Here is a 242,122-nt window from a genome sequence, read left to right on the forward strand (position 1 = left end):
GCACATACAAACGAATCAATCATTAATAAGAGCGTGTTCTTTTTAGGTTGTACCAAAGCGTATACAAAGAGCTCCCATCTGAAAGCACACCAAAGGACTCATACAGGTAATTTGGCATATATTATAAGACTTTTACTGTGATACTGGGTACCCTTTGAAACGATCTGTCGTTCGATTCTTTGTCAATGGACCGCATCGGAAGATTACTGGATAGGAAATACGGTTTGACAAAGCGGAAAGCAAATATCTCTACAGTATATTGACAATTGACGGAGATGCACGAACACTCTAGTATTGAGAAAATAAACAATTGTGACAATGCTAGAGGGGTCTCGTGCTGGAATCGCATTCCAAACAAGATGTGTACCTAGAGGCTACAAGATATTTTTTCGCTTGCAGGTGAAAAACCGTATAGCTGTACCTGGCCTGGATGCGACTGGCGTTTCGCGAGATCTGACGAGTTAACACGTCACATGAGGAAGCACACAGGAGCAAAGCCATTCAAGTGTATGGTGTGCGGCCGTTGCTTCTCTCGCTCTGACCACCTTGCGCTCCACATGAAGCGTCATCAGGCGTAATCGAGATGGCCGTAACGAAGTCGAAGCGAAAAGCAGTGGCGGGCTGGCGGCGGTCGAGTTATCTGGTGATGCTCATGAAGTCAAATTGACTGAAGTAACCGAAAAGCCATCATGAAATATCCGGCTATGCACTACATATGATGCCATATACCATCGAACGAACAAAAGACTTTTGCTGCTCAGCAACAGAACAAATTTCCCCATCGAACGTATTTTTGTCACGCAACATCATTGGCTATACCATTAATGATTATTTGCTATCAGTACTTATTCACTATTTGACATGTACAAACCGAGTACTATCTTGTACCGGTAGAACTGAATATAATCGCTGTACACAGTTAGATGCAGAGTAACAAAACCTAGTTAACTAGCATCCGAAGCTAATATGTGGATTATGTAGAAGATAACGGATTTACGAAAAATGATCACTGTCGAAATATCCAACAATTCGTACAATCATGTACATTTACTTTCAAATTCTTTCTTTTATTCCTCGAACGACAAGAGATTTCTATTCGTATTATTGCGACATAGTTTCAAATCTCGCCCATATAATATATTCCCAACTAATCAACACTTACATGATTTCAACTTCCTTCTGATCTAGCGTGTGAGAAGTCAATAACTAATTAGGAAAGCAATCAAGTCATCAATTTCATTAGTCTGTTAACAGCTTGCTTCATAGCTGGTTATGAACTCCACGCAAGAATATTCCCGAAGGCAAAACATCCTTTATACTAGTCGCCAATTTATTTTTTGTTTCCATAGTAACTCTAGCGCCGTTACAGCAGCAGCTTTTATTTTATTATAAGATATTGTAAATAATATTTACTTTAATATTGGCGACTGTTTCTGCCGCCTGTTTCTCAGAACAAGCCACGTTTTGAGTATCTATTTTCTTGTTGTGTGTTCTTCAACGCTAACCAAGCCAAAAGTTCCATAAATGCAGTTATGGGTGTCTTTCTTTATTATTTATAATTGAAAGAGCGGCCTTTATAGTTTGTAGACTTTATAGTAATCGATTTGTGACGTCTCTCCGCGAGGATTGATGTCCTCACTTTGTGTTTAAATCGACCAAACTCGCGCATGAGTTTATTCTTTGCAATTTTCATATATTTCTTTTTTATTATCACTTTTCAGAGTGGTCGAGTACAAAACACGAAACACCCGACGATAGTTTTTCGTCGAGCATAGTCAAATAAAAATATTTTACCGAAATGTGTTGCGTGATAGAGTCGACTGTGTGCAGTTTACATAAGCTGCGGTTAGTTATATTGATGGCAGAACTGAATATGAGACCAGCAACAATGTCGTGAATCTTGAATAAGATTTGGGAATATGTCCTTTTCCGTCACAAATACGGACCATGGCAAACAATAACTGAAAAGTCAAGGCAGCATCACGTAGTGAAAATGTTTGACCACTCATTCGTGTGAGTTTGATAGTCCGTTCTTGACGATTTCTGAGCTTTGCATGAGTTAGTTCAGTGGATCTTCTTGACCGGTGTTCCGGGGAACCCCAGAGGTTGCCTGCGCCAGTCTTACCTCAGGCTTACCTCAAACATATGATTCACGACACGCCTGTCTTGACCAACATTGACTGTTAGGAATTGGGTTCGATCAGCATGTAGTCGAATTGTGACAGTTGTGGTGTTAGGTCATATGCATTGGCCGAACCGGGGGTTTGGATTTCGAAATCGAAACCAAGTCATTTTGAAACGCCGATGCTATGTCGAATATATATAAGCTCATTTGTAGGGCTGGGCAAAATCGAGTACCTGAATGATTCGATTCTGAATCACTGAATATGCTTCGAGTCGAGTCGAGTAATCGAGTAGCACTCATTATGACGTCATAACATAATGTAATATGTCAAAGTTCAAATATGTACCTTTTATGCGACCACAAAGAATGTAATGCCTTCTATCCATCACATTAAAGATACTTTGGCATTTTTCGACCATACCGATTTCATTGCACTTGGTAACAATGTTGTGGGATTATCATGACTTCGAAAATGTGCTATTTCCAGCAGCGTTCGTAGCTTTTACTGTATATTTAGTATGTTACGATACGGCCAATCGAAGTTTCAAGGCTGCAACAGTGAAAATTAGTATCGAAACTATAAGTTTGGTTGATAAATTAACTTTCAGTTGCGAGGAGTGTATAATTTCAGTACTCGAAAAATCATCTTTTACTACTCGACTCGAATCATTAAAATTATTACTCGATTCAGATTCGAGTACTCGAATCATTGTGCCCAGCCCTACTCATTTGTATGGGCAATTGGTATCACGCTGTTCCGTCTCGACCGGATCATACGATGGCACGTTCCAGGGTGAAGCTTCGCACGTCAACCAGGTATCTGAAAGCAGAAGTTACACTGGTTTGCAATAAAAATTCATTGTACTGTTTTTGTGCGAAAATAATATTTCAATGGCATTGTTCCTTTAACACTCTGCTGATGCACAGTTCATTTTGCGCGCCAATAATTTATAATTCTATCAGTAATGTGTTAGATGTGTATCCTTGTGGCTCAGTAAAATCTAGGGTTCCCAGAAGGCTTGAATATTGACGTAAGGTCTACACAGGTTAGTAAAGGGTGAGGATCACTGAGATAGCTGTTAGATAGAGGTTGCATATTCTTCCAATTATCAATCAGCTATGTCACTTTTTCATACCTGGAAACAACATGAATATATTCATTATGTTTTATTAACACCAAGGCTATTTATTTAAATCGGGAACTGTCACCATCGGTTTGCTCAGCCGAGATGCATGGACTTGGACATCATGAAATAATTTAAGCTGCAGATATACTATTGCGTTGAATCCTGGAACATCCACAACCCTAAATTGACAGCAACAATAAACAACACCGAAAAGAAATATGGATGAGTATAGTGTGCTAAAATACAACAATCTATCTTCGGGGCATTGTCGACACAAAGGATTCGTGATCTAGTTTGTCCAACTAGTCCGGTTAACGTGCTCACCTTGCGCAACAACCCTCACGTTCACGGAGAATCGTGCAATCCATTTGCTACCACGCCATCAGCGGATGTGTGCGTTCCGCACGCTGTTCTGAAAGGCGGCGGAATAGGCGATGTGCGTCATAATGGTATTATTAGAAGCAATCGGGTATAAAAAGAATGTTGCGGTGATTGATAAGATCAGATATCACGGCAGACAAAAATATTGCGTCGGGTTTCCTTTTAGATAGCACCGTTTTGTTCGGGGTCGCGTTGAATATAATTATCATTCCCGTGAACGCATTCGTGTCATGGTTATAGTGATATCAATGATGGATGGACTATACGCTACATTAAATTAGAACTCGTAAAATATGTAAAAAATGGATTATTGCAATAATTTTTTACGATGAGCAATAGTCATTTTGTCAACCGACTGACACAATATGAATGGTATGAAAGTACAAGGTATATGATATACATATGTATACCAACATGCATATCTATACGGGGGGAGAGACCAAGTTCAATGGTTTATGTGCTAGGATAGTGTATGCCTAGCTATAGCATCTAATATTATACTTGTTATTACGATTTCAAATATCACATATTGCCAACTCTGACTCTAACCTCATCCCTGAAACAAACATGCTCAAAAATTTCCTTATTGTTTGTATTGCAAAACATCTTAACAAACTGTGTGTGCAAGACACGTTTCGGAGAGCGGAAAATATGTACAGTGTACACGGTCACGCCAAAGGATCAGTATCATGATATCCACGACAGTCCGTGGACATATGAGCAATATTGAGCATGCGACATAATAGCATGAGACACTTCCGCACGCGACAATTGAGCATACGACATTTGAGCATGTGGGTAAAATTGGGGGTTAGGGCCAGGTATGGTTAGATTGAGGATTAGATTTGGGTTAGGTTTGGGGCTAGGATATATAGGGGTTGATTTCAGGGTTATGGTGGAGGTTAGGGTAATTTTGGAGGTTGTGAAACCATATGCCAAAGCGACGCATGCTGTTCTGTCCTTTTACAATGTGTCGTATGCCTGTCCCATGACATCATAACTATACTACAATTGTTCCAGGAGATAGGTACTTCAATACTGTTTGTTTGTTTTATTCACGCATGCAACAGTGGCGATTTTCACCTATTACAATAGTGACAAGTTATAATATTTTGCATTTATGCCACCCTTCTCCGTGCACATTATTCTCTAAAACTGTTTCACTATACACGGGTCTCCGTATTCGTTATTGAATTTTTCTGCGGAAGTCACCTCAGTATTTCGATGGCAAGATCACATTCGCGATTCTAATTAATTATCCTTACCTGGTCCAGGTGTCAAATATCACCTCATGCTGGCCGAATATCAAAATTTGAAACTTCGTAAAGGAAGCGTCACGGTTGATCGCCCATCCTCTTAGTTCTCATTATCTATTTATGATGATTTTGAGCTTACTTGCGATGACAGAAATAGAAGCCCATTCTCATCTGACTATATAATACCACGTTACTTTACTGATGCACACATTCCATGGTTGTATTCTTAAATGATGGATTAACACATTATCGCATTTTAGGATGAAGAATCCACAGAGCGTGTAACACTCAATATAGTCGAATTCATATACCGTTGTATATTCGTCGCCTGTATATGCAATCGCTTGCGAATCTTCTAGCATTTCTCCGTGGTATTTATAAAATATTGTAATTGCCAAAAATTTATGGAAGTATATTACTATAAGCCACGGCACAGGAAACCGTCGTATCACGCTCAAAATAAATTTGAGGTTTATCTCCGATCAGCTTGGAACGTTATCAAGAAGAAAAGCCCAGGCATACGGAGTCGCATATAACCTAAATGGACGCCAGTATAGCAGAATTGCATCATTCTATAAACAGATTGGTGCACACTGACATTTTAATCTAAACGGCAGTGTAATATCACATTTTGGCGTTCAATTCATTCTTGTTTTATTCGGCACATATATGAGTAAAGCGGCGTATTCCTTTTCGTTTAGAATTGGAGTTTATCCTACTTTGACAAAGTTTCATCTATTATCGATGTTATTTTATCTTTATTTTATATCAGTTATAGTCATGGATGTTGACATGTCCTATTGTGACATTAACTTTCTGCAAGCATGCTTCGTCTACAAGTATATATAGGAATATACAGAATGCGATATAGAGCGGCGCATATTCCAACATAAGGATCCCCATGGAGTTTTCCTATAGTTCATGATGTTATCTGGTTACAAAATAAGCTCCTTGTTGCACCGGACCTCAATATATAAGAGAGCAAGAGTTCGGGATATTCTTTGATGTATATATGCACATGAATTGAATTAATGATGAGCGTATATTTGTGATGGCACTGCCATATGGAAAAACTTTATTTTATATGTTTATGCGTTGCTGACAATATTGATTACCATATCGGCAATTCCAATCTACACTGCTGCAGTAATAGAAATATGCGCAATTCCCCACGCAGATATAAAATGCCGATAATTGTGACATCATATCGGGACGCTGACGTATATGTTTCCTGTTGAAAATATTTTTGCGGTCCGTCTTTTATCGACTAAAACAACTTTACAAAGACCCTTTTTCTTATTTCGAAATCTTGACAATTGTATGCAGATTTGTTTGTCATTTGTAACTTATCTGTACAGTGAACAGCGCAGTGATCTGGATACAATAATCCAAACGCTGCATGGCTACTGGATGGAGTATTTGTTTTACTTTCACGGAGAATCTGTCGATCATACCGGTTAGTCCAATTGAAAAGGGAAAAAAATGGTTACGGCCGTATACGAAGGTTAGATACCGTATACTGTGTACTAAGTCAGCAAACGAAGAGCATGCGTCGAATTTGCTGACGAATTTCACCCTGACACTCGGACATTTGAATAATTTCATTGGAACTAAATCACCCAGAGCAATAATCTATTCTCCGTGACTGTTTGTTTTTTTAGTTGAAAATTATTCGCGAAGTTTGTTGGGAGTTTGGGATTGTTTGTGACCAAACAATCACTAGCACAAATGTATCAACACGTCCTTGACGATTATAACCTTTCAAGTCGTTTGAATAATAGGCAGACAGCTCACCAAAACAAGAAAGTTATCGTGAAATCTCATGTTTCTATTGTATTCTAAAATCTGATAGTCCTACAAGCAATAAATGGATTGGATCTCCAGACAATGTAAAGGTGTAGCATCGATTTATTAGATGCAGGAAATGTATGCGATTATCGCACATATCGTCTACTAAGCAAAATTCCTTCGCAGTTATCAGAATGAAGGATGATTCTGGAACTGCGGATTACATTGTTGACGGTGACCAGCTTGCATAGAGTCGGCTATACGTAATGCAATATGAGCTTATGTTATACCTTCAATGTGAAACAATGATTAGCTGGCTTATTATCGTATGCCTGGAATTGCAAACAGGAACACATAGACCATATATAATTTGATGAAACAAAAAACCTTTCGCTTGCTCATCCACAACTTAATCTATTTCTTTACAATTAAAATCGTTGCGTTCACAAACTTAGATACTAATAGCCGGTACATTTCATTTATGATCTTTGCTCAATGAATATTAAAATAAGAACTGACAAAATAAAATTTGTGGTTATTTCAAATAGTAACCCATTTGATTGCAAAGTTTCTGGTGATCAGCACAAGCGATAAATATTGTGTAAAGCAGATAGTCAAATATTTCATATACTATTCAATTGTATATTGAAGATCTGTACCTCCAAAAAGCTTTTTTAATATTTCATAATGCATATATATGGAATATACGTGTCAATATTTTGCCGCACTACAACATAGAGTTTGTCTGTTCAATATTGAAAACTACTATGATCGTATAAATATTGTGATAAGTAAGCTATATAACTAAGGCCCATCAGACACGACATGTTCACTCATCACTCGCAAAAATTCTAGTATACTTCAAGCATTGTCGAGTATTGATTCAATCATTCGAGTATGAGCAGCCGATAATATCGTCCATCAAACACACCTCTTTGGGACTAAAGATTATTAGTGTAGGAGAGTGTGTTGAGGAATCTCGAATCCTGTTCTCACTGCATGAGACATATAGACCAGTTACACTAGTCCAGGGGTCGCAAACTCAAAACGGCTCGCGGGCCACTTTTCAAATTTCGTCGAGGTTGCGGGCCGCACGAATTCAATATCGATGTAAAATGGCCATACAGTTCAACAACCACGTTTATAGAGCTTTACGTCAGTGCAACTCTGTGCTCTCCAACGTGGACGACTGGCATAGTCACCACAAAAGAAATGGTATTTTATTGAAGAAATGCAAATACAACAAATAATATCATGATCATCAATTTCATTCAATTTTGAACTATGAGCTGCGTAGTGCGTACGATAGAGTAAAATACTTTTCAGCGACTACAGAATCGCTATTGCATGGGGTTAGCTGGTATTAGCAGGAAATATATCTCCTCGCAAAGCTTGATCATGTTGGAAAGCCGCAAGTCGTTTTCTATCAGCGTCTCGCTCTAGCTAAGTAGTGTCGGGGCCATTGCACGTCAACAAATACGCCCATTCATATCAGCTACTCCTTCCTCCATGGAATGCTATTACCATCGCCGAAGCCGTATCAGTGAGTGAGGAATAGTAATGTTGGACACAGGGGAATAGCCTATTTTTAACAACGACAACAATATTTTCAAACTGAGCATTCAATTCAGAATTTCAAAATGCTTTACCAACCGTTCTTCCTAAATCTCAAATCAGGTCGCGGGCCGCAAAATATGTCTTCGGGGGCTGCATGCGGGCCACGTGTTGGTGACCCCTGCACTAGTCTGTAAAAATGCTTGTGCAATGTGCATACTAGATGCCCTTCATGTTGCTACTGACACACTCCTTACATTGCGGTGCTCTACAACATATTTCTCAATTGTTAAATGGGAAGTATTTGTACTAAGGCTCGGCACGGTTTTCCTTTTACTCTGGGATAAGAATGGCTTCAAATTTAAATAGTTAGCGTTTTCCCTACATGCGAATAGAATGCCCGTCTTTTAATGGAGTGAGTCGAGTTTGCGACCAATGGGCTCAAAGCATCATGCATCTATGTACAATTCTTGGGGAAAATATATGATATCGTAGCTGCGTAGTCTTGCGGAGCTGCAATGATATTGCATGTTGAGTTTTTTCATATCACCACTTGTCAGTTTTAAACTCGCAAGATATTGGAGAAAGTGTGGATTCTTTGATCTTTTCATGTCGGCGACTGCGTTCATCAGACTTTTCCATTAACTATATACCTTTGTGAATGGATATTCATTTCTACAAAGTCAAGCCGCTCATAAATACAATCATGCTGAATGCGATAATGGGACTTACGCCTAATAAACTACACTCCAAACAAGGAGTTTTTATCCTAAAAACGATCTAGAAAAACGCGATTCCAAACCATCGTACCTTACCGGGGCCTATATTGACAATATGAGAAAGTCAGTGCGGTTATCCCGCTTGGCGGGGGTAAAAGGCTAGTGTCGATAGCACGCAAAAGCATGCATTGGAAACGGACACAAACATCGTGGTTTTAGCTCAAAGGAATTCAGCTAACGGGTTCACGACTCTGGTAATCGTTGTTATAGACAAGGTGACGAAAAGTATCAAAATCATTACACCGGTGATGAACAGAGGGGCGTCGTTTGATCTTTGTAAAAACAGCGCTAAATAATTGCGTTCTATTAGAAATAAAACTTGGTCATCAATCTTCCGGTCGAGATGCGGCCGTACGCTCAACGTGACAAACGACGCATTGTCACCACTTTGCTTACACATTCGCGTCGTTTACATAGGCCTGATGTTTAGGTTAGATAAAATAAACGGAGATAAGGAAGCCCGCTGACTTGTTTACTGTCGCGAGAGCCGGTCTGCGCGCTAAACACTTTCTTCGGCTATCCCGCAAATAAGGCCTTATCTGGCGAAGCTCAATTAATTTGATGAACATCAGAAATCGCCGGATTAAAACGAGAGAGACGGCCCCGAGGTATGACGTAAGTACCGGATTATCAATAGAATGTCATGAGATGATGGAAAAAATGGGAAACTTTTTCGGCTGCGCTACTGATTTGTTGATACGATAACCACGTCGTCTCATTAGTATGTGCCGAGGTGACTTGACCTTATTAAAAAGGGGACATCCAAAGGCAAAAATGCTTATTTATTCGACGAAACTAGTGGCATAAAGTATAGGTTTAACGATTGCAGAGTACTATAGCATCACGTACACATGTAGAACATCTTGTGAATAAAGACTGTGAAAAAACTACCTGAAAGTAATCCATGACAGATTCTTCATTATACAACGATTGCATTGGATGAGATATCACACGTTTACAATTCCACCCACAGCGCTGTGATAGTGAAGCGTGGCACAGCATCGCTATTGCTATAAACCTTTATCCCCGAATATTCAATAATCCAAATCCTGTACAATGTACAATTGTATATGCGCAAGGTGGGTGTCTAATTGAAAGACTGCTGCAAGATGTTTCCACTCTATCCTATGTCTTATCATTTTGTCGCAAGTTTGCAGTATTTTGAAATGATGGAAATTTTATTAATAATGGGCTGAAACTGAAATCGAAGAGCATCTCGAGAATATTGGGCATACCCGATGATGAATATTAGAATCCTCACAATGTTCAATGCAAACAGAATGGAAATTATTTCATCTCAAACACTTCTTTATGCTCAGCTCGGATTTTTCAAAGCTTCACAATTGTACGATTGTGCGCGCGCGTGCAAACACGGCTTCGGATCTCCGGTCTTATGGAATTACCGTTACAATAAATGATACATTATTCGTGCAAAGAGAATGATGTTTCGCAATCCCGGCAATTCTGAGAGAAATGCAAGTTAGGTCGCGCTGATCCAACTGGTATAGAACTGGCGAGTGCAAAAAGGATTAAATAATTATCAATAATACAATTTATAGCGACCAAATAGATTTCATGGGAATCCATATCCGTAGAAGAATGAGCGTCTGGGTCGTCCTAAACCACAATCCTCCGAAAATATAAACAAGCAGTTCCATCCAGTTTATTTAAAGCTGGTTTTTGCAGTTGTGATTGCACTGACATAAAATAAATATTAAATTCCGGCGGTAAATATGTCTCTAGTATTTACCGCCAGCCTTGCTGTCACTTATCGTCATTGAGTTTGGGAATGTAAATAAATTTGCGGCGATTTGTTGATAATTTCTTATCTACATGCGGAGGATCTCAGCTAATCCTCTGCAAAATCCATTAGACCAAGACTTTATACGAGTTTTTAATGAATAGTTTATCGAGATGTGTTAGTTGGGAGTTCTCGCCACATCTGCACAAATAAGATGATCATATCGCCACAGTATTCTTACGAAGGCAACTATCAAGTTCAGCCCAGAGATTAATGGCAGGTACCGTCTTGCCGATCTCGAGAATTTTCTCTTTATCCAGCTTAGAACATTACCATAGGGCTGACCGCCCTAAAAATCCACATCAATATTGCAAGTCATTTTGGCATCACTAGTTACCATCAATCACCGTCATGACTACCGTGGCGCATTAATGAGTAGGCTATATACTCCGCGAAGGTATAGGCCGCACCGGCTAGGCGTATTCGTGAAGCGAACCATTGATCATTTAGAACTGATGAAGGCCTACGATTCATCATATGATAGACTAATACGTTGTTTCATAGTCAAACGACCTCAGTCGCAATTGCCCAGACCACGCGTTGGTTATTCTTACGCTTCCAATTGAGGTGTTGGTGTCTGTCTTTTTATTTTATTGATGCATGTTGGCGCTAGGATACGATAGCAAAATCCTAGGTTTACGGTTCGAAAAGCAGGTGGCTGTGCTTATTTCGATACCCATCATACCCGTGTCTATCGTTGCAATTCGATACCTCAGTACTTCACACAATAGATTAAATCTTGATGAAGACCTATAGTTAGATATTGTTTGTTAGTTCTATCACGCTTCACTGAAAAAGTCTAGCTCTAATCCGGTATAAAGTTAGGTAAATTCCACGTTCATTTCAATTACGAACATCTCGATGGCTTTTTCCTGCTGTTCAAGAGATAGTCAGGTCACTGACATTCGCTTTCGGGAAACTACCCAGTTGATTCCTATGGATTCATTTGGTCCGGTACGAACTGCAGAATATATATTTAAAGATCGAACACTGCTCGGGTATTCGGCTGACGTGGATCCCAGATTGAAAGACCGTACTTCAGCATATACTCCTATCTGTTCATTACATCGCATCATGTCTTGTGTATTTCATTTTACATTGTGTGTGTTGAGCGGATAAAAATAACAATAGAACCACCAATTATACGGGGTATGCCATGCTCATAATCTGGATGTCCTCAATTGTTGCTGTAAGTCGCCGGCGACCATCTATATTTCATTTTCTTGCGACACTCCGGAGTAGTCGAATCGGCACCCAAGTTGATAACCACTTGCATATACAAATTAAAAAAGATTCCGGAGTTGCTTCTGTATTGATCGGAACGTTCCTCAAATTGAGGGTCGTATATGTCTTTAACGCGTCTATAGTGTAGGCTATACGTATAATATCAGCTGTCAACTCCTTGTCAACGACTGTTTATATTGGCGTCGTGCACAAGACTGTTTGCGCCAGACTACGAAAGTCCATAGTAACCTACAAGTTCTGTGTGCTTTGACGTCATTCCAATCCATTAAATTCATCAATAAAGAGTAATTGAATTCTGATGATAGTGTGAAGACGAAATCCAAATCTATACTATAGCTTGTTGGCGATATATCTCTAGAAACTTTAAATCAAAAGCCAGATCCTTATGTGATATAACTCTAAAGCAGTGGTTTTCAATCGCTCCGCGCGATTTCCCTCCAGTTCATAGTTTTTCCTCTGTGTAGTCCGAATTTCATATTGGAGAATTCTCTAATAAACTAAGGTTGCATTTAAAACAAACGGTGCTTTAAAACAATTTGTTTAAAAAATGTTTTAAATAGTGTTTTAAACAACGGCCTTTAAAAAAACGTTTTTTTAAGTTGTTAAATCATGCCATAATTGTGTGAATACTTTCCGAAAAAGATGTTGTATGAGCCTATGGACAATGAACATGAACATTTACCGTCCGATCTAGCTGACGCATACGATATGGGATGGTTGGAACCCTCAAAATATTCGGTTCAACAGCAATAGTACAGATATTACGTCAAAGGAGCTATATTTAGTAGGGATGGTGCGAACCCCTTAATGGTTCAGGTTCGTGTGAACGCGAACCTTTTTGACAGGTTCTGTGTGAACGCGAACGTGAACCTTATGACGTCACGTGACGTCACATTCCAACCCTACATGTCAGTGCAAAGTGATATATTAATGTACACATACATAGCCTATCTACAGATTATTCAGGTACCATTATGCCACAATGCTGAAGTATATGCTGACTTTTAAACGTCACAAAATGTATCAACTGGAGCAATCAAATGCTAATATAATCCCATAAAATCAATATCTTTCGTCGCTTTGTCATCAATATTGACGAAGAATTGCAAGGGAATGTAAGCTTACGGTTTAACGGTCGAGCCGAGACCGGACAATGTATTCGGCCTCTGAGTGTTGCTACATTGATATTGAGCGTCCGACTGTTGAGCAGATGGATCACGAAAGCCCGTTTGATTTTCTACATTAGACAACGACCTACTTTTTAAAATCAATTTCAATGATTGGTTGAATAAGGATCATTCGCTGACTACTTACATGTAATGTATTTTGTTCTTGATGTTACGTGATTGCGGGTCAAGCTCACAGCAGAGAGTCTTTAAATATATTCACAGCCACAAATCTGAAAATTTCGAGCAAACCTTTGTAACACAGCAAGTAAAATTTTTAGGATTGGCAGAAGTAAATTACGGCTTGCCGAATAATATTACGAAGAATATATCATGCAAGAAGTCACCCATCCGCATGCATGTGATGCGGGATGTATATATGCTCTGTTTTAGTCATAGCTGACATTCTATTCTGTATATGGATAAAACCTATAATAATGACATGGAAAAGAATATATTCACTGCATTTTACATGATTGGCGTTTGTCTTCTATAGCTGCTACCGTGGGACATGAAAATATCATCAGAGAAACAAAGACAAAATCGTTGCACTATTTGATATAGCCGCACAATTTCGGAGAACCGCCCTCTTTCGCTTAACATTATGGGTTAACGTGCTCAATGAGTAATGCCTCTCGGCCATGCAGCACCGATACTGATGTATACTAGGACACATTAAACACATATACCCCCCAAATGAGGTATATCTATGTAATATTACAATAGGTCGCTGGAGATAATGTCCGTCACTAATGTTCGAGTATATGAGTCCTACAATCAATAGAGTTCCTAAATACACGTTCCGCAGCACAATCGGTGCTGGAACCCTCTCTCTGCAGACACCCTAAATATGGATCGAGGATACGGCTAACCAGAGCATTTCTTGTATTCGATACAAAATAATTTCGCTGAGAGTATAATTGCTGGCATATATAGTCTGACCAGGTGGATCGTTAATTCACCAAGCTGATCATGCCACCTCAAGGCCGATTATATATAGTTAGAAATTGAAATTTTAATTTTAATACAACCTATCTCTTCGTTAAATATACTATAGTCGGATTAGAATGGGAACTGCCAAAATGAGGAATTGCGATTTACGTTCACTGTCAACTCTGTAGCCTCGTGAGGAATTGAAAATGCATATTTATTCAAATTTATGTCGAATCCATTATAATATTTGAAGAATACCAATCAAATATCGTAGCAAACGGATGGATGACTAGAAATAGGTGACATAATCAAGGTGGTGTAAATTCGGATTTAATTAAAGACGTCAGTCTTTCTCGACATGCAAACAGTCGAAAGTTACCCGCATAACAAGTTTCGCTTTCGTCGGTATAACACGATAGTATTCTTCATGATTGTTTATCTAGACGGCAGCTTTAATCAAACGACGTAAGCTTCTTAGGAACGTACGTATTTCAGGGATTTCGTCGCATCGTTATGCCGTGTGTGACGTTTCAAGGAATCTGGTATCTATATCGCCACCTCGCGACTAATCATAGGAGACTCCAGAACGACACGAAGGTGGGTTCAGTGTAAGAGACATTTCATTTTCAAATTGCGCGCGCACATCACACGATATGGCGAGGTGAGTTTTTTAATGGTTATCTCGAGAAAGATGCCGGTACGACAGAACATTCGGAATTTTTCGTCATCAACACTGATATTTAATGCTTATATGCGATGAAAATTTAAAATTTCGAAAGTAAAAATATCCGTGTAAAACCAATAGGCGTATGTGAGATCAATTCAATTAACAATTCAGAATAAAAAGTGTAAATGAACTTGATTTGGACAGAGACCGAAAAGAATCCTAGAATTTCTCGCCGGCATTGGAATGTGTCATAAGCTCAATGTGGCATCTGAACTGTTAACAACCTCGTCAATAACGCTCAACGCCATATTCCCAATGACTTCATAATCAAACATTTCATCACATCTATAGAATATCGACTACTCGAATAGATTAGACATTGATTTGTATTATAGGATATGCATTTTATTGTATACATCAGGTAAACCTGGGCACATGCTGTCTCAGCAAACCGCATTATATTTTACCACAATCTGCGACTTAATCGGACGTCTAAGCTATCTCCGGCACTGATCTTATTTGTAGAAATATATCAACCGTGTAAGACAATGGAAAGAAAGAAAAGACCCGTGTGGTATTTTTTTGTAAATTAGCTGACGCGTTCTATTGTAATGTCATTAGTATGTTTGCAATCTCTGTGGTCATCGCGAGATGCATTTCTTAGAGTGTGCATTGTGCAACAAACCCATGCAGAAGAGTTTTATCAACAAACACAGCAACGATTCCGAATACGACAATGTACAAACATCTATATCCATTACCTATATCCTTGAAGGCGGTTACCGGGTAAAGGTTGCTGAACTTTAATATTTACTCATACGACTACTACTCCCTTCCGTCGGAATAACTCTTCTTTTTTTAAATTTTACCAACAACATAATTTGCCCTACTAACAATGAAAATAGAGCAAAACTTAATGCTACGCATAAATCGGCATCATAATAATTCCAGGAAATAATACACCAATAAGATATGATATATCACCATTCCACGCCCATTTATAAACAAAGTATGGGTTTTGATGCATATCGTCTATTTAAATCACCGCTAAATTATGATACCAGACTGCAATAAATGTAAATAGATTAAAAACAAACAATATATAGCATAGCGCTAACGCGCAGCTTTCCCTAAAGCTATATTGTTAATTATATGGTTAAGTTCTTTACGTATAATTGTTGCTTATGGTGGGAAAGGGTTTAATAATTGACAATTTATGTGTTGAACTATAATTTCACTGTGTACTCTTGACATTTGGCTTGGGTAGCCTACATTGATCGCACTCTGAGAATATTGGCTGCTTATCTTGTACAGCAATTTCTTCAAACAGATTTTGTTACCGGTACCAATCCTATGAGTGTTTTAAAGCAGTGCTTCCAAACCCTATTCAGTTCGCAAGCCACTTTACCGCAATGTTTCACTGTGCGTCCCATTTTGAGATATAACCAAACACATAAGAACGTAATTCAACGTACAATGGGTCGTGTGAGTGACGTGTTAAATTAAACGCCCACAAGAGAAATAGGCCTTTTGCAGGACTTCGATCACGTGACTAGGTCGCATAGCAACCACAAATTGGTTAGCAAGCTACTTTCTCGCGCACCTGCTTCAGTGCTAAATATCGCATATTGTACTGTTGATTTCTGGTTGTAAACGTTTCGGAAATTTGTTGTAGAACTCATCAGAGATTTACCTATGCTAGATGTCAATCATGTACAAAGCATTTAGAATGATATCGTCAGAATTACGCAGAAATCCATCGGTAACGTAGTCGTATTACGGTACTCAACTCTGATCATATGTACTTAAATTTATGCATTTGAAGTAAAGCGATAGGTTTATATTCTGGTAAGAGTATTTGTTAGTTCAAGCAGAATTATTTGTCTGTTGTGGAGCCTGATTTTGGATGGAAGATATCACTGAAGCAGCCGGGACCCGCAAGGATCAGGATATACTGTCTGCTGGTTTGGGTGCTGGCGTGCTGCTATAAAACCGCTGAACACATCGGAAGTATCTTTTGGGAGAACCTGCCATCAAGACTAAGCAAAGCAGTGCACTTTATTGTTGCCTTACACAATGCCGATCTTATTAGCACTACTTCACAACTGCGATTGAAGTAGATTTGGCAAATCACACGCGATTTTGATAAATAGTTGATGTCACATATGTGCGCTATTTAGCGAACTAAGGGAAGTAACTATCAAATAACTCTTAGAGCAGCTCAAACGCAGTGACAAGATCGGTCATCCTATACCCAGAGGTGGTCAACTGGTCATTGTTAGGAACCGAGTACAAGTAATGCCTCAATTTATACTCCAGTACAAGTAGCACTAATTACTTCCAGGACATGTCCAAAGTACTTCAAGTGGAAGTAGAAATGAATTTATGAAAAGTAGTCAAGAAATTCGTTACATGAAGTAGATTTGGTTGAGGGTCCCTTAGTTTTAGAAATTAATGCCACGTGACAACTGTAAACATTTCATGTTGCATCTTCTTGATCAACGCAAAAGGGTGATGACACCACAAATATGTGCAATTTTCAAAAATTAATTTAGTTACCGTGGTACTAGGGCTATTTTGCCCAGTTGTTATGACAACCTCACGCTTGAAGGGGATGCAATCATGCGCCAAAGCTACTTTCTAGTTGACAAAATCCCCAACCTGACAAAAAGTACCACCTAAAAAGTGTCAAGTAGAAGTGGAAGTAGCCTAAACTCATAATGACGCTTGTACTCAGGTAAAATAGTACTTCGTTGCTGACCCCCTCTGTGTATTGGTTCAACCAACTCAGAAACATCCTCTAAAGACGACGAACATTGTTTCTTTTGCATTGAATCCGTAATATTCTGAACTTATGATATTCTTTGATTCATTGAATTTACAAATAAACTTGGAAAGAAGTGCAATTTATTAATTTTTTTGCATTCGATACCCAGAGCATAAGAAATAGTTGAAGAAAAATGCATGTTAACCTTATCAAGTTCAATAACTGCCGAGACTCTTATGCCTATGTATTTTCGTCTACCTCCATAGCCACTTGTCTAGACAGATTCATAGCATCTACGGAAGAGCACTTGTCTTGCTGTACACAAATGAAATATCATTTTCGAAGCAGACATCAACATCGGGAAAGAAGTTCACGACAGTTAGTCAGTGGCCAGATCATCTGCTGACATTTTCTGTTGGCATGAAACCACGCTGCCTTCTACTGCATAACCAATTTTTGTGTGGTGATAATAATTGGCTCCAGGCTGAATTCTTGACGAGGGCACCATCAATTTCTTAGTTGCCTATGTTCGGCTCTCTTGGGATAATCCATCAGATCATTAATTCGTATACATGTGGTATAGCCATGTCTTGAAACTCAAGATATTTGCACTGTGCCAAAGAGTGAAGTAATCCAATCCAGGCAATCAATCAAGTAATCCAGGCCTCGGGACAGTTTGTTGCACATTCAATTGGAGCTGATGATCATTTTTCTTCGGGTAGTGGCACTTGGCAGCATGACAGAATGATCAATAATTTGTAATATAGGTGTAGAGGTCTAAATATTTTGAATTGTTTAACTGAGAAGCCATGCAATAGCATAGGATGTTTAATATATATATAGTATGTAGCACATGCCATGAATTCCTAACACATCAACGTACTGGCACTGGCAGTCATTGTCTCTAGGCTTAAAAATACCAGTATCCTATATATATTGCAATCGATATCAATCATCAAAATGCTGCAATGATTACCAACTACCACTACAATACAACTATAGTATAGTATACTTACTATCCACACCTAACTTAATGCTGCAATAAATATCACGCAGTCAATGTCCTGCAATGTCGAATTTTGTGTCATAAAATCATAGTTGACTGCCAAATAGCGGCTACAATGTCGATCATTTTGACACAAGGAGTTTACATAGTTCATGAATCGAAGACATCAAACATATTTGAATCCTTGCGCATTTCCATGACACTTGCGTTTTATATAAAACGTTTACAGCCCGAAAACGATATTATGCTGTATCCGAAATACGGCTACGTTAACGACGGATTTCTGCGTAATTCTGACGATATCATTCTATATGCTTTGTACAGGATTGGCATATAGCATAGGTGAATCTCTGATGACTTCTACAACAAATTTCCGAAACGTTTACAACCAGAAATCAACAGTACAATATGCGATATTTAGCACTGAAGCAGGTGCGCGAGAAAGTAGCTTGCTAACCAATTTGTGGTTGCTATGCGACCTAGTCACGTGATCGAAGTCTTGCAAAAGGCCTATTGCGCGACAATTTGAGAATACGAGTGTATCAAGCTGGCAAGAATTCTCGTGATTGCGGATTACAAACGGGAAAGCGGGTGTTTAAGTAGTAATTCGTCGTTAACGTCGAACATAAAAGGGTCCCGAGCAATGTTCGCTTTAAACTGCGCACGTGCGCAAATGCGCAGTGCTGACACGGTCTCTGCGCACAGAAAATCTAAGATGCGCACAAATAATCCGAAGTGATGACCTTTATTTTTATTCGTTACGCACTGCAGTCCAAGGGTCTGCGCATTGAGTTGGTGAGTGTGCGCAGACTCATCAAAAATTGGAAGGAACCTTGGTCGCGAGTATTGTTTGCCGATTACAATCGGGCTGGATTGCATTTTCCGATCAACGTTCGCTATTTCCAGGCATACACAAAACACACTGTCTAATTTCGCTCACCTATATCAAAATGACTGTCACTAAAATCTGGTACACTAATTACTGTAAACACGGGAACGTGGTTTTGATTTAGAGGAGGAGAAAGGGTGTGAGCCCATTTAATCGTAAGGATAGTAGATGTTCGGCATTTTTGAAAAAAAAAACATTTAGAAATTCTTCGTGATCCACCAAAAATAGAATCGCGGTTGGAAAACAGGTTGCGAGACAAGTCAATCTCATTTATATAGTTCTGACTTGAGTCAGGTCGAGTCATTTTCATTTCACTACAGGGTCAAATCCGAGTTCAAGTCAGTGAGTAGAGGGTCGAGTCCGAGTCATAATGTTGTGACTCAAGCCCGAGTCAAAGTCATTGCCTTCACTGTTCACTTTTGAGTTCAATCCGGTTCAACTCACTTTTTAACTCAGCTCGAGTGATATAGAAGGGCTCACATTAATAATATCGTAATTTTCCTCAGTCCTGACCGTTTATTGCCCTATTATCCTAGTATCAGGACTGATAGACAAAATATCAATAACGTGGTGACTACTATTGTTCGAAGTTATAATGAAATGTCCGTCTTGGCCGTCCTAATCTCGAGTCATATGACTTGTTTCGAGTCATGCACAATGACCCGAGTACAAGTCGAGCCTCGACTCGAGTCGAGTCATTATACGCATAAATCGTGACTCGAGTCATTGCAACCCGGTTTGGAAGCACTGTTTTACAGAACAACCGCATAGTACAGTGTGCACCGGTAAATCGGTGTCCACGGAAGTGTCCACGTAGGACGCCCAAATGTTCTGTATTTTGAGATTTTGTCCTCTTGTTTGAGAATTTCGGTTAAATAGAGGGCAAAATCCGACTGAGATACAGTAAATCAGCACTGAAGTGACGCTGCAGCGGCTATTTCGGGAGCTGGGCCGGAAATTTGACTTTTTTTTAGTCAACCAACTGAAAATGTGAAAGGAAAACTGTATTTTCTTCAGTCAACCGACCTCGGAGTGGGACAAATTTACCATTTTTTCCAGGATTTTCATCCGGTATCGCAACCCTGAACACCATTGAGTCCCCCCTTATATCAGTTGACTCGATTAACCTTAAGAGTTAACGCTGGATTCGGATTCGGGTACCAGAATATTTGTTCCAATCCCCGGACATAATCTACATCAGAGGGGTAATTTTCAGCGTTTTGTAATGGTACTCAATAACCACTTATCAACAAGTGAGAAAATTCACACGTCTACTATATTTAAGAAGTTTTGCATAGTGATTAATAAATGGCTTTATATACGTATATCAATATGACGAAACTAAATACCGTTTCCTCAGCTCTGCGTGAATGTGGTGAGAAATGTTACGTTGCAATGGGAGTTGAACTCAACAAACGTTTAAAGACATTGCCTTGCGTTCACCATACACGGATTACATCCATTATGTATCAGGCGGTATGAGGGCAAAGATACACAATGATCACACGCATAGATCTTTTGCAATTGCGGAGGACGAATTTGTACTAGTACAGGGTGCTTTAGTTTGGTCACGCAGCGATTACGCAGTCACCTTGTCGGCGTGAACCGGGCCCGATAACTTTTATCTCGCTATTCGTGAGAACAGACGAAGACGAGACACTCCAATAAACTTATTGCCGATTGACGTTAAGTGATGTCAGGTGTTCCTCCGACGTGGTTTGATCCCAATCCCCTCCATGCACAAACGAATGGACCCTTTTTGCTATTTCAACGCGAACATAAGTATTTTAGTAGAGGTGAGTTCATCATACACGTTTAAAAATCTTCACACCAGATACTGAGACAAGAGATGAATGGCACTAGTCAGAACATCCCCCTGAAGTCAATTTACAATCACCAAAATATGAAGACTTCCGAGAAACCCATGCGTACTGATTACGACACCTATTCTTGCAAAGTGCATGGGAAGGTTATTCAATGTCAGTCCGAATTAAATTTCAAACGAGTGTGTTGGTGGAGTTGGTTAATCCATTTCCATCAGCACGAGAGACTGCCGTTTGATCGAATGTCGACTGTAGCACATTTCGAAGGGTAGGAGGCATATTTGGGCTCCTCCACCACTTTATCGTTGTTCGCACAACGTCTTGACATAATAAAATCTGGAGAAAGACCCGATAAATTGCGGATAGAATGAATTGTGAAAAACCTTCAATGATTACGTTAGTATATCCTATCGATGTTCATGAATGACTAACATTTGGACATTTTACACCAAAAGTCCCGCAAGTTGCATATTTATTGTTAAAAATTAAAGCGCGGAAATAGAGGTGATGTCACATGTGACGGACAGACGGGCCACACCTCACCCACGATAGCGCAATTTATCATAACAGCTCAGAATATTTGTTTTGTTTATTTTTGATGTGTTCATGGTGTGTGTCGACTACTATGGTAATTCGCACCAGGTCAATTTTTATCATTTTTATTCCGTAGCTGCCGACTTGTAGCATGGCCCACATCTAGGCTTATATAAGACACTGCGCTTACACGGATGATATGGCGAGGAGGAGTCTGGATAAACCCACAACACTTAGGTCCCTAGTATGGAGTCGACCAAGTTCGGACTCGAACCCACAACCCATTGGTGTTGCAGTCGTAGATTATACCATACTGCGTTATCTCGCCACACCAGCACAGAATAATTAATAGCGGGCGTGTATGTATAATAGCTGGTATCGAATGCTGTTATCACACTGATTCCGCATATTTAGGTCAGAGCACAATCTCCTCAAAATCGCGACGGAATGGGAAATTCGCCAACTATGAATTAGCTTGCTTCTGGGTCAATATATTTGTAGGATAAATGTTTTCCTGGTATGACGAGCCGGTCGGCCATCATCATATTCAGTCTATACCAAGTATCCAACGCGACGCGTATCATTATCACAATTACCACCCCTTGCGAGCACAAATATGTACACATGTAGAATGCCAGATATAATTCCTTCCTTCTTTACTCTGGAATTACACATCTTATACTGACGGGGAATCGGCAAATTTGATATCGGAGAAAGCGAACAGGTGTCTCTCTTTATATATTACAAAATACCATTCTCAGAGGCCCCAGATGATGCTTTGTTGGCTGATAGGTCTTCACTGTCACGGTCAAATGCTTAACCCGATTAAGGGCTTATACCGACTAATCCGGTCGACCGTCTAAATCCGCATTTACCCCACTTGTTTTTCCAGCAATATTTGTTTTGTATTGTATTCAGACTGATATAAAATATCCGTTCGTGTTTAAATATTAGGGCACTGTTTTAGCACGTGAATGTTGCGATTGCCACCGGTCATTTTAAATAGGTAATAGTGAGATCTCATGAGGTACTTCGAATACCATGCCATGTTGGACGAACGCTAACGCCAGTATATCGAAACACTTGATGTTCGATGATTTTTACTACAATAAATCATCTACACAAGTTAGTGCGGAGCGGATCTACCAATTCTCTGGCCCAGCTCCGGTCCGACTCCTAGGCCTGATTCTAGAAATGACAGTGATCCGGTTCGAAACACTCACATGATAATCATCTACTCACAGGACGGTATGTACTGAATATTGATTGAAACAATGCCAACAGGAAATTAAAAACTCAAAGATCAAAGCCAACCCTTATCTGAAGCAATTATGCCAATTCGGACTTAGCATGCGGTTATTTCCATGAACGTTTCACCTTAACTATTGATTCTATGGTAGAAGAGGGCAAGTCTGTCCTATTATTAGTAAAGAGTACTGATCTGGCTCCGATCCGACTCCGGCCGTATAAGATTAAGTACTGATCCGGCCCCGGTCCATGACCCGCTCTAACACAAGTACTCGCAAAAGTGATGAAATCATTGTTCTAATACTCGCAGAGGAAAAACTAGACGGCCGTTCGTATACCCTCCCCAAATGTATTCAGTTCAATTCGGGATAATTTTTTAGCATGTTCCAAAGAGATGGCTTGAATACAAGATAGTCAATGTCTCTACACAAAACTTTTAATAATTGAGTAGCATCTCTCTCGACCTCCGTCACGTGATCCAAGTACGCGTTGTCTTATAAAAAGCCGGGAATTGGGCCGTGCTATACAAGTCGGTAAATACGGAATAAAGAACATCGGCCTGGTGTAAAATGACCAATGTAGTCCAAACACCATGACTATCAAACACACAAAAAAAAACAGACAATATCTCTTGACGACGCTCCCCGGCCAATCCCATCGTCGGCGCGAATACGAAGACTGATAGGGGAGAGATAACGAAGTGAATCACTACCTATCGCCAACAAATTGAAGCACTATAAGCAAGTTACGATTGTGCATTGGAGTCGGAGTCAGATTCTCCATTGTTGTTGTCTCATGTTAGATTCGGGGAATTCGGGTATAGAAGCCGCAGGGTGGCAAAATCGCAATCGCTGCACTCTTACCATAGGCAAGATGTCTGTTACAGACAGAGGTGGTTAAAGCAACCAAGAAATAAACTCAATTACAAGTAGAACTAATGATGTACTCCACCTAAGTACGAGTAGAAGCGGTGATTTTCGAAGCAGCTGAAAACTTCTCTATGTTGAAGAAATTGTCGGCTTTGAATTTCCCTCGTTAAGTACCAGTTATGAAAAGCAATCATAAATGCGCTACCGTGGGTACAGAACCTGGAAACTGACATATGCGGATGAGACAGAGAGCTGGAATCGTGATGCTGCATCCCAGGAGGTAGAATTTTTAACAACAATCCAGTCGAGGTTTCCGACAAAGTAGTGGTACTTCGACACTCGCCACCTCTGGTTACCGGATGAATGCACTGCACATTGCACGACAATGTACATTACATAAGTAGATATGAATGAGCATGGGCATGCAACATGCGTGCGGTCACGCATTAATACATTCTCTGATTTACTGCGCCAATCGACATTATCACGGAAAATGAATGAAGATTCGTCCATCGATACATTGTTGATGTTGTACATCATGTCGACTTTAATACTCGTATAACAATTCTTTCCGACTACAAAGTGATATGCATGTGCGCTGTGCACAATACTGTAAAGTTGCCGAGTATAGCTCAAGTAATGGCTGGATGCGCAGGAATGTGCATTCTCTGTAGTCTCATTGTATTCTTTTGGAGAGGAACCCGGCAGCCCAAGAGAAAATTATTTCCCCTCAACCTTGAAAACGAACATGCTACAATTGACGACAACGATGACCTAGAGAATTCCTGTGACTACAAAGAAAGATCCTGTACAAGATGGCATGCAAACGTAAAAATGAAACAGAGTTACCAAGAAACCCACGTCACATATATGCAGTTCAGCCGATAGCATCTTAATTAATATATATGCTTTTGCCTCTCAGACCCAAATAGCATTGTTTTGTAGAGACTGCTTTGCCTTGTACAATGTATATTCACTAATCGCAGGATCAGGGTTCGAAAGTATAGTAAGACGAGCTGTATATTTACAGATATACTTTGGTACCATAACCATTGACCAGCTATGCATGAGTGAATCAAATGTGAGGTTATTTTAGACCTCACGAACGTCAAACATATTTATATATAGTGTTAAATCGGCGCAATACTGCTCAGATTCAGGTAGGTTATGAATTAGTACTTTAATTGTATTAGAAATATTTTCGATGTGAATCGTCTGAATATATGGACTGCGGAAGGTTCAAAATACGTTGCCGTGGTTAGTGTTACGTGATGACTCATGCTACAGCTGAGGTCCGCAACCTTTAGTATGCTACGTGCCAAAATGTCAAAATCTTACTAACTCGCGCGCCAACCAATTTTATTTTATATTCTGAAGTGTTTCTATTTTAACTGGCGGTTGCTGCAGTCCGTCCAGCGACCACAGCTTGAACATTCCTAGACTAAAGTATCCCATAGAATTCATGCTATTCTCACATAGTTTTGCATACGATGGACTATCTCCTGCACCGTATGCATATTTTTATTTATATATGTATATATATGCTTCGGTTCGGCTCACCCATATTAAAATAATAATAACATCCATTGACCAAGAATCGCGCAAAGCGCGAAGAAAGTTTTCAAGATAAAGAAATATGCGCAAAGATAATATATGTAAATTTACGAAATAATTTTGGACCTCCTTGGAGCTTCTTCCTCCCCAGTTTAGCGGTTTAGGATGCGGCAGTTAACGTCCTGCGCAGAACATATAGTATGTTATATATATAAGTATATAATTTTGTTGTTCGGTACTGAAGTCATCTCTAATTTCAATGATACAGAATCCCGCGAGCTTTGAAATTTCCTGCAAAACGAGTTACAGACATATAGGAATAGGCTCAGGTTGTTTGTAGTGTACGCCAAATCATTTGGTGTGTCTTAGAAAATCATTGCACGTGACACTTTTGACATGCGTGCCAGGGATTGCCTACTCCTGTGCTACAGCATAAAAAGTCTCCCAATCAGGAAATCAAAGCGGTAACTATACACTATGGACTTTCAAAATGATTGAAAGCTAACCTTGCAGGCGTGGTAATACGGTTCGTGGAATATATATCAGCGAAATACGTGTACACTGTCCAGTACATCACTTTTGAGCAATTCATCTCTATATAAGTTTACGATCGATGGCGTGTTCGGTCGCGGTACAAGTGATGAAATAATGATGAATAAAAATCATAACCCCCGAAAATGTTACGTATTGGGCGAATAATGCATTATGCATAAAAGTGCCACAAGCGTCGTGTCGAAGCGACAAAAAATACTTTCAGATATTGACTACAACTTGCAAAATATATGTTCCTGTATTTTACCTGGTTCCTAGTTTATTTCTATTTCGTGGTCGCTGGTTTCAGTATGGAAGTATATTATTTGCGAATTTATCACCAATTTATCACCATCGTTGAAACGAGACTCGTTGCAACGTTTTTTTTTTTCAGGCAACTCAACAATTCATTCAATATGGCAGTGAACTTTGTAAAAAAAATTACAATAGCTCCAATGCATACAATCAATTACAAACGCATAGCGCTACGCAGATCTACGCTTGCACGCACCCTGCAGATTGTAGACGCCGAGCTTTCATTTTGTGTGGATATGCGAAGACTTGTGACGCCACGATCACTCCGGATCGGTCATTTCAAAGTAGCACAAGAACGCATTTACTGTGTGCCATTCCCTCGGACTTATCGACGTTAAGTCGCTAATGCGATTCTATGCCCGCGTCGCGTTAATATCGAGGCAGACAGTCGTGAAATGATGCGATTATTCCTCTTTAACGACAGTAAGAGCAATATGACTGCAAATCGCGAATTTAGGGGTTTGACTATCAAAAATCCGACTGTTTGAAATACCAGTCCATTAGGCGACAATTAAGTTTACTGAGATATAATAGGTTTCAGTTCAAACGATTCGAACAAAATCAGAATTTGTGCTACTGAGTGTATGATATTGCGTCACTATTCGAAAAATCATGCTACATCTGATGTATCAATTAACTACACATTTACAAATAACAATTCGTTAGAACGTATTATCCAACAGACAATTGAATAGTATATTCATATTGAAATGAACCCGAATGTTGTCGGCTGACACTTGTCAGGGGTGATGGTCAGCAACTAGTAGAGAATTGGAAACAGAGAAAACAATGTTATACGAAACAGCTCATTACAAATACTTTTCGAGAAAACGTGCGTCTTATTCGCAATTCGTCTCGTACGCCAACACGCCTTGTTGGAGTTGCTGTCATCGCGACAATCGGCATTTCCCTTTTGGCAGTCGCAAAACATTATTCGGGTAATCCCATTCTGTACAATTCAATCGAATTCGCGGGCACATATTAAACGTACTGTCAATTTCGCGCTTCACTTTGTGCGCCATTTTACCACAATATTTATCTATGGAATACACAATGTAACAAAAAAAAAATTGTTCCCAGGTTCTAATCAATTTTTCCTTATTGCTTAGGACCAGTACGTATAGAAAATCAACTTTATTTCAAATAAACTTTGTTTTTTGGTTTAGAGAATGGAATTATAAAATCGCAACATTTTTGAGAAAATATGGCTAAAGAGCATCCAAGATGGATGTTAGTCACTTTCAAATGTTAAGATACTCTGTCATATTTGCGATTTTATTTGCAAAGTTGATTTTTGATTGTTGATTGGTTTGAAGTAGGATCAATATAACTGGGAAGGAATTAGGGACTTTGAATTGGTAGCGTTTTTGATGGGTATGCAAGGGGGGTTCACCAAGTATCCTTGGTCCCTTTGCCTTTGGGATAGCCGGGCAACCGCAGACAGGGAAAATAACTATGACGAAGTCGTTTCCAATTTGGTAAATTCGTATGGAAACAAGGGGTACAGAATGTCAATGAAAGTACATATGCTTGCTGCTCACTTGGACGAGTTTAAAGACAAAATGGGAGCTTATTCAGAAGACCAAGGGGGAGCGATTCAATCAATACATAAAATATTTTGAAAGAAGATACCAAGGGCAATATAATGAAAGCATGATGGAATTTCTATCTGGGCCTTGATGTGGGAAAATGTTGTAGAGTACAAAAGAAAATCCCGCAAAACATTCTATTTTCAACTGATTTTATACTTGGAAAGTGTCTACCCGAAATATTAATTTAGTTTTGCATTTAACATTTAACAATGGTATTGATTCGGATACAGTTAATACTTATATCTGCGAATTTCCAAGCATCAAATGTCTGTGATTTGTGATTTTATTTTAATCACAAACATTCAAATTCGATGCCTATTATTATGCAAACTCAGAATTAACCCTTTGACAGACAGAAAAATAGCCAAAAGTTGGCTGTAATTTGCTTTGGCTCACGACTAACCCGTCAGAATATTTAGTAAATACATTGCTAGAATGTAACTACTTAGTCGATGCCAAGCCATTAAAAATAGACTTACAGCGATCAAAGACAGTTTGGTAATTATCCATTTCCTATAGGGTAAATCAGTACAACCATGCACACTATATGGCACATACTAGCAAATTCAAGAAATTACTCTCCTAACCACAAAATCAATGTTTGGAATAAACTATATTGATTTTTGGAAGTATTTAAGTGAGAGAGACCAGGAAATATCAATCGTGTTACACGGTGTTTTTAACCAACTTATGGGTTAGTAACCTATTTTATCACAATAAAGCAAAATCGCTTTCGCATATGAATGGGTTGAGCCTCTCGGATTTGAGAATTTTTCAAGCTAAAGCGATTGCGATTATAATAACGCCAAACTCTCAACGGCAACATTTCTTCTTATTTCTTATTCAGCTATAGCCTAGATATACTTCAGTGGATTATAGAAACTACCAACATGAAGATTGCGTTGTTTTGTCTTCTGTTGTGCGTACTTCTTGACCAGTATTCGCTGCGCGATGTTGGTGGATATTCCGTAGCGGATATCCGACAAAGTGAGTCGAACAGGTTGACTGTGTCACTGTGGTAATTCTGTGGTTAAATTGTCAGATACTTTTTGATCTTTCCCGTTCCCAGCCGCAATGATTCTCAGGTATGTTTTATTTACTTTTGTGTTTAGGACGGAATCGTGTGATGGCAATCAAACTTATTCGAAATAAGTGCAACAACAAATACTGTTGGCAGACAAAATCGCGCTCAGAATGCAGGAAATTCGATAAACGACGTGAGCGAAAATGTGAGTATATATATCCATCAATTTATATCGGTGGTTAACGAAGTGAACGGCCGCTCTACTCTGATGGCATTAGCGGTCTATAGGGGCGCCTAGTGTAAAAGGGGGCGTTATGCACTGTCGAAATCAGTTAGGAAAATCCGTAAATTAATAGCTCCATTTGTGCACTAAGAACCGAGATATGAATATATGGTCACATTCACATCGTTCGCGGTCGTTCAAAATGCATTCAATCGGAAATCGTCACCAACGTTTTCAGTAGATAGCCATGTTCATTGTTATGAAGCAATGCGTTTTCAACCAACCAACCAATCAATCAGCGAGGTCTATTGAGTCCATGTCTTGGAACTTGTATTGTAGAATGAGAGGGAAATTTCAAGTGGTTAATGCACAATCGCGTAGTTTGATGGCCTTATGGAAGTTGGAAGGAAAATTTACTTTTCATTTATTCCTTGATTGCATCTACCGTGAAAGTTGTGAGTGACAAAAGGTATGTGGTGCTACTTTTGAATTGGATCGACATAAAAAGTCATCAACGCCAACACAGTATGTGCGTGCAACAAATAATTGTCGGGGTTAAGGGGTTTTCGTGCCTGGTTCGTTGCCCAGGAGCAAGGAGGAGTGGTGTGAAAAAGTTTGGGGACGCTGATATTGATGAATCCTGTTCAAACTGCAAAGGTATTCAAACCCGACGTTGCTTGCCTCACACATAAGTCGGCAATAAGCATAATTTAGTGACACTGTGTGGCGTATACACCTATACGTAGTTACTATCTGTCACATAAATATTGGAATAGGTCTCGCATAAGTGCAAAATCATGCAGCTACATCGACTCGGTATGTCTGTAGCGTGACTTGAAAAAAAACTCTCCCACTACCGGTATGTATAGCGCCTGGTACAACACCCTACCAAGATTTCTTCGCGCATTCCGTCTGTTGGAGCAGGTGCTCGTTAAGAGTCACGCGTGGCTAATTGAGGATTGTGTGAAAACCCGTACCCAGTCGTATAGTTATCAATAAAATATTCATATCCTGGGGTGAAAACAGATGATTTCGCGATTAAGTGCGACGAGGCGACATCGGATACATTCATCGGATTTTGTCTTATTTTCGTCAGACCGGTATATGGCGAAGTAACAAATTTTACAGCTCTGCAGGAACTAGGTTATAAAACGGGGCCTTTCGAGTATCTCATACCCTAATAATTCAACAAAATTACAAATGCTACTGCAACTTTTTACTGCAACTTTTGTTAAAATTAAATGCAATTTTCTCGTGATTTTAGTCCATCAAAAACTTGCCCTAGTAATCGCTATACAGGTCACCTAAAAGGACTTTACGATCACTAATTATTGCTTTCCAATGGTAATCAGACCGTTGTTAACCATGGGTTCCCCAAATTCCGAGGTTAGTTGGTTCAGCGAACCATTCAGGGGTACGCGCTGGTAAAAAGATGAAGAACCGCTGTACTTAAGTCCAGCTCAGTGTTTCTCAAGCTGAGGGGGGCACGAAACATCTGAAGGGGGCGCGAAGCTGCGTTCAACTGAAAAATATTTCGCGATCCACGCGATTTACATCCGCAAATCTTACATAGCTTTTGCTATGTACATAGTCCGAATTTCATATTTGAGAATTCTCTCAACAGTCATAGCCTTCCATGTAGGGTTGCCATACGTCCTCTTTTAAGAGGATTTGTCCTCTTTTTTGACTTTTTTGAAAGTGCTCTCGGAGGACGCCCTTTTGTCCTATTTTTTGAGATTTTGTCCTCTCTTTTGAAAATTTAGGTCAGATTTATAGCAAATTGCGAGTGATATTCCGTAAATTAGCACAGAACTGACACTCCGGCGGGTATTTCGGAGCGAAAAACGGTGAATTTAACTCTGAGCGGAAAGTTGACCTTTATTTTTTTTAGTCAATCGATCACAAAGTGGGAAAAATTCTCCGGTTTTTGAGAATTCTTCTCCGGTTTTGCAAGTCTCAAATTTCTGAAAAAGTGTCCTCTTTTTAGATTTCCAAAATATGGTAAGCCTACTTCCATGCCATTAAACCAGAGGTCTCAAACGCGCGGCTCGCGATGGCATTTTGGAATTTCAAGTATTCAACAATATATTCAAGTGCCATATATCATTTTTAGAGATAGGAACTTGAGGTTCATGCTAAAACTACTATAAAAATCACTGAAATCTCAACAAACGTCACTATATCACATCACTTTTGAAAGCTATCATGAGGTAGAAGATCAGCTATTACGTCACATTTCTAGTTCATGATGATACAACTTGACCCGTTGATGATTCGTGACTGATAATTGTGATTTGGTTTGGTGCGAGATGCATTGTGGAATTAGGCCTATATGCTGTGGAATATTTCCTTTGCCAATTTATACAATATGAAAATAGTCTTCGCGCTACGCGCGAATTTATGTGAGTGAGCTTTCCAATTTTAATAGAGGTACCATCAGAAATTGTGTTGAAAATGGGCAGGGGCTACGAGAAATCTTATTGGAAGCACAAGGGGTACGATCGATAAGGTTAAGAAGCAATGCTATTACTATGGCTCAATAATGATTATATTTAAGTTGTTATTAATGTTTCAATAATAATCGAAGGCAATCTTCAGTAGATTTCAAAATATTCTACATAAAATTATGACACGTCAAAAGTCCATTTATATTTATATTTATAACTCGACAGTTTCACGATGTCGTGATGCATCCTCTCCCATGATTTCTAAAACTCATTAATTAAAAAAATTATGCCCGGCACAGAAACAATTTATTCAAATATTTGAAAATGTGATTTTTTTCCGTGTCAAGCGTGAATAGTACAATAGTAAATTACATTTTCACGATGTTTGTGGAATGCCTTTCTGCAAGGTCCCGTCAAATAAGGCCTAGTTGGAAATTATACATTAAATATCCCCATTGATGCTGCGGCCCGCGGCGTCATCCAAATCTAGGAAATTGACCCGGGAGCACATTTGAGTTTGAGACCTCTGCATCAAACTATACCCTTTGTGATTGCTAGAATTCTGGTTGCATATTGAGATATCACGACAAGATGGCGCGAAATGTATCTAAAACAAGTTTAAGGGCCGCACTCTAGCTAGACAAAATGTCGTCAGTAGTAAACCGTGGAGATAAATAACCTATCTCGATAAACGGGAGTCTGGGAGCAACAAGCAAAGTAGTCTCAATGTTGTTGTTGTTGTTGTTTTTATTAACGCATGTAATTGGCGCTTGCAACTCGTGGTTATTTGCGCCCACACAGTAAATTTCATAATCGCATAATGGCATGTCTTCATGAACTTCAGTCTTTTTTTCGGCTCATTTGCTGCCTCCTTTCACGAGTTCGGCTCTCTCTTCGTCTGGGCTTTTCAATGCGCTGTATTACAACGGGATCGGCGATGAGGAGCCCAGATAGACCTCCGACACATAGAAACATGGCAGAGCCGAGAGTAGTCTCAATGTGATGCAAGCGCTAAACCTTCAAGTAACAGACAGTCAGCTTCCTACCTCTGCTATGATGATATTTTCCAGTCCGCTGTTTTGGGTTATGTGGTTCGACGTAAAAAGTTCCATTTTACGGCGTGCGCAAACAAAGTTTGCTCAATGCTCACCTGTGCGTATATTCGCAAACACCAATAAGGCACAATTTTCACGAGTGAAAGCTTTAGGCATATCGCAAAGATGTGAACGTGTATAGAGGCCTGTGAATCGCATGTTAGGGTGAATTGACAAGGAGAGATCCCGCGTGACGACCCGCGCGACGATTTTCCGTTTCACCGCAATAAACCCAAAATTACTGACGGATTTCTGTGTAAATATTTGATCTAACAATAAAAGCGGACAGCAATAAAATATGCAGGTGAGATAAAACGAATGCCGGATACATGCTACTTAGGCCCTACCAGCGAAATAAATTAGTCATTTACCCCATGTCAAATGAGCGTTCTATGCTATTCTATGCTGGGAAATAATGAGTCATGTGTCTATCAGAGTACCTAGAACAATTAATTCACAGCGCGTATAGCGATCCGACAGGGCGTGAAGTCGCAGTCATAGTATAGGGTGTCGAAGTCAGAAATTTGAACATTTTTTGGACGTACGAGTTTGAAATTTTGAATTGTGGTAGTCGGAGTCCCTTCTCGCTAGTTTAGATTTGGGGAGCATTGAGGAAGAATCAGTTTCACATTTTCAAAATTGTATGAGTCATAGCTGCAATTTGGTCAATTTGTGAAACGAATATAGCCTGTAGGGTGTTAAAGGTGGTGTCTGCGTCACTATATAACAGAACAACTTCAATCGTGAAACGGGTCGATAATATGGAATTGTATGAATTCGCAATTTGGCGTCGGAGTTCGACATTTTTAGACCAGCGAGAGTCAGGAGTGGAGTCACGCGAAACATCAATGCGATAACCAGCACTAGTTTGACTAGCATTTATTTCATAATTAATAACCTGAAAGCAGTCGATATTGACCAGCGTTATCCTCACTGTTCTACCCCATACATGATGCGACACTTTTGTGGTGCTGAGGGGGAGTTCTTATACCGGCATTAATTTTGCGATGCTGCGTTCAAGCTATCAATTGTCCTGGCCCCTGCATATAATCACTTGCATATGGGAAGCAAAATGCGTTTAGAATTTGGTCGCCATTTTGTCTTCATTCCGGATTTTTCATCGTTGGTAAGGCCCCCCGTATGATTCCATGTTTGCAGTACCTTTAGCGTTTCATGAGGCCATGGGCTCATGCGTATTTGAGGTGCAAATAGCCATGAAGAACTCAAATACGCATGAAGCCCGCATGTTTTCAGGATTAGATTTTCTTCGAACAATTCGCTTTCCGCGTAATCAGAAATTTCAACTCCCTTTGTTAGTTGTTTTGTTCATACGTTGCACTATTAAAGACGAACGAAAAGAATTTAACTTCATGCGAAGCATGGACCAAAACGCAACAGAGTCGCCCCATCTCGATCTATAAATTTTGGTATTTACAAGGTAGAAGTGCACCGTGGTGAATGCACGCAGGGATTACAATTTATCTTATATGTCAATCGCGAAGATTCAAAGAATACAAACAAGTATTACATGAATTTTTGTGACAGATGTGGTCATATGTGTTAATAAATTAGATCAAAGCCATTAGATCAAATTTGATTACTGTTATAGAGCAGGGGCGGGCAACTTCTTCAGTCGGCGGGCCAGATATAGGAAAATGAAGTGCTTGGCGGGCCGGATTACTAAATCGATACAATAATCGTGTATTTATCCACCTATACAATTTTACCTATACATATACAACAGTGGTTCTCAAACTTTTTTGGACACGCCCCGCCCCTTTATGATAGGGTTGTGTTGTGGGGTTCGGTACCGTCCAGAAGGTAACGAGCCAGTGCTCTAAATATTGTTCGCTGATGACAACAAATGAAAAACATGGAATAGTGCTGTCGCAGTATACCGCGATACGTGCAAATCAAATCACGATGTCGTCAGAAGGTGTTGACTCGTACAGCGTTTTATATTGGAGCTTCGGTATAACGCAGTTTAATTCAACTTATAATTTATTAATTTTTAATAATAATTTCATCATTTGAAAAACAGCATGGATACGATGAAAAGTGAGGAACGGCCGTTCGATCAAACACCCACCATGAGCTACAGATATAATAATAAAAGTAGACATCATACATGCAAATAAAAGATGTGCAGAAGTGCACACTGAACGTAACTTTACAGATGATGCCATGAAAAAAGAAGTGAGTGGTGCAGTTGGTTAAACGCCAGCGCTACGACACCAATGACAGCAGTTCGAATCCCGGTTCGAAGGTTTTGTGTGTCGGAGGTGTATCTGGGCTCCTCGTCGCTAATCTCGCTGTGATTGCAGTGTATGAGAAAGCACAGAGTGAAGGTGAGCCGAGCCAAGAGTCGCCAACAAAGTCGTCCGTAATTTACCGCAAAAGACACTGATGTTAATGAAATTGACGCGCTGGGCGCAAATGACCTTATAGTCCGCAAAGCATTTTCAAGGGGTCCGCGAAACCTCCAAATTTGCGATAGAATGTGGGCACTGGACATTCCACTCGTTAAACTTCCAAATTTCGTTCTTGCTATTCACGTACCACAAGTGCCACAGAAATTGCTTGTACAACGCTTACATATTATTTAGTTTGTCGGATCTGCATCAATTCCTTTTGCCAAAGTCGATACCGAGACGCGAAATCACCATTTGGATGGGGAATGCAGCGCTATACCAATTGACGTCAAGCTGAATGGTGGGAGCGACTACAGATCATTCCAATGAACTCAAACTTCCACAACGAATCGGAGTATTGTTTGTATGCAAGTTAATTTGCCGTTTTTGCACCATTCTGCTTTCAAGTTCAGTTTATACTTCAACTCTTCAACTATATAGATATGTCATCATTTTCGCCTAATGTTCTGAATGAGTTAGTATTGAATACTTTTGCGCCATTTTATCCGCCCTGTAAGCATGCGAATATGATGATAACAGAATGTGTTGGGAATTTGTAAATCTGGTGAATGATTTCAATTGGTCAATCACATATATATTGTGATAGTATAGAATTTACGTAAGCATTTTGTATTCGATGACAACAGCAGGGGCGACTCATCGATGTATATAGTTTTGAAAATTAACGATAACAGGAAAATGTCGACCAATACCTGATACCCGATACCTCGTATACATCTTTCAAACAACGCCTTTCGTCGAAGTTTTCTGGTGAATATAGGCTAGAAGTCAAATTCACCAAATTTTCGACTATATGCTTTCCATTGAGTTACTATAACAATCTATAGTGCGGAGTATTCACTAAAGCTTTGTATAATAACGTTATCCATGTCGAAAGATCTAGCTAATCTTACGGATAATATCGCCACCGGCATCCACCATACTATTATACGCCAATTGACGGAGAATTTCATTAGTTATACCGATGTGTATTGTTCGACACAAATGTAAACGTGCGCAGCATGCGCCCGTATATGGATATATCTTGCATCATGTGAGGTGAGGTAATTTTGTCCTTTTCCTATATCCGTGTCATTGAGGATGTGATACAACGGCGTGTTAATATAGACTGAATATAGGTTTGCCATACATTCCAAAGTTAAATTTATATACAGATACACCTGAATGCAATGATTATCTCTATATGGATACAGTTTATTTCCTTGGTTTTCTCTCAGTATTACACTATTCAAATAAAAAACTTTCAGCAGTTTAGTAATAATTTGCGTGTGCCATTTGTGCATTTCATGGATATATGAGTTATGAAGTGCTTCTAAATAATGTGTCGAACAGGCAGAATTGGGCATATATAGTCGGTCCTCAACTAGAATAAAACATTCTTGGTTCGGGGTCCACGCGGTGTATTACATGCTGTATGGCAATGGTTATTAACCTTGTTATAGCGTGACCACAATATCATAGTTTTTTAACTTCCTTCGACTCACGACTCACTCATCGAATAAAATTAATTGAATAATATATTCATATTGAAATGAACCCGAATATTTTCGGCTGACACTCGTCAGGGTTAGTCGTCAGCAACTAGAGAATCTGAAAGACCATTCCACATCAACAATCGTATCACAAAATATGATTGTTGATACATAATGTTCTTTCCAATTCTCTACTATAGTTGCTGACGATTGATATGATTTGGAACAGTGACTTTCAACCTTTTTTTAGACACGCCCCCCCCCTTTAGGATGGTCAAAAATTTCCCGCGCCCCTTATCGTCATATCACAAAGTCCAACCGGAAAGCTAGCAAACCCCAACAGATTGTTTGATGGCATGAAAGGTTATAACTGTTGATGAGAGAATTAAAAAATATGAAATTCGGTCTATATACAGAGAAACACGCGTGAATTGTGTAAATGGCGCAGAGCGTGGAAAACATTTTCAGCTGGCCGCTTCTTCGCGCCCCCTTCAGATGCTTTCACGCCTCCCCAAGGGGGGGGGGGGAGGGCAGGTTGAGAACCACCGATTTGGAAGATTTCAAGAGCGTGAGACGCAACACGCTCCAGTTCAGTTTTGACGCTGCTCTTGCGAGGATGGTACATCGCGCATAATATCACGACAAATCATCAAAGCAAGCCGCCGAGACCTTACAACTGGTGGATGATCTGCGAACCGCAGCATCAATAATACAGGCGCCAACTTGAGGAGCCTCTAATCAGGTTAATGTAACCAACCAGGACAGCTCTACGAAACGAAGCATCGATTTTGGAAGCTAAAGTCTGTGACCCGTGGCAATTTTTTCATGCTACAACCTCTAATAATGTTGCGAGATCGCGTCCTAATTATAGTTAAACCCAGCTACTACACCAAGGGTCGGCAACCAACGGCCCATCCGGCCCGCGACATAATAATTAGTTATCACAAGAATACGGCCGGCCGCTTCATAATGAGTTTTAATCTGCAGTGCAGCGCTGCATGAAAAAAATGCGGCATTGCTACGATATAATAGTAGCCTACATCGTATTAGTCTATTGTTACGCCATAAAACAAAGGTGGTTGAAGTAGGAGATGAGATAGACTAGACTGGATCAGTGCTTATCAATCGGGTGTATCTCGCAACCGAAGGTGTTTCATGCTTTTTTAAAGGGCTAATCACTCTAACGGGGTGTGACAATAAAGGTGTTCTTCCTTTGCTTCAAAAACGCTTGGAGCATCTCAGACGCAATGACGGAATCTCAAACTATTCAATTATAGATAACTAGCCTCCGTATGTTAGTTAGCCTGTCTATGGTTTGATTTTCCAGAAGGCATTGTGTGCCAAGACAAAAAACCTGAATAGTGTTTTGGCCACAATGGGGAAAACTGTTAATATGATTTTTGTCTCATCAACTGAATCAGTACGCCAGATATTACTAGAAGCAGAGAATCAATATGGCGATGTCATGTAGGCCTATATCTGTCATGTTCGCTCATTGAGTCGAGCAACGATGCTTACACGAGTGTATGAACTGAGAAATGAAATAGTAACTTTCCTCGAAAATACAAATATCGCCTACTCGTACTCTTGTAATCGAAAATGTGCATCTCATCTTGCTTTCCTGGTACATTTAACGTCACATCTGAACAAATTGAACTTGCAACTTCAGGGGGAAAACAACTACATACATGAGATGTTGAGGCGCATTCAAAACAAATCTGTGACTCTGGAAATGTCAACAGTACAAAGAAAATTATGCTCACTTTCCTATACTGGAGGAGAGAAAACCTAGTACCAACATTACATTTGTAACTGTGATATGAAATTTAACTACTGAATATTCACCCGCTTTTCCGACATTCCTTCTCTACAAAATGAATTCTGACTATTCAGTACTCTGTTCAATGTGGACGCCAGTACCATTGCCTGACAATTTCAAATGGGCCTTTCTGAAATGCGATGCAGTTGAATTGAATGACAAATTTCATACAAAGAGCATATCGCTGCATGACTTTGACAAAGAGTACGTTCTTGAAATTGGTCTTTATCCCAGCTTGACCAGCAATGCAAAAGAAATTGCATCGATTTTTGGAAGCACGGACGCATGTGAACAATAGTTTTGAACAATGAAATTCACGAAGAGCAAGCTAAGATCACGTATTTCGGACGTCCATTTTGAATGGGGTCTGATTCTTGTTTCATCTGACTTGTTACCAGAAGTTGAAAACCTTTCACAAAGCAAGCTGCGTCAATTGTCACAATTATTCTGTGTCGTTGAAGTGTAAATACATGTGTCTTCGGATTGGTATGATTGAGATTGCAGCAATGTAGGATGATATACCGAAGTGAGCGTAAAATATAGTACTAAGAAAAAATCCGTCCCGCCAAAAGGTTGTACACCCGAAGTTTGGCCCGCGACTAGCAAAAGGTTGCCGACCCCAGTACTACACGCTGATTCGTTTCGCGCGCGCCAAGCACTCTAACTGGTAACGATAATAAATCATTAGCAGAGTACTTACAAAGCCACTGCATAATGTCAGATGCGGGACAATGGTTACTACAATTAAGAATATTTCAGTTAAACTTGTTCATTATGAGCGGGATCGAAGCGTGGATGAATTCATGCGTAAAATTATCTGTACTGAAATGAGCCGAATTTTTTAAGTGGGCAGTGCAAAATTCAGACTATATGGATTTCCCTCTTCAATGATCACCACTATAATTCAGCATTTTTCGTTTTAACTATAACAAGTGAACAAATACAATCTTCAATTTACCGATTGATATTTCGTTCGTAATGAGGAAATCCCATAATAAATGACTATTGTTTGTCATGTGGCATATGTATACAGTTGACGCGGCTTGAAAGAATGCACTCACGGCTAATCTTATTGATTATTTGGATTATGTTTTGTGTTCTTTGTCTCCAGCAAACGAAATTGAATATGCGAATGCATTGAATTACCTTATTTCGACAAAATCAGTCAACTCAATGAATTTTATTGCTTCATATACAAAAATAGATGCATTCCTGTAAAATAGATTGAGGAATAGATGGAGCATCCCATATGAGATTGCTCAACATCTAATGTATAGGAATGATTTAAATTATTAGTCTTTCCACAGCAAAACGAAATATAAGGCCAAATCAAAATGAAGGAACTGTTTCCAGGATGAATATAAAAGTTATTGTCAGAAAAACTAGCCGCTGCTGCTATAGGATAATAAAGATGGAAACAATGAAGTGATAGAGATGAAGATACCCTACCAAAAGATGTGTTTTAGGGCGGAGAACGCGTTGCAATGAGTGTGTTTGTATTTGTTTACGGTTACTGCACCATGTATGTATATACGCCAATTAATGGCATTGTTCCCGAAATATTCACAGAAGATTGACTAAATTTAGTGTTACAGTTACATTCTCAATGAATTTAACAAGACCGACACTGTTGTGTGATAATTCAAAATCACCCTTAGACTCGATGTTAGTCCCAGATTAATTATGGAGATACACTGTAGATAAGCATTTTTACCAAGAAGTATATGAACTTATTATAGCCAATACGATCAACTTGTGACTTAAAATCCTTCTCTATGACGATACAATTGCCGGCCGCCATACAGCCGATTGCTAATATATTTTCTCCAGCGGCTGCATATCTCGGACCACGTGCGATAAATCCCGTCAACTCTAATATTTGATGGATTATGACTTGATGGTATCAGATCAGGGGCTGTATGCAACAGGTGTACCTGTACTTCCCACTCGAAGTTGCTCGCCAATACGGGAGTCAGCAGCAAAATTCTCCTGACAACGGGTGCTTTAGAAACGAGTTTTAAGGTCTATATAAAATCCGGTAGACAAAACATAAGGTTTCACGCCACTTCTAGTTCTAGTTCTACATCACAATGCTCATGCTCGATGAACATAACTATTTTGAACCCGTATTTTATCACATTTGTGCCTTTAAGTTCGTATGACCCATGCAGAATCTCTGATATTCTCATTTGACCGCTGTTCATTTTCACGTCCGCACCGAGTTCAAAATGCAGAAATGAACGTTTAAATACCGAGTTTACAAAAGTGGTATCATCTTCTCATAATCTACCAGGAAGTAATAGACTGTAATTGGCGATATACTTGATGTACACAATCTAATAGGTTTATCCTAAATATAGCACAAAATGATAATATAAGCGCAAGGTACGATGTCGCAATTATGTTGACATTCGGTTAATTGAGTCATTGCGTCAAGGCTAAGAACACTGCTTACCCGCACCGATATTGCCGCAAACTAAGATGCCAAAGAATGTTGATATTTAACAACATAAGAGCAACCAAGTCCGTCATTTTCGGAATTAAATAACCGGTTTCATGGTGGCATAACAGTTGTGAACCATGATCACCACTTTCATAATATTTTGAGCTATGAGCTGCGTACCTGACATCGGGGTTAGCTATACATGGTGATTGCAGGAAACCAACTCTTCGTAAAGCTTGGTATTGTGGGGAAGCCCCAAGTCGTTTTCTAAGCGTCTTGGTCTTGGCCCTGTCTGGGCCATTACAAGTGAAGGCAATATGCCCATTCACATCCGCTAATTCTTCCTCCGTGGAATGCTATTATTATCCCGAAGCCGTATCAGCTAGTGACGAATAGTGATGTTGGGCACAGGAGAATAGCTTATTTTGAACAACAACGACAATATTTTTAAACTGAAATCAATTTCAGAATTTTAAAATGCTTTAAAAGCATTTTTGGACATCTCAAATCAGTTCGCGTGCCGCGTGTTCATATATCCTGGGTTAGAGGGTGCAATAACAGCGAAGGCAACTAAGGAAGCCGAGTCATTATTGAGTCCCGATGCTATACTGTGAATTTGTGTGTGACCAATGATTAGGGCAATGTGCACTATGCAAAGTTAGTAGATCATACATACATAACATGGCGAAGCCACGAGCCAAACAGATGCTTTCTAGTAGCTGCAAGGCAAGACAAAATTCGGTGCTTGACTATTTTTGGTAAATGAACCTAGTATAGTCCAAACAGCAGGAATCCCCAAAACAACACGCGAATAAGAAATGCGAATTTGGAATAGAGTGCGTCTCGCGAAAGAAGAATTTTCTTTAATCTGGGCTGGTATACACATGTGAGCGATTCCAATAGATTTGCATAAGCCACAATCTTTACTCCAAAACCAGTAGAGCAGTGGTTATGAAACTGGGGGTCGCAGCCCCTTTGGGGAGCGTGAAAGCATCTGCATGGGCGCGAAGCTGCGGCCAACTGAAAAATGTTTGCGCGCTCGGCGCGATTTACCTCTATTTCATAGTTATTGCTCTGTGTATAGTCCGAATTTCATATATTTGAGAATTCTCTCATGAACATTGAACAGTCATATCCTGGCTTCAAATTATCCGTTGGGATTGCTAGCATTCTGGTTTCATTTTGTGATATGACGATAAGGGGGTGTGTCTGAAAAAGTTTGAGAACCTCTGCTTTAGAGATTTCAAGACAAACCTAATGTCAGAAAAATAATATTATGACAACAGAACGACTTGTGTAGTATAGAAGTAGGTACATTATTCTTTATCAAGCCACATAGCCGTGACATGATTCCGGCGCGTGCCACTTATGGGATGAATACCAAAGCCTTTGACTTCGAAACGACCAAAGCATCAACGGAAGATCACGCTAAGCGCAAAGAAAATCCCGCAATCAATTTAGAAGATTTACCTACATTAAATGGTAGGTCAGGTGCGGTCGCCACCCAAATTGATAGGCCAAACATGGGTCGCGACCCGTACTTCAAGACAGGGTTATAATGACTCGAGTCATGACTCAACTCGAGTTCGACTGTAGTAACGATTTTTTGGTGACTCGAGTCATTTTTTCAAAGGCGTATAATGCGTATTATCTCGACTTGTACTCGAGTCATTGTGCATGACTTGAACCATGTCATATGACTCGAGACTAGGAAGGCCAAGACAGACATTTCATTATAACTTCGGAGAAATAAAGTCGCCACATTTTTGTATTTCGTCTATCAGTCCTCATACTTGGAAAATTGGGTCAGCAACTGTTAGGACTGAGGAAAATTACCATATTATGAATGCAATCCATTCTACATCACTCGAGTAGAGTTGCAACAAGTGGGTTGAACCGGATGGAACTCAGAAATGAACAGTAAACATAATGTCTTTGACTCGGACTGGAGTCACAACACTATGACTCGGACTCGACTCTCTACTCAGTGACTTGGACTCGGACTTTACTCGATGGTGAAATGAAAATGACTCGACTAAGATACTAAGCTACTAAGCCTAAGCGACACTCGTCATCGATATCTCCAGTCAATCTGGTATGAAGCATACACACGACTATTTTATCCTTTCCACAAAACCTAACAAAGCATCTCTAAACAGCAATCTTTGTATCAATGTGCCTATCAGCTGAGCTGACTGAATGGCTTACAGGCAATTAAAATGAGTAGTAAGATATTTTTTGTCTCGAAGGACAATTCTGCTGATGTAAGCCCTGAATTTTTGGCAGAAGAGGAAGCGAAATTGCTATATATGATCTGCCCTCGCTTAGAATATCACAAATTAGGTCGTCAATCATGTTGCCGAGGTTTCGTGGATCCCCTGAAGATTATTCACGGAACCCTGGTTGAGAATCACTGTACTGAAGTCATATTGTATAGTAGTGCCAACGACGACATGTTAATGGTGATAGACATTGACTTAAAGATACATTTATGACATCTATAAGGTCGGCGAGAGCGCTTACTGCAGAATGCGGCGCTCGCAAACTTTGTCATCCCCCAGTTATGTGTATCAGGCAAGTTCACTAATATGTAGCCTAATTCAAAACTATAGTGTACTTTACGTGAAGCCGTCCCCGGGAGCCATATTGCAAGTTTTCATGTAACAAGACAGATTGAGGTCATATGGTTAACGACACTGGAACACCAATTCACGTTAATGATGCTAAAACATTCCCAGTAAGGTATCAGAAAAAGATCGTGTATCAGATATATAATTAAGTGAGAGTGTTTTGAGAAATGCTTCACTAAATTCGCGGTATATGACTATACGAGAGCTTCGTATACGCTCAGTATGACAATCATCCAACCGCCATATCTCATGAATGCGAGAATCGAATGAGTATCAGAAGTCCTCCAATATTGGGCACAATGTGAAAGATTCACAAAAAAAAACCGCTAACAAACATGATCTTAATGCTACATCGTTGATGCGGTGTTTTCCTTGAAACTTCATCGTAAATCCAATGCAGCCTCTACACGGCATACTTCATGTGCACAATATCGAAACGTTGGTTTTTCCAGGATCAGAGCGATTACACGAAAGCATCAATAGACACTTCAGCTAATAGCACCCCGACACCATTTAATACCAAGATTAGACTTAGCGAGAACTTGAGTCAAACAACATCCATACCGGCAAAACACATCATCGGTATTGTTGAGAGCTGAAGCGTCTGACGTCATTAATTAATGCTTTCTGTTTAACAGCGATTTAGTTTCGACTGCATGGTGAAAGGGCATATTAGTGCTATTAGATCTGCCCATTGAGATTACTAAACTACCGCGCGTGGCGGCCTATAACCGCAAGTAATTGCGTGGCGACTTTTGGCACAGAGGTCGTCGCTTAGCGAAAACGATACTATGAGCCGACACGGAGGGCAATTAAACCGTCGGCATTCGGTGAAATGCAGTATTTTCCCACGGATCTGCTGCGGGTCTGAATAAAGCTTTTGCACTCCCAACCAGTGGTCGCGTGGAGTTCAAGACACGCACTCCACTCATCCATATGATTTGTGATGATACGCCCGTCTTGGTTGTCAATACTTGCAGCCGTTGCAGGCGATTAGGCCCGATCTGGAGTCAAATTGTGAATCTTGTAGTGGTACGACGTGTGCAGTGGCATGCGTAGGAGGTTGGGGTTCGTAATTTTTAAAAAACGTTCTCCTGAAATACCAATTCTATCTCTCATATTTATAAGCGTATTTGTAATTAAGCAATTGGTATCACGATGCTGAGTTTCGACCGGACAATACGATGACGCTTTCAAAGGTAAAGACTCGTATTTCTGAATTGGTATCTGAAAGGAAACAAGCAGAAGTTACACTGATTCGAATAAACGTATATTATTGAATAGTATATTCACATTGAAATGAACTCAAATATTTTCGGCTGACACTCTTCACGGGTAATCGTCAGCAACTAGTAGAGAATTGGAAAGAAAATTGTATATCAACAATCGTATCACAAAATATGACGTCACCAGCATGAAATTGGGAATAAGAGAGCGTTCAATGTGCTATTTTTAGATGGTACACGGACTCCTGTTGTTGACACAGCCGTGGCTGGTGTATTTTGATAAAAGTCGACTCCACGGCTCATAAATAACAGTGCGAACGGCCCCTTCCGTCGACGCGAAATCTGCTCCAGGGTTGGTTCGATTTGTATGAAATAAGGTCAGATTTGTTTGAAATAAGGTCAGTCTCATGTTTGAAATAAGGTCAGTCGCTATATTCACTATGTATGAGGTCAGTTGCAGTACCAGGTACGATTTCCCAGTGGTACTGGTAACCCAGTCCGAACACATCCCAGATATGATGTCCGAAAACGCACAAGACACCATGTCTGAAAGAAAACACAGGCCAAACACATCTCAGACACCATGTCCTAATGGCAGCACGTTCCGAACACACCCCAGACATGATGTCCAAATACGTCCCAGACACGATGTCCGATTGGCAGCGCAGGCCGAACACACCCCAGACATGATGCCCGAGTATCAACACAGGTCGAACACGCTCAAGACACCATGTCCAAATGTCAGCACAGGCCGAACACGCCCCAGGCACGATGTCCGAGTGTCAACACTGGTGTCTGGGGCGTGTTCGGCCATCATGTCTGGGATGTGCTCGGACTGGGATACCAATGGATAATCGTGCCTAGGATATGTTGGTAGTGTAACTGACCTTATATTGAGTATAGCGACTGACCTTATTTCAAACATGAGACTGCTGACCTTATTTCAAACATAAATATCCTTATTCCCAATATGAGACTGACCATATTTCATAAATGACTATCCTTATTTCGAACACGAGACTGACCTTATTTCAAACATGACCAACCTTATTTACATCGTGTCTGAGGGGTGTTGGGACTGTGTTGTCACTCGGACATCGTGATTGGGGCGGGTTCGGACATCATGTCTGGGGTGTGTTCGGCATGTGCTGCCATTTGGACATGGTGTCTGGGGCGTGTTCGGCCTGTGTTAACACCCGGACATCGTGTCTAGGGCGTGTTCGGACATCATATCTGGGGTGTGTTCGCCCTGTATTGCCATTTGGACATGGTGTCTGGGGCATGTTCGGCCTGTGTTGTCACTCAAACATCGTGTCTGGGGCGTGTTCGGACATCATGTCTGGGGTGTGTTCGCCCGGTATTGCTCTTTGGACATGGTGTCTGGGGCATGTTCGGCCTGCGTTGTCACTTGGACATCGTGTCTGGGGCGTGTTCGGACATCATGTCTGGGGTGTGTTCGCCCTGTATTGCCATTTGGACATGGTGTCTGGGGCGTGTTCGAACTGTGTTGACACTCAAGCATCTTTTCTAGGGCGTGTTACCACTGTGATATCTTGCCTTGGATATGTCGATACTGCAACTGACTTTATATTGAATATAGCGACTGACCTTATTCCAAACATGAGAATGACCTTATTTCTGGCATAACTATCCTCATTTCAAACACGAGACTGACCTTATTTCAAACAAATCGAACCAACCCTCCTCGAAATCTGTCGTCTCGATGATTTGTCGCACAAGCGGGATTATCCAACATACGCTCTGCCGATCGCAGAATTTATGGCCTTAGATGTCTGCGCATCAAGCTTGAGCGGATGAGTCAGTGGTGTGCTTTTCGCCGAGCGTGAAGGGCGTGTTCTATCTATAGCAGTGGTTCTCAACCTTTTTGTCTTCATTCCCCACTTCATATTTATTCCGAGCCTTCATTCCCCACCAAGACCGTAACAGCATTTCGTCAGCCCCCCCCCCAAAAAAAAAAATCGTTGGTCTTGCTCCTCCACATGGTGATATACCAAACAAATCCCCCAGAACCCCCTCAGCCCCCTGAGCCTGTACGTTTTTCACCGTTACTTATCAGCTACATCGGGTCTACTGTTTAGTGCGTCGTCTTATTTCGACTAAACGCGCGAAGAGCGAAAAATTTATATAATTAGTGTTTGAATCGGTCAATATGATCGGGAATTGCATATATTTTGCTATCAATTTTTTATCCCCTCTCTGCTCACGTAATCAGATTTACCGGTAGAGCTGATTGAGGTGCGTTGGAAAAGGTAAGACCCCTAAATAAGTATTAAACATTTTCGGGCGGACCCGTTGGTATATTGACTTCGTTACAATATGCTATTTCGTGACCTCCTACATATGCTATGTCAAAAGATATGGAAATCATCAAAACTAAAAGGCACACACGATGTCAAATTGGTATTGCTTTACTGGCAAATAATTTTTCACTGCGGGATGTCATTTGTCCTGTGGTATTCAGATCGCCAGGACAGGAACATTCGGCGCCAGCCATTTAGCCACCTATGGACAATTAAACATATATGTATATTGTATATATATCGAAGTTTTCGCTCAGCACAAGGGCATTCCTTCTCGTCCAAGCTCTTCTCGCTGCTGATCGTTCTGGCGCACTTCTCAGAGTCGCGTGTTACATGGCCTAACTTCATATGTCTTGGTGCGTAGACGCGCAGTAATCGCCGAGGCCGACGTATCCATTTCTATAAAAGCTACGTATTTTCGCGGGGGAAGGGTACCCAATAATCAAGATATTCGGCAATATTAAATCGCGCCTCCAGCACGAAAATTTTTTGAAAAAGTGGCATAAATTTCAAAAAAATACTCTATAATTTATGGTAATTCGGAAATTAGTTTGGGCCCCTTCGAGCTCGGTCTCCCCCCAATTGGAGGGTTTGGGGTGCGGCAGTTACGGTCCTGTTCCCCACTACCCAACACCTTTTTCATCACAGAGCAGCTATCTGCTGGTTTGACTACACAAGACACCAAACCACACCAGTACGCAAGACAATCCCTTATAACTGCAACATAAAACGTATTGTGAACCGATACCAGTAACGGTTAAAATTTCGCGAAAGCGTTATTTCATGTCAAACTAGTCGTGCTGGATGCGTTTGTGACACCATGATTAGCCATCCAGAGTTTAAAATGAGGTTTTGTGAACAACACGCAATATAATTTTCGATATACATACATTCCAGAGCAGTTAACTGGTAACGGTAATTGCGCATGTGTCTCCACGAATATGTAGACTGTCCTATATATAATTTTGAACAAATGCGTCTATTCGCCACCAAAAACCATTGAATTCCCCACCAGTGGGGAGTTCCCCGCCGTTTGCGAACCACTGGTTGGAATTTACCAAATTTGGTGAGCATCGTTTCTATAGACAGCCTAACACTTTCATAGGGTGAACAGAAAATTTACAAATTTTTTATTATTTATTTTTATATAATAAATAGAAACTTTCTTCTCGTGTAGCAAAGCGGTTGCTGGCTGGAATTGAACCAAATGTTGTATGTAGGCTTAAATTAGGTAACCTAACAATTTGATCAAGTAGCCAGTACGATTTGAGAAAAAAAGTCATTTTTGAAGAGCCCTAACGTCCATATCGGCGGTACAACAAGGGTTTGTTATAATCATATTTGGAAGGATTTATATTCTGATAACACACCGTTGATGTATAGTTCATTTTGTTCACCATTATATAATCTATTGCAGTGGTTCGAAGACATTTTAGTCCGCGACCCAAATCTAAGATTTAGTGGCATCTCGCGACCGAAGCCTCACACATAAAAAAAAAAGCATTTTCAATATTAGTTGTATGCTACGTGTTAACGGGCAATTCTGACATAAAGAACGCCCGAACAACAACTGTACGCAACGCAGCTCTACGATACAAGTCTGACACACACGATTTCAAATCGGGATGCATTATTTTCCTCCGGGGGTCGCATTTGTAGTACTGTCTATACTCAGTTTGTAAGGACGGAACTATTCGGTGCGGACCATTTCGACCACCAGACATATCAATATCGTAGGTTTCGACCAACGAGCAGCGTTCAATTTCGGTCAAGCTTTTTATGCCGCCGATTTTTTTGGCACCTCACTTTGCTTAGGCGTAGGTTGGCCAAAACTTAATGTCTTCTTATGTCTCTGCGCGACAGAGGTTTGCCTCAAAATGTGCAGTCTCGTTTTTCCGAACCCGCTCGTTGTACACCCCTACACTAAAACATATCAACGGCATCTGATGGTCTTTTCCAGAGAAATCAATTGCGGACATATGTTACTATGAATTCCAACCAGCCTGTGTAATACAGAGGTCGGTGCATTTTCATAATCAAGCGTTGTTGGCTCATTTTCATGTTCGCTTATTGGCTATTATCATAGTACCCAACACAGTGACCTCCGATATGTCCATGTACAAAATAACAACAGTAAATCGTGAGAAGCGCGAAGAAATATTGATGTCTCAAGAAATTCAACAAATAGTAGGCTTACGTACAAGTACATATTAAAAAGTCGCTCTGGTGCAGTCGCGGCCCGAAATTATACCCTTCGCGACCCATGTTTGTGTCACCAGCTATACTTTAAGAACCCCTTATCTATAGTAATGTATAGCATATACGATGTGTAGTTGGATGTGTATTGAGCTGGATTTTTGTTTTTGTGACTCAGCCAATATGTGGGGTTTCGCGAAAACTTGCAGATTAGCCTAAGTGTTCCTCAGATCGATAAAGGTTAAGAAACACTGCTCTAAACGGTTCAACCAAAATAGTGCGATTACCGATTACTGAATGTAGCCTTATTGTTAGATTGATAATAGTAGAACTGCTTCATTTGTCAGGTGGAAACCAATCAAACTGCAAATTTACGCCAAATTTTATTTGGGGTGTGTGTCACTGTGTGTGCCAGACAAATTAAAAATAATGTGAAAAAGATGTTATTGAACCTCCTTTCATAAATTATTAAATATATATATACCAATAAAGTAATGAACTGGGCATGCTCTATATATGAATTGTAGGCGGAATCGGGAACATGATGAATATAGAATGAAGTTGAAATTTGAGGAGTATATCATTGTTGTTAAGCGAAATGGCATTTCGGGCAGAAAAGTTCAAATTCAAATTCAAGTTCAAATTACACAAAAAACGATCTGAGGATCACCGTACAATCAATAGGGTGTAGTGCCGCGATAGATATTGTAATTGGATATTTGTAAACAACCAAGGTGCATAATCACACCAATGTGTAAAGTGAACTGTGCTGAATGAATGATAATACAGGATTTCGTTGTTGTTGATAAGGCTTAACAGATAGTCTTATCTGTCTACATTTAAGGGCGATGACGTCAGTACTTCGTAGTCATTTTGAAATAGCTTTTCCTATTTCCAGGGTGATAAATCCCACCGCAACGACGCGCAGCATGAACTAAAAACATCGCAAAACCGCAATCCTATTATAATTGAAACTCACGTAGTCACATGTACCGTATCAAGCAATGTGATCTCATCAGCTTGTAAGCTGATATTCCTGTAACTCGGTACAAAATGACTGAGTGAATTGCAACAAATGAACTTTGCATTATGCAGAAATGTCAACTTGACGTAGACTTGTACATTTCTGACCGCAGGGCGGTATATGGTTGCCGAGGAAGATATAAAGGCGCGCTTATAACAACAGGGATATCTAAAACTACGGAGTTTTAGATATCCCTGTTATAACAACAACGTAATTCAAATACATTGGGAAATAGCGACAAAATCCAAATTGCTAAGCTTACCACTATATTTACCGCGGGATTTGTCACCAATCTCGATATACTATCTGCAAATAGGGTCTTTATGACGCGCCATATGCGACTGTCACTTGGCAGATCTAAACATTCTCTATATTCGACAAAGTTTCCGGGTATAATGAAACGGAATTGCCGAGATTATGCGAGTTTTTAATAGAATTTAATAAAATATAGCCAACGAGATTTTCGCAGAAACTCCCTATAATTTACAAATGTATCCGTGATTTAGATATGATGGTTAAGTTAATCAAACGTTTGACATGAAACGGTGTACTTAATAGACAGTCACTGCGGTTTATATTATTATTATACCAATAACTTGGTGACCTGCAATTTCACTTTGGCACATTACCAGCAGCTTGTGCAAAACAGAATGCTGGCAAGCTCGTCATGGGAAATTGAGTTAAGTAGCAGGTTTCAAAATTATACCTAATATATTTACCGGCGGATGAAATATTGCGGCGATTTTGTACGAACAGCCTTCTCAGTACAAGGCCCGCGCTAAGCAACGCGTATCCACAACAAAGTCTATCGATTATGATGTAACATTCACTTATGACCTTTTGATGGCGAATGGATCGTTTTTAAAACGTTTGCATCCACCACGATCGACAATACTAAGGTCAGATCGAGTTGAACTAGTAATTACAACATCGATAACTGAATATACGTGCAATCATCTACGTCTGACATCCATTCGCAGATTGTTTGTTTATTTACTCGCCAAAAAAGATCGACATCATGACCAAGTAAGGTATGGCAAAACGCTGCGACTTAATGTACATGCGATAATGAAGAAAAACAAAAACACCGTTATCAAAATCAAATCATGTGGTGCCTGAGAAATTCTAACACGGTGGTTCAGTCCCAATAAGCAGCCAAATGATAATTGAGGCCTACCACACAAGGACACTCGAGCAGTTGAGGTTTCGAGAAATCTCAATATTGGGCGAGATCTCAATATACCTTACTCTATGTTATTATAACACGGATTCATTTCACGTAGTAGTATTCCTGACGCGTGTTTTTCTGTGCTTAAAACGAACTTCTTTATGAACTGCAAGACATGATTTTATCCATCTGCAAGACATAATTTTATCCATCTGCAGGTGACCCTTCACAATTATTGCGCCGAGTGGATTAAAATTGTTTATCAATGCTAGTGGTCGCTGCCGCTGTCATTTTGCTCCGAAAATTTCGCAAACCACGGAAAAATCTTGATTCCGACATGTCGGAATTCGGTAATTGTCACTGCCGCAATACCGGACTGGTGACTGAGCATCGCGAACAACCAAATACTGCGCTATTGTACGCTCCCTAGCGAACAGCGAAGGCCCAGTTCAGTATATTGCTTCATACCATGAGTGCTGTGTATCTATTTACTTTTGTTCCAATAACTATTTGTATTAAGTATCAAGATTGACCGGCCTTACCTCATCGCCAATGTAATCAAACAGGTTATAAATACAGTAAAATTAAATGGCGAACCAAACAACGCACATTCGTTCGCAGATCCATCCTTTTGTGAACGGTCCGATATATAAAGGAAAGGAAAGGACGTAATTTATTTTTGTCCTTGATGTTTTTGCGGCATATACACCGACTCATGATATACATGCACTTGCACACGATCTATGCACATGCACATGCATACCATGTGTGCATGAAGTGCATATGCCGCTGGACAAGGAAGGTACAGATATATAGCCTTGTACGGCTTTCGAAGTCTTGCACCCCCACTCCATGCTATCCCAATAATGCATGAGTGCCAAGTGGGGAAGTCTATGGATACTAGTGTTACCAATCAGGTCTTTGGTCTGACCCGGCCGGGGATGGAATCACGACCTACCGATCAAGAAGCCGGACGCTTCGCCGATACGCTATCTTGTAGGCTTTATATATATTTGTACATTAATCCACATATAAATGTCATGAATTTGCAGTTATAAGGAGCGACTTGTGGGTTGATATAACACTGTCAAATGGCACGCTAGCTATTTTAATTCAATGAAAGATAACGGATCACACTACCACGGATCACTGATTCCAGTCCAAACACTTTTGTGCCAGTGGGTTTGTATATAGCGTAATTTATTGGAATTTTACTGCCGAAAGCATTGGCCTGGTGGATGTATAGTATTCCGGACGTTACGGAAAATATATCTCGATCCGGATTTATATTTGCTTCTAGGCACTAGGTAACACTTAAACGGATAAGTTTGCTCTCTATACATTGAACTTTGCGATCGCAGCTAAATTCGTGATTTCCTGAACCATTTCGATGCCTCGGCAAATTTAGGAGTTCCGAGAATGTCGGTTGTCAAATAAATCCGAACATTAACCAACTTTAAACAGCGGGATGGTCACCCCTTGTCACAATAGCCAATCTAATGTGTTACTAGCAACCGGAACAAGGTAAACATTGTTTTACACGATAGACGCGTGTAAGACCCACCGCGGTCGAAATGTAAAGAAGATTCCATATTTCGGAATGAATCGAGACTTCGAGGCATATACCATCTGACAGTCGGGTGGTGAGAAAATGTTACCAAATGTTTAAATTTCTCGTGTTCGTGGCCCAAGCGTGTAGAGTAAAGCGAAGTACAGAGTAAAGGGAAAGGTTTCGGCGCTTTTGATTGTCGTATCGGAATTTCGTATAATGAACATTGAGCATTGTCGCATCAACCGAAGCGAGCCGTCGTTGGAAAATGCCCGATTCTAACGTGATTTCTTCGACCCACCAGACATCGGCTAACAAACATTGATCGGTTACCATAGTTTTGAACTTGAGACACAGAATTTGAAGTTCGGGTCAGGTCTAGGCTTGGATTTTGATTTACGAGTCTTACGAAGCCGCTTTCGGATTTGAAAAATGGATTCGAAGTGCCGCTGAATCTTCATGCAACAGCAACATTAGTGTGCATTTGTGACTGGATTTGCGCGCGAAATGAAATTTGGATTAGGGTGGAACAGGATTATGAATTGAAAATATTACTTCCGCTCATCTGCCGTACCAACTTGAAGCCATACGCGTATTTGCGTGCGTTGCGTGCGAGGATGAAACACTTGCTTCAAAATTAAACTATATATTTGGAAGATTGCTACGGTGACAGTGTAATCATTCTGCACATACTGTTCAACTGCCCTCGATACACACATGATAGATTGTCCTATATTCCATTAAATGAATTTTTCACAACCAAAAGTACCTCGTGTAATAGTTGGTATATGCATACAGTTACCGTATATTTCGAATTTTAGACGTCAATCAATATTAGCTATTTATCTCCATAAGAAATCTTTTCTATTGCCACTCACCAAGGCAGACGGAGATTCAGACAAGCATACAAGGCTTTAAAGAGAAGAGGAAAAAAGAATAACACAAGGTAACAATCCCGATATTTGCGATCGTAAAAGGATAATTTTAAACATGCATCACGTATTCAAAATCGCAGGCGTCAACAGTTGGAATTTTGTTAGAGATAGCCGGGTGTCACACAATAAGAGATATGTCCTGCATTATTTAATGAGGACATCGCGACCGCCAACACAAGCTTATCATCGGCACGAGCGTCGCGATAATGGCAATGGCATTAGTAATAGCATTCCGATTGCGCTTTGCGTTGTGTTAAATCATAACCAACATAAACTATAAATTCCAACAAAATTTGTTGAAAAACAACTCAATATATTCTTCCGGGAACGCTGCTAAGTCTATTGTATCAATACACCTCATCAATCAGATACGGCAATAACAATGATTAATAGCGTAAACAATCTCATCGTGGTAATACTTTTATCCAATTAAATATCTTTATGTTTATACATGACAGTGCCGTCGCGTGTTCTTTTCCATTGTTTAGTAAACATGAACGATAGAATCCACCTGCATCGGTTTTATGGATTTCTACAGAAGAACAGACGGGCCCCACACATCACCTCACTCAACCGTACCTAAGTACCGTATTTGCGACTGGGGTTTTAGGCTGGATTCGCATGAATTTGACAGAGATATTTGTCGTTACCGCAATTGCCATGCTTCAGCCTACTACCAGACGCTGTTTCAAACCATGATTTAATATCAAATAGCCAGTCGACTCATTTTAGGCCTATCGTATCTTTATGAGCTGGCGGATTTAAAACTTGTTTACTTGTACAGAAAACAATGTCAAATTGGAATTGCGGATTATAATCATTTGAATTTATGTTCCACAATAACCTATCTTTTCGCCGATACTATGGGGTTATTCAGAATAGACCGACTTTCAAAAAGCCGTGATTTTCAGTTCGTTTCCCATTTCTTGTATGTTAAAAACGTATTCTAGCAATTTTTTTATGGTACTCATCCCTTGTATCTGTGTGCATCTAGAGGTGGTGGAATATCTGGTGAAAATGGGGATCTGCTATAATTTCAGTGCCGCGATGCAATAAATACCGGGGTTTGTGCAACTGGTATGGTTTTGGCGTGATAGAAAAAATCGCTACAGCTATTATTCTGAGTTCGGGACATCATTTTCATATTGCACACTGCTTTAGCAATCCTCAAAACTACCTAACACTGATCATCTTTTTTTCACGATTCACCATGTAAAAGAATTTAACTGTGGAAGTACCACCCACTGGCACAGCGACATTATCAACATCGAAGTATTTAATTAACGTAACAACACAACAGGGAAATGTATAATGAAACGAAACAATATAACAAAAGAAATGGATTAATTTGACAAAAATCCAACACTAATCAGGTGGATGAATAGGTTGCTTATTCGAAATTTGGAATCTTTGCTGGTGATTTTCCACGGCTTGTAAGAAACAGACTTGTTGTTTTCTGTCACCTGGTATGCGCGCAGCGTAGCGGGAACTTAAGGTTATCATATGCTCTGCTGCATTGTCAACTATTTGACGATTTTTCACGAATTCCCGACACTCATTAAATGTGAATGGGCGAGGTACATAAGATATAATTACCCCTTAGCGACAGCTTGCGGAATACGAGGGGATATTTATTCATCGATCACGCAACGACCTCTTGCGGAGGACAGATTTGGGTTGGAGAGGATTTATCTCGTACAAGCTCTATAATAGCGGTACCCAAACTTGTCCAAAGCCCTGTGAGCACCAAAGAATGCTATTGGTAGAAGTAAAAAAATACCAATGAAAATAAGAAACGAAAACTATCAAATACGTTGATCGTTTAATGCAGTGCTTCCCAGTCAGTTTTCCAGCTATTTCAGGTTGGTCAGTTTTCTATTCAATTAGTCATAGTGATGACCAGCAAATTTTTCCCGCCATTCCACCCCTTCCGCATCTTTGTGAGACCGGCTTCTAATCTGTAGCTGTAACTAACTGCAAAGCTCGGAACAGCCCAATGACGGACGTTCCTTATGATACATTGCTTGCGAGCTAGTCAACAACCAGGTCTAGACTTGATCTGATGATATCCAACATACAAGCTCAACTTTAGCATTAATAGTAAATTGCATGTGTATGCAATACATTGCCTCTTTTCGCATTAATTTGTTTTTTATTCTTTTGGGTATATCTCGTTGTGAGTCGCACAAAAAAGTTATTCGCGAACTGAAAAGGGCCGGGAAGAACTGGTTTAATGGAATGAGTGCACTTGTTGTGCTGCAAACTAGGTCATCAATGTTTGATTTGGCTTTGCATACCGCATGATGTACAGCATCCTCTCGGTTTCGGGATTCGGTTTTGCATATTGAGTAAATTCTCATTGAGGGCTTTCTCGAACTGCTGTACGGACCCCAGTGTGGGGACCGCGGCTCTAGAGCATACATACGAATCTTCAGTATTTGGTCTGTTGACAAAGTACAATTTCATCTCAACCACACATGAGTGTGAGATTATATGACAGGTGATATTTTCACTGAGAATATTATTTCTGGAACTACTCAAAAATAAATCACCATTATTGAGATATTAAAATTAATCTTTTCAATACGCGACACTTATTTTCAATGAACTGGTAGATTTCATCTGTGCAGCGTTATCAAGTTATAATGTACCACTTCAAAGCACCTTTAAACGAAATGTAACCTGCTAAAGTATTTCTCACAAATATCCTACATGGTTAACAACGGAACAAAACCAACTGAGTCAACCATATACGTCCTCCTTTTCTAATAAATCAAAAATGTCTCCGAGGACACTCGAATGTCCTGCTTTTTGGCAATTCGTTCTCCTCTATATGACTTTGAAATCCAGGCGATTGCACAGACACAACTAAAAAACGTCATAAATGACGTGAAACGTGAATTTCGACGGCAGTGAAAGCAAAGGATGACTAAAAAAAGGTCAACCACAACCTAAATTAAGTTAAAGCGGTTCTTTCTTTCGGGAGTCGAGTAGGAAAAATGTCCTTTCATCGTCATAATAACTTTATGAGTCATGAGTGCCTGTAATACCTAGTTTATTGGCTATTTTCACATCACACCTGGACACCATTCGCTTTTGTGACCATACCAATCATTGCGGTACAATGCCAATCATATAATTTATTATGAATAGCATATATCATACACGATATTACTTCTGATAACAATTTCTACAAACGGTTATTGTTTCTTAATATTAATTGAATCAAGGACGCCATAAAATGAGACTTTAATCTTATTTGGTGAGATTTAAATGATTGTTGGGTATCAGTACCAAATTTTAAATATCGACCAAAGAATAGCGCTCCGCCAAATTATCGAGCGATCCACTTACTCAAGTATGCAACAGCTGGGGCAAAACAGTATTGGATTACGCACAATAGACATGAAGTGCTACTCGTGTAGTGTTCCCGACGCTCGTTTCACGTTTTAATAATAGCAATTATTGAGACCTAGTAAGAGCGTTAACAAAGCATTCGAGTAGCTACAGTGAAAGGATACGATAAATTAAAGCGTACATTTAGCGAACGACAAAAGGCTGGATTGGCAGTATGTGTTTTCAGGGATAACAATGAAACCGTTGCCAGTCGTAGTGGCCGATACGGTCGCGCTTACTCCCCAGTAAAATCAGATTTTGCTAGTCGAAATTTACGTAATTTTGTTGGCGAATATATGCCGATATGCTGATTAATGCATGTGCGGAATATCAGGCGATATTTAACAGACAAACGTAGACCACTGATGGTTTGAAGAATCGATAATATAAAGGCTATTCGGATTAGAAACGTTAATAGCTTTCATTGAGCATATACGATTCTGAGCGCAGTTGCGGGGAAAAACTATCATCCTTACGTTAGATCTGCAATTTGTTAGTGAAGTAGATGTGAAAGTGAATATTAGAGCGGTATTGGTGGGTGAATGTGAATGTTATAAATGGGGAGCACTGATAGATAAATTTGGTTGAGCATTACTTGAGGTTTGACCTAAATGACATATGCCCGGGTCATCCTATTCACTCATTAATCTGCCACTCTATGAAGCAGCTTGAGATCACCATTTTGCATTCACCATCGGAACAACATTTCAATTTATATATCAATCTACCTTTCCGTCAATTTATGTTTCATCAGACGGCTAAGCTAACGGTAACCCCGCATACGGTATGATTTCTATGATATTTTATTAGCGTAGCTCAAATAATACAACTCAGAGACGGTCTAACAATAGCCGACATTCGCGTAGCCTAGATACTTGAATCATGTTGGACTAATGTAAACACTTCACTTGGAATGGGGATTCTAGGTAGTATTTCAGTGATATGCTTTGTAACAGCGCAGTCCTTGATTGGCACATACGAATATAAGGGACAGGGAGTGGTAAGCTCCGTTGTTTCAGGCAAAGATATGGACTCATGTCAACTATTAGCATTGAGCAGTGATCAGTGATTTCTGTCAATAGCTCTACTATACCGTATCATTTATCATGAACTGATATTGTCTCGATGACATACCAAACATATCAAGATCCGTGACGTGTAGAGGATTGTGTGCTCAAGATATTTTATGGTACAGTCGTTAATGCTGACGTACTGCCATCCTGACGAAAGCACAGCCAACATAAATATATGAGGTAATAGATCTCAAAGCAGAAATCCTTGAGGCGTACAGTTAGATCAGTGAGTAGGATGGTATATCTACTATGCGGTTACGTTGGGGGAATAATGTCGATGTAAGCACTGGCTGAGGTGTTCGGAAATCAATAATTACATCAGAGATATTAGTAATATAAATTTCGAATTCACTTCGCAAGCTAGAATACTTATTTGATACTACAATGCCGGGGGCGCCGCGAAATGCCTGGGGCGTTTGGGGTGCTCCAGAACCGATCAAGCCATGGGAACACGGAGCCCCGAAGGTAGGTCCACAATTTCCGAGTTATACTGTAACCTTCGATTGGTCACAATTATCCATATTTACATATTATGCGACAATTATCTATACGTATATGATTGTCACGGGGTTTCACGATGTTAATCCCATTTCAAGATGGAGTGAGTTATTTTCATCCTCCGATTTACTCCCTCCTAATTCAACTTATATATATTGATAAACGCAGCTCTTATGCGACTTGTCACGGAATTTCAGCTTTCCCTGCATTGCGAATTTTAATATTTCTTACACCCTGTTACGTCATAATTTCATTTCAAAAACATGTTTCAGTTGCATTCGGACATTGGTGGAGCAGTGAAACCCGAGTTCGCTGAAACTTTGCAGTGGTTCTACGGGCGGGCGATCAATCCGAAAGATAAAGAGCACTGCGCCAGACTCCTGGCACAGATACGTCTGCAGCAGGAAGATTCCGAAAAGACCAAGTTGACTGTGCAAGGCCGCACGTTGAAAACATCGCAGGCTCACGAACAGCGACCTTTTTCGGCCAAGCCTCAAAGCAGGCAGCGTTCGTCGCTGAGAATTCAGGAGAACAGACCCAGGTCCGCGATACCGACTCCGGCTAGATCGGCAGAAGAGAAGATAAAATCCAGCTATCGAGCGCAGAAAGAATCAGTTGAAAGACTGTCTCGGCCGAGAGCAACGAAGCAAGTTACTATCCAGGAAAAATTTCGTCCGAAATCGGCAATGGCAGCTATTGGTAAGTCAAACATGATGCTACCTGTAAAATCATTGGAAGATACACAAATTTGCATGTCATAATGATCGAGAGAATGCCTCGCTATACCTTGTATACCAGGGGTGTCAAAAACACGGCCCGCACGGCAATTCTGAGTTGATTGAAAAATGCTTATATTATTCCGCACATTTGTAACATATTTTATGATATTTTTGTAGGAAATACTTGCATTAGATAATTCCTCAAGACAGCGAATTTGTCGAGCATGTCCACAAGCCACCCGACTGTGGTGTTGCGGTTTCACTCAATACTTAGTTATCTCTAGGAACAATTCGGTGACATTGACACCCAATTTCGAGAAGGCAAAAATGTGCACACGGATTCCAGAGTTTTATGGAATAATGAAACAAGAGTAGTTAGTTATTCACAGAAACGTCTTAAACTCCAGTGCGGAAGTGTTTTATGCGATTACATGGGGAATATATATATAGTAGTTACACAAAACTATTATTTAAATATCTGTGGTCGCATTGCTGTGTCACTTCCGACTTGAGAGGTTCCTGCGCTCCAGAGAAACCCGAATCGAGATTTAATCATAATCATAATACACCATATTACGACGTCCGCGTTTACGGGTCAATCTCATGTATTCCTCACAATGCATATATGCACGATTCGGACTATAAAGCTATAATATCACAGAAATATGCCGAATCATATCGTCGTTAGCACCACTGTTTTATCGGGTCATAACTAGGGTAAGTTTTTGCAACTTTCACTATTTTTTCTTGTAATTTTTGTACCTTTTTCGGTTTTTCACGAAACTTTTTGCAAGTTTTTTCGAAAATTATGTTTTCACTAGGTCAATTTCTTTAGGCTATTGATTTTGTTGAAGTCGTCAACATTGTGTTTGCTACAGTTCCTTGGATATGGATGGATTGGAGCATCTCATACCCTGATAATTTCAAGGAACTTGTCCATAAATGCAACCTTTTAGTGCAGCTTTGCGAAAAATAATGCAACTTTTGTGAAAAATAAATGCAAATTTCCACGGATATGACTGCAACAAAACCTTAACCTAAACATAACTATACTCAACCGGCCAATCGTATTCTGGCCAATTTCGTTCTTCGCGAATAAAGGTGACGCTACTTGCTAAAATAAAAACCCTGTGATCCGTGATACAACGTAATATACTATCATGTGCTCGATAGTAATGTATTCATGTGAAAAGCAAGGGCATGAAGAAATATTTTGGAATCAGTTGACTGGTCTGGTCCGCGAACGATTTGAAAGATTTGAATCCGGCCCAAGACGCAATTGGAGTTTGACGCCCTAGCTGTATACGGTCTTATACTATGCCTTGTAATTCATTCCAAACAAATCGTCAATTGAAGAGCTGAGAAGCCAGATTGAATTATGGTAATAATGTGTACCGAAGTCGTAAAATATACACCAACAGATATCGATAAATCAAATACGCTTGTTCGAGGCGAATTTATGAGTTCAGACATAAGTCGGTAAACATTCATTCTGGTCCATCATGAGAAATTGCCACCCGATAAATTAGTGTAACAAAGCATTTTAGCCCGCATCTCCAATCGAACGTAAATGATACTTCAATTGTGTCAAAGCAGATTGAAACAATGCAAAACACTCTTAATTACTTCAACCACGTATATCTCTTCCTATGACAGGTACTACTAGAAGGAAAGGCGGCTTCGACCCGTACTCGACAACACACGAGAGAGAGTATCAGGGGTATCCCAGTGGACTGTACGCCGAGGCGAACCGGCCGATGTCCACAAACGGATTTACATTCCCTTACGAGTTGCCCGAGCCGATCGGAAACACCACGGCGGAGGGTGAATTTGGCTGGAAGGAAGCGAGAAAGGCGGAACCCATACGATCAGGAACCTCTTCAGGAAATCGCCGGAACAACCCCCACCCGCACGAGGTAAGGGTCGGATCGAAACACTTTGTAATGCGCGATTCTAAGCCTGGAATGTTCCTTCTCTTCTCCATCACAGTATGTCACGAATATCGTGACAAGATCAACGTGAAAGAACAAACTGAAATCTCGAAAATGCGAGAGATTGACCAAAAAGGGGTCCAAATAACTTATCGCATCCTCGAACTGATGGGCATTGATGCAATCAATACAAATTTAGCCAAGAAAAACATCTCAAAATCTTTGAAAGACCACTATTAGCGCCCGGAAATGCGCGGGCGTGATTACATACCGTGCCGTCGGTCGGGTCTGTCAATATCAAAGACATCGATGCATTGACTTCATTCATACTGACTTACTTCCTGTGAGTCATCCTCCAAATAACAAGACATATCGCTGTTCACACTATAGGTGTGTGGCTGACCTATGAACCCTGCCGGATAAATTATCACTATACCCAAGCTTGAACAATCGTGAGCGTATGAGTAGACAATGACATACAATGCTTGTTTGGACAATTATCACGATATAGTATATTTGTGAAACTTGTGGTCAAGGCTTACGCTGCAAACTACACAATTACGGTACACATAAATCGTCTCCACCATCTTAGATGCTATACGGATGGTAGCAATAAATCGTCAATAATACACCCTATTTGTGTATATCACGTGGTAAGGGCACAATGATTTTAGATAAAACAGTCGGTGAAAACGGAGATTCGCAACACCTAAATTTCCGAAAAGCTTATGGAATAAAGAATCACGATAGATAAAGCACGCATTTGATTTATTCTTTATTATCAGCGTACCGTCAGTTGTATTCGAAACAGCAGGCCGAGTCATGATCTACACACAATGTGGCATTTGTGCGTATTCGCGAATACGACTTGCGAAAAGATATTTTAATTCATTTCAACTTCAAAACATTGAAAAATCTACCAACTAACTCATGATGACTACTTCTATTACATTTTCGATCTCTATATTAAACTAAGTCAACAGTAGTTGAATGGGAACGCGAAACAATTATGATAAGAATCCACTTCAAATCGAGAACCATGTAGATCCCCTTCTATAGTGCCGAACCACGGCCTCTGTTATATATAACCTCACATGAAATAGTCATAGTCAAAACATAAACCGTATGTATAAACCACATATGCATCACTTAAGTCACACTTTTAAATAGAGATAGGTATTGTTCCCGATGATTAAAACGCTAAAACGACATTTTTTGCAGTCCTTCATGATTTGGAAGCTCCCAAAAGAAACGACGGCTGGAATGATCACAAAATCATCACCTCATTTGCAATATAGAAGCTTGACGAAGGATGTGTTAGGAGAAATAATATCAGAGCAACTCAAGAGCACTTACCAGAACGATTACATCGGCATCCCGCAAGGTGAGGTTATAATCCAATCCAGTATTTTAGTGAATAATATATATCCTCCCTTCGCGCGGATAGCGTCGATCTAATTGGTCGAATGTATCATGAATGTAGAAAGAATCACCTTTGTCCTAATCTCGATTGTGGGCGAAACTCCACTACGCGCGTCCCGTCTGTGTTCGGTGTGTAGTATATGAATGAATTTCCGAAGGAAAGAATTAGTTTTATACTTGTATTAGCATATTGCTCATGCTACTGTCGCATAAACATTTTAATATAATGCTCGGCTTGCCCATGTATTGTTCGCGATCGAAAATTCGCAATACAAAACAATGAACTAACATGGCTGCCACACCTCGTTCGTGACAAAGCCCAAAACTATTAATTCGCTTTGGTGGTGTCGAACGGATTTTTCGTCGGTAAGATGTTACTTGGTTACGGAAGTCATATTAACAGGTGTAGGAGTGAACTGACGGTGGCCTGCGGTAATGACAGTGAACAGATGATGTCATCAGATAAGTGTTCGTGATGGGTATGCAGGACTCGTAGAAATATCAGTGTGGAGATGGCAGGACAAAATCGATCTAATAATGATTCCGTTGACGTTCCGACGGCGTTAGAAAAAAGAGTTGACCTTTATATAGCCAGAAGCGAACTCATGCCAGATACACTTGATGACAAAGAAAAGTCGCATTTTGCCACCGAGAACTAACATATGTAGGGTTTATGGTGAAAGGGTTATCGGTAGTCCCTGTATAGAGAATTCGCTTCGATGAATAAAAATATCCTTCCTTGCGCTACATGTAAATCTATTTCCACATTGTAGGATTCGATACGGCAATGCCAGAAGGCTCGCAGAAGAGGTTCTTCAATCATTTGCACATCATCGTAATTCAATGGGACCTAGAAATCCCGTCATGTTTTAATTAAAGGGGCTCAACGCTCTAGATACGACGCTGTTTGACATTAAATACAACAAATTGGAAATATTATTGGCAACAACCACTTTCGTCAGAAAGTCACCATGTTCAAACTGCAGGTTTACACGAGCGTTACTTCCCACGCTAACTTATATCTCTGTGGTGTCGAGATCACGCATGATTGCTTCATGACCGTTGCTACAATCCTGGCACGCTTTCGCTTTATCGACGCGATCAAGCGGGAAGTGTGACTTTCTGAAAAAATTAGCTGCTGCGTAAAATGTTTTCACAATTAATCTTTAATTTGAGACCACATTATATTTAGAGCGCAGTGTCCCTTTAATTTGCACGAACGCCTGTTTAGATCACCATTGAACGATCGTGCTGCTAGTGACAGGCGCAGATGTAGGGTTGCATTTAAAACAAAAATCTATTTAAAACAAACATATTTAAAACTTTAAAACAAACGTGTTTAAAACAAGGCCCCTGTCTAGAACATATATTTTTTAATCCATGACGTCAGGAAATTCAATTGTGACGTCATAGTGTATTGACATTGACAATTGAAAATATAGAGTAAAGAGTAAATATAGCTCCTTTGATGAAATATATGCGTATTATGGCTGTTGAACCGACTATTTTGAGGTTTCCAACCATCCCACATCATATACGTCGGCTGTATCGGGTGGTAATCGTCCGTAGGCTCATACAACATGTTTATGGAAAGTATTTACACAATTATGCCATAATTATACAACTTTAAAAAACACAATTTCGTTTTTTTAAAGGCCTTTGTTTAAAACATTGTTTAAAACATGTTTTGCACAAAGTGTTTTAAACAACCATTTGTTTTAAATGCAATCCTAGGCGCAGATATATCAATCGGGACATTAATATAACCACAAGACGAACCCGATGTAGCTCTAAATACCACACGCCCCAACCGAGGTTTCATGCCTCGCCTCTACGTAACTGGCAATGGCTACAAATATTTTTCATAAATACAGTATTACCAAATATCATCGGTATCTGCATTCATTCACAAGGACGGTAATATAGTAATAATGTATATTATGATGCTCAGATTAGCATGAATTTGGATTCGACAACTGATTCCTATATTTTCGGTGTATCGCGATCTCAACGCGTTTTGAACCGATGAAAAATTGTTACAAAAAACGAATGAATGAAAAGGTTTGGCATGAATATGATTTACTGTAATGGCCGAACTGGCTTCAGATTTCGATTTATTTGGATTTCTTGTAATTTCTGGACTTGGATTTGATGCCGAACTGCGGAAATGTTTCGAGAGTGCAGTTTAAAAAAAAATGAAGTACGCCCACCTCCACTCTCATGGAAATATAATAATTAGAGCTATACTTCTCCAGCCTGAGGATAAATGAATTCGTGTTACGGCGCCACGGGTTCCGTTATAGTGGGCACATGTGACCTTACAATAGTCGAATTGTTTGAATTCTTTGTGTGTATGATGGGGAAGAGTGCTGGACCTTACGAATTCTTGGCCACCCGAGTGTTAATTTAAGACGAAACACGAACAGTTGTAAGAGAGCATGCCTTGAATAAACAGAAAGAAAATAATCATATTTTAAGTAGGGGCCTTGGTTTTAAACATATGTGGTATAAATCCACGTGTATATTATTCACAACCCTAACCCTACAGTGTTTTGCAAAAAGGCATACGAAGTTATAGGCAGGCGAAATTCGACACCGGTTTACAGTAGAAAATTTAACAGACAACAAAAGACACTCCATGGTTCAATACCGACCGCACGCTGTCAATGAAGTAGCGATATTGGAACGTAAATTCGGCGGCAAGTGTAGCTCTCATCTATAGAAACGGTTCCTGCAGAGGTATAGTAGGTACACATATGCATACAACCGAAATAAACACGGCACAGGCATACGACCACCATGAGCGAAACGTTCAGTGGGGCAGATTGCTTATAGGCAAGCTATGATAAATTGATACCAGGAGATGCGAATTCTTTATACCATCCGACCGTTCGTGTTCGTGCACGCCATAGGCCTATGTCAGAACACAAACGTATGTCGTATATATGTCTCAAGTTATCAAAATGGATGTAGACAGATCTTGAAACACGGAGGCATGTGGCGTGTTTGACCCGAAAGGGCGGAGCAAGTTTTGTCTGCCATTTATAATTGGAGAATGGAGATGTCCCATGACACTTACTATTTGAAAGATACGGCCCATCCGAATGCTGTAAGTTCAATCCAGTGATTGTACATTAGTACAATGTATAAAACCTAAACTCGTCGTAAAACATAACCTATAATAGGGCATATACAACCATTCGATATGGATTTATGTACAAATGGTGCTCTTTTGCAGGGTTCCAAATCAAGACTGCAATCGACGCCCCGCCCGATTGGAAAACTGGAATGCGTCGGACGATGAATACGACGGAAAGGTGCAGTTACAAGAAGCCGGAGCAAGCAAAAGAGTTGACCGGGAACGTGACAAGATACGGATCTAATAATAAAAAGAGCATTCCGGCTTTAGGTGGAGGTAAGATTCAACCAGTCAACCAACAATGGAATTCATTTTATGAATGGAGTCGATGCCGAATTCTATATCATCAAAATAATGTTCACTCAAGCTATCAGCGATGAGTGGATTTGAAATTTCCATGTCCTAATCCAAATCCTAATCCATAGCTTTTTCTTATTCAAGTCCATGTCCAATCCTAATCCGATTCCAACTGGAAATTCAGAAAAAATACTAATTTATGCAATGGAGGGATTCGAAAATTTGCTTCCACAACCAACGATTCACTTGATTCAAGATAACTTAGTAACCATAAGTACATTAATAACTGATCTGTTGCCCTACCTCGCCCAGACATTGCTTCATTGATCATTTGCTACCATTGTTTAATTTTTTTTTATATTTTACTTTCCTAACTAAACATTTTTTCACAGCCAGACTGTTCTGAGTCAAGTGTACCTGTTTGATGCTGGTGTGATCAGACTAGATGACTTTCACGGTCTTATCGATCATTCCTATCTAATACCGAATACTGTGCACGCATCTTTTCTGTACCACCATCACTGCCGTTTGTTATGTATTTTGGTTCGACGAAAATAAAGACTCTCTCTCTCTCTCTCTCTTTGTCGCAATTCGCCACACGACATTTCAATCTCCCAGAAAATAGGTAAATCCAATCCAAATCCTAATCCGTTCTGAAAAAAATGTCTAATCCAAATCCAATCCAAATCCCACAAAATTTCACAAATCCTGTTTTTTCAAAACCTAATCCTAATCCATGCTCATCTCTGCAAGCTATCCAATCGAATAATATGCTTCCCCATTGTCCATTTACACCAGTGGTTCTTACCTTTTTTTCTCATCGCCCCCTTTCGAATATTTTCATGGTTCGGACCCCATATTTTAAATACTGTACTAAAGACGATGGGGTAGAGGTCCTAGTCTGGTCGATTTTTTTCGGGTTTGGACTTGACTATTGGAAATATTTCGCGCTTGAATCGCGCGTGATGACCACTCGATTAATTAACCATCTAATAATTGTATGCACTATTTTCGGGATCAAATCAAGGTTCTTAAAACAGATATTGGGTACGGGCTCATACCTATCGGGTTTGAGCCCAATATACACACCCCCATTCAGTAACTTAGTATTTTATAGCTCTCGAAATCAATGACATTTAGTTAATGATTCTGGTCAGAAATCTTCAAATCATGTGTATTGTACAAATGGCTCTCACTCTTAAAAGTCGTATAGAACCATGATTCCAGATTTCGAGACGCAGTGTGCTGCAATATATGATATACTTGGTTTGAAACATGTCGTCAGGAAAACCTCTATGTAGTGTTATCGAACTGCCGTGTTAATGAAGATTTTGCTATCTTAAAGTACGCGCATGAAGCGTAAAAAATGCGTTTTAGATGAAACATAGTAACCACTGCATTAGCGGAAATAATAAATACGTCGTCTGCATATTTCGTGCAAGGCGCGACTAAAATTTTGGGTAAATGATGAATTTTGTTTGGAATGAATGAATGAATTTTGCGACGAGATCTCAAGCATAAATAGAACTATAGAACCTTGCATCCCTATGACATCCGTCCTGATAAGCTATTTTTGTTTGGCGCCCCATAACATCCCAGCGCCCCCCATATCGCCCCCTGAGTGTTTTCACCCCCTTAGAAATCTAAAACGCCCCCCAGGGGGCGCTGGCAATATGGTTAAGAAACACTGATTTACCCCAATATCCATATCATTAACGTCGCTAGCGACAGTATGCAATGCATGTTATACTTGCTTACCATCACTTCATTCACATGTATTTGTATGCACGGCCATGTCCATTGTCCATGTCTCTAAATAGCCGAAGTAATGCTCACTCGTTGGTTCTTGAAAGTCGCAAAACCCCCACACAGCACTCAGACCCAATACAGCACTTTGCTGGGCTATATGATACCCATTGCCTAATTATAAATGAGATTATAAGTGTTGGAGATAGAATTGTCGGTTCATTATTACCGGTTTCGATTTCGAACCCCGGGTGTACGACACTACACACGACGTACCCCCCACAACCAGGGCTTTGGAGCCGGAGCCGGAGCCCGGAGCCGGAGCCGGAGCCCGGAGCCGGAGCCCCGGAGCCGTGCATTTTCACCGGAACTGGAGCCGGAGCCGGAGCTCTACATAAAATTCAGCCGGAGCCGGAGCTAGAGCCCGTTATTTTAGGAGTAGCTCCGGCTCCGGCGAATTTCATAAGATGCTATTATATATGCAACAACCACATCTGCTGATTTATCATAATTGAACAGCAGGCCTGAATTTTAATGCCCTGCACAGAAATGGCATAGAGTAAAGTACGTTCTAGTCATCTAGTGCAACTATGATGTTATCGACAATTGACAAGTATTCATTATGACGCCAAAAGCCGGCATGGCGGCACCTATGTCTTCGTTGCTACATCGGATGTTACTGACGGCTGACAGACTCTAGATTACTAGGGATAACTAATCTATGGGTAGATTATAGTAATCTATATAGACCAGGAATGGCCAATCTTTTCGGCTAAAGGGGCGCATGCAATTGACGAACGAGTGCGCGGTCCACTAGCCACGCCAAGCGGGTAACATTTTCAAAGTTTATAAATAAACTATAGGTCAATAATAATATTACTTGAGTATATTGCGGGTCTACTGTATACTGCCCGCTAGGCTCAGTTTGCAAGGACACGACTATTCGGCGTCTGGCCACATCGCTATCGAAGGTCTCCGATAATATGCGACAATCATTTTGTGCCTATATTTCACCGTCGACGATCTTTATGCAAGCGCAGACGCGAAAAGACTTTCACCCGTAATTGCGAATACAGTTAGACTCAATCGGGTAAATTATAGGCGTTTTTTCATTTTCAGTAGGGGGTAGGCTACCAAGCAAGAAATCGTGTGACAATTAAACACGCGAAGCGTGAAGAATTTCACTACTATTTTAGTTTATTGTAATGTACGACGATTTACTGAAAACGTGACTGGACCCTGGATCTGCCAATGCGTCGAAACTGATATTTTAGTCATCAATATCCCAAGTGTCGCAGCCAGACTTGTAATTTTTGGTTGGCATTGCAAGCTCACAATCTGAGCAATTCATTTTCGATAATATAATAGTAAATTACCTCGCGGGCCACGCAAAACTCTCTCGCGGGCCACATTTGGTCCGCGGGTTGGCCGCCCCTGATATAGACATGCCCATTCGATAATTGCAGAGCCGGAGCCAGAGCTGGAGCCGGAGCAGTGGTAATAATGTGGCTCCGGAGCTGGAGCCGGAGCTAATGTATGATAGAAGAAAGCTCCGGAGCCGGAGCTGGAGCAGTTTAAATTTACGGCTGCTCCAAAGCCCTGCCCCCAGCTAAGCTTGTCGGGCCAATAATTACCAACAACCTACATCACGGCCAAGGCGGGTATATCATCACAAATCATATGTATCAGTAGAGTATGTCTCTTGACCTTCAGCGGAACTCCTGAAACTGGCTCCTTGAAAAATTGTCAAAAAGGAGGACATTTCTTCCAAATGAAGGACAAATCCTAAAGGAAACCGTATGGTAACCCAACCGGTTAAGAACCACTGCACTACAAACTAACGCCCTGGACTCAGATCAAACTATATCCCCCCGCACAAAGCTACATCTCGAACGCTCGACGACAGATTGCTTGCCCGTCAGCCAGAGATGCCACTGAGATATTTTGGAAAAACCCAGATTTGGACGTTAAAAAAACCCAGAAAAACCCAGATCCTCTATTTCACTCGAATTTCTATGATATAGCCGTAAAACAGTGGCTGAGAGTCATCAATCACAGTTATAGGGAGTTAGGGACATAGAAGTTTTAGTCCTTGATATTGAAATCCCAACGGTTCATCTCCATACTATAATATGCATGTTTCTCAGTTAAATGAGCAAATCCATCGAAATATGATGTTTTCCTCTCGACACATTGCTACACCAGGCATTCGGTATGGGGGGTCAATACGTAGTGTATTATATATTCGTAATGTTAGTAACAATGCTAATCCCTATCTATCGTGAGGATGATTGTAGGGTAGTTTTAGTGAATGTGAGCTGACCAGATAGATTGAAAATAGCTTTCGATTCATTAAACCTGGGACAAACACTTTTATCTGGGATGTTTAGTCGAAAAAGAAACTGCCAAAGCATGAAATTATGAGTACATTTGCGCTTAACAAACCCTTCTCACTCTGAATAACTTGCCCGGTTGCCCAAAATGTCTCTCTTTGAGTGTCCCTGTTGAAAGTGAATATACTCTGATGTCAACATGGTAAATTAGTTGGATCAAAAATTGGTCTTTCCATGTGCCTGTACCATACATGTGCATAAATTGCATACTTTACAGCATGCAGTTACATATACTATTTACTAGGGATGGTGTGAACGTGAGGTTCACGTTCGCGTTCTGTGTGTGAACCTCAGAAATTTAGAGGTTCGCGTTCACAAAAGAACCTTGGTAGGTTCTGCACTGTGAACCTTTATCATAGATTACAATATTTCGCGTCATTATATAACATATTCGGTAGAAATTATTTGCATTTCAACTCCGCACCACTCTATGCATGGCGCTAGCAGCATACAAAAATCCACACCAACCGGTCATCCACCTGGCAATCTCAAAATTTTTGCTTGCTTTGTTACAAAAGTTTGCTCGAAATATCCAGCTTTCCGTTTGTGAATATTTAGTGACTCTCTGCTGTTAGTTTGACCCGCAATCACACAACATCAATAGCGAAATACACTACATGTATAGGTAGTCAGCGAATGATGCTTATTCAATCAATCAATGAAATTGATGTCGTTGTCTGATGTAAAAAATCTAGCAAGAGCATGGGGTCCAACTCGATTTCATATGTCTATTGTATCATAAAAACCAAATCCGGGCGATTGGAGTGTTGGCTACTGCTGTGTAACTTGTTAATAGGGTAAAATCACTGAGCTATATAAATACCCATTTTACACTCAGCTCAATATCAACCTAGCAATACTCAGACACCTAATACATATATGTCCGGTCTGTCCTAGACCGTTAAGGTGTAACTTATATTCCCTTGCAAGTCCTCGTCGAAATTGTTGGCGAAGCGACGGAAGATATTGATTTTATGAGATTATTATATCATTTGATTGCCCCAGCAGTTGACGCATTTGGCGATGTTTAAAACGTCAATATGTACTTCAGCATTGTGGCACTATATGTGGCCATTCATACAAGCTATCACCTCACTGAAATGTAGAGTTGGAATTAGTAACGTGACGTCACGTGACGTCATGAGGTTCACGTTCGCGTTCACACAGAACCTCTCAAAAAGGTTCGCGTTCACACGAACCTGAACCTTTCAGAGGTTCACACCATCCCTACTATTTACTGACACACAACGAATTTGTTGCAGCGCTACCGGTAGCATTCAAGTCCTAAATCATAATTGCCCTGTGAACATGACTTTCTGCGACCTAGTAGTCAGTATTCAATGAAGCTCTATCGCATCACGCCAAGACCTCTCATTTTAATAGTAAATGGGTCTCTTTGGACTCTGCCGTTTCAATCACAGTGGAATCCGTCGACATTAGGAGATCTTACCAATCTAATAATCCATTTTGCGCCGTAAAAATTGACCTGACAAACATGATGTTGAAAAAGAAAACAGATTTCAAGCACAAAAACCCAGAAACCCAGGTGATGCTAAAAAAACAGATCTGGGTGGAAAAACCCAGGAGTGGCATCTCTGCCGTCAGCCGGTACTCATGGGGATAACCGGAATCGGTGTGCATTGTTGCGTCATATACGTGTATTACCTCGTATATCCGACTTTCCAACGCAACGAAATTGGTTGATTCTTACCTCACACAGTTTGAAGTTTAATATGTCCGCCTAAACGCAGTCTAATTTCCAAGCATTGAGCTGTCATCGCAACAGTGATTGGCCTGTTCCATTATTGTGATAATCAAATGTCGGAGAGAGCAGTAGCGGACTCCTCTATTTTAAATATACATTGCAGTGCCAACGGTAACAGCAAGTCACGTGAGAAATCAAGAAGTAATCAAAGGCAAAACAACATACAATGTACAGTTCAGAAATAGATACGAACAACCGGATTTGGAACAGCTCTTGAAGAATCAACCGAACACGAAAGCTTACGAACGGTTCATGAAATACGCGAGATCTGGTGAGCAGCCTTTCATTTACAATCTGTACAGCAGGGATGAGCGCATGTTGAATTTCTGCGCAGCATAGAAACGGAGTCGGGTCACTATACCGGACAGGCGGTAGGCTGCATGAAGTGAATTCCGGATTCTGATTTGAAACTGGAATCCGAGACTGTTTATTTGAATTAGTGAGACATCGTATAGCGAGCTCTGATGACCTCGTAGTTTCATCATAGTGTCCTATATGGTGTCGACACAAGCAAATCTCACGGTTCAATGAAATTGTATCACGTCACAATTTCCATTTGGCTACAGGCAATTTGACGGTTATTTTTGACCGGCTTGCCGAGCAATAAATTTGATGAATCGGGTATCAATCGAAAGCTAACTCTGCACTGATTACGAAAATATAAATTTTATTCCACTCATGGCCCTGGAACCCCCACAATCAGCCCCAAATTATTCATTGTTGAGTAAATTGGCAGTGTGACGCAACAATGCTGTCTGGCGAAACGAGAGAGAAACTCAAGAGCAAGGATGCGGCCGAGCGGCGAGAGTGGGATCAGCTGACGTCGCGGCAATAGCTATGTGCATTTGTGCAATTATAGATAACTAACCTAGCTATACTTAGATGGAAGGATCTCTATAAGTTGAAGGATATTGCAGGAAAATTCGTAGGTCCCAAATACATTCTGTAGACCCAGTTCTACCTTTACAAATCAAGGAAAAGCTGGTAATGTGTGCTCGCTTTTAGCGAAGCGCCTATAGAAAGTATCAACAGCGCCACGCATCTCTGGAGCCCTACGCAACAAGCGGGCTAAGGTAATCGATATCATAATAATCTGACATATCCAATGTAGACTACTTAGACGTAGCCTACATATCTCTATCAGCTGAAGGATATTGCGCGAAAATTGGTAGGGACCAGATACATTCTGTGGACCCAGTTCTACCTTTACAAATCAAGGAAAGGCTGGTAATGTGTGCTCGCTTTTAGCGAAGCGCCTATAGAAAGTATCAACAGCGCCACGCATCTCTGGAGCCCTACGCAACAAGCGGGCTAAGGTAATCGATATCATAATAATCTGACATATCCAATGTAGACTACTTAGACGTAGCCTACATATCTCTATCAGCTGAAGGATATTGCGCGAAAATTGGTAGGGACCAGATACATTCTGTGGACCCAGTTCTACCTTTACAAATCAAGGAAAGGCTGGTAATGTGTGCTCGCTTTTAGCGAAGCGCCTATAGAAAGTATCAACAGCGCCACGCATCTCTGGAGCCCTACGCAACAAGCGGGCTAAGGTAATCGATATCATAATAATCTGACATATCCAATGTAGACTACTTAGACGTAGCCTACATATCTCTATCAGCTGAAGGATATTGCGCGAAAATTGGTAGGGACCAAATACATTCTGTGGACCCAGTTCTACCTTTACAAATCAAGGAAAGGCTGGTAATGTGTGCTCGCTTTTAGCGAAGCGCCTATAGAAAGTATCAACAGTGCCACGCATCTCTGGATCCCTACGCAACAAGCGGGCTAAGGTAATCGATATCATAATAATATGACATATCCAATGTAGACTACTTAGACGTAGCCTACATATCTCTATCAGCTGAAGGATATTGCGCGAAAATTGGTAGGGACCAAATACATTCTGTGGACCCAGTTCTACCCTTAAAAGTCAAGGAAGGGCTGATAAGGCGTGCTCGCTTGTACCGAAGCAAATAGAAAAAGTATCTACAGCGCAGCGTTTCTCTGCGACGCGATTGCACAATGCACATAGCTATTGCCGCGACGTCAGCTGATCCCACTCTCGCTGCTCGGCCGCATCCTTGCTCTTGAGTTTCTCTCTCGTTTCGCCAGACAGCATTGTTGCGTCACACCGCCAATCTACTCAACAATGAATAATTTGGGGCTGATTGTGGGGGTTCCAGGGCCATGAGTGGAATAAAATTTATATTTTCGTAATCAGTGCAGAGTCAGCTTTCGATTGATACCCGATTCATCAAATTTATTGCTCGGCAAGTCGGTCAAAGATAACCGTCAAATTGCCTGTAGCCAAATGGAAATTGTGACGTGATACAATTTCATTGAACCGTGAGATTTGCTTGTGTCGACACCATATAGGACACTATGGTAAAAGTGCTGCATGGCGATTTGGTCCTTGTAAAACGTATTTTGGTCCGTTTAAGCATGTTTATTTTAATTAGATTTTTGTTTTAAATGCAACCTTAATTATAAAGGTTTGAATAGGTTTGTTTTGTACGTCAGTCTCTGGTATGTAGCATGGACTTGTACTCGATGCAGTAACATATATTTCATGCACAGAATTAAAAGACAAATATGAAGAAACTCGGAAGGCTCCAGCCTGGGTTACAAAGTGGGAAGGTCCGCATCACCACGAGCATCAATGAAGAGCGTATAAAAAGGCGTCATTGCAGAAACTTATACATTATGCATATGCAATAAGTTACCAATGCGAATAGATTTTCAACGGCGATTCAAAGCTCTATAAATCCTGTCTGTTTACGCCAGAGGTCTCAAACTCAAATGTGCTCGCGGGCCATTTCCTAGTTTTTGATGACGCCGCGGGCCGCAGTATCAATAATCGGGATATTCAATGTATAGGTTCCAACTAGGCCTTATTTGATGGGTCCTTGCAGACAGGCATTCCACAAACATCGTGTAAATGTGATTTACTATTGCATTATTCACTCTTGTCACGAAATAAAATCACATTTTCAAATATTTGAATAATTTTTTGTGGCGGGCATAATTTTTTTAAGTTATGGACATAATACGAGAGGATGCATCATGACATCGTAAAACTGTCGGGCTATAATAGTGCAGCTAGTAGACCTTTGACGTGCCACAATTTTATGTAGTATATTATAATATATACTGAAGATTGATCTGACATCAGCGCATTTGAGCGGTGTAGCCTAACCCTGGTTTTGGTAAAGTCGTGATAAATATAGGCTATTTTTATTGCCATTGCCGAAGTCAAATTAAATCAGCGTTAGATTTTGCCTTCGACTATTATTGGAACATATCAATAACAACTTGAATATAATAATTATTGAGCCACAGTAATAGCATTGCTTCTTAGCCTTTTTAGCCATCGTACCCCTTGTGCTTCCAGTGAGATTTCTCGTAGCGCCTGTCCATTTTCAACAAAATTTCTGATGGTACCTATATTAAAATCAGAAAGCCCATTCACACCAGACTATTTTCCAGTTGAATAAATTGGCCAAGAAAATATTCCACAGCATATAGGCCCAATTCCACGATGCACATCGCACACCCTGATGTGGTGCTTCGTACCCCGATGGGGTCTACGGACCCTGGTTAAGAACCTCTGGAATAGAAATGTCTAATCGGCGAATAATTCATTTATGTTGCAGCTGTAGAGCGCAGTGCTACCCTACTCGCCTACGATAATAATATGGACAAAGAGAACAAACAACACCCAGCATGTAACCAACTATGCGTCACAGGGGTCATAGAATGCCAATGGTTCCCATACTGACCTGATTATATAGTTATATACCATGAACAGCGCAAGCTACGACCTTTTGATATATTACTATTCTCCATGACAGTTTCATAGATTGTTGCGCCCGTAGGATTAATAAGCCTCCGTTTCGATTCACAAGTCCTTGTCTGATTTTAACGTTTGATCCGACTCAACTCGGGTGTAGCTGCACATAATACACCTACAAACTATACCCAAGCGATCGTGACTCACAAATGTATTACGCTTATTCCTGACGCGTTACCGTTCGAATATTAACATTCTGATACATTCGTACCACTCTGACTTGCACGCTCAAAAGGTGCCAGTCAGAGAGCATGTTCATATTATTGTTGTTGTGATTACAGATTGAGTGTAACTGTACTTGTCTGGCGTTCTCAGTATCGAAATGAGAGTTACGTAGTTAGTTAACTACTCAGTAGGAAACGAGTTCCTACATTGGTGACCCCGAACTACCTGGAAGACTCCAGAAGACCGCAAGTATTGTGCACAGCCAGGATTATACGGACGCTTTCCAACATGGATACCGCCGCTATGCAAGGATTGACCGACGCACTGAAGAAACTCGTCATCCCTTCGTCAGCTAATGCGGTAAGCGTTAAACTTCCGTCACTCTGGACTGACAACCCTACTTTGTGGTTCGCTAGAGCTGAAGCTCAGTTCGAGGCTGCAAGCATCACTCGAGATGATACGAAATTTAACCATGTGGTTTCGGTGTTGGATAACGCCACTGCTAGCGAAATTTCCTCTCTGCTTACTGAACCGCCAGCAACAGAAAAGTACCCTGCTATCAAAAGCGCGCTAATCAAAGTATATGGCAAGCCACAAGAAGTTAAGGACTCTGAACTTCTTAACATAGCCGGCTTAGGAGACAGAAAGCCGTCTGGTTTGTTGAGACACATGCGTGCGCTAGGTGGCAGTCAAGAGACATTACTGCGAGCGTTCTGGTTGGCCCAGCTACCTGCTGCAGTGCGAACAGCGCTGGCCACATCCGCAGAAACAGATGTTGAAAAACTGGCCGAAGTTGCGGATAGAGTGTTTTTCGCAACTCAGACAGTCAACGTGAGCGCCCTACGCCATGACGCGCAGGATATCGCCCCACAGGCAGAAGTAGACAGCGCAACCGGAGTTTTCATTTGTCACTACCACAAAACTTTCGGTATGAAGGCTACGAACTGCAAACAAGGGTGCACATTTGCCCAGTTGGTGTCTAAGCAGAAAAGTGAATCTTCGGCACCGCACACGGTGCGCTACGCCCGTCGCAGAAAGACCCGACAGGGAAACGACGACGCCGATCGCGGTTAGAGGCTGACGCGGTTGGTGGAATTCGTAGCTGCCTCTTGATCATCAACGATGCCAAATCCGGCCGCGGGTTCCTGGTAGACACAGGAGCCCAGGTTAGCATCCTTCCCGCTCTACGCTCTGATCGCCTCTCTCGCAATACCGGTCCCCTTCTGGTAGCAGCAAATGGCTCAGAGATCAAGACTTATGGATACAGAACGGAAATACTGCACATCGGTACCAAAACGTACGAGTGCCGGTTTGTCCTCGCGGACGTTTCTCGTCCCATTCTCGGAGCAGATTTCCTTTTGCGGCATAGCCTCCTAGTTGACATAGGTGGGCGACGGCTCCTTGAAGCTTCTACATGCCGTACAGCTGTCGTAGGCCACCTGTCATGGTCTCGTCACATGCAACTCCATGTAGTCGAAAAGCATCCACATACGGTATACTCGAAGCTTCTCGATGAATTCAGCGAGATTACCAAACCGTCTTTTGAACTACAACAGCCGAAACACGGTGTGGAACACCACATCGTAACGACCGGCCAACCCGTCTTTTCGCGCCCACGCAGATTGCGCCCTGACCGTCTCAAAGCCGCGAAAGATGAGTTTGACAACATGGAAAGACTGGGGATTATACGCAGGTCCAGCAGCCAGTGGGCGTCTCCTCTGCATGTTGTTCCGAAAGCCAATGGCGAAAGCCGCCCCTGCGGCGATTACAGGCGCTTGAACGATGCCACGACACCGGATCGTTACCCGGTCCCTAACATTCAAGATTTCTCACACAACTTGGATGGAAAATCGGTGTTTTCAAAAGTCGACCTTGTGAAGGGATATTTTCAAATCCCCGTCAGGCCACAGGACGTGGCGAAGACTGCAATCACCACGCCTTTCGGACTCTTTGAATTTCTACGAATGCCGTTCGGTTTGAAAAACGCGGCACAAACATTCCAACGCTTGATGGATTCTGTCTGTCAAGGGCTTCAAAACGTGTTTGTTTATCTTGACGACGTCTTAATTGCGAGCCAAGACCAAGAACAGCACTTAGCAGACTTACGGACATTATTCTCCCGTTTTCGTGAACACGGGCTTGTGATAAACCCCACCAAATGTCAATTTGGCCGGTCCACGCTCGATTTCCTCGGCCATCGAGTTTCAGCCAGCGGCATCAAGCCTCTTCCTGAGAAGGTGGAGGTAATCCGCAATTTTCCTGCGCCTCGGACGGTCAAGCAACTTATGGAATTCAATGGAATGGTGAACTTTTACCACAGATTTCTACCGAGTGCTGCGGAAATTATGCAGCCTCTATACAGAGCAACCGCGGGTCGTAAATCCAAGACTCAAACTGTCCAGTGGTCAACAGACATGACCACGGCTTTCAACGCTACTAAGGCTGCTTTAGCCAAGGCCACGCTCTTGGTGCATCCTAAAACAGACGCGCCAACCGCCTTAACAGTAGACGCGTCGGATGTGGCTGTTGGAGGCGTCCTCCAACAGAAGTTGGGGAGTGTTTGGAAGCCGTTAGCCTTCTTCAGCCGTCAACTGAATAATGCTGAAAGAAAGTACAGTGCTTTTGATAGGGAACTGCTGGCGATTCATCTGAGCATCAGAAAATTCCGCTACTTTCTGGAAGGACGTCACTTCACCGTCTACACCGACCATAAACCGTTGACTTTTGCTATGGCGAAGAAATCCGTACCGTGGTCGGCCAGGCAATCCAGACAATTGGCCGCAATCAGTGAGTACACGACTGATATACGGCACGTTTCTGGGAAAAGCAACTCGGTAGCGGACACACTGTCGCGTGCCACCGTCAACGCTATCGACGACGGCCTTGATTTCCAAGCGATGGCACGAGAACAAACGGACCTTGATCTACGCGATACCAGCCTTGAGTTACAGAGGATTCCATTTGACGGTGGGCGGTCCACCTTGCTTTGTGACGTCAGCACTGGGACACCGAGGCCGGTGGTTCCACCATCTTGGCGACGACGGGTTTTCGACGCTGTACACACCTTGTCCCATCCGGGCATTAGGACCACCAAGAATTTGGTAAGCGCCAAGTATGTGTGGAAGGGTCTTGCAAAAGACGTGAACCAGTGGAGCAGGTCTTGCATCGCCTGCCAACAGTCAAAGGTCACCCAACACACGAAAACTGCTCTTGAAACGTTTCGTGTTCCGGAAAGGCGTTTCAGTCATCTGAACATCGACCTCGTAGGCCCCTTGCCTCACTCGCGGGGATACACGTATCTCCTTACAATTGTCGATAGGTTCACCAGGTGGCCCGAAGCCATACCGATTTCCGACATTTCCGCCGCCGGATGTGCCCGCGCACTGCTGTATAATTGGGTGGCGAGATTTGGCGTTCCGGCAGATATGTCATCTGACCGAGGGCCTCAGTTCACTTCCAGACTATGGGACGCAGTTTGTGAACTTCTTGGCACCAAACTTCACAGGACCACTTCGTATCATCCCCAAGCCAACGGACTGGTGGAACGCTTCCACCGTTCTATGAAGGCTGCCTTGCGTGCTCGATGCACGCATCCAGGCTGGGTAGACGAGCTACCGTGGGTTTTACTTGGACTTCGAACCACGCCAAAAGCGGACCTAGGGTCGACTTCGGCGGAGCTTGTGTACGGTGAGACAATAGCAGTGCCAGCAGATTTCATGGCCACGCCTGAGACCGTTACAAACTACAATCCACTGCTTAACCGCCTCCGAGAAACTGCCGGAAGTTTGCGCCCAACCCCTACCTCGTCTCATGGAAACACATCAGCTCATGTGACTTCGGACTTATCAAACAGTAAATTCGTTTTCGTGCGAAGAGGCGCACATGGGCACCCGCTGACAAGACCGTATGACGGACCATACGAGGTAATCTCCCCAGGAGAGAAGGTCTTCAGACTGAGGATTGGCTTGCGCGAAGAACTTGTTTCGGCGGACAGACTCAAGCCAGCCTACATTGACAAAGAGCATCCATTCGTGGCGGCGCAACCACCTACAAGAGGTAGACCGCCCTTGCGTGATCGTTCGATACCATCTCCAGATCATGAGCAACGATCACCCGAAAGCTCCCAACGTGAACAGGATGACACGACGTATACGCGCAACAAGCAGATGAAGACTCGCTTCGGAAGAATGATTAACGTGCCCCCTCGATTCCGAGCATGAAAAGGCTAGTCACGATCTGGTGGAGGGTGGTGTAGCTGCACATAATACACCTACAAACTATACCCAAGCGATCGTGACTCACAAATGTATTACGCTTATTCCTGACGCGTTACCGTTCGAATATTAACATTCTGATACATTCGTACCACTCTGACTTGCACGCTCAAAAGGTGCCAGTCAGAGAGCATGTTCATATTATTGTTGTTGTGATTACAGATTGAGTGTAACTGTACTTGTCTGGCGTTCTCAGTATCGAAATGAGAGTTACGTAGTTAGTTAACTACTCAGTAGGAAACGAGTTCCTACACGAGTCATTTTTATATAATCACCCAGTCAATTCGAAACCGAGTAATTTGACGAGGAGGTCGCACCAAACCAAATCACAATTTTAAGTCACAAATCTTCAACGGGTCATGTTCTATCGTCAAGAACTAGAAATGTGACGTAATAGCTGATCTTCTACCTCATGGTAGCTTCTAAAAGTGATGTGATAGTGAAGTTCGTTGAGATTCCAGTGACTTTTATAGTAGTTTTAGACTGAACTTTAAGCTCTTATATCTTAAAAAATATATGGCACTTGAATATATTGTCGAATACTGGATATTCCAAAATGCCGTCGCGGGCCGCACAAAATGCTCTCGCGGGCCGCGTGTTTGAGACCTCTGGTTTACGCCGATACTTCTTATCGGATGGGGCTCTTCTCGGAATCCCAGTAAAATCCGTTCCTGTGCACTTACATAAAAGCCAATATCAATTCCTTCGCTCATGGGTCACCCACCAAGGAACATGATGACATTATGGAGAATTGAGAGTTCACTCAATGCGCACAGATATAGAATTATTCACTTTTCTTAATTTTTAAATAAAACATATATATACTATGTATAGTCGAGCAATCTATTGCGTCATCGTACTTCATTTGTATTGGGAGTTGTTTGAGAATGCGGCAGTAAATCACCACTACGCAACTTGCACGGACCTGACACTCATCTAGACTAGAGTTACCATGTTTTTGCGGCACAAACTCCTGGACGCCATTTAGCGCCTACTAGCGGTATTCAAAAGGAGGTATCAGCACATTGTCGATCGATATGACGTCACACCAGCAAAAGTTTATCCATCGACTACAGGTGGTCACGATCCGGTTCAGGAGTATGTGCATGCTTGTGTGTTGTAAGTTGTAACCAGCAGGACCGAAGCCACATTTTTTTCAGCCCCCTCCCGCTCAAATAAACACTGATCTTGAGCCCACCGTAGGGTAATCGATGCAACTTCCTGGGGTTTACTATGCCATGCCTCTGGTCGTTAAATGATTTGATTGAACTATGTCAATAATATTGGTTCTTCCGTATATTACTGTATAAGAGTTAGCGGTAGTGGTGTGTAGCAGCCACTTGGCGAATATGGCTCTGCGCCATTGGCGGCAGGCTACTTGGGGGCAGCAAAATGTGAGGTGATGACCTTTTTTTTGATATAGCAACAATATTTCCAGTAACTATAACTGAATAGATCGAAACAATTTTAAAATTTGAACGACTTTATCAACGAAAGCCATGGGCGGCAGTGATGAGCGGACTGTAATATTTGTTCGGTCCAAGTCGTCCTGAAAATTTTTAATTCAGTCCTAGTCCATCCTGATCCAAAAATATTTTTAAAATTTACTGTCCAAGTCCAGTCCTGAAAATTTCAAATTCAGTCCTACTCCATCCTGATCCAAAAATATTTGCCAGATTTTCAGTCCAACTCCATCCTGATCCAAAAAAAAATCAAAATCGAAAGTACAATTCTAAAGCTGAAGAAACGAGAAGGACATGTTAGGTCGGTTATAAACACTGCACATCAAATTCGTTTCAATTCCAGCTTGTAGAAGCGAAGTTATTACAACACAAGACAGCATACACATTTTTATAGTGGCTGCCCGTCCCTATAAAGTTTTGTAAGAAATTGGTCCTTTAGGCTGCAGAGAGAAGATTGTACCACCACGACTTGGTAGAATTCGTGCTCTTCTACTAATATAGGGTTGAATTCAACTCAAGTTAAATCAAGAAGTCTACAACAGCGAAAGTGGCACGAATATAGCATACGAACTAGGCAAACGTTTCCTATGGATCAGCAAACCCAGTATGTAGCTCGGCTCGACCTAAATCCATGTCTCCGAGAAAGAGAAACATATGTAGTAGCCCAGATGGATTGTTAACATTATACAAACAGGCTGTTGCACTTGCGCCACTTGCACTTGGCACCTTGGCAGCAGAAGTGACCTGGACCTAATATTTCGATATGCACCTATATATAGGCTATGCGAACATCAATTCCACATTTCTGCAATTCTAACATCAAATAATTCCTTAGGTCCTCGTGTAAACAGCACTTGATAAGATCTACGGTAATGTGCTGTTTACAAATTTACATTGATTGCTCTGGTTGAAGAAATTCGAAAGTGCCAATATGCCATACGGGCATCCCTATAAGACGGAACAGCGGAAACAGTGGTGCTAACCAGCATGAAAATGTGCCAAAATTCCGTAATTAGGCTTCTAAATGCGTCAATTGGCAACACTGGCATTAATTTCTCTCTCCGCCGCCCCTCACTTCTGGTTACGAAACCAGCATGCCCGAGTCCGGATTTTGGAATGCTCAAAATCCAACTCCAACCTTTTTAAAAAAAATCACAATCCGGTCCGATCGGGATCCGAATTTTATTTTCAGAATCACAATCCGGTCCGGTACCAACGAAAATAACCCATAATCCTGATCCTGTCCAATCCAATGCTCATCTCTGATGGGCGGCAGCCTGTGCTGCTACGCCACTGGTTAACGGTAGAGCTGGTGAAGGGAATGACTTCGAAAATGCACGGAGCGTAATTGTACATCGTCAAGTCATGTCACACCGATTAGATTATTTACCAGTATAACGCAGGTGCGCACTGCACCAATGAGCTATATATATTCCATGATAGCAATGCCCGGGTCAGTCCGCACAGACATGGACAGATTGCTCATTTGCACTCACGACACAAACTCTATTCAAAAACGACTCCTCATCCGACAAAATTTGAAACGGCGAGACATCCTTTATCGCCTAAAACTTTCGAAGCAAAATGAAAGTAATGCAGGCTCGAAGCTCGAGGGTGTAGAGCAGAGGTGATCTACAAATCCAGACCAGACATTTATTTGCATCCTGTATCCAAAAATTGCGTTAATCCCAAAACATCAGACAAAAATTCATACAATCCCAAAACATCAGACAAAATTCATACAATTCTCGTATTTCCAATCGATGTTGCAACGAAGGTCTTTCCGTAGCGCAAAGAGCAACCTCAATACACCACAGCCACTCAAAGTTGTCCAGAACCGTTTCTCAGACACTGTCCAGTGCCCACACTGTCGCACTACGCAACGAATGCATCATCATCCACCGCTCGCCAGCCTACCCAGCAACAGTAGTCGTTCGCCACGGAAACTTTGAACCACCCTACCCAGGCAGATCGTCAAGAAATCCAGTTAGGATTTGATCCTTCTCGTAGATATCTCTCTTCGAGCAACCAACATCGCCCGATGAAGCGTCACCCGCTGCAACGTGTCTTGCGTCCGGAGGAGTGGACAGCACCAGGTCGACATTCATCGTTTCCTCCTAAAACGACCATACAGGGCATTGTTGGATGGTAAATTCCACAGATGAACTAGCAGCGAGTACTTCACACATGCCATTACAGCTGTGACATAACCGGAAGTAACCACTGGTCAGCAACAAAGTACTTTTACTTTTTCAGAGTGCTCAAGAGGCAGGGGTGTAATGACTCGAGTGGCGATTTTTTTGTGACTCGTCTTGACTCGAGTCATTTCTCCAGATGCATAGAATGACTCGACTGGACTCGAGTCAATTTTTGTATTGTGGACTCAAGTCAATTTTTATATTGACTCGACTTGTACTCGAGTCATTGTGCATGACTCGAGCCAAGTCATATGACTCGAGACTGGACGGCCAAGACAGACATTTCATTGTAACTTCAAAGAACAGTAAAGTCACCACATTATTGGGTTTTCGTCTATTAGTCCTGATCCTTGAAAGATAGGGCCAGAAACTGTTACGACTGAGGAAAATTACGATATTATGAATGCGAGCCATTCTATATCACTCGAACAGAGTTGAAAAAAGTGGGTTGAGCCGAATTGTACTTGAAACTGAACATTATGATTTGGACTCGGGCTCGAGTCAAAACACTATGACTCGGTCTCGGCCTTCCACTAGCTGACTTGGACTCGGACTTGACTCGAGTCAATACTATAAAAGTGAGATTGACTTGTGACTCGGAACCTTGTGACTTGGTTACAACCCTTCCAAGTGCTTATATTTCAGACTGCTTCTACTGCCAATAGAAGCGTATGCAAAACCTCTCATTTTAAACAGTAGACCCCAGTCTTGCGATAAGTTAGAGTCGCTTTTAGAAGTGAAAAGAATTGTGAAACTGGCCTGTGTCACAAGAACTCAACATATTTTCGAAGACCATAGCCTATCTCAGGGTTAAAGTAGGCGACCCCCTACAAAGTATCAAATCTATATTTTGAAATCACTGACTTGAGTACTTTTCATTGTCTACTTCCTCTTGAAGTACTTTTGACATGTCTTAGACATTGCTATTCCTACTTGGAATTGAGCAGAAAATTTACGGCGTTGCTTCCCCGAGTAGCAACGCCGACTAATTTGTCCACTTCTGGACACACAGTGGCCAATGCAATTTCTGAAACATTTCTAGATTGTAGGAAGAATTTATGAATGCGACATGATAGAGAAAAGCAGACAGTTAGTGTTGGATTGTCCTTAAATTCCGCTTTGGAGACATCGAAATTGAGGCACCACATTAAAGTATTGCATTACATTCGCGATTCGTTCAAGTTTTGACTGAAACGACATTATAATTCAAGGATGATAACGAAACAGGTGAGCCGATGATGCCGAGACAGTCGCACACAGGCGACTTTCTCATTCCATTGGATAAAATAGCTACAAGACGTAACACTTACCTCATCCAAAAAAGCCAGTTTGCCGTTTGCTGCCTGGTGAAAAAAGTAATGAGAATATTCCATACGACCGATCCAATATGAGAATTTACCTTCGATTGCATGGCCGCTAGTTGCTCGTTACAATTCGACAAGATTTCCCCGGCTTTCTCCATCCTCCGCCACAGTCTCTCGCCGACGTCCAGCATTTGCGCCTGCTGCATTTCCATCATCACTTTCAGCGTTTCGCGCGCTTGGTGCGGCCTGGAAACGAAATCGGGCATGTTTAGGTGATCGGTACTAGAGAGTTGCGCATTAGAGTTATTCAAAAATAATAAGTAGCCTACAAGGAGTAGAAGCGAAGCTATTAGAGTTGGAAGATTTTGAATTTATTATATACAGATTTGAAAAAAATTTGATTTTTACTGGCTAAAGCATAAAATTGTTTAGTTGTCGACAAAAACTATGTGAAACATATTTTAGAAGTGAAGAGAAATGATAACAAGAGTTGCATGAAGTAGCACCCATACTGTACCTCGGTAACAGAATATATTTCCGAAGATTGCCCCTATCTGTCGGGTCATCTGTGGCTTTGCCTTAGTTGCGATAATACATCTCTCAATTTTAAAAGCAGCCATCTTAACTTTATGAAACCACAAGCTTGGCTTCAGTCCTTTCCACACATTTTCTACTTCCATTTGAAATAGTATTAACATGTCTTGAAGAAAGAAAGAGAGAGAGGCTATGTAAAATATAATGGCATTTGCGTAAATAACCATACCAATGCCAGGTAATATCAATTGACCTGCTTTTGATCGTGGCTGCAAGGGTGAAATTGATCACACCACTATATCCTGCTACCGGTACCGATCTACGTATTCTTGAACTTCTGCACAAGGTTACTACCTGAATTCATTAATCAGGTGATGCATGTGAATGAAGAGAAGATTCAGGTCCTCGATCTTTCGGTCCCGCTCTGGCGAAGTGGTAGCGTTCACCATTATATCGAGCAAGTCGAGAAAATTGCACAGAATGGAAACCGACAGCTTTTTCAATTCTTTCCGTCCTTCGTACACTGTTGGATGCAACCTTTCCAAGCCCTGCGTTAGAAGTTAATCGTCAGTATGAAATGCTCGGAGCTGGTCCAAGCAGACCGTGTTGCAGTTGAAGGATTGTATTGTAATTCGCTCTTACTATGATATCAAAATGAGTAGTAGTGGAGTACTAGACTCGAAGATTACAGTACTACTCAGATCAGTATCGAATAAATCAGGTACCAGTACTCGAATTTCCCCAGCCCTAGTTTTGAGACCATGCATCCTAGTGTTGCCGCTGATAGCTATAGCTACCAGCACCATTCTGAAAGTACATCCATGAGAATACATCTAATGCGGATGTCGATACAGCTCACTGCTCAGGCTCTCCGATCCGCAACGACCCGGAGCAACACTTCTTTTTGCCCTTGCTAGAGCCTTACTTGACCCTCTCTCTCAAGTATGGAACCACATATTCCACAATAACCAGAGTGAGCGATGTGCATTGATTGTTGATCACGGGAAGCACTTCTTAAGAATGTTGCATCGCATGCATGTATTGAAGAAACACTGATGTTTCTGCCATGAGCTAATCACAATACAGAACATATGTGATAGTGGTTGTGACAATTTCATTCATAAGTACGATACTAATCGAAGAACTATTTTACTTAAAAAAATGGTCAACTACAAATCTGAGCTGCTTCGACCAGATATATACAATAGAGAATAAGAATGTAGGCCAACCAATTCAACGTTATTCAAGGTCTTGGAAGTAGACTAGAGGTTACAGTTTCTTTCTTCTCTGACATGGAAAAAAGGGTAAAATTACCTGTGCTTCCAGTGGACGGATTATCAAATCATCTTGATGACATTCCTGACCGAACATCGTGTACGTTCCTATTGGTGGCGCTGGAGGCTTCGGAGCTAGTCCTCGTTGAACCGCATCATCTTTGTACCGATTGATGTACTGCAAATTGATTGGAAAGAATCAAATTAGGAACTAGGAAGACTAAATTGACTGCAGCTTAAAGTAGGCCTAAGTAAAAGAGCTTTTGAGGTACAGAACCTCAATATTCAACCTGAGTATTTGCATATTAAAGTAAAATTAGATATTAGTACACAATTCTTAAGATGCCACAATCTTGAGCTAAAACCAAATGCACTCATTTGATTCACATCACAGTGGTAGAGGCAAATAATTAATGTAAATTCAAGCGTATCTCAAGCATTGATAGGCTTTATACACAAATGTCATATTGGGACATTCATGCTATTAAGTGATTTGATTCAGGTAAGAAGTAGGCTAATTACGTATTTATGCTATTTATTATTTTTAAAACAGTGAACTGAATAAAACACTAGCCTACATGAGGAAAAGATACAATCGGAACAGATCAGGTTATTCTTTTATAATTTCTTGGTGAATTAAGCAATAATCTTTGAGGACTAACAATTTTGGAGGTGCATTCTGTACTGCAATTCATGTCATATTGACGACCAGACTCCATCTGCAAATCGAGCTGTAATTATCACACTGATACATCACAATTACTGATACATCTTAAAAAAGCAGCTGATCACTACAGATATTCACAATATTAAAGCATACCATCAGCGGGGGCAAAGGAAACGAGCTTTGGACTTGTGTCTCAACTGCTTGGCCGCTTTGCTGCGATGTCCCAGAAGCCATAATGTCAACTTTATGGTGTAAGTCGAAGTCTCACAAAGCTTTCCAATGTATAGATAATAAATTAGTCATAGGTAGTTATAATCTGCTAATGGTAATGTATGTAAATGCAAGATTGCTCGGCTCAAGAATTTGTACAGGATAACTCGGACAAAAGCAGGTTGGGACGGATGTTAACGAGAATTTAGATCAACTCTTAATGCACAACTCTCAAGAGAAATTGTCTTGGGCATTGCCACGTTGTGCGTACATCAACGGTCGTCGGTCTCCTGAGTCCAGCCTTGTTATGTCAAGGACTCTTTGTGGACAATTTTCTAGCTCAGGAACTTTTGAATAATTTAAATTTGTGATCGGTTTTACGGAGTCAAGCATTGAATAACAAAGTGCGCCTTGGTGTGCTCATATGTCATATGCAAAACTTTGGTATGAGGATTTAGACCTAAATTTGTTCCAGGACTCAATATTGTTTGCTGATGAAAAGCTATAAAAAATGTTACTATGATATGTTGATATCGAGGGTTTAACCTCATCAATTAGGACATCAACTGCCTCTCCCTCTCTATACGCTGCCCGCCTCGGGCCGCCTGACTATATTATCTCCAAACGTCATGGAAATCTTACTATGACCCCTACTGGAATCTCGGTAAGTTTTGCCTGATATATCAGGTGAGCAGTGGTAATCCCCCCAGTTAAAGTAATAAATAAATAAATAAATAAAATAAAACATTGTGAGCACAGGACACCGATTCCATACCGTATGACTACAAACCGACTTGTGTAATATATGTGTGGGCGCATTTTTCATGATCAAATCATATTATCGTAACAAATTTTCTGCGTGTGTCACTTGTTGGCTATTGTGAGCACCACGGTGGACTTGTATGTTGCATACACTTGTCCGTCGGAAGGTATGTGCAAATGCAAAGTATCCACACAAGTCCGCCTGAAACGCAAATTTAATACATTCTGGCTAGTGGCTGGAAAGCAAGTCAGCAAATGTTACATACGTTAAACGTTCGCTCTGGTACGGTTCTTGCGGCCCTGTCGACCCGTAATATATTTTTGACTCTTGAGAAGTGAGAACCATATACACAATTAAACATCGAGATCAAGCTATTCACATTCTCTTCTCACACTGCCTAGTAGTGCTCACTGCTCACTACTCCACTACTCCATTACTTGGTTCTCACATCGGGTCCCGGGTTCGAATCTGTCTCCGGAAACACCATTATGATGATGAACTCAGTTCCAAGCATGGAAATCAGAACGATGCTTTTAGTACTTTTTTCTGGAGTTTAGATGGAGTTTCTACAAGATTCTTAAACTTATCGACTTCCTCTGTATTAATTTAGACCACTAACCTACCTCCTACGGTAGACTTGTCTTTGATTACGGTTACTACTGTCACAAAATCATCATCATCATCATTGGTTTATTAGCAATTTTATCAGTTCAATACACCACAAAAAATGCGATGCAATGAAAAGAAAGGAAGATGTCGAAGCGACTAGGAGTTGTCTATGGAATCGGACACCCACCTTGGCCTAGGCGATGTAAAGAGGAGGCATGCACATTGCACACTGAATGACAGTAAAGAAGATAGTATAGAAAAAGGAAGCGACAAGAAATAGGGCGGCATGTCATGGGAAGCGAGATCGATAGGTCAGTCGTGGTCCGGTAATCTTGAGGATGGACTGTATTTATTTAGTAGTAGCTTGTATTTCGACTTGAATGTGGACATGCTCGTCGACTGCCGGATGGCCGGCGGGATACTGTTCCACACATCAGGTCCGGCATATTTGATAGAGCGATGATCTTTTCGGTCGATCATATGATATTTGGACGACGTGGACGCGCGTGTGTTGTACTTGTGCGCTTTTGATTCAGAGGTAAAGAAGTCATTGAAGTATTCGGGGCAACGACCGCAGTGAAACTGAGACATGAACTTGGCGATTTCTAGTTTCCGCATATCTTCTATGTTTAGATCCGACTCGAGGAGTCCGGACTTCGTATATTCTGTTGAAGTCGATGGATGACATAAATGCCGCCATCACTATTTAGTTACACAAAAGTATAAAGACTTTCTCTATCTAATGTTAACATTCGATACTCTCTCTCTCTCTTTCTCATTGCACAAAAATGCTGCAAAATCACCGATGCATATCGAAGAAGAAGCTAATTTCAGTGGTGTCGCTGCATTTGCTATTTGAGTGTATGTTATTGACTACTGTATAATGTAATCCTTGCTGCGCTCAGCGTTGAAGCAACTTGTCAGTTTGCAGCGATTAGAAAATGTCCACATTTGACCCAAACGAGCACCAGCATGTCAGATATAACCCTCTGAAAGATGAATGGGTACTGGTATCGCCACATCGACTGAAAAGGCCGTGGGCTGGGCAAGTTGAGAAAGGGCAGATTGAAAATATTCCGAAATATGACCCGACCAATCCACTCTGTCCTGGCAATACCAGATCAAGCGGCAAAGTAAATCCAAATTACTCAGGAACGTTCGTTTTCGACAACGATTTCCCAGCATTACAGCAAGAGCAGTTCAATGACTCAGAAGCAGACGATCCGCTCTTCAAAATCGCTCCAGTTTCTGGTAAATGCAAGGTAATGTGCTTTCATCCACACTCTAACATCTCTCTTCCGGAAATGGCAATTAATGAGATCAAGGCAGTGATTGACAAATGGGCTGATGAAACGCTGCAGCTGGGAAAGTATTTTCAGTGGGTGCAGGTATTCGAAAATAAAGGTAAAATGATGGGTTGCTCCAACCCACATCCACATTGCCAAATATGGGCAAGCTCCTTCATGCCAAATGAAGCCGCACTTTCCGATAAAACACAGAAGGCGTACTTTAAGAAATACAAAACGCAAATGCTGTTGGATTACGCTGCGAAAGAATCGAAATCAAAGGAACGCACTGTTGCTGAAAATGTCCATTGGATAGCGGTTGTTCCATATTGGGCAACGTGGCCTTACCAGATTTTACTTCTACCGAAGAGACACGTCTTGAGACTACCTGACTTAAATGATATAGAACGGCAGTCTTTAGGGGAAATTATGAAAAATTTCTTGACGAAATATGATAATTTGTTCGAAACATCGTTTCCATATTCAATGGGCTGGCACGGAGCGCCTACAGGGCAGAAAGCTTCTGACGACAACTCTCATTGGCAGCTGCATGCTCATTACTATCCCCCTCTACTGAGATCAGCATCTGTACGCAAGTTCATGGTCGGGTATGAAATGTTAGCCCAGCCGCAACGGGACCTTACAGCTGAGCATGCTGCGAAGAAACTTCGCGATTTGCCCAATGTACATTACAAATCCAAATCACAAAAAGCCCGAGATATGTGATTGGGTTCTGACTTCTCAAACCTGTTTCTTCAAGATAATACTAATATGATGTCTTTGAAGACCTAGTTCCAATTTCTGCACTATTGTAATTTACTTGTTTTACGTAATCCTTTGAGGATTATGATTACTATGGATCGCTCCATCCAACTTGATGTACAACCTAATTTCTTCAAAAGCTGTGTGATCAGTGGATTTTTCCTACTGGATGCCATATTTCTTCACAATTTTACTTCGAATAAATGCTGTTGTAGGTTGTAAGTTATCTACCTGTTTAGTGTCTAGTGGATAAGTTTTGATCTGCAATGACTTCGATTTGACTCAAGGTTTGCTTGTGACCCGTGTGTACATAATTCTTCATAGCAGCATATTATATTGTCATATTTAACCAGTCATGAATTATCAGGTACCAGGTATGCTGTGATCGAGCCTGAATAATTAATTCTAGCACAATAGATTAATTATGGGGTATAACGTTTTTGTGTTGGTATGATGTTTGGAAGTGGCAGGAAAATGAACATCCTTGAAACAATTTGAATATATGTTCAAACTAACTGTAACCCTAATATGAGGGGGACAGAACAGAATGGTTCAACTTTTTTGTAAATTGAAATGTGATACGGTGAATTGCTAAAATGAAAATGACTGTAAAATTTATGTAGTTATAATTGTCATGTCCCAATATGATTTCGTTAACTCTGTGCTATATAGGAACGGTGAAAGTGACATTGATATCTGGACTTAAATAGCCTGCTGAATCTTACCAATCATTCCCATTGGTTCGCTTCCCTGCTATGTGTATATGCAATGCACTGTGCAGTCAGACAGCAGAAAGTAGTCTGAACTCTCAGAGGATTTTGTATTCTTGTCAATGCGATGACGACGTCACAATGAAACCTAGGCATCGCTAAATTTATAAGAGAGATATTTGCCTTCCCCATTCACTATGATACTCCACCAAGCGATGTCGACTCGACTAATTACCTTGTCGTTCAATCGCTACATCTATGCACCTCATTTTGTCGCTTGCGTCTTATATTCTCTGCATTACTACCGAGCGAGATAGTGTAATGGTTATGCGTCCGGCTTCTCGAGCGGTAGGTCGTGGGTTCGATCCCCGGCCGGGTCATACCAAAGACTCGAAAATTGGTATCCGCAGCTATCCTGCTAGGCGCTCAGCAATCACGGATAGCATGGAGGAGAAAAAAAAAGGGGGCGCAGACTAGATGACCTCATGGGGCCGTATCACAACTCCGTCGTCAAAGCATCTCGATGGTGCAGGCGAAAAAGAATATCATCTCTCTCTCTCTCATTCAGTGTGCATGCCTCTTATTTACTTCGCCTAGGCTAAGGTGCGTGTCTGATCTTAAAGCAGGGGTCGGCAACTCAAAAAGGGTCGCGGGCCACTTTTCAAAATTTTTTGAGGCCGCGGGCCGCGTGACTTTAATATCGAGATATATAAGGCAGCATCACAGCTATAGGTTTTTATAACTCTGCGCCAATACAACACCGTTCTCTCCAACGTGGGGGCGACGGGCAAGTGTCCATGTCCATTGCCGGCGAACAGACTAATCGGTTTCCTCACATCGTCTTACTATGCGCACCGAAATGCTACGAACAACTACAGGACTTCATGAAAACTTAATTTCGTCATTAATATTAGTATAGTTTCAAATATTACTATCAAATATTTATCCTCTCTTGGCCCACGTCATCAGATTTACCGGAAGAGTTAATGCAGGAAGTTTCTTGTGAAATTTAGGGAAGTTATTAATGCTTTACTGCATCTTTGGGTGGGCCAATTCTTAATAGTCCCCTTTGACTAGAACACGATTGCAAATTGATATTTCTTTATGGGGTGCAACATTATCCTCTACTGTTCGTATTTTCACTGTGAAGCTCAGATTACAAAGGACACTGATTTGTTAAAATCTATAATCAACTCGCATTGAACCGCGCGTAGCAAGAATAATTTCAACCTCTTCTTAATTAGGGAGTCTGCATTTCAAAATGCTTTAGTAATCGTTCTTCCGAAACTTCAAATCAGGTCGCGGGCCGCAAAATATGACCTTGCGGGCCGCGTGTTGGTGACCCCTGTCTTAAAGGCTACTTACCGTACTCCAAGTTGTTTCGACACCTTCCTATCTTTTCATTGTATCGCAGTCTTGTGATGCAGGGTTGTAATGACTCGAGTCACGATTTTTTTATGACTCGACTTGACTCGAGTCATTTTCTTGAAATGGGAAAATGACTCGACTCGACTCGAGTCAATATTTGGATTGACTCAACTTGTACTCGAGTCATTACGCATGACTCGACCCAAGTCATTGACTCGGCTTATTTTATATGACTTGAAGATGAAGAAATTTGCGAGTCATAATGGCTAGATCCAGTGGTGGCTTTTGGGGTGGGCGGTCGCCCGGGGCCCCCCTGGTCGAAGGGGCCCCCCTATTTGGATTTTGCGCTTTTTTCAGGGAGAATGACAAATAAACATGGAAATCCGTGTGCCAAGCAAGAATATGATTCCGTACAAATGTGTCAATCATCATCAAATCACTGCATTTGTTAGAAAAGTCCCGTATCCCGATAATCATCACGTCTCTGCATGAGGTAGAATTACTTAGCTTTGATGTAGTCTATCCTTGCACACATGCAAAACAGACATGGCCGAATCCGGGACTTGGGCAAACCTTGTGCGGTGGAGAAAGATAGATAATAATAACCGATGCGGAAGGGGAGTCTGGGGGGCAGAGCCCCCCAGAAGTTACGGATAGATACTTATAGCCCCCCCCCCGGTAAGTCTCGCCCAGGGCCACCCCGTTCGTAGGGCCATCACTGGCTAGATCAACGCATCCGACGAATTCTGCCGACATCGCTATTTGTCACCACTGCTTTCGTTGCACTTGTCTGATATCAGATATGCCGCCGTAAAAACAACAGAAAATGATACATAGTAGCAATGCATTGTACAAAATCGTCCAGTGATGAAGAGGTAATAGATCCTCCGCAATTTAAGTACTCAAGACTTTCAATTATACAAGCAAACAATTGGATCAAAGTTCAATTAGAGCCAATGAAATGACTCAGATGGTGAAGAGACTGATAAGCTCATGTGTAGATTTGAAGGCGATGATTCTTTGCATTTTTGGGCGACTAGAAAGAATGATTATTAAATGCTCTTCAGTGTGGTTCAAAAATGCTTGTCAATTCCTGCATCGAGTGCACTAGTGGAGCGTGTATTCAGTAGATGTGGATTCATTCTACAGCCATGCCGCTTTAACATATTTGAGGATCTCCTTTCCACATTAGTATTTTTGAGGTGTAACTCATTGATTTGATCTGCTGTCTGCGAAAACACACAATGCCCCTCGTCCATTTGACGTTTTGTTAGGTATATGCATTGTGCACGTGAGTTATAATGAATGGCTAATGTTGTGTGATGTTTGTACAATATGGCTATTCTAAAATAACTTCTTTTTTATTTTACTTGGTGGTTACTTGATAAAATTGTTATGTTGCATAAAAGGAACACTGAATCTGGCTTAATTTGAAAAAAGTGGAATCAATGATGTGAGAGGAGAATATTTTGGATTTGAAAATGAATGGAGTATTATACTTTCATATAATATATCTACATGGTATACATTTTAATAATATATTCATAATAAAATATATTAAAACCCGAAGCTTTTCGAGCTGACACTTTTCAAGGGCAATCGTCAGCATATGGAGGATTTCAAAAACATGCATCTAGCTACATTGCAAACAACCAATTATGACGTCATAGAAACAAACAACATGAAATACAGGCAAACCGCGAGCGCAGCTAGTGGCCAATTTTTAGATTCACTAAAAATTCCTTCTGCTGACACAAGCGCGGTCGGTGGATTTTAATATAAGTCGATTCCAGTGCAGACAGGAATTTTTAGTGAATCTAAAAATTGGCCACTAGCTGCGCTCGCGGTTTGCCTGTATTTCATGTTGTTTGTTTCTATGACGTCATAATTGGTTGTTTGCAATGTAGCTAGATGCATGTTTTTGAAATCCTCCATATGCTGACGATTGCCCTTGAAAAGTGTCAGCTCGAAAAGCTTCGGGTTTTAATATATTTTATTATGAATATATTATTAAAATGTATATTAAAGTTCTGTACCCCAAAGAGTCTCTTCAACTACATAGTAGTAAGCCGACTATTTTTTCATATCCAAAACATTCTACTCTAATAACTTCACTTTTTCTAGTTGGAATTGAGTCAAATTTGCTATGAATCATATTTTTACACAATGTAACAATATCATGAGATAGCCGGTAAAATTCGAAAATCTCTATTTGTAATTGGTCTAAAATTTTCTCTCATAGCATTGCTTTCTACTGGTTGGAATTGAGCCAAATTTGATTTTTTAGGCAATCTAGCAATTTTAAGAAGTAGCCGGAAAATTTGAAAAAATGTTTTTGAACAGCCCCATTGTACAATTATTTCTCCAATGCTGTAACTGCGATGTAGTCTGTAATGCAATTGGGAAAACCTTTAGCATAATCAAAGGGTATCTGTTCTGTTGTCACTGCACAATGCACATAGTTGCATGCACGCTTTTACAGCATGCTGGCCTGTTGTAAATACCTCTACATAAACATGCATCTATTGATTCTCTATCAACTAGTATCTTGACGTGAATTTGTTGGTTCTCTATCAGCTATTCGTGAACTATCGTCGATGTGTTCATAATAAAAACTGAATGCTTGTATTGGTGATGTATCAGACTGACAAGAGAGATATTCGATTGTAAGTTCTAAGATTAGTAAAGTTATCTTTAGCATCGGTAAATGAGGCCAGGACCTGTCCGTTATCTGCCTAAATAAACACGTGCCAAGACTCTGATAGGGACAAAATGAGCATGTTTCGCAAACAAGGAATTCGATATTACCCAAGCAGGATTGAAAACATCAATTGAACATGACTTCAATACTGTGACCTCGACTCGAGTCATAACACCATGACTCGGACTTGACCCTTTAAACGGTGACTTGGACTCGGACTCGAGTCTGTGATGAATTGAAAATGACTCGACTCGAGTCAAAACCACAAAAGTATGATTGACTCTTGACTCGGAACCATGTGACTTGGTTACAACCCTGTTGTGATGTTTTGAAACGATGAAAATATTAATAAATCTGATTGATTGCATCCATGAATTTCAACGAAAACGATTTGTTTTTACGAATTCTGATGAAATAAATACTTGACAATGAAAGGAAGTTGCGTGCAGATTATATGCATTATGAAATCATTTAGATTAGAGGCTCTTAAACTGAGGCTCATCGTCGACAGACCCCTAGGGTTCGCGGACTAGTTTTAAACTTCTCATGTAGGGTCACTGTTAAAACTACAACTATATAAAGTTATAAACTGTAGAACTGACAACATCGTCCTTTGATGACCTTTCTTAGTGATCAGGTGTCCAAATTTTTCGGTTAGGCTAGTCAGAATCGAACCTTGATTGTGCCAGGCGCAGTTCAATATTTTCAATTACTGGTACAAATACTGGTCTTGATATGCTCCCGCAACCACCCAAAAATTATGAAACCGCGCTAAAAAGGGTTAAGAGCGCCTGAGTTAGATCTTGGGGCCCAGCAGGTACCACGCCGGCGTCAGTCTAAATCAGGTGTCGCCAACTCAAAACGGGTCGCGGGCCACATTTCAAATTTCGTAGAGGCCGCGGCCGCATGAATTTAATATCGAGATAAAATAGGCCACGCAGTTCAACAACCACATTTTAAAAACTCTACGTCGGTAAAATGCTGCGCTCTCTAACATAGACGATGGGAATATAGTTTCCACAAAAGAAATATCATTAAAAAATACAAATGCAAACAAAAATTATTACTTTCATTCTATTTTGAACTATATGGGCTGGCAATATACCTGAACCTGACAACACTTTCCAACAACTAAAGAAGCGATATTCCGGTTAGCTAAACAAAGGAATTGCTGGAAAACTATTCGGTCTCAAAGTTTGATCTTGTGTGGAGGCCCCAATTCGTTTTTAAGCGTTGTTGCTGTTTGTGGTATTCATGGTGTTTGTCGACTACACCAGGCCAATTCGGCAGTTGCCGGGCTGTAGCTCTACCCGATTATAGACTTTTATAGGACACCGCTTACGCGGATGAGATGGCGAGGAAGAGCCTAGATAAACCTACACTTGATACTTCCAACAGCGATATTTTTAAAGTGAAATCAATTTCAGCATTTCAAAATGCTTTACTACGCGTTTTTCCGAAATCTCAAACCAGGTCGTGGGCCGCATTCGGCCCGCGTGTTTGTGACCCCTCGTTTAAATTGATTTAGTAAATAGTTTCTAGACAGGTAAGTTAAGCCACTAGGTACAGGTATTGACTATGAAACTACAAGATTAATCAAGTGTTCATAATGAATTTCGTCTCTGATCAGCAATTTATATATCATGGTTTGTAGCCTGATCATATACAATTTCCTGACAATGTTTCTGGTCTGCGAATTCCGAAGGATGTATCGCTGCAGTTCTTTATTGTATAGTACACTGTAAAGTTGTAATGACGGCCTTGTCATAATGTGGTAGCACATCATTTCGCCAACTATGTTCCGTAGCCCCGTGCTGTTTCCGTAACTTTATACGTTGGATTGACGTCACACCACATTGGCGTCCGAAGTGAAAATCCGTTCCTCGCTGTTAAAAAACTTTGACCTGACCGAGGCATACCAAGTGCATGAAATTGATAGCATTTAGGGTTAGCCGAAACGCGGAAACTTATTGTTTCAGTGGCACAAAAGTAAAAGTAAAAATAGTAAGAATTACCGCTATAGGCATTTTTTTCATCTGGCCAAGGTACTGTAGCCTATTCTACGAAAGCACGAGACACTATATGAAAATATATTCCGAACACCATTAGCCTAGCCGCAAGTAGCAAAAGGTCACTTCTGTTAGAAACAGACCGATTTGGAAGTAGGTCTACTACCCATATAACTAACTTTAGGTAAATACTAATATGGCGTGATACGCCTGAGACATATCTACCAGAACCCGTTATTATGTGACAAGTAGAGTAGACTAAGATGGTGCTAGAAAACTATACATCAGCGATGGTGATGTATGGCATAAAGTGCTTCCGACCACTTTACTGATTTACGCAAACGACACCTACAAAATAGAAAAAGAACTATTCAGAAATGGGACTATGACGGTATGGTCTCGAAGCAAAATCTTCCAAGTTATATATAGCACCGTAACAAGAAAAGACAAATTTGGTGGTCAGAAAAAGTAAAAGCATTGTAGAGTCTCTTATTATACGCCTACTTCAATTGATACAGACCATATCTTCCATTAAAGCATTGTCAAAAGGTACCAGTTCACTATACCGTCCAATCGATAGGCCTACATTTCGCGGAGGAGTGTTACTGCATGATGAGTACCCACCCAGGCGGGGTCGAAAGTTAATTGAATCTACTGTACATACCCTAGATGGATTTCGGGATAAGCAGGTTCGCCGTGCTTTTTCACGTCCATGCCAAGTAGCTCCTCTTCCTCTGAGATACGTAACAATCCTGTCAATTTAAGCGTTCCAAAAAGAACCAAGCTGTTCAACCCTGAGACGAAAGTTGTCTATGTTGCAATAGCATACCCCCTAATATTTTGAGAAGGCGCCCACCTGACCAAGCAATTATACAAACTGTTCCGAGCAAGTTCCACCCGAATGAAGCTCCGGCCATTCGATGATTGGAGTAAATCACGCCCTGCACGAACTCGCCGTCAACGTATTGGCCGCGGAGAACAAACAGAGGTGTCAATGTTATTCCAATTAAACCTGGGAAGTGACAATAGATCGCAATAAAAGGAAAATATTTTAAAACGAAAACATACAAATAAAAGCCGAAACGACGTGGCAGGCTGTTATCTAGCAAGTCACTATTTCGTGAAATTTGGCTGTCTATAAAATGTAGGCTACTTATTAAGGAACGATTGAACTGCTGAATTGCACAACACATATCCTGATTCAGTGCGCGACTTCAGGTCTAATGGCGACTGTGTGCCCTGAGTCGATGAAATCGGGATCAATATCTGATTAAGAAAATCAGGTGAAAGATAGGCTATGCCGCAAATCCGTATATTCATTATTCACATTCGATTGAAAAGGATTTCCAACTAATCAAGTATTCTTCTCACCTCCCACTAAATGCACCGATATCGCTCCGATAGGATCGTCAATATGATATCGATCAAGAAGATGGTCACTTAGCACCATAACAATTGCAGCAAGAAATCCGAATAATATAGCAACCCAACAATTCATATCATTACTGCCAGCACACGAAGAAACCATTCCTAGAACGGAAAAGACAATAGATCTCCTCGCCTAACCATAAAAACCAAGTCAACGATTGAATAGAGCTGCTGAATGATGTTCAATGCGAAATGTCTATACCTGCTAAAGCTCCGTTGACTTCAGTAATCAAAGACAAATAGACTTCTTGCCCTTTCAAGTGGTGGAATACAATATTGAAAACCAGAGCTGTCATGGCTCCCGAGGACCCAGCGAGCAATGTGTTCGTGGCTGATAGAGATAGCGTCGTGCCGTCATTCAGACCTGTTAGCAGTGAATATTATGGTGACCATGGTACAAAATGAACCACGATAAAGTCGAGTGAATCCTTCAACGGCCGACCAAATAGCTTAGTGGCAGAGTGCAGCGCATGGGGTCAACACTAGAGGTCGTCCGATTTTCGACTTCAGTTCAGTTCGGTTTATTGGCTATTTTTATCAGTTCAATGCACCACAAAAATGCGATACAATGAGAAGATCGGAAGGTGCCGAAACGACTTGACTGATTCGATGCCGATAATATGTGGAACGTTCCCCATTATGATCGATATCGGCCTATGAAGGCTGACATCGCGGTCGATATTTTATATTTAAAAAAATACACTGCAGGAGGCAGGGTTGTAATGACTCGAGTCATGACTCGACTCGAGTCAGACTCGAGTCACGATTTTTTTATGACTCGACTTGACTCGAGTCATTTTCTTGAAATGGGAAAATGACTCGACTCGACTCGAGTCAATATTTGGATTGACTCAACTTGTACTCGAGTCATTACGCATGACTCGACCCAAGTCATTGACTCGGCTTATTTTATATGACTTGAAGATGAAGAAATTTGCGAATCATAATGGCTAGATCAACGCATCCGACGAATTCTGCCGACATCGCTATTTGTCACCATTGCTTTCGTTGCACTTGTCTGATATCAGATATGCCGCCGTAAAAACAACAGAAAATGATACAGTAGCAATGCATTGTACAAAATCGTCCAGTGATGAAGAGGTAATAGATCCTCCGCAATTAAAGTACTCAAGACTTTTCAATTATACAAGCAAACAATTGGATCAAAGTTCAATTAGAGCCAATGAAATGACTCAGATGGTGAAGAGACCGATAAGCTCGTGTGTAGATTTGAAGGCGATGATTCTTTGCATTTTTGGGCGACTAGAAAGAATGAGTATTAAATGCTCTTCAGTGTGGTTCAAAAATGCTTGTCAATTCCTGCATCGAGTGCACTAGTGGAGCGTGTATTCAGTAGATGTGGATTCATTCTACGGCCATGCCGCTTTAACATATTTGAGGATCTCCTTTCCACATTGGTATTTTTGAGGTGTAACTCATTGATTTGATCTGCTGTCTGTGAAAACACACAATGCCCCTCGTCCATTTGACGTTTTGTTAGGTATGTGCATTGTGCACGTGAGTAATAATGAATGGCTAATGTTCTGTGATGTTTTTACAATATGGCTGTTCTAAAATAACTTCTTTTTTATTTTACTGGGTGGTTACTTGATAAAATTGTTATGTTGCATAAAAGGAACACTGAATCTGGCTTAATTTGAAAAAAGTGGAATCAATGAAGTGAGAGGAGAATATTTTGGATTTGAGTATTTTAGTGAGAAATTCTTTCATATAATATAATTACATAGTGGTAAGCCGACTATTTTTTCATATCCAAAACATTCTACTCTAATAACTTCACTTTTTCTAGTTGGAATTGAGTCAAATTTGCTATGAATCATATTTTTACACAATGTAACAACATCATGAGATAGCCGGTAAAATTCGAAAATCTCTATTTGTAATTAGTCTAAAATTTTCTTTCATAGCATTGCTTTCTACTGGTTGGAATTGAGCCAAATTTGATTTTTTTAGGCAATCTAGCAATTTTAAGAAGTAGCCGGAAAATTTGAAAAATGTTTTTGAACAGCCCCATTGTACAATTATTTATCCAATGCTATAACTGCGATGTAGTCTGTAATGCGATTGGGAAAACCTTTAGTATAATCAAAGGGTATCTGTTCTGTTGTCACTGCACAATGCACATAGTTGCATGCACTCTTTTACAGCATGCTGGTCTTTTGTAAATACCTCTACATAAACATGCATCTATTGATTCTCTATCAACTAGTATCTTGACGTGAATTTGTTGGTTCTCTATCAGCTATTCGTGAACTATCGTCGATGTGTTCATAATAAAAACTGAATGCTTGTGTTGGTGATGTATCAGACTGACAAGAGAGATATTCGATTTTAAGTTCTAAGATTAGTAAAGTTATCTTTAGCATCGGTAAATGAGGCCAGGACCTGTCCGTTATCTGCCTAAATAAACACGTGCCAAGACTCTGATAGGGACAAAATGAGCATGTTTCGCAAACAGGGAATTCGATATCACCCAAGCAGGATTGAAAACATGAGTTGAACATGACTTCAATACTGTGACTTGGACTCGACTCGAGTCATAACACCATGACTCGGACTTGACCCTTTAAGCGGTGACTTGGACTCGGACTCGAGACCGAGCGAGATAGTGTAATGGTTATGCGTCCGGCTTCTCGAGCGGTAGGTCGTGGGTTCGATCCCCGGCCGGGTCATACCAAAGACTCGAAAATTGGTATCCGCAGCTATCCTGCTAGGCGCTCAGCAATCACGGATAGCATGGAGGAGAATAAAAAAACGGGTGCGCAGACTAGATGACCTCACGGCCGTATCGCAAGTCCGTCGTCAAAGCATCTCGATGGTGCAGGCGAAAAAGAATATCATCTCTCTCTCTCTCTCTGTGATGAATTGAAAATGACTCGACTCGACTCGAGTCAAAACCACAATGATTGACTCGTGACTCGGAACCATGTGACTTGGTTACAACCCTGGCTGGAGACAAATTTAACTGATGAGCATGCAGAGAAACTGTGCCTGCTACATTGCAATCTAACTCTACACCGACCGGACTGATCAGCAATTATGTATCATGTATCAATTTCAATATAATATTTTTGGCGTAATGGTTCTCTGCTCCTTCCATATTAATATCTGTCTATCGTATCGACTATCGGCCATGTGAGTGTGTCGACAATCGGTATCGGGGTCGGCCTGCAAAAATCAATATCGGTCGACCTCTAGTCATCAAGACCCAACCTGGTCAGACCAAAGACTTGCAACAAAGGCACTATACTTCCCACATTTGCCAACTCCGTACGAGCCGCAAAATTCACGACGTTGTAACATAGCCTACATACCAGTTATGGACTGTTGTGATCCGCCGTTAAAAGCCAGAAATCCCGTCAACAGTATAAAACCGCCCATACTGATAAGAGGCACGCTGTGACCCCGAATAACGTTTGCTCTCACAGCCACCGACGAGTCCTCCCCCTCAATCACTGTGTATCTAAAAAGCAACCAGCATCCACAGCATACAGATCTCACTATATCATCCAGTCTACATTACTTTCCTACTCTAGGCCCGAGCATAGCTGCTCCGACAAGAGCTGCCACACCTCCGGTCACGTGGACGACTCCGCTTCCCGCGAAATCAATGAAACGCAGACCAGTACCGGACCCACTGGCTAGGAAACCATCTGGCGACCAACACCAGTGTGATAATATAGGGTAGACAAATCCTGAAAAGCATCGCGGCGAGGTTGTTAATAATTTTAAAACGAAACAGTACCGTGGAATATAGGTTATGCGACTGGCGACTTCATATATGGCAAAACCATCAATAGCATATGGTGTGACTGTAGGTGTAGCTCAGGGCTGGTCAACCTTTTCAGCTAAAGGGCCACATTCGATTGACGAACTATCACGCGGGCCACCAGCTGCGCGAAGCGCAAATTTTTTTTTTTTTTTGAAATTCATAGGTCAATAATATTGTCACTTGACTATATTGCGGGCCTGCTGTATTTCGCTGGGCTAAATTTGTGAGGACTGGGCTACGCGGCGCCTGGACATATCGATATCGAAAGTTGCGACTAATATGTGTCAATTGATAGGTTGGTTTTGAGGTATTCATGGTGTTTGTCAACTACTATGGTCATTTACACCAGATCGATATTCTTTATTTATATTCCGTAACTGCCGACTTACAGCACGGCCCACCTCTAGGCTTTTTGTAAGACACCGCTTACGCGGATGAGGTGGCGAGGAGTAGCCTAGAAAAACCTCCAACACTTGGATATAGGAAATGCGTCAATCATTTTATGCCTAGGTTTCATAGTCGACGGTCTTACTGCGGGCGCAAACGCAAGGTCGCGTATGTTGAACGACACTTTGTCTCGTAATCGCGAATATAGTTAGACTCAATCTGATACATTAGGCGTTCTTTCATTTTCACAGAGGGGCAACAATATCAAAAACAAGAAATCAAGTGACAACATGTTGCGCGAAGCTTGTCCAAAATTTTTACAGTGAGAGAGAGAGAGAATCTTTATTCGTATACATTACATATCAACATTACACTACAAAAATGTAACAGTGAAATGCGACATGCAAGGTAGACGGGATATTACATTTGATAAACCCATCGCCAATTATTTTGCTTTATTGTAGTGTACGAATATATACCAATATGTGACTGGCTGATGGATCTGCCAAAGCGCCCGAACTGATATTTTAGTCATCACTATAGGGCAAGTTTTTGCAACTTTTGCAATTTTTTTTACAGCTTCCGGCAACTTCCTAAATACTCGTAAGATATGTAGAATGCTGTTTTAAGCTGTTTGAAGGAATCTAATAGTGCAACTTTTTGCAACTTTTTCGATTTTTCATGAAAGTATTTTCGGTTTTGGTGAAATGCACGGCCAAATTAGACTAAAACACCGTAAATCAGCACCGAAGTACGGGTATTTCGGGAGCTGAGCCGGTAAATTGACCTTTTTTTAGTCAACCGAGCAAAATGTGGTCTTTTAGTGCAACTTTTGTCAAAAATAAATAAACGAATGCAACTTTCCGCGGATTTAGCTGCAACAAATACTTGCCCTAGTCATCACATCCAAAGTGCCAGACACTAATCAAATTTTTTGTTTGGCCTTACAAGTTTACAATCTGTGCAATCCATTTTGGTGATATTAGAAATTTCGGAAATTACTTCGCGGGCCACTCAAAACCTTCTCGCGGGCCACATGTGGCCCGCGGACCACGGGTTGGCCGGCCCTGGTGTAGCGTGTAGGATAGTGTATAACTGCTTATGGCAAAAATAAGCAAGATAAATCAAGATGTTATAATAAGCCTCAATTGCGCTACGATAGGGCAACCAATTTTTTTCCGACTTGGCTGTAGTGTGGATACGTATCAAAGTTGCACAGACATGCGGCATGAGTTTATCAACTGCCAACTGCCAAACTTCTGGTATACTGCATACGGGCGGTCAGTCACGCGTTCTATTAAAACACCTAGCATACTACTCCGTTTATACAGCTCGAAGACTGCATATCATCAAGCCCCTTGCAATCTGTTTTCGGTGCAAAGGGTCGACTAACACAATGAACTCCATATTTAATTATGACATCCCAATCATGATTGCAGTAGATTACTTAGAATGACGAAAACGGCCATGACGAAAAACATCAACTCATTAATTTTGAATGGGTCTCGAACCATTGTATCGATGGATGATGGAGCAAGATGCCATATTATGTAGCACTATATTACACGTAAATATGGAATCCAACGGTTTGTATGGAACTGTTTCGAGCGCACCATAATTCTATCTGAAACTTCTTCCTTAACGTGGTTAATTGTCATTAACTCTTTATACTACGGAAAAGATGGAAAAACTGTACTTGCCCCGTTTCCGTATGGTATTGAAAGGTAATGAGGTGGTAAAAAGTAGGATTATATAGGATTGTTTCGCCCGCATACTATGTAATATGCCGCACTCCGGGCACTGACCTGTAATCACAAAACTGTAGAGCAAGTACGCAACAAATTGCGTCCTTTCAGCCATAGCTCCAGAAACGATTGTTGAAGCCGTCGCAGCGAATGCGAATTGAAACAGCCATGTAGAGTAGTACTCGTTCGCGAACAGCATATCGGGCGCTCTGTGTACAAGATGTTTCAACGGTAATCTCAATTCTCCAGGCCCTGGCGGCGGTCCTATTTCCGAAATACACCTGCGCCGAATTGGATGGTCTGCTTTTGCATTTATTACTAGGGATGGTGTGAACGTGAGGTTCACGTTCGCGTTCTGTGTGTGAACTTCGGAAATTTAGAGGTTCGCGTTCACAACAGAACCATGGTAGGTTCTGCACTGTGAACCTTTTTCATATGTTACAATTTTCACTTCATTACAACATTGCTGGTTTGAATTTATTGCATGTTAACGGCAGGCCAATCTATTCATGGCGCTGGCAGCATAAAAAAATCGACACTCAACGAGCATGCACCGTGACAATCTCAAAAGTTTTGCTTGCTTTGTTGCAAAAGTTTGCTCGAAAGATCCAGCTTTCGGTTTGTAAATATTTAATGACTCCATGCTGCGAGCTTGACCCGTAATCACAAAACATCACGAGCGAAATAATCTATCTAGTCAGAGAATGATGCTTATTCAACCAATCCATGAGATTGATATCGTATTCTGATGTAAAAAAAACTAGCAGGCCTACGGGGTCAATCTTCACTTCATGTTTACTGTATCATTAAAACCAAATCGGTGCGATTGACTGAATGACTTGTTAATGGGGTAATATCAGTACCAAGCATAGATACCCGTTTCACACATTTCCGGTCTCATATGAAAAGGTGATTCGAGTTTGACTTAAGTAAAGTCATGACTCGAGTCATCCCAACACTGCTACAAGGCTATATCTGCATCTTCCTTGCCTGGCGGCATATGCACATCATGTACTCATGGTGGGCATATGCGCAGAAAGTGTGTATTTATGTCATGATTCGGTGTATATGCGGCAAAAAACATCAAGGACAAAAATAAACTACTTCCTTTCCTGTCATTATATTCCCTGGTAAGTCCTCATCGAAATTGTTGGCAAAGCGGCGGAAGATATTGATTTTACGAGTTTATTATATCATTTGATTTCCCCAGTTGATACATTTGGCGACGATTAAAGCGTCAGTATAGGATACTTCAGCATTGAGACATTATGTCGCCCGAATCGTCGCTAGGTATCATGTACAATCATTTCATTGAAGGATAGGGTTGGAATTAGCAATATGACGTCACGTGACGTCATGAGGTTCACGTTCGTGTTCACACAGAACCTTTCAAAAGGGTTCGCGTTCACACGAACCTGAACCTTTCAAAGGTTCACACCATCCCTATTTATTACGATAGATGTGAAAGGTGATCTTTCTCCTTCTCTCACCAAAAGTTATAGGTCAAGTTTTTGAACCTTTTCTTTACGGCTTCCGGCAGCTTCCGAAATACTCAGAAGTTATGTAGTATAGTGTTTCAAGCTGTTTGGGGGATTCTTATATTGCAGCTTTTTGCAACTTTTCTCCATTGTTTCATGCAACTTTTTGTAACTTTTTCGATTTTTCATGCATCTTTGGGCAACTTTTTTCGATTTTTCACACAACTAACTTTTTACCGGAAATATTTGGCACCATGTATAAATCGACTGCTTGATTATTTCACTGTCGTTTAAATTTTAGGTCCTGTCTGATTTAACGTACATTTAGGCTAGACCGCCGAAAATCATATTGTGACTGGGTCAATATTTTCAGGCTATTGACTTTGTTGAAGTCGCCAACACTGAGTTTTGCTACGCTACAGTGCCTTGGATACGGATCGATTCGAATATCTCATACCATAATAATTTCAAGGAACCTGTCCATAAATGCAACTTCTTAGTGCAACTTTGTGAAAAAATAAATGCAAGTTTTTTGAAAAATAAATGCAACTTTCCACGGATTTGACTGCAACAAAAACTTGCCCTTAGCTTCGAATATAGTGATGTAATCATGTTAACAGTTCATTGTTCCTACAATACTCAAATCCTTTTCAGCTTCGTGTTGTGTTATAAGTAATATGCATTCCGGTGAGCATCTTGTAGCGGTATATAATTGTTTCTCCATGACAAATTGCTGTATGCCCGTATCGCATGCGAATATCAAATATTCTTCACCGGTAAGTCGCATCCAGCGATCATGTCTTATAAAAATATTATATACCACTCACCTTGTCATAGCAATCGACTCCGAAAAGTTATGCGACACCTGGATTACAAGAACATATGGCGTTAAATTATGCAGTACATTCTGTTCGATCATTTGTTTGCACGCATCGATACATTTCGGTCAACATTACACGAAAATCCCGCATAGTGTAGCCAATAAAAGTCACAATCTCAATTTGTGGCAGTGGCTAGATTGTCTCTCTGCTATTGTTGAATCGTGTAATTATGACGGCATTACAACGCCGTGAGAGTACAATATTATAGATATGCCTTGTAGCGTAGGGTTACCACATTTTTGCGGACCAAATTACGGACACTCTATAGCGCTCACTAGCGGATTTTACAATTAGGCTTGAACACATTGTCAGTCTATTACTTCGTTTCCATGCTCGGCCGACGGTCGGCCGAAAGGCCATGACGCATGCGTTGTACATGTCGGCCGTGTTTCCATGAGCAGACGTAACCCAACCGTGACTTGGCCGAACTAGGTGGGCGAAGCGATCGCGATGACGTTTTTGGCTTACTTTCAGTAACAATTTCATAATAATCAGAAGATTGCGATAAATGACTCGGTAGGAATGAGCCGAAAAGACTTGTAGCGGTCATTCAATCAAACAACACGCTTTGGCCTTGAACACGAAATGCATCCAACATGTAAAATGGTCACGATGAACCAATTGCTTAAAACTAACTGAAGATAAAATAAGATGGATAAAAGATGAAAATTGGTGGCATATCTTAGTATGTGGGAGAGATAGATATGGGATATCATGGTCCAATAATTTCGAGCACAGAATAGTAACTTCTCCAGTAGTCTACCGGTACTACTGTTTCGTCGTCATGATTCAGACATGAACGTCCAGTGTCCTGTCGATGATTTGCTTACCAGGGGAATGTGAATAAGTTCACCTAGTTTGTGGTCAAGCGGTATAGTTTGTATTGTATCCATGCACCATAGAACGCAAACCTTCGAATTGTGGCAGCAGCGTATGTGATCAGATCGCGAAGATTTCGGTAGCCTACGGGTAATTCGTAGCAGTACCGGAACTACTAAATTCCGTTGCGATCATAATTCTTGGTTTCTCATGGCGTCCAAGATCCGTCCGGAGTGCAGCCATGGTTAATTTGATACGAAAAGTGTATTGTAAGTAGCGAATACCAATTAGCTAATCGAAAACACAGCGCAAGCATGGCCGAAGGGCTAAGCCGAAGGATTTACTAGATGGCCGACGAGTCGGCCGACGTGGGTGTGCAATCTGTGCATCACTGTGAATGCGCAACAAAATTCTCTCGTTCGTCGGCCGAGTCTCTCGAAAATGGGCCCATCGGCCGAGCATGGAAACGAAGTAAATATGACGTTACACTAGCAAAGCTTCGGATATCGACTGTATACAGGAGTGGAGTGAAACATATAGGTTTTGAATTGGGGCATCTCTAATGTGAGCTCTGGTGATTGCTTGGGTCAGCAACAGATTTCTTAACGCGACATATGAAATCGTCTGGTGGACCTTATCCGGTCCGCCGGTTGTGTGTTTGACAGCCCTGCTTGTTAGGTCGGCATTTTTTCAGCCCCCTTCTGCCCAAAAGAACACTAATCTTAGGCCCACTACAAGGTAATCGATACAACTTCTGGCGGGATTACTATAGGGTTGCCATACGTCCGGAATTTCCTGGACATGTCCGGAATTTCACTGAAAAAATCGCGTCCGGGAGGAAATTCTCAAATATGCCTAAATGTCCGGAATTTTGACGGCTTGAAGTTGGCTCAAAAGTTTTTTGTAAACAAACATAAACACTATTATTTTCAAGCTGATTTATGCTATTCGAGTTTTTTCTTCGCGCTACGCGCGAGTTAATGCAACGTATATTGATATCAGTATGGGGACCAGGTACCGCCCTCGCAAAAATGCAATCATTGACATTGGTTCCAACTCTTTGGGTCGTTTGCCTTCATTTGGGTATCGCGAAGATGTTGGACGTAATCAGCTTACAAAATAGGCCTTAACTAAGTCCGGGCAAGCTTATCAAGTTTTAAGCTGGGCCACGGAACATTTTCAAGTTGGAAATGAGGTCGCGACCATAAAAGGTTGGAAATCGCCGTATGCGGAACCTGCTGGTGTATTTTATAGTAGCCTACTATATGGAAGAATCAATATTTTTGACTGGGCCCAAATTCAGTGCTTATTTTGGCGGAAGGGGCTGAAAAAATGTTGTTTCGTACCAAGTTAAAAAACATAACCAGATAGCCGCACCGACCTAACAGCATAGCAGTACTGCCAAACAAAATCCCGACAGGTCAGACAAGGCCCGCCAGAGCAGACTTGGACAACTAGATAATTCTAGCTGTCTAATTTCACTAAATTAGAGCGAAATGCCAGTAATCTAATTCTAATCTAATTTGTGAAATGCTTCCATGCTCTAATTCTAATTCTAATCTAATTTGTGAAATGTTCGTATGCTCTAATTCTAATTCTAATCTAATTTGTGAAATGTCCGTATTCTCTAATTCTAGTTCTAATCTAATTATTGTTTTCCTGAAAATGCCTCTTTGTCCGAGGCATATTGCACTATTGCAGTGAGTTAAAAAGAATATCCCGCTTGCGCAGGGAAATCCAGTGCCAAGCCGCCATCGCATTACTTACACCGTGCAGTCATAGTAGATATTATGAGGAATATAGCCTGCTAGAGTAGCTTGTAGTCTGCGAACAGCATTCTAGTTTCTAAAACTTTACGTTAGTACATTGCCATTCTGACTAACATGGGCGATGTCCATGGATACCATAAAAGAAGTAATATTTTATTAAAGTATAGTAAAAATCGAGCCAAGCTTGGTGTACAGAAGTTAGCCATTCTCATGTTTATGGGAATGCACTATTGTTGTTGTTTATTAAACAAAAATATGTGGCGCCTATCGCCTCACGGCCTTTTGCACCACGCACTGTGATTTGATTTGAACTGCATTTTGCTGTATTCATTTCCCATATACAATTTCATTCCATTTCCAAGTTTTTGCGAACTAAGTATAGCTCTAATTCTAATTCTAATCTAATCTGGAAAAGGCTTAGTAGCTCTAATTCTAATTCTAATCTAATTTGAAAAAGCTGTGTAGCTCTAATTCTAATTCTAATCTAATTTGGAAAAACTGTGCCGCTCTAATTCTAATTCTAATCTAGTTTGAAAAAACTGTGGAGCTCTAATTCTAATTCTAATCTAATTCAGAAAAGCTGAAAATTTTCTAGTTGTCCAAGTCTGCGCCAGAGGATTTCATCCGATCCGCGAAGAAATCTATTGCAGACCCTAGCAAGTAGCAATCACAAGAGCTTACATCACAGGCGGACCAATTGATGACATATGTTCCACTCCATTTCTGTATACAGTCGATGGGCAATGCTTTGCTAGTGTGACGTCATATTGACCGACAATGTGCTAAACCTCATTTTTAAAACCGCTAGTGGGCGCTAAAGAGTGCTCGGAATTTGCTTCACAGAAATATGGTAACCTTAGATTACTATATGTACCTGCTTATTAGAATTTGTAAATTAATTTTTTCAATAATATTGGTTCTTCCATATATTACTACAAAATACACCTCAGATTGCACACCCGGTGGTTTCCAACCTTTTATGGCCGCGAGCTCATTTCTAATTTGAAAATGTTTCGTGTTCCAGCTCAAAAAATTATAGGCTGAATAATAAACAAGTCAGCTTGCTCAGACTTACTCACGGCCTATTTTGGAAGCTAATGACGTCCAACATCTTGCGATCTCAAGAATAAAGACGACCCCCAGGTTTATAAACAACTGTTTTTAACTAAAGTAAAGCATCCAAACGGCCTTAACCAAATCTAGTACTATACCGTTACCTTATAATTACGATTACAATTACACTTATTTCAGTAAATGATGGTTATTTTCATTTATTTTTGATTGTATTTTTTGCGAGGGTGGTGACTGGTGAGTGGTCCCCATATTGATATCAATATACGTTGTATTAGATCGCGCGCAGCGAGAAGAAAAATGTCGAATAGGATAAATCTGCTTAAGAATAATATTATTTATGTTGATTTACGAAAAAAAATTTGGGCTTACTTCAAGCCTTAAATATTCCGGACATTTAGGCATATTTTAGAATTTCCTCCCGGACGCAGTTTTTACAGCGAAATTCCGGACCTGTCCGGGAAATTCCGGACGTATGGCAACCCTATTGTAGTGTATTTCCGATATTTTGTTGGATACGTGAGTGCAAGACATTACTCGAAAACAGAGTGATTTCACAGACACATTGAGACGCAGCCAAAATGAAATATTCACGCACTACATCAAATCGAAAATTTATGCGGGTAAGAACGTATCATTGACTGACTAAGTGACTATACGTATGTACGTAGGGATGGTGTGAACCTCTGAAAGGTTCAGGCTCGTGTGAACGCGAACCTTTTTGAAAGGTTCTGTGTGAACGCGAACGTGAACCTCATGACGTCACATGACGTCATATTGCTAATTCCAACCCTACATTTCAGGGAAGTGATAGTCACGATACCAACCCACGACTCGCCCCGCATAATGCCACAATGCTGAACTACATATTGACGCTTTAAAAGTCGTCAAATGTATCAACTGGGGCAATCACATGATATAATAATCCCATAAAATAAAGATCTTCTGTCGCTTTGCCAACAATTCCGACGAGAATTTGCTACGGAATATAAGCTTACGCCTTAACGGTGTAGGCCTATTAACCAGTCCGGACAATGTATTCGTCGTCTGAGTACTGCTACATCGGAGCATACGAATATCGCAGGCCCCGGCGCCGTTGATATTGAGCGGAGTGTAAAACGGGTTTCTATACTCGCTACCGATAATATACCCCATGAACGAGTTATACAGCAGTAGCCAACACCGCAATCGAATGGATTTGGGTTTTATGATACAATAAACATAATGAAATCAAGATTGATCCCGTGTATTTCGAGCCAACTTTTGTAACAAAGCAAGTAAAATTTCTCAGATTGCCAAGGTGCATGCTCGTATAGTGTTGATTTTTTAATGTTGCCAACGCCATGCATAGAGTGGCCCACAGTTGAAATGCAATAAATTTCAACCAAAGATGTTATAATGAAGTGAAAATTGTAATATATGAAAAAGGTTCACAGTGCAGAACCTACCAAGGTTCGTTTGTGAACGTGAACCTCTAAATTTCGGAGGTTCACGCCCAGAACACGAACGTGAACCTCACGTTCACACCATCCCTAGTATATAGGTCAGAAGCGTTCCTAATGAGACACCGTCAAAATGTCACTCAAAACCACTTACGTATGCCCGATGATCAATCGATGTCGAGAAGAAGAAATTATGTCCAATAAAGGCATTCCCAGGCACGCCGTATGCGAACCCATATCCGAATACCCAGTACGCTAAACCCCCGACAAAAACATCAAGGAAATTTTTGAAGAGGATGTTGGTAGTGTTTTTGCTTCGTACAGCACCGGCCTCCAGCAGAGCAAATCCGCATTGCATGAATATCACCCACAATCCTGAACGTAAATATTTACAATCGCTGTCAAGTCAAGAAAGATGCGTTAAGGACACTTCTGTGAAAGTGAAGCATGTTTCCAAAATAAAATTGAATTATTTACACTGTACGTAAACGAAAATCGTGAATTTCGCCGATGTTCACCATATGTGGCGATGGCGCCAAATCACTACCGTAACTACATTTCTAACATCCAAAGTAGTAAAATGATAAAAAAAGATAATTACCAATAAGAAATTTAAACTCTTCGTCGAGATTTGCCTTCAGGATCTGCAAGTCCTGTTCGACTGATACTTTAGGCTGCGTCATAGCAGCTAGCTTGAAATGAGGATCGTATATCGGCATTATGCATATATCCCAGTGTATATTTACAATTGTGTACTAATGAGTGTTTAATCCCAATTCATAGTTTTAACGCAGTCTCTTGATTGCAACCAGATATTAAGTTGAATGCCAATGACTAATGCTGCAGCACCATGATGTGCGATAATGATTCCGGTGGCGTCGCAATACCATCAATCCTTGGAAGGTCACAATGGTCGATCATGCGGATTAGAAAACCCTTAGATTGAATTGGAATGTTGTGGGTGGGGTAATAAAAAGAAATACTGAACTGCCGTTATACTGATTGAAGCGGCTTCCTGGTGGAATAGTAATTCGTACGACTGAATTCTTTAGCCGAAGGAAGTAGATTTCGATTTGCGACCTGGAGCTACCCACCACCACCATCTCTTAGCAATATATTGTGCTGACATGGGTCAGATGTGGCACAGTTGAGTATGAGCAATCCGAGAAAAATACGTTTTTCGTCATGTTTCAGGCTGTATAGTAAACTTTCACTCACCCGAATGCAACACTATTCTTGAAATAAACTGACTTTTCACATGAAAGTGGCGTGTACGTTAGCAACACGGAAATACAATTCATTCAAACTCGTGATGTGACCAAGCAATGGGTTCCAATATACAGCGAATGGTACATTCCACCAACGCAAGTGACGTTTAAATGCTACGTTTACTCATGAAACGAATTCGAAATTGCCCAACCAGAATTATTGACCAAAAACGAAGCAGGCGGCTTTCGGTTTTGTTTTTTTGTGGCTTCTAAAGAGATCTCATATTTGCTCGAGTAACTTGACGCTTGTATAATCTCCTCCTTCTTGAGTAGTTTTGAAATTAAAGTATTTAAGGTGTCCATAAACATCAGAGTATTTATCAAGGAGCATGCTTTTTCGAGGAAAATTATTACTGGAGCATTTAATGCGGGTGTTTATCTAAATAATCTCCATGAGTTGCTAACGCAGCTTTATGCATTAATTTACATTGTTAGTATGAGCGAAATGATTTACATAAAGAGAATATTGTGTTCCATCCGAAATACATAGCAAATATGCAACAGCAATAATAACAAAAACGAAAACATAGTAGGCCTATACTCGGTATCGGATATGGATTATTATCGATATGACGTGTGAAGTCTGCTAGGGATGGGGTGAACGTGAGGTTCACGTTCGCGATCTGTGTGTGAACCTCAGTAATTTAGAGGTTCACGTTCACAAACAAACCTTGGTAGGTTCTGCACTGTGAACCTTTTTCATTTATTACAATTTTCACTTCATTATAACACCTTTGGTGGAAATTTGTTGTATTTCAACTGCGGGCCACTTTATGCATAGCGCTGGCAGCATAAAAAAATCAACATTAAACGAGCATGCACCTTGACAATCTGAAAGATTTCCTTGATTTGTTAAAAAAAGTTTGCTGGAAATATCCACCTTTCCGTTTGAGAATATGAATGGCTCTTCGTTTGTGAGCTTGACCCGCAATCATTATCATACAACATCAAGAGCCAAATACACTACATATACGTAGTCAGCTAACGATGCTTATTCAACCAATCAATGGCATTGATATAGTGTATGATGTAAAAAAAAATCAAGCAGGCGTACGGTGTCAATGTTGATTTCATATGTTTATTGTATCATAAAAACCAAATTCGTGCTATTGGGGTGTTGGCTTGTTGCTGTGTAACTTATTGTTAATGGGTTAATATAGGCTTACCATTCGTCCTCTATTAAGAGGATTTGTCCTCTTTTTTAAAAATTTTTTGAAAGTGTCCTCGGAGGACGCCCTTTTGTACTCTTTTTTGAAAATTTAGGTCAGATTTAGAGCAAATTGCGAGTGATATGCCGCAAATTAGCGCAGAAGTGAAGCTCCGGCGGGTATTTTGGAGGGAAAAGCGGTGATTTTAGCTCTGGGCGAAAAGAATACTTTTTTTTTTTTAGTCATCCATCTGGCAATGTGGAGAGAAAATCGTTATTTTGAGCTCTGGGCGGAAGTGATGACCTTTTTTTTTTTTTTTTTTTTAGTCAACCGATCACGAAGTGGGAAAAAGTTAAGTTACCGGTTTTTGAGAATTCTTCTCCAGTTTTGCATGTCTGAAATTTCTGAGAAAGTGTCCTCTTTTTACATTTCCAAAATATGGTAAGCCTAGTTAATATCGATAGCAAGTATAGACAGTTAGACACCCTTGCAAGTCGTCATCGAAATGGTTGGCGAAGCAACGGAAGATATTGATTTTATGGGATGTTGATACATTTGGCGACATTTACAACGCCAATATGCATTTCAGTTAGGTATCGTGTACTACTGTGCATTAGCATTACTATAGGCTTTCAATTCACTGAAATGCAGGGTTAGAATTAACAATATGACGTCACGTGACGTCATGAGGTTCACGTTCGCGTTCACACGAACCTGAACCTTTCAGAGGTTCACACCATTCCTAAAGTCTACTATTCCGATGATTGCAATAAGCAAATACACTGTCTCTACGCCACATGAACTGGATGTAATAATTAGGGACGGTGCGAAACCCTGAAAGGTTCAAGGCTACGGCGAGCAACACGCACATAAAATTCGGAGAGAAGTCGGGGCTACATATGACAACAATGCTAATAGGCAGATACGAGGTAAGTAAGTAAATCCTAAAAATAGCTATCATACGGAAAATCACGGATATGCTGTGCCAGTGCATTCCAAATATCGTGTAGTAGATCTCTTACAGTTAGGTTACTATCGGTGCCGGTACGTATCATAAATCATTCGGACACAATAACGTTCCGGAACTATTAGCGACGGAGTGATGGCGTTACCATTGAGATATCGTCAGACTTAAGGACTATAAATAAGTCGCTACGATCGTATTGGGTCCATTTTTCATATCACTTCGCCACCTTTGTCTGTATGTGACTCGATACTGTTTCTCGATTTGGTCTCGAGAAGCAAGGAATAGAAATCACAAATAATTTAGCGAATTAGGGTCACGCACCGTAGGCCTACTTGAACAAACCCACCGCATCATTGAGAACTGATACGGTACGACTATGGCGTCTCAGCTCGTGATGCTCAAACTTGTACTAGCATACCATCTTAATGTTTTCTACAACATAAGCGTACCACCTATGTTATATCTGCTCGAAAACACCGAAAGATTACTCTCAATTTTCAGCTTCGTAAATTATTATCTGTCCGCAAGAACACAGCACCGTTTCCGGCGATGTCGATAGGCATTGCTGCGGATGCATGGTTGGATTCGTTGAAAGAGTAATTGAGCCTGGATGTTAATCATGCCGCCTGATATTCCACTCACTGAGTACTTCGGTATATTGCGATAATAACGATGGATATTGAATATACCGTTGTCAGACTTATGATTAAGGAACTCGCGCGAGGCAGGAAATAAATTTAAGGTCTGGCACAATTTCGCCAGAAATAACCCTGCAATGGGTGTAAAATAAGGTTATGAACATTGATTATATATAATAATGTAGTCCTCAGCTTGTCTCACAATTGCGGTTTCGGTGCGTTTCTACTCGCCATTTTAAAGCACACACTGCAAGACGGATTGAAAACGAACACGAGTGGCAATTGACCACAGCACTTACGACAGTTCCCGATCTAAAGAAAGCTCAATTCTGTCAGTTCATTCATGCACGGTGCAGTGTTAAGAAACAGATCTTGGGAAACGGTAGCAACGCGCACCACGAAGTCTCTGGGACGTCATGAAAATATGCCAATCAAAGTGAACCCCCTATTAAATATCGGCTAGATACGTCACCGATGTCGCATAAAGGGGCAAGTGACGGAAGGCGAGATGGATATGTCAGGTCGTGGTCCGGTAAATGGTGAGGGCTGACTATTATTCACTCAACATAAATTGCTTGTATTTCGACTTGAATGTGGACATGCTGGCGACTGTCGGATAGCCGGCGAGATACTGTTCCGCACTTCAGATCCGGCATATTTGAGAGAGCGATGATCTTTTTCGTCAACCATATGATAGTTGGACGACGTGGACACGCGTGTGTCGTACTTATGCACTTTTGATACCGAAGTAAAGAAATCATTGAAGTTTTCGGGGCAGTGGCCGCAGTGGAGCTGATACATAAACTTTGCAATTTCTCGTTTCCGCATATCTTTTATGTTTAGGACACCGAAATCTTTGAGCAGTGATATGTTGGACACCCATCCTGGTCCCTTTGGGGTCCTGACAGGGGTGGCTTTTGGGGTGGGCGAGGTGGGCGGTCGCCCGGGGCCCCCCTATTTGGATTTTGCACTTTTTTCAAGGAGAATGACGAATAAACATGGAAATCCGTGCACCAAGTAAGAATATGATTCCGTACAGATGTGTCAATCATCATCAAATCACTGCATTTGTTAGGAAAGTCCCGTATCCCGATAATCATCACGTCTCTGCATGCGGTAGAATTACTTAGTTTTGATGTTGTCTATCCTTGCACACATGCAAAATATAGACATGGCCGAAGCCAGCACCTAGGCAAACCTTTGCGGTGGTGAAAGATAGATAATAATAAGCAATGCGGAAGGGGGGTCTGGGGGGCTGTTACGGATAGATAGTTATAGGCCCCCCCGGTAAGTCTCGCCCAGCCCCCCTCCGTTCGTAGGGCCACCACTGGGTCCTGGCTATAATACGGAGGACCTGATGCAGTTTTTGTAGCGGCTTCAGTGCCGTTTTACTGGCAGCCCTCCAACAGATGCCATACTGTAACTTCATTCGATAGGAAGAATGATTTAAAGCAGTGGTTCTTAACCTTTTTTCCTCCAGCGCCCCCTTTTCAAAAATTATCGTGCTCCAGCGCCCCCCCCCAACTTCATAATGTAAGGAATGTAATAAAGACAATGAGTAAGAGGGAGCGCCGTAACAGCACTTCGTCAACCCCCTAAAAACGATTTCCTTGCGCACCCATAGCGTGATAAACTGAACTTCTGAGGGCTTCGCCCCCATGAACCCCCTATCGTGATTTTGATGGCCAGCAAAGTTTGTGTGGCCTGGTCGCCCTAGGTACCAAAATTTTCTATAATGCATGAATGAATAGGTGGTAATTACTTATATAAGTCGCGATAAACTGAGTGAGCTGTTGTATAGGAAGATAAAGGGCACGTAATTAATAATTAAACATATTCGGGCGTGCCCGCAGGTACAATTATTCGTTACCAGGGCCGTAACAGCACCTCTTCAGCCCCCCCAAACAAAAACGTTGGTCCTGGGCCCCCATCGGGTGATAAACCAAGCTTCTGGGGGACTTCACTCCCAGACCCCCATTAGGCTGTCCTCAATTTGCTGAAAGCCTGTTATGTATCTACATTGGGTGTCCATTTACTGAGGCAGCTAGTCGCGCGGAGCGCGAAAAATTTCACTAATTAATGATTGAATTGGTCAATATCATCGGGAATTGCATGTAAATTGAGATTAATTTTTATCCTCTCTCTGCTCACGTAAACACATTTACCGGTAGAGCTGAGTGAGGTGCAGTGTTCCCTCTAAGCTGCGCACGTGTGCAGTGCTGACACGGTCTCTGCGCATAGAAAATCTACGTTGCGCACAACAAATCCGAAGTTATTACCTTTTTTTAGTCGATACGCACTGTTGTCCAGGGGTCAGCGCAGTGAGTTGTTGAGTGTGCGCAGACTCATCAAAACTTATAGCGAACATTGTGAGGTTTCTTGGAAACTGTAGGGCCCGTTACTAATAATTAAACATATTCGGGTGGGCGAACCCGTTGGTATGACTTCGTTGCATGATGTTATTTCGTGACCCCCTGTCTGCAATATCAAAAAATATAGAATCGCTCAACGGGGATATCGCCCAACAGGAATATCCCTGTCGCCCAGTCGTACTAAACTAAAAGACGCACGCGATTTCAGATTGGTATTTCTTCACTGACATATAATTTTTCCCTGCCAGATGGAATTCGTCTTCTGGGGTTCAGATTGCCAAGACAGGAACATTCGGTGTCAGTCATTTAGGCGCCCAATTAAACCTATATTTATTTTGAAGGCTATATGTAACGAAGTTTTCGGTGTTAATTTGCTCTGAATACTCATTAAGGATATGTCCTATCATCACATCATCTACTGCGAAGCCATTTTTCTCCAGCGCCCCCCATACCGCCCCCCTGAGCCCAGCGCCCCCCATATCGCCCCCTGAGCGTTTCCGCCCCCCTTCAAAATCGCCAGCGCCCCCTGGGGGGCGCTGGGGGCAAGGTTAAGAACCACTGATTTAAAGAGTATCAGAAGGACCCAGACTGGCATAGTCTCTAAGGCTGTGGAACAGACCACTTTCGTGGTAATTGTTTTTCTTGCGACTGAATGTGACTATTCCAGGACATGCTCGAGTCTAGTTAAACCCCGACGTATTTCGCATTTTCCGAGTTGGAAATAGGTTGACCAGCGATGGTAACGGTTAATTTTTTTTTCGGAGTTTAGGACCAATAAGTTGGATTTCGCGGCGTTGACGCAAAGATTATTTTTGGCCGTCCGCTCATGCACTTTGTGCATTATTTGGCCACTGGTCACTGGTCACAGATACATTGTTATTTCCAATACTCTACTTGTTGGTGAAGATTACCCCTGACGAGTGTTAGCCGAAAATATTCGGGTACATTTCAATATCATTATACTATTCAATTGTTTATTGAAGTTCTCAGTACCTCCAAGAAGCTCTTCAATCTAAAAGTATCGACAAATTTTATGCGTCACAGAATGAATCCAAGTTGGACAACCTGGGAAAGATGGACATGAAACTATACTTGCTCTGTTCGGGTGTATATATATTTTCGACCATAAACATTAACGACAGACAAGGCTACGTTCCAATATAACTGATATTAACGTGCACTCGTTACTAAGGGTTTCTACACATTCATCTAGCGTCCAAAGAACTTGTTGAAAACTCTGACCGACCACAGATGTCCGACTGCCTTCAACAGCTACTGTTAATACCTTCATTAAATAGGCTAGTGTTTGGTGTCTATATGCTCTAAACTTAATTTTCACATTAAATACGTTTTATTCCTTATAAAGGTGGATAAATACGCGATTAATGTATATATTCTGTAATCCGGCCCGCCAAGTGCTTCATTTTATTATATCCGGCCCACCGACCGGAGAAGTTGCCCGCCCCTGTCCTATACAATATCCATCACTACTCTCACGAGAAACTTCTTCGACAGTTTCTTGTGGTTTGGTATCATTCCAATGACGTAACTTATTATTTATTGCCTGTTTGATGACATAGGCCTACTGTTTAGGTATCCGTTTTCTAGTAAGATTTTGCGCTGTAGGCTACTCAAGTGCATAATTCAATTCATCCCCAGAGCAAATTATTATCAGCACCCGGTCCAATAAGGAGATTTATCACAATAACATTTAGCATCGATTCTACTATATGTACGAAATGCCTTACCAGTGAGTAGATAGGCTTTGTCCTACCTATACAGCATATTCCGTACGGTCAGTGGCGTCAAGATCATCCGAACCACCCTCTGTACTACTTCGACATGAGTATTGGTTAGTCTACTTCTAGCATGTGTGATATTATATATATATATGGCTATCGGCAATACATATTGGTCGATTCGCATCGAATATTTAGCCCTACTAAATAATTAACGAACTCCGCAATCTACAATATTGAGATTGGTGTAGATTTTGCCAATTACCCACCCGTTGACTTATTATCACTACAGATGACAAGCTCCCATCACTGAGAGGTTCAAACAGGCGCTGCGTAACAACGTTACAATTGAAATATTCCAAAAAATGCAGATAGCTGATCCGTCTCAACCTTACATACATTGATACCTAATGCTCCGCCATTACTGAACCTCAACCGGCAACAGTTAATTTTTAATATATTATAAAATTTTAATTAATTCCATTTGAATAATGCAGATACGAATGAATAATGATCGCGTAGGAGATTATCCCGAATCCAGATTGCATATTCAATCGATGCAGCGGCAAATCACGAGTTCAGATAGGTCTACCTACATGCCCGTTGGTAGCGTGATATGCAGCCATTCGAATAATAGCATTAATCAAATAATCATGGCCACTGGCAAGTTACTGGGCTGGCAATTCTAACCAAAATATATAATTCCTGGCGCCTCTGTTTGCACAGGTTTGTGTACAGTTCGCCACACCTAAACACTGACACTAGGGATGGTGTGAACGTGAGGTTCACGTTCGCGTTCTGTATGTGAACCTCGGAAATTTAGAGGTTCGCGTTCACAACAGAACCTTGGTAGATTCTGCACTGTAAACTTTTTTCATATATTACAATTTTCACTTCATTGTAACATCTTTCTTTGGTTCAAATTTATTGCATTTCAATTGTGGACCACTCTATGCAAGGCGCTGGCAGCATTATAAATCAACACTAAACGAGCATGCACCTTGACAATCTCAAAAGTTTTACTTACTTTGTTACAAAAGTTTGCTCAGAATATCCAGCTTTCCATTTGTAAATATTTAGTGACTCTCTGCTGTGAGTTTGACCCGCAATCACCCAACATCACGAACGGAATACGTAGTCAGCGAATGATTCTTGTTCAATGTTCAACCAATCAATGAGATTGATATCGTTTTCTGATGCAAAAAATCTAGCAGGCGTTACGGGGTCAATCTTTACTGCATCATTATAACCTAATTCGTGCGATTGAGGTGTTGGCTACTTTTATATAACTCGTTAATGGGGTCGAAATTGTTGGCAAAGCGACGAAAGATATTGATTTTAAAGGGAGTATTATGTCCTTTTATTGCTCAGTTGATACATTTAGCGACGTAAGACGCCAATATGTATTTCGGCATCGTGGCATTATGTGGCCCGAGTGGTCGCTAGATATCGCGTACATTAATAGAGGCTATCACTTCGTTGAAAGATAGGGTTTGAATTAGCAGTATGACGTAACGTGAGGTTCACGTTCGTGTTCTCACAGAACCTTTCAAAAAGGTTCGCGTTCACACGAACCTGAACCTTTCAGAAGTTCACACCATCCCTAACTGACACCCTACCACAGGGGTCACCAACCTTTTTGCAGCCGAGGGCTACTTTTGCGTACTAGATTGAAGCGGCGGGCTACCATTTACTCCCACCGTTTACCCATAACACACTGAATTTCCGCTTTGATATTCATAGCACTGGGCAGGACTGGACATCATGTTATCTGTTTCTATAGCAGTCGGTGGGAAGCCTGGCATTGTATGATATCAACTAGTGCGCTGTACTCTGGTATTTAACTTGACACTGCAATTCTGAGTGAGTGTACCAGATGTGCATTAATTAGGCCTAATCGTGTTTTGTGTTTGTTTTTGATGAAGTTCATGTTCGAAAAGGCTGATTCACAACGATAAGTTGAACCATAGACGCTTGCAACCTTCATAGCTGCTGCGCATTGCGGATACACCACTCTACTTTTCCGTATCAACAATGCACCAAACGTTTGCTGCAGACTTAGGTGGGGGTCATTTTGCAGTGTTACAATTTCAATCTCCAACTGATCAGCATCCAGAAATGACAAGATATCATTATACCGGACAGCAGCAACGATTACAGAAAGTTAGAAACATATATATAATAAACTGCGTTGAGTGTAACAGAAACAAGCTGTGCCAAAAGATGCAATACGTATGGGGTATACAGATATTGAAAATCTGCTAGTACTTCACGGTTATCTGACTTCGAATAGTAATATTGTTTACTAATTTGGCATTGTCCTGATCGTCGAGCTATCATAACGGAACCCCCCACCAATTCAAGAAGACTGTGGACGGCATTCCGTCATGTCGCCTTTATAGGCAATGCGCCGTATCTTGAATTTCTGGTGATTCTATCACATGTTCACATCTATATATTACTAATTCTAATTGAATATATTTTTTAGTGTTTATATATGTAAGTTACATGTTAGTGTGTTTTAAACAAGAAGAGCTGAATAAATAAATCTATAGATTTAAAAGCTCACTGGTAGTAATCTGACGAATATTGGTAAATGCTGCTATTCCACCTATTTTTAGAATGGGCTCGCGGGCTACTCATCTAGTCCTCGCGGGCTACCTGGTGCCCGCGGGCACCGGGTTGGTGACCCCTGCCCTACCAACTGGACCTGCACTGTTAATATTGTCCGTACCTTCCATGCCCACTGCCCACGCCCTCGACTGCAATCTCCACACCACCCTATCCGACAGCGCTCTGCAATGAAATCCTGGCCACGAGCAACACACTCATTCACAGGCACCATGTATTGCCATACGGAGTACAAAACTGAAGAAAAATGGCACGATGTATAGATACCAACGACACAGGAGCTTGCGAGACAGCGCGGCGAAGGCAGCTGCGCCACAAGCCTCGAATACTGAATGTAGGCGCAATATTTCCGGAAACGAATGGAAACGAGAATAGGCCGAGGAGTCCGTAATGGAACGTTTCGAATCTCGCGTGCGTGTAGCAACCAAACAATATGTATCCTACCTTGTTACATAGAAAAAGCGAGTTGAAATCAGATATCAAAAAGGGAACATATCTCCTGAATCATCAATCCTAAGATCTCGACAGCTAAAAAAAGTGTTATCATGACGTTAAGCAAGTCGCGTTATCGGGCGTATACAGCAAATGGGGAAAACGGGTAAGGCCCGAAGTCGATTTCAGCAATGGTGTGATCACCTGGGTTGGACACAACGATGAGTGCTCAAATCCGAAGACAGTATTAATGGTTATGATTCTACTCAAGAAATCAGAGACGAAATTTTAGGGCACTGAAATTTTACTCCCTTCATCCCTCAGATTATGTTATATCGACGAAATTAATAGTTTCGATAATTTCTTCTCACAGTCGAAGATCCAATACCTCGATTGTATTAATCGGGACGCACAAAGTCACGTACGTTGGAAAAACAATAGTTTCTCTCAAGTAGTGATGACGCGCAGCACCACAAAGTGCAACGACATAGAACAGCTGCAAAAATAAAATGAGAAAATATTTTCAAGTGATATAACTGGCATCATTTTTCGTGAGGTCAAACAAAAAATAGGCATTTGAACGTTCCAAATATTCGATTTGATCTACGATACTCGATTTTTGTCTTGCCCTGGTGATGACACGGATTGCTGTGACGACAGAGAATGATAACGTTAAGATGATGTGGATACTAAATTTGATTCGGATCTCACGCATGTGCTGTACACAGTGTACAGTGTACCAGTACCTACGCACACACACAGAAGCCCGTGATATTATCAGAGCAAGAAATTGTCTAGTGTATATTCGCCTAGGAATCGCCAGGGGCTATTGTACTCTGGCTCAGGCTTGCCAGTTCCAATAACCTGCGTTTAGTTATAAACGCAAAAAGCGTACGTAACGCAGGTACGCTAGCCGATATGCTTTCATGATAATCCCCCTTACACGGGGAATATCAATCCACAAAGTCGTCTAGTACTAAATGTGATCTAGGAGCTATGACTGGACAGACAGACCAGGAGGTATACAATTATACCAACAATCTGACTTACAACAATGACCCAAACGGATCGATATAATACTATCAATAACTATCACTATTTAACGAAGACAATGCATTCTATAATACACCCTTGAAATCAGAGGGGTATGAGTTTTTGTTTGAGGTGGGATGGAAAAAATATTGTGACTGGGGAATTAATCAAAGACTCATATACATAAAACCAATCGACTTGACGCCACAAAGGTTCAACTCAAATGCGAGCCGCATGCCGAGGTCTGGGTTTCGTTAACAACCAATCCATCGTTGTATACTAATGCGAAAAAAAATTGCCGTATAATAGATAGGAAGCATTAAACATCAACACAACTAATCTACAATGAAGCCCAACGTATCCAAAAGGTATCACGGATCACGGATGAGGTATCTCAAACAAGAAAGCGCAAAAACGTTTTCATTCAATAGAAAAGCCAACGTTAAGACTGCAAATTAGGTGCAAGGTTCGGGCGACGGCCGTCACTACGCGAGACTGCGTCACCTTGACAGAGGACAGTAGCAATACGCGTACAAATCGCCAACGCCGACAGCGCGAACTTGCTGCCGAAAATGAAGAGATGTCTGCGACAGTTTCACAGTGGGCGGTGAAAAACAAAATTAAATCGTCTTACAAAAAAAGGTTTGACAAATTTTATTACGATTTCCGACGATGGATTTCAGATCGAATAGCGGGAACTTGCGTGTCGTTTTTTACGGCTCGGCACAATGATTCGAATTCTCTAATCCGAATCCTGTATTAATTATAAGGGTTCGAGCATTGCGGTTATTACAAGGCCAGTGAGGTGCCGATATAAACTAAACATAATATAACACTCAAACGACCAAAATCGCGTTTGGCGTTACAAAAAAAATATTCGATAAGAAATTGGAATGCGAGTTCCTGAAACTTGAAAACTATCCCTGTTGACCATCGGGAGGGAAAAACCGTGTCGACCGACATCGAACTGATGAACAACAGAGCAATCTGCATGGCGACCAAGAGATGTCACTTTCCAGTTACGTCCTAATGCTTCAAATTACAAAGAAGCAAAAGTCTTCCAAGTTGGAGAGTGAAACAGAGAGACGAAGGCGAAGATATAGTAAACAGGCGCTGAGGTATCCAGCGTAACGCGAATATTCGTCTAGCGTTATCAGTGCAAAGGGAACAAAGGTACTCATAGGCTACTACTAAAATTACTTCTGTAAAAACCAAGAATCAATTTCAAAATGACGTCTCGGCCGATCGGTACTGTTTGAGACTTAAAAACTCAACGACATCACTGCATATGATAGATTTACCAGTGAATCAACTACCAAAATAAAGTTTTTAAAAAATCGACCCTAGAAACGGATTCGACCGCTGGCATTAAAGTAAAAAATGGTGCGTTGACGAGATTGTCACGAATCAGGCTCTTGTCATAAATTTTTAGGAAAAAGTAAATCGTTTTTTTCCCCGCTGCGGACCAGATGAAACTAGTATTCCTTTGCTATTTGTTGGATCGTTCTTCCTTAGCTCGCCGGGTCCTTACCGCCTTTCCTGCCAGGGTGCGGTTTGTCCTTGCGTCGATTCGCGGCGTCCTGCAATATCCCGGACACCCCGGCCAGTTCTCTCGCGGTTTGAGTCAAAGTCTGTCCCACTTCGTCCGTGGCCGTGCCCGAGAGAGTGCTGGCACTGCCTTCGTTGGTCTGGCAAACAAATGTAGTCTTGTCAACGTGACGAAGATCAGTGCTCTTCAACCGGCGCTGCACCCGAGGGTACATTAAAATCGGCATGGGTTGCATAGATTGTATTCTGCGGCTAAATCTCGTGATTTTGTCGACCTCAGCCTCTGTAATTGACTAATTTTTGGGCCATACGTAAGCCGATACATATATATCAAACAGCTTCTTGGAGATATAGAACTTCAATATACAATTGAATAGTATATCCATATGGAAATGAACTCGAATGCTGTCGTCAGGGGGTAATCGTCAGCAACTAGTAGAGAATCGAAAAGAACATTGTATATCAATAATCGTATCACAAAATATGACGCCATCAGCATGAAATTTTGAAGAAGAGATCGTTCGAGTTCATTTCAATATGAATATACCATGCATTTGTAAATATTAAACACAAACAGCATGAACACCGAAATGTGACAATTTGTTGGCAGGTAGATAAAACTGATGACTATTTTTTGGTCGACACATACATATTATGAAGCATTACCTGATAAAGTTGCACTGCGGTGTTGGGGCTATTTCACAACACAGACTGATCACAAAACTACTTTCAACTATTCTAAATTCATAATGTAAGAAAATAAGAAGTTTCACCTTAAAAATCAGCAGAAGAGGAAGTACCGGTAGTTTAAAAACAAGACCACTTGAGGAATAAGTGCACGTAAGCAAAGACTACTTCAGAACTCCAAAAATGTACAAGTACTCAATTGGTGATTACTGTACCTTTATTGCAGTACTCCGGATAAGTTCAAGGACACAATAACGATGCTCGGGGCGTCATTCTCAGTTTTACATCGAAATAAGCATTCAAAGTAGGTTACTGTACATAATCATGTCTGCAGTAAAAATCTAAATATCCGCTTCTCGATATTTAAGTCGATAGTGTAGCAGTAACAAACAACATCCTAGGTGCAGCACCAGTTATTTGAAACAGTGTTCACATGCCGACATTACTACATACCTCGTTGCTTTCAACGCCGTCACTAGTCGAAGTCTCCCGATACCCGTTATTCATTCTGCGAATAAAACGGAATGGTAACAACGGATAAAACCCGACCAGAGATTTCTGAATTTCTATTCAAAGTAGCAATGAACGCAATCAAATTTGAAGATGAATACTTTACTACACTTCGTGAATTTGGCATTCGGCATTTGATTGGAGTATTTGGTTGTATTAAGTTAGCGTTGGCGTCGTTTAGGTTTAGGAGCAGTCAAGTGCCAAATTAGGTAGTAACCACGAAAAATATAGACGAAATAACCATCAAAGAGTCCCCCAAACCTCGATTCCGACTTGGCAGAGTCCTTCCTTTTCGTCCTGGACGAGCGCTCGTGCGACCCGGACAGTCCCGGCGACCTTCGACTCGCAGATTCAAGCCCCGACACAAAATGTGGCGCCAACGGCTCTGGCGAGTACGAATTCTTCAACTTATTCCAAGACTGCTCCCGTTCGAAACAACGTTGTCGGCTGGGGCGCCGCCGGGACGGACGCCTGGACGGATGAAACCCGGCTTGACCACGTTGGACATCCCCGTTAACATCATCGCGAGTGGAAGGCGCAGACACAACACCGATGCCATGCGGCCCATCTGTGGAACATTCGTCGGATGACGTGAAGCTAATGTCTTGCGGCCGCCCGTGGGATGCACGATAAAGACCAGCGCGCCGCTCCTCGTCTGGTTGGTAGACTGCTGTCATTAGGGTTTCATGGGAATCGCTGACGGTGGTCGAAATAACTCTGGCACCTCCATTGGCCGCACTTGTGCCACACACGCTGCGGACCTGCGATGGAGGCAACGGGAGTGGAAAATTCGAAGAAAACTGTAGCACTGAATCAAAAACCAAATAGCACAGTTGGTCGAAGTGATCTGAGTTTGCACCGGGGCTGTACAGTCAGAGTTTGTTAAAAAACATGCTCTGACTCCGACTCCAGCTACTTTAAAATCGAAATGAATGTTGTCAAATTGTAATAAAGAGTATCCTAACAGATCTGATGAATAAACTTTTATCTCTCCGGGAATAATTATTTCAACTCGGTAATAGCCTTACCATAATAATAAATAAAAAGCGTATAATTTTATGCATACATTCACAGAATTGTTGGAGTCGGAGTTTTGTTAAGAAAATATTATGAACAGGAGCTGGAGTCTGTAGTGAAGTGAACTCCACAGGGCTGGTTGTGGTTACTATTAACTTTACTTAACCACCAACCAGGGTTGTGGAGACGGTTCACGCTACCGCCGACTCCAGACACCTTCAATATACCGACTACGGAAACTTTGAACGCACCGACTCCTACAAATTTCTTCACTGTCTTCGTCTAGTCCGTAAATCTACTCAGGAAATTATACGTGGGACTTTAGCCACACTCAACAGACCAGTCGTAAAGAACTTATCCGTGTACCTGTAATTCATCGGACGGCGCTGGGCAATTAGGGTTGTCGAGTAACAAAGATCTGTCGCTCCTCCAGCCCTTTGCGTCCACGAAATTCCTCGACTCAGCCTGACAGGCCTCGGTGACGTACGAATTCAATTTCTCATCGAACCGAGATCTGGTCGTGCAATTTTCAGACGCGGAGCTGACTTCGTCGCCAGAGCGCAGATTTCTGAATAGATTTTATTTTCGAAAATGCAATTTCGTAACTACGTTAATTTGCAGAAATCATGATGTAGGTATCATCGAGCAAAGATCTGTTACGGTAACATCACATATGAGAGAAACCAAGATACGACCTCTCTGCTCCATATTCCAACATTGTGATCGAGATTATTCATCAGGTAGCCTATACATCATTTCATTATGCAAAATTACGATTGTTTGTAGTCACACAGTACAACGATTTTTTTTTGGGGGGGGGTGGGTGTTTCCAAGACCAAAACAATTACGAAAAAATCAGTCTCAATCTCGCAAGAGGAAGTCACATATTTTAAATGACCTGACAATAAGTCACAACAGATTTGACCCGATATGAAGTCACCGAATTTAATTTTTACGCATTTTTTAAAATCTATATTTTAATTAATTTTGGCACATTGGTGATATGGCTTGGTGGCATATCTCCGAAACTAGAGCTAAGCAACAAATTTCAAGTTTATATCCGTGATCAGTGACCCAAAATTAGCCAAGATTGACTTCATTTGCTTCAGAAGAAAATTCGCTACTGAACAGTGTAATCGGTGATAGTATTTGATATTTTACTGATAAATTTTGAATGCCGTATTGCAGTGAGTTATTACATATGCTCGAATTCGAAGTTGCCATCCGAACTGCGACTTGAGTTTGAATTCCATTACAGCATTTCAATTTGAAAATATCTAATCCGTTACTATCTGCTATCACTGCATGAATGCAAAAAAGCATCACTAAATCAACAGCGCAAAGCAAACACGCCTGCAATCCATATTCACAAGTCACAAGGCACAAACGCGACCTTCCAAAAAGGTGAGCGTGTCGGGGCCAATTACCGACACAAACATCGTAGTAATCACAAGCACAATGAGCCCCGGTGTGCTATTACCGCGCCACAGAATGGCCGTATCGCATAGCCTTATTCACACACACCGTCGGTTAGCGTTTCTACTACGACAAGCATCACATTACACATAGAAACTGTATCTTACCGTCAGGAAGCAATATATACTCCGGTCACTTAAAGCCTTGGGAGGCGACACAAGCGAAACAGAATTAATTTTGAAAAGAGCTTCACAAGGGCTCGTAATATATCACTGTCACAGTCTGTGGTAGAAACCTACATACGGCATCCTTTACTTGGCATAGAATAGACTGGTGTCTAACTTAAAGAGGTTTCATAACATATCGATTAAAGATTTTACGATGCCACAGCTTGAAACACGTTGATGCCTGGGTGGTTTCAAAAACTTGTGAGTCGCTGAGCAGTATCGAGAAATGTACTGCGACCCCCCATTATTTCCTAGAGTGAATGTGAGGTGTGTAGTCAGACACACATAACCTTTACGTACAGTGGTGTTTATCAAATTCCATCGTAACGGCTCGAAGGGAAGGTATTATCACAACTATGTTAAATCCAGCAGTGATACTTCTGAAATGACACTAATCTCAGCATTTAAAAGGATATGTGATATTGACGGGTGATTACCAGTGCACTAACATGCAGCATGGAGCACCAATTCTGTAACATTTCAACACAAATATGAGGAATCCCATTAATTCCAATATGGACACAGATCAACACGTCTCTGACAATATCCATGGCAGGAGAGGATGCATCACACACGAGTGGTTAATTATGTTTAATTGCTATGTTTTGATATGGCAACGCTTCCTCTTAACGCAATCAGACTTTATAGAAAACACGGCACTTCTCAGCAGTACGATTGAAGCCGAATTGCAACTGAAACCTATTGCAAGAACCTGTCTGGTGTGGGTGTTGATATTACCTCCAAAAATCTGCTCCATAACAACATACCCTTCTCAGGACCAGAGGTGATTAAAGTAGTCAGCGTTGGTACTCAAATAAAAGTAGAAACAACACTGTAAAGTATTCTAAAATCATAACCAAGTAAGTACTGAGTAGTGCAGGTAGGCAAAACCTATTCGGGGTGGGCTACCACGAAAAACTCTTTGTAGTACTTTGTCAATACAGACGGGACTCACTTCAAGTACGGAATCGAGACGGCGTTTTTCAAATCCTCAGAATTAGTGACGACAGCACCGTCGCGAGGGTTCACCTTCGACCTCTCGGCTGCGTCGCCCGTCACAAATTTTGGAGTCTCCACCGTTAGATTCTGATCATGATACCTGTAATGTAACGGTGTGCAAGGTTTTCGGAAAATGTATGGCGGAGCTGCACGCGTACTGGTATCAGCTTCTGAAATGGTTAACAGTGAATTCGATATGTTTAATTTAGCACTTGGTGATTTTGTCATTAGAAATGTTGCCTAAACACTATTACATTACGAAGCAATGCATCATTATATTCAAAAATGAACGTTTCACTGAATTATGAGTGAATTGTGATATACGGCACTTCGTGAATTGTACACTCAGCACTTGGTATGTCTGTATTAATGTATTCGGGTTAGGAGTTAGGGCAGGTTAAAATTAGGATCAGCGGAAGCCAAAGTGCCGAATTTACTGGTCATCCTCCAAGTATTTGACAAAATCGTGACGGGATGCGCATAGGAAAACTACAACACCCACTGCTTTTATATAACGCAAAGCTCGTAAGAAAACAGAAATGTGCCCGAACGCAACATGGACCCAATTCAGTTCACTCCCACAAAAACACACACACCAGAAACAGAAAATACATACAACGATCGTGCTGACAAGTGTCTCGAGAATATCCTTAAAGTGAGACAGATGATTCTCCTATGATCTGCGAATTGCATCGAAAAAGATCTGGAGCCAACTGCGCAATTTTGGGATTACACCGACCAAAAGATACAACACAAAAAACGCCAGACAAAATCAATATTATAATGTTACGGCGACTATCGCATTATTATTTCAGCGGGGCAGATAAGTGAGATAACTATTTTATCAGCGCAGATAACAGCTGGCAATAAATTATTTACGGGCGTAGAATCTATTTTCTCCCCCGCGATTTGACCCCGAAACCAATTTTCTAGACGCTATTTAACAAGAGCAGAGCCGCGATAATCTGACTTGAGATGGCATGAATTATTCTGCTTTTACAGAAATCGTATCATGAGCGAGAACATGATAATCTCGATGTGTTACTGAAATGTTAATTGGTGCGTGTGTGTGTGTGTGTGTGTGTGGAGGTGCGCATCAAACACACTTCCAAGGGAGCACCTGGGTAATGTGCATCAAAGATAATTGCTGGTTTTAGCACATAACAAAGGACGTTTAATTATTTTGATTCAACTTTCTTCATATAACCTGCCACTATAACAACCGTTGTAGGGCATACCATCCAACACTACACTAGTGTTTCTAGCAAGGAACTTATCAATAGATCTTCGCTGAATCGCGACTCCTAGTTCTGATTTTACCTTCTGTGGAGTTATTTGGATTTTGTAGTTTTAGCAAGCAACTATTATTGAGAGTCCACTTTGTTATGCTAGAGCAGTGGTTTTCATTCAGCCCAAGTCGCGAGGGTGCTGACATTTCTCTTGATAGGCCTACTCAGCTTCCCAAATAGGCCGTACATGGGCTAAATCTAGGCCAAGGCTCACAAATTTTTTGTTTCTTAGTTAGCAGCTTTCCAACTAGGCGGTAAGCAGGTCTGGGCTAGAGACATCCATACTTTGACGCTCGGAGACGGTATGCATCAAATCTATAAAGTAGAGCGTGCGTCAGCAACTAAGGGCTTCACTAGTTGACGATTATCTTAATAGTCAGGAATACGACCACAACACATCGTTGCAGAATTTCTCAAAGCCAATTATGCCGGAGAGACTTCAGCTTACAAAAGGCTCATTATAGAGCAGCATTGTGAAACGTACGCGTGATAAACGCGACCCCCCAACAATGCCATTACGCATTTGAAGATAGCAGCATGTGGACACCTACACTATATTGATATCTTCAAATTCCAGACCGACACAAGGTATAGGCTTCGGACACGTACCAACTCACAGGCAAACGCAATTTATGAGCACCAAACCAACGTGCTTGTGGACATACGTGTAGAATGACGAGTGCACACAATCACAATTTTGAAAGGTCATAAATTCTATGTCCATAAATAACAAATTTGGCAAAAGGAAAGTATCGCTATAGTGAATTTAAAAACAAAAGCTTCAGTCAGTGGTCTAGTATACCATAGAAAATCGAAATGAAAAATAATCTACCATCATCATCATAAGCACCAGTGATGTAACTAGAGAACGAAACGGCGCACATCCAATGCGCACACCGTAACTATCACTAGTGGAAATCTACACCTCTAAATCCAAACACATATTTCAATGGGATATAATCAGAATCATTACGAGTGGAGTACAGTCGTAAATATATCAGAAAGCACTGCATTTGCATGCGGAAGCTGCGAATTTGCATGGGAAACACTTTCTGCAAACACCGGAATTACTCCTGCAAATTGCGTTACCGATAAACCCTAAAAGTGTGATCAAAACACACTCGATCTGCAGGTAAATCAAACAGATACGTTGCCACGCAGCTTATAAAATTTAAAAAAAAACTACAGAGTTTTGCAACGGATAATATATGAACACCGTAAATCAAAACGCCAGATTTTAGGAACCAATATACCCAAGTCTATGATCAGTGCTAGACACAGCGTGGTACTACCATTATTAAAAGTAGGCACATCATGATTATTAGTCCCGTGCTTCCACCAAGACAAATAACAAAACACCGCAATACATTCCAAGAATATTCCCTTACCGGGATCGACACTGAAATAGCCAACCGCGCACTGATTGTGAGATCAAGTCTCTAGATAAAACCCCGACAGGAAAACGTAAATCCCAAGGGCGAGAAAGACTGACGCTAGTGTAATGTTACTTGGTTTTCGCGAGGAGAGGATTATAACACGGCAGACAATCCAATCATACCTTAAATCTCCGTCCATCAAGGGTAGCGGTGAGGCGTCGTTGGGATTTCCGTTGGTGTCGATGACTGACAAACGCTGATTCTCTAAAGTAGCAAAAATCACACACTGTCACACAGACACGGAACTGTTTAAAACATTGGCAATTCTCAACGGACTAAACCACATTACATTAATAGGCAAGATGGAAGATAAAATCAAGACGAAACGTGTCAAGCTATTCCTACGAGGTCTTTTTCAACCGGATAGAGCAGAACGCGGCAATATCGCATTTCGTCATTCATTTGCTGTGGATCCGCTCTTGCCAGTAATACGATCCCAATGTAATTGGCAATGTAGCAGATGAAATCTTATCATGAAGAGATCAATAAATTGGAAAAACATTGGGTGAACAAGGCATGTTTTAGACAAGAATCTACTATAACCTTTTCAAGGGTCCGTGGACATATGAGCATGCGACATTACAGCATGCGACGCTTCGGCATGCGACAATTTGGCATGCGACACATGAGCATGTGGGTTAAATTACGGGTTAGGGTTAGGTTAGGTTAGGTTTATGGTTGGGTTAGGGTTAGGGTTTAGGTTAGGTTAGGCTAGGTTAGGTTAGGTTAGGCTATGTTTCGGGTTAGGGTAAGTTTTTGGGTTATACAGTCACATGCTGAAGTGACGCATGCTGATGTGTTCCATGCTGAACTGTCGTTTTCCATTGTGTCGCATGCTCATATGTCGGGCAACCCTTTTCAAGACACCATGCGTATCAATCCTCAACTCTCCCTAACGCAGAAAGGTAAAAGGATCAAATCATGTTTCACGTTACCAATAGAATAATATTCATGAATTCTCTCAATGACGTGCATGTTGTGAAGTGCATCCAACAACTACTTTACACTTGAAAGTAAAAAGCTAAAAATGTAGAAATAATATACAAACAAATTATTTCATTAGGTGTAAGCAAGTAGCTAAAACTTACTCAAGTACCACGGAAAATTAAAAGTAGCCTACTTCATTACGGATGACCTCTAGCGTTCAGAGTGGCGATGAGCAGAGCTGGACAACAAGAATATTTAAGGATTTTCCAAATTCGATTAGACTTAAAATTTTAGCTACAGCATTTTCCATGTCAGATTAGAATTAAAATTAACGAATTCGCAAAAATTTTGGAAATTCCAAAATTAGAAAAAAACGCACAAAAAATCATGTTCAGTTGATAGTAAATTAGAGTTCATTCTGATATGCGTTAGAATTGCAAATGTCTGTACACCGAGCTTGTCTCGATTTGCACTGTGCAGTTTTCCTGTAGTGCATTTTCAGAATTAAAATTATAATTAAAATTAAAATTAGATAGAAACATTCAGGGTCGTAACCAAGTTACGAGGCTCCAAGTCACAAGTCAATCTCACTTTTATAGTTTTGACTAGAGCCATTTTCAATTCACCACCGAGTCAAGTCCGAATCCAAGTCAGCGAGTAGAGGGTCGAGTTCGAGTCCTGGTATTATGACCTGCGCCCGAGTCCAAGTCACTATGTTGACTGCTCAGTTTCCCGTTAAAGTCTTGTTAAACACACTTTTTATAACCCTGCTGGTGACATCGAATGGTTATCATTTATAATATACTAATTTTTGTCACCTTTAGCAGTTTCTGGTCGCATTTTCAAGTACCAGTACCAATATACGAAATCCCAAAAGTGTGGTTACTTTACTATTGTTAGAAATAACAATGAAATGTCGGCCTCGGCCGTATGAGTCTCGAGCCGCGTGACTTGGTTCGAGTCGCGCGCAATGACTCGTGTCCAAGTCGAGTCAATGCATAGATTGACTCGAGTCGAGTCATTTCCGTATCTTGAGAAAATAACTCGAGTCGAGTCAAGTCATCAGAAAATCGTGACTCGAGTCATTACGACCCTGGGAACATTTCAGAAATCAGATTAGAATTAGACCACCGGCATTTCGCTATGATTCCGTCTAATTAGGCAAGTAGAATTAACTAGTTGTCCAAGTCTGGCGATGAGTGAAAAAATAGTAGGAACCACTAACCTAGAAAGATAAATAACAATCAAATACCTGTCGAGACGGCACGGTCAATCTTTCCACCGTACTGAAACGCATGCTCGGACGTTCCGACGTCAACCGCAGAATGTCCGTTGCGTCCGTCCCTGCCACTACGCTTGTCTCGCGTATCATCCCCCCCGCCACGGTCCGATTTCGGCTTTTTATCGCTATGCTCCGTCAGTTCATCGTTCAAATTCCGCGCCGCCGAATACCTGGGCCGGGACAAGCCGGAGCGATGCCGGTCGCCGTTTTGCGCGGGATACCGACCGCAGTATTTCGCCGGGGACAGGGGGCTCGCGTTGAGAAAGCTGTACTTGTACGGGGACAGCTTGGCGATGGTGGATCTATAACGCGCCGAGTTCCGCGTGGGGGTGTTCGGGTCCGAGTGGCGGGTTGAAGATTTCGGGCTGAAACCGCGGAGGTACTTGTCAGAGTCGTGCCTGCAAGGTGAAGAAATCAAGTCTGGCTATTTTCGAAAAATTTCACGACTTGAATCAGAATTGGGCTTAGCGTGATATGCAGACACAGACGGCCGCTTTCCATGTCATTTGCATGCTAGATTACCTTATTTTTTCTACAAGCTTTATTTGAAATGTCTACACACTATTAGGAAGGAAAGGATGCAGTTTATTTTTGTCCCTAATGTTTTTGCGGCATACACACCGACTCATGACACACACACACACGATCTGTGCAAACGCATACCATGAGTGCGTGATGTGCATACGCCGCTGGCGCCACCTTGCACCACCCCTCCACACTATCCCAGTAATGCGTGAGTGCGAAATGTCCAGGTACAGCTTTCCACAGTGCAAAATAGTATTGGAGCTATAATTCTCGTAGATAAACTGACTCTTAGAAGCATGGAACATACAATTTTAAGTACTCGAAAAAACCATCTCTCGACGCTCAAATCATTGTGCCCAGCCCTAACACTATGGATTAGTTCAATTTTTACATGTCCTTTTCTCCTTGACCAGTGACATTGTTTCAGTACTACTACTACTACTATATGTGTGTATGTGGGTGAGGCAACAATTCTCTGGTCGATCTCCCGATCCTCTAGTTACAGCTAGTTCCACACCATTGTTTACATTACTGATAGTATTATTTGTATTGAGCGCATATTGTTGCACCAAAGAAACATGATTCTGGTTCTCATTAGCAGCAAGCTTTAAAACGGATTCTGACTCTGATCAGATTGCTAGCTTAAAGTATCTGCCGTGTACCGACTCTAGTTTGCATGCGGAATAGACGGAGACAGAACAGCTACTTGCATTAGCTATGGCGAATACCAAGTCGAATATAATTCAGAAAGCTGGGGATGTTAAAAGACAGGACATTTTAGGACTAAATATACTATAATCACTTAAGCCCATCAACACCATCACACAGAACTGGCACCTGTGCATATCAGTTAGGGTATGATATTCTGATATTTGGGGCGAACCAAAGCATGTCAGCAGTAAAAATAGTAATATTGTATCTTCTCTCCCTACGTGACCATGAATTCGACGAATTGGTAATAGAAAAATAAGCTTTACATGTGAAACTTTCTCCTACACGCAAGCAAATACCCAGGCAAAATTGTTGAATAATCATTCGTAAATCTTTGGAATATTACCTGGAATAACGGAATAGTGACATTATCCCTATTTGCTCGAATGAGCAGCTATAGTCATGCCAGGTCACATTTCTGTTAATCCTATATTGGAGGCGATAGCTTAGCAGGAGCAAAGTAACCCTAACGAAAATAACAACCATGTAAGGTACAACCACGCGATAAATGGACTGTAACTAAACCATAACGCCACAGAACTAATAACGAAGCAGCCAGGTATGCGATGATATGCTTTACATAGGCCAAGCTAACATATTATATTTAATGACAGGTGTCCGAGGATATAGTGGCTCCACGCACACAGGTCTGTCAAAAAAATGCGTGAAACACATTTTCAAAACAAAAATCAAACAATAAAAAAGGTTTTCAACAACCTATCACAATAACACGGCGTGTCAGTTGAAAGCTCAGTTCAAACCATAAATAATCAGGATATGGCGAGTTGTTTGTTATGACAGTTAAAAACAAGGTATCGAGTTCTGAACCTACTCTCCTAGTGGCATTTACAGTCTTTCAATCAGATTAGATATTACGTAGGTATAGGTTACAACACGCAATCTTGGATGATTGGATAAAATTAAATTATAGTCGTTTATGTTCATTGTTCAGGCGAATCCGGCGCAAGCTGATGTAGATACGTAGTATAAACATTAAACATCCATACATCCTATTAGAATTGAGTATTGTCAGCAACAAACGTTAGCCTGTAACAATCAACTATGATCAGACACCTGTCTGATCTGATAACATATTGACTAAAACCAGATCTACTTATAAACCTGACCATAGAACCGACAGATCCAAAATGTGATGTTCAAAGCGAAGCACTTTGGCATTGACCGACACACTTACTCCTCGGTGATACCAATATCTTTACATGACATGCGGGTAAATTGAGGATAAAACATTACGACTAGCGAGAACTAGCAACAATAAATATCTGTAAGCAAAGCATGCAATTGATGTCAACAGGCGTGCCCAAAGTCCCAAAGTTTTAAATGGATTGCTCAAACACCCAAACTAAAGCACACGCAATCCATAAATACTTCCGATGTCGGGTAATTTATATTTTGGAATTTAGCAGACCACAAGAAGGTATTTACAGTCTACTAAGTATTTACAGCGCAAGGACACAGTTCATTGAAAGGAAGTTCACGTCAGTTTACACAGATCAGCTAACATCCTTTAAATTTTCCTACTACATATTTTCCACTACACACGATAATTAGGTGTGTCACGAATTGAGGAAGATACGAGCTCCACTTGCTGTTAGTATTCGGGCCAGATTATGCTGGAATTACAACGTTTAGTGGAAATGAGTCGACTATCCTCCAAAAATTCCAAATTTACAACCAAATCTGCGGGATGGTAGGTGCCAAGTATTCGAAATACTCACCGTCGATATTAATTGAATCGAACTGAAATGCTCGTTACTGCTATTGGTAATGTGTGCGGTACATTGAACACGCTTCAAATGCAATAGACGGGCATGACATTCCCCTAATTTTTCTGAGCACTCAAGTATATCGATGCCTTAATTAATTGTTTTGTAACTATCAAACAAACTCTCGAGTAATTCCCACGGACGGAAAGCAGTTTACAGAGAGAGATACTCACATTCCATCTATCAGTCACAAAGACATATCAGAGTGTAATTTATTATTAAATTATTATGTCATTGCGACGATTTTTCAGCAAATTTCCAAATCAGTCTGCGGCTATTGACAAAGACAATCCCAGAGGACCTTTTCGAAAACAATCTTTCAAACCTACTCGATAAATTTCTACGAAAGGAACACCTCTGCGTGTACCTAACCGCCAACCGACCTCTGATATTCAGACTTGTGCAAAACGTAGCCGAGAGACATCATGTCGCTTTCCAAAGCCAATTCCTCGGAGATCTTTCTCCTGGCCGTATTACCGAATCCGTTGCGTTCCTGTTCTTGACGTCCCGTCAGATATGAAGCAGGCGTTTTGTCTGAGAGAGATTTCGAATACAAACCAGGATAAACCACTGTTAACCGCAATCTCGATAATGTATGGAAGTGTGTGAAAGCGATTCGCTGGCGGCGAGTTATTTGTCAACAGGAATGTGGCAGTACCAGATTAGACTTGGCTACGTCAACTTCCAACTTGCCCGTGCAATTACGTAGAATATGCCATTAAATAAGCGAGCACTCAAGTACTTTTCGTATCTTCATTTACTACTCCCCCTTGGAGTAATTTTGGCACGTCTTTCAAATCGCTTATCTACTTGAAATTGAATGGAAGTGTGTGGCATCACTTCTACTTCTACTTGAGCAGCAACGCCGGCTATTTCAAACACCTCTGACGAAGGTGCTTACGAAGAATGAGCGATAACGAGGGCAAGTTTTTCCAACTTTTTTTACAGCTTCCTAAATAATCAGAAGTTATGCAGCATGGTGTTTAAAGCTGTTTGGAGGATTCGTATATTGCAACTTTTCTCTACTTTTTTCATGCAACTTGTTATAAGTTTATTTTTTACCAGAAATATTTGCCAGTTGGACATACTCGTCGTAAATCACTGTAACAAACACTGGGCAGCTGGTAACTGACAACCGTGACAAACCTACCAGCTGTCTCGGGTAAGTTGCCTCCGTCTCTAGGCGTGACAATTCCTCGGGTGTCCGCTCTTTGTAGTTGCGAGGTGCTGATCGCTTTTGTCCAGTCCTCGGGCAAAATCATGGTTTCCAGCAGTATTATTACTTCCTGCGACGGAAAACGAGTCGCGGTCCGGTCAGTTAAGCGACTAGGCCTGACCACAATGATTCTAGCACTCAATCGTAACAATTCGAGTCGTGAAATAACTGAAATTATTCACCCCTTTCGTTTAAACACTATACACGACGACATCATCTGTTTTGACATTATCTTCTCACCATTGAAGCCTTGAAACATCAATTGGCCCTATCGTAGCATTCAAAACATGTAGCATCAGCATACAAATGTTTGCGGGGACACGGCATTTTTGAGAATTGATCGACACCGAGTTATGGTTAACGAATATGAAAACGGTCATTTTGTTAAGTTTACCTGCATCATTTTTCTTCGATATAGTTTGATAAAGATGTATATTGGGATGAAGTTGAAGTCATGCTATGTGGTACTTAAATCAGTCAGTTTTCTTGCGAAGCCCTATTGACAAGGGGAACGTACCTTAAACGACGGCCGCTGCATCGCCGAGCTGTCCCAGCTGCGTGATATTATCGCGCGGAAACCGCTAGGCAGTTCGCTCGGAATTTCAGGTCGCTTACCGCTGCCGACTATGTCGAGGATCTGCATGAAAACGTGAAAACTTTGATAGTACACTCCTTGTTTGCAACATAATATCTCAGGCGTTGGTTGGAAAACGAAGGATAACAAACTTATTCCGAGACCTGCGTATCTATTACAACTAAGTCGCTGTGATTGATAAAGGCAGATGTCGTCAATTTAAACCCCCTCACACCCCCAGCTAAGGGCAAAACAAAGTATCCGTTCAAAACCAAGTCGAGTGGTTTTATGACTAGTAACGTTTTGGGAATCACATAATGGTGCTCCATGTCGTGGGTTTAGCACCCGCCTTCCTGGATGATATGCTACAATATCTTCATTGATGATTTTCGCATAACATTCCCGTTCCAGGCTTATGTGTTGAAATTTACTGTAGTGAGCCATCTATCCATTTCAGCTCTATATCATTCTTTGTTTACTATGCAGTAATCATTTTCAAGCTAAAAAATCCCTGTGACATCGCAAAGACCGACCGCGACTGCCTGTAACCTCTAAACCTATCAAGCCCATGGAACTTTAGACAGACTTGTTTCTGCAACACAGAATGGTCAACTTGATTTCTCAGACAAAATAAGCATAGTCAGGATCAGGTGTTTATGGATTCAGGTTATCATCGTACAGCCAGAGCCTTGATCGAAACCCAGCGTCAAAACCAATTCAACATTTTAAAATAGAAATAAAAAACTGGGCAAAAAAATAGATTTGAAATATCAAATGGATCATAGCCTAATGCACCCAAATAAAAGCTCATTAGATTAGCACACATCATATCCAGATTGGCCTATAAAACCGAGCAGGCTACCAAAATATCTAGTATGGTGAACATGTCATATTAGGATACTACACAGAGCGTGTCCAAATAAAGTAAATTACATTGAGGAAAGCATTGCACAATGCACATGTATGCCTTGAATGTTCAAAGAATATTACAACCATGCCCAGTAACGGAGTCACGCATTTGTAAGAGTCAAAGGAATTCCTATTAATCTCCACGCATTGTCCTAATCCTATTCTGTCAAAAGCTCCAGTCAGTCAACACAAGAACTTCAACAAAACAGCATAATTCGAGTAGTCACAGTCGCCAGGTGAAAATTAGTCGTAGCCACTTGAAGGCAGTGAAAACCGAGAAGTACTATTAGAGTACACCGTCAACAAGAATTTGTGTGTGCGATGAAGTTTAAACGCACACATTCAATATCTAAATGCCATCTGAGATGGAACTGAACCTAACGATCAACTCTGTGAGGGATGAAAACCACAAGAAAGCTTATTTAACACCAATCGTCTCTTGACAGATAAAGCCATCATATCTTAAATGTTGGTAATCATGGATACTTTATATTTCATGAGTTTGAGAGATTGCACTCGGAAACTTAGAATAGGTCACATATTTACATGCCAATTCATTTTAGGGATACGAATAGTCTATGAAAAATTGACCTACACATATGCAAGAAATTACACTAAGGGAAAAATGGTAATCTATTGGAAGAGGTTTTTCACAGCATACCCATGAATGAGTTTCTGCACAATATCATCAATAAACAATTGATCAGGGAATGAGTGCATGACCCATACAACCTAATTCTTATAAAAAAGCCACTTGAATGATAAAATTTACAAGCAATCCATAGCAAAGGTTACTGAAATCTCTGTAGAGCACACCGTCGGACTCAATTGACTTGCAGTATCGAGTGAATAACAAAGACAGTGGACAGAATTCTATTGACTCTGCAAGCAGATACTGAGACAAAACTTGAGGGATTGTTTTGAGATAGATAGACAATATGCAGCAGTAACGCCTGCCAATCTTAGGCCTATATATACCTGAGAAGGTTTGAGGTTCTTGTACGGTTCTTTCAGTGTGGACATTTTCCATAAAATCATTCCATACGAATACACGTCTAGTTTCGTCGTGAGATGAACGGGAAAAGTGATCAATTCAGGAGCCAGGTACGCCAAGTTGACTTGACTCGATGCACCCGCATCCAATCTGAATTTGAAAATAATTCATTATTATTCGCGATCTTGCAAACTGATGGACACTGCATTCACATTGTTGAGAGAATCGTGTTTGAGAAAACTGGATTTTGGGACTTTGGCCGAAATATGATTCGATTTAAATTCACAGTTATTTTGAAGACTAAGGGCGGAGCCCAATTTCTCTGCTGAGTAGCGATTCTCTACTCAGCAACGATTTCATTACTCAACTCACGCCAAAAAGTATACTCACACTCAAATGCGTTCGAATCGGCACTCAAATCTAAGTCAGCACACCACCAGACTTAAGTGTCAATTTTCACCAGCCAACAGCCAACTGCAAGCAACACCAGCAAAATACCGGAGTACCGGTATAGTCGTATAGGTAATCGCCGCTATTTCATGATGTGAGTTTCTGCTGAGCAAATTGAAATCAGTGGCGCTTGGGTGGATTTTGTGTTTGTTGTATTTGTAATTCTTTTCTGTACCCTTTCGACTTATTGTCGTACGGCATCTCGGTATACCGGAATGGTAACTTCTACTCTCTCAAATGCGCTAGCGTCAAGTTCCGTTAAGTGAATGAGTGCTGCCTTTTAAAATTTATAGGTACAGAAACGGCGACAAAGGGCGGTGGTCAAGCAAAACCGACAAGTTTTTTGCCGCTGCTAGCTATTGAATTTCACGCTGCCGGTACTTTACGAATGCTCCTCCCACAATTGAGTAGATGCAGCATCTTATCTTGAACCTGAGCTGATAGAATTCTTGGTGATATCAGTGTTGAGATGGTGCCACTCAATATGCAGACGAGATTCTCGCCAACAGAGCAGCAATAAGCTCTTGGAAACAAGAAATGCTGATATTATCAGGGAGAAAATGTAGGGTGGATATGGCAAAGTTTAATCGTGTAGGAGTCAAGTGAATCGTGCATAGAGGAACTTCAATTGGAAAGAAACCATGAAGAAATGTCCATTTTCAATTTATTTACACGATATTGATGCATTCTTTTGTTTTTTGAGGCCTGCACTTACGTTGTCGCATGCTCTGAAACTTATCTTTATAAATTTCGAATGGGTTTGTAGCATCTTGCAAATGTACTTCTGTGGGGCAAAGGTATGTTCTGGTTCTGGGTATCTTCAAGGGTTACTATTATTTCTATTGGGCAGTCTTGGAAGGGTCTGGATGAGATAAATCAGTGAGATCGACGTCTACGTAGTAGGTTTTGTGACGAAATAACGAGGAAAGCGTCTCGTTGTCATGACAAAATCGTCCACGCGAGTCTTGGTCAAGGCTAAAAAAATCTGGCAACGCACTTTCGGAAAATGCCGTCTAGAAATCGATACTTAACTGAGTAGCGAGAATTGGCGCGCACTCAACGCTGAGTATCGATCGATACTTAGTTGAGTGGAGATACGCATTTGAGCTTTACTTTGTTGAGGAGAAGAATTGGGCTCCACCCTAAGATTTGGAGATTGAATTTACAACAAAATACAATTTTCATGTAACTTTTGAATATAATTCCAGTTCCAGTCACTAACAGATATGGACTTGTATTCCAACATGATACTAAATAAATTCAGGATTTGGATTGGAACTGACTGGGTCTGCATCGTATTTTGAACTTTTTGGCAGGATTCACATCAGAACCAACACCAGACTTTGGTGCGTTGAGCAACGAAGAAAAAATGTCAAATGCCAGTTATGTCACAAATTTGATCTTCCTTCCTCCACATATTACGAGCACTGATACGGCGATACGCAACATAATAAACTCAACGCTAATGAAACACGAGTATGTGCAAATATGTTACATTACACAGAATACGTTCAACTCGGGTTCAGAGATCAATATCAAAGAGTCAAAAAAAGAAGTGGGAATTCCAATCAAGTTCAAGCGCAACAAGAAACTCTTGAAGATTCCGTTGTGTCCCATGAAATTCACACACCTAGCAGCTTTGCAAGTGCGCATTTTCCAAAATTGATTGTTTGCTATTGCTGGTGCTGGCAATAAAATATAAAGTGGAGCAGCAATCGGCATTACTCACGACCAGGTAATATTCCAAACACATTCCAAATATCGGGCCTAATAATAAAACAATCCGAGCTAAGTGATGACTCATACGACCAAGTCCACAACGTGTAACTATATCATCCCAAACTTCAAAGCGTGGCAAGGCGTAATTATGGCATCATATTTCCTGGCAGCTAAATTAAGAACCGAGCAGGTCAAAACGAAAGTCTCTCACATCATTATTAAACAGTGTAAGGCAAAACCACACAAGGATTCCTCAGTTCAGATGCCGGTAGGAAAACGAATAGGACATGACATCAAAATATTTTCCTACCAGGCATGTTTCAATTCAACGGAGGCACATCTTTAATGTTCTGATATTCAATTATTTGCATACATCGTACAACAATAAACTTTTAACTTCACAACTTGCATTATGGTACTGGTAATGCATTTTCGATGCAATGGGTAATGACCATGCGTCAGTGAGAGTTGGAAGGAGAAACATGTGCAGGTGCACGCATGAGTGAAGCCATATTAGATGACTGCAAGCACTTTGGTATTTTGATACAGTAATAAAAAGAAACTGTGCGAGCAGCATTGGCAACGTGAATACACAATAATCACAACACGAACAACTCATATGTTGACTGAGGGATAGGCCTAATTCATGTACGTGAGGTTTACTGCTCTAAAATTGAGCCACCATTATCGCAGTAACATTCGGAAGCGCAGCTTTTTATTACAAAACTAGCACAGCCACCGGAAACCACCTATCCATCGCAAAATCGCAATGAACGTACCTGATCTTTGAGAATCCAAAGTCAGATATTTTAGCCCTGCCGCTGGAAGTCAGCAGAATATTGCACGGCCTCAAGTTCAAGTGCAAAACGGGAGGCTTTTGACCATGGAGGTAAGCGAGTCCGACGGCGCAGTCCCGTGCGATTGAGTAGTATTCGACAGGACTCAATGGCCACGCTGAATAGAATCAATGACTGTAGTTGGATAATATGCAGAGTTACACAAGCTCATATCAGTTGTAGGAATCACCAGCTGCATTTAATGCTAGTGTTACATATTTTTTTCAGAAGTACACTGTCACAGTGTCACATGGCCAATAGGGCAGTAACTCAACCTTAGCATATTTGATATGAATCGAATACCAAGCAGACAGGAATTGTCCTGTAAAAAGACTCCAAATATGTTTGAGTTGCGCAGAATTTCAATGACAGTGTACGAATCCACAGGTATACGCAAGGAATTCAAACCTTCTGTGAAGTGGCGAGGAAATGGCCTCAAACAAACGCCCGGATTACATTGACCCAAAAATATCACCGAGGCAATACGGAATAACGCTACAGGAAGCTCAGACTGTGCGAAGCTTTTCGAGGCCTTATATGCGGAAATGAAATTTTACACACAAATGAAAGAGCCTAGATTGAGCGCAATAGTACTACCGTATTGCAAACGCAGCATTATCACTTCCAATACACAAATTTCAACGAAAAGAAATATCAAAGACTATTGAAGCGCTATGGGTATCAAAGACTTGAACATAAACGGTAGCTTGTGCGCATTCAAACATTTGCAACCCGCGTCGACCCCATTCATTCTATGACAATTTATCGCCGTGCCTAGAGTTCCATACCATTTGAAGAACTCAATCTAGTTTCCAGACTTCTTCCTTTTACAAGCTCGGTGACAATCATCGGCTGCAACGGGGCCGTCGACACGCCATATACTTCCACAATATTCTGGTGATGCAGTGTCATGAGAAGTCCGGCTTCAGCAGTCAAATAGCTCCTAGAAGAGAGAATGTTGGACTTGTGTAGGTGTTACTCTCACTGAGATCTTCCCAACATTCGCCAACAAAGTCAAAGAGATCTACGGCAGCCCCACATATTGTAGTTTTGGTTGTGAAAGTATTATCAATAAAGTGGGTTATTAATAGAATAAAAGGCCAAATGCACAATTGCACATTGTAGGTATTGTATATGTCACAGCATTAACGTCATTAAATAGCTCTTGAGTAGGCTACATTATGTTGCTCCTGATATTTCAATAGCAAATGCTTTTTTTGCTGAGAATTAAAATACGAAAACTATGACACATAATCAACTGAACTCATAACATACAATAGGAACAATATATTAACAAAGTGATGTGCATTTACGCACATTGAAACTTCATGTATTATGCTGATCCTGAAACCGTACACAGTTTTGTGATGACGAATCACAAAGCAAATTAGCGCAACAGCATAATTATTTCTTGCAGCTATGCTAGGATTAGTGGTTCAATCTCTAGATGGCTCATCCGGGGTAAAACATAGGCTAAGGCTACTTAATATTTGTGCTGTGTAAGAATTCTTTTGTTTCAACCAATGTTGTCTCAACCAATGAGGATATGAGGATTCTATTAAAGCATCCCATTACAGCCGCTAAGCAATACAATTTACCGGCATTGAGTATTGATTGTGCGCTCATTCCTAGCCAATAATTCCTCCCGTACCAGACATACTATTTCATTAGCTGCTTTAATTCTGAGATTGTGTTGTATTTTATCACAAGGAAGCAGGAGCGAACAAACACCAAAGCCGGTTGTTGAATTTGAACCTAGTAAAAAATACTTCAAGTAGGATGACATTTTTGAAGTTAGCCTACTAAACCAAGGATTCTCAACCTGGGATCCGCGGCCTAGCTTTAATCTGTCCATAAAAGGCCAATGTTGATGTCAATGTCTATTCTTTTGACTTACATCCCTATTTTCAATGCTTACCACAATCCACATGTCATAAGTGAAAGTGCCGACTTTATATGTAGTAGCTTTTCATACAACAAATAGACCAGGTGAGAATGAGGCGTCACGCTTAAGACTGGTGCATAGGAGTGATGACGTCAAAGCCCTCAGTTGCATTTCGGGGTCCAAACAATTACCCAACAATATTTAAGGGTTCGCATTACCAATAAGGTTAAAAAAAAACACTGTACTGAAGAGTCAAAATTTAAGAGGGCTTCAAACAAAAGGTAAACATGAAAATATGCATTTTATTAAATTTTTCAAACAGTAAATGAGCATTTCTCAGGCATGTATGGTGGACTGGTGGTGGGCTTCGTTGGAAAATTTTCCTTTTATCTTTCTCATGTTATTTTCAAATTATGTAACTGTGCGATTATATCCTTGATAAGATATCACCGTCAAAAGTAGTGCTTCCTTGCTGCTGGAACATGTGTCGATCAGATCATAAATAAAATAGCTCACCTGTCTGACGACGACATCATATCCGGTCGAATAAGCTTCTTAATTGCGGCTTTCTGATTCTTGTACACCGTACCGGAATACACATAGCTGAGATGACCCTCCCCTATCAAGTCAGCATTAAAGTAAACAATGTCGTGAGCAGCGATATCCGGTGACCGCGAAGCTGGTCGCAACTGATTCCGTTTCAATTTATTCAACGCCGCTTGAAGGTGACGTACTTTTTTCTTGTAACGCTCGTTTTCCGACACTAATCTTGTGATCTTCTTCGAGTCAAAATACTCATCTTTCGCGCATGAATCTGTTAGTTCCGAAGTCACCGAACCGTGGAGGTTAAAACTGTCGTCTGTGAGGTAGGAGTCCTTGTCGTCCATAACGTTTGTTAGAACTTTCAAATCGAAAGGTTTAGGAGTCGCGTCACGGTTTTGCAGTTTGGGAATCTCGTGGGTCTCCGATAACTTTGTCTTCACTGAGTTAAGAGATGTCGGACCGACTTCTTTCCCGTTCGATAAATTGAGATCACAGTCGTCGTCGGAGTCCAAACGCTTTCCAATTCGATTCTGAAACTCCCTCTGTTGAAGTTTCAAGTCCTCGATCTGCATCCTTAGTTCATCGCAAACTCTTCGCGCATCATTGATCTTTTCATCGTTTGTATCAGTTACAAAATCATAGCGGTGAGATTTTGAATTTGCGTGTAAGTTTGTCTTCTGTTCATGTCCAATTTCGATTTCCCCACCGGTCCGATTCAATGAATTAGGAGGGGCTGGAATTTCAGTTTTTCTTACTGCCGTTGACGAACTATGCAATGGACTTTCTTCAGCAATCGAGTTTTTCTCAGTATCTATATTGTTCTGCGACTTTGATTTGGCGGATGTTTTTCTGGCGTCCGTTGCATCTTTACCAGGAGCCGAAAACTTGCCGTCACCCTTTCCTACGACCTTACGCAATGAGGAGAACGTTGGTTTCAAGAAGCCGGCGCTGCCACTCGCTACTGCATTAGCTTTCACTTTCGAAGGCATTGTTGGACTACATTGTATCAAGTAACAGGGTATATTGGGGTAAGCTACAAATCGAAACTGTTTAGATTACCATTTTGAATATATAGCAAATCCACAATGAGCAAGTTACACGGCAGTTTCAATTGAGTAACTGATTGCACTTATTCTCCAACACAAATATAACAAATTAGATCTCCGCAAAAATATTATGAAAGCAATCTGAAATCATTCAAATAATACACAATTAGGCTATGCAAATCAGTGTTGGGATCAAGTCACTACCTTCGAGTCACGAGTCATTTCGAGTCAATGCACATTTTGACTCGAGTCAAGTCAAGTCAATCGATTTTCGAAGGTGACTCGAGTCAAGTCAAGTCACTCGATTTTTGGAGGTGACTCGAGTCAAGTCGAGTCAAGTCAAGTCACGAGTCAAGTCACATTTCAAGTCAAGTTGCCTTTTCGAAGTATGAGGCATGATTACGTCATTGCATTTTGCTAGCTTTCTGGCATACAGACTGAGTGGTCATTGATTTTGAACCGATGAACGAATATAGAGTTAAATATACACGCAAGAAGGCGCAGTATCGGTCACATATACGTATCACTGCTAAACTACGTAAGTAATTGCATAGCCTCAGTTTATAGTAACCAGCCAACATAGAGAATTGAGAAACGAATTGATAAGAGGCAATACATTACCCATTTACGAAATGATATGATACAATTCCAGCCTGTGCCAATGGTTCAGGACTATATAAACTATATTCGAATTCAATTTCAATAGAACAAGAGGTTTGGTTGAGGCATGGACAGAGAACAGAAATAGAGATGTTGCTATTAAATTACTTTACTATACTAGTTTACGACAACGTAAGCTGCAAGCTTCGATCACTTCGTTTGTGGTCAATTTAAATGTCAGAGAATAATGGAGGCTCAGTTAAACGCACGATCAACGAATGATTGGTCGCTCTCGCGGGTTACACCAGCGTTTTGCAAACAATCCGAACATATGACAGATACAGTGATTTTTATCGAAACCGATTACTTGATGACTTGAAATTGACTCGCGAATTTTGCTCCGAGTCACGAGTCAATCCACATTTCTGATACGCCGAGTCAAGTCAAGTCAAGTCATTTTAGCAAAGTGACTCGAGTCAAGTCAAGTCATACGAAAAAGGTGACTCGAGTCTGACTCGAGTCAAGTCATGACTCGAGTCATCCCAACACTGATGCAAATTCGACAATCAGAGGCAGCACAACTGACACATGTCTGGTATATACATGTTAAACTAATACCTTACTCTATAATATAACATTACTTTTTTTAATATGGGCATAGTATCACTAACGTTGGAAGTAAAGCTGGCCACTGGACACCCACCTGTCTCATTCTATCCCAATCAAGACCTGACAATCTGCAACAAATATTATTCGCACAATACTACACTATTATCAGCTACAGAAAGGGATTTTGTAATCTATGTTAAACGTTTCTTTCTTGCGTATCATCAGCGACTACCGGTACCGTACGGTTCCGTAATCATTACCGGTATAATGGAACAATGCATACCGGAAATTGACCTTAGACAGGTGGTACATCTAATTATATCCCAACTTATGGTGCCCGCTTAAAAGTCAGTTTGACACATATAGATCGTTGTGTTTATTTACTGGTTGTCCAGATTTAATGCCTTCTGTGAGATATTATCCCGCCTATACGATGCAATATAAAAGTTAAAAGCCAACTACTACAGCGAGAGCCACTCATTCGCAATACGGGACGCGCGTAAATACCAGAGGATCGCATTTACTCGCTGGACTATACTACAGTATTTCCATTCAAGTGTAGCGGTTTGTTTACTACGCGTAGCGGCCGTTACAGCATCACACAACGGAGGTTTACTTTTCCTCGTGACGCAGCGGCTAGCCGAGGCATGTTTTCCACAACGATTTGAATTGACGTTGCTATCCCGAAGTCCAATCGGTATTGGCGATCCAATCCATCTGTTTATAGTTTGAATTTACTTTTCAGCCTGGATGATACCTCGTTAACGCGATCAATCCCTGAAATTATGACAAGTTTGAAAGATGATAACTACGTTTCCGGGATAAATTTTAACAAAATGATGATAGACCAGGCTGGCACTAGCACAACTGGGAACACCGTCTCGTTGCTTAGTAGGCCCATGTAGGCTACGTACAATGTAAGTGACCGAGTGTACAGTACATTGTACAGGGAGAGAGTGAGTGATCTGATTTGCTGCGTTGACACTTGACAGCACAATAAATATATGAATGAAATCAGCAAAGTGCCTCCTCGTCGTCGAATTGCCGGTAAATTACAGTAATGAAGTAAAACATCCAAGGTTGAATCCGTTTGCGCCGAATATCAAGGACTCCATGACCATGGCCATGACCAGACCACCTTCAAGTCTAAATACAAAACTGAATAAATACTAGCGTGATTGACTTGAGATTTTTGTATCGATTTTGTCACACTGATTTCTTGTGCCCGCGCCCATTTCTGGATAATTATACAGGAGCTATTTCTAATTCAGTGTGCAACTATAGAGTAGGGTTACCATAAGTCCTCTTAAGAGGATTTGTCCTCTTGTTTCAATAAATTGAACGTGTCCTCTTGTTTGGGAATTTGTCCTTTTCTAGATATCCCTGGATCAAAGTATAGTCAAGAAAGCTATACTCAGTATAATTAGAGGTAAAAACGGCTCGAAAATCTACTCACATACGAGAATTGGCATCCGTAATCCGTACTCTGAATAATGACTTCTACTTCGGCAAGACAAAGACGTGGAGTGGAGTGAACATAAAATCGGCAGGGTTGCCTGATATCTTTTGAGAAAAAGGGCCAAACAGCGCCGGAAAGGGGGCCAAAAGGGCCAAATTGTTCAATAACGTTAATAACGTTGCAAAAACTACCTAGAGAGCTTTTGTCAATCATCAGGAATTCCAGTCTTATATAGTTGATACTGCTGTAGGACACCAAATCAATAGCCCGCAACTACAATGTATCCAACTACAATAACTGGTATTATTTCAAGCCTTTTGCAACTGAATTTATAATCGTAAAAGAAAACTTTTTGTGCAATAATATGAGTGATTAAAATTTATGAATTTTAATTGAAAATTGAAAGAATAGTTTCTTTACATTTGAAACTTATCCAACTTATACTCAAGTTTTAGGTTTTTCGCCAAAAACTCTCCGGTTATATTGAAGTTTTTTTTCCTTGAAATCTCTATCAATTATTAAGTACTAATAAAGCAGGCCTGGGCAAAGTGCGGCCCGCGGAGCGATTCTGTGTGGTCCGCCAAAAGTTGCTTGAAATTTCAAATATAAAACCTACTTTTTAATGTTGCTGCGTGGACTAACCATAGGAAGTATAAACTGAACCGGAAATTCGTTTACTATAAAGGCTGTCCATTTACATACCGTGAGTACGCAGTCTATACCTACCCCACATGCCTGATCCAGATTCAAAGTAAAGTCAATGTAGAAAATTATGCCGTTAGAATTAAAGTCACAAGAAGTCACCAAAAAAGCTGAATGTTGAAATTCAAAGATGGTTTATTACTGCAACGTTGGCTAAACAACGAGGCCATTTCGGCAAGCTGTACACTGTGCACAGTGCACACGTATCGAAAGCCAGCTACCAAGACATATTATCCTCAGGACCGTAACTCCCGCACCCCAAACCCTCAAATTAGATGGCGAGCTCGACGGGCGCTCAAAATTATTTCGTGAATAAACATTCATTATAGGGTAATTTTTGAATATTTATGCAACTTCATTCAAATTTTTCTCGCACTCCGCGCGATTTAGAGATCAATGGTTTTTAGAATTGGGCATTTCTGCGATAATAGCCATTACCGCGCCACGACGCACCAAGATAAATGAACTTATTAGGCCAACACGAAATTCCGAGAAGGCACTGCAATTGCAACTGCTGATCAAATTAATTAAGTAAAGGGAAAAAAGCTCGTCAGCGAGAAAACCTTGGCCGAAAAGGACTACCCTTATGCTGACCGAAAACCACGAAGGCCAATTGTCCATAGGCAATATTCCCCAGTGAAGAAATACCAATCGGGAATCGGCTGCGTCTTTTTGGTTTGGTACGCTTTGGCGATTTCAATATCTTACCACATAGCAGACGGGAGGTCACGAAATAACAACATGTAACAAAGTAATCATACCAACGGGCCCACCCGAATATTTCCAAGACAGTACCTCACTCAGCTCTAGCGGTAAAACTGAGTAGGCCACTACGTCGGCTGAGAGAGGTTAAAAAATTTAGCAATATATATGCAATTACCAATATTATTGACCGATTGAATCATGAATCATGAACATTTCTGCGCTTTGCGCGATTAGGGCATCAACGTTGCCAGTTAGTGTATGCAAGACATCTCGTGCATCTTGCATCTCGATGGGGATGATCTGGAGGCGAAGCCCCCCGGAGCGTGGTTCAGAACTCTATGGGGGGCCCAAGACCAACGTTTGGAGGGATGACGACGGGTTGTTTCGGCCATTTCAAATACATCTTAATGTATTGATAGAAAACCGCGGATAGGGGTTTAAAAAACTTTAAAATGTATCATGTTTAACATTGTTTCAAAATATGACATCAAATAAATATTTTTGGGTAATTAACCGTCACTTTGTCATTCCCCAATATATCAACACATCCACTGAGCCTCAATTCGTGTCATTCACAGCTCCCAATTTAGAAATAAAATCAATACGCTAGATATTCTAAAATGTCTGACTCGGCCCGCCAACATATTTCTGCTTCTCATTCGGCCCACGGAGAAAAATAATTGCCCACCCCTGTACTAAAGGGTACTCTTCTTCAGACTTTTTCTGCTATTCAGCTTCCAGCCATGTTCGATGCTTTTTCGTCCACCTGTTCACAAATCTGTATTTAGAATTCCAACACAGTCTACATTCTACAAAAACAAATCCAAATCTTCATCTTCTACGGTGTTTCCACTGAATCTTTGACATTGGCATGAACACTGTCAGCTCAATTTGCGAGATACATTTATTTGAATAGCTAGTCTGATGGTATGTCTCAACTGCTTCTAAAAAGGGACAAATATTGAGAATAAAGGGCCAAGGGGCCAAATTAATTTTTTTGAGTCAACTGCCTCTAAAAAGGGCCAATCTGGCAACCCTGAAAATCGAAAGCTCTTTCCGATGCAACTATTTTTCGATTTAGGTGACTGCATGTGACGTCATAGTATTTTCAAGCGTCCTGATCTTGACATTTTTGATAACTACTTTTGTATTGTGTACATTTACAACAGGCTTGGACGACTAGAACATTTTAAGCTTTTGCGAATTAGAATTAGAGCTACCCAGTTTTTTTTCAAATTAAATTAGAAATAGAATTAGAGCTACATAATATTTTCCAAATTAGATTAGAATTAGAATTAGAGATACACAGCTTTTTCCAAATGAGATCAGAATTAGAATTATGGAATTCGCAAAAATTGTGAAATTGAATGAAATTGTGAATGAGAAATAAATACAGCAAAAATCAGCTCATATCCAATCACTGTGCATTCCCATAACCACGAGAATGATCGTTAACGTCTGTACACCAAGCTTGGCTCGTTTTGCACTATAGCCTACCAGGGGTCACCAATCGCAGCCGACGATCTGATTTGAGATTTTATAAGAACTCGAAATAAGATCATTTTGAAATGTTGAAATTGATTTCAGCTTCAAATTGTTATTGTTGTAGTTTCAAAATAAGCTATTCGCATCGCCTTTATCCAACAACACCATTCTTTACTAGCTGAACGGGATTCGGCTACGGCAACAGCATTCCATCGATGGAGAGTCAGCTGATATGAATAATCATACCGCATTGAATTGCAATGGCCAAGAACGAGACGCTTAGAAACCGGCATATGGCGTCCCCAGTTCCCACAAGACCAATCTTTGGAATGATATGGTCTTTCAGCTATAGTACCATGTCTGGCTATAGCCCCAATATCGATTCATTAGTCGGTGTCAGGTATCGTGCGCACTGCGCAGATCATAGTTCAAAATATAATGAAGTTTATGATCATGATATTTCTTGTTGTATTAGTACGTATTACTTCTTTCGTGTTAAACCATTACGATCGTCCATGTTAGTGAGCACGACGTACCAGTGTTGGGATGACTCGAGTCAGACTCGAGTCAATTTTTTCGTATGACTTGACTTGACTCGAGTCATTTTGCAAAAATGACTTTACTTGACTTGACTCGGCGCTTCAAAAATTGACTCGTGACTCGGAGCAAAATTTACGGGTCAATTTCAAGTCATCAAGTAAACGGTGTCGATTAAATCACCCGATCTTATGTATGTTCAGTAGGGCTGTTCAAAAATAACTTTTTTTCCCGGATTCCAGCCATTCACTGATTAAATTGTCAGGTTACCCTAAAAAACGCTGCACACCAAATTTGGTTCAATTCGAACAAGTATAGGGCCCTCCAGATCCAATTAAAACTTTCAATTTATTAGGGAAAATTGAAAAAAAATATTTTCGAATTTTTCTGCCAATCTCATGAAATTGTTGAGCTGTATTCAAAGACGATGCAAAATAAATTTGACTCAATTCTGACGTGTAGAAGAGGAGTTATATGAGTTTTTCGATGATAAACCTCGGATTATCCTTGATCGGTGGATAATCCGCGAATCATCAGCGAAAAACTGGAATAACTCCGCTTCTAGGGCTTGGAATTGAGTCAAATTTGTTTTGCATAGTTTTTGAAAACAGCCCAACAATTTCATGGGGTTGGCAGAAAAATTTGAAAAAAAATATTTTGCGTTTTTGGGCAAATTCAAAATTTTCAAACTGTACGAAACCCGCGAATATTGGTTGGAATGAATTCAAATTTGGTGTGCGTCGTTTTTTAAGGCAACCTAACAATTTAATCACGTAGCCAACAAGATTTAGGAAAAAAGGTTATTGTTGAACAGCCCTAATGTTCAGATTGCTCGCGATACCCCGATGTCACTTGTGAGGACAAACAGTCATTCACCGACGGTAAATTGACCGCAAACGAACCGATCACAGCTTACGTAGTATTAGATTAATTAAATAGCAACGTATCTTTGTTTCTTAGACTGCTCAGTGCTTACATTTCGCAGTGCCCACCTTTACCAACCCTCTTGTATAATTTAAATCGAACGAACATAGCGTATGCGTCTATATTCTCCTGGATGTGTAGATGGGTAGTGTAGGCAACTGCACCATTTTAATTTGTTTCAACTTCTCGAGGCTTCGTATTCGACCCTCTATTTTGCTTGATAATAAAAGACTGTAGCATGTACCTATACGGCCACAGGCAGTTACTCACGTATTTTATTAGCAGTTCTAAGTGATACAACACACTTTTTGCAGGTATATTTGTGGAAGACCTCCTAATATAGTCGATGTAAAGAGATTCAAACTAGTTTTTAGACAGCTTTATTTCCGCGTCCTCACGGCAGCAAGTTCAGAGATAAGAAGGGCGCATGCATTGTCGTGGGTCCACCAAGTGTCCATTTCACCCAGTCGGAGCTAGACACTTGGTGGCCCTAGAAATAACAGTACCATCACAATAGTAACTATAAAAATCATCACATACACCCCTAATGGGTGGGCTGTCACATATTTACCTTTATATTCGTTATTGATTCAAAATAAATGGCAAATTAATCTGTCTTTCCCCTTGTTGGCAAAATGTAATGACTTTGCATCATCACTCATACTTCGAAAATTCAATTTGACTTAAATCGTGACTTGACTCGTGACTTGACTTGACTCGACTTGACTCGAGTCACCTGCAAAAAACGAGTGGCTTGACTTGACTCGAGTCACCCTCGAAAATCAATTGACTTGACTTGACTCGAGTCAAAATGCGCAATGACTCGAGATGACTCGTGACTCGAAGGTAGTGGTTTGATCCCAACACTGCGGCGTACTAACATAAAATTTTAAAAACGTGGTTGCTCAACTGTGTGGCCTATTTTGTCTCGATATTGCATTCTTGCGACCCGCGGCCTTTACGAAACTTGAAAAGTGACCCGCGACCTGTTTTGAGTTGGTGACCCGCCTGCACTATACATGCAGTTCCATTGCGTGACTGAAAACTCTTCCGGTGGAGCTGATGTTGCAGGCAAGCTTGCGAGTTCTAGATTTACCTTCTACTGGTCGGAATTGAGTCAAATTTGTTCTGCATCATCTTTGAAGACAGCTCAATAATTTCATGGGCATGGCAGAAAAAATTGATTTTAATTTTAAATTTTCCCCAATAAATTAAAAATTTTAATTGGATCTGCGGAGTCCTATACTTGTTAGAATTGAACCAAATTTGGTGTGCAGCGTTTTTTAGGGTAACCTGACAATTTAATAAGTGAATGGCTGGAATCCGAAAAAAAAAGTTATTTTTGAACAGCCCTAGTCTACATACATTTGCGAACAAACATCTACGACCATGCACATTAACAAGACAAATCTGCATTCCAATCTAACCTGTGTTCACGTGCCGTCTTTACGAAGGGTTTCTATTCTAAGTTCGACATGCAGCCAGACTTCAAAGATCTTGTTGAATACTTTTGATCGACCACAGATATGTATCATTGACTTCAACACCTATTGAAGTAGCCTACATTACGTTAATAAATTTATTGAATGCCGTATTTGGTCCCCATGCTATAAATTTAAAGTTTATACTGAATACGATTATAAATGCGCGATTTATGTTTCGATTGAGGAATCCGGCCTTCCAATTACTTCATTTTCCCATATCCGGCCCGCCGACTGGACAAGTTGCCCGTCCCTGCTCTGATATATTTTCTTTGGTTAGATCTGAAGTAGTCATCCTCTGATTCCTTGGTGTAGTTGAGGTCATGAAAGTGAACAAGCCTGTGTTAACTATCTCTTTCTCTTTTCTGCTGTTCTGTTTGTGATATAATCTAAAATGTTGTTCGCAGACTATAAGCTATACTATGTCAGCATGGCTCTAAATCCTCACAATAACAACTATGACCAGGCCATGTTATTTTTGGCATATGGCATAGCTTATTTTTGACATTTTTGAGTTTTTATTTTTTGAAGTTTTGGCATCGCCAGGAATTCGTATTCGTATACTCGAATTAACGATGCAAAACACTGTAGTGTGATCCTTCATATCAAACGAAAGTCACAATACGTGCAGTATCAACTTTTGTGTCATCAAACAGCGAGAGTAAAATCGAATCGGCAACGGTGATGGAGAGTCAATTCACCAAATACCAAACCGACCATGCATAACACTGGTCAACACATATTTTTAGGCGGACAAAGTAAAAGTGGTTTTGTGGTTCTGAAGGGCACCGATTCCGAATATGACCTTAGTTTTTCAAATTGGCTCTATTTTTGGAGATAACCCATGGGGGTATTTTGACCAAAATCTCATATTTTCGCTGTATGGGCTCGATGAAAAATCGGACCAGTCGTACTATAAAGTTCAGAAATTCAATCTACTTGTTACTTTGTCACGCTGAAGACTCTTTTAAATCAAAATACATCAACAGAATTATACTTCGGGGAATTAGGTTTATAAAAATTGGAGACTTTGACGGATATCATGTACACTGTACATAAATAAACTTCAATCATGTATATTGTATATAAGTCCAAGTCAAGTCGAGTCATTTCCGTATTTTGAGAGAAGATGACTTGAGTCGATTCGAGTCACTAGAAAATCGTGAAACTTTTTAGTGGTGTAAATATCTTCTTTTCTAGAGCAAATCTGGCAAAGCTAATGTGATATTCGTGATCAGGAATCTTCAAACCCCCAGGAACGGCTCCTAGATGTTCCCCCATTTTTTTCATTTTGTTGACTAGTGTAGGCTAATTAGCTGCATTGACACAGATCACAATACCACTTATCATAACAATTCAAAATCGTTACTGTCACGTTTGAATCACAGCCCTTAACTTACTAACCAGTGGTTAGAAATCAATAGTGAGTTTAATAATCAATATATTACGAAAAAATATCCAACGGGCAAACAAAAGAACAGTAAAGGACTGAATGTCTACAGGCATGTGTACACATTGATGGGGGTTACTTTTTGGCGACTGAGCCATTTTGCACTGTGTATTTAAGTGTGTATGTTCAATTGCTTATTGATGAAATTATATCCCTATTGTCCAACAGGAAACAGTATGTCAGTGAATGCGCCATATGCTGACATTTTCATTAAGAAGTTGAAAGTATGAATATAGCATTATATAATACGCATTGGCCTAAATGCAGCATGGGTCGCGCGTGTCGGCTATATGAGGTAACAAAATGCACGAGCGGTGACGACCGCAAAATGCCTACTGTCACAGAGTTACATCCCTAATTGCTAATGGACATCATTTACTACATGGGGTGATCAATCCATGCTCAGTATATCGTAAATCCAGGTTCAGGAGGCTACACAACTTTTTGGCCTAGACCCTAAGATTTTCATTCGCATTCCATAGATCACTTTTGGACGGTATACTGAGGCCTTCCGAAGGGTTCACGGACCGCATTTTAAGAATTTAGCGTTATTGTATTGTCGCTTCACGCAGACTCATTTCAATACTTGTTATCAAAGTTTTATGATAGAAAGCTATATTTTCAAAAACCCTTATTTTTATGCATTTTTAATTTTTACTTCGCCAGTTTTGGTGTTTGGTTCCCGAAATGCCAAAAATAACAGGGCCTGACTATGACTGAACGGTATAAGTATGCGATGGCGGCTTGGCACTGCGCGAGAGGGATATTCTTGTTGACTCGCAGCAAAATGCCTCGGACAAAGCGGCATTTTCAGGAAACAATAAATTAGATTGGAATTGAATTAGTTAGAGCATAACATTTCACAAATTAGATTAGAATTAGAATTAGAATTAGAGTATAAGAACATTTCAGAAATTATATTAGAATTAGAATTAGAGCATATAGAAACATTTCACAAATTAGATTAGAATTAAATTACTGGCATTTCGGTTTAGTTTAGTAGTGAAATTAGACAACTAGAATTATCTAGTTGTCCAAGTCTGATTTCGGGAATATTTGAAATGATCAATTTAATGCCATTCGTTCAGGTTCGTGTTCGTTCGCAAGGCGTGGTTGTTAGCAAGGTGTTCTAACAATATACTGTTAAAACGCGACCCTATATTACCCACCGATGATTCGTGACTACAAACCGTGACTGGAACTCGAACTCGCCCTGTCGTAAAATGACTGGAACTCGAGCTCTCGTATCAGGACATAGACTTGGGCTTGACTCGATGATAAAATGTCAAAACTCAGTCACGGGCAACTCTAAACGGCGGAACGAGCGGACTGCGGAACTAGCGGAACTTGCGATACTAAACGGCGGACCAAGCGGAACGGCGGACCGAGCGGACCATGACAAAATAGCTCAATACTAAACGGCGGACCGCGGAACAGCGGAACATGTAATACTAAACAGCGGACCGAGCGGAACTGCGGACCGGGAGGACCATAACAAAATGGCTCAATACTAAACGGTGGACCGCGGAACAGCGGAACATATAATACTAAACGGCGGATGGAGCGGAACCGCGGACCGGCGGACTATCACAAAATTTGCAGTGTAAACGGCAGACCGCGGATCAGGCCCATCTCGTAATTTTCTCAAGTTATCTTTTCCTGGACTTTGTTGGAGCATATATTTTGCTGAAAATTTGGTCAAGTAATTTCATTTTATCAAGTTATGTAATTCTTCAACGTCTAGTAATGAGTTACGAGACAATTTTACTTTATTCCATGTCGTTTTGTACTTTATATGTTTTGTATTTCCAAAATGTAGTAAACTTTTAATGGTCATGACATTGTAATCTGTTGACACCGGACCACAGTGTCAGCAATTTCATCATTTCAAAAGACTACAACACTGCGATACAATAAAAAGATAGAAAGTTGTCGAATGGACGGGGGAGATAGCGTAGTGGTAACGATAAGCGCCCACCAATCTGGCGGACCTAATTCGATCTTCCCGTCGGAGGTTTATCTGGGCTCCTCTCCCCCGCCGTTACCGTTCTTAAGGTGAAAAAAGTCCAGCAAAGACCCAACGAAAGAAAGCAGTTACAAGGAATGGAAAGAACCAGTATAAAAGCGCCGCGGCCTCAACAAGATCAAGATCGAAAAGTACTGTGACATCGGGCACTCCAGGCAGAGGTGGATGTTAGATTAAAAGGATCTTAACTGCATGCGTGTCGTTCGACATCCTCCTATCTGTTCATCCCATCGCATTGTGTCTTATTGCGTTGTGTGTGACTTCAGATGAAAAAATATATGATCCTCTTATCATCCTGTACTGAGGGAGCAGTAATCAGTTTGCACCAGAACACACAGATCAAAGGTACTTCATCTGATGTCCCCGTGGGAAAATTAAGTCATTTTCAACTAAGACTGTGAGAACCATAAAAGAAGTTGGCCAGCGTAGTAGCTAGGTGACATCCATAATCTGACATACCTTCAAGCACTGATTTAATGCGCCGTTCGCAGTTTCACTTTACGTTCAGTTCGTATACTTACACCTGCATGGCTTAATCTTTGAGACAAGCATATAGGCTATTCATCTTAGTCCGGTATTAAATTTGTTCAGTCAGTCCACGATTTGCGTTTGTGTAATCTGTCGTCTGACCCGTCGTTTTCGTTGAGAAATCCTTCTGGGATTTGTATACGAAGTAGTTATTAAAGTTTTCCCTTGCCAAATTATCGTGTTCGAGCAAAAAACTACTATTACTACAAGTCAGAAAGTAAACAGTTCGTATTTCAACTTTAAATTAATCGGTTAATTCGGATATAGTCCAGAAACGTAACCACTAGAAGAGTGAACAGATGAAAACCTACTGGCATGTTTCAAAATAAAAAGTACTTTCCTTATTTAGCTAAATCAGGGGTGGGCAAACTTTTGAGCTCGCGGGCTGCATTCAACATCTGAATCCATTCGCGGGCCGCACTATGTAATTAAGGATTATAAACCAAAATGCAATATTGGTATTCGACTATAGTGAGCACATGGATATTGATAATATCGTATAGATTTCATAGGCTGGTCGACTTCAATGACCAATTTGTCGAAACTATAGAGATTGTCCCGATACTTAGAACAGGATTGAAATTTAAATCTGTGAGCAGCGATCTGTTCATAGATTTACTAATTCTACTTTTGGTTCAGTTCCAGGACACACAATGCTGACAGCATCGTAACCATGTAAGATTCAATCACGCTTCTACTATCTGTCTATGAAGTATAAATACCGTAATTCTACACATAGAACGAATCTACCGAAGACACGCGCGAAACTATTTTTAAAAGCACATCACTAAAATAGTTAAAACTGGAGTGGCCAATCTCCAATCACACTCATGATTCGAATTATGTCAATGTCGTATAGGATTTCTGTGATTTTTAGCAACCTTTCAAACTGCGTGGGCCTTGAGATGATCGCGCCAGAATTTAAACATAAAAAATATTATAGGAAGTATTTACCTTAGAACAATAGTTCTAAAAGTTTTTAAGACACGCCCCCCCCCTGTGATAGTGAAAGATTTCTCGCCCCCTCATCGTCATATCGCAAAACGCAACCAGGATGCTAGCAACCCTAACGGATAGTTTAATGGGATGGAAGGTTGCGACTGTGGATTAGAGATTTTTAGATATGAAATTCAGACTAAATACAAAGCAAAAATTAGGAATTGTGTGTAAATCGCGCGGAGCGCGAAACAATTTCTTAGATGAGTTCAGCTTCGCGCCACTCTTCAGATGTTTTCACGACCTCAAGGGGGCGCGTCCCCAGTTTGAGAACCACTGCCTGAGAATCATCATGGTGAAATATACTAAGAAAAAGTTTAATTAGTCCCTGCATTAATTCGATGTTTAGTATGCATTTTATCGATATTTTTAAATAAATTTCTTTAGACTCTCGCGTGCCGCACAGAACGGTGTTGCGGGCCGCATGCGGCCCGCGGGTCGTAGTTTGCCCACCCCTGAGCTAGATAGACTAAGAGCACCATCACCGACGTGATGGGAACATCCATCGAAAAGAGAGCATCAGAGTTAGCTGGTTACATTTCATTATAATTACTACTCAAGTAGAAACATGCATAGAAGTTTCCCCTGGATCAGATAGTCGATTTATACCATGTCTGTGGTGTGTTAGTAAAGCAGGCTACTGCATTGCAACCAGGACATCATGTTTGGGGTGTATTCGTACTGCGTTACAACTTACAACCCGGGTATCATGTCTGAGAAATGTTTGAGGTGTGTTCGTACTGCATTGCAGCCTGGATATCAAGTCTGGGGTATGTTTGGGGTGTGTTGGTACTACGTTGCCACAGTTGAAGAAACCCCATAGTTACCCTAGACAAGATTTCCTTATGTTCGGTATGCTCCTTATTGCTAAAATGAAAGGCACCCTATCAGAAATTAGGAGTATTGCGACATTTGCGAGCTGGGCCTGATCCGCGGTCCGCTGTTTACATTGTGGTCTTTGTAGTAGTCCGCTCAGTCCGCAGTTCCGCTCGGTCCGCTGTTTAGTATTGCAAGTTCCGCTAGTTCCGCGGTCCGCTTGTTCCGCCGTTTAGTATTGAGCTATTTCGTTGTGTTCCGCTCGGTCCGCAGTTCCGCTCGGTCCGCCGTTTAGTATTGCAAGTTCCGCTAGTTCCGCGGTCCGCTCGTTCCGCCGTTTAGTATTGAGCTATTTTCTTATGGTCCGCTCGGTCCGCAGTTCCGCTCGGTCCGCCGTTTAGTATTACATGTTCCGCTGTTCCGCGGTCCGCCGTTTAGAGTTGCCCCTCAGTCACAGAATGACTTGTGCCCCGGAAACACGTTACTTGACAACCCTGCAATAACTCAAAACATTCACTCTTCGTTGAGTTCGTTCGATTTATAAACCGATGTAGTATATATAGTGTCCTATATGGTGTCGACCATTAGCGCCGACTTTTATTTTTGCATGGGGTGGCGGCAGGCGCGTAGCCAGGGGGTGTCGAAACCCACACCTTTTGAAACGCAAAACCCCTTCCTTTTGAAATGACCATTCTGACGCTAATATTCAGTTGCAATTCACAAGCCGTGTTATCAGTGTTACGCGGGGCCAATTAGCGAGATTATTGTGTGCAGACTGTGCACTTGTGTGCAGTGTGCACGCATATCGCATCACACAATGTAACGCGACACGATCTCCCGCTGAGATGATTGCGAAAGTAGGTCATTGGTTATCGCGCACTCGGCATTCGTCGCTGGACAGAGCAGTAACACGGCGCGACAATTCTGGAACGCGAAAGACAGGCAAGAATGATGATTACAAACGCGCGCGGCCAATCAGTAATGATCCCTTACCGCCAACGCAATGGATTTTTACTTGGTATTAAGTAGCTCACATCGCGACAATTGGTTGCTGATTAAAACATCGATTTTGACTGCATTGCTGTATTTCCCGATTTACGTTCGCAAAGCGTAATTGGATTAATATTATGGGCACTGGAATAAATTCCAACTAGCAGGCACACACAATAAAACACTGTTCAACTTTGCGCTGCGAGAATATGTATCACAAAAATGGTTCACAAAATATTTTAAACGCGGCTTGCGTCCCTCATCGATGCAAATAATGCACTTTAATTTGTAGAAGGTGAACGTATATTGGGTCGTCAAATCGCGATAGGAGATGGTGTTTCTCAGAGCGCGCGATGAAATCTACGTTTCTAGCGATGAGGTCGAATTTGTACATCTAATAAAGATCGTCAGTTTGCTGAAATCAGCATCAGTACGCTGTGCGAAATACATGTTAGTGATCAAATTTATCGGACTGTAGGCTACAATCGACCGGCAAGGTTGCGCTGATAAGGAAATTGCAGACATGCAGCAAACTTTCAATAATTACAATTACAGGATGCGCTAGTCATACCTAAATACCCAGATTCGGCAATGACAACGAGCACAATTTGTTCAGACGCGGGCATAAGTTTTAATCAATAGATACATAGACACTAACAATTTTGCACTCAGAGATTGTTACTGTTTGGTGAAACTGATTCTGCAGACGGTAGTAGGCCTGCATGCGGAGGCGCTAAATCATGCCACCGCTGATAGTACCAATGAGACATCGATGACCCATTTCGCATACAAATGATTCTAGCTATTTTTCAGTACGCAGCATCGATAATACGAATTAGTGAATTGGCATTTGAAAAGGACCGGATTTCTAGTTTTAAATGAGAAACTCACTGGCTACGCACCTAGGGTTTTAATACCGACAACGCGCTGGTTATTCAGCCGGGATCTACGGCAGACGCAAGTCCCGATCAGCCAGTCGAATTTGATCGTGAAATGGTGCGATTTTAATTATCGAGGTGTTATTGCTGCAGGAGCATTATGGCTGCGCATGCCGCAACCTTTTCAATAGAAATACAAATCCCGATGGTTTGAAATTCGATCCGTGACATAGTTGTGCCCGATAGAGTCCGTCCAGCAATGAAGTTTATTGGAAGTTAAAAGGTTCCCGCTCAAACTAATCGAATAAATTCAGAATTTCCGCCATCGAGAATCTCTTGTTGCATCAATATTTGACAACATAGTTCAACGCCGTGCACTGCACAATGCACAGTGTTAATAATAGATCAAACACTTATATAAGTGTCTTCGAGGGAATACGAGTGTGTAAAGCAGACAAGAATTAGTAGCCTAGAGATGATAGCAAACGAGAAAGCGCGTATCTAATCAGTAATTCCTCAACTTGCGTATGGCACAATGGAGTTCCGAGTCTGACATCGCGACAATTCTTTGCAATTGAATATGCGCACTTAGCGCAGGAATGACTTTCAATTCGCAGGCATACACAAACAACTATCCTATTTCGCGGTCCAATCAAAAAGGCTATCACGATCCTAACTCAAGAATTACTTTGTAAACGAATATTTAATTGATAGAAGTATAACGTGAATTCGCTCGTCCCGTAGAGAGAGCTGGTATTTCTCAGAGCACGCGTGTCGAAATCGACGTCGTAAACGAGGTGGCTTCGATTGCATGATTACTAATCACGGATTACAATTTATGTGGCCGTTAAGCACTAGTTTAAGCTGCGTATGCAATTAGTCGCGCGCGTATCGGTTAATAGTAAACAGTTGGCATTTACGCGATAATCACAGACTCGCTAATTGACAGCACAGACGGCGGGCGTTTAAGCATTTTGTATGGGGTGGCCGCCACCCCATAATTATGTCATGGGGTGGCTGCGTTACCCCGGCACCCCGTAACTCGGCGCCTATGGTGTCGACACAGGCAAATCTCACGCCTCAGTGAAATTGTATTACGTCACAATTTCCATTTGGCTACAGGCAATTTGACGGTCATTTTTGACCGGCTTGACGAGCATTAAATTTGGTAAAACGGGTATCATTCGAAAGCTGACTCTGCACTGGTTACGAAAATATAAATTTTATTCCGCTCGTGTCCCTGGAACTCCCACAATCAGCCTCGAATTTTTCATCGTTATGGAAATTGGCATTGGGACGCAACAATGGTGTCTGACTCTTTTTCTCTTGAGCTACTTTCTCGTTTCGCCAGACAGCATTGTTGCTCGGCAAGCCGGTCAAAAATGACCGTCAAATTGCCAGTAGCCAAATGGAAATTGTGACGTTATACAATTTCACTGAGGCGTGAGATTTGGCTGTGTCGACACCATATAGGACACTATGATGCGATACACAAAGACATACCGCTATGTTATTATAGAAATTAAACATGGAACGGCAACGACCGATTTTGCAGCTTTGTTCCGCTTCGCCGAGGCTGGAGTGGAGAATTGTTTTGCGTAAGCGACTGTAGGATTTCTGGCAATCCAAAAGCTATCTTCCCGAGCGCAGAAAAATTACTGAATCTGGTCTTGATCGAAAGCTACTGTTGCATCGATTCCGAAAATATAAATTAAAATAATGATCAGGCACTGATCCACCTAGAATCTGTCATCCAATTCTGAAATATCGGCGTTGTTCAAAACAATCGGGTAACAGCAACACAATGGCCATAACGATGACCCGCTGCGACTCTCCGATTGTTCGAACAATGCCGATATTTCAGACTTGGGGGACGGATTCTAGGTGGATCAGTGCCTGATCATTATTTTAATTTATATTTTCGGAATCGGTGCACCAGTAGCTTTCGATCAAGACCTGATTCAGTAATTTATGTGCTCGGGAAGATAGCTTTTGGATTGCCAGAAATCCTACAGTCGGCTTTTTAAGACACCGCTTACGCAGATGAGATGGTGAGGAGGAGCCTAGATGAACCTCCAACACTTAGGAAAGGATTCTGGAGTCGACCTCGATCGGACACGAACGGACACTCCCATTGGTGTTGCAGCTGTGGATTATACCACTGCGCTATCTCGCCACTACTCACTCGCCAGGGCTAATCGTCAGCAGTTTGAAACTAGCTGTTCCCCTCGATTTCTCGAATTGTCATGTCGATGACGTCATATTTGATGATGCGATTGTTGTTGCAATGTTCTTTTCAATTCTCTGTTAGTGGCTGACGATACGAGAGTCCTACCAAGTCACTGAGGTCAGGTCCCGAATTCCTTCCTCAGTTAGCCTATTTGGCATTATTTTTAGTAGGCTCCTCGTCTGAAGTCAGGCCTTCACGTATCTAACAAAAATCTAGAACGAAGATGGACCGTATCCTGTACGTGGGCAACCGAGAAATCGCATAAATGTTATTATCTGACTGGTTTACAATGACCAGATGTCGACACACCTTGCATTGCCTGCAAAGCAACAACTGAACAGTGAACAACCACAACACAGTAGTCTCTTGAATGAAATCTGAAGCTGAGTATGCTACTAGCAGCAGTCTTCCACAATGAACAGAACAAGTACGAATGCAATCATATTCTATTTCGTTTAACCAAACAATGTTCAGTGAGACGATCATATGTATTTTCTAGAATGGTGACATCTTGGATAGTCATTATGCCTTCTCACGACCTGAAAGTATAGCCTCCCTTGCATCTTAACCTGTCAGGCAGTATTCGGAACTAGTCATTACCTTCGAGTCACACGTCATCTCGGGTCATTGTACTTTTTGAGTCCGAGTCAAGTCCAGTCACTCGACTTTTGGAGGCGACTCAAGTCACGTGAAGTCAAGTCACGAGTCAAGTCATAATTCAAGTCATGTTTAATTTTTAGACTACGAGATATATGATTCAAAGTCATTGCATAATGCTAGCTGCATGAAACACAGATTGAGGCGCAAGGCATCATCAATCGGGGCACCAATATATAGACTATATAGAGGTCAATATCAGTGATGAGCGGATAGTGCTTTTCGAGACTCCGAATCCCTCCGACAACTTGAGTGTCCGAGGAAAACTCCCTCCGACTCCGAAGAGCTCAATCCCAGACTCCGAGATACTCCGATGAATCTCGTCAAGTATCCGAAACAGTGCAAGCATGGTACATGGTACAACATGCTACATGTGATAATATGGTTGGCCTCATAGCATTGTTTACTCTCCAGTCCCCAATTGCAGTGCAGATGACTGATTTTTATGCACTTGGCAATCATTTTTGCATGTTACCTGTCATATTACAGCTTTACAAGGTGTCAAAGTTCTGTCTGTGGTTTGGTTTGTAATCATAATCAATAGGGTATTTTGGTCAGAGCTATCCAAATATATCGGAGACAAAAGTTACAATACTCCGAAAAAATATCTGTAGTAAACTCCGACTCCGGTCCGATTGTCACAAAATCGGCAAAACTCCGCTCCGAATCCACTCCGGCTCCGCTCCGATGCTCATCACTGGTCAATATATGCAGAAAGAAAGGCGCTGTATGCTCATGCTCATTCCTGATTGGTCATGGTCACTGCTCAGCTCATGCATAGGTCATTAGTCATTACTGTATAACCGTTATACTGTAACGTCAATATACAATTATCCGCCAAAATAGATGATAGAATGCGAAACCTTAAAGTGGAAACAAATTCATATGTTGCAATACACTGCGAACCTAGACATATCCAGGAGGATAGACCGACAATTTAGGCCTCCTCGAATTGTTAACGAGCAATATACAAACGTAAACAATCTATTCGTTCGAATTAAATCACCCATGATATTTGGTTGATGTGAGCACTGTGAGAGTGAGCAGTTTAAATAGAACAGAGATATGCTAGATTACCCTACTACTAATGGCAACGTGTGATGTAAGCGAGGGGTGGCCATCCTTTTTGGCCAAAGGGCCACATGCGATTCCCAAACCATTGTGCGGGCCACTCACTTTGAGTATTTATGGCCTTTTATTTTTGGTATTTAAATGACACACTTGCGGTCTCTTAAAACTTACTTAGCGGTCACCCAAACCAAACCTTGAAGAAAACCTGCGCCTACGCACCAAATTTGCTGACATTTATATAAAGAAGAATCACTATGCTGTGTGCAGTAGGGCTCTTCAAAAATGACTTTTTTTCTCAAATCGTACTGGCTACTTGATAAAATTGTTAGGTTACCTAATTTAAGCCTACACACAAAATTTGGTTCAATTCCAGCCAGTAACCGCTTTGCTACAGGAGAAGAAAGTTTCTATTCATTATATAAAAATAAATAATAAAAAATTTGAAAATTTTCTGTTCACCCCATGAAAATGTTAGGCTGTCTATAGAAACGATCCTCACCAAATTTGGTTCAATTCCAACCAGTGGAAGCGGAGGTATTGCCGTCGAAAAATTTGGATTTGAATAAAATAGTATTTACGGTGAGCACAACTATAATAAATAAACAAAGAATCGGTCACCGTAAATACTATTTTATTCAAATCCAAATTTTTCGACGGCAATAACGCCGCTTCCACTGGTTGGAATTGAACCAAATTTGGTGAGAATCGTTTCTATAGACAGCCTAACACTTTCATGGGGTGAACAGAAAATTTTCAAATTTTTTATTATTTATTTTTATATAATGAATAGAAACTTTCTTCTCCTGTAGCAAAGCGGTTACTGGCCGGAATTGAACCAAATTTTGTGTGTAGGCTTAAATTAGGTAACCTAACAATTTTATCAAGTAGCCAGTACGATTTGAGAAAAAAAGTCATTTTTGAAGAGCCCTCGTGTGCAGTGCACTCATGAAGGCCTGCTAGCCCGTACTTGCATATATTGCACATGTTGCGGGTCACATTTGTACATTTCCAACGACCGAGAAGTATTCCGAGCCTGGACAAGTTTGGGTCAGGCCTTCTAATTTTTCGCGAGGTTCACTAAAAGCAAGAAATCTATAGGCATGAAAGAAAATTCCTGTTAAATACATTTGTATCGAAATACTCTACTTTATGGTAATTTACCACTATTGACGAAAATGTGGGGGCATGTACTCTGGCTACGCAAGCGCGTCGAAAGTGTTTCTGTTTCAGTCATTAATATCCCAAATTTTACGGCCACGCTAATGAAAGGTTTTGTTGACCTTGCAAGTTTACAATAAATTACGTTGGCCACCTATTTTCTATAATATAATTAATTTCGAAAAGTACCGCCCGGGAGTTTAGCTCGATGCGCCCGGACCACGCAAAGTCTTCACGGCTGGGCTGGCCACCCCAGCTCTAAGCTCTAAACTCTTAAGTCTAAACGTTTCATTTGCGGTCAATTTATTTGTGATATAACAATGGGTCTCAGTAAAACGCACAATCGTTGAATGGCTGGTTGTTCTCACAGGTCACACTAGCACTATCCTGACTAGCGTATCGCGGATAGTCCACAAACATTATACCAGATACAATGATCTAGTCAACACCGATTACTTGACCACTTGAGATTGACTAGTAAATTTTGCTACAATTCACCTCGAGTCATCTCAACACTGCTTCCAGGTCACCACCGAAAAAATTGCCGAGAACATCGAATCCCATTTCATAAACTTGAATCTGGCCTGACGGGGTTAGATTACATTTATTGAGTTATTGTTACTGATTCCGATTTACTTCTAAAGCGCGCAATAGAGCATTGCCTACCGAACAGCAGTATTTCTCTCCAGCCTTGAAACGACAGCAGCACGTTCGTAATGTTAACTACGGTATCCACGTCCAGGAATAAACACATGATGTAGTACGGTGAATCTCCCAGTACTAGAAACCCAGAAACTCCCATAGCGGTGATGTCGGACGCTACAGAAATGCATGCCAGGTAAAGATTCTTTTAATGAGACCGTATACTCGACTTTCCCGCTTTCTTTTGACAGTCGAAGCTTTTCCAGTACTCTTTACATCGTTAGCCTTAGCATTAATGTTTTTCGATGCAGCATGAGTAACTTTTGTACGCAGCGTCGGTGTCACCGCGATTTCACTGTCTTGAGTGGCTTCTAGAGTGGGAGGCGGTTCCGAATCCATACTGCTGTTAATACTCATAGTATTGAATTTTGAAACATTTTGTACATTTTGAGAGTGGGGGGACTTCAACGATTTGGAATGCGCGTAAGTAGTTAAGTAGATCGCTCGTGACCTGGCAGGGGCTCTTATGGGCGGGGTGGTGACCTGCCTCAAAACCCGGGGTGATGACCCCACCCTTTTAGACCCCCCTTGCGGTGGTGACCTGCCATTGTTTCTTATGGGTGCGGTGATGACACCACCCTTTCGGGTATAGGCTGCGGCGATGATATACCTTGAAAACTCGTGTTGGTGACCCCACCCTTTCGGTATAGGCTGCGGCGATGACCTGCCATGGATTGTTTGGTAGTGAACTAACGTTGTGGGTATAGGCTGCGGCGATGACCTGCCATGGTTTGTTTGGTAGTGAACTAACGTTGTGGATATAGACCGCGGCGTCTTTTCGCGTTGTGCCTATTGATTCGTACGTAACCTGAATAGCACGCTGACTTTCAGATCGGATTATTCGCACCTTGTATACCGCTGTTTCGCACCTATAGAATAGTCTGCTGTTCACAGTCGTGACTTCACCGCGATAGCGCAATTTTCGAATCAGTCGCATGGTAATGTTTTGCTATTTAGTTTACCACAGAGCCGGTGTAGACGACGATTCGAATACCAACAATAGCCGCGTTCACATACTAACACTCCAAAAAGGTGTGAAATATTTCCTACGACCACTCACAAGATAGCACATCAGAATAGTCATCTCTCGTGGTTTGATGTTACAAAGATAGGAATCACGCACAAGTAATATTTTGGTAATAAGTTTGTCACATAACCGGCGTAGACGGTGATCCCAACAATAGCCGCGTTCACAAACTAACACTTCAAAAAGGTGTGAAATAGGTTGCAAACCCCGCGATCGCTGACAAGATATTGTCTCGGACATAACCATCTTTCGCGACTTGCTGTTACATACATTCCAATCACTCACAAGATACTATTTTGGTACTTAGTTTGTCACAGAACCGGATTTCACTGGTAAAATTTAATAAGTAACGAATAACAGAGCCGGCGTAGACGGTGATTCGAATACCGACAAATTTTCACTTATTTCTGCCCCAACCCTAATCCTCTGTGAAGTTGACGCTTATTCAAAAAAGGTGTGAAATAATTGTAAAATCCTACGTCGGTGACGCGATAATGCATCAGACATAGCGATCTAATTATAGTACGGTGTCGGAATCCATTCGCGAGATGTTCTATAGGTAAATTGAGATAATCCGAAACGAGATATTTTGACTTTGGTGTAGTGTGAATTGAAATAGGATTGACAAACATGACTATCAACTTTCCCACAGTCCCATATTGATATTATACGCACATTGATTTGAAACAAGTAATGGAACATTGCAACTCTATTCGCGATCCGACTTTTCGTTTGTCAAAGCGACATTTTAACATCTTACCATACTCAAAAGAATTATTTACAACATTAACAAGTGTTCAAAATCTAGTTTTCACTTACTTGATTATATCACTGCAACCCACAAATTTAAATTAATTCATCCTGGTTGTATTCGTATGATCGGTCTTTTTTATTCAATTGTAAAGGTCGTTACTATTCTGAAGACAAAGTAAGCTATTTACTAATCGACACATAAATGACTTGACATAAACATATTATATTTTGAGTATACGAGATTTGAATGGCTGAACAATAACTGAGAAATAATTTATCACAATAAAATCCGTATATTACAGCGTAAAAGATGTTTGAATGTCAGCAACTCTGTACGGTCATAGTTACTACCACTAATTTACCCGACCAACTCGTCATGATCATTCCTGAAATCAACACAAATATGACCACTGACTTGAGTTAACCACAAAACAGCATCAAGTTTTAAATCCACTCGTAGCTTACGGATTATTTGAATGCTGGTTATGTTTTGTTGTAATTGAGTTAACGAAATAGTATTACGTCTCGACATCTTACCATCTTACCATATTCAAAGAATCAACCACGAAAACATTGTCAAGTAAATCCGTTAACCGACCAACTCAAACAGTATCAATACGAAAAACAACCAAACATACACGAATCCATACAATCACTAAAACCTAAAATCCATAACAAACTCGGTTGTATTCATATCCCAACGCATCTTTTTTATTCAACTTGAAAAGTCGTCACTATTCTGTAAGATAGAGGAATTACTACGCGGTATATTCTGCAAGACAAACTAATTATTACTCGGTATATTTTGTAAGACAAAGTAAATACTACTCGGTGTGCGGTTTGGGATTAACATAATATGTTTGAGTAAACGAGATTTGCCAGTCTAACCGTCGTAGTTGAGAATTCATTTCTTACAATCGAACGCCGGTGCTACATTGAAAGTTATCATGTTGTAAACATCCTTATTGACACATTGATTTGACATATGTAATAGTTGATCATGTCTTGATTATTAAATTATTTGCGTTAATTAGATCTGCATTGTGGTAAATGTTATGACAGCAACAAACTTTTCCGTACCAATGTTATTAACATATTAAGCTGTAAAACTATGTGTGTCTGAAATGTTCTTGATAGGAAAATTACTCCACCTTGGTAAAAATCACCCTGCGTATCGCAGATATCAGAAAATATTTCCAGTAACCAAGACTAAAGATGACACAACAATTTCGTTATTCAAACATTGAACACCCGATGCAAAATGCTTTATTGGTCAAATTCGCAACGGTTAATTGAAACGACTAAGTGTAGAGTCAGTATATCACAATGGCACGTCGTTACTATTGAATCCAGCAATTGATACGATTTATTGTCGGGATTTGTGACAGCGCATTGAAACATACACAACTTACAGAGTGTGAAAATATCACTTTGGGTATCGAGTACCGTTTGAAGCGTTTGATCAATACATAATTACGTTCGCACTCTCTAAGACGTTGCGAAGTCTACAGATTTACACTTCAAGACTTTGATCAACACAGAAGAAATTTGGAATATCTTTACTGGACGCATCCTATTCTACTAGACTTGAGTAATACACAAAACTCATAGCATTAACAAAATCGCAATAGGTGCTACACTGAAATTTACAAAATGTGTTTGTATTGCTCAAAGTAGTGATCATAAATTATCATTTGAATAAGTAATTGTAATCATAAAACCAAACTTGCGAAAGTCATTACCATAACAAAAGAATATTGTAGGTTGCTTGCTAAATGTATGCCGGAAATATTTGTAGAACGCTCACGACCAAAGAAATCGGAAATCTTCCTATTATCATTCGTCAAAGTATATGTTGACACAATACTCATCCCGTAAAAGATCTTACTTGTATGTGATTGAATCGCCGGTAATTAACTCACTAAATCAAACCATAAGGAAATTTCACTCACTCGATGGATATGAAACAGCGTCGCTTAATCGGTCTATATCGTTTTTCTAAAGGTAAATCATATCCACCCAATAGAAAACAATTTTCACTAGCTTGATAATGAAACCGAAGTCTTCATTCAACGTTTTTTTTGTGTCAAATACTTTGCAATAAACACATTTGAGTGGTTGGGCTTTACATCATCAAGCTGTAATCTGTAAATCAAGCTTACATCGATTTGTAACTGTATTGTTTACCTAACCGAGTTGTATGCACAGTTTGATATTTTTGTCTAGTGATTGCAGAACATACCAAACGATACACATTTACTCCCGAAATACTGCATTGATCTCAATTTCCATCATCGTAATAACCGAAGTACATTTGTATCGAATTCGTAACAACCGGCGTTTCTATGACACGATAAATTTTGACAAGTTATGCTCAGAAGATTGGTTGGATATCGCGAAAAATAATATACTACACACATTGATACTGTTAATCGGTATTTTCAAACGAGTCGATTTTCAAACGTGTAAAATTTATTACTTGAGTTGTTCTGCTTACTATATTTAAATGTAAACTCATCCATCTTTCAACAACAAACAATGATAAAAAAGTATGCAAACAAACACAACAAGTTTTACTTTTGTAGGACACTAATTATTATCTCATTTCATACTAAGTGTATACGAAAGATATGCATTACACATGAAAATATTCGCTCATGCTACGAACATACGCAATGATTGGTGACGCTTTCACACTGTTTCGATGTCACAATAACTTTATTGTCTGAATGGGTGTTCATGTATCTTAATAATCAAATAGTTCAACACAGAACTAGTACTAACAGAAACATCAGAGTTGTTTGCACAAAAGTTTGTATGTGTACAGTATGCGAATACCATGTGTAAGTCCAGCGCAATTGCGGCATCCATCCGAGTTTAGTTAACACAATTTACGACACCGAGGTCACCTCATCTTTCGTAAAACAACAAACCAACCAAGGCTTCAGGATATGTCCATGTCATAGCAATAAATCAGCTACTCCAACAACAGAGTACATATATTTTCTAGTTACGGTACTTACATCTACTTTGCTAACGAAAAGTGCCGAGTCATCACATGGTTGTCCTCACAACAATACAACTAAAACATACTAGCATACAAAATGGTCGTTATAGTTTGCACACCAACGTTACATCGTACAAGTAAAAAGTCTTGAGGATCGAGTTATTGAAAAAAACTTTAAAGTGTGTCTCCTGCACCAAGTCGTTATCTTGACGAAAGCGTATATTGCAATACCATGATCGATTTGCATTCGTTGGTCACAAACTGTCACTACTCTAAATAATTATTTTTCACTCAAACACAAAAGTATACTTGTCACCATTCGTTTTCATCAAGCATGAGTTCAAGAAACTTACTTACTACGACTTGAATAGTTATTTTTATGTTGTGTAAATAGGTAATAATAAATTTTAGTAACACTATATCAACATCATCGAGTTGTGCGAATAGATTTACACGTGGTCTTGTGGTTTTAATCGAAGTACACATCCCGGTCTAATGTAGAGTCATCTCTATTGTACAGCAACTCGGTAATCGAAATACATTAAAATTTAAACAGCGATCTTGTTTCGTCACGTGAAAAATATGTTCACTATCGCGATACTCTGCACATGACGTGCAAATCCTTTTCACACTCGTAATAGTATACCAACAGCTACCGGCGACAACGTTTAACAACACCAACGACACTAAACATACGATACCTACCCAAGTAAAATTACCATTTTCAGCTGGAGGTCTGTCGTTTCCTAGAGTAACAAAACCCCTTTCCTTTGGAAATCTATTTTTCCCCTGGGTAACAAACCTTTTTCACGTGGAAATATATTTCTTCCCCGGGTAACAAACCTTTTTCACTTGGAAATATATTTTTTTCATGAGCAACAAACCATTTTCACTTTGTAGTCCGTCGTTTACCCGAGTAAAAATGTCATTTTCCTTTCGAGATCCAGCGTTTACCCAGTGTAACTATACATTTTCACTTGGAAAAATACATTTACCTAGAGTAACTAAGCATTTTCTCTTGGGTAACAAACCCTTTTCGTCTGGAAACTATCATTTACCTGAGTACCAATATACCGTTTCACTTGGAAATCTATCTTCTCCCTAGGCAACAATATCATTTTCGTTTTGAAAACTGACAACCACACCGGACAATTTGATATTTTTGTATATTGTTACAACGGGCAGTGACAAAATATACACCAACAACGACCCCGATACATTTGTCTAATCAAATATTCACTTGCTCTGATGCATCCCATCAAAATCATTGGTTACTCACATACAATAACAATGAGCTATTGTACATCGACATGTATGTTTTCGGAATTGGCGAATAAAGGGGTTGCCGATATGTCCTTGATGTCCGGGTTCGTGCTTTGGATTTTCCAGAGTCAAAATGTCTGAATAAAACACCTCCTCGACTTTGGTAACTGGTTGATACACGAATAATGGTGTTCGGAAAACGGATGAATTTATGTTCCCCATCGCGCTAACAACTCCCGGTTTCCTCAGGCCTGTTTACTATATTGTGTCTTTACTGATCAATACATGTCGCTCTAGTCAGCTGAAACCGGATCACTAATATGAGAAAGTGTGTGGGGGGGGGGGGGCTGATCCGGATATTCACTCATGAACCAACGACCAATATTCAAGTTACAGACCGTGTTTTGTCTCCATGAAAAATACCAATGCATACACCACATCAAGTACGTCACGATTGTTCACAAGTATTCGCGTAAACGAGGTGTACATACAATGTGGCGGTGTACAAACATCATGGAAAACAAATTCATGTTCTCAAGTCTTATCATGCGACGACTCTGTACATTCAATGTGGGCATAGATGACACACGGTATGATACAATTGACAGCGCATTATGCATGCTGATCTCAGTCAAATATGCGAACCATACACAATCATATACCCTGATTTTCGCTGAATATCCACAACACCAACAAATCTGTACATTTCTTTTCCCTCGACCTTGACGATAGAGTTGTCCTCCCAATGTACCAATCGAGTGTATGGTTCATCAGGTGTAAAATCCAAATCAAATGTCACCAAGGTATCGTTTTTCATTTTCAATATTTCCACTACTGCGTCTTGTCTGTGTCGTAAAACCACGGTGTGAGGCCAGAGGAATCTATGGACGGTTACGCGTACTCCATCCATACTCGTGGATACGGTCAGGTAGCGACGTTTTCTCAATGCTCTGTGTGGGTACACCGTTTCAACAGGTAGCTGGATCAAATAGACCAAAAGTTTCCAGCCGCGGTTTATGTTGACCTGTAGAGTTACGAGATAGCACCCTCTTGCGGTGTGATTAACACGAAATCAGCCTTCAACTCGCAGAGACACACCCTGGATTACATTATCAAAATCGTAATCGAACTCGAGATTCACACACACAGAGTCCCTGTTTACGATTTCAATCCGGATTCACTGCTCACGATGTTTATCTGTAGTCGTTATGTGGGAGTAGCAACATCCAACATAGTCATCGCGGGAAAGATTGATAACGACGGTGATCGCCAAATACATTAAACCGAGTGAAACACTGTGGTCTCAGCGAAAAAGTTCGCAGGTTATGACCAACAATACGCAGGGATTGAGCGAGTTACGCAACCCGATTATGTCGAGGTCTGGATCACGATGCAAGTCTACCTAAGAATCCGAACAATCTTGTAAAATCAAGGTGTGAATCCGTGAAAGGGTTGCACTCGTGTGAGATTCATTTTTCACAAGTTGGGTGGAGGCTGGTTCATACTAAGACCATGTTACGTCCAAATATGGCTGCTTGCCTGTCTCCAAGTCATCTATGCCCACATTGAATGTACAGAGTCGTCGCATGATAAGACTTGAGAACATGAATTTGTTTTCCATGATGTTTGTACACCGCCACATTGTATGTACACCTCGTTTACGCGAATACTTGTGAACAATCGTGACGTACTTGATGTGGTGTATGCATTGGTATTTTTCATGGAGACAAAACACGGTCTGTAACTTGAATATTGGTCGTTGGTTCATGAGTGAATATCCGGATCAGCCCCCCCCCCCACACACTTTCTCATATTAGTGATCCGGTTTCAGCTGACTAGAGCGACATGTATTGATCAGTAAAGACACAATATAGTAAACAGGCCTGAGGAAACCGGGAGTTGTTAGCGCGATGGGGAACATAAATTCATCCGTTTTCCGAACACCATTATTCGTGTATCAACCAGTTACCAAAGTCGAGGAGGTGTTTTATTCAGACATTTTGACTCTGGAAAATCCAAAGCACGAACCCGGACATCAAGGACATATCGGCAACCCCTTTATTCGCCAATTCCGAAAACATACATGTCGATGTACAATAGCTCATTGTTATTGTATGTGAGTAACCAATGATTTTGATGGGATGCATCAGAGCAAGTGAATATTTGATTAGACAAATGTATCGGGGTCGTTGTTGGTGTATATTTTGTCACTGCCCGTTGTAACAATATACAAAAATATCAAATTGTCCGGTGTGGTTGTCAGTTTTCAAAACGAAAATGATATTGTTGCCTAGGGAGAAGATAGATTTCCAAGTGAAACGGTATATTGGTACTCAGGTAAATGATAGTTTCCAGACGAAAAGGGTTTGTTACCCAAGAGAAAATGCTTAGTTACTCTAGGTAAATGTATTTTTCCAAGTGAAAATGTATAGTTACACTGGGTAAACGCTGGATCTCGAAAGGAAAATGACATTTTTACTCGGGTAAACGACGGACTACAAAGTGAAAATGGTTTGTTGCTCATGAAAAAAATATATTTCCAAGTGAAAAAGGTTTGTTACCCGGGGAAGAAATATATTTCCACGTGAAAAAGGTTTGTTACCCAGGGGAAAAATAGATTTCCAAAGGAAAGGGGTTTTGTTACTCTAGGAAACGACAGACCTCCAGCTGAAAATGGTAATTTTACTTGGGTAGGTATCGTATGTTTAGTGTCGTTGGTGTTGTTAAACGTTGTCGCCGGTAGCTGTTGGTATACTATTACGAGTGTGAAAAGGATTTGCACGTCATGTGCAGAGTATCGCGATAGTGAACATATTTTTCACGTGACGAAACAAGATCGCTGTTTAAATTTTAATGTATTTCGATTACCGAGTTGCTGTACAATAGAGATGACTCTACATTAGACCGGGATGTGTACTTCGATTAAAACCACAAGACCACGTGTAAATCTATTCGCACAACTCGATGATGTTGATATAGTGTTACTAAAATTTATTATTACCTATTTACACAACATAAAAATAACTATTCAAGTCGTAGTAAGTAAGTTTCTTGAACTCATGCTTGATGAAAACGAATGGTGACAAGTATACTTTTGTGTTTGAGTGAAAAATAATTATTTAGAGTAGTGACAGTTTGTGACCAACGAATGCAAATCGATCATGGTATTGCAATATACGCTTTCGTCAAGATAACGACTTGGTGCAGGAGACACACTTTAAAGTTTTTTTCAATAACTCGATCCTCAAGACTTTTTACTTGTACGATGTAACGTTGGTGTGCAAACTATAACGACCATTTTGTATGCTAGTATGTTTTAGTTGTATTGTTGTGAGGACAACCATGTGATGACTCGGCACTTTTCGTTAGCAAAGTAGATGTAAGTACCGTAACTAGAAAATATATGTACTCTGTTGTTGGAGTAGCTGATTTATTGCTATGACATGGACATATCCTGAAGCCTTGGTTGGTTTGTTGTTTTACGAAAGATGAGGTGACCTCGGTGTCGTAAATTGTGTTAACTAAACTCGGATGGATGCCGCAATTGCGCTGGACTTACACATGGTATTCGCATACTGTACACATACAAACTTTTGTGCAAACAACTCTGATGTTTCTGTTAGTACTAGTTCTGTGTTGAACTATTTGATTATTAAGATACATGAACACCCATTCAGACAATAAAGTTATTGTGACATCGAAACAGTGTGAAAGCGTCACCAATCATTGCGTATGTTCGTAGCATGAGCGAATATTTTCATGTGTAATGCATATCTTTCGTATACACTTAGTATGAAATGAGATAATAATTAGTGTCCTACAAAAGTAAAACTTGTTGTGTTTGTTTGCATACTTTTTTATCATTGTTTGTTGTTGAAAGATGGATGAGTTTACATTTAAATATAGTAAGCAGAACAACTCAAGTAATAAATTTTACACGTTTGAAAATCGACTCGTTTGAAAATACCGATTAACAGTATCAATGTGTGTAGTATATTATTTTTCGCGATATCCAACCAATCTTCTGAGCATAACTTGTCAAAATTTATCGTGTCATAGAAACGCCGGTTGTTACGAATTCGATACAAATGTACTTCGGTTATTACGATGATGGAAATTGAGATCAATGCAGTATTTCGGGAGTAAATGTGTATCGTTTGGTATGTTCTGCAATCACTAGACAAAAATATCAAACTGTGCATACAACTCGGTTAGGTAAACAATACAGTTACAAATCGATGTAAGCTTGATTTACAGATTACAGCTTGATGATGTAAAGCCCAACCACTCAAATGTGTTTATTGCAAAGTATTTGACACAAAAAAAACGTTGAATGAAGACTTCGGTTTCATTATCAAGCTAGTGAAAATTGTTTTCTATTGGGTGGATATGATTTACCTTTAGAAAAACGATATAGACCGATTAAGCGACGCTGTTTCATATCCATCGAGTGAGTGAAATTTCCTTATGGTTTGATTTAGCGAGTTAATTACCGGCGATTCAATCACATACAAGTAAGATCTTTTACGGGATGAGTATTGTGTCAACATATACTTTGACGAATGATAATAGGAAGATTTCCGATTTCTTTGGTCGTGAGCGTTCTACAAATATTTCCGGCATACATTTAGCAAGCAACCTACAATATTCTTTTGTTATGGTAATGACTTTCGCAAGTTTGGTTTTATGATTACAATTACTTATTCAAATGATAATTTATGATCACTACTTTGAGCAATACAAACACATTTTGTAAATTTCAGTGTAGCACCTATTGCGATTTTGTTAATGCTATGAGTTTTGTGTATTACTCAAGTCTAGTAGAATAGGATGCGTCCAGTAAAGATATTCCAAATTTCTTCTGTGTTGATCAAAGTCTTGAAGTGTAAATCTGTAGACTTCGCAACGTCTTAGAGAGTGCGAACGTAATTATGTATTGATCAAACGCTTCAAACGGTACTCGATACCCAAAGTGATATTTTCACACTCTGTAAGTTGTGTATGTTTCAATGCGCTGTCACAAATCCCGACAATAAATCGTATCAATTGCTGGATTCAATAGTAACGACGTGCCATTGTGATATACTGACTCTACACTTAGTCGTTTCAATTAACCGTTGCGAATTTGACCAATAAAGCATTTTGCATCGGGTGTTCAATGTTTGAATAACGAAATTGTTGTGTCATCTTTAGTCTTGGTTACTGGAAATATTTTCTGATATCTGCGATACGCAGGGTGATTTTTACCAAGGTGGAGTAATTTTCCTATCAAGAACATTTCAGACACACATAGTTTTACAGCTTAATATGTTAATAACATTGGTACGGAAAAGTTTGTTGCTGTCATAACATTTACCACAATGCAGATCTAATTAACGCAAATAATTTAATAATCAAGACATGATCAACTATTACATATGTCAAATCAATGTGTCAATAAGGATGTTTACAACATGATAACTTTCAATGTAGCACCGGCGTTCGATTGTAAGAAATGAATTCTCAACTACGACGGTTAGACTGGCAAATCTCGTTTACTCAAACATATTATGTTAATCCCAAACCGCACACCGAGTAGTATTTACTTTGTCTTACAAAATATACCGAGTAATAATTAGTTTGTCTTGCAGAATATACCGCGTAGTAATTCCTCTATCTTACAGAATAGTGACGACTTTTCAAGTTGAATAAAAAAGATGCGTTGGGATATGAATACAACCGAGTTTGTTATGGATTTTAGGTTTTAGTGATTGTATGGATTCGTGTATGTTTGGTTGTTTTTCGTATTGATACTGTTTGAGTTGGTCGGTTAACGGATTTACTTGACAATGTTTTCGTGGTTGATTCTTTGAATATGGTAAGATGGTAAGATGTCGAGACGTAATACTATTTCGTTAACTCAATTACAACAAAACATAACCAGCATTCAAATAATCCGTAAGCTACGAGTGGATTTAAAACTTGATGCTGTTTTGTGGTTAACTCAAGTCAGTGGTCATATTTGTGTTGATTTCAGGAATGATCATGACGAGTTGGTCGGGTAAATTAGTGGTAGTAACTATGACCGTACAGAGTTGCTGACATTCAAACATCTTTTACGCTGTAATATACGGATTTTATTGTGATAAATTATTTCTCAGTTATTGTTCAGCCATTCAAATCTCGTATACTCAAAATATAATATGTTTATGTCAAGTCATTTATGTGTCGATTAGTAAATAGCTTACTTTGTCTTCAGAATAGTAACGACCTTTACAATTGAATAAAAAAGACCGATCATACGAATACAACCAGGATGAATTAATTTAAATTTGTGGGTTGCAGTGATATAATCAAGTAAGTGAAAACTAGATTTTGAACACTTGTTAATGTTGTAAATAATTCTTTTGAGTATGGTAAGATGTTAAAATGTCGCTTTGACAAACGAAAAGTCGGATCGCGAATAGAGTTGCAATGTTCCATTACTTGTTTCAAATCAATGTGCGTATAATATCAATATGGGACTGTGGGAAAGTTGATAGTCATGTTTGTCAATCCTATTTCAATTCACACTACACCAAAGTCAAAATATCTCGTTTCGGATTATCTCAATTTACCTATAGAACATCTCGCGAATGGATTCCGACACCGTACTATAATTAGATCGCTATGTCTGATGCATTATCGCGTCACCGACGTAGGATTTTACAATTATTTCACACCTTTTTTGAATAAGCGTCAACTTCACAGAGGATTAGGGTTGGGGCAGAAATAAGTGAAAATTTGTCGGTATTCGAATCACCGTCTACGCCGGCTCTGTTATTCGTTACTTATTAAATTTTACCAGTGAAATCCGGTTCTGTGACAAACTAAGTACCAAAATAGTATCTTGTGAGTGATTGGAATGTATGTAACAGCAAGTCGCGAAAGATGGTTATGTCCGAGACAATATCTTGTCAGCGATCGCGGGGTTTGCAACCTATTTCACACCTTTTTGAAGTGTTAGTTTGTGAACGCGGCTATTGTTGGGATCACCGTCTACGCCGGTTATGTGACAAACTTATTACCAAAATATTACTTGTGCGTGATTCCTATCTTTGTAACATCAAACCACGAGAGATGACTATTCTGATGTGCTATCTTGTGAGTGGTCGTAGGAAATATTTCACACCTTTTTGGAGTGTTAGTATGTGAACGCGGCTATTGTTGGTATTCGAATCGTCGTCTACACCGGCTCTGTGGTAAACTAAATAGCAAAACATTACCATGCGACTGATTCGAAAATTGCGCTATCGCGGTGAAGTCACGACTGTGAACAGCAGACTATTCTATAGGTGCGAAACAGCGGTATACAAGGTGCGAATAATCCGATCTGAAAGTCAGCGTGCTATTCAGGTTACGTACGAATCAATAGGCACAACGCGAAAAGACGCCGCGGTCTATATCCACAACGTTAGTTCACTACCAAACAAACCATGGCAGGTCATCGCCGCAGCCTATACCCACAACGTTAGTTCACTACCAAACAATCCATGGCAGGTCATCGCCGCAGCCTATACCGAAAGGGTGGGGTCACCAACACGAGTTTTCAAGGTATATCATCGCCGCAGCCTATACCCGAAAGGGTGGTGTCATCACCGCACCCATAAGAAACAATGGCAGGTCACCACCGCAAGGGGGGTCTAAAAGGGTGGGGTCATCACCCCGGGTTTTGAGGCAGGTCACCACCCCGCCCATAAGAGCCCCTGCCAGGTCACGAGCGATCTACTTAACTACTCGCGTATAACGGGTATATGAAAAGGCCCAGCATAATAGTCTGACCCGATGTCAATACAGCCGCATAGATAAAAAATCGGAATTGTGTCGACGTTTGATTATTTCGAAATCTACACCCCACAGCGCTTGAACCGTATCGGCTCAGGACTATTTCGAAGCATAGCGAAATTACTGTCAAAGTCGCAATCAATATCAAGCTAACCTTACTCAATACGGAAATGGATTTGTTAAATAGCCCACCGAGCGATGGGTGCTGATAAAATGCCCTTTGTCTCAGCCACAAGAATACGTACATAGCTACTATTGGGGCGACGAATGTGACGTTACTTATGTATATGACTATTTGGCACGTGTTGTGTGCATTCAGATCCAAGCCCACAACATAGATCGTTATAGTCATCGCAAATCGAACCAGTGAAATACATTGCATTGCCATCGCAGACTTGTATATTGCTCCTCCATTCATATCTCGCCGTGAGAGTTTTTTCAGTATGTTAGTCCTTTGAGCATGTATAGCAAGTGCTGCTACCACCCATGCATTATAGATCAGCATAAGCATCGGAACAACCAATAGTCCTTTCCACAAGTCTTTGAAAAGGATATCCGTTTCAGAAGGTCTGGTAGGCAGTAGATTTGCATTTGTGTAGTTCTCTCCCATTGCTCCAAGTCGATAACTAGAATTCTCAGAATATAGTATAGATCTACAATATCGATAGCAAAATATCAATGTCAAACATGATGGCAAAGGTATTTATTTGCATTTGTCTCCCATGCCTAGAACCATTCAAGCCACGGAAGTGACATCAGACGATAGCATTGCGCGAATGCCTCATTTCCGCTGTATTTTGACATCAAGCGTATCTAGGGAGTATTCGGAGCCATTACGTTGGCATCCGGCGACTTTCAATCTAGTTTATATCCTCTGTGCAACAACAACAGCGTACATCCGCAACGTATATTGCGTGTCTATAACCAGTATATATAGCTGTCTGTCATCAACCTGCGAACGAAGTGACAGGAAAATCCGGTCATAAAGTGGTTGTCTAAACTATAAAGTCTTCAAAATAGAGCTACGGTGACAATGACATCGATGAAATATCTCCGACTGCAACAATTGCTATTTTCAAGCGATGAAATATATTGACCAACGTATGGAATATTTTTGGCGAGTGCATGTGTCGGTCATTTCACTATACTATTTCAGTACACCGATTTGTTTGTCTGTCTTCTTACCATTAAACATGGAATAATTTTATAATCAATTTTCGTGATCGATGTAACTTTCGTATAGTGGCAGCGTCCGCGATAGCTTCTACTAAATTCAGGACCGTAACTGCCGCACGCCAAACGCCCCAATTGGGGGGAGGGGGATTTCATGAATTAACATAAATTATAGAGTATTTTTCACGCTGCTCGCGATTTCGTGTTGCCAAATCTCTTGCTGGAAATGAGCATTTCAGCGTCGGTCATCTTAGCGCCAAGAAGTGCGAGAACGATAGGCAGCAGGAAAACCTTGGCCGAAAAGGTCTGACCTTAATCTTTGATAATATAGCATAATATAGCTTCGCGGGCCGCGCTCACAACCATCTCTATGGCCACAGGTTGGCCAATGGCCACCCTTGACGCAGAACCGAGATCAGTGGTTCTGAACTAGTGTGTAGCGGATGGACAAATTCTCTGGTCCGGCTCCGATCCGGCCGTATCAGGAAAAAGTACTGATCCGGCTCCATTCCGGCTCCAGCCAAAAATGAAAAAGTCCGGCCAGAAATCCGGCCCTACACGGTACGGGGGCTCCGTGAATTGATAAATATGCCTTGTTTATGTTCGCACTGGCTTGGCGGTTACTTGTGGTTAATTGGTAGTTAATTAATTATAAAAGTCATGCTTATCCATAAAAATTCTGGCCGTATCAAACAAAGTAGTGATCCGGCTCCGGTCATGCTCCGCACTATTCTAAACATGGGCGATATCGACCCCAGTGGTCGATTTTGAGAAACAAGGGGACGATAGGAGGCGAAAATGTTAGTGAGATATATCAAATAAACACGAAATATTTTCGGCCGCTGGTGACGACATTTTTTTTTGATACGATAGTTGATATACAATATGTTCCTTCCAATTCTCCGCTGTAGTTTGCTGTGGTATTCATGGTTTTTTCTACTAATATGGTCATTTACACCAGGCCGATATTCTTTGTTTTATTTTTTTATTCCGTACCTGCCGACTTGTCGTACGGCCCACTTCTAGGATTTAAAAGACACCGCTTACACGGATGAGATGGCGAGAACGAGCCAAGATAAATCTCCAACACTTAGGTAGGAATTCTGGAGTCGACCTCGGTAAGCGTTCCCCAGGTTAGCAAAGGTTAAGAACCACTGTTATATGGGCTCGGGAAACAGATTCCAACTGCCGATCAACTCTAATGCAATTCGCAATCGACTAATATGCATTACTCTTTATTATCTTTGATGGCTATCGCATCTTTCATGAGTGAAGTCTCTGTTCAAACTGTGACCTCGCATATAAACGCCTTCTTATCACCCGTGCAGTCGGCAACGCCAATGATCAATTTTCCTCCCGAAGTGTAGAAGATCTGCATGAATTTGCCAGTACCATTCCTTGAAGAGCTTGAAATAGACACATCTCCCACTCTTGACCATTGATGACTGACCTCTGCGCCTGTGTCAATTTTAGGTGTTTCAGGCCTGTCATTTTCAGAAGAACGATCAAAATAGTACATTTAATGCTCTCCTATTCGAAATTTTATGCTGGTGTCGTCATATTTTGTGATACGATTCTTGATACACAATGTTCTCTCCAATTCTCTACTAGTTGCTGACGATTACCCCTGACAAGCGTCAGCCGAAAATATTCGGGTTCATTTCAATATGAAAATATTATTCAATTGTATTGAAGTTCTGTACCTCCAAGAAGCTCTTTAAATTAACATGGTAAAAAAAATACTCATGAAGACAGATTATTCTGCATATGACGCGAAAAAAGGTCACCTCAACGGAGAGTTAGACGCGGATTCCGGTTTTCCGAGCACCTATCACCTGCGAAAAAGGGCCTCTTGTTAAGTAAATTCACCAACGATCAGAGTTGGGTAAATAAATTATATGTCCACTTTCTCGGATCCGTAAATATGGAGGGGGGGAGGCGAAGATTTGTGTCGAAATTGATTGGCGGGCGATGAGTCGAAAAATGTTGGGAACCGCTGAGGCAGATCATTAGAATGAAATCGATGTCCTGGTGATGAAGACCGTCGACCGTAAAAATGCGGCATAACGATGTAGTCCGGGTTCGAAAAAATGGTCCGTTCTAGCATATAGTCATTATAGTGTCTTGTAATGAGTGGTGTGGACAGATCCAAATCGCTCGGCTCACTGAGATTGGGTCACGTCATTCGGTCCATTTGATCAAAGGCAATTTACGGCACTATTTAGACTGGCTTGCTAGCGATATATTTGATAAAATTGGTGTCAATCGAAAGCGGTACTGATTATGAAAATATAACTTTTATTCTGTTAGTGACCCCGATATCCCCCAAATCAGGCCTAAAATTTGCATTATAATGTAGTTTGGCATAATGACGCAACAATATACCGTCTGGAACAGCGATGTCGCAGCTCAGGAGCAAGTGGGCAGCAGCGCCATTGTTGAGCAAACGATTGAGAACGCACATCGCACACTCACACTCTCGCCGTGCTGCTGCGCACTTGATTCTGAGCTGCGGCATCGTTGTAACGACTTTGCATGTATGCCCAAATTGCCCATTGCCCAATGCCCATCCTAACGGCCTAACGGGTCTTAACCTTTTCTGTCGCGATCTCAAATCTTATTAATCCGAGTGGTGACGATCCACGATTGTGACGCCATGATTTTGAGCGAACTTAAAAAACTGCTTGCTAAAATGACCTTCAGCTACCTCCTAATTTCGTATTTTTAACCAGGAAGATCGATAACCTCCGCAGCAATCACCGCTTCGCAATCGAAAGCAACCTCTTCACAACAGCTGATGCAATTATTGGACTGGGACATAGTAGAAAGAGTCTGATCGGAATTTACGACGATAACAGCCTACTTTTTTGCGATTTTGAACACCATGAAGAAGTTCTTATTAACTAATGCCAATGATTACGTGCTGGCCGAGCCCAATCCTAGCTTAAACAGCTGTGCAATGTGCATGGTAGCGAATACCGTTTTTATAGGCTATACGTTTCCCTGGTTGCAATCAGAGTTGGATCAATTGTAATTTGTAATTGAGCTGAATGTAATTTATTACATTTTTCAATGTAATTGTAATGTAATTGTAATTGAAGCATTTTTATTTTGTGTAATTGTAATTGTAATTGTAATTTGACAAAAAATTTACTCAATTACAATTTCAATTACATTAAATTGCTATTGAGACCTGACAAGCACAACATAAAATAATTGACTTATAATGCATTCTCTTTAAATGTCGACAAGGAATTTGATGGATCCATTCGCGGAAGCCCTTGACTGCGCCCTTGCGGGCGAAGTTTTCATTTTTACCGCTATGCTGGCCTCGGCTGCCATTGTATACAATTATTAGATTACTAACCAACGGATGGATTGGCAACACGTGACTCACGATTGAATACGCCGAGAAGCGAACTGCTGAGCCGGCTAAAAGCAGCAGAATTGATAGTCCCATAGCTGGCGATCCAAGCGTCGAAATTTGATATGTATGGTCCTAATCGAAAGCTAGTGTCGCACTGATTCCGCAATAAAAGTATGTTTCCAGGCAATGGTACCATCCCAAAATAGTCGTGAAAGCCTGGGAATCGGCATTGTTCTGAACAATCGCTGGGCGTAATTGGTCACTGTTGTGGTCATGCTGCTGCGGCGCACTCACTTTTTCAGAACAGTCGGTCTTAAACGGCTATTTTGGAGCAGTTACATTGCCCTGACGAGATTTTAATTTGTATTTTCGGAATTAGTGCATCAATAGCTTACGATAAAGACCAGATGCATCACATTTGGACGCTTGGATCGCCAGCTCTAGGACTACAAAGTTTGCTGCTTTTAGCCGGTTCTGCAGTACGTTTGTCGGTGCATTCATCCGTGACTCACATCTTGCGCATCTATCCGTGGGTTGGCAATCTACAATACGATTTCAGATCACGATGCTGCATCGTTACTTCGTCTGGCTAACTAACCAGACCACTGGATATTATATAACGTCTTATCTGACAAAGCACGGTTTTGTTTTTACTCCTCATCCCAATTCCTACTCTACGTCCCTCGATAAAAATAATAATATTTCTTTAATTATATACTATATACGCAAATCCAACACGTGCATATATTATATTACTTTTTTCAACGACATACTGCATACTGGAATAGTTCGAAAACGTTTTTTCTTTTTATTAATTAACGGGTATTTGCGCATCATGAATGAAACAAGAATACTTGAATTGTTGTTAATTACGACGCTACGGTTGTCAAGGAGCACGGTTGAATTTATGATTATTCAATTACATGTTCAACAGCAGCAATTGTAATTGTAATTGTAATGTAATGGAAGCATGCAAGGAGTAATTGTAATTGTAATTGTAATTTGATATTTTTAGCATGGAGTAATTGTAATTGTAATGTAATTGAAACATGCATGAAAGTAATTGTCATTGTAATTGTAATTGAACAGAAATAATGTAATTGATCCAACTCTGGTTGCAATACCCAATGGATAGCGGGTCGAGTACGACCGTGGTCGACTTCAGATTATGTACCCAAGTGTTGCAGGCTTGTGCACTGTGCATGTCTCTCTCTAAACCCGAATGGTGATTTAATAATAATGAATCCAATTCGAATAGAAGAAAATAATTACGATGCAACATGTCAATAGTAGGCCTACGAGCTTGCTGGCTATGGCAAACATGAACCGAATAAACCAGTTAAATGCCCGAAGCTTTACCACTTACCATAAATTTGACGTCGCTAGCATAATACATGGTCTTTAAAAACAATTGCGGATGCCTTTGTCGCGTCTTCTTGCAACCAACCACAACTATAACACGTATGTCAATGTCGAAATCGCCAAGAATATTGCAATAAATCATTTTTAAAATATTTTTCTTATAGATTGTTGTAATTGGGTATCCGTATCACTGAATACAGCTGTTCACCAAATGTGGTCTTTATATATGCTTTGGCAGGTTTATTTTGGAAAAGCTCTTTTCGGTCTGATAGCAATTGCTATCTATCCTGTAAGGTCACGTAGAAGATTATCTTCCAAAGTGAGCTCGCAGAGCACAACATATCTGATAAGCCCTGCCCCATGAGACCACCGAACTCGGCTGCCCCAGAAACCACTATAAGAGTGGTTGTGCAAACAAAGTTAGGCAAATTCCTGATCTGATCTTGAGGGTGAACACGTGGCCGAGTAGTAAATGAAACTATACCCCACAGGAATAAGCGCCGCGTGAAGTAGAAAAATAAACAGAGAATTTAGACCGCGCTGAGAACGCGGTCTACACCCAAACAGCGCATAAACCGATTTCACTTGACATTGCTTATGGGTAGAATAGAACAGCCTACTTCTGCTTAACAAATTATAAATATCGAAAAGTAAGTTGCTTAGTCACAAAATAAGATGGAGCAGAAGTAGTGGGAAATTGAATTTATATGTAAGTGCTGTATGTGGAGAAACGTCACTTGAGATCCATGGAAAAGTAGTTTAGCCTACTTCGTTACTTATACCTCGCCACTTCTGAGCTATAATAGACTGAAGAGATCTAATGCGATGCATAAATGTGCAATATAGTAAATTTCCTTTATTATCATTGTTGACTATCTGTAAAATATTTCCATGATCAATTCACACTTTTATCTCGCATACAAAGGGTATCTTGCGAGTGCAGTGAACATCATCGAGAAACAATTTTCCGGCTTTTGCGTACCAAATCTGGGCGCAACGACCATTTCCACTAGGCTCGCGCGGGGCGAATGCAACTGTTTGCAGGTTAGTCGCTCCTCCATCGATCCATTTAAATCCGGAAGAATGGAGTCTGTTATACCCAATCCAAGCCGAGTATTGAGCGGGTTTGCCGCCCCAAGTCGTTTTGAACACTCCAGAATAGAATAGAAACCTGTAAAGGATGAATCGAACTATATGTCTTGAAGTCTGTTCAGATTAAATACTCATCAGTTTTCTATGATACAACTACAGCGAAACATACGTGTTACCATGGCCATGTTGTGGTTTAGTTTGCGCTCATCATTACTGGTTGCTTGCGAAATCGGTGTGAGATGTTCATGTTGACCAGTGAAAATTAAGACACAATGAGAAGGTGCATAGCATACTGCGATAGCAATGTCGGAATCACTATTTCTGTTACTCGCTGCAGACAAAATACAACAAACATCATGCTTTGTTCGAATCGGAGTTCAGGATATAATCTATCATTGAAACAACAGGAGACTATAGGCGGTTAGGCGATCGCTACATGCTGACACTTGTGTGTGTATTGTATATGGCGTTTCATGGTGTTTGAACTCTGGGGTCTTGTGCGCCAGGCCTGAGCGAGCTATAAATAAATCGAATGCCTTTACTCAGTATCACAAAATCGAAGACCCCGACATCTCACTTATATTTGGAACTTTTTGCAGCCTAACGACATTTTTCAATAGAAAAAAAAGTTTTTGGCAGGTATATTAGTTATCGTATTAAAAAGAAAGAACGAAGTATTTTAGCATGCCGTCGCGAAATATAGGGTACATCAGATACTTCATCGTTAGCGGAGTACAGATCAATAACTTGGTAACAAAAACACATATTTAAGAAAATGCAAACGTGTTCATTTCTTACTCAGCGGCTTCTGGGTGTCTCAGAACCGAGGCAGCCAAACGGTAGTTTCAAATCTTATGGTGGGTCATATTTATTGTGATGAAATATTTGATATGGGCGACAATGCGGTGTGAGCGGAATCAAGCAATCAGGTACCCAAATAATATTCACTGATACTTTCGTGAAAACATATTTGTCACTCCAGAGAGTTATTGTGCGCGAAGCGCAACAAAATTTCTGGGCTTTACTTGACTTTTATGAATATTTAATGTTGGTACTCCGTGAAAACAGCCCCGAAATTCCTCAGGCTATCTTTCGTAATGGGGGATTAAACTACTTCTACTTGACAAACTGAAAATAGCGAAAAGTAAGTAAGTAGATCACAAAATATTACGAAGTAGAAGTAGAGAAAATTAGATCTACTTGAGTAAGTACCAGAAGTAGAGGAAAACCACTTGAGTACTTCCAAAAAGTAGAAGTACTTCGTTACTGACCACCTCTGATATAGGCTACCATTGAAACAACAAGGACTATAGGCGCTCGCTACATCCTGGCACTAGTATGTACGTATTGTATATGGCGTTTCATGGTGCTTGAATTCCGGGTCTCGTGCGGCAGGAATGAGCGAGCTATAATTAAATCGAATGCGTTTACTCAGTATCACAAAATCGACGACCAGAATAATCATGACACTTATAATTGAAACTTTCTGCAGTCTAACGACATTTGTCAATCGAAAAAAGTTTTTGGTTGGTATATAAATATATTAGTTATCGTCTTCCGACTTAAAAAAAGAACGAAACATTATAGTATGCCGTCGAGTAATATAGGGTATATACCAGATACTTCAGCGTTACCGGAGTTCAGATCAATAACTAAGAAACAAAAACACATATTTGAGAAAATGCAAACGTGTTCATTTCTCACTCAGCAGCTTCTGGGTGTCTCAGAACCGCGGCAGCCAATCTCCCACCATATTCCTTACAACGTGCCTCCGCCCGAGCATAGGTAGCGAATTCGTCGTCAAATAGCTTGAAATAGAACTTTCCCACTCTTGTCCAGTGAGTCAGCGCGCTTCCTGCATGAAATTAGAATATAAATTTATTTCCTTGATTTAGTAAAATGATTTCGGAAACCTAGCCTATATACAAGAATAATGAATATTAATCGAATCATACGTCATTGCAATGGGCTCCAGCGGCCTTTACTTACTGATATATACAAACCCACGTACACAAGAACCAAGTGTGCTTCATCCAATCACGAAAAAAACAGTCAGATGCAACACACACAGTAATCCCGCTCACTATATCATGTTGTATTACTCCTAACAAAAATAGTCCACTGCGACAACAACTTACCATCCACAGTTGTCACTACCACCAACAACATTGCATGAATCGCGAATACCTTGAAGAACAAAGTCATCCTTTCAGCTTTTAGCGATATCTCGCGATGTAGTCAAAAATTCACAACCAACAGTTATAGTCCCTGAAAATTTCATTTCTTTCAATTCTAATTTTCGTGTCTATCTGCATTATTGTAGCAGCCAACTGGATAATGACAAAGTTAGCCGAACAAAAATAATCACGTAGAGGGCAGCGTTTCGTAACAGCATGCAGCTCACGCGCGTTGCGAAAAACGTCGCCGATATGAAATATATTTCACCCATAACGTTCAGCACGGTGACTCCTGAAATCTATTTGATTTCATGGCCTACTTATCAAACTGGGCATATGACTACCGCCCCGTTTAAAGGCCACAATTCTAGTTTTCATGAGTACTCAAGTAGTGTAAAATATTTTACACTACTTCTATCTCCACATCAGTATAGCTTCCGAAGCCGAAATACTTATTTTTTGCATACTCATTTTTCAAAAGTATTCTGGATAAATTTTCACCACTTTTATTAGTGAATAAGCTAGCAGATGGTCATGCGTTGGTCCAGGTAGGCTCTATGGTCCAGGCGTCCGAAACTGAAAGGTGGCAACTGGCAATGGCCCGCCTTCCCCGTTTTCCCCATATTTTCTCGTGAAATCACCCCGAAAAGCGATGTCGACAATTTTAAGAAATACTGTGAAGTATAGTAAATCAGCCCATGCAGAATTTAGGATGCAGCATTTGACGATCCCGCTGTAAGATTTGCGCCTCGTGCATTGCGGGCTATTTTAAGGAGGTTATGGATGTGATACGCAAACCATTTTGTCTTTACGTTATAATAACCGCATGCACATGCGACTTTATACTCCATCAGTCAATGCACGAAAATTATGCAGAAGAAGTGAACTCGATGACAATTCGCTGAGTTTAGTACAACACTATACTCGCGTCCCACTGTGATACACCAGAACATAAAGAACAATCGGTTTAAGATTCTGATTTATATGCAGAATTAATTTCCGTCCAGATTGCGAGTAATAGGAAGAGGAAAACACACTGTACTTTATTATTATGATGTGTGTAACTGATTTGCATACAATCCTTAACCAGTATTTTAACCTTTTCTCCTGCGAATCAAAATGTTATCCGTAGGAATGATGTCGCCCCATGATTGTGACACCATAATGATGAACGAACTTGTGAAATCTCATGCTCCAAACAAACCCTCTAACTGTCTTCCGAACGACGAGTCCCAACTTCGAAAATCGATGTGTCACTTACGGCAACACCACCTATTTCCATCTTCAACTCCATTGTTCGGGTTCTTATCTACAACATGGCAACCGCAATGGACTAGAGACGTCATCCGGCATTTTCATCTGATATTTTCATGCGCACTACGCCTATGACCGCGGAACCACTTGTAGCAACTAAAGCATACGTAACATAACTATACATGACATCCACATCCGAGAATTCAGCTACACTGCAATTTCGATATGATGTCTTATTTCAGATATATCCTAGATGGCATGGATTTTTGCAGACTACGCAATCCATGGGTTAATAACCGTAACCGCTGGCATATGTACCAAGCAAAGTGTCGAGTAACTACCCACGGCAATGCACCTACATTTTCCGTCTTCCGTATGGCAAATCGAGCTACGATTTGTTATCATTAATATGTTATGTTTATTTCGATATAGTAAGTAAACAATGATCCGAACTGAAAAGCTTGCTTTTTCCGGAGAGGAAGTTATTATGAGCGAATGACAAGAAGTAGAACTGCGCTCAATTTTATTATTTACCACAACCAGGTATGGGATGCTATGGTATATGGAACTGGAAATTTCCATATTCTATACCCGCCTCACTCGTTCCATACCATACTCAAAATTTTCCACGCCATATAGCATGATTCTTCCATACCAGAGGTGGGCAATTATGTTGTCCGACGGGTTATATGTGTAGCTGAAAATACGTTGGCGGGCCGACACATAAGTGTAGATTATGTTCTGCGGCGTGTAGTTGCATTTCTAAATTGAAAGCTGTTTGTGGCGTGGTACAATAGCCTTGCTGTTTTTCTAGCTTCGCCAGCAGGTTTGCATCAGTCACGTGTATGTATTCACTGCATGATTTTTTCTCATAAGACCGACTCGAATGACATTCCGGAGATCTACCCGGTGGTCATCATAAACTAAAAAGGCCTGTTCACGGCACAAATATTTAGTGGTCCAAATCTTGTTGAAATGCCCGCTTTCAGTCGCATCTTTCATTGCTTTAGATACCATCGTTACGTCTGTGCGTTGATTGCATTATTTTACGAATTGAGATTTGGAATCGTATGACGTAACAGTTTAGAGCACATACCTGGAAACAAACAAGATTTGAACTTCACTATAGGAACAGTGACTTGTAACTGTAATTGTTATTGTATAATTTGCAATATTGGCTATATTTTGGACCTGTATTACTTGTACGGCGTACAGGTTAAGTAATGAGGGTAGACTTGAAGTAATCGCATTTCCGGGTCGGTTTACAAGGTATATTTTTTCCACGCATTACCATTAATAAATAGATTTCATAGTCCTAGTGGCTAAGGAACTTTTCACGGACCTCGCAAAATCGCGTCGTGGGCCGCACAATGCCCAGATCTGTTCCCTACCATATTTGATACATTTATCCATACTTTCTCAGTTGTCCAATATGTCGATTAAACCATACTATTTATGACGTGTGGAAAGTCTCCGCGGAGTTTACATTCCAGTTATTTAGGATGAAATTATCCATTCAAACACCACTGATATGTCAATTCAATTCTAAATTTCTTTGTGCCATCTGTCAGCTATGTAGATTGCATAATCATCATCGAATGTAAAGTGGGATTTAATGGGAATCACAACAGAAGCGAGATGGCCTCGTGGTATGTAAAACAGTGGTGTGCGAACGTACTGCTAGCAGTAATATTGAGATACCATCTACGAAATTACATAATAGAAAGGTAATTCCTCATTAGGAATATCTCAGAATACAATATTCCATGGCTACAATCACTAGGGATGTTGCAATAGCGGATCAAATGTCCACTACCCCCATCCACGTGCGTGGTAGCATTTAAAACAAAAAACAATTTAAAACAAACACGTTTAAAACATGACCCTTGTTTAAAACATGTTTTTTTATATTATTATTTTTCTAGTCATGACGTCACGAATCTTCAATTGTGACGTCACAGTGGATTGACATCGACAATAGAAAATATAGGGTAAATGTTGTACCCTTCTATTAAACTCAATACGATCGGTTCCTAGGCTTTTAGTAAAATATAAGTAAGCTAGTGTATCTGAATACAACATGGCAATAAAACAGAGTTAAAGTAGGTACAACGAACAGAAGTGACAACTAGCACGAATGAAGCGAATAGTCCCGACGAAAAGGTAATCAGAAGCAATCTGTATAAACACCCACTAGTGGTCAAAAGGAACTGAATCACAACAGTAAATATGGCTCCTTCGGCGAAAAGGGCTTTGACCACTGTCATAAAAAGACCAAAAATATCTTTAACTAGGACTACATCGTTATGCAGCATTTTTACGGTCTCGGTCATCATCATCAGAACACCCATTCCGTACCTGATGATCTATCTATATCTACTTGCAATAACTGTCGAACCAGCGACGATTTCGAGGGTTCCAGCCACTCCAGCTCGTATACGTCGACTACATTTGGTGTAAATCGCTCGTATGGTCATACTACATGTTTCTCGAAAGTATTTACACAGTTATGAGATATTTACACAACGTTTAAAAATTTTTTTTCTCAAAAAGGCACTCATTAAATCTTCATTAGCCAACACAAGCGGTGTCCGTTCTCTAATCAGGAAGATCAGATTTGAATAGGTGTTGCTTGTTGGAGGCCGACACTGCGTAACATGGCTCCGACCGAGAAGCTAAATCTTTATGAAGAATAATTTTACATCTGTCGAAATAGATGTAGCGTCATGAATCGAGCGAAGCGCAGAAAAATATTTCCAATATTAAGAAACTGATTAAAGATTCATATAACTGTTACATTTTCAGAGACTATACGATTTTAAGACGCTATTTGGTAGCTTGCGGAGTGGAAGTTACGAAAAGCAATATATAAAGTGGCAACGTAACAGCGGTCGAATATCCTTTGATTTTTGATTCTACGGATGAGAATAATGACCATTAATATCATTCCCTTCCTGCTCGTTGCACAACTTTGTTGCGTTAACAAATATCTCGAATAATCTGAGTCACAATTTGAGATTCGAACTGGCAAAACTGATATGTGAAAGTAAAAATTTCCATACCATACCATACTTGCGCACTTCCATATTCCATACCAAAATTTCGTTCCCACTATGTCCTCTACACAACTATGCAAACTGCATGAGTGAATGACTGCTTGGCGTAAAGCTGTGTGCCTGTGCAGTGCGAAGTAAGGCTGTTCAAAAATAACTTTTTTCCGGATTCTAGCCATTCACGGATTAAATTGTCAGGTTACCCTAAAAAACGCTGCACACCAAATTTGGTTCAACTCTAACAAGTACAAGCCGCCGTAGAGCAGGGCTCTGGAGTCGGTAAATTTTACCACCGACTCAAACTCCGACTCCGACTCCCCACATTTTCAATGGACCGGCTCCGACTCCGACTCCTTAAACGTACCGACTCCGACTCCGGCTCCGACTTCGGCTCCGACTTCGACTCCTGAGTCTTTAAACCTACCGACTCCGACTCCAACCCCGACTCCAACAGGATTACCAATTTATAATTTACCAAAATTATATGCCACAGTGACTATCAGATAACCATTAAACATATGCAAACATGTGATTAACGATGGCATACAAAGTTGTCCCATTGTGGCACAGCTCGAATTATTCACTATGCATGAAAGATTGCCTTTCTAATCTTCCTTCATTTTCTCATATTTTATCAGTTTTCATAACAGGGACTCTCTAATAACCAAATATGTATGAATCATTCGAACACGACATACGTCCCATACTGTATGCTTAAAATGTAGATAAAACAGTCGAAGTGTTCCTCTTGTGTATGAGTCAGCAACTAATACAGTGATGCATCTTACTAATTTTCTCATTACACACTGTACTGATTACAAGCACACACACTCTCACACACTACTTATAGACATTGGTCATAAACGAAATTTAGGAAGTAGTCAAATAGCATATGTCTAGTCTACATGCACTTAGTCGAGTAATCAAGGACTAGGAGTTGCAGTCTTTTTTAATCATTTGTTCGACCCAAGCAGCTAAGCAACACTACAAATATTTTTAATTTTGTGAAATGGGAAGGACCGTTTGGTTATTTTTACATCAATTTTACAACCAGACGATATATTTGCTGTGTCACAATATCATAGTATCATTCCAGAAATTGCATCAATTTGTGATTGCATCGCGAAGATGCATATTGCTTCTTTCTTCCTCTATGCAGCTGAATTGCATTTTTCAAATAATGTTCAATTCTATCTATGTCCGGGAGGCCAACCTTTTCGGCCAAAGGGTCGCATGAGATTTACGAACCATTGCACGGGCAACTTGAATGTTAATAACCTTTTTTTAGTCGCCCGATGGGAACGAACCGAATTCGGTAACCTTGAAAACAGGACTTATAGGACTACGTTTTAATATTAATAACAATTATGTCAGGAAAACTCTGGCCCTGGTCGCGCGAAGCACGAAAGTTTTTCAAAGGTAATGAATGAATGGATGAATTCGATCAATAAATATATTATACTTGTACATATTGGGGGTCGCCTCTGTATAGGAATGGGCTTATTTGGCTAGGATGGGATTATTTGGCGTTTTAGACATAGCAATATCGACGGTTTGGGTGAACATGGACCGGTCATTTTGCGCAAATGTTTCATCGCCGACGATCTCGCTTCGAGCGCACAAGCGAAGTCCTGTGTCTCCTAATGAGTGTAGTTGGACTCCACTCTGTAAATTAGCGTATTTATAACTTCTAGGAGGGTTTACAATACTAAATGCAAGCAATGTGACAATAAATCATACGAATTGCTAAGAAAAATTTCAAATAAAAAAATTTGGATCATGAATAAAATAGTATTTACGGTGACCAATATCTTCAATTATTTATTATAGCCTAGTGGTTCCCACCTTAAATACTATTTTATTCAAATCCAAATTTTTTGACGGCAATAACTCCGCTTCTACTGGTTAGAATTGAACCAAATTTGGTGAACATCGTTTCTATCGTTTCTAACACTTTCATGGGGGAAACAGAAATTTTTCAAATTTTTTGTTATTTATTTTTATATAATAAATCGAAACTTTCTTCTCCTGTAGAAATGTGGCTACTGGCTGGAATTGAGCCAAATTTGGTGTGTAGGCTTAAATTAGGTAACCTTACAATTGTATCAAGTAGTCAGTGCGATTTGAGAAGAAAGTCATTTTTGAATACCCCTAACTCACAATGTATAGTCTTAGGCTACGTGTCACCGACCTTTATGCAGCCATGAGCTATTTCTTGGGTACAGATTGGAGCGGCGGGCTACCAGTTACTGCCGCCGTTTACCCGTACCATATGCAGACTGAATTTTCGCTTTGATATTCATAGCACTGGGCAGGAATCACATTGCGGTAAACCTTTGAAGAGAGTCTTTTAAATCAAAACATCTCATTTCAGCTAGCTAGTCACCAAGATTATTTTAAGAAATCATGAATTACTTCGCACTATTTTGGCATAAGCTATACAACCACAGTCAACTCAAATTTGAAAAAGATAACGACGCTATCTCGTCACCTACTCAACACTTATGAATTGATATCTTGGTAAATTAGGGATACCGGGGTTATCTAACGCCTTGAAATCTTAATTAAGGATTGCGCCGTGCGTTGATTGATCAGATAGAAGCAGACATGGTGGCGCCTGTATGACAATGCTATTCCAAAACCACATTGTTTTCGTCATTATCGACGAGAAATGGCTTTGAAGCGACATTGCTGTCGTTAAAATACATTCGTTAAATACGATTTATTCCTTGCATATGTGGATAAATGGGCGAATAATGTATCGATCCAGCAATCCGGCCCGCCAAGTACTTAATTTTCCTATATCCGGCCCCCCGACTGGAGAAGTTGCCCGCCCCTGGTATAGACTATACTATAGTATGTCATCCACAAAGCTCGGAAACTATACTGATCAACTCTAATGCAATTCACAATCGACTAATATGCATTACTCTTTATTATCTTTGATAGCTTTCGCATCTTTCATGAGCGAAGTCTCTGTTCAAGCTGTGACCTCGCATATAAACGCCTGCTTATCCATGCATTCGGTATCGTCAAAGATCAATTTTTCTCCTGAAGTGTAGAAGAGCTGCACGCATTTGCCACTTTCATTGGGCTCATTCGGGGCGAATTGAGTGGTTTCTGGATTTGTTGCTCCACCATCTACCCATTCCAAAACGCTGGTGTCCCATTTGTCGAAACCAATCCAGGCCTGTAGACCCGGTCCCGACCGGGACGCTTTAATTTCTCCATCATCAATTAGAGACCTGACAATTGGTAAAAAAAGGAACATTATCTCAATAGCGATTCTAAATTTCGTACCAATAGTGGGGAAAGTTTATTGCTACAAATGACGTTCTATACCAACGATATGACGGTATGCTATCTATCTATCTATCTATGATATCTCAATTTTTGCGATGCATTTTTCAATGTCATTGCGGTAAAAGACCAGTTGCTCATGGTTTGATGTTCACTGTAATATTTGAAGAGTTTAGGCAGTGTGACATTTGGGAGCTAAAAAAGGGCTGTCGTCACGCATATCAATTAGCAAGAAGTAACAGCATGCTAGCAAACATATTTTAAATGCAATAACCGAACCGTAGATTATAATATGTATAGGCCGAAATATAAGGTGATAACCACAGACATAATGATGAAAGACACGCAAACATTCAAAAGCGGACAAGTTCGATCTTACTGAACAGCAGCGGGGGATCGCAACACCCGGGCCGCCAAGTTTCCGCCTAATTCCCGACAACAAAAATACGCGACGGGTTGAATAACCAATTCCTTGAAGAGCTTGAAATAGACATCTCCCACTCTTGACCATTGATGACTGACCTCTCCGCCTATGACAATGTAAAGCGTTTCAGGCCGTTTTCTGAAGATTTGTAAATATTTTGAGGTACGCGAATAATGACTATCCTAAGAATGTACCAGAAACGCACTCCGTCCGCATATTAGCCCAGATTGAGTATTATTTCGTACCGCCACAGCACTGGGTGTAAATCAGGTTTGAGACGCTTTCTGGTTTATGACTCGGATGTTAATCCATACCAATCGGTGTATAAATGAGCCACATACACCCATTGTTGTGTTGTCATGTGCATGAAGAGTAAGTTGGGCTGTGTTTACTTTTATCAGCTTAAGAACGCACAAACAGGTCAGTATCGGTAGGGAGTATCATTTTATCATCTTTCTTATTTATTGAAGATACCACAACAATTGAAATACGGTACAAATAAAGCAAGGGATTAACGCGATGTAATGAAGTCAATCAGTCCAACGTCCAAACTGGCAAACATGTATATCAACAATGTAAGTACGTGTTAAAAGAGGTATTTGGACACTCGATGAGAGCAATCAAAAAGGGGTCTAGGGGTGGAGAGATATGGGAAATGTGGTACCGAAAATACTTGAAAAATTCTATAACCATATAGGATTACACTACGTGAAATATGTTTAAAGTAGCATGCTGGCAGAATCTTTCCTCACATGCAAATAACTTGGACCTGCGCGAGTTATGGGTTCTGTGACACATTTTTCCTGTTTTGGGGGTGCAAATTAAATTTACATCGAAGTGTACATTTTCTTTTTAACTTTCAACACTAGCAAACCAGCAATCAACTTTAATGTGAACTATAGGGCTTTATCAATCTACATGACGTCACCTATTTTTCATTATATGCCATCCTTGAGTGATGGACTTTTTTCAATTCAATTACACAATGTATAGAGTAGGGACCAATAATGACCGTAGCCAAATCAAGCAAAATAGTTGCACTAACTAATCATGTAAAAAGAGAAACCCGCCTACATACAGAGAGGTTGTATGTTATGGTTACATTTGGTATTTTATCGCTATTACGAGCAGTTTGGGAGTGACAATGTGGTTTTACGGGCAATATATATGTATACACACCCTCAAATGTGTATTATGTTTAAGCCTAAATGTAAATTTCATTCTATGTCGAAATTTGAGTTATAATTTATTTTATTTTTTGAATGTATCCACTAAACATTCTAATTTATCTTGATGAAGCTCAAATTATTGTACACAGCCAGAAAATTTTGGACATTTGAGTTGTTGAGCGTATTCCCAATCATATGTAGAGAGCCTGGAGCCTGGATCAAACCGTTGAGCCAGCAAACTATATACTGTTCCCAGCCGAGGATTTGGGGGCCAGGGAGCATTTTGCAATTTTTCATCCATCGGTACCACATCTGCCCTATGTCACAGAAAGTGTTACGAGCGAAGTCGTGTGTCAAAAATCGATCCGGTAATCTCAATACGCACGCTCGTGTCTATCCAGTAGAAACTGCTTGCATTTGGAGTTGGAGGTGATTGAACATGATGGGAGCTCCTCTGATTTGCGGAGGACTGCGGTAAACAGACCCCCTCCCCATCCGATGAGTATGGTCCCATTTATAGGGGTGTATTTGGTTCATTCGCGCCGAATGATGCTGGTGTAACGGTCGAATTACGTGTCAAAATTGTGAAACTCTTGTCAAATATTTGTGAGATATCGGCTATTACTCTGGGAATAAAACTAATTCTTATGAATTCGTGCATATTTATTCATACATATGTTTTATAAATAGGGATATGGGCACAATGATTCGAGTCGAGTGGTCAGAAATAATTTTTTCGAGTGGCTCCTGAGATGATGCGTTCGTTGTCTCTAAAAGTTAATTTATAGTTTCGATGCTATTTGGTTGCCGCTGTGAAAGGCTGTACAGTGTACAGTGTACACCTAGATTGAGTATCATATGGTACAAAGCTACGCACTTTGATGGAAATAATATATTAGTGACTGAAGTGGTGATCAACACACAGCAGTGTCACAAGGAGCACTTAAATATAGGTACGTTGAAAAGGACCAAATAATCATTACTGTGATGTAGAACTGGCATTAAATTCTTTGTGGTCTCATAAAAGCGACATATTTGAACATTCCACATCATTCGCACTTTTCTGACGTCATATTGAGTGACACCCGAGTACTCGACTCGTCTCGAAGAATATATTACGCGATTCAGAACTGAACTATTCGGGTACTCGATTTTGGTCATGGAGTAATATAATGGGAAAATGAGATAGAAATTTGGCAAATCATTTTTGTCCCTCCCACCCCAACCCCGCAGTTTCAAGAGTAATCGACAGTAAACGCGTCATGGTATATAACTTCGGTCACGAGATCCGCGAGTAATAGGCCTCAAATCAACAACTTACTGTCCGTCGCCGATGTTGCCACCACCATCGTCATACAGACCCCCGCCTTGAGGAAGAATGTCATCGTTTCAGGTGTTCAGTGATCTCGCTACAGCTACGCTAAAAATATAATTAAGTTTTATTTTCTCTGCTCGTCCCATCGATTTAGGTATATCCCTCTGTTAGATCTATTTGCACCATCTCTACAGCTAAGCTTCGCTCTGAGTCAGAGCTTGGGATTAAATAATTCACCTGTCGACGAATGAGTGACCTTTTGCGTCTGCCGTAACAACTACAACATTCAGCAGTTCCTATTTCGTGTCATTCAGCTGGGCAGGGTATGGTATGGTATGGAACGAAATTTCGGTATGAAAATGTGCAAGTATGGTATGGTATAGGAATTTCCCAGTATGGTAAGGGATTTTTTTCCATACTTCCATACCTTTTGCCAGTTTTGCCAAAGCCACGACAATGATCCAACTTTAGATTTGTCAAATTAATTGTAAACCTCAGAAAATCGTTCACTGACATGTCTATATTCATATTTCAAATTGCGACTCAGACTAACCCACCACGGCCGTCACCTATTTGAAGACTCATATGAGGGAGAATAATATTGATGATAATTATTCCAATCTGAATATCATAAAAGCGAATGATATTACCGCTGTCGCGTTACAGCGTTACATCTTACATTTCGCTCATCGTAAGCTAATCTTGTAGGCTGCAAGTCTGGTACATACAGGCAAAATGTTACAATACCAGAGACAAAAACAATAAACTCAAAGTAAAGTTTAATCAGATTATCCGGACCTGGCGGACAGGCAGCTGAGTTGACATTATTTCTAGTCATCTTTGTCTAATCTCGCCTAAAAGTATCGTTGAAAGTATAACCAACTGACAGCGGTTGAAAAAAAAAGAATTGGGACGTCTTCGGGGGTCAATTTGCTTATCTTGAGAAAAGAGGATAGATCCTCCTAAACGAAGACATATGGTATTCGTAGATCGTATATCGCAGACTCTGTGAATATAGCAGTTACAGGACTATTTAAACTTCTGTGGGCCTATTTCATTTCCTGTAATTTGCTCGGATGATCATCACGCAATATCTATTCGACATAAGTTATCATCGTAATTCTAATTCTCGTCTCAGATCGACGTTATCCCATGCCGGCCTCCAACGCGCCTTCTAACCTATGTTCCCCCTTGCAACCACTATTTCTTGTGCAGAAGGCATTGATGCGCATCTGACCTAACTGATGACCATTTTAGAGGTACAAATGTAATCTGATGAAGTGACGCCATCTCGGCAGAAACGTCGATTTCAACCCGAGTGCTCTGAGAGGCACCATCTTCTCTCTCCATCGGACGATCAACTTCACGTTCCTCTTCTCTAAATTATATTGGATTTCACCCACGTGCGTCGCCTTCCCGTGTTCAAAATTATTCGTGAGTGATTTTCGTGTTAGTCTGTTTAATTGGCGAGTTTGAAATTAGACGGTGTGTTACTGTGTATACCTACGAATAGCAATTCATTGCTGCACATAATAGTTAATGAAAAGGGCATTGCAAACGTTGATTGCGAAATGCTGCAACTGTGCAGTGCAGGATGTTCAATTACATCAGCTTCTCAGCAGCAAAATTCTGATTTTATTCGATTCGTTTGAACGGGAATATTCTATATTCCAATTAACTTGGTCGCCATTGGGGAGATTGGTAATATATGCACTAGGGATGGTGCATTCCGTTCGCGTTCTGCGTGTGAACCTCAGATATTTAGAGGTTCACGATCACAAACGAACTTTGGTAGGTTCTGCACTGTGAACCTTTTTTATATATTACAATTTTCACTTCGTTATAGCATATTTGGTTGAAATTTATTGCACTTCAACTGCGATCCACTCTATGCATGGCGCTGGCAGCACATAAAATCATCACTAAATGAGCTTGCACCTTGACCATCTCAAACATTTTACTTGCTTTGTTACAAAAGTTTGCTCGAAATATCCAGCTTTCCGTTTGTGAATATTTAGTGACTTTCTGCTGTGAGCTTTGACCCGAAATGATACAACATCAAGAGCGAAATACACTACATGTATGTAAGTATAGTCAGCGAATAATGCTTATCCAACCAATCAATGAAATTGATATCGATGTCTGATGTAAAAAATCAAGCAGGCGTACGGGATCAAACTTGATTTCATATGTATATTGTATCATAAAAACCAACTCCGTAGTTTGGGGTGCTGGCTGAGTGGCTACTGCTGTATAACTTGTTGAAGGGGTAATATCGGTAGCAAGTATAGAGAACCGTTTTACGCTCTGCTCAATAACAGCTTGGCAATACGCGAACGCCGAATACATTGTCCGGTCTGGCCTAGACCGTTGAGGCGTAAGCTTATATGATATACCCTTGCAAGTCCTCGTCGAAATTGTTGGCAAAGCGATGGAAGATATTGATTTTATGGGATTATTACAACATTTGATTGCCCAGTTGATGCATGTGGCGACGTTTAAAACGTCGATATGTACTTCAGCATTGTGGCATTATCTGGTCCGAGTCGTCGCTAGGTATATAGGCTATCACTTCATTGAAATGTAGGGTTGGAATTAGCAATATGACGTCACGTGACGTCATGAGGTTCACGTTCGCGTTCACACAGAACCTTTCGAAAAGGTTCGCGTTCACACGAACCTGAACCTTTCAGAGGTTCACACTATCCCTAATATGCACCAATATCAAATTTCGACTAATTGCGCATTTAAAAGAAATCGGATTTTAATTGATATGGTCATACGCTCATGTAGTTCTTGCTTCAGTCACACTTGAATATTCGTATTTTAAATCTGACTGTATATCTTCATAGTAATGAGTGCATTGCCGGTTAGGACGTCACATCAGTTTTCTAACGCAGTAGGCCAGCACCAGGGGTAGCCAACCTGCGGGCGTAGAAGGTAATTTGTGCGGCCATTCACACGTAATTCAATTAGTATGTGTTGGCGGCCGTCAACATACAAATTGAATTTTCGAATCGACTCTCGATTTTAAATAATCTTGAAATATTCTTCGCCCTATGCGCGATTAAATGCGACTTCATTTTTCGATTTCAATATAGTAGCGCCCTTTGCAATATGAGCCCCACAACAGATGCGAACGGTGGTGAGATATCCATCCACCCACCCCAATACGTTCGAAATTTCCACGCTGCAGCGGAGATGAAAGCTATATCCGTTGTTCCGACTTCAGCAGAACGCATGTGACGCTACGTCAGCGGAAATCAACTCGGGATGCGAAGACAATTAGGCCTCGCGTTCAAATTATAACGGAGACGTCGGAAACACGCCGTGATGCCGATGGTAGAAACGTATTATGCTGGAACATTGGTTTTCAACCAGGGTGTTGTTGTTTGTGGTATTCATGGTGTTTGTCGACTACTGTGGTCATTTACACCAGGTCAATTTTCTTCGTTTTTATTCCGTAGCGGCCGACTTGTGGTACGACCCACTTATAGGCTTTATCAGACACCGCTTACACGGTTAAGATGGCGAGGAGGAACATAGATGATCCTCCAACACTTAGGTAGGAATTCTGTTGTCGACCTGGTCGGACTCAAACCCGCCATCCAGTGGTGTTGAAGCTGTGGATTAGCCTATGTATATTTAGTTCGTCGCGACGCGAAATTTCGATTTGAAAATCTTCCACGACCAATCTGTCAATTTGGCGTGCTCATTATTAAAAATAGGTGAGCACCTTCGCCCAAACAGGGGTGGTCAAATATCTTGCCGGCGGGCCAAATGTGTGTCTATTCATTTATTCATTTCATGCATACAACAGTGGTGCTTATCACCTATCAGTGGTCGGGAGACTATGGCACGCGAACCATATATATGGCTCTTTTGGGTTATAAGATATGGTTCTTCACCATTTTTTTAAAATTTTGCAACCAATGGTCCATCAATATTGCAGCAACTTGTTAGTAAATTTCCGTAATGGCCAGAATAATTATTCTCGTGGCAGCATAAACATATCTTAGACAGGTCAAGACAGTGCGGTATTCAGGGTTAGAGGCTCGCATCCCCCTTTTCAAAATCCTCAAATTTATGTTGCTGTCGCGCCGGCGACTAACATCACTCGTGAAGTCGATGTATCCGACATTGCGCGCCTTGAAATCTTGGATTGATTGATCAGAGAGAATATCAGACATGGTTGCGCTTGGATGACAATGCAGATTTCAAATACACGTTTTCTTCATGATCTACGAAGAGAAATGAACTGCCTTGGAAGTGACATTCACAATTAGAAATTCAAATTAAAAGCAACGTCATAGCTATCCCTGTGCCTTTCTAATACCGCCGTTAAAATGTAGGTGTACAGCGCAATGCGCAACGTTTTGTTAGCCGAATACTGAAGAAGTCGATCAATATTTAGATATTCGGAATCAGTGCGACAATTACATTCGATTAATGTCAGTGATTATAAATTCTAAGCTATTTAGGATGAGTCGCGCTATCACAGGTGAAGCTTGGCCCGTCTGTGTCCCACCTGTGCCTTACCTCTCGAACAAAATTTGAAACTTCCTTGATTTTGGGAGTAAAAATATTCAAATTCTAGTCATAGTGAGATAGTGTATAGTGGTTACGATAAGCGCCCACCAATCTGACGGACTGGGTTCGATTCCCGTCGGAGGTTTATCTGGGCTCCTCTTTTCCCGCCGTTTCCGTTCTTACGGCGACAAAAAAGCCCAGTAAAAGACCCGACGAAAGAAAGCGCTTACAAGGAATGGAAAGAACTAGTAGAAAATAGCTTTCAATACAACATCCATTGTAGCAGTATATTTATTAAACTCGAAGACTTTTCGGGTGCCTCTTTTCAAGAGTTATCGGCACTAGGGCTGGGCAAAATCGAGTACCTGAGTGATTCGATTCTGAATCACGTAATATGCTTCGAGTCGAGTCGAGTATTCGAGTATTACTTATTATGGCGTCATAGCAGAATGTAATACGTCAAAGTTCAAATATGTACCGTTTATGCCACCACAAAGACTATAATGCCCGTCATCCATCACAGAAAGATGCTTTGGTATTTTTTCGACCATACTGATTCCATTCCGCTTGGTGACAATGTTGGGATAATCATGACTTCGGAAAAGTGCTACGTCCAGTAATCTTGGTAGCTTCTGTACCATCTGTTTCGTATGCTACGATACCTCCAAACATGGTTTCAAGTCGTCAACAGTGAAAATTAGTATCGAAAATATAATTCTCGTTGTTAAATTGACTTTTATTGGTGAGAAGCGTCTAGTTTCAGTACTCGAAATAATCGTCTTTTACTACTCGACTCGAATCATTAGAATTAATACTCGATTCAGAATCGAGTACTCGAATCATTGTGCCCAGCCCTAATCGGCACACTGAAGGGATTTAAACAGATTTAAAAGCAAAACCAAAAAATCAAAGTATGACGCAGCAATCAAAATCACAGACCATGAAATTCGCATTGTATCAATGGCAACAATAACAAACTACGAAGTATATGGACATACGATACTATAGTAGCAGCACAATTAAACAGGTGACTATAGTACCTAGTATCTAGTGTCTAGACTATCTAGTATCTAGTATCTAGTATCTAGTGTCTAGTATCTAGACCAGAGTTGGATCAATTGTAATTGTAATTGTAATTGAATGTAATTATTACATTTTTCAATGTAATTGTAATGTAATTGTGATTGAAGCATTTTTATTTTGTGTAATTGTAATGGTAATTGTAATTTGACAAAAATTTTGCTCAATTACAATTTCAATTACATTAAATTGCTATTGAGACCTAACAAGCACAACATAAAATAATTGACATAATGCATTCTCTTGAAATGTCGACAAGGAATTTGGTGGATCCATTCGCGAAAGCCCTTGACTGCGCCCTTGCGGGCGAAGTTTTTTTTATTTTTACCGCTATGCTGGCCTCGGCTGCCATTGTATACAATTTTTAGATTACTAACCAACGGATGGATTCGCAACACGTGACTCACGATTGAATACGCCGAGAAGCGAACTGCTGAGCCGGCTAAAAGCAGCAGAATTGATAGTCCCATACCTGGCGATCCAAGTGTCGAAATTTGATATGTATGGTCCTAATCGAAAGCTAGTGTCGCACTGATTCCGCAATAAAAGTATAATTCCAGGCAATGGTACCATCCCAAAATAGTCGTGAAAGTCTGGGAATCGGCATTGTTCTGAACAATCGCTGGGCGTAATTGGCAGTTGTTGTGGTCATGCTGCTGCAGCGCTCTCACTTTTCAGAACAGTCGGCCTTAAACGGCTATTTTGGAGCAGTTACATTGCCCTGACGAGATTTTATTTTGTATTTTCGGAATTAGTACATCAATAGCTTACGATAAAGACCAGATGCATCAAATTTGGACGCATGGATCGCCAGCTCTAGGACTACAAAGTTTGCTGCTTTTAGCCGGCTCTGCGGTACGTTTGTCGGTGCATTCATCCGTGACTCACATCTTGCCCATCTATCCGTGGGTGGGTTGGTAATCTACAATACGATTTCAGATCACGATGCTGCATCGTTACTTCGTCTGGCTAACTAACCAGACCACTGGATATTATATAACGTCTTATCTGACAAAGCACGGTTTTGTTTTTACTCCTCATCCTAATTCCTACGTCCCTCGATAAAAATAATATTATTTCTTTAATTATATACTATATACGCAAATCCAACACGTGCATATATTATAATACTTTTTCAACGACATACTGCACCCTATCCCTAATCCTAACCCATAGGAAATTAGGTAAATAGCATTTTACATTTCCAATTACGTGAGCCATAATTACCGAGCATACAAAACACGCTTATATTACGTCACGATGACATCTTACATAGCATACTATGTTCGCACATAAACGCACTTATTACTACACAATCTGAACTAGACTTGAATTGTTGTTAAATACGACGCTACGGTTGTCAAGGAGCACGGTTGAATTTATGATTAATCAATTACATGTTCAACAGCACCAATTGTAATTGTAATGTAATTGAAGCATGCAAGGAGTAATTGTAATTGTAATGTAATTGAAACATGCATGAAAGTAATTGTAATTGTAATTGAACTGAAATAATGTAATTGATCCAACTCTGATCTAGACTATAGTACCTAGTACCTAGTGACTATAGTACCGTATGTCCATATACTTCGTAGTTTGTTATTGTTGCCATTGATACAATGCGAATTTCATGGTCTGTGATTTTGATTGCTGCGTCATACTTTGCCTTTTTGGTTTTGCTTTTAAATCTGTTTAAATCCCTTCAGTGTGCCGATAACTCTTGAAAAGAGGCACCCGAAAAGTCTTCGAGTTTAATAAATATACTGCTACAATGGATGTTGTATTGAAAGCTATATTCAAGTTCTGTACCACGAACCAGCTATTTAACTAGTAGAAAGGGCCGCGACTTAAAAAAAAAAGATCAACATCGAAAAGAATTGCGTCATCGGGCACTCTAGGCCGAGGTGGATGTTAGAGTAAATGATCGCTACTGATGCGTGTCGTTCGACATCCTCCTATCTGTTAATGACATCGCATTGTACATTGTGTGTGACTTGTTTAGATGAAAAATATAACCTAACGATGTTATGTTATCCATAGAAAATACCATATAATCATTGGTTCCAAGGTATGTACTGCTGTAGAGACCACGTTTGGCTCCACCTACGCATGTGAGCAGAGAAAATAGGCTTACAGCATACCATGAATCCTATGTATTAGTGCTTCTAGTACGTAACGAATTCTCAATTGTGACGTAACAGTTAATTGACATTTATGGCTCTTTGTGAGTTGTGATTGAAAATATTGGGTCAATATGGCTCTTCGGTCGAAAAAGGTTACCGACCCCTGGATAAGGTCATGTGCGCCACGACAATGACTAGGTAATGTTCGGGGATCTTTGCCTTCGTAATCAGGACAACTTCCACACTCGCGCGCGTCCAACATCGGTCTCTCTCGACTTAGGCCACATTATGCCACAATGCTGAAGTACATACTGACTTTTTAAACGCGTCGCCAAATGTATTAACTGAAATAATGAAATTATATAATAATCCCAAAAAATCAATATCTTCCGTCACTTTATCAACAATTTCGACGAGTAGGCCTACATGCAAGGAATTATAAGCTTACGCCTTACAAAAACGGTCTAGGCCAGACCGAACAAAATATTCGGATTCTGAGTATTGCTACGTTGATATTCAGCAGAGTGTAACAACGGGTTTCTACACTTGCTACCGATATTACCCCATTAACAAGTTATACAGCAGTACCCAACAGTGTTGGGATCAAGTCACTACCTTCGAGTCACGAGTCATTTCGAGTCATTGCACATTTTGACTCGAGTCAAGTCAAGTCAATCGATTTTCGAAGGTGACTCGAGTCAAGTCAAGTCACTCGATTTTCGGAGGTGACTCGAGTCAAGTCGAGTCAAGTCACGAGTCAAGTCACAATTCAAGTCAAGTTGCCTTTTCGATGTATGAGGCATGATGATGCCATTGCATTTTGCTAGCTGTCTGAAATACAAATTGACGTTGATTCTGAACCGATGAACGAATATGGAGTTAAATATGCATGGAAGAAGGCGCGCTGTATCGCTCACATATACGTAGAACTGTTAAACTATGTAAGTAACTGCATAGCCTCAGTTTATATTGAATAGAGAATAGAGAGACGAATTGATAAGATGCAATAAATTACCCATTTATAATAATTGATATGATACATTTCGAGTCTGCGCCAACGGTTGAGGAGTATATAAACTATATTCGATTACAATTTCCGCAAAAAAAGAGGTATGAACAGAGAAAAGAAATAGGTATTTTGCTATTAAATTATTTTACCACTAGTTTACGATAACGTAAGCTGTAAGCTTCGATCACTTCGTTTGTGGTCAATTTATTTGCGAAAGAACAAGTTTTGGCTTAGTAAAACCCGCAATCATTGAATGATTGGTCGCTCTCGCGGGTTACACCAGCGTTTCGCGAACAATCCGAATATACGCAAGATAAAGAGATTTTTATTGACACCGATCACTTGATGACTTGAAATTGACTCGTGAATTTTGCTCCGAGTCACGAGTCAATCCACATTTCTCATACGCCGAGTCAAGTCAAGTCAAGTCATTTTAGCAAAGTGACTCGAGTCAAGTCAAGTCATACGAAAAAGGTGACTCGAGTCTGACTCGAGTCAAGTCATGACTCGAGTCATCACAACACTGGTACCCAACACCCCAATCGTACGGATTTGGCTTTTATGACACAATAAACATAACTAATGTGTGTGTGGCGAGATAGCGCAGTGGTATAATCCGCGGCTGCGATGAAAGCAATGAATTACATTGGTAACACATGTTGCTAAGTGGATGCAATAATATTAGGCTCCGTCCCCAGCTCTGTTCGGTTTGGTAAAATAGCCTTGCTGATGCGGCCTGCCAAACGATTTCATCAGGCCCGTGAAGAAATCTGTTGCGAACCCTAGCAATCACCTGAGCTCACATAAGAGATGGCCCAATTCTGGACTTATGTACCACTCCACTCCTGTATGTTGTCGATTGGGAAGGGTTTGCTAGTGCGACGTCATATTGAGAGATAATATGTTCATGCCTCATTGTAGAACCCGCTAGTAGTCGCTAAAGATTGTCCGTAATGCGAGCCACAAAAATATGGAAATCCTAATCTATACTCAATCGAAGTAGTCAAATTGTGCTACGTAGAATCCTGCGTCACATGAAATACAGATAACGATCGCGGTAAGTTATCCCGCCGGTCGAGCGAGCGTGTATGTTTGTTGTTACCACAACCAGGTAACTTGTAGTTGACAGAGGAAATTCCCGTCCTGCTGATTTCTGGCCAGTGGCCAGGCACCATTATTACGTTATAGTTTGTGGCGCTTTAAAGTGTCGATTTAATTGCTCTGAATCTGATACTTTGTTTGCCCGGTTCGCATTCCTCAAAGTTAACATTCCCGTTATAGAGTCAAGTGCACCTGTTTGATGCCGGTGTGATCAGACTAGTAGACCTCCACGGTCGTATCGATCATTTCTATCTGATACCGATACTATATGCAGTGTGCAATGTGCATGCATATTTTCTGTACCCCCGTCATTGCCGTCTGTTACTCTCTCTCTTGTAGTCATTGGTATCTAGTTTTCGTCTCCGTGACCCTCAGAGTGCAGGCAAACGACTACATGGACGCCGCGGCCCCAAGATTGGGAACCGCAGTCGTAGCGAGTTGGACTGTGCGACTTTTTTCACGCCGTATGTATTCCCGAAACTGTCAGACGTTACGGATTTACGACACTCCGCCTCGTTCTGTAACGTCCCCGCAGACGACACTAACAACGGTCATTTGAGCCTGCGAACTGAAAATCTATTCACGTGTTCCAACCTATCAAAAGCGTCCACCTCTAGTTGGAACCCCTACGGACACCGTTCCACATCGTCGTCGCGCATCGAGTGCGCGCCAGTTTTACTCCATCTTCGGCACCGTTTTGAATTCAATACATGGTGTAGTCGACAGCATTATAACATCACTCATTTACCACAGTAATTGAGCAACTCTCTGTCTTCTAACTGCTTTCTGAATTCACTGAAGTGTACGCTCGTCTTGTCAGTGATCAAATCCCGAACCAGATCATACATAATATACCAGCGCAGCCGCAAACGATCGGGATTTCCAAAACACGCTACCCTCCAATCCCAAAACATGATGGCAGCACATCATCAACATCGACTATTATGTACACAATCGTTCAACAGCACAGTGCATGGCAAATATAGGCAGTGGAGAGGCTACGCGACGCTGAACTGAAATAAAACCTGCGACGCGACACGCAGCAAAAATGCACAAATCCGATTCAGTCGACTCGCCGCTCCGACCCGGCTTGCACGTAATCCCAATGTTCGACTCCGTAAATCGGCGAGACCCTTCAGAGCCGCTCCTGCTTGACTTGCGTTTCCGGGCGCGCGCTCTCGTAATTCGTCCGTTTGCCTCGCAGCGAGGACCTGCGCTGCTGCTGGTGCAGCTTCATGATTCGGGCGCATTTCGAGCAGCAGATCCCTGGACCGGAATACATCATCTGGAAAATCAGGCGGGTGGTCAGGTCAAAGTGCTATTCACTCGACTATAAGTACATAAAGTCAACAATACTTCAAGTGGAAATGGAAAATGCGATGGTATGAAAAGCACTCAGGCAAGTGAATTCAAAACGTAGATTTGGTGGAGGGGTCACATACTTATAGCAGTTAATCATAGGCTGCTACTTTCGAAATTGCTAGATGTATCTTCGCAACTAACGCTAAACGACCAATTGAAATTGACTAGGTATATGTATTACCTTCGAAAATGTATTCAGCTGCCGTGATACAGAGCTATTTCTCGCGGTTCTCGCGACGATTTCACTTATAAAAGTGATACGAACTTATCCCTAAACTAATTGCTACGTTGCCAAATCGAAATTTCAAAAGTAAGTACTTTTGCTTAAATACTGTTGAAGTATAAGTGAAAATAACAGAAACAACCACTTCAATAAGTCCAGCATGTAAACTAAGCCTACCTACTCCATACACAATTTCGCCTCGAGTTCTCTTACTTATGAGTACGGCTGGGCACAATGATTCGAGTACTCGAATCTGAATCGAGTATTAATTTTAATGATTCGAGTCGAGTAGTAAACGACGATTTTTTCGAGTAGTGAAATTATACGTTTCTCACCACTGAAAGTTTATCAACGAGAATTATAGTTTCGAAGGTATTTTCCACTGTTGAAGCCTCGAAACCTTGATTGGCGGTATCGTAGCATACGAAACATATAGTGTGAAGCAACGAAGGTTACTGGGCGTAGCACATTTCCGACGTCATGATTATCCCACAACATTAGCACCAAGTGAAATGAAATCGGTATGGTCGAAAAAACACCAAAGTATGTTTTATGAGATGGATAACAGGCATTATATTCGTTGTGATGACATAAACGGTGCATATTTGAACTTTGAAGTGTTACATTCTGTTGTGACGTCATAATGAGTGATACTCGATTACTCGACTCGACTCGAAGCATATTACGTGATTCAGAATCGAATCACTCAGGTACTCGATTTTGCCCAGCCCTACTTATGAGTGTTGCGTTAGAGGCGGAGAAGAGCATCAGATCTGGATTTTGTTTGAAGATTTGTGTCGGATTCGCATTCGGTTTGTTAATCTCGAAAACCAGACCAGGTCATGGAATTCTAAAGGGTTTCGTACTGACACGCGACCTCTGAACAAATTTGAGACTACGGCCGTAGAGGGGTTGGAAAAAATTCAGAATTGGCCTACTCATGTTTTATTTTGTGACGCGGTGACGTCGTACTCTCTTGTCACAATGTATTCGTGAAGACATTTTAACTTTGATCATTTTGCCTCTCGCATTTATCAGTCTGGACTAAGCACGAAGTGACAGCACTACATGAAATTTCGAATAATCGGGGTTCGGGTTCATGTCAATATGAATAAGCTCTATTCAATTGTATATTGAAGTTCTGTACCTCCAAGAAGCTCTGCAAAAAATTAAAACGAAACGTCACTTCAATAACAAAACTTGTGTATACAATTACAGTGGAGTAGAAACAGAGATTATAAATTTGAAAAATTGTCATTGTATATTTTCATGATCCCTGAAAAAGACTCATGGCCCACAGGCAGGGAACCCTGCTCTCCGGTGTACAAGACTTTGACATTCAGCGGTACCTGGCAATTGACGGCGCGCTGTTTCAGATCCTCCTCGTCGCTTTCTCGAGACGACCAAACCTCGGACCGGCTGACCAGGATCCCGTGAATGTACAAGTCGTTGGCGCTGGGCGCGGGAAAACCCGCGCACATCTTCGACTCGGCCAGGACGCGGAAAACCTGAAATCGAAATGCTAGCGCTTATGACTTGAAATCGAGTCGCGCTGTTACTGGAACGACGTCTAAATAATACATTCATAAGAGAATATATGAAAAAAAGGAAGAGCGTCCTCCGTATTCAGCAATCCTGGGACAGAGGTAGCCAAATTGGTCAGCGTCGCTGCTCAGTAGCAGTACGCCGTAAATTTCTGCTTAGGTACAAGTCGCAGTGTCGATTTACAAAACCAGTAGAAACTACTTCAAGAGCAAGTCTGAAGGGGACTAGAGTTATTTCAAAAAATAGATTGGATCGAGGGGTAGCCTTCTTTAATCAATAAATCGAAGGCTGCTTCCGGAATTGTGACTAACGCAAAATGCTGCTAACGGCCGTATAAATATCCGTAGTTTTCCGAAAATATATTCAGTTGCTGTGATAAAGGAACTATTAAGTCTTCTTCAATCTTGAAAGTGATTCAAACATACGGTATTACAAAATTACATTCCATTTCACAAAATCCAAAGTCTAAAAATCAAAAAGTTTTGCTTAGTAAACTGCTCAGTAGGGAACCAGTGCAAAAAAACAACCACTAGAACTCTGTTCTGCGAAGGTAGGGCAATGAAAATCACGACCTTAACAACATTGCATGTCGGGAACTAGCCAATGTCGACGTCACAGAAAGGCAAACAATTGGGGACGCGTAGGTACGTTCTCCGTTACGGAGCGAAATTCATTTTCACGTTGGTGTTATACCTTATTCAAGCTAGCGGCGGTTTTCTCCAAGTCCGTGATGCCGCCCAAGTCGTTCGGGTACACCCGCCTGCCGAGCGCGTGGATCTCGACGGTCCAATCGTCGTATATCTTGATCTCCTTCAGGGCGCGCTGGTTGTCGACCAGCGCCTGGCCGCAGAACAGGAACCACTCGACGTAGCGCGGCTGTTTCGCGTCGGGCGTGTTGAGCTGGCTGTGGGCGGCCGCGACCGGTGACTTCATCCAACCGTAGCGCTGCACGTTGAAGGTCTGCGATGCGTGAAATTAAAGTTACTGGCGTCGGCCGGGTGATAGATATCGATGACGCGGTAAGCCAATAGTTAAGGCGAACGGTGAAACGCGAGCTCGCGTACTGAACGTGACACGTAGCGGCGGGGCTGTGATCAGAATGAAGATTTACCAAGGACAAAATGCGATGCCATCAATGTAACACGACTAGAACTGGGCAGAATCAGATCCGAGCCGACTATAACGACATGACAGTAATAGTGACTTGAAATGTTTACATGTGTATCTATTTAGCAGCCGCTAGGAACACCATTCCATAACTTCAACTACACGTTATCCAAAATCATTTCGGCATTTCTGAGACCACGACTATTTCGTGGCTCTTCGTCGCCATCATGTGGCTCAATCATTATTCAACAGAAATCACTGCTCCGTTGATAATAATCGTAGCATTGTGCAAGATGTTTTTAGATGCGGAGATAAGGATAACCGAGGTTTTTAGTCCACAATGGCGGAGATCTTTATCTTCATGACGCGTGACGTAACGAGAAACGCCATAATTGGCTATTGTCACATATGACACCACAAAACTTCGAAAACCCTAACTTAAATGGGCATTTTCGCCTTTTTACGTGACCTTCGGACTTGGAAGGGCGCTATTTATTCACGTGTGCAGTCGACGCTATTTCGTTCCGAGTCAACGCAGAGCTTGGATTTGTTAAAACGGGATTTCAAACGCATTTGGATTCACTGTAATTGTGGATTTGGACGGTAAATTTATAATATTGTGAATATTTACGCGAGTTAAGAATACGTTTCAGTGATTGCCGGACACGGCCTATTATATCATATCAGGATTGGGATCAACTCTTCTCGTCTATCGTAATTAGTATTGCTATGTGGGACGAGCTTGAATTGGAATTTGCAAAAAGAGGGATCACAAGATTTCGGCCGGGCTTCGACCTAGGATTTTTGATAAGCTCAACATTTCATCCAAGGCAGAAGAAGTCGTCGTTGGTGTCCAAGTAGCAGTAGCTATTTCCAAGTAAAAAGGCCTGGTTTTGCGTAAAAACACTGACCACTATTAATTAAAAGCAGTCTCAAATCATAACCTCTCGAGTAAGCGGTGCCAGTAGAGAAAACCTATGAGTACATAACCAAAGTTCCTTACCTGTAACGAACGCCACGATATCGGATTGTCATCGTTGCCGTACCCTGACTCGGCGTACTGATTCGCGGGAACGGACTGCGAATCCGTGCTTTCCGACGCGGTCGCGCCGTAGCCGGCGGTGGGCCTGCTCAAATTCTTCGGGTGATAGTGAATAGTCGGGTGTACGCCGGTTGCGGAAATGACCGGCGGCGAGGCCGCGACACTATCGCCTGCCGATTGTCTGGAGAAGAACGAGTCTTGCCCGTCCGACGCCCGAAAACCGTCCGGCGAATTAGGAGAGAGGATTCGGTCGATTTTTTCTCGAAACGAACTTCTCTCGTTTCCTTTGATGCTAAGATCGAGAACGGGAGAGTTACAGTCCGTGACAAACGACGTCGGCTGTGACGACGGCCTCGTCGGTCTGATTTCTCTCGAATTCGTAGTTTTGGCCGTGGAGTATCCTGGGGACGCGTTTGGGATGTTGTTTGTGGGATGCGATTCAGACAATTTCAAACGTTTGGCGACTCTGTAGTATTCGCTGTCTGAACTCGGCTCGCATTGCGTGAACGGGGCGAAAATATCTCTCTCGATCTCGCTAGTGTCTTTCTCGTTACCGGGGTCTGTTGCACCAGACTCCGCGACTTCGTGTTCGAAGCTGTGCCGCTGCGACCAGTGTACCAAACTCGGCACCTCGTCGTAAGCTTTCTTCGTGATCACGACCTTGTTATCGTTCGGAAATCGTTTGGCTTGGAAAACCTCGCTGCGCTGGCTGAACACAGAATCCGAGGGTACCATCGAGAGCGGCGTGTGGCTGATGTCGACGCGCTCTCGCTTCCAGCCGGACGAGCTTTTGGCAGTGTCGGGAGACGGGGATTCGATACCGTGGTACCAACCTATGGCGCGGCGCATGGTGGGCATCACCATATTTCTGCCTTCTTCGCTGTCGCTGTCGACGTCGACCGGCTTTAGGTTTAGGTATACCCATTCGCGCTTGCCGCCTTTGAAGGATCTGTAAGAAAAGGGAAACGGAGTTATAATTTCGCCGATCGTTATTGGTATCTGTTTCGAAATCGGAGTCGGGCTACCGCTACGAAACACGCTTGCAGAAATTATTCAAAATCAGTGGTGGTCAAGGACTCCATTAGCAGTCGAAGTAACAACGTCTAAGACATGTAAAATTTTCAAGCAGGAAATAGGACGGACGTACGATCATCGTCACATCTAAAACATGCAGCACATCGCTGTATAACGCCGTTCTTAGCCGCCAAACAGGGAGAGTTACCAGTATGACTTCGTTTCCGGTCGCGACAGAAGCTCGAATTTCAACCGTTATGACGTCGCCCGCAGGCAGACAGGGCAGATCAACCTAACAATGGAAATTTGTGCTACAACCGTGACCAGAAACAGAGCCTATTTGGTGACGCTCTGGTGCTCTCAACCAGCACTTTCAATGACATCTCAGAAATTATGGCTGGGCGAATCGAGTACTTGAGTGATTCGATTCTGAATCACGTACTACGCTTCGAGTCTAGTCGACTATTCGCGTAACACTCATTATGACGTCACAACAGAATGTACAATGTCAAAGTTCAAATATGTACCTTTTATGCCACCACGAAGAACATAATGGCTGTTATTCGTGACCATAAATATACTTTGGTATTTTTTCGACCATACCGATTTCATTGCACTTCTTGACAATGTTCTTGGATGATCATGACTTCAGAAATGTGTTATTTCCAGTAACGTTCGTACTTTTGTACTATGTCTCGTATGCTGCGACACGGCCAATCAAGGTTTCAAGGCTTCCTCATTGGAAATTAGTATCAAAACAACAATTCTCGTTAGTAAATTCACTTTCAGTTGCGAGGAGCCTATAATTTCAATACTCGACAAAATGGTCTTTTACTACTAGACTCGAATCATTAAAATTAATACTCGATTCGGATTCGGGTACTCGAATCATTGTGCCCAGCCCTACTTCAAGTAGAATTAGAAATTGAAACTCGGAGAAGTAGTCAAGTAAATAGTTTGGAAAAGTGGAACTGGATGACGGGACGCATACTTTACGCACTTACGGCATACTTACGGCACGATGTATCTTCGCGACTGACGCAAAAGGACTAATGACACTACAAATAGGTGCTATTTTTAAAAATGTATTCAGTTACCGTCATACGGAGTCCCTCTCACCCAGTTGTCATGACTATGAGCCTCATGACAATTTGACCCGTAAAATAAATGCAATCATATACGTAAATCTCTCACCTTCATCAAATACAAACTAGAAAAAGTAAGTAGTTTTGCCTAAAAAAATCGTCGAGTGGAAGAATCCTAAAACACAACCACTTTCGTAAGTAGTGCAAGTGGGCGAAACCTACTTGGGTGTTCGGAAAAAGTAGAATTACTTCGTTACTGATCACCAGTTAGGTACTTGATTTTGCCAAAAATCCAGTCCATAACTACATGACCCCGGAGTCGCGACTTTTGAACGGAAGTTGTTAGTAGGCCTCACGAACTACTTCCTCTTTTTCCCAGTAGTCAATTAGATTTTGCCCACTGATACTACTTACTAAAGTGTTCATGTTTACAGACTACTTCGACGTTTACTTGGCCAGTTTACAAGTAAAACTACTCAATTTTACGCTTTTTAAACTACTGAGTAATTCTGTGATCCATTCTATGAGTGAAATTGTCACGACTGTCACCTCTGCCATCTATAAATTGATAGGAGACCAGTATTTTGTCTTTTGAGAAATCGGGTAAGTGCATCGGTTTTGATTTCACGAACGAAATCGCGGTTATATATACGCGGTATGTAGGCTATTCTTGAGGAGAAAAGAAACGAATTCTGAATTCTAATATGGAAGTTGACTGTGGTTGCTGACTGATCTACGCGCTCAATTGCAACCAACGATTAAAAATGTCCATAACTCGTGTTCCTATTTGAATTCAATGCTCAAATCATAATTTATATCTTCTATATTCGAACTACACCCGCAGTAAAGATATCTATTTTGATCTAAAAGTCGGCGCGCATAGTCCCACTCTTATCCACCAAATACAGAGAACCTAAGATGGCACAAAATATCAGAGAAATGTGCGGCACATGCCAGTAAACCACGAGGACATCACATTCCAAGACCGTTCTAGTATTGATTCATCAAGTGAACGCAGCAAACATTGTTTGAGAGTAGTAAGGGCAAATGTAGGTATTATACATTGATTGAGAAATTCTTGGTATCCGGCAGATTAGGCTTGGATTCGAATAGGTGGTTTTATGCCGCCGTAATTATGATTATATTATCAAGTGCGAGAGGACCATTCCAATCCTCCATACACGACGCGTATTTACGGCAATTAAAAGCCGCCCTGAAATTATTTCGGCCTTTCGCGTTTAGATAATGGACGGGTTCATGTTCAATCGGTATATTGAAATACATCAAACACAATGTGAACGCAGAGGATTTAATGCCATAGATAACGCCCCCAATCTGTTCCAACTCGGGGTTGATGATATTTGCACTTTGCGAGAGAGTAAACACTACGTGTGCGTACTGCGTATACAACACGACCGGCCACTCGTGGTGAGCGGATTGTAACAAATAGCCACGGGTAGGTGGCGAAACATGTACTGTACAGTGTACATTGTACAACCTCTATCAGTTTCTACCTTGTATTCGCGAATTTCAAGCATATCGGATCATTATTCGCAACCATCCTTTTCCGCCGGTCAGGTGATTTACGCTAAGCAACAAATTCATCGTCCAATTAATTATGACACTACAATGAGATTTGAGGTAACTCGCTTCGATCCAGAGTTCATGAACTACACAACAGAGCCACCGGGGTTAAATTCAGGTCACAGGCACAGTAGAACAGAAGTTCTAACAAATCTAGTTGGAGGTGAATCCAAGGTCGCGTACACGATGCCGAACTGAGTTGTGTCAGTCCAGACTTTGCGTACCGAGATGACCTCTTGTCGCTAACTCTTCACATAGTTCACAACACATATTAACATGGAGCGCTCGAGGTGAACTGGTCCATTTTATCGACCGAACAGATGTTGTCAGGGGAATGTATATACGACAACGCAAGTGAAGCGCGCAAAGTTAGCATACTCCAGACGCCCGGTCGCACTTATCCAACCATCGCAATTGTCAATATACCAAAACGAAAGTTGACTTGGTGCGCGTGCATTTCCGTAATACACTGGTAAGTAAATGAATCCACATTCTATTTCAGAGTATGCATATCCACAGCACATTTGTGAAGTATCGACTATTTTCAATTGACTGAGTCGGTTCGGCCCGCGAGGCCCTCTAAACCAGTGATACCCAAAGTGGTATAAGTCAAGCTACATCTAGCTGCATACTGTGCGATAGGGGTGTTGAAACAAAAGGGGGGTTGAGAGTAAAACGGGACGTTCGGAATCCGTCAACAAATAGCTATATCTGTTATACACCAACCACAGACGTATGAACACGAGGTCACGTCGTAAGCGGTAGTACAAGGCGTAATTGTTGGAGATCGTTACTACTATCCGTATACGTTCATTGTTATGCAACAATGAGAGTTCTAACCTACCAATCAATGAATCAATCAACGAACATTACCCAGCCATTGAGTGTATACTGTATATGCAACAAGAATGATTTAAATTGCTTATGCAGCACAACGAAACGCGATTGCTTTAGAAGAGAAAATTTTGCTGTATATGAATTGATTAAACTTAAATAGGTTAAATGCACCAAGGTGGTTTGTGTGTGAAATGTACTAAACAGCTTTTTTATCGGGGTTAGGCAGCGGTTATACCTGGTTGTTGCTAATGGGGCGATGCGTAAAATATGTTTGGGAAATATATCACACTAAACCACCGCCTACAACACAAAGGATACCCAACATTGGACCATGTAAAAATACCGCGCAGCCACGCGAAACGTTCGCAAATTTCGACACCGAAAACTCACTTTCGAAGATGGCGGACGTCCGGAAAAACGTGCTTCATAACCCGCCCGACTTGACTCAAGTATTTCACGATTTCAACGCGTCCGTTGTTGTACTTGCGCAGTAAGTCCATGCTCTTAACGTAGTATCCCGGCTTGAACTTGTAGCTGGACCGAAGCCTGTGTAGATGGTCGTGAATTAGAAATTACACCATAAATCACCACACCTGGCTTATCACCAGTCGATGACTTCGCTGTCGCGCTTTTTCTTGCCCATCCCGACGCCGTTTTGGAGTGAGCCGGCGTCCTCTGGGGGCGACGGCTCGCGCTGGTCGCTACCCAAAAGTCCCAGCAGTATGGCGTTGTTTTTCTCCTTATCTACAGCGAATTTGGCACCCGCTGCGCTGAGCTTAGAAACTTCGCTGTCGGCGTCTTCTCCGTAGGCGTAACCTTCGTCATAGTCTGTTTGCCTGAAATTAGGACGGGGACGTTGACGTGGATGCTTGGCGTACTTTGGGGACATATCCGCAACGATTTGAGTTATTACACGATCGATGCCCGGATTTGAATACAATATAGCAGCGGAGAAGCACTCCGTCGCAGTGGTATCAAAGCACTTATGACCCGTTTTCAAATTTGGAAGGTCCATTTTTAAAACTTGAAAAAAAATCTATTTTTCGAAAATATTTGAATTTGTATCGGTCATGTCGTAGGCATGGTTATGTCTGTCTCAGTGTATCGAAGTTAAATGGTGCCAATATATGGCTGAAACAAGATGAAAACTTCACGTTAAGTTAATTTTCTCAAAATATGTAAAATGGACATAAGCTACTTCGGTACCACTGCGACGAATTTTAATTCGCGACATTCAAGTTTTGATTTTGAAACACTATCGCTAATTGTATTGGGTCGTCTTTCGACTAGCGATTTCAAGATATGAAAAGGACAAATGGAGGATAAATTTACATTGTGAGCACCATAAGAACTCGATATTTTGACATCACGAGCCACGACGCGCAAGAGAGTCTGAAATTGCTGTACTTTTTCTGTATACCAGTCCATATCGAGAGATGGTCAAAGTGACAAGTATTGATCGTTGATACTCAAGTAGAAGTGAAGTATCCTCGTAAATTTAACTTTGTACAAGTTGCAGTGGCGACGTCGAGTAAAAATTCTTGGCCTAGTAAAAATATGGAAAAAGTAGAAGTGGGAGTAGTCTAAAATCTTAATCACTTGAATTAGTGCAAGCCGGAAAATAAAATCTACTTGAGTGCTCCAAAAAAGTAGAATTAATTTGTTACTGACTACATCCGGTGCGCATACAGTGACTTTCGTAGCGCCAACTATGTACTCACCCAAATCCCTGGTAACGATGTCCATTGCTGCCGGTTTCTGAAACACGATGTCAATTAGAAATCCGAAATCAACCGAAGGCTATCGCATCTGCCCCCTTACCTAGACGGATCGCGATCGCCCGCTTTGGCTTGGCTTCGAATAAGTCTTCCGGCGGGTCTTTCACTAGGGTGAGGTGTTTGTAGACCCAATATCGCCTTCCGTTTACGGTTATTTTGCAGCGCGTTATTTCGGGAAAGACGCGCCGGAGGAGTTGGCCGACCTGTGAACGTAAATAAAACGTTAGGCTCGGACACTAAGTAACTATTCCATTCTCTCTCTCTACAGATAACGTAGTCATCATTTTATATAATAAGTCAACGTGAACATGGCTGATTTTGGGCTCTAACTAATATAACTAAATGCTTCAAGTTGGATTTAGATATTAAAAGGTTACAACCGGATTCGGACGGAAATCATTCGAAATAACGGCAACTAGGAGCCCAGGAATTGTTTCAATTCGATTTTCGAACAACGGGGCATGTTATTTGATTTGGACGCGATATCGCATAGAATCACGATTCCGACTCGAGAACAAGATGCAGTGGTATTACCTAGCCCTAGCCCCCGAGGCAAGTGCCTACTACCGAATCACACGAACAGGCCGCGCTCCTAAATCATCGTCTTTGGTGGCAAGTGACAACGCGATACAACGCGACGTACGCCACGCCTGATTGGACAATTTTCCAGGCCGGCGTCGCTCTATCACTAAACACACGCGACCTGATAATTCTGCAGTCCGGGCGGCGGGCTTCTCATGTGTTCCGTGTCTTTTCGGTACAAGTTACTGACGTCAGAGGCTGAGATCTTGCCGCCGGTGCCCATTTCGAAGCGGTTTCTCATCCTGTTGAAACCAAAACATCAGCAAGTGGGACCTCGATGTTACATCTTGTCGCAAATTTACCATGTCATCACTTGCGGGTTGAGAACATTCGCCGACTGGGCCTTTGGCTTTTTACCAGCGCTGGAATAGCCGCTTCGTTTGCCGACTGGATTAGCTTCGGGATCTGGTGACCCGTTTTCTGATTGGTCCATATGCTCGGAGAGCTGTGACGACGACGCAAAGTCGGCGGCCAGGTCTTCTTGTACCGCAATCGCCCAGTCATCAGTGATAGGGTCTACGAGTACCTCGCTCGGGGACAGGTCCCCGTTTTCGTAATCTTGTATATCCGCGATATTTTCGGCGTCCTGTTGGACCACGTCTTCGTTGGGTAATTCATCGCCGGGCAATTCGTCTACAATAGAGTAAAATACAGTGATAAGTCGGCGTTTCCCGTCAAACAAAATTGCAATCGAATGATAAGCCGAAATACGACACGTAATCAGCGGATTTCTTTATTATTCCATGAAGACGGACAATGTTCAATGCAGTCCGCAATACACAATGGACGATAATATATTACATACATGATAACAATCTTCCAAAGAATACACGATCGCTTGCGCACTAAAACCGAAAGCCGCTCGTGCAGATCGGGCAATGACAGCTGCGAAAATTCGCGGCGCCTACAGCAAAGTCAAGTTTACTGACGCCTGTTTGATAAACCCGACCGTCGGCGTCAACCTAAGCGAGTTACACAACAGCAAGCATTGTGAACCGTATCACTGCGTCCCGCTGCGTCAAACAGTGATCGCTTACGTTTCGCGACATGGGTGCATGCACGACACAAATGCATTTGTACAGTGTCACGAGCTTTAATGTCGACGGGTGCCCTTGAAAGGAATTGTATCGAACTCCACCAGCGGCGTCGAAAAGCCATTATTCCTACGACCGTTCTTGCCCACGGTATCGATTAGTGCACGTACCTCTACGCGACTCGTGCATGGCGTGGACAGAGCAGGTGAAAGATAAAATATCTCGCCGCTCGCCTCCTGAAACCGTCACATCGCGTTGTAAAAAGGTGCCGGAAAGGTATGTGGCATCGTAAACCAGTCGTTACCGCAGTGTGGTACAGTACACGATACGATTCGCACATCGTTGACGCCGCCTCGGGGTTATTCCCGTAATTCGCTGTGATTCTCTTTCCCGTACATCGCATTATCGCGACCTACGACATTCGACCGGCTCGCTGAAGTGGTCGATTGCACGGCATAACAAATTAACTGTTCCGCACATTATCTCCCTGGGATAGACGTGGCGATAATAAGCCGCACAGAGAATGCAGGACGCCGTGTGTCAATACGGGAAGCTATAATCGTTCAAGATATCCCGTGTGTAATACATGGCACGCTATTCAACGTGACCACGGTAGCGATTTCGAACAGTAGCCCTATCGATTAGCTCCAAGCATGCAGTAGTTAGTACGGCTTTCTGTCGCCAGTAATACGTACCGTTTACTTCGTCATCCGTGACTTGCCGTGGGTTCGGGTTCTTCGATCTTGGCATAACGCTATATCTATATATCTATATGTCCACTCTCAATACAATCTGACCACAACACACAATATTTATTCCATCGTTCGGAAACCAGAGTACCGATCCCCTATTATAATATCAGAACAGCATCGATATGCCCGGCTGTAGTACAGCGCTACTGCGATCGATTTCGTCATCCCTGTCTGGTCTACCGCTTTCAGTGAAATTAGGACAGGAAACGCTACTGGTTCGGTAGGTAATCCACCAACAGTCAACACGAATAGCGTCGCCTTGTATGTGGCGCTACGCTTCTATCGCCAAACGAATCATGCTTGAAATATCAAACAAGGGCCTACCTCTCTACAACGCGGGCGCCCGTAATCCACACTGACGACCACAAGCGATTCGCACATATGGATATGTGAGAGTGGCGGACTTACGAGTGGCGTAATGGTCTCTTTTTTCTCCTACAGTCATGAATTGGTCGTATCGGGGCCGGTGGCTTATATCCTACTATGAATAAATAGTGTGATCGCTAGACATACCCAGCGGGCGCTTCTCTAGGTCTGCGCTTCCAAACGTGTCACAAAAGAACAGTGATCGATGGATCAATTAGTGCACCCGATAACTAGCACAGTGCTCGCGACAATAGAATGTCATCAAATGCCAGACCAGTTTTGCGTGTAAGCTGGTTCGGTCGCCAGTCCCTCGCAGTGGACGATATGTACACCGAAAAGTAATTATATTCATCACAGCATTTATCGGATCCAATCAACCACGCTGCCTTAAGTCATACTGTCCCTTTTTGAAATCCCGAAGTACAAATATTGGTCATAAATCTAGCTGGTCCACCCGGGCATTGTGCACTCTAAATTTATACATTCGACGAAACGATCTAGAAAACAACGGTATTAGTCGCCAAAGGCCATATTACGTTCCACCCGTCGGTCAGACCATTAGTTATACTATTTGCACGTCGAACACGGCGATAAACGTATGTAACGGCCCGGGCGACTGTATACGTTGATTCATAGAAGCGCTTCGTTGAAGCGATCGGCTTACCAGGCATACACTTAACGCTTCCTACGCGCAGCTGTCTCGACCATCTGGCCGTCGCCTCGCGTAGACACACACACATTGCCCGGGCCCACTTCTCCGTGACGCAGTGGTTTGTGGCTTGGACGAGTGAGCAATCGGCTCTCGCGTCAAAAAGAAACATACGTGACGAGTGCATGATGTCTCTCAGTTCCGTATCAATTTTAGAGAGGGCGAAAGCTAAGAACTAGCGGGTCGGTCGACCGTCAACAAGCTTCTCGCTTCGGTAAAGAGACTGCGTTACCACGTCATTATATGGATGATAAATGCCAGGGCTTAACTGCAGTATTGCCTTTTGGAACGCATTTCTTCTCATTGTGTGCAGGGTGTTAACTTCGCTTTGGATTTCTCTGTGCGCTGCTACAACGCACGGGCGAGTGTGAGTGTGCGGCACGCGCGACTGAATTTCTGTACGGGTGGCATCTGCGCTTATTGCCCGACCGTAGCCTGACATCAAATTTCACAGCAGCCCGCGGGCCCGCTTACGTATATATAGAAGCGGCCGTAGAACGTGTGGTAAACTCGCGCTGCTTCCACAACAACATTTCTAAACCTGCTAATTGAATTAGGCGGACGTGACCTTCGTAGGGACTGTAACACCAACAATCCAACCTGGTATAACTGTCTTCGTTGCACGAATGACCATTGAAGCATGGCAATATTTACTGGTATGGCAAAACTGCTGAATCTCACCTTGCTAGTTCGTAGCGCGATACCAGTCTGTTAGACCCGTGAACTGAATTTGACTTGAATGTCACCCTACCTCCTGTGTGACGTCATAGACATCGGTTTTAATTCAATGCCGTACCTGATTCCATGTCATTTTCTTGGACGATATCAATAATGTGTGTGTCTGTCTGGTCACCTACCAATTGGAAGCACGCATTCAATTGTAACAACAGTATTTTTCAAAATTAATTATATCTGATTGAACAATACACAGTAAAAGAAATAACTACAGTATATATCTTTATCAAACGTAGTCGAGGACAATAAAAATGTGTACAAATGAAGTTGACCTTGGTGCAAGCACAGTTGAAATTGTGAAGTTTTGATGTCTCCCAGCCTATCCTTTACGGAATTTCTACTGGTACCTCGAAGGGCACAGTTGATTTCATTGTCAGAGATAATTGCAAATCACTGGGATACAACTTTCTCTATGTGATAAATGCAGTGTTGTTATCCTTGTTAAATGTAGCGGCTTTACAGTACTGGCGATGGCCGACGAATTAAACGCACTGCAGATTTAATTTGCTGATTGTATAAATGGCGTACACAAGGACAGTAGCTGTGGGGCAAAACGCAGCATAGATTGTCTACTATTTCGTCGGTTGCACTGAATTGTCCCGTTTCCTGAGCAAATAGCGCGCACGCGAAATTGATAACAATTAAGTAACACGTAGTCGTTGAACTGAGTGGGCATTTACACAATGGTGGATTCAATCCGCCTTGACATATTTCTGTGTGTCTCCTCCGTGGCCTACATGCCGCTTACATATATATATATATATATACTGGGATAAATCACTTCTCAGACATGGGCCTAAGCTACGAAAACTTGTGCGATATATAGTTAGGAAGGTATAAATTTCAAACGTAGAAGTACAAATTGGTGTTAGTGTCCGGTGCTGATTGAACGAACGAGTAAAATCCGCACTGCCGTAATCCCGTAAAGGTCTTCACGGGCCATGCATATTTCATTCTAGTTCGTTCTTCGTCCATGCCATCGCACGTAAGACCAAACGCCCTCTCGTCCGAACGTTCAATCGGGTTGATTGGATCAATGAACGGCGTTGAAAGTAGAATAGATGTGCAATGCACACTGCATGCGCGTGCGAATCGATACGGGATTACTCGTACTTTGAATACTATACTGCATTCAAATATTGGTATACATTGACGCTCTCGTGCAAAGTTTGCCGTTTATATCAGCCCGATCGAATGTCTATTGACGCTTTTTCTCTGTGGACAACATACCCGAGTCTTCGAGGTAGTTTCTCGCGATAAACTTCAACGTTTCGTCGATTAGAACGACGGGGAAGGACATACAAATCACGGTCGTCCACTCGTCACAGTTCAGCGGACATACTCTGAACACCATCGGCAACGGTTCGACATGCAGAACCACAAAGTGAAGCGCTAACGACGCCAGAATCGCCACGAGAAGGTACGTATTTCTCCACGGCGGCATGGCCAACAGCGATTGGTTTTCAGACACGCTGTTCAGTGCATTGAAAAGCTCGATAAGGACCAACACCGACAGCGCCATGGTCATCGGATGCGGGTCTGCGAACACTTTGCAGTCAACCCCTGCGAATTTTTCAGGCTGTGCGGCGCAAGACATGTAATGTGTAATCTGCCACCATGTGACTTGAGGGCCGCCTTTTGCGTACAGCATCCACCAGATTGAAGACCCGACAGTTGCCGCACCTACGTAACCCCCGATTACGCAGTAACGCACCATGAGCCATTTATTTATCAGTGAATCTTTAGTGGAACGCGGTTTCTTTTCCATGATATCCATATCGGGCGGGTTGAAGCTCAGAGCTGTAGCTGGGAAACCGTCTGTGACGAGGTTGACCCAGAGAAGTTGAATCGGAATCAAAGCTTCAGGAACGCCTAAAGCAGCCGCTAGAAATATACACACGACTTCGCCGATGTTGGATGAGATCAAGTACCGGATGAACTGCTTCATGTTATTGTATATAGCGCGGCCCTCTTCAACAGCAGCTACTATTGAAGTGAAATTATCATCGGCTAGCACCATTTTAGCGGCAGTCTTCGCGACTGCCGTACCGCTGCCCATCGCGATTCCGATTTCAGCTTTCTTCAAAGCCGGCGCGTCATTGACGCCGTCTCCCGTCATGGCGGTTACGTCACCATTACGCTGCAGGTATTCCACGATCTTACTCTTGTGCACTGGCTCAACGCGGGCGAACAGTCTCGCCCGTACGCACGCCTCGAATTGTTCTTTTTGGGTCAGCTCATCAAACTCGCGTCCAGTGTAGGAGTACGACTCAGCGTCTTCGTGCTCTGCAAACAGACCGATTCGCTTACAAATAGCTATAGCCGTGGCTTTGTTGTCGCCCGTGATGACTATCACGCGAATTCCGGCGGCTCTGCATTCTTCTATGGCGTGTCGCACTTCTTTTCTGGGAGGATCAATCATACCCACCACGCCGACAAAGGTAATTCCGGCCTCGTATTCGCAAAACTTTGTCGCGTCGCTCAAATCCATTGTAGTCAACTCTTTCGGCTCGTCGATCGTGCCCAAAGCTAAACAACGCAACGTGTCGCTGCCGGTGCCGTATTTGCGTATCAAGACCGATATCCTCTCCTTGATTTCGTTTGTCATTTGCACTTTTTCGGTGCCCACCCGGACGTGAGTGCATCGCTCTAAAACACTTTCCGGGGCGCCTTTTACGAACATTTTCGCGTCTTTTGAGCCCGATTGCTGGCAGTAGACACTCATTGATTTCCGATCGCGGGAAAATTCCAAAGTACATTGCTTTTCGAACCGTTCCTTGATGTCGTTGCAGCAAGCGTTGGCTCTGGCGGTACGCGACAATTTAGTCAAGTCGATACCGTACGGATTCATCTTCTCGCACAAAACCGTCAGTGCTGTCTCAGTCGCCTCGCCTACCTTCTCGTAAACTCCCGCGGATTCGTTGTAGTCCAACGACGAATCGTTGCACAAAGAGCATATAACCCCTAACTCTTTCAAAGCGGCATAATCAGAGGACGCTATTTTGGCGTCATTCAACTTCACATCCCCCACGGGCTCATACGTCGACCCGTCGATGGTAAATTGATGGAAACACGGCAATCCAGCTTCATCTATCCCGTCAAGTACGAACATCCGACAAACAGACATTTGGTTGGTTGTGAGCGTGCCGGTTTTGTCGGAACATATCACAGACGTGCAGCCCAGCGTTTCCACGGATGGTAAACACCTTATAATGGCATTCTTCCTTGCCATGCGTCGGGCGCCCAAAGCCAAACATGTTGTTATAACGGCGGGAAGACCCTCCGGGATTGCCGCAACTGCCAAGGCGACCGCGATTTTGAAGTAGTACACCGCGCCTTTTATCCAAGACCCGCCGTGGATGGGGTCGTTGAAATGGCCGATGTTGATCGCCCAAACGAGAATGCAAATCAAGCTTATGATTTTGGACAGTTGCTTGCCGAATTCGTCGAGTTTCCGCTGCAGCGGCGTCTTCTCATTCTCTGTTTTGGCCATTTCGTTGCGTATTTTGCCGATTTCCGTGGCCTGACCGGTACCGACTACCACTCCCACAGCTTTACCCGCAGCTATATTGGTCCCGGAGAATAGCAGATTCTTCTTGTCTTGGTTCACAGCTTTCGGATCGGGCACCGCGTCGGTGTGCTTAATCACGCTCATGCTTTCTCCGGTTAATATAGCTTGATCAACACGAAGAGTGGTGGACTTGATTTCAATCAATCTCATGTCCGCTGGGACTTTGTCGCCGACAGCAACTTCGATTACATCGCCCGGTACAATGTCCTTAGCTAGAATCCTCTGTACCGATGACTTGTCCTTGCGTCTAACTTTGGCCACGTCTGGTTCATATTCCTTCAATGCTTCAATTGCGCTTTCGGCATTTCGTTCTTGCCATATTCCTACGATCGCATTGGCGAACAATATCAGCAGTATCACCAGAGGTTCGAAGAATGCTGTCAGCGACTCTTCGTGCTCTTCAAAGAATCCCAATACGAACGATATTGACGCGGCCAAAAGCAGCATTCGTATCAACAAGTCATCGAATTGCTCTAACAGCAGAGCTAGTAAGGATTTCTTGTCCTCTGCCGGCAGCTCGTTAGGACCATATCTGTCACGATTTGTCTTGACCTGCTGCAAACTCAAACCGCTGGACTCGTCAACGTCAAAGTATTTCAGCACTTCATCTTTCTCTTTAGCGTAGGCGTCTTCCATAGCACAAACCCAGTTGCATGCCAGTCAGTAGCACCAATTGAACGTAAAGTTATGATTATCGCTAGTATCAAAACCACCTACGTATTACATTCAGGTATATCCTATTATTGTATTATATTCCAGGTCTAAAGGAAATAATACCAATACAATCATGAGAGCCAGCTGAGCGTTACGGAACCACTGTAATATACTAGTGTAGGTAGGTTTACTTGGCAAAGAAGCTCATTTCGGGTGAAACTCAATATAGAAGGATAAGGCCTATTTGAACAAGACCCGCCAACGTTAAACACAGTGTGGAAAAAGACATCGGTTACAGCTGAATTCTCTCCAATGGCCGCGATATAAGCTTCGAGCGGCATTGAATTTATTCAAGACGCGTATTTCCCGCTCCTTATACTTAGCCTATATACACCATGTCCCCTCGCATTCACAGTTTCTAGCATTGGAATGTATGCGGGCTGACAGTAATGTTTTTCACACGAGATTTTTACAGAAGCGTGAGAGTAGTTCCGAAGCACAAATCAGATCCTGAAATCGAGACGAATATTTTGTTATTACAGCAATAGGCCACAATTTTCGGCCGTCGTGACACGGCTTCATTAAATCGCCAATTTCTGAACACCACCTAAACAACAGTGACATATAGGAAATTACGATATACTCGTGAGGTAAGAAAGAAATGTGCTACGCAATTCATGAAAACGATGGAATTGCACAATGCACAGTTGCACATTGCACAAGGTATTGACAGCTGATCGCAACACTTAAATGTCAGCGTTCAGCTGTAAAATTATATCAGTTTCTCAGCTTTCGCTTTCCAAACTAACTATACAGTCACTGCTATATAAATACCATCAAACATCATACATACGAGATTAATGCAAGATCAATGCAGCGCTTGAACGACAATACCTTATAATCGAGCTTATTCATATAGTAATCACGCTACCGGTGAATTCACCAGGCAAAATCAATTGTTATGCATTCGCGGCAAAAGTTGAGTTGATGGCACGTCGACGTCATATTTATATATTCATCATCCTTCCTGTATGAGGCATAGTCGAGAATTCATTTCACATAGCTTGTACGAGCTGTCCGTCACACCAACAACAGAAATGACCAACGAGCATAAATCAACGATAAATCCAGCACAGCGCATACTCAAAACTGTCATATATGGCGCATACGGTCCGTGGACATATGAGCATGCGACATTACAGCATGCGACAATTTGGCATGCGACACATGAGCATGTGGGTTAAATTACGGGTTAGGGGTAGGTTAGGGTTGGGTTTATGGTTGGGTTAGGGTTAGGCTTTAGGTTAGGTTAGGCTAGGTTAGGTTAGGTTAGCCTATGTTTTGGCTTAGGGTAAGTTTTTGGGTTATACAGTCACATGCTGAAGTGACGCATGCTGATGTATTCCATGCTGAACTGTCGTTTTCCATTGTGTCGCATGCTCATATGTCGGGCAACCAAAACTGCACGCATTGCAAATAAACAGGAAGATGTAGATAACATCCTGACTCAGTCAGCCAATGGGGTATTACATACTTCACTGAATGACCGTAGATCTAGCTATATATGGTGTTAGTGTACCGAATACCAATATAGTATAAACCCTGGTCTCATCAATTAGTGAAATGGAACTTATATTCAGCAGCTAAAATGATTGCAAATCAATATCGTATCCCAACCACATTATTGTTAGTGGAAAAGCCCAGAATCAATCAGCATGTAGCCCGGCGGTAAATGGCTATGCTACATCTTCCACTAATAACTCTAGCTTCCGTTGACCACAATTGATGAACCTATTTAACGCTATTCCACTAATCCCTGCGTCGCATGCGCCAATGAAAATGAAAGTAACGTATTGTATATATTTAGCTAGAAAACAGAAACCTAAACGACATAAACGTGTTTGCTGAATCTACATAGCTAGGAATAAATACTGCATCACGCAGACGTCGTGACGTTCATCTGAACAAATTGATCATACGCACTTATACGCCATGTATACGCGCTTGAAAACAAAGGAAGCAAGCCTTAACGCACGCATATACGTCCGCACTGTTCATGTATTTCCACCACACTCGCTGCAGCCTGCATTGCAAGCGGAAGCATCTTATTGTGGGTAACAGCTATACGATATTAGTTAACGCATAGAAGCGCGATGAATAGAAGCATTGCACTGGTGCATGCACTCCATACAGCGTGTATAAAAACCGCTAAACATCAAGTATCAACCTTCCTCACCCAGTTATTCATGCAGAAATACTGCTTGGTTATAGTTCGAATGTGCTCGTTCTATTAAATTATTCAGGAATCCGTTCCTGATGGGATACAGAAAGATATGTTTGACATGATAATGATTAACGCAGATGAATGCAAACCTTCACTGTCAGCGTGACGACCAAATGTCAGTCAATGCTCAGCAAATCCAAAAACACGCCAGACGAGGCAGCCAGTAACATTTTGAGGTGCAATATAGGCAGCTGAAAATCATCTAGCTAGGCCACACGGCCGATATCGTCTCAAGATCAGAAAAATCCCACTCCGTCTTTACTTCTGATCCTGATGCTGATTATTTCGCGAGAATATCTAATAAATTCCAAAATCGATTTGAATCCACGCACGGAAATATGGTTTATAAGATCCCGAATCGAGTACAGCTGAATCGTTTTATATTTATAACCACCAGCGACATTATCCAATTCAACAGCCACGCAAAAGTTAATTGACCCAATGTTTAATTTAAATTAAAAAATACTTGTCGCTCAAGTGGCAGAGCTGTAGAGCCAACAGACTTCTAGATTGATCGATATAGGTTCGAACCCATTTCGTGCCCGACTTCAGACTTACTTGTACAATGTACAGTACATGTACGGTACAACTGTGAGTAATGAGTGTCCACTGTCCATCCATGATCCATAGCTTCCTTGCCAAGAGTTGTATTTACTGTATTAAGGCACAGCACCTAGTAATGTTGCAATTACTCGCATTCGCCTATGTTTCACAACGGTGAGCATTGTATAACTGCTGGTCGGGAGGTTGCAAAACCAACCAATGTACATGTACATTGTACAACGCCTAGCATAAATTCCTACGAACATTTTCAGCAACGAATTTTGACACTTGGCTCTCATATAATACGGTACTATTCCAAGAAACAAAATTGTATATCAGTCAGGCCACTTGCACAGCACGTTGTCAGGCCACTTCGGTATCCGGATATGTCAGGATCGAAGGATTTAACCAACATGCCGCGGTCCAACATCCAGCGGTGTAGCGGTTCGGGGTGCGGCGTAGTTCCGAGTTTATTCCACCAACTCTATACAGCTGGTTAAATTAAACTGCCTGTCCCAACAGTATTCGGATTCATGTGAATATGGAGTGGAAATTTATATTTGTATCCACATATCGAGAGAAGAAGGCTCGACGCTTCCTAGTAAATTTTATATTTAATCGATATTCATTTTCCTATCGCGTTTTTGAGATATGTAATAATTCATGTGAAATTTACTTTATATCGCGAAGCTCTCATAAGCCGTCGCCGTCCAATTACAATTCGCTACTTTCAAGTCATCGATAAACCGACTCAAAACCCAATCACATTTCTCTCGCGGTTCCAAGTAAATCATTGAAAGTAGGCAAATCGATGGTCAAATAACAGATGAGGGAAATTTAATAGTGCAGATGGAGGTGTTCTGCATTCTTTCAGGCATATATGTCGGATAGAATGCATAGGAATCTTTGTAAGCTCCGAGCACTCTTATCCTACCACAGTCAAACATTCGGAAATTTTTAACTTCTGAGATATGAATGCATATCATGCCGGTACGTGTAAACCAGTAGTCACACACGGCGGCGAGTATAATAGTCGCGGCACGTTCCATCGCTGCATCAGCAATGGGCTGCTGGTTCCATTTCGATCATACTACAGAATTCTGTGGTCTGTAGGTTTATCGATAGGTTTCTCATTGCCATGTCGCTCGCAGAATTCGTCTCTCACAAAAGCCTAACAAAAGTGGGTCGTGCTATGTCGGCAGTATAGGAATTATGAGTACGAATTATATTTGACCTTTTGTAAAATGATTACGATTTAGGAACACCACAACAGGAACAACAGCGCATTACAATATCCAGGACTCTTTGCTATATGCCTGTGTGGATAGGATAGTAGGGTTACCATATTTTGGAAATCTGAAAAGAGGACACTTTTTCAAAATTTTCAGACTTGCAATACCGAGGAAAATCCTGAAAAAATAACTAATTTTTTGCACTTTGTGGTCGGTTCACTAAAAAAACGCCAACTTTCTGGCTCAGGTACCAAAAATACAATTTTTCTTTCACATCATGGTTTGGTTGACTAAAAAAGGGTCAACTTTCAGGCTCATCTCTCGAAATAGCCACCGGAGCGTTACTTCAGTGCTGACTTACTGTATCTCAGTCGAATTTTGCCCTATATTTAACCAAAATTCTCAAAAAAGAGGACAAAATCTCAAAAAAGAGGACAAATCCTCTTGAAAGAGGACGTATGGTAAGTGGTAACCCTATAGGATAGGACGTTTGCACCTATGTCCTTTGATGTTTTTGCGGCATATACACCAAACCATGTAGCATAGCAACGCCATATTAGACTGACACACCAACGGTCCATAACTGCACATGCACATCCACATGCGTACTAGGGATGGGGTGAGCGTGAGGTTCACGTTCGCGTTCTGTGTGTGAACCTCAGAAATTTAGAGGTTCACGTTCACAAACGAACCTTGGTAGGTTCTGCACTGTGAGCCTTTTTCATATATTACAATTTTCACTTCATTATAACATCTTTCGTTGAAATTTATTGCATTTCAACTGCGGGCCACTCTATGCATGGCGTTGGCAGCATAGAAAAATCAGCACTAAACAAGCCTGCACCTTGAAAATCTCAAAAATTTTACTTGTTTTGTTACAAAAGTTTGCTCGAAACTTTCCGTTTGTGAATATTTATTGACTTCCTGCTGTGAGATTGACCCGCAATCACCCAGCATCAAGAACAAAATACACTACATGTATAGGATTGTAGGTAGTCAGCGAATGATGCTTATTCAACCAATCAATGAAATTGATATCGTTGTCTGATGTAAAAAATCTAGCAGGCGTACGGGGTCAATCTTGCTTGCATTATAACATAAAAACCAAATCCGTGCGATCGGAGTGTTGGGTACTGCTGTATAGCTTGTTAATGGGGTAATATCGGTAGCAAGAATAGAAACCCGTTTTACACTCTGCTCAATTAATCAACGTAGCAATACTCAGACGCCGAATACAATGTCCGGTCTGGCCTATACCGTTAAGGCGTAAGCTTATATTCCCTTGTAAGTCCTCGTCGTAATTGTTTGCAGAGCGACGGAAGATATTGATTTTATGGGATTAATATACCATTTGATTGCCCCAGTTGATACATTAGGCGACGTTAAAACGTCAATATGTACTTCAGCATTGTGGCATTATGTGACCCGAGTCGTCGCTAGGTATTGTGTACACTGTACAGTAATATAGGCTGTCACTTCGCTGAAATGTAGGGTTGGAATTGCAATATGACGTCACGTGACGTCATGAGGTTCACGTTCGCGTTCACACAGAACATTTCAAAAAGGTTCGCGTTCACACGAACCTGAACCTTTCAGAGGTTCCCTAGTACTACTGTACACTATGAACTGATAGTATAAAGTGTGTAAGAAAAAGTACATCACATCAGAAGATGGGCCGGAAAACTATGGCTCGCGTGTCATATATGGCTTGTTTTTGAGATATAATATGGCTCTCTCCGGTATATTTTGAATTTTGCACCTAATTCTCATCGTATTTTACGATAATGCTCCGACTTTTCATAACGGCCAGAATCTTATCCTTGTGATATCTGATACAAGTCTATATGTTTGGTCAAGAGAGTGGGGTATCCAAAAGGGTTTCCTGGTCCGATGCACCTCACCCAAGTAGCTATGCTGGAGTGTCGCATGCTTAAATCTCGGCCAACCGTTTTAATTAGAGCGGTTAATATAGTATCACATAACGAATCCTACGTGGTCAACTTCGATTTTGTACCACCATAATGTCACGGATCTTTAATGGCGACGTAGCAGTTATGCGACATCGTTGTATGACTCCTTGGGAATTACCATTGAAAATATAGGACTTCTCACGAAAGAGGTATCCCACCCCTTAATTAGAAAATATAGAAAATACAGTCGCAACATAATGACAATAAAAGTATGATGTAGTGTCATTTTACAGATGCATCTGACACAAACAACGTATGCCATTTCTTTTAGTAAGGAAATGTCATACGGAAAATTGTTAAGTTGAAAATATATTTGATATAACAATGCGTAATACAACATCCGTGCGCTTTAAATTGTTCGTATCGTACGCAAATGTATGTTGATTTACAGATTCAAGTGCATAATTTCTTCGAGATTTCCACGAATTTTAGATAGCGTCTAATAGAATGGATGGTGAAATTTGTTAATATAATTTTCAAGCAATATGGTTATGTACGAAACCTATCGATTTTATCACAATAATATGTAAAAGTGTACAAGAACTCATCACCATCGCAGTCATTCACAAATCCTTGTATGTAGATCAACGCATGAAAGAATTCATGAAAAACAATATAGCGAATACTACTGGTAGATGTCTTACGCAACAGTCATTATTATGG

At 41.1% G+C, this 242,122-nt stretch overlaps 9 protein-coding genes, 1 long non-coding RNA gene and 1 pseudogene across 16 annotated transcripts in view; 4 read left to right on the forward strand and 7 right to left on the reverse strand.

The window, feature by feature from the left end:
* Nucleotides 1-1,799, forward strand: part of LOC145443835 (uncharacterized) — an 8,183-nt gene extending 6,384 nt beyond the window's left edge. Inside the window, exons 5-6 of the mRNA XM_080321793.1 lie at nucleotides 47-106; nucleotides 400-1,799. Of these exons, the coding sequence (XP_080177919.1) occupies nucleotides 47-106; nucleotides 400-578 (239 nt within the window). The 3' untranslated portion in view covers nucleotides 579-1,799. The remainder of the gene's footprint in view (nucleotides 1-46; nucleotides 107-399) is intronic.
* A 26,793-nt stretch (nucleotides 1,800-28,592) lies between these two features.
* LOC145443154 (uncharacterized) lies at nucleotides 28,593-36,431 on the forward strand. Its single transcript, XM_080321147.1, has 3 exons — nucleotides 28,593-28,937; nucleotides 29,063-29,179; nucleotides 35,345-36,431. The coding sequence occupies exons 1-3, from the start codon at nucleotides 28,841-28,843 to the stop codon at nucleotides 35,434-35,436; spliced, it is 306 nt and encodes a 101-aa protein (XP_080177273.1). The 5' UTR covers nucleotides 28,593-28,840; the 3' UTR covers nucleotides 35,437-36,431.
* A 22,295-nt stretch (nucleotides 36,432-58,726) lies between these two features.
* LOC145443646 (testis-expressed protein 26-like) lies at nucleotides 58,727-75,109 on the forward strand. The gene is made up of 7 exons (XM_080321583.1): nucleotides 58,727-58,887; nucleotides 59,193-59,619; nucleotides 61,296-61,555; nucleotides 62,792-62,954; nucleotides 66,231-66,407; nucleotides 72,436-72,603; nucleotides 74,922-75,109. Exons 1-7 carry the CDS (start codon nucleotides 58,807-58,809, stop codon nucleotides 75,005-75,007), a joined length of 1,362 nt encoding a protein of 453 aa, XP_080177709.1. The 5' UTR covers nucleotides 58,727-58,806; the 3' UTR covers nucleotides 75,008-75,109.
* Nucleotides 74,953-81,381, reverse strand: LOC145443647 (uncharacterized). Its single transcript, XR_013916500.1, has 2 exons — nucleotides 81,240-81,381; nucleotides 74,953-75,100 (listed from the first exon to the last, which is right to left on the reverse strand). It is a non-coding gene; the product is annotated as an uncharacterized LOC145443647 (long non-coding RNA).
* A 2,332-nt stretch (nucleotides 81,382-83,713) lies between these two features.
* On the reverse strand, nucleotides 83,714-89,061 carry LOC145443649 (mediator of RNA polymerase II transcription subunit 7-like). The gene is made up of 6 exons (XM_080321586.1): nucleotides 88,227-89,061; nucleotides 87,447-87,584; nucleotides 86,487-86,680; nucleotides 85,694-85,844; nucleotides 85,605-85,637; nucleotides 83,714-84,213 (listed from the first exon to the last, which is right to left on the reverse strand). Exons 1-6 carry the CDS (start codon nucleotides 88,305-88,307, stop codon nucleotides 84,055-84,057), a joined length of 756 nt encoding a protein of 251 aa, XP_080177712.1. The 5' UTR covers nucleotides 88,308-89,061; the 3' UTR covers nucleotides 83,714-84,054.
* A 1,432-nt stretch (nucleotides 89,062-90,493) lies between these two features.
* LOC145443648 (galactose-1-phosphate uridylyltransferase-like) lies at nucleotides 90,494-92,953 on the forward strand. The gene has a single exon (XM_080321584.1). It carries the CDS (start codon nucleotides 90,597-90,599, stop codon nucleotides 91,665-91,667), a length of 1,071 nt encoding a protein of 356 aa, XP_080177710.1. The 5' UTR covers nucleotides 90,494-90,596; the 3' UTR covers nucleotides 91,668-92,953.
* Nucleotides 92,954-98,191: 5,238 nt separating this feature from the next.
* Nucleotides 98,192-122,190, reverse strand: LOC145443293 (putative ammonium transporter 1). Of its 3 annotated transcripts, none has more exons than XM_080321281.1 (12): nucleotides 121,446-122,190; nucleotides 113,906-113,996; nucleotides 113,459-113,679; nucleotides 108,150-108,187; nucleotides 105,905-106,053; nucleotides 103,464-103,635; nucleotides 103,255-103,403; nucleotides 100,122-100,283; nucleotides 99,863-100,021; nucleotides 99,348-99,503; nucleotides 99,156-99,285; nucleotides 98,192-98,386 (listed from the first exon to the last, which is right to left on the reverse strand). In XM_080321281.1, the coding sequence occupies exons 2-12, from the start codon at nucleotides 113,985-113,987 to the stop codon at nucleotides 98,329-98,331; spliced, it is 1,476 nt and encodes a 491-aa protein (XP_080177407.1). In that variant the 5' UTR covers nucleotides 113,988-113,996; nucleotides 121,446-122,190; the 3' UTR covers nucleotides 98,192-98,328. The 3 variants fall into 3 exon arrangements, with proteins under 3 accessions (XP_080177407.1, XP_080177406.1, XP_080177405.1); XM_080321280.1 differs by lacking the exon at nucleotides 121,446-122,190 and adding an exon at nucleotides 114,523-115,099; XM_080321279.1 differs by lacking the exon at nucleotides 121,446-122,190 and having other exon boundaries at nucleotides 113,906-115,100.
* A 2,073-nt stretch (nucleotides 122,191-124,263) lies between these two features.
* Nucleotides 124,264-150,192, reverse strand: LOC145443292 (uncharacterized). 2 transcript variants are annotated; one of them, XM_080321277.1, is made up of 14 exons: nucleotides 148,992-150,192; nucleotides 147,379-147,533; nucleotides 146,534-146,708; nucleotides 143,570-143,735; nucleotides 141,626-141,745; nucleotides 141,043-141,178; nucleotides 140,276-140,426; nucleotides 136,840-137,267; nucleotides 134,783-134,864; nucleotides 131,892-132,035; nucleotides 129,660-129,861; nucleotides 128,538-129,037; nucleotides 128,220-128,274; nucleotides 124,264-127,219 (listed from the first exon to the last, which is right to left on the reverse strand). In XM_080321277.1, exons 1-14 carry the CDS (start codon nucleotides 150,005-150,007, stop codon nucleotides 127,043-127,045), a joined length of 3,507 nt encoding a protein of 1,168 aa, XP_080177403.1. In that variant the 5' UTR covers nucleotides 150,008-150,192; the 3' UTR covers nucleotides 124,264-127,042. The 2 variants fall into 2 exon arrangements, with proteins under 2 accessions (XP_080177403.1, XP_080177404.1); XM_080321278.1 differs by having other exon boundaries at nucleotides 136,855-137,267; nucleotides 148,992-150,190.
* Nucleotides 150,193-192,665: 42,473 nt separating this feature from the next.
* Nucleotides 192,666-195,219, reverse strand: LOC145443626 (uncharacterized). Of its 2 annotated transcripts, none has more exons than XR_013916494.1 (3): nucleotides 195,047-195,218; nucleotides 194,620-194,766; nucleotides 192,666-192,994 (listed from the first exon to the last, which is right to left on the reverse strand). XR_013916494.1 is itself a non-coding variant. In XM_080321563.1 (3 exons), the coding sequence occupies exons 1-3, from the start codon at nucleotides 195,118-195,120 to the stop codon at nucleotides 192,724-192,726; spliced, it is 489 nt and encodes a 162-aa protein (XP_080177689.1). In that variant the 5' UTR covers nucleotides 195,121-195,219; the 3' UTR covers nucleotides 192,666-192,723. The 2 variants fall into 2 exon arrangements, 1 of the variants encoding a protein (XP_080177689.1); XM_080321563.1 differs by having other exon boundaries at nucleotides 194,620-194,770; nucleotides 195,054-195,219.
* A 21,157-nt stretch (nucleotides 195,220-216,376) lies between these two features.
* On the reverse strand, nucleotides 216,377-230,455 carry LOC145442422 (uncharacterized). Of its 3 annotated transcripts, XM_080320328.1 has the most exons (12): nucleotides 229,339-230,455; nucleotides 228,136-228,242; nucleotides 227,912-228,054; nucleotides 227,731-227,851; nucleotides 227,071-227,230; nucleotides 226,971-227,007; nucleotides 225,855-226,085; nucleotides 225,640-225,795; nucleotides 220,691-221,678; nucleotides 219,274-219,540; nucleotides 218,385-218,543; nucleotides 216,377-216,735 (listed from the first exon to the last, which is right to left on the reverse strand). In XM_080320328.1, exons 1-12 carry the CDS (start codon nucleotides 229,391-229,393, stop codon nucleotides 216,586-216,588), a joined length of 2,574 nt encoding a protein of 857 aa, XP_080176454.1. In that variant the 5' UTR covers nucleotides 229,394-230,455; the 3' UTR covers nucleotides 216,377-216,585. The 3 variants fall into 3 exon arrangements, with proteins under 3 accessions (XP_080176454.1, XP_080176452.1, XP_080176453.1); XM_080320326.1 differs by having other exon boundaries at nucleotides 227,912-228,242; nucleotides 229,339-230,453; XM_080320327.1 differs by lacking the exon at nucleotides 229,339-230,455 and adding an exon at nucleotides 228,814-229,269 and having other exon boundaries at nucleotides 227,912-228,242.
* An 888-nt stretch (nucleotides 230,456-231,343) lies between these two features.
* Nucleotides 231,344-236,575, reverse strand: LOC145442421 (sarcoplasmic/endoplasmic reticulum calcium ATPase 1 pseudogene; annotated as a pseudogene).
* Nucleotides 236,576-242,122: the final 5,547 nt, after the last annotated feature.

Source organism: Botryllus schlosseri, chromosome 7, assembly GCF_051294905.1.
Source record: "Botryllus schlosseri isolate E-star chromosome 7, Bs_hap1, whole genome shotgun sequence".
Classification (NCBI taxonomy): domain Eukaryota; kingdom Metazoa; phylum Chordata; class Ascidiacea; order Stolidobranchia; family Styelidae; genus Botryllus; species Botryllus schlosseri.

Bases quoted from the DNA above. Each gene is read 5' to 3' on its own strand.
- LOC145443649 (XM_080321586.1), bottom strand. From the start codon at position 88,307: ATGGCTTCTGGGACATCGCAGCAAAGCGGCCAAGCAGTTGAGACACAA. The intron at 86,681-87,446 runs GTAATTTTACCC...CTTCTAACGCAG, and splicing joins TCCGTCCACTGGAAGCACAG to GGCTTGGAAAGGTTGCATCC. The intron at 85,638-85,693 runs GTAAATTCTCAT...TTTTTTCACCAG, and splicing joins TAGCGGCCATGCAATCGAAG to GCAGCAAACGGCAAACTGGC.
- LOC145443646 (XM_080321583.1), top strand. From the start codon at position 58,807: ATGCCGGGGGCGCCGCGAAATGCCTGGGGCGTTTGGGGTGCTCCAGAA. The intron at 61,556-62,791 runs GTAAGGGTCGGA...CATTTTTTGCAG, and splicing joins ACAACCCCCACCCGCACGAG to TCCTTCATGATTTGGAAGCT. The intron at 72,604-74,921 runs GTGAGCAGCCTT...TTTCATGCACAG, and splicing joins CATGAAATACGCGAGATCTG to AATTAAAAGACAAATATGAA.
- LOC145443292 (XM_080321277.1), bottom strand. From the start codon at position 150,007: ATGCCTTCGAAAGTGAAAGCTAATGCAGTAGCGAGTGGCAGCGCCGGC. The intron at 129,862-131,891 runs GTGAGTCCCGTC...AAATCTATTCAG, and splicing joins GTCTCGATTCCGTACTTGAA to AAATCTGCGCTCTGGCGACG. The intron at 127,220-128,219 runs GTATGTAGTAAT...TTTGTTTGCCAG, and splicing joins ACGGCGTTGAAAGCAACGAG to ACCAACGAAGGCAGTGCCAG.
- LOC145442422 (XM_080320326.1), bottom strand. From the start codon at position 229,393: ATGCCAAGATCGAAGAACCCGAACCCACGGCAAGTCACGGATGACGAA. The intron at 219,541-220,690 runs GTAAGGAACTTT...CACGCATCGCAG, and splicing joins TATCGTGGCGTTCGTTACAG to ACCTTCAACGTGCAGCGCTA. The intron at 218,544-219,273 runs GTATAACACCAA...TTTCGATTTCAG, and splicing joins CCGCCGCTAGCTTGAATAAG to GTTTTCCGCGTCCTGGCCGA.
- LOC145443154 (XM_080321147.1), top strand. From the start codon at position 28,841: ATGAAGATTGCGTTGTTTTGTCTTCTGTTGTGCGTACTTCTTGACCAG. The intron at 28,938-29,062 runs GTGAGTCGAACA...TTTTGTGTTTAG, and splicing joins CGTAGCGGATATCCGACAAA to GACGGAATCGTGTGATGGCA. The intron at 29,180-35,344 runs GTGAGTATATAT...CATATTATTTAG, and splicing joins TAAACGACGTGAGCGAAAAT to TTTGTCGGATCTGCATCAAT.
- LOC145443293 (XM_080321279.1), bottom strand. From the start codon at position 114,023: ATGCCGATATACGATCCTCATTTCAAGCTAGCTGCTATGACGCAGCCT. The intron at 113,680-113,905 runs GTAATTATCTTT...ATTTACGTTCAG, and splicing joins AGAGTTTAAATTTCTTATTG to GATTGTGGGTGATATTCATG. The intron at 99,286-99,347 runs GTGGGCGCCTTC...CTTTCGTCTCAG, and splicing joins TTGTATAATTGCTTGGTCAG to GGTTGAACAGCTTGGTTCTT.
- LOC145443648 (XM_080321584.1), top strand. From the start codon at position 90,597: ATGTCCACATTTGACCCAAACGAGCACCAGCATGTCAGATATAACCCT.
- LOC145443626 (XM_080321563.1), bottom strand. From the start codon at position 195,120: ATGACTTTGTTCTTCAAGGTATTCGCGATTCATGCAATGTTGTTGGTG. The intron at 194,771-195,053 runs GTAAGTTGTTGT...AATTTCATGCAG, and splicing joins GGTAGTGACAACTGTGGATG to GAAGCGCGCTGACTCACTGG. The intron at 192,995-194,619 runs GTGAGAAATGAA...CATCCTTTACAG, and splicing joins AGACACCCAGAAGCTGCTGA to GTTTCTATTCTATTCTGGAG.